At 29.9% G+C, this 288,358-nt stretch overlaps 9 protein-coding genes and 1 pseudogene across 14 annotated transcripts; 5 read left to right on the forward strand and 5 right to left on the reverse strand.

The window, feature by feature from the left end:
* Nucleotides 1–24,090: 24,090 nt before the first annotated feature.
* LOC103569311 (RNA polymerase II elongation factor ELL2) lies at nucleotides 24,091–138,630 on the reverse strand. Its single transcript, XM_053740042.1, has 9 exons — nucleotides 137,717–138,630; nucleotides 98,551–98,598; nucleotides 45,765–45,889; nucleotides 39,792–39,908; nucleotides 39,238–39,722; nucleotides 38,952–39,161; nucleotides 35,119–36,103; nucleotides 34,483–34,660; nucleotides 24,091–24,413 (listed from the first exon to the last, which is right to left on the reverse strand). Exons 1-9 carry the CDS (start codon nucleotides 137,846–137,848, stop codon nucleotides 24,147–24,149), a joined length of 2,547 nt encoding a protein of 848 aa, XP_053596017.1. The 5' UTR covers nucleotides 137,849–138,630; the 3' UTR covers nucleotides 24,091–24,146.
* On the forward strand, nucleotides 117,804–119,226 carry LOC106693280 (uncharacterized). Its single transcript, XM_014440149.2, has 2 exons — nucleotides 117,804–118,170; nucleotides 118,260–119,226. The coding sequence occupies exons 1-2, from the start codon at nucleotides 117,828–117,830 to the stop codon at nucleotides 118,580–118,582; spliced, it is 666 nt and encodes a 221-aa protein (XP_014295635.2). The 5' UTR covers nucleotides 117,804–117,827; the 3' UTR covers nucleotides 118,583–119,226.
* On the forward strand, nucleotides 120,931–122,258 carry LOC128667992 (uncharacterized). Its single transcript, XM_053740045.1, has 2 exons — nucleotides 120,931–121,471; nucleotides 121,768–122,258. The coding sequence occupies exons 1-2, from the start codon at nucleotides 121,319–121,321 to the stop codon at nucleotides 122,059–122,061; spliced, it is 447 nt and encodes a 148-aa protein (XP_053596020.1). The 5' UTR covers nucleotides 120,931–121,318; the 3' UTR covers nucleotides 122,062–122,258.
* Nucleotides 122,704–127,068, forward strand: LOC103577000 (uncharacterized). Its single transcript, XM_053740043.1, has 8 exons — nucleotides 122,704–122,817; nucleotides 122,881–123,011; nucleotides 123,098–123,478; nucleotides 124,047–124,507; nucleotides 124,582–124,734; nucleotides 124,791–124,967; nucleotides 125,774–126,027; nucleotides 126,095–127,068. The coding sequence occupies exons 4-7, from the start codon at nucleotides 124,106–124,108 to the stop codon at nucleotides 125,900–125,902; spliced, it is 861 nt and encodes a 286-aa protein (XP_053596018.1). The 5' UTR covers nucleotides 122,704–122,817; nucleotides 122,881–123,011; nucleotides 123,098–123,478; nucleotides 124,047–124,105; the 3' UTR covers nucleotides 125,903–126,027; nucleotides 126,095–127,068.
* A 102-nt stretch (nucleotides 138,631–138,732) lies between the features above and the next one.
* On the reverse strand, nucleotides 138,733–140,526 carry LOC103577002 (polyubiquitin-B). Its single transcript, XM_008557468.3, has 2 exons — nucleotides 140,388–140,526; nucleotides 138,733–139,731 (listed from the first exon to the last, which is right to left on the reverse strand). The coding sequence occupies exon 2, from the start codon at nucleotides 139,720–139,722 to the stop codon at nucleotides 138,805–138,807; it is 918 nt and encodes a 305-aa protein (XP_008555690.2). The 5' UTR covers nucleotides 139,723–139,731; nucleotides 140,388–140,526; the 3' UTR covers nucleotides 138,733–138,804.
* Nucleotides 140,527–144,088: 3,562 nt separating this feature from the next.
* Nucleotides 144,089–168,534, reverse strand: LOC103577004 (zinc finger RNA-binding protein). Of its 4 annotated transcripts, none has more exons than XM_014440146.2 (11): nucleotides 168,386–168,525; nucleotides 167,786–167,943; nucleotides 166,629–166,976; nucleotides 161,980–162,579; nucleotides 160,650–161,363; nucleotides 159,594–159,834; nucleotides 159,328–159,515; nucleotides 157,037–157,182; nucleotides 154,621–154,716; nucleotides 145,514–145,634; nucleotides 144,089–145,213 (listed from the first exon to the last, which is right to left on the reverse strand). In XM_014440146.2, the coding sequence occupies exons 1-11, from the start codon at nucleotides 168,433–168,435 to the stop codon at nucleotides 144,930–144,932; spliced, it is 2,946 nt and encodes a 981-aa protein (XP_014295632.1). In that variant the 5' UTR covers nucleotides 168,436–168,525; the 3' UTR covers nucleotides 144,089–144,929. The 4 variants fall into 4 exon arrangements, with proteins under 4 accessions (XP_014295632.1, XP_014295631.1, XP_014295633.1 ...); XM_014440145.2 differs by having other exon boundaries at nucleotides 166,629–166,994; XM_014440147.2 differs by having other exon boundaries at nucleotides 161,980–162,465; nucleotides 166,629–166,994; nucleotides 168,386–168,522.
* A 757-nt stretch (nucleotides 168,535–169,291) lies between these two features.
* Nucleotides 169,292–172,973, reverse strand: LOC103577005 (programmed cell death protein 2). Its single transcript, XM_053740109.1, has 4 exons — nucleotides 172,809–172,973; nucleotides 172,146–172,496; nucleotides 171,640–172,084; nucleotides 169,292–170,120 (listed from the first exon to the last, which is right to left on the reverse strand). Exons 1-4 carry the CDS (start codon nucleotides 172,855–172,857, stop codon nucleotides 169,868–169,870), a joined length of 1,098 nt encoding a protein of 365 aa, XP_053596084.1. The 5' UTR covers nucleotides 172,858–172,973; the 3' UTR covers nucleotides 169,292–169,867.
* A 2,170-nt stretch (nucleotides 172,974–175,143) lies between these two features.
* Nucleotides 175,144–178,995, forward strand: LOC106693782 (kelch domain-containing protein 10 homolog). 2 transcript variants are annotated; one of them, XM_014442969.2, is made up of 5 exons: nucleotides 175,144–175,373; nucleotides 175,526–175,566; nucleotides 175,654–176,608; nucleotides 176,699–177,040; nucleotides 177,113–178,995. In XM_014442969.2, the coding sequence occupies exons 3-5, from the start codon at nucleotides 176,558–176,560 to the stop codon at nucleotides 177,278–177,280; spliced, it is 561 nt and encodes a 186-aa protein (XP_014298455.2). In that variant the 5' UTR covers nucleotides 175,144–175,373; nucleotides 175,526–175,566; nucleotides 175,654–176,557; the 3' UTR covers nucleotides 177,281–178,995. The 2 variants fall into 2 exon arrangements, with proteins under 2 accessions (XP_014298455.2, XP_053595750.1); XM_053739775.1 differs by having other exon boundaries at nucleotides 175,529–175,566.
* A 1,037-nt stretch (nucleotides 178,996–180,032) lies between these two features.
* On the reverse strand, nucleotides 180,033–185,761 carry LOC128668007 (E3 ubiquitin-protein ligase makorin-1-like; annotated as a pseudogene).
* A 4,256-nt stretch (nucleotides 185,762–190,017) lies between these two features.
* LOC103572262 (uncharacterized) lies at nucleotides 190,018–193,119 on the forward strand. 2 transcript variants are annotated; one of them, XM_014443698.1, is made up of 6 exons: nucleotides 190,018–190,062; nucleotides 190,184–190,242; nucleotides 190,518–190,727; nucleotides 190,852–191,005; nucleotides 191,100–191,200; nucleotides 192,814–193,119. In XM_014443698.1, exons 2-6 carry the CDS (start codon nucleotides 190,219–190,221, stop codon nucleotides 193,060–193,062), a joined length of 738 nt encoding a protein of 245 aa, XP_014299184.1. In that variant the 5' UTR covers nucleotides 190,018–190,062; nucleotides 190,184–190,218; the 3' UTR covers nucleotides 193,063–193,119. The 2 variants fall into 2 exon arrangements, with proteins under 2 accessions (XP_014299184.1, XP_014299183.1); XM_014443697.1 differs by having other exon boundaries at nucleotides 190,037–190,242.
* The last annotated feature ends 95,239 nt before the right edge of the window (nucleotides 193,120–288,358 follow it).

Consider the following 288,358-nt stretch of genomic DNA (forward strand, 5'->3'; position numbering starts at 1 on the left):
TTCATTATCAGGCCTTTGGGCCGATAATTTCCTTAATTAATAATTAACTATAAAATACTAATGCGTACTGATTATTGATAGGTTATCAATTGCTAAAATTCATTGTGACGCGAGAGAGTACGGGTGAAATTGCGAGCGGCGAAGCTAAGGAAAACCCAGAGAAGCAGAATAGCCCGGACATCGGCTGGAATCTTGAAATTGTTGGAGTTTTCCTCAAGGTAAAATTTGTAATTAATTACGGCCTCTTATTTAATTATTAGAGGGCCGAATTAATTATAAAAAAATTACTTAATATCTTTCTGCTGGTTTCGTGAAATTAGATTGGTAGCTCAAGGCCCGTCGGCCGGTTCAACCACGCGTCTCGTGTTCTCGAAATTTCCGTCAAATCTTTTGCCGCGTATTCGCCATTTTGTCTGCACTCTAAAATTATTCGATTCGAGGCCTTTCGGCCGGAATAAAATAAATTTCCGTGTAAATTGTCCGATAAATAAATTATATTAAATTCGATATCAATTGCAAAATTATCTCAGGCCTGTCGGCCGCTTTAGACAAAATTTTCCGTGTTGTAAAATCTTAAATTCAGGTCTCGTGACGCCAACTCGCTGGCCGAATGTTCTAGTCAATTTTAAACGTAATTCTAGTCGTAAATTTAGTCATAAAATAATTTTTAAAGTAATTTTAAAATAATTATACATAAAATTATAAAATCGGAAAATCAGAGTTTTAAAGACGCTAGAAAATGTACGGTAAAATTGTTGTTGAGTAAATTTAGAAACGGATTATTTTGTCAGTAGTAAATTGAGTATGAATTTCGAATACAAGTTAATGAGATTTGTCAGTAAAAATTTGAGTAAAATAAATATATGAATTTTGGAAGCAAATGGTAATAAAAATTATCAGTGAAATATTTAATTAATTAAAAATTCAATAAATTAACAAATATTAATTAATTAATAAAAAATAAGTGAATCAAATAAAATCGGCGAAATTTAGTGGAAAATTTATTACTATTGAGATTTTATATTGGAAAAATCAATTTCTAGTAATTGAGTAAAGGAAAACGGTGTCATGAAAAAGTAGAGTCAGTAATTTTAAGTAAAGTTAACTGTGTCTGTGATAAGTCCGGTGGAAATATTACTTTTAAATAAATATACATCCAGGGGACGATTTATTAAATGTGGTTAAGGTTTACCGTCCAGGGGACGAGATAATTAGTATGGGTGTGTGGGTGTGGAAACGTCCGGGAGACGATATAAAATTAGTTTGCCATAAGTAACGTCTAGGGGACGCAATTAGTTTGTCATAAGAATATTTAGTTTGTCATAAGAATATTAGTTGTATAAGTAAAATAATAATTGTCAAATAAAATAAAAGCAAGGTGCTTAATTTAAATAAAATTTAAAACTAACTTTCATCAGATTATTTCAGCCTAATTTACAATTCCTCTCCTCTCTCACAAAATATTACAAACGACCCTGAAAAATTATTCAAATTAATTTATTTAAAATCAAATTTCACAACATCCGGTTCTGGAAGGCCGAGTCCATCTTCCAGTGGCGCCCTATTATTCGACTATAATACTAGGTGCGTCCAGACTTGGTAAGGTTAATCTCTCTGTCATATAATCATAATAATAATAATGATACTAATGATAAAAATATCAACGATCACGAGTAAACATAAATTTATTAAAAATCCACACTGTAAAAAGTAAGGTGCTGAGATTAAAATCCCTATGAGTTTGACAAATTTCCTCTTCAGTGAAATCAAATTAACTTGATCTAACGAAAAATAGTTTGTCTCATCAAAAAAATCATTTCTATTGAAAAAACATTTGATTGAATAATAAAATATATTTTAATTGAAGCTTGGATGTATTTGATGTAAAAATAAAAACTCGTCGAATCAAACTTTTCAATTTTAAGAAATTTCACTGAAACTCTTTAAACGTTTGGTTTGACAAGTTAACATCTTTCAATGAAACAAAAGTAGTTTCCTTTAATATCGAACGTGTTGTGTCAACCGACGAGTTTCTCGGGGAGAGAATCCGATGAGGTTTTAGAAATAATTTTACAAAATATTGCACTACACGGAAAAAACAATATAGTAATGGTAACTCTCTGGGATAGTACTAAGTACTTTCTATAAATAAAAAATTCCAAACAGTACTGTATGCTATCTAGTCTGTATCCACTACTATCTACACTATATCCACTACTGTCCGGGATAGTACTTAGTATTATCCAGAGAGTAGTTGATACAGTCTAGATAGCAGATAGTACTATATGAAATTTTTTAACTTCCCGCTAAGAAAATCGACGATTTTCAAAAATTTCGGGAAGTTATTGTTTTCACCCCGATTTTCGAAAATTGAGTTTTCATCAGATGTCGACGTTTTGAGGTCCTAGGAAGCTATTCTGACTATTTTCAGAATGATGTCCGAGTGTGTGTGTGTGTGTGTGTGTGTGTGTGTGTGTGTGTGTGTGTGTGTGTGTGTGTGTGTGTGTGTGTGTGTGTGTGTGTGTGTGTGTGTGTGTGTGTAAACTCTTTGTAACTTGTGAACAAATGAATCGATTTGGATGGTTGAGGTGGCAATCGAAAGAGCTTGTTGGCCATCAACTTTCCTGAAAATTTCAGATTATTTGATCGAATAGACTCGAAAATATTTGCGAATTGAGAAAAAAAAAAATTTTTTTTTTAGTTTTTTATTGATTTCTCAAAAACGACTTATACGATCGACTTAAAAATCTAATCAGCTCTAGTACTCAATAAAACGCGTCGATTGCCACCTCAAACATCAAAATCGGATAATTCGTTCGAGAGTTATCGCGGAAGAATGAAATGGTGAAAAACGGTTTTTTCTAGATATTTTCGAAACGACTGACGCGATCGATTTCAAATTTTAATCAGCTCTAGAACTCAATAAAACGCGCCGATTTCCACGTCAACTATCAAAATCGATTGATTAGTTCAAACGATATCGGCGTTGAAAAGTTAAAAAAATAACATTTTATGTTATTTTTTCCGGATAAATCAGAATATAACGTACTAAAATGTGCCTGATATCATACCAACTCATCTTTTTAATGGTTTTTTTCGATCATATAATGTCATCGAACTTGGTTTTTAGTTTAAATCATATTATCAACAAAAAAATCGATAAAACGTAGTTTTTAATATTTTTATCGGATATTTCATATTTTATTGTTTCTTACATGAGTCAAAATTTATTTAAATCTTGATTGTGATCCCCGACATTGATTTCTGCCTCAATACACTTATTTTACTGAACAAAATCAGGAACTAAATTTTAAAAACCGCTTCATTGATGATTTTCGATTCTTAAATTTTCAAACTTCAGCATAACAGGTAACTTGTTAGAGCTTAAAAAGATCATAAAAAAACAATTGCATGTGATAGCATTTTCGAGCTCGAAAATATATCTACACTAATGTTTTCGAGCTCTTTGAGGTCGAAAACAGCGGGAAGTTTTGGGGCTGGCCCGCAGGGTCAACCGACGCCCAGATTTTTTTACAGAAAGTACTCAGTACCCAGATAGCAAAATGACGTCTTGATGAGTTCTGAATGAGTTCCTATCTATAATTTGGACGTCTCATCAATATCTTGAAGAAGTCCTTGAGAAGTTCTCAAGATGTCGAATGAGCCACCTAGCGAGCTTAGTAAGACGTCTTTAAAAAGAGTTCTCAAAGAATTCTTTTTTCTGACTTCGCAAATAAGACTTCAGTATGAATTTACCATGACGTCTTTAAGGAGCTGCTAATTTTGACTTCATAACGAAGTTTAAAAATGAAAACATTTAGATCAAGAGCTCTTAATTAAGAGTTCTTAAAAATGACACCTTTAAGAAGTCATTATAAGACTTCTTGAGGATGCCTTCAAAAAGACATCGTAAAACAGTCATTCCAACTTGAATGCTTCCTGGGTACTATCCCTGAGAGTTGCCACTACTGTATTGTTTTTCGCATGTATATTTGAATGAAAGTCTTTATATTATCGATTCGATAAAAAAATTTAGTTATAATAACAGTCACATATTTATCACGTTTAGATCAATATATATATTAAACCGAAGAATATGACTTGTCGGTGTTTTTCTTCAGTTTTCATGACTATTTTATTTCTTTTAAAACTTAAAGATTTAAAGTATATCGATAGTTATGGAGAACTTCTGCTACCATGAATGGACCCTTGAACTTCGGATCAAGCTAAATTTGACATATCTCTTCATTAAAATAAACCACCTAACTTAAAACGAGCCATCATTGTTTTATTATTTTCAAATCTAAACTTATTATATCTAGCATTCTTTTCTATATTTTCAATCATATTTTGCCTTACATCAGAGATTTCAATTTATTTTTCGTTATCATCAATCATTAATCAAAACAGTCTCGCTACTTTAACAATTAATAATTCCAGTGAACTAGATTAAATGATGAGATTAGTTAGTGCAATTTAGCGATAATTGAACCTCAACTATGGCCGTCTGCCATGAGCGTCCGTATTCTTTCAACTGTCATAATCGTATTTTTAAGAGTACTCGTTACTCGATAATCCTGGTCATTGGCTCTATTGGCAATAGTTACTTTAATATGTAATTGAATATTTTGAGAAGTACAAAAATCTCTGAATTCTTTGCTTGTAAAACATCTACCTTCGTCTGCTATTACACGAGCGGGTGGACCAAATGAGGATACAGCGCGATTCAAGGCTCTGATAGTATTTGCTGTATCTACTTTTTGAGTATGCACGGAAAAAGAAACTTTAAACATTGGTGTTTGAAGTTATAACCCGGAACTTGGGTGTCATCATAGGAAATTTTAACATTCCAAATTATAAACTCTATAATACGTGTCATAAACTTTTAATGTTCTGGGAAAATAACCATATATTTCCAAATATTTTACTTATTTACTTTTAAGAAATTTGTGAATTTTCATTTAAGTAAGTTTTAAGCAGAATGACATTTTATAACTTATGACTTTTACCCTCTCAGCGCTCCTTTAGCCTCTTGAGCCCGTCCCAATTGACCCACCTACGTACCACTTTCTTCAGCCTCTTTTTCCCTTTCCTTTACTTAGTTACCAATCACTCGTTTTAATTTCCCTTCTACCAAAATTGTAAGCTTTCTCCAGTTTTTCACATCCATTAAAAATTGTACAACCAAATTATTTTCTAAGTCTGTCAGTTAGTTAGTTACCATCAATGTACCGTATCGTCAATACGTCTATGACTGCTACAAATAAAATTAACAATAAAACTTAACTGAGCCGAGTCTCAATTTATTCGGCTGCCCTTATATTTATTTAAATATTAAGAGCAAATATTTCACAGCAAAATAGTTGTGAATCTGTTCACGTACTAGATATATACAGATGTGGTCATCAATGTATGGTAAACTAAAGAATAGCAGTGCTAAATTTAGAATACAAGTTAATAACCACATCTACATTAGTTTTTGTACGAAATACTTGAAAAGTACGCCAATAAGTGCTTTTAGACGGCAGGTAATAAAGGGCGCTTACGACTATATGATGAAAAACTTGGTCACAAGATAATGAGTTTTTAGACATTGAGGCTCGCAAGCTGTAGTACATGCAGCTGAAAAATATTTTTCGCACGGCTGATGACGTCGCAATTTGAACAATTACTTACCTTTACTACCCGCGGTGTCATATCTGATATTTTTAGCTGCCGACTATAGGCGCTGTGACATACATTTCGAGTACAGATGTGGTCGTTAATGCCTGGTACACTAAACGCCCCGGGAATAAAAAGTTCATATCTGGCTGTATATAATCTGATATTGCATATAAGATCGTTTGTGATTCATATATGTTTATATATGAGTCATACATGTTCATATATGAACATATATAAAGAAAAAAACATTTCTTCTAAGTTATACACGAATCATATAAGATCGAATGGTCATGTATGATCATATATGATACATCATAAAGTATTTGTACCCGATATTCAGTCTCTATATGAACATGTATGGACATATATGAACAGATATGAAATATACAAAAATTTTAACCGATATACAATCCATACAAGATCATGTATCGACATACATGAAGGAACACAAAAATGTTCTTCACGATGTGCAACTCATATAAAATCAGATATAGTCAGGTACAAACATTAGGGTGCGTAATTTGGGAGCAACATTTTCGTTTAAGTGCATGTGAAAAAAATCATAGTTCAACACAAAAAAAAAATTCTATGTCGATTACAGACCTAACTCATTGAAAAATTCGATTTCCCATTTAAATAACACGAGAAAATTTTTAACTTCCCGCTAACAAAATTGAAAATTTTCAAAAAAACGGGAAGTTATTGGTTTCGGTCCGATTTTCGAAAACCGAATTTCTAACAGATCTATTACAAGTTCTGAAACCTTTGTTCAAAGGAGACATCGGGCCGTCAGACATAGGATAGGACTCGCGCACGGGAGATCAGGGTTCGAATCTCAGTTAAAACAAGTGATTTTTTAGAAAATAAAAATCGACTCCAACACCCATACAGATGACAAAAATAACAATATTAGTCAAAATGATAGTAATAATAATAAAAAGTTAAAAGCTATTAAAAATTTAATTTGATTTATTTCCATTCTAATATAGTAAAATTTACTAAACGAGATAGTAAAATTTACTAAACGGGATAGTAAAATTTACTTAACAGGGATAATAAAATTTACTAAATATAACTAAAAATTAATATGCAATATAGGAGATTTTCCACACTGAGAGAAAAAATACGTTTTCAGAACTAGGAAAACGTAGTAAAAAAACATCTCAGCTATTGACTGTAGTGCCCGTAACTAAAGTGTTATAGTAAATAGTACTACAAAAAAGTAGTCGATTACACTATTATGCAGTTGAATACACTACTATAATATTAGTGAACATGACTGTTCTGAGTTGGGTAATTTAAATTAAAAATTTCTAGTCAGCGCAACTATATGACATGGTAATAATTTAATATTTATATCAAGTAAGATTAACCAATTGAACATAATTTTCTTAACTACAAATTTTAAGTCAGCGTAACTACAATATTTTGTTACGGCTTATCATTTATATTAAGTTAGATGAAGTATGTTACGCTGGGTTGTTTGAACTAAAAAGTTTATAGTATATTTTCCTAAGAAACCATAGTCATTCAGACTTTTCATACATACTATCCTCCGAGATTTTGTTTTGAGTTTAAAACGTTTTTTTTTTTTTGGTTGGCAGGAAAGTATTTTTTATTTTTTGATGTCGAGAAATTATTCAAGGAATTATTAATGTCATTATGTAGTTAAGCATCTGCTATATGATTACCAAAACAAGCACTTGTCACTCTGTCAAATAACAGAGGAGTATCGGTGCCAGAATTGTTCTCAAGTATGGAATATAAAAACTCTAAAATATCGATCCAACCAGGAACAGCACAAGAAGTTGAGTGTCATCTAGTGGCGAGCACTGAACTACTTCCGCTGCTGTCTAGCACCTATGACTTTCTCCTCTTCCACATATATATTTTCCCAACAAATATTTCTCTTAAGCCTTTTACATTAAAAATCAAAGAAAATAAAAAAAAAAAAAAAAAAAAGACAAAATGTCGATACCACCAATCTGGCGATTTATTTATAACATTAGTTAACAAAAAAAAGTATCTGGACGATAAATAGGACTGCAAAAATCTATTTGTTTATAACTTTTATAGTTAACAAAAACAAAAAAAAATGGTCTTTGGACGATACGATAGAAATTTACTTCGGAAAAAATGCTGGCGATTGGTGGTATCGACATTTTTTTTTTTTTTTTTTTTTTATTTTCTTTGATTTTTAATGTAAAAGACTTAAGAAAAATATTTGTTGGGAGAATATATATGTGGAAGCGGAGAAAGTCATCGGCGCTAGGCGTCAGCGGAAGTAGTTCAGTGCTCGCCACTAGATGACACTCAACTTCTTGTGCTGCTCCTGGTTAGATAGATATTTTAGTTTTTATATTCCATACTTGAGAATAATTCTGGCACCGATACTCCTCTGTTATTTGACAGAGTGTCAAGTGCCTGTTTTGGTAGTCATATAGTAGATCCTTAACTACATAATGACATTAATAATTCCTTGAATTATTTCTCGATATTAAAAAATAAAAAACGTTGTTAAATCAAAAACGTGACTGATTCTATTAACTTTTAGTGAAGCAAATAATAGAAATATTATTGTCAGTACTGCACTAGCTTGTTACAAGAACTTTATTTTTTTTTTTATAGTTATATCAACTATTCGAAATCTACTATGTAGACGTAGTTACTGATACTATTTTAATTTATTCAAATAAACTATGAATAAATTATCGTAACTACTGCGAAGGATTACGTTACAAAAACTAATTTTTCATAGTTATATCAACTACTTACGATCAATTAGATTAAAACGATTACTAATACTATTCTAATTTATTACAGCAAACTATTCAAACACTATTTTTCTTCACTGCTAAAATTCAAATTTTGATAACTTAATCATCATAATTATATCTACTAATTCATTCCTGCTGGGCTGAAATAGTTACTAATACTACTTTTATTTATTGAAGCTAACTACAAAATTATTATTGTCAGTACTGCCCAAGCTTCAGCTCAAATAACTTTGTTTTTCAAGTTACGTCAACTACTCAACATTAACTAAGCCGAAGTAGTTACTGATACTATTTTAATTGGTTGACGCAAACTATAAATCGTAGTTATTATTACTATTAAATCTTAAGTTTCGAAGACTATTTTTTTATAATCGTTATAACCAGGTAAAAATTGTTTATAAAGAATAGTTAGTGCTACTATTTTGCATAGTTTCGTGGACTACCGTGTAGCACCAGTGACTACGAAAACTAGTTCACAGAACTAATATTTAATATCTGAGTTGTCGTAATTCAGGCTACTATGCATTTTTCTCTCAGTGCATAACCAGTTTATAAGAAGTCACTAAACGACTTGTAAAATATGCTTATCTGTTTATGAATTTTTCATATAAATCATAAGCGTTTCGAGATTACTATCCAAATTTAGTATTTATTCTCATATTTTTTAATAAATTTGACTATATTTTTTTCTCCACACGGAGAAAAAAATGGTAAAAAACGTTTTTTTTTCGAAAACAATAGCATGAAAAGGTAATTTCTAGCTCGTGGAGCTCGAAAACAGTGGGAAGTTTTGGGGCTGGCCCGCAGGGTCAACCGATAGACCGAATTTTTTTCAAGCTTTGAGTATTTTTAACTCGTTAACACATCAATCGATCGAATAGACTAATACATATTTTTTTAGGAAAGTGAACGTTTTACAAATAAAGTTTTTATTATTTTTTGATAAATTCATTTGTTCAAAAGTTATTAGAGCTCGAAATCAAGTTATAGTAAATTTCGAAATCTTTATACTTTTCCGGCGAAACTATCAGACTTATCACAAAATGTTATGGCGTCTTTTTTGTTGACAATTTTATTCTCTACAAATTATTACCAGTAACGTTTTTTCATATTCCGCATTGTTTTTTTAGTTATTTTCATTTTAATTTCTAGCTCCTAAAAAAGTAATGTTTTGATCGATTTCAAGAGCTCGGCATTGAAATGAAAATAACTAGAAAACAATGCGGAATAGATGTCGAGCGTAACGGCTGCGTTTTATATTTTGAACAATATCGATTTCCCAATACCGATCAATTGTATCGAGTGCAATAATTTTGACTGATCAATAACTGCCTTTTTGTGAACAAATGAACAAGCCGTAGCATCAGCACGAAAACTGAACAACATGTACGACTGACTTTTTTGATGAACGAGTGAAGTGCGTTTCTGTGTTATAATTAAAATTATTTAATTAATTGCGTACGTTAATTGTATGATAGTGCAATTTGAACGAGTTATCGAAATGAAATATTACTTTATAGTTTTTTTTTAACTTCCCGCTAAGAAAATTGCAAATTTTCAAAAATTCGGGAAGTTATTGGTTTCACCCCGATTTGTGAAAATCGAAATTCCAACGGATGTCGACGTTTTGAGGTTCTAGGAAGCTATTCTGACTAATTTTTGAACGGATGAACCGATTTTGATTTTCGAAGTGTCATTCGACGCGGCTTGTTATTTACTATAAACACTGAAAATTTGAGCTTAATCGGTAGGGTACGTTCGGAGATATTTCAAAAATAAAATTTTTTCAAAAATGTTTTTTTTGAATAACTTTTAATTTGCCCAATGGATTGATTCCAAAATCTAATCAGCTCTAAAATTTTGTAAGCCGCGTCAAATGCCGCCTGAACAATCAAAATCGGTGCATTCGTTCAAGAAAAACCGTTGACGAAAGAATTAAAAAAAAATTTTTTTTTTTTAAACCGATAATTTTTAATTGTGATACCGATCAATATATGTTGTTTATGTTAAATATACTACTATTTATTTTTTTTGTAATTTCGAACAATCATTTAATCGTAATCTTAAGTGCCTGACCTTTCCCCGATCCGCCACCCTGAGCCGATAATTCGAGATATGTTTATAGTGGTTATTGAATCACTTGACGCCCAACTAATCATAATTTGAGCAAGGTTGCCAAATAGTAAGTGTACTCGGACATCACTCCGAAAGATCCCCGTTGGTGAGAATCCCGTTACAATACATATATAAATATACTCGAACATCATCCTCAAATTAGACAAAATAGTTTCCTAGGACCTCTAAACACCGACATCTGTTGAAAGCTCGGTTTTCGAAAATAGGACCGAAACTAATAAATTCCTTTATTTTTGAAAATTTTCAATTTTCTTAGCGGAAAGTTAAATAAATGAAACTTGAGTTAAAATTTTATTTTTCTAATTTGGTGAATATTCAAAATTAAAAAACTTAAACGTCTAAAATACCATGTCGAATATCAATATAAACGTAATGATTATTGAGATTTCTAAGATCCCAACTTAAACCTTTTGAATAGTCCCAACTATTAAGTGCATGGTTTGGCAGAGTGGTACAAGCTTCAACTGATACACTGAAGGATCCAGGTTCGAATCCCAGGAAAATACCGAATACTTTTTCATCGATACAAAAATTAATAATTAGTGAACAATAGCTACATATAAATTAATTTCAATGAATGTTAATGAACAATAAAATCAAAAAATTATTATATAAGTTTAAATAATTTTTTTCAAATCTATATGTCTGCTCATATATGATCATACCTAAGTATACATGGCCAGACAAACTTTTTTCTCGGGGTAGCACTACTATAGAGTGCCAGGCATTAATGACTACATCTGTACATGTGAAAAATAATTATTTTAATTACTATAGGAAAGGTAATTTTAATTAATAAACATGAATTAATATTTTTTGTTCATCATTTTAATGATATTTTGTATTTCATACAAATTAAGTTGAGAGAATTATAATTATAATACAAACTTAAAATATATACATCGATATTTTTTATTTATTGTGTAAAACGCTTCTTTAGCTAAATTATTATTTATTAAATTTTTTTTTTTTTAATATATATTCACACAGATAAATTCATACAGATCTCTGTATATTTAAAAACTCATAATACATAATTACTATAGTTATTAACGATCTCCACCATTTCATTTTATTGAATAATGATTTAAATTAACATTAATAAATCGCACATTAATATTTCTCTTTTTTTTTATTTCTTGGCTTAAATTAATATTTAAAATGTGAATTATTCAATGAATCTGGCAAGTCATTTAATTATTAAATAATTAATAATTAATTTTAATAATAACACACTTATGGAAAAAATAAATAAATAAAAACAACCAGATTTTAATTAAAACATTTTACAAACGAATAAGTACTAAAAATAAATTCATTCGTTCAATTAATTAATTAATTTAAAAAAAAATATTCACGTTTATAAATATTCAAGGCTTTCCTCTTTCAGTATTTATTTATAAAAAAAAGCAATCATTTGTTTATAGTTATTACATTTTTTTTCATATTGTTATTTTCTTATTATATATATATATATATATATATATATATATATATATATATATATATATATATAATTATAGTATTAATGAATAATTACAAATATTAACTTATATAATGAATATACAAGCTTTTGTCGGGGGAGCAATGCAGTCGTCATCATTTTGTTTAGCTCCTAAAAAAAATAATGTTCTGATCGATTTTAAGAGCTGGGCATTAAAATGGAAACAACTAAAAGAGAATGCAGAATTTGAAAAAAATTTATCAGAGATAATTTGTAGGAAATAAAAATGTCTATGAAAATGATTCTTTGACATTTTATGATTAGTCCGATAGTTTCGCCGAAAAATTAAAAAAGATCTCAAAATTTACTCTAACTTGACTTCAAGCTCCAATAACTTTTTAACAGATGGATTTATCAAAAAATGATAAGAGACTTTTTTTGTAGAGCATTCAATTTCCTACAAAAAAACTGTATTGAGAATTGCTGAATTCTCATTAGTTGACATGGTATAAAATTCAGAACGAGCAAAAACAAGTTCTTCGAATTTTATCAAACTTTGACGTCGGATATCTTGTGAATGCTTGAATTTATGCATAAATCATAAAGGACCTTTTTTGTAGATCAGTAAATTTGCTACAAAATCTTTAAAAAGATATTTTTTGAATCTTGATTTTTTCGAAAGTTATGTATTTTTTACCATGTTACTAAATGAAAAATCGAAAATTATCAATAGCCACCTCTAAATATCAATATTATGAGCTCAAATTTTAACTGTCACCATATTTTAAGACACCCTTTCGATTTTTCGATGTTCATCAAAAAAAGAAAAATAGTTCCCAAATTTGAAACAGTCTAATAAATATATATATATATATATATATATATATATATATATATATATATATATATATATATATATATGTATATATAGTGTAACCTTAATATAACGAGCCTCAATATAACAAATTCCTCGATGTAACGAAATTTTCGAAATCCCCTAGGACTGCCCGTAAGAGCTAATGTAAAATATACCTTTTCATTACAAATAGCTTCATCAAAAAACCTCATTATAACGAATTTCGAATCGTTGCAAAATATAGTTTGATGCTAAGTAATGTGAACACTGTTATTTGTAATTGTTGTTAGGTTTAAAGTTGCAATGGCTAAGAAATGAAAAAGGTGTTTCTTAAGTGTCAGAGAAAAACAAGAAATCATCAAGTACGTAGATGAGAATCCTACAAAAAAAAAAATAGAAATCGCTAAAAAGTTCGAAATTCCCTCTAGTACCTTCGCAACAATTTTAAAATTTAAAGAAAAATTTTCCGAAGAAAATGGGTTGCGTGCAAACAGTAAAAGATTGAAATTACGTGACTACATGGACGTAGAGGGATGTGTTTTGAAATGGTTAAAACAGTGCCGGGACAAAAATGTGGCAATCGGAGGCCCTATTCTACAAAAAAAAGCTCAACAGTTTGCAGTGAAATTGGGACATGTAGAATTCCGTGCTAGTAACAGGTGGCTTCATAATTTTGAAAGAAGAAATGATATTACTTTTCGAAAAATATGTGGTGAAAGTGCAGAAGTCAATGAGGAAATATGTGATGAGTGAATGTTTAACGTAGATGAAACAGGACTTTTCTATAAATGTTTACCTGGCAAAACCTTATCATTCAAAGGAGATAGGTGTCATGGCGGGAAAAACAGCAAACTTCAGTTAACAGAGTTACTAGGGACGAATTGCACTGGGACCTACAAACTTAAACCGTTTGTTATTGGAAAGTACAATAAACCACGATGTTTCAAAAATTTTAATAACTTGCCAACAGGCTACACGGCAAACACTAAGGCTTGGACGACCAGTGATGTTTTTAACAATTCGCTTAAAAATCTTGACAAAGAGATGAGAAAAAAAAGATAAGAATTCTTATGTTCAATTGATAGTTGTACTACACATGGAAACATTCCTAATCTCACCAAGATAAAATTAATGTACTTCCCTGCAAACGCCACGTCGAAGATTCAACCACTAGACTAAGGCATCATTCAAAGCTTCAAAATGCACTATAGAAAGGAACTCGTCAGACAGTATCTTACTGATATTGAATACCAAACGCCAACAACAATTGACGTACTGCAACCCATGTGGATGATAGCCAAAGCTTGGAATCAAGTTAGTGAGAAAACAATCACAAAAAATTTGTTACCTTCGATTATAATTTAGCTGTGTGTGGTAAACTCACTGACCCGGGAATCGTTGCATCTGTATTTCTAGTTGCTCATGAAGTCATGAAGAAACGAAAGAAGGCGAGGAAGAAGAGAGTGAAATGAACCAAAGTGATTTGACAATAAATGATGCTCGCAAAGCTTTAGATGTAATAAGATGTACTTTTCTCAGAAAAGGTGGTTCAAGTGACGGTGTTGTCAAATCCATTACGGAATTGGATTGTGCTTTGGATATGATAACTCACATAGTTGGTAAACAGAAAATAATTTATGACTTTTTCTCCAATTAAGAAAAAAAAATAAAGACTAAGCTACCATAACATAAGCTCTTTTCAAATAATAAATAGTACTGTTTTCAGTAAAGCGTGTTCTCATTTATTACTGGAATTTTTTTAATCTTGTTTTAACGAACCATTGTTAAACCTAACCTTGATATCACAACTTCATTTGAACGAATTACTTGGTATAACGAATATTTTCTAGTTCCCTTCGGTTTCGTTATATCGAGGTTGCACTGTATATAAGAATATTCCTGTGCAAACTTTTTTTTTTTTTTTTTTCAAAGATACTTTAAAAAAATATCGCTTTGTAATTTGAAAGTTGGAAAAAAATTTTTTTTCCATGCATTCTCATATTTTTATAAATTATTTTGAATATTATAAAAGTTTAATGATTGGTAATTTATATATATATATATATATATATATATATATATATCTTTAAAAAAAAATAAAACAAGAAATTTTTATTCAAATACATCTGATTTGTTTCTTTTTTTAATTTTATTTATATACTATCATTTTTTGTTTTTTAATTTTTAAATTCACATTTCTTTCATTATTTATAGAAAACATTTTCCTTAAGTTTTTAATTTAAACTACTTATTTTGACATAAAGTATATGTAAAACTAGTAACATGCACTCAAATAATAAACAAAAGCGCAAATTAACAATATCTAATATAGAAATTATTTTTCCTTTTGTAATAATAACAATAATGGAAAAAATTTGTTAATTCAACAGAGAAGGCAATTTTAAGTCTTTTCAAAATATTATTTTAATAATTAATTTATTTTATTTCCTTTGTGTGATGACTGTAAGACGTTTGTGTGACTATTTATCGTTTGAAATTTTTTTTTAATACAAGCGTTTACAAGAGTAGTAAACTTTCTTGTAAATAAGAACCCACATCATAATTTGTTTTTCCGAAACTAGACTTTCATAATTTTAAAAAAATTTTCATTCTCCGATCATAGAGTTGTGGGTATTTATTTAAAAAAATTTACTACTTTGTTTATTAGTAGTTTTAAAAAAAGTGCTAAATTAAAATTAGAATAGATAATAATAATAGAAAATAACAGGGATGCGTACTGAACTAAAAAAATCGCAAAAAAACAAAATGAAATATTGAGCACTTAATTAAAAAAATATTAATAATAATAATAATAATCATGTCATGTGATAATGAAATTTAATAATATATATATATATATATATATATATATATATATATATATATATATATATTTTTCTATATACATAGATGTATATATGTATATATAATCACAATCATAAAAATTCAATAATTTTTTAATTTTAAATCAATGCATAAATTTAAATAAACATAGTTTTATTGATAAACTTGTATACTGACTTCATATTGTTGAAGTATATTTATTATTATCAATTTTTTTTTTTTTTACATTTAAGGCCGCGTATTTACATTATTTAGCTATTTATCATTATTAGGTTTTCATTAATTAATAATGAAGACTTTATGTCGTGAATAAAAGTTTAAATGGAAATTAATTTTTTTTATTACATTCAATTATTTAACTTATATTTTACATTCAATTGTCATGATTCAAATGCCTTATTTGTTACAATAATTATTATTATTAATATTATTATTATCAATATTACTATTATTATCATTATATTAAATTACCATCATGTATGAATGTGAACAGGATATATTTGATTATCAAAGGACGACATTTCTTAATTTATTCGTATTATTATTATTATTTTTTATAAACAAGGACGTTCAGTACTATTATATAAATTATTTTTTTTTTAAAAAAAATTTGAAATCATAAAGTTTGTTATTCTATATTTCAATTTTTTAAGTTTTTCCAAACTTTTTTTTTTTTTTTTTTTTTTTTTTTTTTTTTTTTTTTTTTTTTTTGAAAAAATAATTTGTTTAAATACAGAAAAAATTTTTTTTTTTTCAAATTATCATAATAATGATTCGTATATTTATATATTTTTGTTATTATTGTTTTCAGATAAATCTCATATTAAATATGATTTGTAATTACATATACATGTATAATACAATAAATATAGTCGTTATTCTTTACTACAATTGGCACTTGATTGTTCTCGAAAAAAAAAAAAAAAAAAAAAAAACATATATTAAGGTGATTAAAAAAAAAAACATTATTTATTTTTCCAAAGAGATTCAAAAGTTTTGTATAGTATACTAATTTCGTATACCAATATTAAGAGAAGGCGCATCGCATTTGTCTATTTTCCACAAGAATAACATGAGAAAATTTCCTGCCGCTTGTTCATACTTTTATAACTTACTGACGATGCGTGATACAGGAATCGATAATCACTTTTTTGTAGGATATTAAACGCTCACCAAAAAAGGTTTTTTATTATTATTTGATAAGCTTACTTGTTCAGAAGTTATTCAAAGTCAAAATTAAATTTACGTAAATTTTAATTCACTTTAAAAAATCACAATTTGATCACATTTGATGGATTACATAGGAGAAAATAGCAGGCTTTTGAACTAGAAAGTTCTTAACTCTGATGATCAAAGGAAAAAGATTCATATACATATTCGAGTAAAAATCATCTATTAATATTAATTATTCTTGCTTAAAAAATTTCACCAAAAATTTAGTCAAATATTTTTAATCACAGAACAAAAAATATCAATAGGTACTTAGCTCTTGAATTATAAAAGTTTATTTTGATGCTCTGATTATCATAAATATATAACTTCTAGTTAGGAAAATTACCATTTTCAATTAACGTAGTTGTCCTGCTACAATATTGTCGAAAAGTTACGAGCCATATGCGTGGTAAGAGTAGGTTAGGTTGTAGTTAAAATGAGACATTACTTTTATTTGATACTGTACCCGTGAGAAGGTTACCTACACACTACTCATTAGGGTGGGGTGAAAACAATTTTTTTTCGTTTATCTTAGCACGGGGGTAGAATTTGTACCTTATAAAAAAAAAATTTTACGAAAAAAAAAAAATTATTACTTAACATTTTGAGATGCCCCACTCGTTTTTAAAATAAATAATCGATCAAACGGGGTAGTTCCAACGAAAAAATTTTTTTTTTGTCCAAAATCGTGGAAAACATCTAATAATTGTCGAATGTGATTTTTTTTACTCCGCTTTCATTTTAATTCAAAAGAAAATGCTTTTCATTTTTGGATTTTTCACTTAAACTACAAAAATAATAGGGAAAAAATTTTTAAACTTCTAACTCTCAATTAGCTTTCGAGGGGACATCCTACAGATTCTAGAACATCATTTTGATATTTTGTACTACCACCCATTCTCAAGTTATTGAGAAGTCGGGTTTTGTACTTTCAATTTAATATTATTGAATTTTTATTATTGTTAATATTGTTTTAATATTGTTCATAAATTAATTTTGTTGTTATTGATTACTTATAAATAAAAAAACATTCAAAATTCTTCAATTTTATTACATATTTTCATAAAGTTTTCAATTAAACACTTCGGAGTTACTAATTAACTTCTATCTTATCAATAACTTGAGAATGGGTGGTAGTAAAAAATATAAAAATGGTTTTCTAGAATCTGTAGGGTGTCCCCCCCGAAAGCTTATTGAGAGTTAGAAGTTTAAAAAATTTTTTTCCTATTATTTTTGTAGTTTAAGTAAAAAATCCAAAAATAAAAAGCATTTTCTTTCAATTTAAAATGAAAGCGAAGTAAGAAAAAATCACATTCGACAATTATTAGATAATTTCCGCGATTTTGGACAAAAAAAAAATTTTTTCGTTGGAACTAACCTGTTTGACCAATTATTTATTTTAAAAACAAGTGGGCCACCTCAAAATGTCAAGTAAAAAAATTTTTTTTTTCTTGAAAAATATTTTTTTATAAGGTATAAATTCCACCCCCATGCTAAGAAAAACAAAAAAAAAAGTGTTTTTTCAACCCACCCTACTACTCATATATACGTATACACAAGTACTGTTGAACATTTTCTTAAATTATAATTTGTGAACGTCGCATATACTTCACCAGTTGTTGTATAGTATTCTGAGTATTTGCACTGAAAAAAAAAAGTGAAAAAAAAAAAAAACTTATCTTAACAAAAGTCACGATTACGCTTTTATTTGTTAAAATAACAATGCCATCTTGGTCAACACAAAGAAGTAACATTTGTTATAATAAGTAAAGTGGAGTTGCCGTTATAACAAATGATATGAGTTGAGCTAAATATTAAATTAGGTTTTATAAAGATTTCTTGACTCGAGAAAATTTTAATTCACCTAAGATATTATCACGTCGCGATATATTCTCTTAAGTTAAGAAAATCACTTCTTCAAGGCACCCGCTTTTAACCATACTTAGACATATTGGTATACTTTTCAAAATTAATAGCGTTTAATATTTTAGCCATTATTTACAAATACAATTTATGTCCAAAATCAAAAACTCGTGATGAATTCTCAATGATAGTGTTCACCTAATTAAAGCACAAAATTCTATGCGCACTCAAAAAATTTTTCCTCAACACATATCATTTGTTACAACAGCAACTTCACTTTACTTACCACAACAAATGTCACTTCGTTGCGTTAACCAAGATAGTTTTGCTATCATAACAAATAGCTGCGTAATCTTGATTTTTATTATTGTAGCTAATTTTTTTTTTCAGTGTGTTTAAATTTACCGCTCAAATAGTCAATACATACTCGTGTACAGCGTTGTCAGATTATTTCTGTCCAATGCATGGACAAGTATATTTTTTATTTATTATTGAACTTTGAATCGCTATATCTCAACAATGAGATGGTGAATTTTTTTTTTTTTTTTTTTAAACTTAGGATAAAGTAATTAATTTTCTGTTAGTTTTTCAAAAATTTCTGACTGTTAGTTTTTTTATAAGAATCAAGAATGCGACTTAAAACGTATAATCCACATTGCTCGCAATGTTAATTATCCAAACTTTGATTATAAATATCTCAAATTAGGGATGGTCAATCGACTTTAAATTTTAATGGTAATTGTATCTTAATACCCTTAATAACTATAAAAAATTTTGGAACTTTCTGACACTATGTCCATCACCCGACAACTACCTTAAGTAATCAATTAAATATGATCAATTGATGATTTAATTTTGACCTTGAATAACTTTAAACAAGTAATGAGAACCCTTTTTTGTAGAGCGTTCAATTCCCTTCCAAAATATGTTTGTAAATTTGCTGTATGACGCATCGTTTGCTACTTATCAAAATGAGAATAAAAAAATTTTTTCCACGTTATTCTTATGGAAATTAGAAAAGTGCGATTCACTCCCTCTTAATATCGAGATTAAGAACTCAAATTTTAACAGGCGGATTTTAACATCTAAACGAAACTTTTTAACCTGTTATAAAGAAAATAGAAATTTTTTTGTTTTAATCACCCTAATATATGGGGAATTTCATGCCAAAGTGACCACTTTTGACCCCGACCCCTTTTAATTTAGCTGAAAATTTTTTTTCCTTTTTGTACCCCATTAAAATCATTTTTCAGGAAATTTTCAAATTTTTTTACCCAATTTTTTTTTTTTATTTTCTTTGTTTTCAGGTATAGTTTTTGAAAAAAATTACAATAAAATTATTTATGGGCATCTTCAATATTTATTTTCACTTTTTAAAAAACAATCCAAATTTTTTCGAGGATTATCACTTTCAATTAATTTTTTCGTTTCAATTTTTCCAACTTTGAAGTCGTCTATAAATCCTCAAAAATTTTCAGAGTGATTTTATAAAATAAGCCCAACTGGGTAAAAAATTTTTTTTTTCAATTAATAAAAAAACATAGACGGAAAAGTCCGCCCACTCGGGGATTGACAGGGAAAATCGCAGAATTAATTGAAGTTTTTTTTGAGAGAATAAAACAAAAAATAAAAAATGGCGAGCTTTAAGAAAATAACGGTTTTTCTCAAAAAAGCCGAAAAATTCATAGAGTTTGTCATCTTAGAATTTTTGTATTTTTTTCTGAAAGGTACATTCAAAGATAAAAATTTTGAAAAAAAAAAAACGTCCTAACTAATCAATTTTTGAAGAAGTTATAGCTATTCGAAAAAATAAAAGCTTCATTTTTCGAAAACTCATAACTTTTTTTGGGTTGGGTAAAAAAATTTGAAAATTTCCTGAAAAATCATTTTAATGGGGTAGAAAAGGAAAAAAAAATTTTCAGCCAAATCGAAAGGAGTCGGGGTCAAAAATGGTCGATTTGGCGTGGAATGCCCCATATATATATACATATAAATATATGTATGTTACGTAACTTTAGCCTTTCTTCATTAACTATTCAAATTATCACGTCTTTTGATTTAAAAATTTTTTTTTTCTTTTTTCTGAAAAACAATAAAAAATTGAGTGTTGCCATCAGTAACCTACGGTTCACGTCCACACTCATCGATAACTCGGTAAAATTTATTTAATAACCTTTAAGACAAAATATTATTGATTATACTAATGCCAAGTACTTAATGATATATTTATTATAAATTAATTAATTATATTACTAATTATTAATGAAAATAAGTTAAAAATTTTTGTCTATTTGAGCGGGTTGACTGTCGTTTTAATTATTTTGATAACAATTGCCATAAAGGTACGACAATTTATTTAATTATTATTATTTTTTTCAAATCAATTCATAACAACCGATCATTATAAATAATTAATTAATGATGTTATTGAATTATTTTTTTAGATTATAATTATAATTATATGTATATATGTATATATATATATATATATATATATATATATATATATATATATATATATATAAACAAGTGCTGTAACACTTAGATTACTTTAATGGCAATCTTGGACAGTGCTCTCTACTTTTTAAAAGTATTCAATGACCTTGAACTGTCATAACTGTATTAAAATTTTATTATTTAATTAAAAAAATGTTAATTAATTAATCAATTAAAGCATGAATTGAAAAAGGACAACGCAGTTACAATATCACCAAGATATAGATTTTTTTTAAATTACTCACAGTTGTGTTAAAGGGAATTTGGTAAATAAATTTAAGCCTAAAAAATTTGACATTTCAAATTATAATGTTGACATGAAGATTTTACTGAAATTTATTAGCTCCTATATCAACTGTAAAAAAATTTTTTTTTAATTCATGTCTCGGCGAAATTGTAACTGCGTAGCCCTTTTTCGATTAATCCCTGGTTAAAAATACCGATTGAAGAGAATTGAGAAGCGGTCACTCCATGCAAACTGTATATCTATATATACAAACAGAAGAATTGAAATTATTGAAAAGTATTCGAGTTTTATCATTTTTAATTCTTCTCAGTCAATATTTGTAAACAGAGATGCTTTAACTTTTTTTAAATTAATTATCAAAAATCTCAATGCGGTCATTACAATTGAAAATCATTAAATATTTTTCAAAAGGGTGGGGGAGGGGGGGGCACTGACTGAGAATGACCGTAATTGGCTAATTAATATAAATCAACACAACTTTTTTTCTATTGTTCATTATCGTCATTATTATTTTTTATTTATTTATAAATTTTTTTCCAATTTATAGATTTTTTTTCCTTTTAGGATAAGCAATTCGGAATTTTTGCAGAACCCTAGTGAGTTTCAGTTATTTATTTATTTTTTAACAAAATAGCATTATTGTGCAGCAATTTTTTTTTTTTAGTAATTTATTAATAAATCAATTTTTGTACGTTACTTTAGTGAAAAATTATTTGTTCTGTTCTTCTAATAATTAAGAAATATCGAAATTTAAGATATTAATAATTAAAAACATTGGAAGTAGTTTTTTTTGTTTTGGTATTTTTCAATTTGATAACTTTTACGAAATGACTGTCGATTCTTTCTGCTGATTGGCTGATTATAATTATAATAATAACATAAACTTCTTTACGATAATAAAAACTTAATTCCTAAATTGAAATAGTAAAAATTATTTTTTCATTGCTGAAAAGCGATAGTCATTAATGGCATTGAAAAATAGTTAATAAAAACAAAAAAAGTTTGGAATATTTTTTTATAAATTAAAAAATATGATCATTAATGATAAATTTTGAAAATAATAATAATAAATTTTGGCACTACACGGAAGCCAATATTTCTTAACAATCTTCAATTAATTAATTATAGCGACATTTATAAATTCACTTTGATTACGGATTAAACATGAAAGTAACTATGACATATTGATAGGATATTGAATTTCTTTCAAATTGAGTACCTATAACCTACTATTCAAATGGAAAAAAAATTTGTTTAAATTAAAAATTTTAATTTTTCGAAATTTGGAACCCCGGCATATACGTACTTATTTAACAGGAAATTTAGTTGTCTACATATTACATAGTTAATATTTGAACAACATTGACCGTAACCGGATAAAAAAAATGCTCGAAGTAGTTTTTAATGAAGAATAGAAAAAAAAAAAAAAAAAAAAAGAAATTTTCGTTATACAAAATCATCACCTAGAACCGGTACAAAATCAAATTTCCTCTCAAAAGGGTACTCACCACCTATTTGTAAAAAAAAAAAATCGAAATTCCAAAAATCAATTATTTCAGAATTCAAAACCTCAGCATGTAGGTTCTCAATCCACAGGAAATTCAAACTTTTATTAATATAAAGAAAAATTTTATGATTATTATCTTTAGAAATGTAAATAAATGGCTATATATAATTAATATTAACATTAATTAGTAAATAAAATAATGTAATATACCAGACTCAGAAGCGTCATTGCTTTATTTAATTACAAATAAATTCAAAAAAATTTTTTCATAATCTTTTGATATATTAAATTTTATTAATTACATTTTTCGTTTGATTGATAATTATTGATATGAAATACACGATATACAAACAGAATTTCTTTCTTCAATTAATTAATTAATGAAATGGACGACGTAGACGTTAATTGAATTATTAGTATCCATTGAGAATAAAATTAATAATTATAAATCTCGAGCATATTGAACTTCACTTTTAAAAAAATATCAAATCAATCAAATAATTTTTTTTTTTAATTTTATGTTTATAGACAGTCTTGGGCGCGATTCCACGGATGGAATTCAACTTTAAAAATAATTAATAACTTTAAAATTAACCAATTCATTAATCATTTTTTACAACCCTATTTAAAAATTTTTTTTTTAATCAATTGCAATTCCATTAATTATTCCGTGCGTGTAATTATAATTAATAATTAAAATATTATCATCATTATCGTTATTATTATTATCAGGAAAATGTTTAAATGTAAAATGGCATCATCAACTAACGTCTGAGTAACAAATTATAATTATAATAATAAGAATAATAATAATTACATTTTAATTGAATTGAAGAATCAATTTTTTTTAAATGCATATCAGTAATAACGTTAACGATATTGTTTAAAACAGGAATAACAATACAATAATAATAATAATAATAATAATAATAATAATAATAATAATAATAATAATAATAATAATAATAATAATAATAATAATAATAAGAAGAAGAAGAAGAAGAAGAAGAAGAATAATAATAAGAATAATAATAATAATAATAATAATAACAATAATAGTAATAACAATTAGTGACGAATGACAGGCATTTAAGCTTGTGTCAGTATCGTAATTCAGTAATACTTACACTGTTTTCACTGCTATTGTTGTTGTTGTTGTTGTTGTTGTTGTTGTTGTTGTTTGTATTCGTATGTGTAATTGAAATGTGATTATTAATATCTGATGAATATTTACGATCATACTCGTCAATCAATCCTTTGATATAGTTCAATTTATTGTATAAATAGTAATAGCGTTTCTCATTTTCGCTTTCACGTGGATCATATTTAATGGCGTCGTAATCAGCTTTTATCTGGGTACTAAGTGCCTGAAAAGTTATTATCATTATTTATTGTTTAATTTAGGAAATATTATTTATTTCAGTTTTTATTTTTTTAGAATTAGGTTAGGTTGGGATGGAGTGTCAGTAGCGCAAATATTTAGTATGTGCGGTAAATTTGAACCTGAGAACAATCTGATGAAATTTTATCAGGTTTTTTGTGTTATAAAATATTTAAAATATTTTTACCAACATTATTTTCGTAAGGAATTTAAGTTTGAGAGCCGTCTGATGTAGCCACGGTGGAAACACCGTGGAACAAACGTAGGAACGCGGTTTTAATGCAATGGAACCACGGTATTTTTTGTGCAGTCACGCCACTATATTCAACCCGCGTTTTCACTGCCTTTTAAGAGTGTTTCCACAGTTAATCAATGGTATTTCGACCGTGAGGTCATAGTATTCTCTTGGTGATTCCACGGTAGCTCCCCAGTGGTTTTCAGCGATCTCCACGGTGAGATTACAATAGCTTCCCGATGGCTTGACGGTTTTTTAACCATGAATTCTCAGTATTTTTATCACGAAAAAATAAAAAAAAAATACAATAAAATGTAGCCGACTCATAGGCTTGATCCCGACATCTTTGAATCGAAAGTCTGCTCTGTAGTCCACGGTGTCATATTACACACTTGAAAGTGGTGGTTGATTGTATTTATTTGGACACAAATGAATTTAAGAAAATTAAAGATATCAAATAAATGATTTTCCGATTTGTTTGATAATCAATTATATTATTGTTTATAGGGTAACGAGATCAATAGCTGTATACCCGCTAACAACGGGACAATAAGTACTTTATTTGGTAAATTATATAAATGAGAAGTTGAAATTTTTTAAACTTAAGGTTGCACGGACAGTACTCCGTAAGTCATAATAAAATCTAAATTTTGTTTTTTTACTAAAATTAAAAGTTTGAATACGAAAATTACAGTTTACCGCTGTACCAAATTCGTCTCGACGCTACCAACGATGAGAGAAAAAACAATCATCGACCTTCACGCCTGGTCGGTACATCAGCTCACATATATATAACAAAAATACATATATAGGCGCTAAGGCTGCAACTTACGCAGAGAAATTATTTATTTAAATATATTGTTTATTAATTATAATTTATTTATATTTATATAATTATAATTATAAATTAAGTGTTGTTTATAATAAAGTTTATTAGACCACGAATTACTAATCACTTATTTATTTATTAGTAGTAGTATTCCAACCCACTATATTTGGTGACCGCGACGTGATCAAACATAGTCTAGCAATACGTTCGCGCCAAAAAAGACTTAACCGAAAAAAAAAAAACCGACGCAAACGGTTTTTGAGATAGTAAATAAAATCGATTAAAAAAATACAACAAACATCATGGGTCTGGAACACAGCCTCACAAGCGATAACAATTCCATGGGTTGTGACAAGGATGGATATGGAAATCCTGTTCAGTTTGAGGACAACGGATTTGATTGTCTCCCACAAAAGACAACGCTGTTTAACGATCAACGACACTAATCATTCAGTCTCAAACGACTAACACAGGTCCCATACCAAAACAATATTCACTCCGTGAGCAGTTAATCAAGGATTGCAAAATCAAACATTCAATCAGCAAATAAGTATCCCAAACTTAAGTAATCCGATCTCATCTGTCACACTTGAGCAGCTTCTCGCAAGTATTGCACGCACAGCTCAACAAAAAATGCGAATCACAACTACGGAACTAAAATGACCGCCTTTTAACAAAGCAAGACCTGATCTATGGTTCATCATGGTTGAAGCGGAATTCAACACCACCAACATTGAAGATGACCAAGTAAAAAATCTCAACGTCATTCGTGCATTGGAACCTGACATCATTGAACAACTCGCTGATGTCGTTCGCCAGGAACCCACGACAGATAAGTACAAAACTATAAAAAGTGCAATTTTCTCATGTCTCTCTGATTCCAGACGGAATCAATTGAAAAAACTACTTAAGGAGCTCACTCTTAATGGAAAAAACCATCTCAGCTTTTGCGCAAGATGTGCGAACTCGCTGATGGCGGCATTGACGACAAAGTACTACAACAAGTATGGCTGGATTGACTTCCTGCTCAGATCAGACCACACTTAATCACTAAGCTGGGACTAGATACAGTAGCTGAGTTTGCAGACCGTTTCGTCAATGTTCTCGGACCTAATCCACAAGTTTCGGCCACCTCAGCGCGTCCATTCTCGCAAATTAACATGAGCAGCTGCGAAGCAAAACTCGTTGAGGTACAACAAACACTGGCCATGTGCATTAAAGAGATCTGCGACCTCAAACTGCAACAACAAAACATCCAATAACAACTCTAGCAAGTAGCACTTCAAAGTCAACAACAATCGCAACTAATTCAAAACCAGAACCAAGGTCACAGGCCAAGAAGCAGGTCAGCTACTCCCACACGTAACGGCATTTGCTATTACCATCTTAAATTTGGTGCAGAAGCTTGCAAGTGCATGTTGCCTTGCAAGCTCTCGGCTGCCTTGAAGCTGGCCAATCAGTCGGAAAATTAACGTCACTGTCATCGGTTGGAGCGGTCAGTGACAACGCATCATCACAACTTCAAGAACTTCGTCTACAGATATTCGATGGAACAACACAGCAAAACTTTCTCATTGATTCTGGTTCGGTTGTCTCGATACTGCCTGCTAGCAAGTTTCGCAATAACCGTAATCCAGATTTTCTCACACTTTACGCAGCAAACTCATCTGAAATAGCTACATACGACACAATTACGATTAAACTAAATCTAAATCTACGGCGAGATTTCACGTAGTCCTTCATCATTGCTGATGTATCAATACCAATTTTAGGAACGGATTTCCTGACTTATTACAATCTATTAATTGACCTCGGGAACCATCAGCTCATCGACAATCACCCAATTGTCCACAGAAGGTCATACAATCGCAGCGAAACACTATAATATTTTTACGATCAGCAGTGACATATCTCCTAAATACGCAAAACTACTGGAGGAATACATCGAGATCACGAAGCCACTCACGTTATTGTGTATAAATGAAAAAGGTTGTGCACACCGAATTATTACACATGGTCCACCACCAACAGCAAGACCTCGCAGACTGGCCGGTGAAAAAGCAGTAGCAGCTTAATAACAGATCAACGAACTCTTCGACGCTGGAATATCAGACCATCGAGCAGCAAATACGCTAGTCCAATCCACATGGTTCGGAAAAAAGACAATTATCTACCACCTCACAAAAATGATTTATTTTCACGTCTAGCGGGGAAAAAAATCTCCAAGGTTAAGGTAGAAAAAGCTTACCTAGGAATACCAATGCATCCTGAAGACATTGAAAAAACGGCAATCACAACACCCTAGGGATTCTACGAGTATCTCGGCATACCGTTTGGGCTAAAAAAACGCGTCAGCTACATATCAGCGCTACAGTGATTCCATCATCCAAGATCTTGACTTCGTATTTCTATACGTCGATGATTATTTAATATTCTCAGACAATGAAAAAGAGCATGGAGAACACCTGTGACTTCTCTTCGAAAGACTCAAACAACACAACATAATAATTAACCTCAAGAAATGTGTTTTTGCTCAACCAAAGATTGACTTCTTGGACATTACAATTAGTGCAGAAGGTTACATACCTAAAGCAGACAGAGTCGAAGCCATCATCAACTATCTCAAACCGGAAACCATCGTTGAACTTCGTAGATTTCTCGGCATGGTAAATTATTATCGTCAAAACATACCTGATGCAGCTCACTTACTCCTACCTCTCAATAATTACTTCAAGGAATCGATAAAAAACGACAAAACAAAAATCATCTGGACTGCTGAAGCGGAAGAAGCGTTCAACAAGTGCAAACAACAACTAGCATCAACACTACTGACTTTTCCATCAACAATAGCCATGTTGGCTCTCACTACTGACTCATTATCAACAGCCATCGGAGCAAAACTTGAGCAGCTGGAGAACGAGACGTGGAAGCTTATTGGGGTTTTCTCACGTAAACTCAGCCAAACTTAAACTCGCTACAGCACGTACAATCGAGAACTTTTCGTCATCTTCGCTACAGTTAAATTTTTTTATCACCTGCTAGACTGTCGCAAATTTTTCATCCGTACCGATCACAAACCTCTGGTCGACGCTTTTAAACAGAAGTTGGACAAAGCTTTTAAGCCACAAACACGTCAACTTGAATAAATTTCACAATTTATGACAGACATCATCTACGTAAAAGGTGAAGATGACACTGTGGCATATGCACTCTCACGTATCAACGCTATTGATATGCCATCAATTCTCACTTCACAAGAGATACATCAAGCTCAGCAAAATGACGAAAAATTAGAGAACCTGGTACAAAATTCGACGTCATTTAAGCTTCAAGAACTTACAATCGAAGGAGTAAAAATTTCCTGCGACGTAACCTCTAGAATAGTCAAGCCGTACATTCCTCAAGCTTTAAGAAGAACAGCATTTAACGTAGTACATGGTCCATCGCATCTTGCTGGAAAAATGACATGAAGAAATCTACGTGAAAGATACATCTGGCCTGATATTAGTAGATGCGATAAAATGGTCTTGACAATAGATTCAACTATATACATTTGGACATCATCTTTCTGCCCAAAGTTGGTGACTTTCAATAATGTCTAACAATGATTGATCGTTTCACTCGCTGGCCAGTTGTTGTACCAATCAAAGACATGACTGTGAAGACTGTACTGACAGCTCTATTTGATCACTGGATAGCATACTATGAAACTCCTATTCAAATCATCACAGACCAAGGTACACAGTTCGAATTAGCCTTATTCTCAGCACTATCTAAACTCGTTGGTGCTAGTAAAACTCGTACCACTCCGTATCATCCACAGTCCAACGGCATCCTAGAGCGAATGCATCGCACTTTAAAAACTGCTCTAATGTCCTCACCAAAACTCTAGACAGAAAATTTATCAACTGTGCTACTGGGACTTCGAACTAGTTTTAAAGTATATACACTTATCTAAAAAATTAAAGAAACAAAAAAATTTTATAAAATTTTTAGCGATTTTTGGAAGTCTGTATTTTCGTAAAAAATGATCGCATTGAAAAAATAAAAAAAAGCAAATTGAAGCTTGAAATCTCTAGTTTAAAGATCTTTCAGCCAAATAATTTTCTGAGCCAAAGTTTTTGCAGAATCATAAGAAATAGGCCGAGACAAAATTTTTCTAAATTTTTTGGTTTTGTTTTTTAGGTCTACGGGGCCGGCAAAATTTTTTTCGAAAAAACCAATTCATGACTCGTTTAGGAAATTTATTCAGCTAAAATTTGCTTTTTTTTGTTTCTCTGTACGACAATATGCTGCTGAGATATCAGCCTTCAAATGAAAAAGGATCCTTTTGTCTGATTATCGATATCTCAGCAACTAATGGTCGCACAGTAATGTATAGGGCAGTTTGAGAAACGAATGAATACCCTACAAGCTCTATTTTCGATTTTTTTGAAAAAAAATTTTTTTTCATCCTTAATATCAATTTGAAAAACCCACAAAAATGGCCATTTTCTGGTTTTTTAGTCAACTCATCGCTACTTTGTGAATATCGTTAAAAAAAAATAATGTTGCCAGGTGATTTAACAGCTTAATGTACCGCCAAAAAACCCTGGAAATTTCCAGATTGATCCATTGAACCGTTTGTCCGGCCGATTGCTCAAAGTTCAACACAACAATTAAAGGAACAAGTTTTGTTCCTTAATTTGTTTAATCATTACCAAAATCAAAAAAATTAATTTTTTTCGGATTTTCTTCCATTTCAACGTTAGTTATTCGGTAAATGTAAGGTAAAGAAAAAAAAAAATTTTTTTTTCCACAAACGAAGAAAAAAAAACCCGAACAAAACGTAGAAAAAAAAGTGAAAAATTCTCGTTTTATCTCGTTTTGTGAAAAAAAAAATTTTTTTTTTCTTTACCTTACATTTTCCGAATAACTAACGTAGAAATGGAAGAAAATCCGAAAAAAATTAATTTTTTCATTTTGGTAATGATCACACAAATTAAGGAACAAAACTTGTTCCTTTAATTGTTTTGTTGAACTTTGAGCAATCGGCCCGGACAAACGGTTCAATAGATCAATCTGAAAATTTCCAGGGTTTTTGGCGGTGCATTATAAGCTGTAAAATCGCCTGGCAACATTTTTTTTTTTTTAACGATATTTACAAAGTAGCGATAAGTTGACTAAAAAACCTCAAAAAGGCCATTTTTTGTGGGTTTTTCAAATTGATATTAATGATGAAAAAAAATTTTTTTGCAAAAAAATCGAAAATAGAGCTTGTAGGGCATTTATTCGTTTCTCAAACTGTCCTATACATTACTGTGCGACCATTAGTTCGATAATCAAAGACAAAAGGATCCTTTTTCATTTGAAGGCTGATATCTCAGCAGCATATTGTCGTACAGAGAAACAAAAAAAAAGCAAATTGTAACTGAATAAATTTCCTAAACGAGTCATGAATTAGTTTTTTCGAAAAAAATTTTGCCGGCCCCGTAGACCTAAAAAACAAAACCAAAAAATTTAGAAAAATTTTGTCTCGGCCTATTTCTTATGATTCTGCAAAAACTTTGGCTCAGAAAATTATTTGGCTGAAAGATCTTTAAACTAGAGATTTCAAGCTTCAATTTGCTTTTTTTTATTTTTTCAATGCGATCATTTTTTACGAAAATACAGACTTCCAAAAATCGCTAAAAATTTTATAAAATTTTTTGTTTCTTTACTTTTTTGAATAAGTGTATTCAAGCAACTCCAACTGAGCTTCTCTACGAAACCGGTCTACATGGTCCTGGAGAATTTTCTGTATCAGCCGAACTACCAGCGGATCCTCCGATATTCGTCGAAAAACATTTAGAATACGTGTGTGGTCTTAGACTCACAATTACGGCTCATCATATAGTAGGAGAGCTGGTAAACATTTTTGGGTAGGTTCTTGAGGCATTTAGCAATATTTTGTGAGTGCCCCTGAAAGACCCCTAAAAAAGATGGTCGAGGTCTAGCTGGAGGGCAGCAGCCCTCCAGCCACCCCTAAATTTTTGAAAAAAGGAAATTTTCTTATTCAAAAAATGCTTTTGAGGTACTTTGATTTTTATATATATTTAACTTAGATATGTAAGGAATTCAAATGTGAAAAATCCAGATCAATTAGTCAGCACTTAATGTTAGCCAAACTAGTGAAAAGTGGTATGAAAATCAAATTAAAAAAATGTTCTTGAGGCACTCTGTAATTTTGAGAGGGTAATATAGATAATTAAAGATGAATAATCCCAGAAAGACAGATCATTTTGATGGAATTTTCATCTGCTAGATCGTCATAAAAGTATCGCGTAAGTGCGTGTGGATAGCAGTATGTGTTGCTGAAAGTGCGAGAGAGAGCGAATATCGGCTGTACCTCTCGCTCAAGACCACTACGACGTGATTGGCTCTCGCGAGACCACGTGACCTACAGTGCGGTTAATTTAAAATTTCGAAGTAAATAAATAATTCTGATAAAAATAAAAACAGTAAAATTAGTAATAATAAAATTTAAAATAATATAATAATAATTATTTATTATAATGATAATTTATTATTATTATTATTTTACTTTATTTTATTTTATCATTTTTTTTCTTACTGTCATTATTATTATTATCATTTCTCTTATCAATATTATTGTTTAAATTAAGTGTTGTTTATAATAAATTTTATCATACCACGAATTACTGATCACTTATTTATTTATTAGTAGTAGTGACCTCATCCACTACAAATTTAAGTATCTGAGAGCCATCTGGCAGAATTTCATAACTTTTTTTTCCTAAACTACTTTTGATAATTATTGGTTATAATATTAAGGGAATTCTCAGACAGTGCCCCCCCCCCCACACTTTTTAAAAATATGCAATGACTTTGAACTGTCATAACCGTATTAAAATTTTATTAATTAATTAAAAAAAAAAAAATAAAAACTTTGATTGAAAAAAGAACAACGTAGTCATAATTTCGTTGAGATATAGAATTAACAAAAAAAATTACTTACAGTTGTTATCAAGTAGGAATTAAACGAAATTTGTTGGAAAAATTTTAGCCAACAAAATTTCGAAATTCGAAATATAAAACTGACATGACAATTTTACTGAAATTTATTTAACAAATTTTGTTTAACTTTTAATTACGACTACTCAGTAAAAAATATTATGTTAAAATCAACACAATCTGTGTTAGAAACGGTCCACATCAAACTTGTGTTATTTTTCAACACAGGCTATTTGTGTTGAATTTCAACACAAAATTTGTGTTGAAATTTCCACACGAAATTCGAGTAATATGAAAAGTAACTTCAACACTTTTTTTATGTTAATGGTGACACAAGAAAAATGTTAACTTTTACATTTTATTTTGGTACCATGGATTATTTTTAGATTATCAAAACTGTCAACAATTATCATTAAACATTGAACTATTTTGTAATAGTAGTAAAGATAATCCTAAAGGTAGCAGACAGTAAACAATTTTCGAATTTTTTTTTCAACAAATCAATTACGAAAAAAAAAATAAAAAATAAAAATATGCGCATGTAGAAAAATAAAAAAGCTATAGATGCAATTTTTTAATATATTTTTTTTTCTTTAAACTATGTGAATCATGAACTTTATCAACTACATTTTTTTATGTCCGATTGAAAATAAATGAAGTCAATGTCACTAAAATATTAACTAACCAAGCAGAACTGATGCTCATAATGGCGCTTCCTGCGTGAATAGAAGAAATACATTTTTTTAACACAATTCAACTGTCGCTTCAACACTTTTGTTGTATTGATTTTAAAGTAACACTCAATAAATGTTGATAATTTAGAATTTTGTACTAGGTAACATTTTTAAAGTGTTGAATAGTAGATCGATTAAAAATTTTAAAGTAACACAGAGAATTGTGTTGATTTGACACAAAATAATTAACACAAAAAATTTAACACGGACGATTTTGAACACAGATACACAATCTTTTTTACTGTGTACGTGTTGTACTTATTTTAATCGATGCTTTAATTTCTTAACTTCCCGCTAAGAAAATTGAAAATTTTCAAAAAAAGGGAAGTTATTGGTTTTGATCCGATTTTCGAAAACCGAGTTTTGACTAGATCTCGACGTTTTAGGATCCTAGGAAGCCGTCCTGACTATTCCGAAGAGGATGTCCGAGAGCATGTGTGTACGTACGTATGTATGTTCGTACGTCTGTATGTAAATATTCTGTAACTTTTGAACTGATAAACCGATTTTGATCTGCAAGGTGACATTCGACGCGGCTTATTAATTCCTACAAGCTGTAAAAAATTGAGCTTGATCGGTTGGTGCGTTCCGAGATATTCCAAAAATAAAATTTTTTCAAAAATGTTTTTCTTGGATAACTTGTAATGTGTTCGATGGATTGTTTCCAAAATCTAATCAGCTCTGAAACTTTATAAGCCGCGTCAAATGTCACCTTAATTATCAAAATCAGTTCTTTTGTTCAAGAGAAACCGTTGACGAAAGAACTAAAAAAAAAATTTTTTTTAGTTTTCTTGAAATTTCTCAAAAACGACTAGATAAATCAATTCCAAAATCTAAGCAGCTCTAGAACTTAAAGAGCTCAAAAATGACGGGAAGTTTTGCATGAGGTTAGCCCGCAGGATCAACCGATAGACAAAATTTTTTAAGTCAATTGATAAAACTGATACGTTTATGATAGTTGAAAGTCATTGAAAATTTTTAAATAGTGGTGGGCACAGTCTGAAGATGGCATTAAAGACAATGAATGAAAATCTATATACAATCTTCTAAAAATCACAAGAATATTACCACTTTAAATATTTTAATATTGAGGTTAAGACAATAAGTTAAAAACTTAGTATAAGTCTAAGTCCAATGTCGCAAAATAGGTAACGTTCTTACTAAATTCAATATTAGTAAATGATATTTTTTACGAATCTTTTAATTGTAACTGAAGAAGTTTAAATAAGAAAACTAAAAAAAAAAAAAAAAAAGTTTAATTCACCTCATATCTTTCGTAGTTTCCAAGCTCATATTCACGTTTTCTTAAATCTCGTAACCGAACAAAATGCCTTGTCCTTCTTAACTTTCTTTGATATAATTCTTCATATTCTTTATGACCTGCTAAATAATCATCTTTATACCTTCTTCTTTCTTCTATATTTCTTACGGTTTTATATTGCCTGGAAATAATAATAATGGATCAGTTATGTATTTGCATTTGTATCGATCAATTAAAAAATGTCCTACAATTATTCCCTCATTAATTTTTTATTAATAGGTCATTGAGACACCTATTTTTATACTTCAGTCATAAAATATATATATAAAGAATTCAATTCAGTAATACAATAATAAAATTTTATTATTTCTCCTGGTAATAATTTATAAAATATATCTATTTTCAGCTTAATTACTTATTATTATTTCTTAATCACAATAATTAGTAAATAATCTACAGAAACGGGTTTAAAATTACATTTCCTCTCAAATAAATACCCAAAAAGCTTGTATTCAAAATTCGAAAAATTTTCAAAATTAAAAAATTTCATAACCTTAGCATACAAGTACTTATTCTTCAACAAATTAAATCCTCTATCCATATAAACATTAAAACAAAAAACAAAAAACTATAACTTACGTGAGGTAGTCAGGAATTTCATCATGAGCATTATTTTTATCAATCTCATGATTTTTAGCCATTCCTCCAGTCACACCTCTTGTAGTACTTGCGTTAATATTACTATTAGAAGCAATACCATTCAAATTATCACTATTTTCCTTAATCTTTCTTTCTCTTTCCTGCTTATTACTATTAACTCTTTCCACCTTCTCAACTTTTTCCACCCTCTCGCTGTCCCTTTCCTTTTCTTTTTCTTTTTCTTTTTCCCTTTCCTTTTCTTTTTCTCTATCTCTTCTCACTTCCTCTCTTTCTTTTTCTTTTTCTCTTTCTCTATCTCTTCTTTCACGATCACGATTACTAAAATCACTAATATTTCCACTATTACTTCCAGCTTCATTCCTATCAGTAGCTGAATTATTATTTATTATTGTTGATGATGTTGTAGCTATTGAGGCAGTATGATTACTATTGCTATTTAAATCATCATGTTCACGTTCACGATCTCGATTTGGTGTGAAACATAATTTACTATTATTATTAGTATTATTGTTTAATTGATAAATATTATTGTTGCCACGTTGCACATCACTGTTAGATGTTCTTTCAGATCGATGATGATTAATATCACGTTCACTTGATTGTTGTCGTTGTTCATTCCAATTATTTACATCATTATTAATATTATTATTATTATTATTATTATTATTATTATTATTATTATTATTATTATTATTAGTATTATTATTAGGTAAATTATTGCCACTCGGGACATTAGCACTAACACTTGATGCAATATTTACATTAGCAGTATTACTATTAGTTGAAGACGGTGTCCGTGTTGTCGGTTCGGGTTTACGGTAATGAGAAATTCGCGGTCTTTTAGTTTGAATTCCGTCACTACCTTGGTAATAACCAGGACGTTTGCAATTCATAAAATTTGGTGGTGGTGCTGTTATTGCTGGAGGTGAACCGGGATGAGTTGAATTTGGTGATTGTCCACTTCCTGTAAAAAAGTTTTTTTTTTTTGTAATTCTTTAGAGGAATTTAGTTTTTTTTTATAGATTTATTATTTTAAATTTGAATTTTTGTTAGAGGATCTGTGATAGTGGATATTTATTATTTATTTTGAATAAATTGTTAAAGATTTGTAGAAAACTGATTTTAAGGGCATTCTCAGACAGTGTCCCCCACTTTTTAAAAATTTTCAATGACTTTCAACTGTCAAAAGCATTTCAAAATTTTATCAATTATTAAAAAAAAAATTAAAGTATTAATTTAGAAAAGGGAAACGTAGTCGTAATATCACCGAGTTATAGATTTAAAAAAAATTACTTACAGTTGATATCAATAAGGATTTAAACGAATTTTTTTTTTTTTTTTAATTATTTATTTTAGGTCGCTCAAACCGCTTCGTCATTGGCAACGGAAATCAAATTACAAAACAAAAACAAACAATAGGATACAGAATACGTAATTTCAACCGACAATTCAGATCGATAATTTCATAGATATAATGATATCAGCGAATCTTTTCAAGTGACTTTTAGAGTTGAGGAGATGACTCATATTATTGGGAAGTTGTGATGCGTTTATTTGTTGACTTAGTCCTGGGCGGTTAGTGAGGTGTTTGACCGTAACAATTTCGTTGCATCCTGGACAGGTAGCAGGATTCGATTTGTTCATTAAGTGACCATGTGAAAACTGAGTGTGTCCAATTCTTAGTCAAGTGCATATACATTGGTCTTTCCTAAGAGTGAACTGCGGGGGGATTTCCCATATGTTACTTCTAATTTCATGGAAGTGAGTATGATTGTCCGTGGTTAAACGAAATTTGTTAAATAAATTTCAGTAAAATTGTCATGTCAATTTTATGATTCGAATTTTTAAATTTTTCAGGCTAAAATTTATTCAAAAAATTTTGTTCAACTCCCAATTGATATCAACTGTAATGAATTTTTTTTTAAAATCTATATCTCGGTGAAATTACGAATACGTTATCCTTTTTTTAATTAATGCTTTAATTTTCTTTTTTTTAATAATTTATAAAATTTTAATACGCTTTTAACAGTTGAAAGTCATTGAAAATTTTTGAAAATTGGGGGGAGGGGGCACCGCCTGAGAATGGCCTTAAGGAGTTTCGATATCGATTTTCGAAATAATACTAAAATTCTGAAATTTTTTTTTATCGACAGAATTATAAAAAAAAGGATCACTGTTAAAATTTCAAATCGATTCACTGCACCGTTTTCGAGAAATAAATTTTCAAAATTCGTTCTTTTACACGGGCGTAAATGGTAATCATTTTGTGAAGTGCTATAGTTTTTGCTACAATAATACCATCGCTATAAATTATTCAATATCAAATAATTAAACATTTCTGAACACATTAATATTTTTTTTTTAAGTTTCATCATGAATTTGTTATTAAATTATTAATGGACATAAGAGGGCAATTTTAGATAATGACGTCACATGTATCGTGAAGCTAAGAAACGATTACAACAGCTTAAAATGACACAACCGCGGGAAATTTGAATAACTAATAAGCTTATAAGTTACAGCACCACTATCATTTTGACTGTGATTAACCTCTAATACGTCTAGCGTGTAAACTTCTTTTTCCGCTTTTTTTCCCTTTTTTGATAATTTTAAACATTTATTATAAACAGCTTCTGATACTAATTTACCTTTTCAATATTTCCTCTTTTTAATATTACTTTCTTCTGTAATTAATAAAAACAAAAATCAGCTGACGTTCTTTTCTGTTTGCTCACTAATACACACTACCACATAGTACTTGTGTTGGACCTGTGCTCCAGCTAGTAATAAACCTTGTGACCAACAATAGTACACAAAAAAATTACTAAACACTAGCGTTCTGTTGCCGTTCTTCCGCGTTTATTTTTTAATCACTTATTTCATTAAAAAAAAATTATTTTATTAAAAAAACTTTTTTTTTATGATTCAATGCATAAATGATACCTTCCATGAATTATAATGAAAATATATTGTATTAATTCCTTAAAGTAAGCCAATTCATTACATATTCTATTAATGAAATTTTGGTGTCCAGTAGTTGTAATCTTGCAAAAATACAATAAAAAATCCATGAGATCCTTTAGAAAGATAACCGGTATCGAACCTCCTTAAGTTGTAACTCGAAGACTATTGACCCCACGGAAAATTTCAAAGAATAAAAAATTATAAACCTTTAAACTTTCTTAACAATGGATAACAACAAGACATATTTATTATAATTATATAAAAATCAACAGCCTCAATATCCGAATAGGCAATTATTTAACAAATACTTTAAATCTAAATTTAAAGAAAATATTAGTTTATCTATCGAGTGCGATCGTGTTTAAGACGCAAGTGTGAAGATTGGTGCCCGAGCCAAAGGCGAGGGTACCAACACACGAGCGTCTTAGACTCGATTGTACTAGATAAATACATTAGTTTTTGTGACAGATATTTGAAATTTACTACATTTAGTGCCTATAAATAGCAGGTTATAAATCCGCGTTTATTTATTTGGTAATATTGTTTTGAGTATTTGTTGAAAATTAGAGAGAAGTCGGTAATGGGGCGAATTAAAATGATGATAAATTTTGTCACAAGATGGCTCGTTAAGTTACTTCGATATTTTTTGGTCGTTTGCTATCGCACATGTAACCAAAAAATATTTTTTGATCCGATGATGACGTCACTATTAGAACGATTAGGTATCTTTTTTACCAGCTGTATCTTATCTAATATTTTAGCTGCCGGCTATAGGCGCTAAATGCCGTAGATTACAAGTGTCTGCCACAAAAAAATTATAACAGTATAAAATAAATATTATTATTTACCACTTGATCCACCATCACTAGAACCAGGTGGCGTTAAATTTTGTGGTTTACGTCTCTTTAACATAGCACGATCCTGTTCACTATAAAATGGCCAGTCTTCTTGTACGTCATTCCACACATGTCTCACTAAATGATACGTATTGTTACGCATTGACGCCAATGAACGTAATAAGATAGCCATTTCTTTTTTATCACGTTCCTTTAGACCCTCTATTTGAACAATGGAATGGAAAACAAATTAATTACTTTAATTATAATAATAATAAAATAATAATAACAAAATTACCTCGATTCAAACGCTCATAGAGCTCAGGCTTCTTGTAAGGCCTCAAAGCAAGTATATGAATGAGTCTGTCTCTCAAAGGTCTTTTTTGAAGATCTAATAATTTTTTGTCAGGCTGAGAACGAACTGATGATGTATTGCTGGTTGCTGATGATTTATAAAATCGTGATGGTAATGATGGTGATGATGATAAAGCGGACAATGTTGATGATGAGGTTGTCGTCGTTGTTGTTAATGTTGCTGATGAAAATGATGGTGATGATGATGATGATGATGTTGTTGTCGATGATTGTTGGGAAGATAATGTAGCGGAAGATAAAGAATTAATGATGGAATTTTTAACAGGTCTACTAGTGGAATTTGGAATGCTCGTATCACGATGATGGTTGTTATGCCTGATATTTGACGGTGGCGGTATTGTCTTCCCGGTTGCTTTTACCTTAACTTTTCGACCGATATCTGGTCCATTTGGTTTTATTACCCTGGTGCTGGAAAAATTAGAAAAATATTTTATTAGAAATATTTTTTTTTTTGCTTTTGTTTTAATGATATCTTACCATTTGTTTTTATTATTTTCTTCAGCGACTGCCATTCGATGCCTTGTTGTCTCATAAACGTCTTCATTTGCGTGGATTCGCATTTTATATGGCATTGTTCCCAAACTCTCCAAATTACTATAAAATGAAACATTTTTAATTAAGATTATAAAAACTTGATCTAATAAATTTCTTCTTTTCTAGGAATTTTTTTTTGCGTCAGGATTTTATCTGGTTTTTTATTCTAGGAAATTAATTTATAATTAATTCTTAAGGGTCGGCAGCGCTAACCAAATTTCCAAATTTTAGATTTCTATTTACTTTTTAAATATTTATGGGACTCGAAAGACGAAAATCTTACGAAGAAGTTCATCGTAAAAAAAAATTTTTCTAAAATTATTGACATTAGTTGTAAGATTCCCTTATTAAAAGAAACGATTTGAAACGATTCGAAAAAAAAATTTTTAAATAGTTTTTAATGCTTTTGAATACGTTGAATACTTTTGAATTGCCATTCTTATGGAAGTTTAACATTACAAATCGTTTCGAATCGTTTCTTTTAATCAGGGTTAGGAGACGTGAACTTTTTATGTTTCTCATTTAATTTATTTGATACTCTCGAAGTCCATTATAATAATACTGGATAATTTAAAGGAAAGATGGACAGAATTTGATGTAACTTTTTTATTTCATTCGCCAATAACGTTTCGTCAACTTTGTTGACTTCTTTAGGGCTCAAAATAGACGTTTTACATATTAGTCAATGTCAAAAGTATTAAAATGAAAACCCACGTGGTACATAATTGCTTGGAACTGTTCCACATAACCATAGTAATGACCATAAAAATTTTATTATATTAACTATTAATAATTAATTGTTAAGCTTATCATTAATTTATTTGCTAATATTACTTGTTTCAGATTTTTTTTTATACTTTCCCGGGAAAAAATGATCAGACCTGATCATGCCTGTTCATGTATGATCAGGCCTGAAATTAGACCTAATCATACCTGTTCATGCCTAGTCATGTATGGTCATGTCTAAAGCGTTAAATACGCTCAGGCCTGATCATACCTGTTCTTGTCTGGTCATGCCTGATCATGCCTGAAGCGCTAAATACACTCAGGCCTGATCATACCTATTCATGCTTGTTCATGGCTGTCCGTGTCTGTTCATGCCTGTTCATGTCTGTTCATGGCTGTTCATGTCTGCTCATAGATATACAATTTTGTTGACCAAGAATCTATCACATATAAGATTTTTATTACTTAAAGTTCATACGAAACTTACTTTTCAACTAAATCTCTTAGGTCAGTAGGTAGCAAGTTTTTTCCCGTGTTTTTTCTGTAACTCTGTTTCCTTTCCAATAAAATATTTTTTTCTATTATTTAATAATTTTAAATCAGTCATTTTAGTAAACAAATATGTAAAGCCAATAACTTGTATAATAGATATTTGCGCATGATCTCATATTTGGAGTGAAACAGAGTTACTGTAAGCATACTTCTATCTCATTTGCTTTTACGCAGCGTTACCAAATATAAATACTACGGAAGTCAAATTAGACAAAGCACACACAGAAAAAAAGGATATCTTAGAGCAAAAAAATTTTTCTTGCCGCAAGAATATTTTTTGCAATTCTGAATGAAAACGAAAATTTTCTTAGTTAAAATAAAAAATTATTCTTAAATTTAGTCATCTTGGCATTAGATTTTTTTTTATCTAGCCGATATAATATATGCTTCTTGAATTAAGAAATATTTTCTCAAAGTGAGAAAAGTAAATATTTTACCCCGAAATATAATGAATTGTTCGAAGAGTAAAATATTTTTTCTTTAAGAATAATTAATTTTGAATCGATATGATCTATGATTCTAGTCAAGGATTAAAAGTACTCAACTCAATGGTAAGAAATATTTCGAATAAAATACTTTTGAATAAAATAAATCCCTGGCGGTCCTGAATCACGGTGTATTACAGTGAATCACCGGAAATCACCGTGAATGCTCACCGTGATACATGGTGATTCGCCGTGATTCACCGTGATTTATCGTGAGAGTTCACTGTGATGTTGCGGTGAATCACAGTGAACCGACGTGAGATCTCACCGCGATATCGTAGATCATGGTGATTCCGCGATAATCACTATTTTATAAACAAAAAAAGGCAATACATTATGAAACCTCGATGGGGCAGCAGAATTTTACAAAAATTCACCGTGAATCACGGTAAATCTCCATAGTTTGATTATAGAACATCACCGTGATTCACCGCGAATAGACGTGAATCACCGTGATATCACGCACACATTCACGGTGATTCCCCGTAATTTCACGGTAATTCATCGTGAATCTCCGTGAATCGCGGTGAATCACCGTAATTTCATTCCATTAGCGTGAATTACCGTGATTCACCGTAATTCATCCTATATCACGGTGAATCAGGACCGCCAGAGTATATATTACAGTGCTGCCTCTGTTGTAATACGATGGAAGTTATAAAAATTACGATGTTACATCGTAATTTTCAAGTAGTAACTGCGTCCTCCGTAAGAGTTGCTCTCGTGACTTATGACTGCTTATTCAAATCGTTCATATGGATTGTAAAAACAATCTAAACTTGTAGGCCCTTCGGTGGCCGAGTGGTCCAAGGCGTCAGACACTTCGCACTCGAAAGGACTCGGGTTCGAATCCAACTGCCGAATGATTGTTATTTTATTCTTTTATTTAAACTTTCTCTTCAAATTTTACGATGTTCACATCGTAAATCATATTAAAGTATTATTTCTTAATGAAATTTCCAACGCTACATCGTAAAAATTATAATTGTAAAAGTCTAGTCCACCACTACAATAATCAATAAGACAAATTACGATGTTAGCATCGTAAATTTAACTAGAATTTTTTTTCCGTGTATTTTATTGTGTTGCAGCAAGTAAACGTAGACGTTTGAACCAACAGCAACTACGCTCACGGTTCAACGCAAAAATTCTCTTGGGAAAGGTAACTGCACTATACTAAAGTGACGGTTGTGTAGACTCTACATTATACAGTGTGCTTACTGGATATAGATAAAGTAAGCGAACATTCAGAAAGGGTCAGATAGCGTAACTGGTAAAGCTCTCGCGTGACACCGAATTCGTCTGGGTTCGATTCCTAGCATGAGCAAACTATTTATTTTTCTCAATTTGTTCATAAGCAATTAATCGAGAAAGTTTATTCCTTATCCCCCCTCTACTATCGTACTATCATATTCTGAATGTACGTATAAACTATGCTGCTTCACAAAATTTAATATTTATAATAGGTTAATTCACTCAAAAATACAGGTCGATATATATTTTTACGTAGATTCATTTATTTTCATGAATCGAGACAATGTTTTTTTTTCTCGATTGAAAAACAATCGAGAAAAAAAATCATCAATTCAAAATATTATTTCTTTAATAAAGAAAGTAATTATGTTCTTCTAAGAAGATATTTATAATAAATAGGAGAATTTTATGTCTTCAGTTGAGCAAATATTTATATGATCCAAGAAAAGATATTTTATTTAATTAAGAATATAATTTGCTTAAATCAAAATTAAAATATTTTTATTCTAATAGACCGTTGTCTTGAGTTGATAAAGTACTTTTCTCAAACTGAGAGTAAATATTCTTCTGCTATACAAATAAAGTTCTTGGTTTGAGATGTTGATATATATTGTGACAATTTTCTATACTCACCAACTAAGACAGAAAAGCATTTTTTTTTTTGATAGATTTTTTTACTTGATTAGATACAAAATAAACTTGATTTGAAATTAATATTCTTTAATCAAGAATATTTAACTTGAATTAAAATTTGATTTTTCTTGATACAAAATTTTTATGATATTAGTCGAAGAAAATGTTCTCGAATTAAAAAAAAACAATTACTCAGCCCAAAAATAAAAGAATGAAGACAAAAATTTTCTTGGGCCAAGTCAACCTTTTTTTCGGTGCATATTTGACACTTATGGTATCGATAGTACAACCTTAATTCGTAAATAAATTTAGTAAACTTTTCCTAGTCCGAGGGATTTTTTTAAACATCCAGTTTTTATCTAGATTTTTTATTTTTAACTTCCCGCTAAGAAAATTGCAAATTTTCAAAAATTCGGGAAGTTATTGGTCTCAGTCCGATTTTCGAAAATCAAATTTCTAAGAGATCTTGACGTTTTGAGATTCTAGGAAGCTATCCTGACAAATTTCACGATGATGTCCCAGTGTGTATGTATGGTATGTATGTATGTATGTATGTATGTATGTATGTATGTATGTATGTATGTATGTATGTATGTATGTATGTATGTATGTATGTATGTATGTATGTATGTATGTATGTATGTATGTATGTATGTATGTATGTATGTATGTATGTATGTATGTATGTATGTATGTATGTATGTATGTATGTATGTATGTATGTATGTATGTATGTATGTATGTATGTATGTATGTATGTATGTATGTATGTATGTATGTATGTATGTATGTATGTATGTATGTATGTATGTATGTATGTATGTATGTATGTATGTATGTATGTATGTATGTATGTATGTATGTATGTATGTATGTATGTATGTATGTATGTATGTATGTATGTATGTATGTATGTATGTATGTATGTATGTATGTATGTATGTATGTATGTATGTATGTATGTATGTATGTATGTATGTATGTATGTATGTATGTATGTATGTATGTATGTATGTATGTATGTATGTATGTATGTATGTATGTATGTATGTATGTATGTATGTATGTATGTATGTATGTATGTATGTATGTATGTATGTATGTATGTATGTATGTATGTATGTATGTATGTATGTATGTATGTATGTATGTATGTATGTATGTATGTATGTATGTATGTATGTATGTATGTATGTATGTATGTATGTATGTATGTATGTATGTATGTATGTATGTATGTATGTATGTATGTATGTATGTATGTATGTATGTATGTATGTATGTATGTATGTATGTATGTATGTATGTATGTATGTATGTATGTATGTATGTATGTATGTATGTATGTATGTATGTATGTATGTATGTATGTATGTATGTATGTATGTATGTATGTATGTATGTACGTACGTATGTAAATATCTATAACTTTTGAACGGATGAACCGATTTTGATCATCAAGGTGTCATTCGACGCGGCTTGCGAAAATCTTGAAGCTGAAAGAAAATTAAACTTGATCGGTACGGCTAGTTCAGAGATATTCCAAAAATAAACTTTTTTCAAAAAACCTTTTTTTTTGGATAACTTTTTATGTTCTCAATGGATTGATTTCAAAATCAACTGGGCTCTGGAGCGTTATAAGCCGCGTCGAATACCACATCAAACATCAAAATCGGTCAATTCTTTCAATAAAAAAAAAATTTTTTTTTAGTATTTTGAAAATTTCGCAAAAACGACTCGATAAATCAATTTAAAAATCTGATCAGTTGTAGAACTCAATAAAACTAGGTTCAGAAATCAATTCTAGTAATAATTAGATTTTCTACGGCTTTTTTCTCTCAATATCTTTATGTAGTTAATTAAGCCAGAAAATTTTTTCATTATACGAGTTTTAAATAAAGTTGGCCTTAAATAAATAATTACAAGATCTAGCGACATTATTAATCTAATAACTTTTCAGAATTGAATAGGAATTTTTTTCTGTACTTTTTTTAAACGTTTGTGGTAACAAAAAATTTCAAAAATTATAAATATAAATATAAAAAAATCACTAATTAAGAAATTTCTCTCAAAATTCTTCGAGACCATGATAGTTTTTATTCTAACGAGAAATTTTTTCCATACCATTTTTTGTCATCTATTAAAATATTTTTTATTAAACTCCGTAAAATTTTGGAAACTAATGACGATAGATTTATTATACTCAGACTAAAAAATTCTCATTTAAGAAAAAAAAGTTAATAAATAAATTTGATCTATTTCTTACTTCGGATTTGTTTGCTGTATACATTCAAAAGCACCTTGAGGACCTTCAACATCATGACCGTCTGATAAGCTAAACGTAAAATCAACGGATCCATGATTAGATTGCGGTGATGGGAATGACAGCCGCTGAAAAAAAAAAAAATAAATAACAAAAATATAGAACAGCTGTTTTACATCAAATTCAATTCAATTTAATCATACATATCACAAATTACGTATGATATACATATTAGATTAACTTAAATATTTATTTATCTATTTCCTTTGATTAAATTTCTTGACATAATATTATCGTTATAAAATTCAGTATTTACTCAATATAGAAAATATAAATATTTTTTTAAATTGTTGCTCAACACCGATCGAATGAATCGGCAATACGAGTGAATTAGAATAGAAAGTTATTCTTTCAACACGAATTTACTCACTTCAGTATAATTTATTAACAATTTTTTTTCTTCATGCTCTTAAATAATTTTCTATCTATTTTATTTTATTATTATTACTACCTTTTATTTCAATAAATATTTTTTTAAAGAATAAAAAATTATCTACATGATTGAATTGATTCAGTAAAGTTGATATGGCCTCGACATAAATTTATCGAGGTCAATATGTAAAATTGTGGTATTTTTTTTTTTAAATTCAAATTCACATTTTTATTTTATTTCAAATAATTAATTGATTTGCAAAAATTAAAAATTTATTAGATTTATGAAAACTTATATTCTTAATATCAAATTTAGTAATTTTTTAAATGCTTTATGAACTTTTGGACATTTTTAATTTTATGTAGTATTTTTATTTCAGTCAATATATTAGTTAGTGGATGTATGAAAAATCGAATCTGATAAATTCATTCGTCCTAGGGATATTTTGGTATCTAAGATTCAATCTAGATTTTTGCATCTAAGGAATTTTCCAGTCAGTAAAGTTTTAAAAAATCAAGCATAGCAAATTTTTCTAAAGCATAAGAAATATTATCACCTTCAAGATTTCACCTAATTTACTTTGATTCCAGAGAATTTTGAAATCAATGAATTTTTAGGAAAGTAAATCTAATGAATTTTTATATAGGTATCTAAGGAATTTTTTTTTCAGTCAATATTTTATATACAGAATTTCATTCTAGGGAATCTGATAGCAACTCATTTTTAAAAAATAAAATCTTGTCAATTCTTTCAAGTTATAGAAATTTGTTGATCCTTTAAATTTGATCTAGTTTTTTTATTCTAAAGACTTTTTCAGTCAATAAATTTTTCAGATATTAAAACTAGACAATTTTTTCATGCCTTATGAATTTTCACGTATTTGAATTTTATGTAATTTATACCCCAGAAAATTTTTAATGACTACATTCAAAGAAATTATTATTTGTAAGAGTTTTAGTAAAAAATTTAAATCCAGTAATTTTTTTAATGCTCAAGGGATTTGTCGAGCATTAAAATTGATGGTAATTGTTTACAATCACGGCTGCACCTATTTTTGGCAATAAAAAATCGAAAAATGCATATTTTAAAACTTTTGTTTTTGAAAATATTCTACTTTTTGGCGTATTCAAGGACAAAAATTCCTTAATTCGTGAAAATTTTATAAATTTGGATATACTTTTTAATTAATATATTTTATAAATCAATAGTTGATTAATGAAGATTTAAAAATAGCTTATCAAAAAAAAATATATTATAAAGTAATAGAGGTAAAATTTATTAGAGCATCGGAATAAAAGCTTAAAAATTTAATTATTTTTGTATTATTACAATTATTATTATTATTATTATTATTATTATTATTATTATTATTATTATTTTTCAGTCTGTGTAATACATCTGTTACAGCTCAAACACGATTTCGTGACGACACAAATCGATAGTGTGTCAGTAGGTTGTTGATTCGAATTGCACACGGTCCAAATTTGGTTTCTTGTTAACATGACGACGTGTATCAAAAAATATATTAATTAGATTAATTAATAATAAGTGATTGTTACTAATTGTTTATATCATTCAAATCGAACCCTCAAATTACCACCTCCACTATCACCATCATCAACAAATCTATTTTTACCTCATCATACTCAATAAAAACAAAATAAAGATAATATATCAAGTCCACGACAGCAAAATACTAAGTAAATAAATAGAACATTCCTATCATGTTTTTTTGTTTGCAATTGTTTTAATAAAACAGCTGTTGCGACAGACTATTTATAATGTCATTATTTGTTAATGAGTCATTATTTAAATTTTTATTATTCATTACGCACTTAAATACAAAAATATTTTTTTTATTTCCATATTTTATTATTATTCATAATTAAAAATTTTTTTAAAAATTATCTTCGATTAAGAAAATTTATCAATATCTATCAATAAATATATTTTTTTATCTTAAATAAATAATTTGATATTTATTTTATTTTATAATAAAAAAAAAAAATAAATGAATAAAATTTTGAATTTTATTTATTTTAGATTATTAGTTATAATCTAGTCAAAAATGTCAATATCTAAAAAAAATAAAGAAACTAGTTTACTGATAAAGATAAAAGCATGAAGAATTAATTTTCCTCTCTCTCTCTCTCTCTCTCTCTCTCTCACATGTATATATATATATATATATACATGTATGTTAGAATGAATGGCTAAAGTATTTAGCTCTTTCAAAATGTCTACGAAAAACGAGGTCAAAGCTTGGTGTCATTTTCAACCTCGTAAGTCCTGGGCGTTTCTAAATTAAGAATCATCTATGTACTCTTACTGTATAGAAGAATTAAATTTTATTATATACAGTAGAACCTCGTTATAAGACTATTAGTTTCTCTCTCGAACTATCGTGATACCTGTTTTATAAAAAAGACAGAATGATAGTCTTAGAACGAGGTCCGACTATATATATATATATATATATATATATATATATATATATATATATATATATATATAATAACCACAAACATTTTCTAATTTGTTACAAAAAAAATTATACAATTTAAATGAAGATTTATGATAAAATTATCAAGTAAAAATTTATAAAATTGAACGAGGAGTCAATTATAGAGTCGATAAAATTTGAAGAAGTACTTAACAATTCTCGATTGAATCGCGGTGCTATATATATTATCATGATACGTGTATGTGTGTGTATTTATGTATCAACCAAAAAACAGATTTCATCTGTAAAAAAATGCGCCAAGTATGCATCTATTGCAGTGAAAATTAATGAAATCAAAATAACCATCAAGTACTTGAGCGGCACATAATAAAAAGTTAACATTTTTTTTCCGCGGATTAGGTATAATTTTTATATAATATAAAAAAAAAACAGTTAAATTTAAAAACTATACGGATAAACGTGGCGAGTCAGTATCAACTTAAATAAGTCATGAATTAATATAGTACTAACTCGCCAAGTTTATCCGTATAGTTTTTTAATTTAGCTGTTTTTTTTTATATTATATAAAAATTATACCTAATCTGCGGAAAAAAAATGTTAACTTTTTGTTATGTGCCGCTCAAATACTTGGTGATTATTTAGATTTCATTAATTTTCACTGCAATAGATGCATACTTGGCGCACTTTTTTACAGATGAAATCTGTTTTTTGGTTGATTTCACTTATTTTTGTAAAAAAAAAAGTCAAAGATAAATCTCCAGTTCATAAAGTAAAAAGACGGTACAAATATTATAATATTCTAAGCCCATATACCGTGATAAATCTATGGTAAACTCTATTATGACTTTTTAATCTAAACTCGGTCACTCAAAGTTGAGACTTTGAGAAAAATTACTCTATCCACGGGATGAATAGATTGTTTCAGATCGAATTTTGTAATATACATCAAATTGAAAATGAATTCTTAACAATCTTTTAAAGAATCATAAAATAAGCATAAACAGGATCTAGGTTATTGAAATTACCACAGAATCTACTTTAAATGAAATATATTAGCATAAAAATTATTTTCGTAAACTAAAATTTGTTAGAGCTAGTGAAAAAAATGGTTTAGATCTACGTAAATCTAAGAAGTAGAAAAAAATAGATTTGTGTATTTTTTTTTTCTTACCTCATGAGAAAACTAAATTAAGTTCACTTGACAGCAAGAAAATGTAGCATCTCGTTAAATTTTTATTGAGAAGCTGTATTGATATTTTGAGAAAATTACTCGTCCAAAATTTAGTAACGTTTATAAATATTTTCATTAAAATAACTATATCTAAATAAAAATTAAAAGACATATTTTTATTTTTATAAGGTAAGTGTCCCAATACCGGAACAAGACCCAATACCGGAACGATTTGATAATCATTATATTATATTTCAACTCGTACGCGATGAAACTAAATAAAACTTTCTTTATTTGAAACCTTAATCTTTAAGTTAAAAAATAATATATAAAATAGATTTTAGAAAATATTTAAAATATGAAAAAAAAAAATGTTAATTAGAGCATTAGTCTCGGATCCATGACTTTTTCATGTCTCTTAATGGTTTTGCTAAGAAATCAGTCAATGAGCTTAAGCTTATAGAAAATGCATAGAATTACTTTTCAATCATCTTTTTTTTGTATATGCATCTTGAATGACATAAAATTCAAGAAAACATATTAAAAATATGAAAAAAATAGTATTATTATATTAATTTGACTGTTCGTCTATTGGTACACCAAAATGAACCCGTGCCCAGTACCGGAACAGCCAATCATATTAATGTTATCGATAGACATTAACGGTGAGTTTTATTGACTGGCTAAATCAAGTACAATATTAATTATTACTGGAGCCCTAATATTTAATGCAGTATGTATGATTGTTATAAAAAATAGATTAAGTATAGATAAACTCTAATTTAAATCATAAAAAATAAATTTTTGTTTTTAGTTTTTTTTTTTTTTTTAATTATTTTTCTAGTATAACATCAAATGATTTATTTTGTTTCTATTCTTTAGTTCAAAATATTCATTTTCATTGAATATTCAATCATTTTAAAATTTTAAATACATTTTACATTATGGGTGTGATATAGCAGACATTAGACAAATTTAAAATTATTAATAAATCGAGTAAATAATTAATAATATAAAATTTAAAAAAATGCAAATTCAAAAAATTTTGAAATTAATAGTGCTTTTGTGTAAATATTATTTTTTTAATTATTTATCTTATTTATTTATAATTTTAAAGTTCTCTGATGTCTGCTACATTCATACTCGTTTTACATTAATATTATTTAATAATCATTAATATTTTGACCATGAATAAATGCAAAAAATAACTTATTTTATTTACTGTTCGGGTATTAGGACAACCGAATTCCCGTATTGGGACAAGGCTATTTCAGCGTTCCGGTATTGGGTCTTTTGGGTGTCATAGAAAAAAATTTTTTTTTTATATTAAATTTAAGAAAAATGAACTAATTTGATTATTTTTGAATTGGTAAATGTCTATTCTATATGATGTAATAAATTATTTTGGTTTATAATTTATTTGAATATTTTTAAAACGATAAAAATCAGTCATTTACCCTTCGTCGTTCCGGTATTGGGACATTTATCTTATGGTTATTTGAATTAAAAAAGATGTTTTTTATTTTTAAAATTCATTTGTTTGCCGCGTTTTTTTTCTCTTTCCAATATACATTTACGATTATTTCTGTCTCTTTCTGCAATATATATACCACAAATGTCGATAATAAAATTATAAAATATAAAAAATACTTATATTTGGCGCATGAGACGTTACTATGAGGTATAACCCCTTAAGTACTGGACCGAATGATTCGATTCAAGTTGCAATCGAAAGCGAGTCATTTATTCATATGATGTATCTAAGGTCATTTTAAATCGAAATTCAACAGATTTTTTTTTATTTAATAAATAAATTTTGTTGTCAACAAATTCATAGTTGATTCGGGTGTAGATACACGGTCAAAATTCTCGCGCTCTCACATTGTTAGATGCATACTTGGCGCGAGACTCGACCGCGTCTGTTGATGAGAGTTTTAAAACGTTAGTGCGTTAGCACGCGAATGTCCTTGTTGTCTCTGAAATTTTTCTCTCTCAATAAAATACTCCCTCTCACTTGTTATATCTTTTTAAACTTACTGCCAGCAGTTCTCAGCAGCAGCATCAGCAGCAGTTCAATAGAATGTAATATATGTTTAGTTACCAGACATGACGTTTAAGTGTGAAATTCTCTAGACAAAACATTCTTTAATAACGGAAATTACTACTGATACTTTAAACTATTTATGTTTTATTTATTTTAGGTAAAAAAAAAAAAAAATATAACTTTTAATTTTCAGTTGCTTTTCATAAAATTCTGAAGATCTAGTAATTTTTTATAATAAAAATCCTTACATCCAGTGATTTTAAACGAAACTCCCCCAATTTAGTGATTTTCTACGAAAATTAGTTGATCTAGTGCTTTTTTAACAAAATGCCCATCTTGTAATCTTCAATCTGATAATTTTTGAGATGGAATTCTCTAAAAGTAAAAATTTATTACGACTGTAGTAATATTTAAAATTTCAATAAAGTAGGAATGAATCAAGTTTTTTATGGTTATTCTTGCAATCAACTGAGCAAGGAAAAATTCAATTATTAAAAAGAAATTGATCAAAAAGATTTTTTTCTTATCGTATATGAGTACATATCTAACGATATTAACATAAAACGCGAGTTTAAACAAAGTGAACGGCAATGAAAGTGAACCTCTTTATAGCACTACCCGGAAGTAATCGTACTTGCGTTTCACCATTTTAAAAATGTTTTTTTTCATTCTTTCAATTGTTATTTCAATATCATAAATCAACGATCAGAATAAATTTTGATATGAATATCATTAGAAATTAAACTTTTTAATCATTTTATAGAATTTCCAAATTTAAAAAAAAAACATAAATTTTTTTAACCAGCCTAGTAAAGAAATATTCTTATAAATATTTTAAAAAATTACTGAATAGAATTCTCTAGCGTTTAGTAACTTTATAAAATTTCCTATTAAAATATTACTAGACAAAATTATTTAGTCATAATAAAATTTCTGGACCAAATTCCTGCAGTAAAAAATTACTCGGCCGTCTTCTAGTAATCTAAAAGTCAATAGGAAAAAAATTCCCTAGACTTTATGTTTCCAAAGAAATTTTCATTCCTATTTAAGTAGAAATGTTAATAAAATGACCTTAAATATGTATATAATAAGAATCAAACGTTACTGAAATGATTCTCTTTACTGGCATACGTAGCTGCTGCTCCCTGTGACCTCTTTTTCTTTATTCACCACACAACCAATAGGAAATATAAATTGTTGCGTCATGCTGTTTATGCTGTCTTTAAATACGTGGTTCAGTCTTGTATCGTCTCAAAAAAGTATTTAGCAACAAAAGAGCAAAAAAAAAGAATAATACTAATGTTAATTTTTTTTTTTTTTAAATAAATTCTCCAATCAATTTTGATTTTACAAACGAGAAAACTTTCTCTTATCTCATTGAGGGCAACGGTTTCTCGTCAGTGCAATGAACCCCAGATTGTATATATATATATATATATATATATACATATATACATATATATATATATATATATATATATATATATATATACATATATACATATATATATATATATATAAATGTATATATTTTTACTCATTAAGTAGCCTTCAGTTGACCTACCACAACGGAAATAATCGTTTGTCCTCGAACTTCCGAATTTAAACTTTGATGGCCTTGTCTATTTAATATGTTTTTATTATTTATCACTACGTTATATATTTAAGAATAAACTTATCCCAATCAAGTAGATAATCGTAGTTTTGTTCTTTAATTAAGATTATTAACTAGTCCATTGATGCATTTTATTTATTTAATTGGTATAATAATTTATCGTTGGAGCCAACCGCTGAATTGGCTGATGTTCGCACATTTCTAGCGAGTTTTATACTCAACAAAAATGATCACGTGATTAACAAGAATGTCCCCACTCCTATTCCCCTACTATTTAAAATTCATATATATGTATATATATATATAGATGTCGCAAGTGGATTATGCGCATGTTCAGTATTGAAATGATTGCAAATAAATTTGATAGAGAAACCAAATGAGATAAAAATTAAATTTATTTTCCTATATAATATAAGATTATAAATTTCGAAAAAAATTTTATAAACTGTTTTCAGAATGTTTTTTGTAAAAAAAATATTTTTGTAGAATTGAGCTATTCTCCGTTTTTTATAAAAATAAATTTTTCTGAGTAACGTAATTTTAGATTTATTTTGAAGGTTGATTTTTCAAAGAGATATTTTTAAATCTTTGGGGCCGGACAAAATATATATATATATATATTTATAAATTAGAGTGCGTCATTTCAGAGCAACATTTTTTTTTTAAGTGCATGTGGAAAAATTCATAGTTCAACACAAAAAAAAAATTTTCGCGCAAGAAAAAAAATTTTATATCGATTACAGACCTAGCTCATTAAAAAATTCGATTTTCCCATTTAAATAACACGGGAAAAAATTTTTTTTATCTTTAAGTACTTTTAAATCCTTAACAAATAAATGGATCGAATAGACTAATATATATTTTTATTTCGTCGAGCTCTTGAAATAGATCAGAACCACGTTTTTACGAGCTTGAAATTAAAATGAAAATAACTAGAAAACAATGCGGAATTTGAAAAATCTGAACTGATAATAATTTGTAGCGAATAAAATTGTCAACAAAAAAGATTTTATAACATTTTGTGATAAATCTGATAGTTTTACGGAAAAAGTAAAAAGATCTCCAACTTTACTTCGAGCTCTAATAACTTTTGAACGAATGGATTTATCGAAAAATGATAAAAGACCTTTTTTGTAGAGCGTTCAATTTCCTAAAAAAATATGCATTAGTCTATCCGATCCATTGATCAGTTAAGGATTTAAAAGTACTTAAAGGGAAAAAAAAAATTTTCCCTTGTTATTTAAATGGGAAAATGGAATTTTTTAATGAACTAGGTCTGTCATCGACATAGAATTTTTTTTTCTCGCGCGAAATTTTTTTTTTGTGTTGAACTATGATTTTTTCCACGTGCACTTAAAAAAAAATTGTTGCTTCGAAATGACGCACCCTAATATATATATATATATATATATATATATATATATATATATATATATATAATTTTATAAAAAAGTACTAAAATCGTGGATAAAACAACGATATCATAAATTTTGAGATATTTAATTGGATTTATCTTGGAAACTACAAACTCTATATATGGGGCGTTCCACGCCAAATCGGACACCATTTAGCTTTTGAACCTGGAATCTTTTTGAAACTTTTTTATCTTTCAGGATAGGTTGAGAGAGGACTTCATGATTTTTCTCAAATTTTTTCCTCCAACCGTTTTCGAAATATCGAATTTTGAAAAATGTAGAGATTTTTTTTTTCACACGCTTGTAACTTCGCGAAAAGTGGTTTAAATAAATTTTCAAAGAGACAAAAAATGTTCATTGTTAGACATATTTTTAGTAAAGAATATAAAAAAAAAATTTTTGAAGCACGCTTCTATTGAAGCTTTAAATTTTAAGTATAAATTGTCGATTTACAGAAAACACGTACTGATCGATTTTTCTTATAATTTTTCACAGCAAACTGTCACCTATTCTACAACTATTCCAGCTATGCTCATAATGGGACAACGATGGGATCTATTTTTTTTCGATTTTTTAAATTTCATATTCCTTTTTTTTTTTAAGAAAAATGTCTAAAAAATATATCATGCTCAGGATTTACTATTAAGAATTATCTGACACACAACTATCATCAAAATTTTCTAATTTTCTTCCACAGAAAAATTATTATTAATTAAATAATTATTATTATTAATTAAAATTATTTAAAATTACATAAAATAATTATTTATTAATAAATATTAATTAATTTTTATTAATTAATATTTTATTAATATATTAATACATTAATTAATTAATATTTATTAATAAATAATAATTTTATGTAAATTTAAATAATAATAATTATTTAATTGGTAATCATTTTTCTGTGAAAGAAAATTAGAAAATTTCGATGATAGTTGTGTGTCAGATAATTATTAATAGTAAATCCTGAGCATGATATATTTTTTAGACATTTTTCTTGAAAAAAAAACCGTTGTCCATATATTATTGGGCGTGTTCGGCCGTACCAAGTCCTGAGTAAACTTAGTAAGATTTAGTATAGTAAATATGCTTCTACTAAACCAAATCTTACTAAGTTTCAAGACTTACTTCAGCCAAACACGCCCTTTGAGTGTAAATTACTGTCTAGGGATATCCAGTAAGTTTTCTCTAGATATCGAATTTTAATTGAAATCATATGTAAAATATGTAAATGAAATATTATTGGATGTAAGAATTTAAAGATTTCCACTATATCTAATAATATAAAATTCGATCTATTAAATTTTGTAAAATTTTTAGTACCTTTCTCAAACGAATCAATTTGTGCAAATATCTCAGCTATTTATTTTTGAAAAACTATTACTAAATCTTTGGATACTTGGATATATATTGCTATATAGGAAATTCTCTAAAAACCGAGTGAATTTTTTGAAGAAAAAGCAGATTTATGAATATATGTATTATTCCAGTAACTTCTGTCTTTATAAAAATTACTAGTTTCAAAATTATTCAAATTTTTACTTGATTTAGTGTTATTTTTATATCATTATCTAAACTAGATATACAAACAAGTTTGTACCTGAATCTGGAGTTAGGGAAGGGCAAAAAATATCGATATATCAAAATATCGATATATCAAAATATCGATATTTTTTTAGAAAATCATCGATAAATATCGTCGATATTTTTAATCGCGGATTATCGATATTCGATATTCATTTTTGAATGTCGAATTCGATATTTTGACTAGAATCCACTTAGTATTGTTACATTGTAGTTATTTTTATATATTAATTAGTAGACCGAGCTCAATATATCGGCATTAAAGCGCGCGAGTTTTGGTTTTAGTGCTGTCTCTATGATGTTTGTTATGAACGTAGCCATGCGCAGTCGCAGTATCCCCTCTGTAATTTGTGAGTGTATAAACGCAACCAAACGAAACGTCAATGGATGTGAAAGTGTGTTGCTAATGGGGTTCCGTTTTGCCAAACTCCTCCGCTTGAGAGCAGCATAACCGCGAATTTGGTAGAGCGCAAATTTTCAAATGTCAAATTTAAAAAGAAAAAATTTGTTCTAGAGTGATTTAGAAAAAAAAAACCCCAATAAATTTTAAAATTTACAATTAATTATATGATGTTTTCGATAAATAATATAAATGTCGGACCATAATAAATATACAGTATATTTGTCAGTTACATATGTGTTTTGGAATAGCTACAAGTGTCGCATGATTATCATATATATTCGATATCAGAAAAATTAAAAAATTATACAGAATATGGGTAAGTGTTTTATTCCTTTTTGTAGAGGAAAAGCAACTTTCACTTTTTCCAATGATGAAAAACGTCGGGCCCTTTGGGAAAAGACTATAAATGTAAATTTTAGGTCTTCGAAATTATATCCTAACCATTTCGTAAAGAATCTTATTGTTGAAAAAAATGAAAGTTATTAAACAGGTGAATGAATAGTTGAGTTATCTTCCTTTAACTGTGCAACGTTCCACGTAAAATATTTATTGTTATTTGTATCCATATTATTAAATAAGTAAAGAAATTATTTTTAACGTTAAATTTTGGCGCGCCACCGAATGAGCGGTAATGATGCCTCCTGGGCCGAGTTTGACAAAAACGGAACCCCATTTGTGAATAAATTTTATTATTGAATAAAATGTCTGCTGTCTGGAACTTTTTTTCAAAAAAGATAAAAATCAACCTGCATCGTGCAACTTGTGTTATAAAACATACAAGACTTGCGGAAATACAACTAATTTAGCTTCACATTTGAAGACAAAACATTACAATGCTTACTTAAAATTTGTACGATTGCAGAAAACAAAAACAGGAGAATCTGGTAATAAAGAAAACGATAATACATCACAAAACAACGATGATGATCCTGATGCAGAGGTATATTTACAGGTTACATACTCAACCTGCAATAATGTAACGGAGGATTCGAAATAAGAACATTACAAATTGATGATTTATTCATTAATTTTCTGAACTGTTGTCTTAATTTCATGTTACTCAATCAAATAATGGAAACTTCCTACATAAATCAAAAGTTCCAGATAATTCATCCAATGATGCTGATAACCAATCCAATGGTACTGATAACCAATCCAACATTCAGGAAACAAAAAAACGAAAACAATCTACTCTTATAAGATGTTTGGAGAGGGTTTCAAGCTTTGAAGGTAATTTAGTCCTATCTTTTTTAATTCGTTAATATTATGAATACTAAAGTCATGAATCATTATATATTTTAGAAGGAGGGCAAAAACACACCGAAGTTACTCAGGCTCTAATTTATATGGTATGCAAAGACAATTTGCCTCTGTCATGCGTTGAAAAAAGTGGTCTCAAAAAATTTATCCGTACAGTTTGTCCTCTTTACAAATTGCCATCTCGAAAAAAGGTATTTCAGTCTATTGTATCATATATTCCGATTAAAATAATGGTTTGACAATTGCCTTGTTGTTATACTCAGGTGACCAAATTAGTAGAAAGTAGATATAATACAAACTCTGTTTTAATGAATACTTTAGATGAAGCAAATTTTTTATGTTTCACGAGTGACATACTCACCATCACAAACTCTACTCGAAGCTTCTTAGTGTTGACAGTTCATTTCATCGATAACCCAAAATGACAGAGTCTGCCTGCGCTTCAGAGCATAAATTTATGTGCTCAGAAATTGTCTCAGGTATGCTTCTGTTGATAATTATACTTAATACAATGTATAGACTTATAATTATACATCTTCTTTAGAGTCATACAGCGCAGTATATTAAAGAAACTTGGAATGATATTTGTGAAGAATTCGCTATTGTAAAAAGTAAAATTTTATCTATCACTACTGATGGTGGAGCCAATATGGTGGCAGCAGTGCGGTTGTTTCTAGAAGATAATCATCGAATTCCTTGTATGGCTCACAGCTTGAACCTCATAGTTGATGCAGTATTGAAGGGTATTCCTACTTTCTCTAATCTTTGCGATGACGTCAAAAGCATTGAGACGTTTTTCAAACAGTCCGAGAACGCCTCTGACCAATTACGAGCTGAACAAGAAGAATCAGGAAAAAAAGAGGGTGAAGTGCTGACATTGACGCAAGCAGTCAGCACTCAATGGAACTCATACTTAGACATGCTGGAGCGTTTTCTTAAGCTGTCTGCACTTGTAGCTAAAATATTAGCCACACAAAGTCAATCTAACAAACATACTCCTGACATGGTTGCATATTCGCAACTTCATATACTAAAAGACCTTATTGCATTTCTCCGTCCTTCCAAAGAAGCTACTGAAGAGATAAGTGGGGAGAAGTATGTAACTTCTAGTTTAGCGATTCCCATCTGGAGTTTATTGCGTCAAGTAACAGATCAGTCAACTCCATCAACCGCTCTAGGGGAAACTGTAAGAAAAGCATTACTGGAGAAAATTGATGAAAAACTCGTGCCCTTTGAAAAAAACACCTTTCTCTCAGCTGCAATAATATTGGACCCTCGGTTTAAGCGTCTGCATTTTACGTCTCCAATAGCTGTCTCAAATTCAATAACAAAAATCAGCAATGACATAAGATCAGAACACCGGGGAAGAGGCAAGCGTTCCCCAGACCCACGACCAGTTCAAGCAACACCAGAAACTGGTGAGTTATCTATTTGGTATAGGCATGAGAAATTGATTAATCTCAGCATGAATAAAGCAGAAATACCAAGCTCTGGTTCTGTCCCTGATGAGCTGAAGTAACATTCGGACCAACCACATCTGGACAGAAAATCAGACCCAATAGAGTTTTGGGTAAATTGCCGACATTTCACCCCGGTTTTATCTGAAATCGCTTTAAAATATTTGATATGTCCAGCATCCTCAGTATCATCCGAAAAGTTTGCTTCGGCTGTAAATTTGGCTGTGCCCGACAACAGAAGTAGATTAACCGGGGAGCATATTAAAGAAAGAGTACTGCTAATATCTATCTCTGGTGAATACTGGTTCGATTAAGATTTCAATAAGATACTTTGGCTTAAATTGTTGACTTTTTAACTATTTCAAACCAAGAATAATGATAATCAGTACTTAAATACGTATTTAATAATATATAAATCTACCAAAAATATATTTAATAATAATGAAAATTGCCAAATATGTATTTTAATTTTCAAATATATATATATTAGGCTGTGTCAAAAAAATCGACTGAGGTTTTTTTTTTTTGAATGGCCGTGGAATTCTGTCAGAGGATATCAAAATAAAGTTTCTGTTGAAATATGAGCTCTTAATATTGATATTTAGAGGTCGCGAATCATAATTTTCTACTTCCCATTTAAATAACATGGGAAAAAAAAATTTTAAGCTTGGAATTTTATACCTCAGCAATGGCTCATTCTACAGATAAGCTGAGGATAAATTCTTGTAGGGAATCAAACGCTCTACAAAAAAGTCTCTTATCATTTTTTGATAAATCTGTCTGTTAAAAAGTTATTGGAGCTTGAAATCGGATTTATAGTAAATTTCGAGTTCTTTTTAATTTTCCGGCGAAACTATCAGATTTATTACGAAATATCATAAAATCTTTTTTGAAGAAAATTTGATTCTCGACAAATTATCTCGAATAAAGTTTTCTCAAATTTCTCATAAATTCCTAGTTATTTCCATTTTAATGTTGAGCTCTTAAAATCGATCGGAACATTATTTTTTCTTCAGAGCTTAATATTGAAATGGAAAAAACTAGAAAGTTATGCGGAATTTTGAAAAAGTTTATTGAAAATAATTTGTAGGGAATAAAATTCTCTACAAAAATGATTTGATGGCATTTTGTGATAAGTCTGATAGTTTCGCCGAAAAAGTAATAAGATCTCGATGTTCACTATAAATTTGACTTCAAGCTCCAATAACTTTTCAATAGACGAATTTATCAAAAAATGATAAGACACTTTTTTTGTACAGCGTTTAATTCCCTACAAAAATATATTCTTAGCTCTTCTGTACAATGAGCCATTGCCAAGTTATAAAATTCTAAGCTTAAAATGTTTTTTTTCCCATGTTATTTGAATGGAAAATAAAAAATTATGATTCGCGACCTCTAAATATCAATATTATGAGCTTATATTTTTACATAAACTTTATTTTAACATCCTCTGACAGAATTCCACGGCCATTTGAAAAAAAAAACAGTCGATTTTTTTGACACACCCTAATATACATAAGTATTAATAATATATAATATAAATCTACCAAAAATGTATTTTAATAATAATTAAAATTGCCAAATATGTATGTATTTTTACAATAATTAAAATTGTTATATATGTATTGTGATAATAACTAAAATTGTCATATATGCATTGTGATAATAATGAAAATTGCCAAATATGTATTTTATAGTAATTGAATTTGTTATATATGTATTTTTATGATAATGAAATTTTCTAAGTATGTAATTTAATAATAATTAAAATTGCTAAATATGTATTTTTATAATAATTGAAATTGTCATATATGTATTGTGATAATACTTAAAATTGTCAAATACACGGAAAGATTAGAACCCGAGTGGTTACTGTTCTGCACCCGACTCAGTACGGTTCTAAAAAAAAATGAAAGAAAATTGAGTTAGCACCCGACTGAGTGATGTGCGCACACGATTCAGTCAGGTTCTGCACAGTAAACAGTGTGGTGCTGCACCACAATCGGAGCACAGTAACCAGTCTGGTGCCGCACATGAATGGCTCGGGTGCAGCACATGAATAAGTAATGTCTTGAGAATTCTCAGCCGAAGATTTTCGAGCACACAACTGACTAATGTGTGTCACACGAATAGTTACGGTTCCGTACCGTAACCATTCGGGTGCTGCACGCGAGTCAGTATGGTCTGAGATTGTAAAATTTCTTTCAGATGCTTAGCAAGTGTGTGTGAAAAGAATACGTAAATTTAGTCGTCTTAATTATTATTTAATATTTATCTACATTCAGTGTTCAATACCGATAATATATTATGTGAAATGATTTTGTGTTCGTGAAATACTTAATACTTAACCTCACAAAGTCAACACAGCATACCATACATAAACGACTATTAACAACATGAAATGAACCACTCTCATGAAATATATAAGTTTTTTATAATTATATCATAGAATAATAAAAATAATGAAACAAAATGTAAATGAATGTCACATGAACTTTCGGAATGTGAAGCAAACGATTATGAGCATAAATTATTAAATTTTATTCCTTCCGTTTACCATGATAAATGTGCAGTACGATAGATATATGGTATAGATAAAATATTTCTATTTTTATTTATATTTATTAAGCCAAGAGGAAATTATTTAAATAAATTAATAATTAAGAACGGTTGGACATTGAGTTTGCGTATGTACATTTGATAAGTCATCAAAGGGGTGATCGGAAGGAAAGTTGATTTGAATAAAAGTATTAAACCGGTAATACAACCTTTCTGAATATATATACATTTATATTGAGATATTTCCATGAGATTTAGTGAAGAATAATGTGAAAGTGATTCTTTAAAAAATTTAATTTAATTAATTTACAAAATTCATGAAAAATATATAATATTTTTCATAACTAAGGCATTAAACTTTAACTTCCTGCTAAGAAAATTTCAAATTATTAAAAATTCCGGAAGTATTCTTTGAATAAGAATATTGCGCTAGTATGGTTGGAGAATAAAATAATTTCGTTCAAAATTTTATAATTTTTTATGCAAGTGTACATTTTCTTGTTTTAAAATAACAGAATAACTTAAAATAAGAATTCAATTTCGAAGAAAAAAAATAATTGATTCAAGTAAAATTTTTACTGTATATATATTAGGGTACTCCAAAAAAATTTGATATTGTTTTTTACTCTCGGCTGGTATAAAAAAAGTTTCTACACGGAAAAAAAGAAATTGTAATAAATGAAACTCGATGTCTAATAATAATAAAATAGTTTCATTTGCACAACTATTACGCTTTTTACAAATTTTTAGATAACATTGTATTTTCTTTGGATATATTTTTATTTATTTTTATATTATTTCTTTCTTGCTTTCCAATTTCTATCATTTATTTTCGGTTTCTTGCACTGATAGAAATTTTATTTTGACTCAAGAAATATTTTTCTCGCCTCCGGGCGGAAAGAGTCAACTTTCGTCCCGCTGTGCAAAACGAAGTTATCGCTTTCCGCCTCCGTCGACGAGAAAAATAGTATACACACCACGGGAAGTAAATAAGAAAGCCTCAGATCACATGTTTGTTGACCTCGGCTTCGCCTCGGCCAACAATTACATGTGATCTGAGACATTTCTTACTTTACTTCCCTAGATGTGTAATATACTATTCTTGAGCCAAGAATTTATTTCTGAAGAAAACCAATTGTCTTGTTTCAAGAAATTCTTGACTTGATTTAGATTTTCTTGGCTCTAAAGATTTTGTATCTTCGATGGATCTCTCGTGTCTTGACCCGAAACTATATTATCTTCAGTCGATACTATTGAATTCTTCAAGCAAGACCACTTGTCTTCAACTAAAAATGTTGTATTATTATATTAAGAACTTTAAATTTTTGGTTCAAGTACACTGAGAGAAAAGTGCTTAGTAACCTGAACTATGCAGCGACAGATATAAAAATATAGTCTCCCTAACCAATTTTTATTGTTTCTGGAACTATATACTAGTGTGAATCAGCACGGAAAAATAGTTACATTAACTAAACTTAAGAAACCATTTTTGCCTTATTATGGTCACTACAAAACTTTAATCATTTTAAAACAAGGCTTAGTAGTGAACACAATATAATCTTTATCGTTGGCTCAATTAACATAAAATAGATACAGTAACTACGTTAGCTTAGTGACTGTGTGATAGTTGGTAGAAATAATTTTAATAGTTGACACAACTAAGAATTTAGTTGTCGTCTCATACAATATCATTTATGTAGTTCCTTTTACTACTGACAAAAGTATCAACCGTACTATTTCATGTTAGTTCTCTAAACAATCGATTTCTAGTTAATTTAATAATTATAGAATACTTCTGCTGACTAGTAATCAAATTTTTAAAAAAATTCAAAAGAAAATATCGTTATAAATACCATTAATATTTAGTTTCCCTGCCTCTAAATTGCATTCCTAATGCCAAAAGTGCGTATTGCAAAACATAAGCCAAAGAAGGGTATCAAACATTACTTTTTGCTTATCGGTTCCGAATCGTTAAACATGTGGAGTTCGATTAAAAAAGTGAAAAAAAAATATTTTTTTATACCAAAAGGGCGTGTAAAAATTTTTTGTTGCTAATCAATTCGGGATTAATTATTAAAGTGAAAATCAATCAAGATAATATATATCTTTTCTCCCAATAATTTTTTTTTTTAGCTTAAACTTTTTTTTTTTTTTTTTGTTGAAGCGTACAAAAATTCTCACGTTAAAAAATTAGTAGTTATTCTAAGAAAGTTTATTTTCTTCAAAGTAAAAAATGCTATTGGTTCTAAAAACTAACATATATATCTTGTACAAAAAATATCTCCTATGTTAACAAAATAAAACTCTTTAAATAAGTAAAAATTGATTTAAGCGTAAGAATATGTTGACTTGAAAAAAAATATTTTGATTTAAAATGATTTTTTACTGCAAGAAAATTTTGATTTTTGAAATTTTTTTAAAAATCGATTCGGGAAATCAAAATTTTCTTGCCCTAAATAAATAATTATCTTGAAATTTTTATTTTTAATTCAAATATTTTTTCTCAAGTTTACATATTCTTATGCTTAAAGCGACGAATTTTTACTTGTTACAAAAGTTTTTATTTCTTAATATTAGATACTTTTTTGAAGCAAGATATATGAGTTTTTGTAGCAATCTGCACTTTTTTGTTTGAAGAATATAAAATTTATCGCAATAAGTACTACTATTTAACGCAAGAATTTTTTATGCTCCAACCAAAACAAAAAAGTTGCTTGAACTAAGAGATAATAGTCACCAGAACAAGGCAACAGCAGCGAGAGTGGTTTGGTGCTCGCCACTAGATCGCGCCCACCTTTTGTATAGTGTCTCTGGTAAGAAACTTATTTCAGAAGTATTATATTCCAAGCTTGAGAACGATTCTGGTATGAGTACTTCTCTGTTATTCGACAAGTATCATTTTTGATTGTAATATAGTATGTACTAAATTACATTAAGACATTAATGATAAACATTAATGTTTCCTAAAATAATTTTTGTTATAATAAAAAAACATCAAGTACGTTCAATGTGAAAGAAATAAAAATTTCTGAATTTGTCACGTAAATATTGGCTAGTAAATAAAAAAAAATCCAGTGATAATGAACCAAAATCTGCAGTACAGATCGCTAAATAATTTAATTTCTTGCAGTACTAAATCATGGAAATGGTAACTATGAATGTTTAGTTACAATAAGTCAAATCAGTACATTCTCAGAAAGTTCGATTTTCCAGTGTGTACATCTAGACACAAATACTTATTCCTACAATTATAAATGATCTGAAGAACTAAGTGTACATTATTAACATCACTATAATCTTATTGCTCATTGGACTAAGAATAAATTATTTACTACAATATAAATTATAGTTATGTTAACTTTATCTTAGTATATGTAACTAAAAATAGTAAGAATGACTATGTAGTCGTAGATCACTTTACTATGGTGTATTAGTTACTGAAACTGATTTAGTTTAGCTGAGTCGTCTGTGAACTACGATTTCTTAGTTCAGAAAACCGATTTTTTCTCTCAGTGTAATAATTTTTGGATGGACGATATTTTGAAAGTAATGAAAAAAAAAAATTTTTTTTTAATAAATTTCTACTTTAACATATCTGAAGTAAATGAATGTACTCCTGAAAAATCACTTTCAAATTTTTTATTTTTAAAATAAAAAAAAATTTTTTTTCAAGCTGAGTAAACTGATATTTTGATTTAAAAATCGCGCCGTTCTCGAAACAAGTCGGTAATGTTTTAAACCTACATTTTGCCTATCTCAATCCAAGAGCAAGAAATTCTTAAGCGAAATATGTCAGAATTTTGTTTCAAAACAAAAAAGGCTTCATCGAAGAATAAAATTCTCAAACGAAGAATTTTTTTTCTCTATCCGAGAATTTCAATTTTTGGTTCAATGACTTATTTCTTGAATTAAAACAATTAAAAATTTTGAAACAAGAACCACATTTTGAAGAAAAAATTTTTCTTGAATCAAGATAGTTTTTCTATCAGGCATCCTGCTCGCACCACGCTCCACAACCTTGAGTTCACTCTCAGGATTTCCTCAATTCTCTTAGAGACCGTGCACAACTTCATATCTATCTCTCCTTTTAATTCTGCTATTAATTTTTGTTCCACTTTTCCATTTTCTAGCCCTCTCCATTCCTCTAGCAGCTCTTTTTCCTTTTCCACCTCCTTGTATATTCCTTCACATTTTAATAGATGTACCAGCATTTCCTCCTCTTTCCCACACCCTCTACAGCTCCAATCCGTGCATCCTTTTTTACCTGCTCTCCCAATTTTTCCATACCTTATCCTCGCCAACATTTCCTTGTCCACCCCTCGTACATTATCTTTTCTCCAGCAATCATCTTCTTCCTTATTTAATCTTATTTTTTTGTAAATTGCACTATATGTTGATTTGTTTATAGCGTCTTCGTCTTCTTTTTTCGCTTCCTCTCTCCATTTCTTTAAGCCCTCGTTTAGCTTTTCCTCTACTCCCTCGTCCTTGTAGATCATTTCTATCACTTCCTCGTATCCCATTTTTAGGTAGTTTTTTTCAAAAATCTAAATATTGTATTTGTCCACTGTAAAAAAAGATTCCTAACATCAAACCAGATTCGTTTGGCTCAAGTACTCCGTGCGTTTGGATACAGCTAAGCACGTCAAGCGATTGAGTCTACCACCCTCTACGTTTGACAGTATGCTCCAACTGAGAGTTTCTTGAGGGAAGGTACCGAATCGTTTGAGCTAACTCTATGGTATTTGATATAACTCAATAACTTTTTTCAGTTAACAAAAATAGAAATTAGTTCAAGTCATTTATGCTGTTGATACAATAATGATTTTTGTTTTATATGAATAAGTTAAAAATTTCACTCAAAGTAAATTGTAAGGTGATTGAAGGTATGAATTTTCAGTTGAGTCAAAATTTTATTAAAGCAAATGAATTTTAGTGTTAAAAGTAATATCTTTTTAGGTCCGTAGAAACTCTCTTTGCAATTGATTCAATAAAAAATCTAATTATTTCAAATTGCTGTATTGGATTGATCCAAAAAAACAGTAATCTGAATCAAATACATATTGCCTTTTGTCAAACCAAACGTTTCAAGAGTTTCAGTTAAATTTCTCAAAATTGAAAAGTTTGCTTCAAGAAGTTTTTATTTTTAAATAAAGTACATCCAAACTTTAATTTAAATATATTTTACTATTCAATCAAATGTTAGTTTAATTACGGTCAAACTTAAAAACTTGAGAGATTTTAATTCAATAAAAATAATTTTCTTGAGACAAACCAGTTTTTGTCGGTTCGAACGAATTTGGTTTCACGGAAGAGGAAATTCGTCAAACTCCTAGGAAGTTTTATGTCAGTACCTTATTTTTTACAGTGTCCTCATTGTCGATTTTTCAAGGAATTTTGTCATAACCTATAATTGGTTAAGTAGAGTTCAAAAATACCATCCGTTGAAAAGTTTATATATGCATGTATATCGCGTTACTAAAACCATAAGGGCGTATCTCAAAATATACGCCCTTTTGGTTCTGCAGAACCAAAAGGGCGTATAAAAATTTTTTTTCTTGCTCCAATCAATGTAAAAATATTGAAGACATTAAAATCTATGGAAAAAACGAAAAAAAAAATTTTTTTGTTTTATGCCTTTTTGGTTTTAAGCAAAAATTTTTTTAAAGTCATAAGGGCGTATCCTATTTTTTCGGTTTATTATTAATTATAGGTCAGAGTAAGAAAAAAAATTGCAAGGGTAATAAAAATTATCACTCCACAATTTAATTTATATGAAGAAATATTTATTTAAGTGAAAAAACAAATAAAAAATAGAGAAAAAATAAATTCATCAGGGTTTTAGTCCTATACCATCTCCATCTTCAGGATCATCTGTACCTAAGAGTATAAAAAAAAATTTTTTTAATTTTTTTTAGAACATAACTTGACAATAATAAAAAAATTTATAAACTATTACCATCGCTGAAAATTAATCTTTAATAAAATTGATAATATTTTTGTGGGACGGTGCCTGATGGACAAAAATGATTTAAAATGATTTCTGCAGAACCAAAAGGGCGTATATTTTGAGATACGCCCTTTTGGTTTTAGTAACGCGATATATTAGGGTGCTCTATTTGGAACGAACATTTTTTTTTTAGCGGACACAAGAAAACTTTGTTATTTATGTTGAGAGAAAAATTCCCTGAAAACTTCAGCTCAATTTTAATTTTAAGTACTTCCTCTCGATCATCAAAGTTTTCTCATTTAAAAAGCATGGAAATCGAATAACTTTTCTTTTAAATTACCATTACTTAGCCCGGTTTTGAGCTATCGTTGTGAAACGAGTTTTTATTCGTAAAGTAATAGTCGTAACGATACACCTCTTAATATCAATATCAAGGGCCTAAACTTGCACAATAATTTTTTTTTGGTCATCAGGAATAATATTTTTACAATATTGAGAGAAAAAAAAAATTGACAGATGTTTTTTTTTCGAATGGCCATGGAATTGTATCAGAGGACGTCAAAATAAAGTTCCTGTGAAAATATGAGCTCTTAATATTGATATCTAAAGGTTGCGAATCATAATTTTCAATTTTCCATTTAAATAACATGGGAAAAAAAATTGTAAGCTTGGAATTTTTTTCCTCGGCAATGGCTCATTGTACAGATGAGCTCAAGATATATTTTTGTCTATAAATTCCGCATACCTTTCTAGTTATTTTCATTTTTAAATCAAGCTCTTAAAAAAAATAGTGTTCTAATCGATTTTAAGAGCTTGGTATTAGAATGGAATAACTAGAAAGTTATGCGGAACTTGAAAACAAAGTTATTCGAAATAATGTGTAGCATAAAATTCTCTACAAAAAAGATCTCATGATATTTTGTGATGTCTGATAGTTTCACCGAAAAAGTATAAACATCTAGATATTTACTATAAATTTGACTTCAAGCTCCAATAACTGTTCAACAGACGGATTTATCAAAAAATGATATGAAACTTTTTTTATAGAGCGTTCAATTTCCGACAAGAATATATATTGAGCTTATCTGTACAATTTAATTAATGTAACGGGACGGTTAAGTCCACCTCCGTTTAACGGGAGGCCGGTACCTCGCCCTTTTGGGCATACTCGCGCTGCGCAAATCCCCTATTTTCCACCATAATATTATAAAAGCGAAACATTGAGCAAGCTCAATATTGGCGGATGTTATAACCCTTAGGATCGGAGATCCTTTGCATGTGGATGCCGAATCAACAGCCACTACGAGTCCGACCTCAAATGGGCCCATGCACTCCTTCCGTCTCAGGAAATAAAGAGACACTTGGTCGAAGTGGGGCTTGGAATGGGCCCCCCATAGTACCAATTTCATGTATTGGTCGACATACCACAGTTGGTCAAGAGGGGACGTGGTCTCTTCCCCTGCCTTCCTGAGAAGACACCCAGTTTGAGCTTATCTGTACAATGAGCCATTGCCAAGGAATAAAATTCCAAGCTTATAATTTTTTTTTCCAATGTTATTTAAATGGAAAATAGAAAATTATGATTCGCGACCTTTAAATGTCAATATTAAGAGCTCATATTTTCACAGGAATTTTATTTTGACGTCCTCTGACAGAATTCTATGGCCATTCGAAAAAAAAAACATCTGTCAATTTTTTTGACACACCTTAATATATATATGGGGTATTCTACGCCAGATCGGACGGTTTTAAGAATTTTAATTTTTGATTTCTGTTATTTTTCGATATTTTTTAGTACTCATCAAAAAACTCATCCTTCTAAGTTTGATATTTTTTTGATCATTGGTTCAAAAGATATGTAATTTTCAAAAAAACCGCTTTTTTCATGGTTTTTTGCTCATAGCTTTGTGAAAAATATTATAAATAAAAAAACTTAAAGAATCAAAAAGTTTCGTTTTTCCATGTACTTTTTGAAAAAAAAAAAAAAAAAATACAAATGATTTTTTAAAAAAATTCTCCGCGTTATTTTAGAGTTTTGAAACTTCAAAGTCGTTTTCTGAAAATCATGCATATTTTGATATTCCTGAAAATTTTCGTCAACAAACTACTACCTATTTCACAACTTTTCAGGTGGTTCCGGTCGTGGGACTTCCGTGTCTACTATTTTTTTTTTCAATTATTGCAAATTGAAAAAACATTTTTTTTGCTATAAATTATTGTCTGTACCGATTGTTGACACTATACAATTGTTTTTCTTACATATTAAAAATTTATATCAGATTTTTTTTGTTATGAGTAGGGATTTAAACACATGATGCAAAAGTTAATGCTATTTGTGAGGAATTATGATAAATGTTTTTATTTATTGAGAAACAACTATTTTGAAGCAAAAGAAAGATTAGATTTGTTATAAGATTCAGCTAGGACCATTAGAAAAGCTCAAAAATATCATGTAATTATTCGAAAAAGCGACGAAACTGTATTACAAACGTTCTTAATTACTTCCGCGTACTTTTAAAAATTTTACATTAACGATTTTTTTATAACCTAGAGTACTCCTTAGTTAATATAGCTTCGTCCCTTTATCGAATAATTATATGATATTTTAGAGCTCCTGTGATGGTATTCTCTGAATTGTATAGCAAATCTAATGTTTCTTTTGCTTCAAAATAGTTGTTTCTCTATAAATAAAAACATTTATTATAACTTCTCATAAATAGCATTAACTTTTGCTTTCTGTTTTTAAATCCCTACTCAGAACAAAAAAATATCGAAATCAATTTTTAATATGTAAGAAAAACAAGTGTGCAGTGTCAAAAATCAGTACGGACAATAATTTATAGCAAAAAAAAAATTTTTTCCATTTTCAATAATTGAAAAAAAATAGTAGCCACGGAGGTCCCACGACCAGAACCACCTGAAAAGTTGTGGAATAGGTAGTAGTTTGTTGACGAAAATTTTCAGGAAAATCAAAATATGCATAATTTTCAGAAATCGACTTTGAAGTTTCAAAACTCTAAAATAACGCGGAGAATTTTTTTAAAAAAATCATTTGTATTTTTTTTTTTTCAAAAAATACATGGAAAAACGAAACTTTTTTATTCTTTGAGTTTTTTTTATTTAAAATAGTTTTCACAAAGCTATGAGCAAAAAACCATGAAAAGAGCGGCTTTTTTGAAAATTACATATCTTTTGAACCAATGATCGAAAAATTCTCAAAATCTAGAAGGATGAGTTTTCTGATGAGTACTAAAAAATATCGAAAAATAACGGAAATCAAAAATTAAAATTCTTAAAACCATCCGATCTGGCGTAGAATGCCCCATATATATAAATTTTCTAACGAATGGTATTTTTGAACCCCACTTAACCAATTATGATAGGTTATGACAAAATTCCTCGTAAAATCGGTCATGAGGACAAAGACAATAGTTAGATTTGAAAAAAATCTACCTAATAATAATAATAATAATAATAATAAATATTAAGAGAAGAAATATTAAGTGAATACAAAGGAATTTGTGTGTATCACAGAGCAACGGTACGGAGTTCCCCATTGCCATTGAGTATAAGCAGAACTAGGTAACGGTTCGCGGGTAGGGATGTGGCACAGCCTACATACTTTTAATTTACGGCAGAGTAAGAACGAGATGAAAATATATAATTATAAAATTAAAGACAATATTAAGTAACATAGTAAAAAAAAAAGAAAAAAAAATTGTTTTTTTAAAAACTAATCTACTTAAAAATTCAATGATTTTGCACGACTCTAAATGCGAAGCATTAGAGTGTGCTTTACGATCAAAAATTGTTTTAAACATCTTAATTAGTACATAAAACAGTGTTTTTAAATCCTACTTTTTAACTTCCCGCTAAGAAAATCGATGATTTTTAAAAATTTCGGGAAGTTATTGTTTTTACCCCGATTTGCGAAAATCAAAATTTCATCAGATGTCGACGTTTTGAGGTCTTAGGAAGCTATTCTGACTATTTTTAGAATGATGTCCAAGAGTCTGCATGTGTGAGTGTGTGTGTGCACGCGTGTGTGTGTATGTGTGACCGGTCTATAACTTTTTAACTAATGGACCGATTTGGATGGCTGAGGTAGCAATCGAAAGAGCTTGTTGGCCATCAACTTTTCTAAAAATTTCAGATCATTTGATCAAGTAGACTCGAAAATATTGGCGAATTACGAAAAAATTTTTTTTTTTTATTTTTTATTGATTTCTCAGAAACGAGTCTAACAATCGACTTCAAAATCTGATCAGCTCTCGGGCTTGATAAGACGCGTCGATTTCGCCCTTAGCCATCTTAATCGGATAATTCGTTCTAGAGTTATCGTGGGAAATAGAAATGGTAAAAAATGGTTTTTTGCGAATATTTTTGAAACACCCGAAGAAAACAATTCTAAAATCTGATCAGCTTCAGAATTTAGTAAAAGGCGTTGATTGCCATCTCAACGTTGTTTTTTTCGAAAACAACGGCATACAAAAGTATTTTCGAGTTCGAAGAGCTCGAAGCTGTATTCCTGACAATATTTTCGAGCTTAAGGAGCTCGAAATGAGCGGGAAGTTTTGGGGCTGGTCGGCAGGGTCAACCGATAGACCGACTTTTTAATCTTGTTTTCTTATAAATTTGTTTAGAAACTTTGATACGCGAATAAGACATAATTTATTGTTTAATTCTTTTCACTGCAATGGATTCAACAAAAATTTTTGAATATAATTTGTATATTTATAATATATATATATATATATATATATATATATATATATATATTTATTTGTATATGTATATAAGTATATTATGAACGGGCACATGAAGTCTCTGTATGCAATCTTAGTGAAAGGAAGTGTAACGCGGGTAGTTACTTAACCTCTGCTTGACAGAAATGAGGTCATTTTTTTATACGAGAACTTGATTCGTATCTTTTATAACAAATTAATATTTTTCAAACATTTTTTTGTCGACATTATTTAATTTTTAGACGGTATTTTTAACTAGTTTTGATAAAAGTTCTGATGGTGGTACTTAATACTGAAGATTGTAATGGAAATTCAAGGAAATTTTATCATCATTTTTAGATTGTTTATTAAATTTGCTGAAGAATAAGTACTTACATGACTAGGTTTGGAATCTAAAAATTTTTCGAAAAAAAAAAGAAGACATAAAATTGAAATTTCTTTGACCGGTAATTTTAGTGAGTCAAATTTTGCAATCATAAAATATCTAGATTTGCTTTCGAATCACAGGGAATGAATTTAAATCAAGAGAAAGTTTTAAAAATGTTTGAAAGGCAAATTTTTAAATTAGTGAAATTAAAATTTTTCTTTAATCAACGAATGTCTAGATTTATAAATTATTAAATTTGCTCTCGAACGAATATTCACATGCTTACACTCTAATTACAACAAAAAAAAAATTATTTTTAAAGATTTTGTGATTGAAACATTTTTTTTTTCACATTTCTATTTTATCTCACGTTCAATTTCATCTGAAACGAGTACCCACAAGCCTGTCTTGAAATAAAAATCAAAATTTATTTAAAATTTTGAAAATATCTTAAAATCATAAAAGGATACAATAAATACATAAATAAAGTAGATAATAATAGTAAAATGAGATAATCTCCTAAGACCACGAGGGTCGTTGCGTGTAAAATAAGAACACTTTCGCCGATGTGCAGCAGCAGTCAGCAGAGCACCAATTGGATTTTTTTTGTCCTCTCTTTTATACTATATATATATATATATATATATATATATAGCGTTGCTACAATAATTACGATCGATCAATTTCGGCAATCTACGCTGAAGATCGATTTTTCCGTATTCCGTCTCTACCTCATTCGTAGAGACATTACATATCATATATTACAAGATACACCACCACTGAGCTGCGAACACGCATTTAAGCATTTTCATTTTGTATACTTTTCTTTTACTGTGTTAATTACGTTGGATAAATGAAACATTTATTTATCATTATTAGTTGGTTTAAATAATTTATTTTAATATAATTAAATTTTACCCTTAACCACTAAGTATATATATATATATATATATATATATATATATATATATATATATATACATTTAAATCTTAACTTTCCACACATCAGTATCTGTTAGAACAGAACGCCATGTGTATTTCTCTATATGCCACACTTCACTCAATGGTCAGGTGTTCTCGCTCTTTACACACATATTTATTTATATATAGATAAGAGGCCAACCACTGTTAGATGCCCCCACTACACAACCAAGAATCCGGATCTAGCCTCAAGGTTTACAGAAAGGCGCTCACTATTCTCTTTTTTATCGATTTTTTTATTATCTTACATTACCACCCTGAGCTTTCCAACGATTTTTTTTTCTATATAGAAACTGTTTTACTCTATCTATGAAAAAAAAAAAAAAAAAGTTGTTTTTTTAATGTCGGGTATTTTTGAAGCATTAGAAAAATAGTAGAGATCGTGGAACTTTTCGGTTTAGATTTTATTTTATTGTATTTATATATGTTTACATGTATAATGAGTGTTCAGTAGTATATAAGAGGTTAGAAAAACTAAATTGAGAAAGAGACGAAACCGTTGAACGAACAAGTTATAGTCATCCTAACAAGAGATTGGACTTCGGGTGTCGTCGGTTTTTACTCCCACTCTGGATGTTTTACGTGTTGAATGTTCTGCCACTTTTCTGTACGCATGCGCAGTTCATAAATTTTCGGTAGTGGGGACAATTTCCGAGGTGTATTCTCTTACTGGAACCACAATACCAAGTAGTGGAACATTGCGACACAATAGTAAGTTAGTAAGACAGCTGCTATACAGATTACTTTCTCTACTTGTATTCAATTGTAATTATACTGTGTATGAACGATGTATTTATGACAACAGATATAATTTTTTGAAACGATTATTTACCATGTTATTTTTATAATTTTTCTACTTCATACATTTAAAAAAAAAAAATTGAAAAAAAATTTTGTTTTCAAATCTAAAGGTTTTTAAAATAAAAGTTTTATTCGAATGATTACTCACAATCCTATATTTTGAAAGAATTAAAATTTTGATTTTTGATTATTTTAAAATTTTACTATGGGTTTGTTGGTACTCATTGAAACGAAAATTTTATTTTCTATACCCTAAATATAGTTATTAATATTTTAGAATAGTTTTTTTTTTTTTTTTTTTTTTTTCAAAGAAAAATCGACTTTGTTATGTCCGAATTTAATTAATTAATAATAATTAATTATTGAAAATGGTCGCGTGGGCCTCAGTGGGAGGCACCTGGCAAACAGGGTGATTTTCCTAGAGGATTAGCTCTAGGTTTTATTTTTATTGTGAGAACTCGAACGATAAACCGCGCAGGGGCCTCTCTGTGTATCGATGAAGAATTTGGATTTCATACGTTAGAGAAATCGGTAATTTCACCTACCATTCGTTGTTCGCTGCTTACTTGCAAGTTGGTCTTTGTGAGATTTGGACTGCAAACTCCCATGGACGGCTTCTGTTGGTCTCTGATCGAAAAGTGACTTAGTCCAGGAAGAAGGGATGTGGTTCTTAATATTAGAAATAATTTAATATTCAGGTTTTCCCAATGATAGATGTTTATTGAATAATTTCCCTATGGGCCCACCGTACTCAGTTCACAAGATGTTAAATTGTTCTTAACACTAATGTCCTTTTCACTTAAGTCTCTAAGATTTGCACTTAAATATTGAAGTTAAACTTAAGGCTTTACACTTTGAATTTATTGAATCTTATGTCATTTGAGTTCTGTTTGAATCTCCGAGTCCAGCAATTCACTCGGACGAGAATCACTGTTAATACACTTAACAATTATTATAACAATTACCCACGCCTCCTCGTGTTTTACGCGAGCGGTACTTTCCGTGTGGTGATTTTTGGAAAAGAAATAATAATTTTGAAAAGAAAATTTTGAATAGAAATTTAACGGTAACAAGCAACTTGCCACGCCTCCTCGAGTGCGATATCGAGATGATCTTCCCGTGGGATTTCATAGTAACTTGACTATTTAGATTTTATTAATGAAAATATGAATTCATCGGTTTGAAAGAAATAGAAAATAGAAAAAGAGGGTTGCCCCAACGTAACACGGTTTAGAACTCACGCGGGCCAGCAAGGAAGATACATTTTCTCAAGCGTCATAGGCTGCCGCACCTTGGTGTTCGTTGTTTTTATCACCTCGGTTCGCGGTTCTAGAAGAAATAATTTAGTATATATAATTGGATGAATTTAGAATACAGTCAAGTGTAATTGGATCCCTGATTGGAGGAAACGTTGACGACGTGCAACGAGGTGTTGGCCGAAGTTGTTGTCCTTAAAATTGTTAACGGTGCATTTTACATCGAGCGTGGCAAAGAGGACCCATTAGTATATACGACAAAACCGGATATAACAACTTCTGTACAACTCAACCTACCAAAAACAGATTCTCTGTTAGAAGGTCGCGCTAAGTACACGTTCAACATTGATCCCTTATTGCATAAAACATAATGTTTTTTCAAGAAATACTGAAATCAAAAAACAAAAATACCAAATAACTGGGATATTATGAAGATGACAAATTTTATTATTTTAAAATATACAAATAAAAAAAAAGTTATTTTAATGTAGTTGATGTGCACTATTAAATCAATTGAACTAAAATCAATTCAAAATTCTATTTAAATATGAAATAATTAAAAGGTATCATGTCGCTAAAAATACATATTTTTTGCTTTATCACACACCAAGGAGATTCAAATAACTTTTTTTTTCTTTGTATATTTTAAAATAATATATTTTTTCATCTTCCCAAGATCCTAGTTACTTGGTGTTTTTGTTTTTCGATTTCAGTGTTTGCTGCAAAATAATTCTGTTTTACGCATTTTTTTCTTGGAAAGAGGAAAAGGCCCTTGGCCTACGTAAACTTTTTTTCGTTCAAAACGTTGATTTATTGGAGTGAGAACACTTATTTTCTTTAGCCAAGAATCTTTTTTCCTTAAACCAACAAATTTTCAATTTTCGTTCAAAAATAAAGTTTTTTTTGGAACAAGAGAATTTACTGTCTTGAACCAAAAAAAATTTTTGAATCAAGTGTTTCATGTTTTATTGAATCAAGAGAGAAAATTCGGAAGATAATAATTTTCTTTAATTAAGTTAAATATTTTTTCTGTGTATAAGAAAAAAGTACTAGAAGCACAATCAAACTTAAACTTTCCTACTGGCTTCGTAGTGTCGCGGTAAAGCGTCGGACTCCCGCACATAGGGTGCTGGATTCGAATCCTCTGGCTATCAATATTACGATTATTTAAGTTTTCACTGAAAACTGAGTATGTTACGATTATTTGTAAAGTATAATCAATGTAATATATATATAATATAATTGTCCCAATACTTAATACAAAATGAAAAAAAAAAATAATTATAATAATAATAATAATAAAATAAAAAATAAATCAATTCATGAGGGAAAAAAAATTTTTTTGAATTAATTATTAATGGAATAATTAAAGGCAATATCTACTTGATTCAGATTACTGTTTCTTTTTGACCAATGCAATACAGCAATTTGACAAGGACAGTTTCTATGGACCTAAAAAAAGATTACTTTCAATACTAAAATTCATTTGCTTTAATAAAATTTTGACTTAACTGAAAATTCATATCTTCAATCACCTTACAATGTACTTTGGGTGCAATTTTCAATTAATTTATATAAAACAAAAATCATTATTGTATTAACAGCATTAATGACTGGAACTAATTTCTATTTTCTTTAAATGAAAAAAGTTCTTGATTTATATCAATTACTATAGAGTTAGTTCAAGCGACTCGATACTTTCCCTCCAGAAATTCTCAGTTGGAGCAAAATATACTGTCAAACGTAGAGGGCGGTAGACTAAATCGCTTGTCGCGCTTGACTGTATCCAAACGCATGGAGTACTTGAGCCAAACGAATTTGGTTTGACGTCAGGAATCTTTTTTACATTGTATACATTACACCGATCAAAAATAATCGACAATTTTTTTTTCTTTGCAAGGACACACACAAAAGTATCAGGACACAGTGAAAAAATAGTAGTGGCTACTCTCTGAGATATTACTGAGTACTTTGTGTAAAAAAAAAATTTCAGAAAGTACTGTATGCTATCTAGGCTGTATCCACTACTCTTAGGATAGTACTAAGAACTGTCCCAGACAAAAACCACCAATACCTCACATAGTACACTTTTAGATTGGAGTCAGTGGCATCTGCAAAGTAACAAGTAGTTTGCCGGAAAGTATAGGCGCATTTCTAAGATATTACAAGATACTATCTGCAGATAGCACGTGTGTCGATCTGTAGATGACAGGGGTTACTGCGCAAGACAGGACTGTATACTTTCTAAAATAGTAACCAGTACTTTCTCAAATAGTTTTCAGGAATATCCAAGACAGTAAAAGTGAATTACGATTTTGAATTTTATTATTTCATCAAATTAAGCCGAATCGAAATCAATTAACTTCAATTCAAGGAATGTAGTCGTAATAGCTAATAATACCTATGAACAATTCAAAACTGAGTGTGTCGAACAAATTTTTTTTAACGTTCAATTTTATAAAAAGATATTAATAATAAATTAACTAAATGAATGCAGTTTTTTTTTGTAAAGCACGTTATTTTTTATTGTTTTATTTTTCAAAGATTTACTCAGCTATTTTCTTTTTTTTACATTTTCTACAGGTAAATTTTTTTTTCCAAAGAAAAAATTTTAAACTTAACAATTTTTCAATCTAAATTACAAAACTTGTAATTAATAAAAAATCTATAAAAAAGTACATCCGATGAAAATAGAGCATATAAGCAGAAAGGGAGATTTTTAAAATAAATTTTCCAAGTGAAATTAATATATTAAAACTTTATTATTAAATTTATTATAAAGAAAACAAAATTATAACTGAAACAACCGACATGAAAGTATAAAATATAATACAGTTGGATATGAGATTAATATTTATGATAATTGTGTTTATTATAATTTTATAGAAAAGAACGGCATATTAAAAAAAAAATAGCTGAGTAAATCTTTGAAAAATAAAACAATAAAAAATAACGTGCTTTACAAAAAAAAACTGCATTTGTTTAGTTAATTTATTATTAATATCTTTTTATAAAATTGAACGTTAAAAAAAATTTGTTCGACACACTTAGTTTTGAATTGTTCATAGGTATTATTAGCTATTACGACTTCATTTCTTGAATTGAAGTTAATTGACTTCGATTCGGCTTAATTTGATGAAATAATAAAATTCAAAATCGTAATTCACTTTTACTGTCTTGGATATTTCTGAAAACTATTTTAGAAAGTACTGGTTACTATCTCAGAAAGTATACATTCCTGTCTTGCGCAGTAACCCCTGTCATCTACAGATCGACACACGTGCTATCTGCAGATAGTATCTTGTAATATCTTAGAAATGCGTCTATACTTTCCGGCAAACTACTTGTTACTTTGCAGATGCCACTGACTCCAATCTGAAAGTGTACTATATGAGGTATTGGTGGTTTTTGTCTGGGACAGTTCTTAGTACTATCCTAAGAGTAGTGGATACAACCTAGATAGCATACAGTACTTTTTGAAACTTTTTTTTTACAGAAAGTACTCAGTACTATCTCAGAGAGTAGCCACTACTATTTTTTTTCCGTGTAGAATAAGCTAAGAATCCTGTTTAAATTTGAGGCTTTAATATTAGTATTAAGCACTCCCTGATTGCGATTTTCTATTTTTCATTTAAATAACATGGGAAAGAAATTTCTAAGTTCAAAATTTTATATTTTGGTAATGACTTATTGTCCAAATAGGCCTAAGATACAGTTCTGAAGAAAATTTAACGCTCTACAAAAAAGGTTTCTTGCGATTTTTTGATAAATCTATCTGTTCAAAAGTTATTTGAGCTTGAAGTAAAATTGATATTAAATTTCGTGATCTTTTCAATTTTCCGACAAAACTATCAGACTTATCATAAAATGTAATAGATCCTTTCTTGTAGACAATTTGATTTCGGAATTTTGAAAAACTTTATTTGAGATAACTTGTAGGAAATGAAATCGTCTACAAAAAATGTCCTGACATTTTGTGAAATGCTTTCGCAATTGTAGTGTGTACAAAATATAAAAAAATGCTATGATAATTGTCAGTATATACGGATGTTGGTAAGCACCATAACTTAAAAAAAACATAACCGATTGATCTATTTCATTCTTTATTACACTTGAATCCTTAAAGAGGAGAACCCTTTTGAAAATCAATATCTAAATCCTTTTGGTTGAACTATAATTAATAAAAACTTAAAACTGGCAATTAATGAAAAAAATTTGGAAAATCCAAAAGTGCACGACTCATAATGCTTATTTATTATGAAATAATAGAATAATAATAAAAAAAATGACTGGAAGCACGAATAAATTAAAAGTATATACAATTTTCTTTCCTTAATTTTTTTTTTAGTTTTTTTTTTAAATATATTAGTATTTGCTATAATTATAAAAGAACCTACTCAAATTATTTCGATTAATAACAAAAAAAAAAAAAAAAAAAAAAAAAAAAAAGAAAATTGGATTGAAAAAATTCAGGCTTACCAATCAGCAAAAAAAAAGTAGCTGTACTAGGACGGTAATGCGCAAGCGCCCTCGGTGGAATCAATGTACGTATAATGTATAGATATATCCTACCAAAAACAGATTCTCTGTATAACATCGCGCCAAGTACACGTTTAAAATTTTTTACAAATAAGAAAAAATTATTTTTTACAAAAAAAATAAATCAAATCGAAAAAATACCAAGTACTTAAAATCCTACCAAAAACAGATTCTCTGTATAAAGTCGCGCTAAGTACACGTTTAAAATTTTTTAAAAGTAAAAAAAAAATTATTTTTTACAAAAAAAAAAGTCAAATCAAAAAAAAAATACCAAGTACCTAGTATGATGCAAAATCATAACAAACATTTTCATAAAATTTCAAAAAAAAATTGTATAACAAAATTTCAATGTACTTGGTGTGCGTTACTACATGTACTCAAGCAAAATTAATTTCTAATAAAATCAAACATGTGTTTTTTTACTCTTTTGTAAGCACACCAAGTACATTGAAATTTTGTTATACAAGTTTTTTTTTTGAAATTTTAAGAAAATGTTTGTTATGATTTTGCATCATACTAGGTACTTGGTATTTTTTCGATTTGACTTTTTTTTTGTAAAAAATAATTTTTTTTTTACTTTTAAAAAATTTTAAACGTGTACTTAGCGCGACTTTATACAAAGAATCTGTTTATGGTAGGATTTTAAGTACTTGGTATTTTTTCGATTTGATTTATTTTTTTTGTAAAAAATAATTTTTTCTTATTTGTAAAAAATTTTAAACGTGTACTTGGCGCGATGTTATACAGAGAATCTGTTTTTGGTAGGATTTGTTTTCTTTTTGTCGTGTTGATTGTGAATAGTTTTAATGCATACTATTAGAAATCGACTTCCAAACTAAACTCAAAAAATTCATCTTAAAGTAATGCGTAGTCGTGATATATAACACGTGAGGGTATACTGTTTACAGTATTATTTTTTAGAAACAATATAATAGTACTAACTAATAATTTAGTACTGCCAAACATTATAACCTGCTTGATCTATTTTTATAAGACAAATAGTTGCAGTTGTTTAACGACAGTTCCCATTAAAATTAACGTCAAATATATTCATCAACGTCGGGCTTTTCTGTTAATAATTTTAAATATCAAATGGTTTAGTGGTTTGACCCCCCTTCCAGCATCTTTCACCTATTACAACTAGCAAATGGTGCTAAGTACTTATCCTCCCTCTCCTTTGACCCAAGGGTATGCTTTTCTTTTTTTTTCAGAATCTCCATGGACATATGAATATACACACACACACATATATATATATATATATATATATATATATATATATATATATATATATATATATATATATATATATGCACTAGCTATTGCTTGCGCGCTTCGGTTGGCACGTCGTAATGTTGGATGAGTCTTTATTTTTTATTTATTATTGACATCGACATCTTAACATTTACCCATGTAGGAACTTACAAGCTCTGACAACGGGGCTAAGCACGGACCAGGACTGGGTAACCCAGCTCTGGCTCCCCAGTGTCGGCCCTAGCTAAGGCCCAGGACTGGGCAACCTAGCGCTGGCTTTCCATCCTTGGCCCGAGATTAAACCAGAACTAGTAAGCCCAGCTCTGGCTTCCTAGTGTCGGCCCTAGCTAAGGCCCAGTCGTGGGCAACCGAGCGCTGGCTTTCCGCTGTTGGCCCCAAACGAGACCCAGTCATGGGTAACCCTGCTCTAGCTCTTCAATATTGGCCCAAGCTTGAACCAGAACTAGTTCACCGAGCTCTGGGTTTCCACGGTAGACCCTAGCTAGGACCCAGCTATGAATAACTTCTACCCATACAGGAATCCCCCGAGTTGAACGACGGGGCCATGCCTGGGACATTATTGGGAAGCCCGTCTTAGCAAACCTATACTGTCCCATGCCTGGGCCATAACTGGTTAATTAGTATTGGCCATTCCAATAATTACCCAGGCTTGGGCCAAGACTGAATACCCTAGCTTTGGCCAACCCTAGAGTCACCCTAACATGGGCCAAGATTGAATAACCTAGCCTCGGCCAAGCCGAGAGTCACCCTAACTTGGGAATTATGGTGGTAGAGTAAGATAATTAAGCTGGGTTCTTGATAAATAATCAATTAAATTTAATAAATTTTAGTTTAAAAAATTATGTAATTATAATATAAATAATACGAAATTATTTTTTTCTTTCTTAATCGAAAATATAAATTAAATTGCTCTTTATATTTCATAAAACCGAGTGGTTGTAGTAAAATGAACAAGTAGAACATATAAAAGTTTCAATTGAACGTTAGTAGGTTCGTCCAGTAGCCAGCGTTCAAACCCAGCAATCAGAAGGACGGCAGTTCGCGCCCAGAGCCCAGCAGAATTTTCACCGAGTTTTTTTCACGTTATTTACCTCACTTAAATAGTTTAAACGTTAATGATCACAAACTCTAGTACTTTAATAATAATAAATTTTTTTTTTAATTGAATTTATGTGTTTTTTCGACGCATGGGCCAAGTCTGGCAACCAAGCATGGGCCAGGCCTGGCAACCAAGCATGGGTCAGGTCTGACAACCAAGGTTGGGCCAGGTCTGGCAAGCAAGCATGGGTCAGGGCTGGCAACCAGGCTTGGCACCCAGTTATCATTCCAGACTTCTACCAAGGCTGGAACAAGGCTGGCTTACAAGCTTGGCCCAGAGTTCAACATAGTTGAACCAAGCCTGAGCCAAGCCTGGGCCCGTCGTACTTTCCTGTCTGGGTACCGTTCAAATATTCGTAAATATATTTATTCTCTTGTACTTTTCTACGGAAAAAAAAGTTGTAAGTGGTTTTGAAAATTTTTAGAATCATCTGATGCGTCATTAGTTGTTAGTCTATAATAATAACTTAATTAGAGAAAATTATGCATATTTTCGACGCTATTAGTAAGTAAAAATATTCCAATTGATCTACATATATATATATAGCACTAAATTGCCTGATTTTGGTACTGTCTAGCGGATATAACTATATATACAAACTGTCTAGCGGATATAACTATATATCCAACGAAAGAGTTTAAAATTTTGACGTAAATATTGACTGCAAGTTGTTACCAACGTTCGTAGAAAGTTGACGATAATCTACTACCGCAACCTGTCACCAACTTTCTGAGAAAATTGAAGGCAACTTTTCGTCAATCCTGTCAACTAAGGGAATGCCAGCTATTGGCATACATTGGAACAGTATTTGCGGCCAACTTGATAGCAAGTTGCTACAGTTGGTTGCCACTAGCTCGCTTCCAAATTGATTATCAGAAATCGCTTAATGAAGTTGTATATTTGAGCTCCAACTTAACCCCTCATTATAAACGAACTCAATATAAACCGATCCGATTTATTTCAATTGCAATCGTTTGTTGGTCGTTTGTCGATCAATGTTGACCTATCAAAGTTGTTTGAGGATTAATTGCTTAATTATGAAAAAGTAAATAAAAATTAACCTTTAATTTTTTTCATTGAACCCCTCTATTTCGATATTTTTTTAATTTTTTTATTTAAATTGCTAGGAAACGTTTGTCGGTGATTGTTGGTGAAAACAAATAAAACAGTAATTTATTTATAACAAAAATGTAATTAAAAAACTAGAATTTCCATTAGTAGTCTTCAATAAATAATATTTTTTTTTGTATAATGATATTTTGTTTTTGTATAATGATATTAAATCTTCCGTTAAAAAATTAACTTAAAAAATAATTATTTGTTTCCATTGATTAAAAACCTGATTTCCAAATTTCGCCAATAAGGTATTGACAGGTAGCGCCACAATGTTGTTAGATGTACGAAATTACCCGAAAAGCCACTTTAAATTAAAACTGACAGTAATTTGACAATTGAAATTATCAAAATGTGCTGCCTGAATTGGCCGACAATTTGATAGCAAAACTTGAAAATAAAATTAGCGGTTAATTTTTTTTTTAATTTAGAGGTTACTTTTTTTTACTAGAAAAAAACCCTAATAAAAGTTCCCATGAAATTTTTGTCAAATGTCTGTCAAATTCGGGCTTTTCCGTTTTTGACGATAATTCGTATACGACTTTCAAAATGAATTTGCATTCGAATTCGGGTAGTAAATTTACGTCAAATCGTATAGCAAGTTGTATGCAAATTCTCGTCAAAAACGGAATAGCCCGAAGTTGACAGACATTCGACAACAATTTCATAGGAACTTTCCCTAGGGTTTTTTTCTAGCCAAAAAAAGTAACCTTTAAATAAAAAAAAAAAATTAACCGCTAATTTTTTTTTTCAACTTTTGCTATCAAATTGTGGGCAGATGCGGGCGGCAAATTTCGGTAATTTCAACTATCAAATTACTGTCGATTTCAATCTGGAGTGACTGTTAGGGCAGTTACGGCAGACGTCAACTAACCCTAATAGCACAATTTGCTTGAGCAAAAGTTTACTGTATAAAAGTTTCGTTGAATTTTTCCTCAAATTTCCGTCAACTTTGGACTTTTCCATTTTTTACGACAAGTTGTATGCAACTTACTATTGAATTTGACGTAAATTTACTGCCCGAATTTGAATGCAAATTCACTTCAAAAGTTGACTAGAAAAAAGTTGTCTTTAATTTTCAGGCAAATTTTATGTCAATTTATCGTTAATTTGACTTGAAAAATTGTTAAGTATATTTTTACGCTCAAATTGTAGACAATTTTACGTATAAATTTGCATACCTTCTGAAATGGTAAGAATGAACATCATCGACCATTTTTTTTCGTACAAGTTTCTTAAAATTGAAGAAAAATTAACCGCAAATTTTTATTTTCAACTTTTGCTGTGATATTGTCTGCAGATTCAGGCAGCAGATTTCAGGTAATTTCAACATCAAATTACTATCAATTTCAATGCTATTAGGGTAAGTTTAGTAATTCCAGGTATTAGCCGTGCTTAGCTGAATTAAGTCCTCTGTAAATTAAATTAAGATTTAGCATAGTAGAAGCAAAGCATACTTATTAGACTAAATCTTAACTAAATCTTATTAGGTACACGTATAGGATTTAGTTCGGCCGAATACGGCCATTAATGACAACATCTGTACCTATCATCGCGCTAAATGACACGATTTTGGTACCACCTTTAAAAGCCACACTCTAAATATAATTGCTTAGCAAGTTCTGCAGTGGAACATTTACGGGTAACTTAACAATAAGTTTCTGGGAAGTCTTGGCTGGATAATACTTGCGTGCAAATTGATGCAAATCAATTACCGTCTAAACGTAATTTGACAGAAAAACTTGCCATCAATTTGAAGTGAAACTTACAGTCAACTTAACGTCATTGTCTGACAGTAACACTTGGTCGAATTGAATTCAAGTTACAGACAATTTACTGTCAACTTGAAGGTAACTGTTTGCTCTCCAACACTTTTCCTTCGAATTGGCTAATACGGCAGTAGCTCGAAGTTAACTCACGGTTGGAGGCTATCAGGGACCTCGCGAATATAACTAGAGAGAACATACAACATTCAAAATTTTTTAGCAATCCACAAATTATATTTCCTAAATGAAAGGTATTATTTGACGCAAAATTTAGTTTTAGTCAATAATAATAACTTAATTAGAGATAATCATACGGATTTTCAACGCAATCATTAAGTAAACATTATACTTTAATTGATCACTACATAAATATATATACATAGTACTAATTAAAAAGTTGGTGTCAATTAAATGTGACCAAATTGGTGACAACTTTCAGCTTTTGGAAGAGTTCCTATAAGTTGTTATCAAGTTTCTTATAACTTGGCAACCAGTTGCGACTAATTTAAGGAAACGCAAATTTCTGCGGTCAACTTGATGACAAGTTACGGCAGTAGATTGTCGTTAGCTTGCTGTCAGCTTGGCTATCAAGGTTGATACTGCTTAGCGAATAGAACTACACCATAAGGACGTTAAACATGAGTTTTACATAATCGTAAAAATTTTTTTTGCAACTATATAAAAGCATTCCTAACAGCACAGTTTGCTTTAGCAAAAGTTTACTTATAAAATTTTTCTTGAATTTTTTATAAAATTTATGATTATGAAACGAATTTATTTATGCTCATAAAAAATTTGCATACGAAACTATAGTAAAAAAATACAGACTGAAGCACCGCTGGTGGCGAAAAAACAAATCACTGCTACAGAAAAATTTCAATATTTACTGAATCATGGCATTTCTTACAACTTTTTATTCTCTGGCAGTGCCTTTTTGGCATGAAAAAATTTGTAAAAACATTAAAAATGGGGGTACTATAGTATATGCTGGCCTAATTTAATTATTCAAATTAGTTCTCATAACTAAAATGGGTAAAGTTTCATAATTTTATGACGAACAATCAATCATCTTTCGATTGCAAAAGGAATTTTCTAGATATTTTGTTTTTTAAAAAAGTTTTTAAAAATTGGAGCTAAATACCGTTCTGTCTACGGTATAGAGACACGGTAGGCTAGCGCCATGACACTTCACACATATACATGTGTTTGAACGTGTACTTGGCGCGAGACACTACCGTGTCTCCTGATCACCATCTATGTTAATTTTACATATAAATATATATTATTAATTGTAATTTAATGGCACTGAGTTACCTAGCCCTTCGCAATAGGAGACCTACAAATCTTTCAAAGAATCAAAAAAAAAAAAAAATTTGATTTAATTACTGGATTTTTTCGCAAGTTACAATGTATACAGATTTCAGACTTGACGGACAAGAAATTTTTTTAAACTATTCTGATGTTTTTTCTGTTTTTAGTTAACTAAGTAAATTTTTGAAAAGTATGGAATTAATCTCCATTAAATTATCTTCAAAATAGTATGCACCATATCTTAATTCCGTGAACTAACAAAGGTATAATAATTGATATAGTTGCCGGAGTGAGGCGGAAAAAATTTTTCGATCGTAAAACACACTCTGATGTTTCGTATCATGAGTCGTGTAATATTTACCAACCGTTTTTTTTATCATTATCGTTATTTCATTTCAACTCAATTTTTTAAAATATTTTCTTGCATATAGGAGCGTCATATATTAATCACTTTTCGAATGAGCGGCTGAGTTGCGCACGTTTGGATTTTCCAACTTGTTTTCAATTTAAGGATTTTTTTTGAGTTTCATACATGCAGATGCGGATACTCATTCATGGAATAATTGAGTTTTTGATTTAAAAAATTTATTTAACGGATATAAATATTGATTTAAGAATATATATCATTAATTATTATTTCTAAATTTGTATAATTACTCGAAGTATGAAACTCTATACCACGGTAAAATAAAGTTTTTTACAACTCTAACAATTTTCTCGTAATAATAAAAGATTTACAAGGACTCTCAGTGGCCCCTAAGCTACTCAAGAAGCAAAATAAAGTAAATACTACTTTATACACGGACACGTATACTAGAGTACTCATACTCTGGGAAAAGTGTCGTAGGTCAGGGAACTCGTGTATACGCTTGTAGAAATTGTAATAAAAAAGAATAGAGAAAAAAAATTGAAGAGGGTAACTACGCTACGGTAGTTATACTCATAGGTATATAATGTGTCTAATAAAAATTCTCAGTGGGTTGTGAAGTTGTAGTTACTTTAAAGTACATATATATATGCAAAACGTGTATATAAAGGCAGAGGGTGAGTTTCAGATGGTCGTTAATGTTGAGAGGATGATAAGGAAGTTTTTTAATCCATAAATAGAATGTATTTAAAATTATGAACAAGATATACTTAATCTATGAAAACATTGCACTCAATTTTATTACAAATTACAATTATTTTATTATCTATATTATTAAAACAATAACGAAAATTTTGTTCCAGCCATATTTGAATGATAAAATTAGAGCTAATGATCTTAAATTTGGTATCGTTGTAAATTATTCTTTGACTCGATTTTGTGCTTTTTCATGGTTTCAACTTTTACACAGCGCAAAAGCGAAAGGTTGCTTTATGAACGGCTTTTTTTTTTGACTATTTTACTCACACAAAAATATTTCTACACTTCTTTAATCACACCAAAATAAGTCAAATCGTATACTAGGATATAGAGAATTTATTAAGGAACAATTTGAACCTAATGTCAACTCGATTTGTTATTTTATTAGTTTAAAATAAATTATTTACCCGGGAAAAAATGATCAGACCTGACCATGCCTGTTCATGTCTGACCCAGCCTGATATATGGGATTAAATTTAAAATCTTAGTTATAATTAAATTTAAAATCTTAGTTATAATTAAATATAACTAACTTAGTTATAATTATATATAGCTAACGTAGTTATAATTATATATAACTTCATATAATTATAAATTAGATATAAAATTCTGTTGTCTAAAAATCGATCATGTATAAGATACAGAATTTTCCACCAAGAATCTATCACTTATAAGATTTTTATTACTTGAAGTTCATCCGAAACTTACTTTTCAAGTCAGTCTCTTAGGTCAACGGGTAGCGGGTTAAACTTTCGAGCGCGAGGTCCACGGTTCTAATCCTGAACACGCCCGAATTTTTTTATTTTTATAGAAATAATTATATATAATTGTACATAGTTATACACAATTATATATAATAATATAGGGACATTTTTTTTCTACAATTTTTTTACCCGGATAGGCATGAACAGACACGAACATACCTGATCAGACCAGAGCATGCCTAGTCTGGCATGGTCATTTTTCATGTCTGATCAGGGTTGAAGAATCATGCCTCTTCATGTCTGATCATTTTTTCCCGGGTAAGCTCAAGAAACCAGTGCTGACAACTGTTATTATCATTTTTGTTCATTTTTTCGCTCTATTAATTACTGGCCGCAGCACTAGCGTAACAGCATATGGCAATTGTTTAGATGTAGAGGTATTTTTCGAATTTTTATCACGAATTATTATACCTTTAAAATTAAAAAAAATTATAGTTATTTAAAAGACCATGGAAATTAATCCAACTATGATAGTGAAACGTTTTTTTTTAATTTGTTTAATTTTTTATACCCATCAAGAAAAAAATTACTTTAATGCTCTACAAAAAAAGTCTCTTATCATTTTTTGATGAATCTATTTGTTCAAAAGTTATTTGAAGTTGAAGTCGAATTTATATTAAATTTTGAGATCTTTTTACTTTTCCGGCGAAACTATCAAACCTATTACAAAATATCATGGGACCATTTTTGTAGACAATTTTATTCCCTAGAAGTTATCCCAATAAAGTTTTTTTGAATTCCGCAATGTTTTCTAGTTATTTTAATTTTAATGTCAAGCTCTTAAAAACGATCAGAAGACTATATTTTTTTTTCAAAAGTACATGGGAAAATGATAGTTTTTTATTCAGTAAGTATTTTGATTTAAACCATTCCGTAAAAAGTTGTCAGTAAACAACCATAAAAAAAGCGGTTTTCTTTAAAATTCGATATCTTTTGAACCGGCGATCAAAAAAATTTTAATATTTCGGAAAAAGTTTTTTGATGGGTACAAAAAAATAAAAAAAAATTGAGGAAATCTAAAATTAAAATTTTTCAAACCGTCCGATTTGGCGTGGAATGCCCCATATATATATTAGGGTGTTTCAAAAAAACCAGCATTTTTTTTTATGGTGTACAAAAATTGAAAGTATAACTAAAAATAAACATTTTGGCACCAATCCGGGTCTTAATAATGATATTAAGGTTTGCCTCAATCCATTTTTCTATTTTCCATTTAAATAACACAGGAAAATTTTTTTTTTTCTTTAGAATTTTCTAGCTCCCAAACTAATTAACGGATTTTTATGCACAATACATTTTTTTGTAGAAAATTGAACGCTCTACAAAAAAAGTCTCCTATCATTTTTTGATAAATCCCATTGTTCAAAAGTTATTTCAGCCTTAAGTCAAATTTATAGTAAATTTTTAGATTTTTTTACTTTTCCGGTAAAACTATCAGAAATCTATTTTTTTAAGAGCTTAACATTGAATTCAGAATAACTTGTGAACAATACGGAACTTCGAAAAACTTTATTCATAATAATTTGTAATGAATAAAATTATCTACAAAAAGTTCTTATGACATTTTTTGATAAGACTTATAGTTTCACCGGAAAAGTAAAAAAATCTAAAAATTTACTATAAATTTGACTTAAGGCTGAAATAACTTTTGAACAGTGGGATTTATCAAAAACTGATAAAAGACTTTTTTTGTAGTGTGTTCAATTTCCTACAAAAAATTGTATTGTGCATAAAAATCCGTTCATTAGTTTGGGAGCTAGAAAACTCTAAAAAAAAAAGATTTTTTTTCCCGTGTTATTAAAATAGAAAATAGAAAAATGGATTGAGGCAAACCTTAATATCATTATTAAGGGCCTGGATTGGTGCCAAAATGTTTATTTTTAGTTATACTTTCAATTTTTGTACACCATAAAAAAAAAAAAAATTGTTGGTTTTTTTGACTCACCCTAATATATATATTAGGGTGGTCGTTAAAAATTAAATTTTCTCAGACGCCCTATAAAAAGCTTCTTTTTAGTGAAAAAATACATCGGGAATTCAGTTTTTTCATTTTAAGTAAAAAGAACACGTGCCGAAAGACGATCAAAGTTCATTTTTCGATATAATCGCGGTTTTTTTAAATATCTCATGAAATATGCAGATTAAAGGAAAAACCCATGGGAACCATTTTGTAGGAAATTAAGTTCTTAACAAAAAAAGGCCATGTTCATTTTTTCTTAAAAAATGTGTATTTATGAAGATATTTTGAAAAAACTTCTTTCAGATCTGATGAATTGAGCGTTTTAAGGATTACAAATTTTGAAAATAACAATTTTCGAAGTATACAGAAACTGTAACAAGCATTAATAATTGATATGTTATGAGCTACGAAGTTGTCTATATTTATGAAAAAACATTATTTTTAACATTTGTTATCCTTAAAATGCCCAATTGATAAGATCTAGAAAAGTTTTTTTAAAATATCTTCATAAATACACGTTTTATAAAAAAAATGAACATGACTTTTTTTGTCAAAAATTTAATTTTCTACAAAATTGTTTTCATGGTTTTTTCCTTTAATCTGCATATTTCATGAGAAATTAAAAAAAACGCGATTGTATTGAAAAATGAACTTTGATCGTCCTTCAGCACGTGTTCTTTTTACTTAAAACGAAAAAACTAAATTCCCCACGTATTTTTTCACTAAAAAGAAGCTTTTTATGGGGCGTCTGAGAAAATTTAATTTTTAACGACTAATCCAATATGTATATATATAGTTCCTTGGCCTGCACTTGCAAGTAAGAGAGTTTGGTTACAGTGGTTGGATGTGGGTGATAAAAATATGTGACAATATACTTCTATTCTTTTCTCACACATTGTACGGCTAACATAAACTAGAGATTGTGCTGAATGCCATTGAGTGCCTTTGTCGAGTGACAATATTAAAAACTTTTCTAGAATATTCCAGATTGTTCTAGAATGTTTTAGATTGTTCCCAAAATTTCAAGAATGATTTTTAAAGTTCTACAATATATCCAGAGACTTTAAATTATTAAAAATAATTCTTATCGATCTAGAATGTTCCAGATTATTCTAAAAATTTCGAAATTAATCTGGAAAGCTCTGAAATATATTTAAATTTTTAAAATCATTCAAAAATGATTCTAATCAGTCGAGAATGTTCTGGATTATTCTAAACATTTCGAGACACGTTTGGAATGCTCCGAATTGCTTTTAATTCATTTAAATCTATTAAAAATGATTCGAATTTGTCAAAAATGTTTTGGATTGTTCTATAAATTTCTGGGAAAGTTCTGAAATATATTTTAATTTTCAAGATCATGCGAAAATTATTCTGATCAGTCTAGAATATTCTGGATTGTTTCAAAAATTACTCGGAAATTATAAAATGTATTTAAATGCTTAAAATCGCTTGGAAATGATCTTAATCAGTATAGAACTTTCTGGATTGTTTTAGAAAATTCTAATTAATTAATGTATATATACTTATATATATATATATATATATATATATATACTAGCCGTTACCCACCCACTTTGCTGGGCGTAAATTAGAGTTAAGTGATGATCTTTTTTATGATTAAAATTATTTCTATAATTATGGCTTCGATCTATGACTCACTCTGCAATCTCATTGACATAATCGTAAGAAGCTATAAAGAACTAATGACACAACGCAATTAGAAGCAATAACACCAGAATCATAACGATGGGATCAAAAAAATTATTTGCTTATTTTTTTTTTTTGAGTTAAAAATATACTCGTCGTTCTCATCAGATTTCGAATAAAAGGGAAAGTTCTTAATATTTCGATTGAAATATAATTATTTACATTTTTTAACACATATTTATCAGAGTAATTCAGTTAAAGAGTGTATAAAGAATTGATATGGTACGTTTAAAACCCATTTTAATATATAAGTATACGACATAATTAATCTTCATATCTAATTTAAACTCTGTAACACATGTATTTGAAAAACGGGAGCATAGTAATGTTCGACGCTCCCAAAGACTCCCTTATGAGTCGATTTTATTAAATCCGTTTTATTAGAGTTACCTCCATGACATAGTAAATGTTCATGCCGAATTTCAACTATGTAATACATAAATTAAAAAAAAAAAAGAGTATATTAAAGTTTAACGCCCCCACGAATAAGAAATTTTTTTGTTGTTACTAATACCAAATTCTCAATTTTATATATATTTTTTTTTTTTAAGTGAATTTTTAGGAACCGGCTTAATTATGCTTACATTACCCATACTAATACCTCTCTAATCTGACCACCTCTCTATTTTGACCACCTGACTAGTATGACCTCTATTTTGAAGTTGTTCGAGCTCAAATTGACCTGCGTATATTTACCAATTCCCTCCTCTCATTCTTTTTCGCCTTATCTATGAATTTTCTTTCGTTACTTTTGCATTTATTACTCATTGCTCGTATGCTCTTAGTGCCGTTGACAGTTTATTAAGGTTTAGTTGTTATAGTGGATGTGAAACGAAAATATACTGAGTTGGATGTAATCAAAATGAAAAAAAATTATTGATTTATTAGATCAAAAAGTGAGCCAGCGTAATGTGGCCGTTCAATTTGGTATATCAAAAACCACCGTAGTTAACATAGGTCATGATAAAAATGCTATTTTAAAAATGTGAAACTATAATTGTAGTGCAAATAGAAAAAAAAATTACGGAAGACTGAGTTTGAAGGTGTAAATATTGGTATATTTAAATTTTTTGAATTATGCCGGTTTAAATATATTTCTGTGTCTCGAGTGATGTTGAAAAAAAAAATTTTTAGAAATTGCTGAAAAGTTGGGAATTGATAACTTTAAAGCCAGTAATGGATGGCTGGAATCTTTTTTAAAACGCAATAAAATCAGCTTCAAAGCTTTATGTGGTGATGCAGTTTCTGCTGATTTAGAAGAAGCAAAAGATTGGAAAAATATGAAATTGCAACAAATAATTACTGGATATAATCTTGAAAATATATTAAATGCTGACGAACTGGCATTATTTTATCGTCAAATACTAAAAAAAAATTTTGTAAAAAAAGGTGACCGATGTAAAGGTGGAAAAATGGCCAAAGAACGCTTAAGCGTACTTTCGTGTTGCAGTTTAACTGGTGAAAAATATAAACCTTTGGTAATAGGATTAGCAGCTAGACCTCGTGTCTTTAAAAAGTAAGGAGTATGTCCAGATAATCTTCCAGTATTATGGCGCTTCAATAAAAAGTCATAGATGACTCAAGTAATATTCGGAGATTGGCTACTTGAATTAAATAAATATGAAAAGACAAAATAGAAAAATTTTATTGTTGATAATGCAACCAGTGAGAACACAACTAAGATTCTAAGGAACGTAACAGTTCAGTTTCTTCCATCGAACTTGACGTCTGAAATTCAACCTTTAGATCAAGGCATTGTAAGGCAGTTAAAGATCGGTATGAATCAGCTGAAAACTGAAAGTAGAGAGGAATTTCATAAATCTATCACGGTTTTACATACAATAAGATGGTTGTATTGTGCGTGGATGGACATGAGTCACGAAACAATCAAGAAGTGTTTTCACCGAGCTGGATTTGTAAGCAATGGATTGGCTAATGATATTGAAGAACGTAATACTATTTTGACTGACACCGTACATAAATTTTCTAATAACTTTATACCTGAATTAGCTACTGAAAGATAAATGGAAAAAGCTGAGAAGTTGATACCTATTCACGAAGAATTACCGGACGATATTGACAAAGTATTGAATGATTATTTATGTAACACAGACAAAAGTGACGGAGAAACAGGGGGTGAAAAGGAGACAGATGAAGAAGAGGAAGAAGAAATTGAAGAAGTGGAAAACGACCTAGGTTTTGAAGACGCATTGAAGTTGTTTAAAAATGTTATCAAATTTTGTAGTGAAGAAAACTATCCAAATTTAGATTGTCTATTTGATTCATATAATCGGATTGAAGAAGATTGGATCAAGAAAAAGCTAAATAAATTAAAACAAACAAAACTTGATAATCATTTGAATAAAAATGATATCATTTCCAACTAAATTTTTGTTTATGTTGTTAAATCTTTTTTTACATTCTTGACTTTATCATTCCTCCCCACCTTCCATTCTCGGTACAATAACCACCTGCATACAATGCCCACGCCTACTCTTATCAAGAACCGTAAGTGGTCAATGTACACAGGTTTTACTGTAATTTAATTTTTGCTACGTAATATATGTTAAATTGACAACCCCCCTCTACGTAACAATGCATAACAAATTGCAAAGCCCCCCCCCCCCTTAAAATGTGTTACGTAATTTACGGATGTTCCCTAAGCTTTATAGTTCCAGAGATACTAAATTAAATAGATTCACAGATAAAAAGAAACCTTTAAGTAAACTTGGTTTGAGTTGAGCCAAATACGCCACCACTTTAAATACGATGAAACACGCTACATCTTTGGCTGAAAAGCCACACGTATTTGCAGGGAATTATCTACTCAAATACATGGCGTACTTGTGAACATATCATTTGCATTTGCGACGACTTTTACGCACTCAATTAAAAAATATATGTAATTGAGTCAACATACTAGAGACTTTATTCCATCTACTTTTGCTTTTGTTTCTAGAATACTTAAATTTAATGTAAAAAATTATGATATTCTATCTATTTTTTCTAATTTGAGTAAACTTACATTTAGTCGTAAGAATATAATTTTTTGTCAACTCGATTACTTTATATCTTTCTTCTAAAACACCGTAAATTGTACAAAATTCATATAACGTTACTGTAATTTATTCAAGTTGTCGAGTCATTAATGATCGATCTTGCATCAAAATAATACTTTGTAGAATAGAATGGAACCAGAGTATATTCAGAGTAAATGAAAACTGAAAAAAAATTTTTTTCAAATTTACCGAAATTTATAATTTTTAGATTATTCAAGAGCATTTATCGAAAACAAAAATTATTTTTTTTTTATTACCTGAAACGTACTTTATATTTCTGGATTATAAAAAAAAATTATCCAAGGGAACAAAAATAGACATTGTTGTCACAATGTAATATAGAATATACTATATTCCCATCAAAAGAGGCACTTGTCACTAGGTCGGACGACAGAGGAGTAGCCGTGCCAGAATTGTTTTTAAGTATAGAATATAACAACTCTGAAATATGTATCTAACCAGGAACAACACAAGAGGTTGCGTACGATCTAGTGGCGAGCACTGAACTACTCCTACCGCTGCTTATTCGAGATTGGTGTCTTATGAAAGACATTTATAAAAAAAAATATATTAAAAATACATAAAAAGTACATAAATATATATAAAATATGTATCAAGAATAAATTTTTAATAGCTAACTTTTGCCCGATTTTTGTATATATTTCAAATGTTATTTAAATATTTTTAAAGTAGATTTTAAGGTGTATAAGAAATACATGTTTGAAATTATATAAAAATTATATTAATAATATATTTCAAATATAAAAAAAAATATAATTATGAAAATATGAAAAATAAATTTTTAATTTAACCAACAACATAAGATAAAAAGTATAATAAAATTATATAGTTCTTATGTATTTGAAATATGTTTTCTTTATATTTTCATGCATGTATTTTTCATATATTCTAAGATATAGAAAAAAGGAAAGCAAAATAGGGTATCCCCAAAATTTCATAAAAAAAAAATTCTTTTTATTAAATGTTTTTCAAACTTTCCAAAATCACTTCTGTAAATCTAAATGACCATTGTTTTGAATGTTTTTTGTTAAACTTTTTTAAAAATCGAAAGTGTCAGTCAAAAAATGTTAATGAGTTTTCTTTTATGATAAAAACCATTGAAAAATTTTTAATTTTCCCTTGTATCTAATAATTATGTGAAATGTAATTTTTCTTCATATAAATTACTTACGAGAAACTTTAATGTAATCGAATTTATTTAATATTCAGAAATTTTTTTTTCTTTTTACTTTTTTTAAAAGGCACCCTATTTTGCCCGCAAAAATGAAATTTTTTTTTAATGGTCTCTGAAAATTTTTTCTAATATTTACTTTGGATATCATTGAAAAAAAAATTTACTGTATTTGAATTCTCAATAGCTTAATATTTCTTCAAGTACCCCGTTTTGCTCCTCCCATCCTTTTTTTAATATATTTGAGTTACATTTAAAATATGTACGAAAATCGGCCAAAATTTAGCTATTAGAAATGCATTTTTTACACGTATTTTATAAATATTTATATAATTTTTATGTATTTTTATTATATTTTTTTTATACTAAAAATATATATTTTCTATATTTTAATATATTTTTCTTATAAACGTTTTTTTACGAGGGATGTTTAAGGTAAAAGAAACAGTGATTTTTGTATTCCATTCATGCTCTTGAATATTCTAAAAATAATAAATTCCTGTAAAATTTTTTTTTCATTATATTCATTTCCTCTGGATACTCACAATCAATGATATATTTAGCTTCTCCAATTACAAAAGTACATTGCAGGTAGTAAATAAGTAATCATATAAAAATGAAATAAAGCTTAATTAGCGGTACTAGTTCCTTGTAGCCAGAAAGTATCCAATTATTTCAAAGTCATTTGTATTATTATTGAGTTAATCATATAATTGACACACCGCTATAATATATTGAGGAAAATAAAAAGTAAGTTAAGATAATTGCATAAAACTTTTCATCGACAACATTTGCAAAATTAATTGAAAAAAATCAATAATTACCATCAACTCAAAACAGTATTTTTTTCAAATTCACAGTTATTTTTATCACATACATAGACGACTTTAGCTCCATCTCTTATTTTTTACTGTAATCTCACATTTCATTTCATCAAATACATCGTTTTTGACAGAATATTTCTATAGTAAGCCTAAAATCGTAAAGTCTTTTATTCAAATCTCCCTATGAACTTGTTTCAATTTCCATGTTTTTAAATCAATTGAAATTCAGTTGACTCAAGTGCGGATAGGCCAAGTACGCAGCGTATTTCGGAAGAAAACACGATTTTTATTAGTGTAGATAATATAAAATAACACTGATCTTATAAAAAATTAAAAAAAATAATAATAAAAAATAGAAACAATGTTATTATTATTATTGTCATCACCAATAATTAATAATAATAATAATAATAATAATAATAATAATAATAATAATAATAATAATAATAATAATAATAATAATAATAATAATAATAATAATAATAATAATAATAATAGGGTGTGCAAATAGTGCTGAATAATAGCGATAAGAATAAATTTACTTACTCCTTCATTATCAAGAAATTGGATAGTCGGTCTCTGATTTGTTTTATTCTGTAACAAATAAATATATTTATATAAATAATAGCTATTAAACAATAGAATTAAAAATATTTATTGAATGAAAATGTATCTGTAATATATCAACATGTATTGATATTAGGGTGGGCCGTTTGGAAAGAGTGTTTTTTTTTTTTCACTCACATTTGACATTGAAAAAAAAATTCCCTAAAAGTGTCAGTTCTTAATTTTAATTTTAAGTACTTTACACTTGATTTAGAAGTTTTCCCATTTAAAATACATAAGAAAGTTAGGATTCTTTTTTAAATCTTTGTAAACTGTGAAAAATTCCCATTAAATTTTACTATGGGTGCATTGTAACCCCGGACCATAAGAAAACTGGTACAAAATTTACAAGTGTCCCATAGTAAACGAATGCGCAGACGACACGATTGGGACCTATGCGCATTCGTTTACTATGGGACACTTGTAAATTTTGTACCAGTTTTCTTATGGTCCGGGGTTACAATGCACCCATAGTAAAATTTAATGGGAATTTTTCACAGTGTAGCTCAGCCGCATTTCAAGTTATCAGATCGCCCATTGAGGTATTTTTTATTCAATTTAATACTCTCCAGATGTCTCTTTAGTAATTTCACGAATATTCTAATGTTTTTTTGTATTGGTTTTGAAAATCATTTTTATAAATAATAATTTGGTTTTTAAGATGATATTGACTCAATAACAAAACTTACAGTAAAAACGCAGATAACGATTTTTAGGAAATTTAATTCTCGACAAAAAAAGACCTCTTAGTTAAGTAGCTCAAGTTCTTCGTTCACGCGATATCCTAATTTTATTGATTTTGTAAATAACATTTGCCATTTTCATCAATTTTCAACACATGTAAGGCAGAGCTTGTTAAGTATGTGGGGTTGCGGATGAAATTATAAAGTAGTAAATTGTCGTAAGCCAAAATATTGGATAGATGTATATAATAGTTTGAGACTTTCTCCAAAATATACATATTTTGTCTATATATGACATATAGTGCTGGAAAGTCGACAGAGAATACATTGTATATATATATATATATATATATATATATATATATATATATTAAGGTAGTTCACTCGCGAAATTCGTAGTCAAAAGTAAAGCGTAATCGTAACTACAAAAAGTTAGAGATACTCAATGCGAAAATATTTTATTTTTGTGAGAGACTGTATCCAATACATTATAGTTTTAAATATACAGATACACACTAATACAATCACACTGATAAGTATAATAAATGTGGCAACGTTGCAAACATTTATATTGAATAGTCTATAGATTAAACGTATAGGTAGCAATCTTTATATAGTGTGAGTTCAATATACATGTAGTTTGTTATTATTGACAATTTCATATTTTTTTTAAAGTTACAAGAAAATCGCAATCAAAAAGAAAAAAATTGTTCGATGTGTGCTACTTTCAATATCGTAATTTTAAAAAGTTCTAAAACTATTAGAAAAGCTCAGCTGACCAATTTCAAAACACAGTAACTGACAGAAATAAAATTTTTGAAATATGTATAGAATCATGTTCACAAAACTCCATTGGAAGTAAAAATACTAAAAATATCGATTTTGAAAAATTTGTCACTTAATGTGTTTTGGAATTGGGCAGCCAAGCTATCATTAATATAAGTTAATATAAAAAATAATTTTTTTGTTTGTTAAAAATCATTGAATAAATGTTTAACATTTATAAAAATTATTTCGAAAAATTTTCCAAAAATTTTTTTACCTTCAAAACTTTCATGCTCAAAAATTAACCTAACTAAGTGACATTTGAATTTCTGCGGGTTAAGTATGACGACTGCAACGTTGCCGAGTTGTGATTGCTGTACCCCACCACACGTCAAGTATTTTAAAATTATTTATATTTTAAAAATCAATATTTTTTGAACAAATCGGTCAAGAAATCCAGAGTTTTTTTAAAAAAATTTCTAATTTTTTCATTTAACAGTGGATAAGTTTTTAAAAAAAATGGTAAGAACCGTTTCCAAGATATTCAGGAAACCACATGTTTTTCTTATACTTGGTAAATCTCCACTATGATAATTATTTACTTTTTGATTGTTAATATCTCGTCTTACAATCGGTGAAAAAATTTCGTTTTTTTTTTTTTTCATTAAATATTAGAGATTCTTGTTAATCTCATGTTTTAATTTCATTGCATTCCTAAGAAAAGTCGTTTTGCGAGTGAACTACCTTAAGGTGCGTCTTTTGAGTCATTTCAAAGCATCATTTTTTTTGTTTAAGTGCACGTGGAAGAAAAAAAAATTTTACGTCGATTACAAATCTAGCTCATTGAAAAATTCGATATCCTATTCAAGTAACACGGGAAATTTTTAACTTCCCGCTAAGAAAATTGAAAATTTTCAAAAATTCGGGGTTATTGATTTCGGTCTGATTTTCGGAAATTGAATTTCTATCAGATTTTTTATTTTTTAAGTTTCTAGGAGGCTATTCTGACTAATTTCATGATGATGTCCGAGTATATGTATGTGTGTATGTACGAATGTAAATATTTTCAACTTTTGAACGGATGAACCGACTCTGATCGTCAAGGTGTCATTCGACGCAGCTTGTTAAAATCTAAAAGCTGTGAAAAATTGAGCTTGATCGGAAGGTTGCGTTCGGAAATATTCCACAAATAAAATTTTTTCAAAAATGTTTTTTTTTGGATAACTTTTAATGTGACAGGTGGATTGATTCCAAAATCTAATCAGCTCTAAATCTTTGTAAGCCGCGTCAAATGCCACCTCAAACATCAAAATCGATTCATTCGTTCAAGAGAAACCGTGAAAGAAAGAATTATAAAAAAAAAATATTTTTTTATTTTTTTTTAAATTTCTCAAAAACGACTAGATAAATCAATTTCCAAATCCGATTAACTCTAGAACTCAATAAAACGCGCCGATTGCCTCTAAACCGTCTCAATCAGTCAATTCGGTTGAGAGATATCGTTGGAGAAAAAATGGTAAAAAACTTTTTTTTTTTAAACAACGACATACAAAAGTATTTCCGACCTAAAAGCGCTTGAAAATCTATTCACAACAATTTTTTCGAGCTCATCGAGCTCGAAAACTGCGAGAAGTTCTGGGGCTGCCCCACAGGGTTAACTGATAGACTGATTTATTTTTTAACCTTCGAGTATTTCAACGTGTTAACAGATCAATAGATTGAATACCCTAATACAAATTTTTGTAGTAACTTGAACACATTACAAAAAAAAGTCTCTCATCATTTTTTGATAAATTTATCTGTTCAAAAGTTATTAGAGCTCGAAGTCAAGTTATAGTAAATTCCGAGATCTTTATACTTCTCCGGCAAACTATCAGACTTATCACAAAATGTTATAGGATCTTTTTTGTTGACAATTTTATTCTCTACAAATTATTTTCAGTAAAGTTTTTTCAAATTCATTGTTTTCTACCCAGGATAAAATGTTTTTAGTTAATTTTATGCTTAAAATGGCCTAATGTAATTATACAAAATTTTATAAGGTTTTATAAAAATTTATAAAATTTCGTAAAATTCTTTAAAATCATTTTTTTTTCCGGGATGGGTCACTTCTTTTGTAGACATTTTTATTTCCTACAATTTACTATCTACAGTTTTTTCGAATTTCGCATTGTTTTCTAGTTCTTTTCATATTAATGTCAAGCTCATAAAAAAAAGTCTTCTGATCGATTTTAAGAGCTTGACATTAAAATAAAAGTAACTAGTAAACAATGAGGAATTCGAAATAACTTTATGAGTAATAATTTGTAGGAAATAAAGTTGTCAACAAAAAAGGTCTCATGGTATTTTGTGATAAGTCTAATAGTTTCGCCGGAAAAGTAAAAAGATCTCAAAATTTAATATAAATGCGACTTCAGCCTCAAATAAGTTTTAAACAAATAGAATTATCAAAAAATGATAAGAGACTTTTTCTGTAGAGCATTCAATTCCCCACAAAAATATGCCTGTTGATTTTTCCTATATTGCATCGTTAGCTAGTTATAAAAATCAGAAAACGCAAAAAAAAATTTTGCCATGGTATTCTCATAGAAAATAAAAAATAAAATTTGGAAAATCCAAAAGTGCACGACTCATAATGCTCATTTATTATGAAATAATGAAATAATAATAATAAAATGGCGGGAAACACGAATAAATTTAAAATATACACAATTTTTTTTCATTAAAATTTGTGGTTTTTTTTTTTTTTAATTATATTAGTATTTTTTTATAATTATAAAAGAACCTACTCAAAATATCTCGATTAATAACGAAAAAAAAACATTTATGTAAATACAAAAAAAAAAAAAATAATAAAATTGAATTGAAAAAATTCAGGCTTACCAATCAGCAAAAAAAAAATAGCTGTACCAGAACGATAATGCGCAAGCGTCCTTGGTGGAATCAATGTAGTATAATGTAGAGATATATCACCATCCATGTTAATTTTACGTATATATATATATATATATACAGCCTTTCTTTTTATTTTATTAATTGTAATTAAATAGCACTGAGTTACCTAGCCATTTGCAATAGGAGACCTACAAATCTTTCGAAGAATTTTTGATATTTTTTTCTTTTTTGTTAAACTAAATCAATTTTTGAAAAGTATGGAATTAATCTCCATTGAATGATCTTCAAAATAGTATGAAACATATCTTAATTACGTGAACTGACAAAGGTATAATAATTGAAATACTTGCCGAAGTGTGGCGAAAGAAATTTTTCGATCGTAAAGCACACTCTGATGCTTCGTATCATGAGTCGTGCAAAAGTGCAATGTGGAACCTTTCAATGTTAATATTGAGAGCTAATTTTCACAGGCGTCTTTTTATGTCTAAATGAAACTTTTGAACTTGTTTTCGAGAAGAAAAAAAAAATGTTGGATAATCCAAAAGTACACACCTCAAACGATCATTTTATTTTTAATCATTACTTTTATTATATAATATTAATGTATTTTTTTTTATTATAAACTTTTATTCAACTTACAAATTATCAATTTGATTTTTTTATTTCTTATTTTCAGTTTAATATTTTTTTACTAACATTTTTTTTAAATATCCCGCCTTTTGTCTTAGATGTCGCATTTTTTTTTCAAATATATTGATAGGCTAGTGCTACCACTAGTAGTTGATGGCGAGAAATAATGAAATAAACAATAACAACAGTAAAAATAGCAGCTAAATTTTTCACGTATAGTCAGTTTACACGTTTCTTTGTTAATTACACCAAAACAAAAAGGTTTCAGATAGTGATTTTTGAAAAAGTTCTTGTGATCAAAAATACACAGATAATAAAAAAAAAAATAAGTCGATAAGTCTTGTTTTTCGAAAGTTATCATGTTTAGGCGAGTCCGAATACCACAATTGACGCACTGGGGGCTTTGGACTAAATCATTTTTAGTAGATTTCATAGAAATCTAACTATTGTATATGTCCTCATAATGGTTCCTCAAAGGTCAGTTATTTTCATTTTAATGCCAAGCTCTTAAAAAAATAGTGTTCTGATAATTTGTAGAAAATAAAATTATCTACAAAAAAGATTTTATGACATTTTATGATAAGTCCGATAGTTTCGCCGGAAAAGTAAAAGGATCTTGAAATTTACTCTAACGACTTCGAGCTCGAATAACTTTTGAACAGATGGATTTATCGAAAAATGATAAAAGAGTTCTTTTTGTAGAGCGTTAAATTCCCTACAAAAATGTATGCTGGGCTTATTCGTACAATGAGTCATTGTCGAGGAAAAAAATCCCAAACTAAAAAAATTTTTTTTTCCATGTTATTTACATGGGAAATCAAAAATCACGAAACGCCACCTCTTAATATTAACATTAAGAGCTCAAACTTGACCAGATTTTCTTTTTTCATCATCTTTAACGATATTTTCACGGTAACTAAAGAAAAAAAATCGGTCTGTCGGTTGACCCTGCGGGCCAGCCCCAAAACTTCCTGCCCATTTCGAACTCCTTGAGCTCGAAAATACTTTTGTATGCCTTTGTTTTCGAAAAAAAACGTTTTTTTACCATTTTTTCATCAAAAGATATCTCTCGAACGAATAAATCGATTGAGACGTTTAAGGTGGCAATCGACGCGTTTTATTGAGTTCTACAACTGATCAGATTTTGAAATTAATTTATCGAGTCGTTTTTTGCCCAGTTGATTTTGGAATCAATCCATTGAGAACATAAAAAGTTATCCAAAAAAAAAAAAAGAAGGTTTTTTGAAAAAAGTTTATTTTTGGAATATCTCTGAACGAGTCCTACCGATCAAGTTCAAAAGTTATAGATATTTACATACATACATACATACATACATACATACATACATACATACATACATACATACATACATACATACATACATACATACATACATACATACATACATACATACATACATACATACATACATACATACATACATACATACATACATACATACATACATACACTCGGACATCATCGTGAAATTAGTCAGGATAGTTTCCTAGAATCTCAAAACGTCAAGATCTCTCAGAAATTCGATTTTCGAAAATCGGACTGAAACCAATAACTTCCCGAATTTTTGAAAATTTGCAATTTTCTTAGCGGAAAGTTAAGAAATGAGTTCTTTTTTTTTGCCCACCTTGATATTTCTATGCATACAATATAACGCGCCGTTCTCCAATGACAGCGTCCACAATTCTACATCAATCTTAATGAAACTTATAGTATATTTATTCTATGGACAATTACCTTGGATGAGGTCAAAGATGAGCCAAATGGGCCAATAAGTTTAGTAGTTATGGTTAATTAAAATTTTGTAAAATTAAAAAAAAAAAATTGTTTACCGATTCAACCGGATGTAAATTTTGAACGGAAAGAGATAGCTTATTTTTGTTTGTTCTATCTGAAAACTCGCTCGATTGCCTCCAAGTTTCACTATGCAGCTCATTGATTCGACTACTTTTTTTAATAGAAAAATGGTTTTAAAAATTTACAAAATATTATAAAAACTAATTTTATGCACACTGATAAAAAATTTCTCTTGGGACAATGAAATTGGTTTTGTTAAATTCTGTTAAACTAATATTTAATTAGGACAACGAAATTTCATTACGTCAACATACTCTATTTTGTCATTTTAACAAATGATTTAATAGACTCTATTTGGTTGAAGCTAATATTTCTTTTGCTACGATAATCAAATAATTTAGTCGAGTTAAGAAAATATTTATTTGATATAAAACTAAATTATTTTGTAGTGCCAACAAACCCAAATATTAAAGCAAAATATTATTATATTAACTCTAATAAATATTACTTAGACACAAAAAAATATATTCATTTAGAATAAATATATATATTTCTTCGAGATTAATAAATATATATTCAAAACTAATAATTATTGATTTAAAAAGTTATGGTGCTAGGCAGCAGTAGCGGGAATAGTTCGGTGCTTGCCACTAAATCGCGCCCACCATTTGTAGTGCCCCTGACAATAAACTTATTTCAGAATTATTATATTTCAAACTTGAAGCATTTATAGGACGGGTTATCCCCTGCTTTTTTGATAGTATTATAGGGCTATCCTGTATACACTATGACATTAATTTTTAATACTAATGTTTCCCTGAACAATTTTTGTCATAGCGCAAGAAGAAAGCACGTGACAAGGAAATAAATTATTTCTCTAAATATGCATTTCTTTGATTGTCAAATAAATATTCTGTCATTCTAAAATAATATTTAATTATTATTAATAACTCATTCTCTAAGGCTCACTAATATATTTCATTATGACAACTTTATAAGCTCTACAGGTCATCAATTTGATTTTATGCTTGCTACTTAACGCGTAGTTATCTTTACTAAATATTTTGTAGTTTCTAATGATTTGTTTTGTTAGTGGATTATAAAATATTTAGTTGAAACAACACAATTGATTATGCATGATCGTGTATGACGAGGCAAGAATAGTCATGCATGATTCATGTAATATCATGCATGACCAAGCTCAGTCATAAATGATTATTTATGACACTGCACGAATTACGCAACGTCATACATAATCATTATTATCATAACTAAATCGCTAATTGAAGCTATCTGAAAAGTATTGATTTTGCATTTCAAAATGAAATTGTTTATTGTTGTTAGCTTCAATTAGCGATAATTTTGACTTGTCATAGGGTTTTGGAAAGCTTGAGGTATCAAATTTAAAAGATCTATGCATGAATTTAAAAACTATTGAGCAGCTTACAAGTAATTACAATTTTAATGAAAAAGTCAATTTTTCCATGTTAATTAGATGAGAAATTAAAATTAAAATAGCAACCTCTTAGAGTTGAGCTAGAGAGCCCATCTTTTGAAAAAAATTTTTTCTCGGCTAATAGTATATAATCTCCATACTTTAGGCGTACGATACTCTGAGTCAAATACGGTGTAAGGCACACAAGCATTACACACTTTCTCGCCTATTATTGATAGCCTGGGATATGTTTGTGTTAAAAATGTATAAAGATCCTCAACAAATTAAAAATATAAGTTTCTTAATTATAGGGAGTCTACGTTATATTTAATTTTGTTTAAACAAAAAATATGCAAATCGTGAAAATTACATATCTTGTGGGGAAAAGTCTCAGCTTTAAGAAAAAACTATCAAATCAGATGTATCAAGCGCAGTACAGTCATAAAAATCGTGTTTTCTACTTTAATCAAATTTTAAAGGGTCTTTTGTAACTTAAAATAAAAAATGGATATTTTCATTGGAAAGCTGAGAATTTTTCCTACAAACAACTGTTGTGTAAAAAATCATAGTTTGAACCAAATTGATGAGGGGTTGCCCTATAAAAATAACTTTATTTAGTGGAATGAGCCATATATATACGCAAAAAAAATGAATTATAAAAATTAGTAATTGATAAATAAAAAATTGGAATGTGGTCACAATTTAATATGATTTCAAACAGTAATTTCGTGGTTTTATTGAATCTATTATAATAATCGTAATTCAAATATTGAAATTTTAAGTTTATATGTAAATAAATCATGTTACAAGTAATAGAAATTACTGTTTGGTAGATAAAAAAATAAAATTATAATAATTTAACGTTTCAGTTTCAACATTCGAAGTTTGGGACAGTTAGGTTTATAGTAAAAGAATAGAAAAACATTCAGTATGATAAATAAAATTTTCAATTTCGAACAATCGATTTTATGTACAACGATATATAATTATTACTTTCTTCAAATTGTCAAAAAGGATATTTCAAGCGCATCAGTTTTTATAGTTTGAAACAATAAAATTTTACTTGTGTTTGTAAGCTTTTAATGTATGTGAAAGAATTAACCTAAAATATTACTGATGCACGGCTATATCTATATGGCAAAATGACGTATTTTATCATGACAAACAATAAAATTTAAAAACTAAAAGTGACTAAATTTTCTTTCATATCAATATATTTTAGAGGATTATTATTATATTTTTTCGATTTAAATATTGTATTATTTATGAATTACCTTCTTTGATGCGGGTTTATTGTTCAAACAATAAGAATGAATTAAAAATCGGAATAAAATTTATCATTTATTTTTTTGCGTATAAATATATATGAATAATTAGGGTGGTCCATTTGGAACGAATATTTTTTTATTACACATATATCAATTATATACGAAAAGGAATATAGCATTTGAAGAAGATGAAAAAACAAACAAGACTAAATAAGAGGGAATAAGGTAAAGATATATAAGGGATGAGAGTTGACAAAGGTGAGACACCGGTGACAACGACCTTTTGCTGCTATTGATTTAAGTATATCTAGAGTGTACTATACCGCAAAATATAGTATTCCTTTTTATTTATTATTACTATTGTTCTTATTTTTACTTAGTTACATATATGTAACTAATATATATATATATATATATATATATATATATATATATATATAAATAATAGTAATTAAATAAAAAAAGTAAAAAAAATAAATATATATATATATATATATATATATATATATATATATATATATATATAAATCATCTTTCGTTATACGAACATTGTTATAAAATAAAAATAAAAGCAATAATAACAAGAAATATCCAAGTATTTTTAATTGAAATAAAAAATGATTTTTTTTAATAGATACTGTAAGTTAATTGTTATTTAATTACTTTAACGTATATACATGACATTAGTGTTGATTAAACCTTGATTTTTTTATGATCATTACATGGATTATCATTATTATTTTTTTTTCCACTAAAAATTTTGTGATATCGTAATACGTTAAAATTAAATATATTTATATATATTATAAGTATCGATTGTAGACGAAAGATTCAATTTTGAACGAGTGTATCGATTTCATTAATTCACCACGAAGTTGACGCATGATTTAGCGCCGGTGGAAACGGAAACTTGAAGGTTGTGCAATAAATCAGATTTCTTCCGATTACTCTGTAATATTATCAACCATTAAAAAAATAAAAAATAATAAATTAATGCGCCTTAAATAATAGCTAATAAAAAATGATTGAATACTATAAGTAAGGTGTTTAACAAAGTTATTTTTTTGTTATATTTATACGTTAATCTATTATTTGATATCTATGACTTCGTATTAGACAAAATATTCGTGCGAAAGGTCTATAGTAATTTTTGTACAAGCTTTTCTCTCAAGCAAAATCTTTAAAGGCAAAATTAAGAATGAGGTTCGATGGATCACTTGTATAGTCTAGCCATCTACGTTATCATTTTTCAAAAATGTTTATTTATTTAAGTGAAAAACGTGCACAAAGTTTTCATTTACTGTGCAAGTGTAACCAGGATAATTTTTAGGTAGATTTCATAAAGAAATCTACGTATTGTATTTCCCATTCTCATGAAGAAAACAAATTCCAAATTGATTTGACAATATCATTTCAGTGATACACGGAGAAAAAAATCTGATAATATTTATTTTTCAAAAAAAAAAATTACTATGTCGCCGAGGCAAACTAGAAATGGTCCAATAATATCGAAATTTTCCTTTAGATAAGTAAAAATTATAATCACTTAATCCTATAAATTACTAAATTATAAGTAAAATTACTATAAGTTTTAAAGTACAAAACACAAGCATTCAATAAAATTTACTATTTGATTTAGTAGAAAATCTATTTTAGAATGAAACTTTCACCGAGACTGCAATTTTATTTTTACTAATCCATATTGTATAAACTGTCTTCTTGAGTGTAATAATAAATTTTTCTTTTTTCCAACAATATATATATATATATATATATATATATATATATATATATATATATATATATATATATATATATATATTGTTGGGATGTATCTGTTTATTTATTTACGGATATATCTCAACTATCATCTTAAAATCTACCATCTTTTTTCTTTTGACCACTGTGGGATTCGAACCTATGCCTTGCGAATAATCCAGTTCGAATGCAAGCATGCTAACCACTTAGCTACAAGTACCATTCGAATTTCTCGAAGTATATGCCAAATATAAATGAAATACAATGAACTCGAGATTATATCTCACGTATTAAAAGTTACATTGTCAAGTAGTAATTTTTACCCGCTAAGTGGCGATTCACATTACCGATGTTTTAAAAACTACAATACCTCAAGAAAATTTTATTTGATATTATAAATTTTGGAATACTCTAGTTCTTTTTACAATGTTTTCAGTAATAGTTCTAAAATGTTATGAAGTAAAATTAATAATCTCACAAATTGTACTAATCGGGATATAAATGAATAATTTTTGCGAAATTCATATAAACTTGAGTCATATCCGACTTTTCTGTTGTTTCCAGATAAAAATCACTATCTACTCTATACTAATATTTTTTATTTTATCTACTGAATTTTACAGAATAGATAAAAATAAATATAAATTTTACAGTGATTTATTGTTAATGAATTGTAATATTCAACTTCTATGCTTACAAATCTTTTTAACTCAGAATTGTAATATTATCAAAAAGATTTATGAATATTGATATTTCCAGAATGATCGTTGTGTAATAATTATGGATTATTACCATTATTTATTTAATTTTGACTAATCTGCATTATAATTCTTACAAATCGTAAAATTTACAATACTGATAGTAAGAATCAACAAAAAAATGGAACTTTTCATTTTTAATAGTAATTTTTGGTTTGGATTGTAAATTTCTCTTCGGAAAGTAATTTTTATTTGACGACTCTAAATATTCGCTAATTTTGAGCTCCGTTTTTTTTCCGTGTAATTAATGAGTGTTGATTTTTGCACACCTCAAATGCGAGGTGGAGAGGTTAGGCTCTACTGTCGAATTTTTCAAATCACGATGGCACATTAATAGAGAGAGAAAACACTAGTGAACAAGCCTAATGCTTTTTTTTCAATCCAACAACACGTATTATTATAAGAAAAATCTGGCCACCGGTTGTCCCTGCGGGCCAGCCTCAAAACCTCCCGCTGTTTTTGAGCTCAAAGAGCTCGAAAGCATTATTGTACATGCATTTTCAAGCTCTTCTAAAATAACTTTTTTTTTATTGAAATTAGTGACTAAAAACAAACGCGGAAATACGGCAACAGCGTGCTAATATTTAGTAATTTTTTTGTGTACTATCGTTGGTCACTAGGTTTATCACTAGCTGGAGCTCAGATCCAACGTGAGTACAATGTAGTAGTGTGTATTAGTGAGTAAACAGAAAAAAATGTCAGCTGATTTTTGTTTTCAATAGTTATGGGAGAAAGTAATATTAAAAAGAGGAAATATTCGAAAAGTAAAGTAGTCTCAGAAGTTGATAATAAACGTTTAAAACAATCAGAAAATAAAAAAAAAAAAATTCAAAAATGAATTTTTTACGCTAGACGTATTAGAGATTAATCACAGTCAAAATGATAGTGGTGCTACAAGTGTATTAGTCATTCAAATTTTCTGCGGTTGTGTCATGTTACGTTGTTGCAGTCGTTTATTAGCTTCACGATACATGTGACGTCATTAACTAAAATTCGCCTCTTTTTTTATTAATAATTTAATAACAAACTCATGATTAAATTTAAAAAAAATATTAATGTGTTCAGAAATGTTTAATTATTTGATACTGAATAATTTATAGCGATGGTATTATTGTAGTAAAAACTACAGCACTTTGAAAATAATTCCCATTTACACCCGTGTATAAGAAAGAATTTTTAAAATTTATTTCTCAAAAACGGTGTAGTGAATCAATTTAAAATTTTAACCGTGATCCTTATTTTGATAACTCTTTTGGTGAAAAAAAATTCAAAATTTTGGTATTATTTCGAAAATCGGTATCGAACCTCCTTACGATAGTTATTGCGTGGATTAATTTAATGTAGAATTTTTATAAAAATTCACCTGATTGTTCTTTGATTGACTACAAATCATATGAGACTAATCTGAGTAACATTGACCACCCCAATTTTATGAAAAACGATTTCAAAATATTGAAATTTTAACACGGGCTCTTATGGAGAATAGCGATCTACGGGCAATTTTTTTTTCAATAAAATCAAAACAGAATGTAGGATTTTTCTGAAAATTTTGTATGTTATCAAAACTGAAATTATAAACCACATAAAAAAAAAAAATGAGAAAAATTATTGACCACGTCGTTTCTAAAATATAATTTATCAAACCTTGAAACTTTTTGAAAATTTCAAAGATGCACCAAAACAGTAGTGCGATGTGGCAACAGCGCTTATATTATTGCCAGATAGTCGCGGGAAAATACAAATAGGCACATAACAAAAAAATATAACCAACAAATAAAATTAATTCATTAATCAATAAAATCAAATTTTTGTAAATTTATGAAAAGGAAACCTTTTATAAATTTGTTTTCAAACAAAATAAAAATAATTTAACATTTATTTTTTATTTATCCTAAAAATAAATAAATTGTTCGACATATAAATGCTCTTACTTAAACATTTCATTTTTGATAACTTTTTAGCGTTTATTATGAATTAAATAGAAAAATAATAAAATTTATTACCTAATAATAAGTAAACGTTCTGACATTTCCAATAATTTAATAATAAACAGCTCAGTTTATTTTGATCGTTAATTTGGTTATGTCTTACGACCACAATAATAAAAATATTACTGAAAGCAAAAAAGACGCGCAGTAACAGTGAACGGTGTTGCCACGATCACTTCTTGAATATTATGGATGTATGTGTATATAAACGTATTGATACTACTTGGATGTATGTGAGAGCAATGACTGTACTTTTACAAAAGTTTCCAATGAGCGGCATTCAACTAACCGCTTCAGTTCTGCTATTTTTTTCAATTCGGTATGGTATACTTTTGAACGTGACTACCTCGAAACAACTACATTAAGTTTCCATCCCTAAATTCAACGTCCATATTACAAAAAAAATTGTGATGATAAAATTTATTTTCTAATGAATACGACATACAACTGTTGATCTTAAAAAGTTTCTTGTTATTTTTCATTATGCAAAAGTTGCAAACTAATGTTGGCAATATTGAGACAAATTATATTGAACTGCAGCCTGATAAGTTTTGTAATAATGATTATCGTTATGAGAAATAATCGTATCGAGATTTTGAAAAAATCAGTCTAAAGCATGAAATTTCTAGTTCTTATACCTTTTAATTAATAAAATTTTTAGAGCTACAGTTATTGCGCAATCATGAAAAATATCATGAGACAAAAATTTGCGAAAATTAATTTTTTTTTCAAATTCTATAAACTGTTATATTTTTTTCTAGAGCTAAAAAAAATAACAAAAACAGGCATATGTATGAAAGGACTAAAAAAAAATTTTTCTATTTTTTAAAACCCTTTTATATTGCACGAGACCGAAGTTGAATCGGCCTCTCGATTTGTTAAGTAAGAAATTGATATAACTTATAAATTATTAGAGACACGATCACGAACATTCAGGTGGTTTTTATAAAAGAATAATTAATCTTTTAAATAAGTGGATAACAACGTTTGTAACTATTGTTTATCAGATATTATATGCATTTGTTTGCAAAAATTTGAGATTTTTTTTTACTTTTTCGTATTTTTCATGACTTTTGTCATGAACAATTTTGTTTAGTGATAAAATATCTACCAATCAACCTTTACTTCATATCTGCATCTCATATAGTTTAACTTATATACGTGTTTTATTAATATTTATATAACTTGTTTTCTTTTATATATTATTTTTCGTCCCTTTAATGCATCACTTCCAATATTTTTCGTTTCTATACATTACAGTAAGTTATTGTAGCTTCTAACTCGAGGTACTTCTATTGTTTATTTAAAAAAAAAAGTTTCTTTGATGAATTAAAAAATCTTAAATTTTTGCAAACAAATGCATATAATAGCTGATAAACAATTGTTGCAAACTTAGTCATTCGCTTATTTAAAAGATAAATTATTCTTTTATAAAACCTACCTGAATGTTCATTATCGTATCTCTAAGAGTTTATAAGTTATATTAATTTGTTTGACAAATCAAGAGGCCGATGCAACTTCGGTCTCATGCAATATATAAAAAAGTTTCAAAGAATTGAAAAAATAATTTCTTAACCAATTATTTAAACAATTGAAATGTAAAAAAAAAACGATTATAAACAATAAAAAAATGTTTTCAAGAAAATTTTTGTTTTAAAAATCATAATTTTGCCAAAGAAATAAAATGGTAGAAAAAAATTTTTTCAATCATTAAACTTGTCTATTTGTTTATAAAAATATCTTAACAAGTGATATAAAAAAATTTTTTTCGAACGTTATATAATGCTATTGTTCGAAGCGAAAACAGCAATAACATAACATTTGTCAAAAAATCTTTTTTCAACATTTCTTGGATTTTTCATTTTTTGTTAACTTTAAAAAATTATTATAAACATAACAATAAACTTTTATGGCGTGATCTTGTTAAGAATTTATATAAGAAAGGCTCCGCGAAGCCAAAAATTTATAGGTGTATTATTTAAACTTTTATTTCGTCATTTATGAAAACGGAGAGAGGAAAACAATTATTAGTTAATCAACAAAAGTATAACTTTTTGAAAAATTGACTTAAAAATGTATTTTCAATAGGAATTTATTCTTTTACGTGTCTAGATTACACAACAATTTATTAAAATTTTTAAATTTATATTTGTAACTATAAAAAAATCATTTTATGTAGTACTCTCTCTCTAGCGGCAGTACGCCCAAGCCGTAACGGCCGCGCAGAGGCCTACTATCGGCGTTAAATTAAATCTATAAATAATAGGGACTTCGGAGAGTTACGACTATATTATTCGAAATTTCCTCTTTAAATATGTTATTTCAAAATTTCAAAAATGTTAATAGTTTTCGAGTTATTAACGAAAAACTAAATGCCATTTTCATTTCTTAATTTGTTAATAACAATGAAATTTTTTATGTGCTAATAAATCCTCGAGACACATTTTTCTAGACATTATTCCGAATCGAATGAGCCATGGTTAATATTTTTAAGAGCTTTATCTCTATTTTTCGTCATTTTTAACTTGCTGACTAGACTATAGAGATTTCTAGCTTCAAAATGCTTTTCTTAAAACCTCGATACAAATATTTTTCATAACATTACAACCTTCTAAAAATCACTACAAAATTTCTAAAAATTTTTTGTTCCTTTAATTTTTTCCGTTAGTGTAACTTCCATGATATTATAACAAAGGCAGCACTGTAATATTTATTGGATTCAAAAGTAAATAGAAATGTACCTCAAGATCGAAACGTTTTTTGCGGAACGACCACAAAAAAACTAAATGAAAAGTAAAAAATTTATTGAATCTAAATTTTTTAAATATTTTGCATAGGTGCTAGTATGTCAGCCGAAAATTGCAGGCCAACCCCACCCACCTTATGTTAACTCCGTAAATTTTACTGAAATTTTTTTTCCGCGTGTAAAACCTTTTGAAGATATAACACAGATATAGGGGGGGGGGGGGCAAAACAAGGTACACTAAAAAAATCTATCTAAAAAGTTTAAGTCCTATTGGTGTACACTTTTTTAATGAATTGGTATTACGAATATGATATAAAAAATTTGAAATATTATCGCAATATTCTGTTTAAGTAAGTGACTTATATTTTCCGTGTGATATTATTGCAAGTCCAGAGAGTATATTAAAAAAAAGTTCCCGCGTAAGACTCAGCGCGTATTTCGCTACTTTTCTCCCCGTGTTTATATAATACCTTTAACCTATACATCGTTCTTAAAAGCATTTAAAATATCATTTACATCATTGACATTAAACGTTCCTAACCATTACTAAAATTATTATTTTATCTTTCAAGATTTTAAAAACTAATTAGGGTAGAGGTGCCAAATATTGAACAGGCTCCATTTATTGAACGAACTACATAGAAACTTAATTTTTAAAATACTTTAAAGTCGTATTTCATATTAAACTTACAATTTATTATTAAATAGCTATTTTGTAAGTTTAAAGTTTGCGTGCGCAAACATATTGCGCAATAAAACGCAAAAAAAAAATGTTTGTGTACACCTGTCGGTAAACCATGAAAACCGTTCATTAGAAACTTAACCTTGTTGATTTTGGTAAGTACTTTTACAGTGAAATTTTATAAGTTTAATAACTTTATAATAAATAAGTTAGTGTTAATCATGAAACTAAAATAATGAAGATTAGTTCTCAATGATAATTTTTATTATTATTGTCGTTCTATTTTAAATATTACTCTGTTCAATAATTGGTGTTGTGAATTATTGAGTGCACCACTAAAATGTCAGTTGTTCAGTAATTAGAACATTTATTAAAATCAAAGCACCATTGAATGAACAGGGTATTATTTGCTCATAATGACGAATTAACTTCAAAGTCGACGATTTGAATTTTAAAGAATTGTCGAAATAATTAATAATAAATTCAAATAATAGAGAATTTTTTTTTTTTTTTTAAGTTAAAACAAGTGAATACTCATTTTTTTTATTTTTATTTTAGATGACTCTGTTTTAAAATAACACCAAAAGCTCCAGTTAAAAAAAAGAAGTCGGTTCAAAACCGTCAGAGATGCCAATATACTCCTGAGGATTTAGAAAATGCTGTGAATAGTATAAGAAATTTAGAATTAAGTATGAACAAAGCTAGTCAAATATATAATATACCAAAGGCTACTTTATCCATGAAAGTAAAACAAAATCATACTGTTCACTGTAAGCTAGGTCGCTCAACGATTTTGACAACAGACGAAGAGGATAAAATAAAAAATTGGATCTTAAATAAAGCAAAATTGGGTTTCCCTATGTGTCGTGAGGATGTTAAGAATGCTGTTCAAAAAGTTTTAAAGGAAACGAAACGTGATAACCCTTTTATTGATGATTGTCCTGGACGCAAATGGATGGAATTATTTTTAAATAGGCATTCCGAAATAAGTTTGAGAAACAGTGAAGTTTTATCAAAAGCTAGGGCTTGTGTGACAGAAGAAGGAATTAGAGAATGGTTCACTGGTTTACAAAATCATATTGAAATCGATCTTGGACTACAAGAATTTTTTAAGTCTCCGGAGCGTATTATTAATTTAGATGAACTTGGTATGTCATTGTGTCCAAAGACTGGGAAAGTTTTAGGCCCAAAAGGAGAAAAAAATTTATACAGAATCGCTACAGGAATGGAAAAACAGTCTATCAGCGTTCTTTGTTCTTTTTCTGCAGATGGAAACTCTTTTGACCCGATGATAATTTATGCTTATAAAAAAATGCCTCGGGATATTGCTAACTCTCTTTCTAAGGGATTTGCAATAGGACGAAGTGATACTGGTTGGATTAATAGTGCTAATTTTTATGAGTACATTGCTAATGTATTATACCCTCGTCTTATTGAAAGAGGAACAAAGTTTCCAGTTTTGATATTATGCGATGGGCATAAATCACACATTAACATGGATCTTCATCGTTTTTGCGTAGATAGACAAATTATTTTATATTGTCCCGTACCAAATTCAACGCATATTTTACAGCCATGTGATGTTGGCATATTTTATCCTCTTAAGGTTGAGTGGAAAAAAGTGGTAGCAGATCATTCTCAAATATCAACTACATCTATTACTAAAGTCAATTTCGCATCCTTGTTTAAAAAAAGCATACGACAAAGCAGTGAAACCGGAAATTGTTAAGAAAGCGTTTGAAGCATGCGGACTTTGTCCATTTAATCCTGCCCGGGTTGATTACTCAAAATGCATGTCAACTAGACACCAAGTTATCCGCGAAGAAATGTCACAAACAAGTGAAAATAATTTATTATCATCAAGTGCCCAGGATCATTCTTTACAGAATTTAAATAAAAAAATGTTAATGATGATTGAAGCTCAAATGCCTCAAGAATTGGTCGAAAAATTCATTGCCACATATGAGTCTAGTAGAGCTCCGTCTACTGGAATTTTATTATACAATATTTGGAAAAATTTCAAGGATTTAATCATTTCAAATCCGATAGAAGATCAATCTATAATCGAAGCAATTAACCAGACGTCGTTAGAAAATTCAGTTGTGTCACCACAGGATGACTATGAAATCCAATTTGGTAAATTTTATTTTGTTAATTGCTTATTAAAATTTACTGTATAATAATAATAATGATAATAATAACAATAATTTATTTATTTTTTTTAGACGGTTCGCTGAATGTGATTGACGAACAAGATTTATTAGATCAGTACCCTTCAATCCCCAGTTCGTCAATTAATAACAGCAACTTGGAGGACAATATGATAATTAGCAGTTCGTTGGTCGAATTATCTACTAGATTAGAGCCAATAATTAATCGTAAAAATCATAACAATAGCAGTGACAGTATGGCGTTAATCACCGATTTTGATATGAGTATTGACAATGTAACTTATCAAAAACCAATACTTCTCATAATAATACCGAAAACATTAATATGTCAGTTGATACAGGGTCTTATGACGAAACAAACAATAATAATTTGTTAAGTAAAAATTTACAAGTTGATGTAAACGATGTATGGGACAAACATTTACATTATCCTAAAATTGATACTAAGTTAAAAAACAAATCTAATAAAACAGATCAAATCTACGCCATATCATCACACAAGTTTGAAGAACTTGAAAGGAAAAAAATTGAGCTCGAAATTAGGGAAAAGGAAATAAAATTACAAAGACAAGCTGAACGTGATATTAAGAAGGTCGAGAAAGAGAAAGCTCGTATTGAGAGAGAAAAAAAAAGAGAAGAGCGGTTATTAAAAAATAAGCTTTTGGAAGAGGAAAGATTAAAAAAGCGTGAACAAAGGGAAGAAGGACAACGTAAAAAACAAAAGGAAAATGCAAAACCAAAAATTAGAAAGGAGTTAGAAAAACTCACTGCACCTAACAAGAAACGAGGTGCGTTACCAAAAAAACGTTGCCAAAGACCTGTGATTGATTCAGATAGTGATTAACGTGTTAATTTTTGTTAAGATTATTCATAATTTGGAGATAGAAATCCAAAGAATTAAAGAAAATACTATTTTAAATAAAAAATAATTATTACTTATAAGTCGCATAAATGTGATACTACTGTTCAATACTTGGAACATGACTGGTCAATATTAGGTGTTAAGTGTTCAATACAAGGAGCAATCGACTGTAACGTCTTTTATTATAATTTTAAGTTAATTATTAAATACTAGAGTAAAAAAAAACATTAAAAATTAAAAACTAATATTCTAAAAATATTCTAAATGTTTGTTAAAATTCATTAGCTTAAATAATAAATTTGCATGAAATGTCTTTCAGTTGTTTTTATGAAAAGAGTTCAATATTTGGAACCTCTACCCTATATGAATATTAATATACATGGAAAGAAAATTCCCCTGGAATTTACGATGTTAAGCATCGTAATCGTGGATTAGATTTTCATTGGCGTCAATTTTTAAATGTCTTATTTCAAAATTTACGATAGACTTTGTTAAAATTACGATGTTAAATAGTAAAGAATATAACCTACACTGTAATTTTAACAAAGACTATAGTAAATTTTTAAATAAGACATTTAAAAATTGACGCCAATGAAAGTCTAGTCCACGATTAACATCGTAAATTTTAGTGGAATTTTCTTTCCGTGTACTTTGTCACATATAGGGTTAATACTCTGTAACTTATATTATAATTATTATTAATTATTTATTAATTTTTAAATAAATGGATTTATTGTCATTTCTTTAATCTATAGTAATATTTCTTTCCATAACCTTTTTTTTCTAATTCTGGAAATTTATGAGTGTAAGGATTTGAGTGTAGTGCTTAAAAATATTGCGTTAAGACTCAAACATCGTTTAAGAATATTCGCAATACCAAGTATTGCAATATCACTAAAATTTATAAGCGTGGAATTCATACTTTTTTTTAGTGTAGGATAGGCAAAACGGGGTACCCCCAAAATTTAATTATTGAAAAATTATATTTTTAAAATCGTTTTTAAACATTCCAAAATCACTTCGCTAAATATAGTTAAGAAATTAGTCCAGAAATTTTTGTTTTTACTTTTTTTATGGGGTACCCTATTTTGCCCGTAAAAATGAAAAGATTTTTTTTTAACGGTAACTGAAAATTTTTTGTATTTACTTTGAATATCATTTAACAAAATTGGTCTATCAGTTGACCCTGCGGGCCAGCCCTAAAACTTCCCGCTGTTTTTGTGTATTGAATACATTTTCGAGCTCGAATATACTTTTGTATACCTTTGTTTTCGAAAAATAACGTTTTTTACCATTTTTTCTCGGACGATATCTCTCGAACGAATTAACCGATTGAGTCGGCTAAGGCGGCAATCGACGCGTTTTATTGAGTTCTAGAACTGATCAAATTTTGAAATTGATTTATTAATTCGTTTTCAAAAAATTTCAAAAATACTAAAAAAAAAATTTTTTTAATTCTTTCGACAACGGTTCTTCTTGAGCGAATGAACCGATTTTGATAGTTGAGGTGGCATTCGACGTGGCTTATAAAGTTTTAGAGCTAATTAGATTTTGGAATCAATCCATTGAGCACATTAAAAGTTATCTAAAAAAAGAACATTTTTGAACAAATTTTATTTTCGGAATATCTTCAAACGCACTTAACCGATCAAGCTCAATTTTTTACGGCTTCTAGATATTTATAAGCCGCGTTGAATGACACCTTAACGATCAAAATCGGTTCATCCGTTTAAGAGTTATAAATATTTACATACATACGTACGTACACATATACATACACTCGCACATCATCGTGAAATTAGTCAGGATAGCTTCCTATAACCTCAAAACGTCAAGATCTCTCAGAAATTTGGTTTTCGAAAATCGGACTGAAACTAATAACTTCTCGATTTTTTGAAAATTTTTTATTTTCTTAGCGGAAAGTTAAAAAAAAGATTTAGTGTATATGTCCTCGAAAACTTGGTATTTCCTTACACAGAGAAGAATGTTAAGTGAATATGCTTATGCAGCACGGTAATATTTACATTACTCTATAGTTTGTGTCCTGATGCTCTTATACACAAACTATTGAGTAATGTAATCACGAAGCCTAGATAGAAGGAGAACGATCGGCATAGGCTTTCTCGCCGTATTTGTGTCCGTAATAATGAGGAAACATCGGGTACAATATTTGTCCGCAAGGCAGCGGTAGTGTTAAAAAGTTCTGATTTTTAGAACATGTTTTATTGTAAACATTAGATAGTGTTATTGAATGTTGTTGTTGTCATGGTTAACAAATAAGCGTTTTATAAAATTGAAAATGGTTAAAAATGGTGCTGTGATGAATTGTAAAAACAGTAAAAATAATAAAAAATGTAAAAAAGATTTACAACAGGATAAAAACTCCTTATTTAAGCTGCCAAAAGTAAGTATAACCCCAAAATTTGTAATTTCATTGATAAAATAATAAGATTTATAATTATATTTATTAATGTTTATTAATTTTAAGTACATTCCCATTTGGAAAAGAACAAAAATTTTAATATCATATATGACATTTAAAAAAATTAATCACTATAGGCGCAAGTTGCAGCAGAGGAGTGTCTGTGATTGACACTTATAATTTTATTATCAATGCAATTTAATCATTATCATTAATAGTCTTGTATACTGAAATTAATATTTTGATAAGTAATTAGAAAATTTCTTTTTCTTTGGTAGGACCCTGATATTGTTAGACAATGGAGTCAAATTTTGGGACAAGATTTAGTGTCAGATTCGAAAGTTGACATTTTTATTTGTGATTTGCATTTTGAAGAAGAATATATTCTTCGCAAAGATATTATTATTATTCTTAATCAAGAACCGTTTGTGTCTGAACGAAAGAAAATAATACTCAAACCTGATGCCATCCCAACATTACATAAAAATATCAGCTCAACAATACCTGTTACAAATATTTCTGTAAATGCCAATACAAACGTAAGAAGTCAATTGAAAATTATATCTACGTAAATCAAAATTTCAGCTGTCGAGTATTAATTACTGTTTTTAATATCATCGATTTTATTAATTTCACAAGAAAATGATATATTACATTCAAGTCAAATATTGCACGATTATGAATGCATAGAAGTCAACGAGGTTTTTGATGACAATTCAGTTGAACCTAATAATATTGAACAAGTATGACTAGAATTATTTATAATGTAATGAAGTATGGTAATCGATCGGGAAATTATAAATTATTGGAGCAAGAATTCAAGTATTGAAATATTTTCTATGTAAAATTATAAATCGGTGCTGATATTAATAGTATTCGTTTTTTTTTTTTATAATAATTAAAATGTCAACTTGTTACCTATTATTAATGTACATTCTTCCAATTTTTTATTTTATATAAAAGATTTAATAGTTACATTGAAATAAAACTTGAAATATTTCTATCATTAATCTTGTTAATATTGTTTACTAATTGATTACGACTCTAATAATTGAGCAAATCCGTGAATATAATATTTTTGATTTTCTTTTTAATTCAATTTTTTTACATGTTTGTAGACTAGCCACAATGATCCCGAGTTAAGTGCAATCAATTCAGAATTTTTAATTCAAGAATTGATAAAGAATTTAGAAATATGTAAGTTACCAAAAAAATGGAGCTAGGTTGATGACCATCTCGATTTACCGGCAGTAATTCTTTGTTGCTTAGATTACATATCGTATGATGTAAAGATTCGGGTAAAAATCGATAAGACTCTTAATATACTTGTAAGAAATTTTTATATTTTTTTTAACGACTTACTGGATATAGCTAATTGTATATATTTGCAGGTAACTAATGTTAAACTTAATAAATCAACAAATAGTGATTATATTCTTAGTAGTATGGAAAGCTTTTGGACATTTTTAAAAGATTTGGAGACTTCTCAAATGTGTAGCGGCACAGGATTTGATAGTCAGAAGTACTTATAACATAAACCTTTCTTCTAATTAAAATTTCTTCTATTTTTAGCATTCTATTCAAAATAATTTGTTATTATTATGATAGGTCATCAGAAACATGCATAGTATTTTTGAAAGCTGATCAACAATATAAAAAACAGGCGGGAATATATAGATGTGATGCATGTAAACAAGTAAGAAAAAAACTGCATAATCAATTGTATCGACCTAAACTAGATGTCCATGATTGTAACAAAAAACTCAAGCTTGAGCTAAATTCTGTCAAGAAAAAGTGTAGTCGTCTCAGTAATAAAAATGCCACTTTGAAACAAACTATCGAGGAAGAAAGACAAAAGTGTGCTAACGCATCTAAAACAGTTATAGAGAAAGAAATACTTAATCTACCGCCTATCCAACAAGAGAACGTTAGAGCGTGTTTTGCTGCAGCTAAACTCCAAAATTCAAAACAAAGAAGATATACAGTCGAGTGGGTATATGAGTGTCTTTTAATCAGAATAAAAAGTGCTGCTGTTTACGAACGACTGAGATCTAGACAAATTTTACCCCTTTCTTGCAAGGATACCCTTCAAAAATATATCCAAAAATTAGATAGCGCATTCGGTTTTTCGGAAGCTCTTTTTGAAACCCTTAAAATGAAAGGTTCTCGAATGGAAGTAAATACTAAGAGGGGTATTTCACATTTAATCTCTTGTTAGTGTGTTGCAGCGAATCGTAGGATTAACATTTATTATTGAACACAATTGTAAGGTAGCAACTAAAACCTCCATTGCTTAAATATTGAGATTTTCGCAATAATTAATCCGCTTATCACAGAATAGCCGCTAGTATATTTAACTCTGTAATGATTAAGTTCTTTTACTGTAGTCAAATTCGCTTTTTAACCCATTCTATTTTGCTGAACTTTGTCATTAATCTACTCTCTGTTATTATCTATTGTAGTTATGTCTTTTTAGTTTTCTCATGAGCTTTGTGAACGCTAATATGATGATAATTTGGATTATAGGTATACTGATTCGTTTTTATTTACTTTTTAGGTACTTTGCTACTCGATGAAGTTGCGTTAAGCGAAACTATTAAATTGAATCAACGAACTATGAAGCTTGACGGTTTCGTTGATTTAGGATCTTACACGCCGGAAGCAGATTTAAATACTAGAGCTGATCATGCTCTAGTATTTATGTTTCAACCCTTTCAGGGAGATTGGGTGCAGGTCATAGGTTGTTTCCTGAGTCGCAGTGCAACCGTCAGCGAAATATTACATAAATTAATAATAGAGTGCATATTATTATTGGAAAACGCTGGATTTCAAGTTGACGCTGTAACCTGTGATGGAGCCCAGTGGAACCGTGGCGCGAGGAAGTTATTCGGAATTGAGGACTATAAATTTAGCTGCGAACATCCATATGATTATAGTAGACGTTTATGGTTCCTATTTGATTTTTCGTGCTTGCTAAAAAATTTTAGAAATAAGATTATGGACGTGCCATCATTTTGGGTAAAATTTTTACATATATACATTGATACAAATTTTTTCACTTGGATATTTACTTTACTGATTTTTATTTGCAGACTCCAGATGGTTATGTATACCGCAAACACTGGGAAGCTCTTTTAGCTTATGAAAATAGCTTCAAAGCTAATTTATCAGTAACCTACAAACTAACACCTGGTCACATCAAGCCTGAACAGTACCAGAAAATGAACGTGCTTTTGGCTGTAGAGGTAAATCGGGCTTTGATAATTTTTAAATTATCTTTCAAAAAATGTTTTTTCTATAGTTATTTGCAAAACGATTGAGAGTGGCTATGGAGATGTACGAAAGCGAATGTTCTGAGTTAAAAGGTTGTAAATCTACGATAGCATTCATGGAAAGAGTTGATCGTTTGATAACGGCTATGACTTCACGAACTCCAGAGCATGCTTTACGCCCTGACGTTTCATGTAAAATGAGACAGGTATGTTTTATTTCTTAAAAATTATTATTCTGTTGATACAGATTTTTTAGTGAGTCGCCAAAGCCAGCCCACAAGTAATATAACACAAACAAGTGATCATGGCATCACTATTCAACATATTCTTGGCGCAAAAATAATAAGTGTCAGCAAATCATACGAAAATTGCGAAGGCCTAAAGAAAAATTGTTATGCATAGTTTAGTAATTTGTGCTTGTTTTTCGCCTTCTTTCTATTACACATCAATTACACAATGCAATTAGCTGTATCATTGATATCCCTGTTTAAAATTTCCAATAGGATCCCATCAAAAGCGACAAAAGCCACTTAGAAACCCATAAATTTTATTGGTTTCTAAGTGGCTTTTGTCGCTTTTGATTGGGATCCTATTGGAGATTTTCAACAGGGATGGCGTTGACTATTGTTTCAAAGGTCTAGTCTTCAAGCGATACAGCTATATGGAGTTTGACTTCATATTGAGTAATCATTATTTGTCTATTTTAATTCATAATATACTTTATTTAATACTTTCGATTCAAATCATTCATTGATAAACTTTTTCCTATGCTTATTATTCTAATAGTATTACTTACAGGTTTGCACAAATTTTTTAGTTTGATAAATTCTACACTTTTATTCACTTTGTTTATTGACAACTGCACAATATTAACATAGGTATTAATAACGTTCGCATTTTGAACAATTATTATCCTTATAACTAATACCATTAATTGGTTCTTTTCATCATTTCTCAAACAAAAACTTTTCAAAGTTTTCGCTTTTATTCATCACAACATTTTTACCGGTAGGCTATCACTGATTTCATCGAATATTTACGTGAGTGGGAAGAAAAAGCAACGGAAGAAAAACTGAAATATAAAGAACTGAAAAAACATTTAGATGAAGACCAACTACCGGGCAAATTTTTTTTGCTATAACTGCAAGCACATTAGCTTGGTTCAAAATCTCACTTGGAGCTACTTTAGAACTTGCTAATTTCTTACATACTCAATGTAACTATGATTCTCTGATGACAATACGTCTTACTCAGGATGCCTTAGAGGTAAGCGTTTTTTTCACATTTTTTTTTATTTGTTCGTTAATTTTACTCGTTACATAATAATTTCCAGAAATTTTTTGGGATCATGAGAAACGCCTATGGATGTAACGATCACCCAGACGTAATATTGTTTGGCCAAGTATATCGTTTACTTTGTTCATATTCTTTAGCGACTCAACCTAGAGGATCTAATGTAACTGCTGGCGAACTGTTGCTATCTTTGATGCAAACCAAAGACTCTTTGGCATTATCTTCTGTTCCTAAAAATGAATGGCTCCAAAAAATTGACGCGGTTGTTGAGAAAGGCATTTGTGGCGAAGTTTCTGAAGAACCAAACAGCAATGGTATTATTGATAATGAAATTTCTTTTCCAAATTTACTTCATGATGCGGGCTTGTTGGATGAAGAACTGAATAATCACGACATATCATCTAATAATTACACAGATACAATTAATATAGATGAATAAGTAACTAGTCTAGGTAATAAAGAGTTTTGTCAAAAGCCGTTTGAAAGTTTGGTCGATGAAAGTGACAGCGACGATGATGATACATATCAATGCCAAGATCCTTATCTCGATCATGATTACGATATAATGAAAACTAGCGACGAAGTGGTTGCATATATTGCTGGATACATGGTTAGAAAAACTAGCCGTTATACCAAGTGCTTCACATGTGTAGACACTTTACAATCTACTAATAAAGCTTCAAGTGGCCGAGATAGGTTTATTGAGCTAATGAGTGAAGGTGCTTTAATCTATCCAAGTGAAAACTTATTTTTATTAATTAAAACTCTTGAAGAAGATGTGTTAAAAGTTGCAGGAACCAAAACTATTAAGTGCAATACAATGCATCAAATTCATGATCAAATAGCTTTACACGATGCGCTTCCCAAAGTTGGTTGCCCTGATCACACTAAGTAATTAACGATAAAGGTCATTAATTATTTTATTGTCATGCGAGGTCATTTTCTTACTAAATTATTTAACAAAAACATGAGCCAACGAAAAGCTCTCACTAGAAAGCACCGAAAATCCGCGAAGTTAACGTGATTAGTAGTTTAAAAAAAAACTTTTTATTGATTACGAATTCAATTATTATTCATTTATAATTTTATTTTTCTTGTAAAAGTTTATAGAAAATGTAACTGTGTTAATACTATCAAAATACAATTAATAAAGTATATATTTTTCTTGAAACCTAATTAACTACTTCATTTTTTTTGATAATTCTTGGATTTATTCTTTCACAGCCCATCAGGTAATTTATTATTTATTATTCATTGTAAGACTTCATACTTTTATTGTGTGTATATTTATATATTTATGATAAGAAATTTTTTAAACTCGATTTTACAGCTTCAAAAATAATTCTGTTAATATTTGTCAACGTTTTCATTTTGGTTATTATTACTTTTTAAATTACTGTTATTTATTTCTACGCGATATCAATTTGATATAACATTGATTGTTATAAATATTAAATTATTATTTGTTTGCTAATTCCCAGTTATTATTAACTTTTTCTTGGTATTATTTTCGATAAATATTAAATATACGTATTTTTTTCCAATAATTAATGATCAAAATTTATTATTAATAATTATTTTTTACCATTTATTATTTGTCTTCAATTTTTCATTAATTAATTTTCTAAGGGACAATTATACCGTTTCAAATATCCAACCTGTCGAACCGACGCGCTCTCTACCGACATTTTGTCCCCCTATCATGCCTCGTATACAGAGACGCGTACATAACACAGCGAGCGTGCTCCTTCTATCTAGGCTTCGTGAATGTAATCAATACTGTGCTGCATAGGCATATTTACTTAACATTCTCTCAAAATGTAAGAATTTTTTTTAAATTTTTGGTGTGGGTATAATGGACCGTCTGTAGTGATATATACTTCTCTAGTATAAGGGTAGGTGAGGGGGTTGATTTCGCCGAACCAAAGCTGGGTGAAAATATTCTACATAAAGAGATGATCTTTTGAAAATTTTTTCAGAATTTTTGGAGTGGGTATGGCGGACTATTTAAATATACTTCTTTGGGGGTTGAGATATTTGAGGGTTGATTCAGATGGTGGTTTCGGTTAATTGACTATTTCAACTGTTTAGACTTGACTCTGTACTAATTGTAATCTAGTTTGATTGTTCCTGGCCTTAGATTATTTTCTTAAATTATCAAGATAATTTCGTTCAATGAACGTTCAGAACTTCAGTTACATCGCGAATCGGGATGAAAATAATAACTTTCTGAAATTTTTGAAAATCATCGACTTTTTTAGCGGGAAGTTAAAAAAGTCATTTTTTTGACTTGGGAATGCGAGTTCCACACTGATAGAAGGATTTATTTGAGAGTAATAAACTAGATTTGTTAAAACTCTTGTGAGAAGCTTCTTTGAGACAAATAAATATTTATTAATAGTTAACAAATAATTCTTTGGCGAATATTATCGATAGATGGCTGCATATAATCATATGTAGTTGTACACGGAGAAAAATGTTGGCTCGAAACCTACCAATTTTTATTATGCTGTCGACCAAACTTGAAACAGGAAGGGAAGCATCCAAAAAATTATTATGCTCATACGAAAAATTATTACGCTGTATCATAATACTTACTACGCATGAGAAACTTATCGATAAGATTTAATAACAATCACTTTCATACATTATATTAATTGTGATGCGGCATAATAATTTTTCGTGAGAGCATAATAATTTTTTGGATGCTTCCCTTCCTGTTTCAAGTTTAGTCGACAGCATAATAAAAATTGGCAGGTTTTGAGCCAACACTTTTCTCCGTGTATATATTAGCAAGAGACTAACTGGACAGTAGTAAGCATTGTTACACGGCCATATTTTATATGAAATATAAAAATTGTTTTAGATAATTTTTTTTTATGTAATAAAAATAATTTTTTATTATAATATATTCTACATTTTCCCACTTGAAATAAATTTTTTTTAATATTTTTATTTATATTTTGAGAGAATGAGGTTATATGTTCAAATACGTCAAATTGCGTCAAATAAATGATTTATTAAATATTAATAAATATTGCTTTTAAATAGCAGTGCTCGCGGACTGTGCTCACTGCTATTTAAAAACAACATTGCTGATATATTTCAAACTTGATACACACTTTCTACGTATAATATACCTCCCCCCAACGTTGAGTTTTAGAATTTGTTCTTACATCAAGGGAGTTTTCCACCTCTAAAATGGCGCAAATTTTCATAAAAAATAGCAGTTTTTACTTTTAATGATTATTAAAAAATGAAAAAGAAAAATCAGGGAACGTTGAGGGGAGGTTTTAATAATGCTTCGACTAAATTCCAATAGTTTTTTATTTCAGATACTTTCCAGCTGAGATACACTGCTCACCGCAAATCATCTTTTTTTAAAGACGTTCTGGGAAAAGTTCCGACACTGGCTTGTTTGCGGATACTTTTACACATAAAAATCACCTAATGTTGTTGAATATATAGTTAATGTTCAAAAGCTTTTAATGAATCAGCTCAATCCATACGACAAAAAAAAATTATAAAAAAAGCGTTTTTTTCATGATTTAACCCCAACCCCCCACCTCCCTTAAGACTGCAGTACTCGTGGTTCAAGATTTGTATTCTAGTTCAAGTTATCACTTTTTATTGATTCAAAACATCGCATTACTTTAATCAATATTGTAACTATCTTGTACTGAACATTTATATTTTTTGGTTAATGTAATAAATATTTTACAGTAAGGAACAATATTTATTAAATCAAGAAATTAAACTTATTTAACTAAATAACTCAATTTTTGAAGATTTATTGAGTCAAAAATGTATTTTTTTTTTTTTTTTCAAGATTTAAAATCGAAGGAATTTTTTTACTTCCCTCAAGAAAATCTCGATTTTCATTCTATGTCCTCAAAAGTTTCTTGGCTCAAAAAAAATTACTTGGAGCCAAATAATTTTTTTTTCTGTGTACATCCATAACATTCGAGGAGTGATCGTAGCAACACCGTTTACTGTTACTGTGCATCTATTTTGCGTTCAGCAATATTTTTATTAATGTAGTGGTAAGACATAACCAAATTAACCATCAAAATAAACTGAGCTGTTTATTATTAAATTATTACACTGATAGAAGGATTTCTTAGGATTTAATAAGATTTGTTAATATTTATCAAATGGTTTATTAATGAACAGGCTAAAATAAATATTTACTAACAGTCAATAAATTATTTGTTAGAGCGCATTTCCTTGCACCAAAAAAATATTTATTAATGTATAATAAATGATTTATTAATATTTAATAATTCACTTATTTGACGCAATTTAACGTATTTGAAGATATAACCTAATTCTCTCATAATATAAATAATAACAATATTTTAAAAAATTTATTTCAAGTGGGAAGATGAAGAATATATTATAATAAAAAAATAATTTTTATTAAATAATTAACAAACAATTATTTAAAATAATTTTTATATTTTATATATGAAATATGGTCGTGTGGCAACGCTTACTACTAACCAGTTAGTCTCATGCTAATTTTCATTTGTATTTTTGTTAGCTATAATTGGCGATAATTTTGACTTGTCAAAGGGTTTTGGAAAGCTTGAAGAATCAGCTTTAAAGATCTATGCATGAATTTAAAAAATTGAGCAGCTTACAAGTAATTACAGTTTTAATGAAAAAATTAATTTTTCCATGTTAATTAGATGGGGAATTAAAACTAAAATAGCGACCTCTTAGAGCTGAGCTAGAGAGCCCATCTTTAGGGAAAATTTTTTTATCGACAACTACTAACATTTCAAGGGGTAAGAGCAAAAAAAAAGTTTTTGTTTGAATCGTCTTAATATATATATATATATATATATATATATATATTGGCATTCCACGCCAAATCGGACACCAATTCAGCTTTGCACCTCGGATTTTTCTGAAACTTTTTTATCTTTTAGTATAGGTTGAAAGAGGCCTCCATGATTTTTTTCAAATTTTTTCTTCAACCGTTTTCGAGGTATTGAATTTTGAAAAATGTAGAGATTTTTTTTTCAAACGCCTAGAACTTCGCGAAAAGTGGTTTCAATAAAATTTTCAAAAAGACAAAAATTATTCGTTTTTAGACATCTTTTTAGTCAAAAATATCAAAAAACTTTTTTGAACCATGCTTCTATTGAAGCTTTAAATTTTAAGTATAAATTATCGATTTAAAAAAAACACGTACTGATCGATTTTCCTCTTAATTTTTCACAGCAAACTGTCACCTATTCTACAACTATTCCAGCTATGCTCATAATTGGACAACCATGGGATCTATTAATTTTCGATTTTTTAAATTTCATATTCCAGTTTTTTTTTTTTTTTTTTTTTTTTTTTTTTAGAAAAATGTCTAAAAAAAAATATCATCTTCAGGATTTACTATTCATAATTATCTAACACGCAATTATGATCAAAATTTTCAAATTTTATTTCTACAGAAAAGTTATTATTAATTAGTTAATATTAATTAATTAATATTAATTACTTCATTAATATTAATTACTTAATTAATATTGGTTAATGAATTAATAATAATTAATTAATTAATAATAATTTGTCTGTGGATATAAAATTTGAAAATTTTGATGATAGTTGTGTGTCAGATAATTATTAATAGTAAATCCTGAGAATAATATTTTTTTAGACATTTTGGAAAAACAAAACTGAAATATGAAATTAGAAACATCGAAAAAAATAGATCCCATCGTTGTCCCATTATGAGCATAGCTGGAAAAGTTGTAGTATAGGTGACACTTTGCTGTGAAAAATTAAGAGGAAAATCGATCAGTACGTGTTTTTTGTAAATCGATAATTTATACTTAAAATTTAAAGCTTCAATAGAAGCATGATTCAAAAAAGTTTTTTGATATTCTTTACTAAAAAGATGTCTAAAAACGAATATTTTTTGTCTCTTTGAAAATTTTATTGAAACCACTTTTCGCGAAGTTCCAGGCGTTTGAAAAAAAAATCTCTACATTTTTCAAAATTCAATACCTCGAAAACGGTTGGAAGAAAAATTTGAAAAAAATCATCGTGGCCTCTTTTAACCTATACTAAAAGATAAGAAAGTTTCAAAAAAATCCGAGGTGCAAAAGCTAATTGGTGTCCGATTTTGCGTGAAACGCCATATATATATATAAACTTTGTTGTGTAACGATTGTATAAACTTATATTATATAAAGATTAATAAAATATGAAGTCCGTTAAATCTGTTAATGCAATAATGATATTACCGAAAAAAAATTGAAAAATAAAAAAAAAAAAATTTTTTTTAAAATGAAATAAAACCTTTCATTTTAAAACTTTAGCAGGTCATTAATACAGACAGCTGGTTGTCTCAAAAGGGACGAGGTAGTTTTCGAGGGTTCGAGAAGATTGAATTGTTATGTATAGATATGCTTTCAGTACGGCGCATGTATTCAATATACTTAAACACAATATGTATACTGGACAGTCTTTAAGCTTTACGTTAAAATTTTGTCGCTAGTTTAAAGATTTAAAAATAGTAAGGGGAAGAGACAATACTGAAGAAAAAAAAATAACATAATATTAAAGATGAGAATCGAAGAAAAAAATAAAACCTGGCTTGAAAATTTCAAAGGACGAATTGCTAACATCTGTCTGGTTTTTAAAAGTTTTTTTAAATTAAGTTAAATAATCATGATAATAATAATAATAATAATAATAATAATAATAATAATAATAATAATAATAATAATAATAATAACAAGAATGATATTATAATCGTCATTATATTATTATTATTACTGTTTAATTGGAAAAAAATTATAAATAAAAAAAATTGATAAATCTAAATTTTTAAATGAAGACAAACAAAACAATGAACATAAAAACGTAAAGAAAAATTGAATGATAAAAAAAAAATTATTCATAAAAAATACATTATTTGCATTTTTTACAATTGTCTTATAATAACATCTAGTTATTATCATTTTATCGTTCAGAAACAAAAATAATACCAAAATATTATTTTTTATTACCAGTAAATTTGAGAGCCCATTTTCAAATATATAAATATATATATATTAGGGTGTGTCATTTCAGAGCAACATTTTTTTTTTTTTCAAGTGCATGGGAAAAAAAATCATAGTTTAACACAAAATAAAAATTTTCGCGCAAGAAAAAAAATTCTATGTCGATTACAGACCTAGCTCATTAAAAAATTCTATTTTCCCACTTAAATAACACGGGAAAATTTTATTTTCAAGTTTGAGTATTTTCAACTCGTTAACTAATCAATAGAGAATAGACTGATCGAATAGACTGAAATTTTTGTAGGAAATTGTACGCGCTGCAAAAAAGGTCTCTTATCATTTTTTGATAAATCTATCTGTTCAAAAGTTATTGGAGTTCGAAGTTAAGCTCTAGTAAATTTCAAGATCTTTTTACTTTTCCGGTGAAACTATCAGACTTATCACAAAATGTCATAGGATCTTTGTTATTGGAAATTTTATTGCCTACAAATTATTATCAGTAATGTTTTTCCAACTTCCGTATTGTTTTCTAGTTATTTTCATTTCAATGTTGAGCTCTTTAATCGATCAGAACACTACTTTTTGAAGAGCTCGAAATTAAAATAAAAATAACTACAAAACAATACAATATTGGAAAAAACATTACTGATAATAATTTGTAGGCAATAAAATTTCCAATAAAAAAGATCCTATGACATTTTGTGATAAGTCTGATAGTTTCACCGGAAAAGTAAAAAGATGTCGAAATTCACTAGAGCTTAACTTCGAACTCCAATAACTTTTGAACAGATAGATTTATCAAAAAATGATAAGAGATTTTTTTTGTAGCGCGTACAATTTCCTACAAAAATTTGTATTAGTCTATTCGATCTATTGATTAGTTAACGAGTTAAAAATACTCAAACTTAAAGATAAAATTTTCCCGTGTTATTTAAGTGGAAAAATGGAATTTTTTAATGAGCTAGGTCTGTAATCGACATAGAATGTTTTTTCTTGCGCGAAAATTTAGCTAGGAAAAGACCTAGTACCCGATCAGGGAACTAGTACACGATCACTCCATGTATTTGTATATCTATATATAGTAAAATTTAGTAAATATATATATACAAATACATGAATGATCGGGTATTGAGTTTCTTACCTTAGTAAAAGATTTAAGTAAATGAAATATTTCGAATATTTGTTTGGTTAAAATGCAATAAAAATAAAAATAATTTTTCATTATTTTAAATGGATGTATGTGTATATTATGTATGTATTAATATTTATCTACCTGAAGATCGGAACGTCTTTCGCGCAACGAAAAAAAAAAATTGAACAGTAACAAATCTACTGGATGACTAAATTTCTGAAATGTTTCGCATATAGATGCTAGTATGGCAGCCGAAAATCTTAGGCCGCCCTCGACCTCAAGACCTACTCCTTAAGCAGTCGAATTGTTAAAATTTTTTTCATTTGCAAAGAACGTTCCGATCTTCAGGTACATTAATATTTATATTAATAAGATGTAATAATAAAGTATGTATTGAGTTTAAGCTCTCAATAGTAATTGAAACAATGTCATATTCCCAAAATTTCTTATTTTGAGGACAATATTATTATTATTAAATTATAGTAGATATATATTCAATAGTCACGCAGTGTGGCTGGATAATACACATTAAGTAATCATTTGCAACAATTATTATCGTCTTTTATTATTTATCTTAGCTTTTGTCATCATATATTTACCCTTCGTCAAAAATATTTTCCTTTATATATTTCTTTATCTTTTTATCTATTTCCCCTAAATTACAAATAAGTCATGCTTTATAACTACAATATATATATATATATATATATATATATATATATAATAAGGAGAAGTATCCTGGGTAGTATAACGTTATTGAATTATTTTTTTATTTATATATTTAATGTAAAACGATAAATAACTGATGTATAGTACTCACAAATAAGAAATCTAATCGTTTTCCATGTATTAATTGTAATAATTACCATAAATTTTTGAATGAAAATTCTGCTTATCGATTGAGCATATTTTTAACTACTTAAATTAATTTAAAATTGAATATTATTATCATCTTTACAGAATTGTAGTTTATTATAATTTGAGGCCTCGATATTTTTAAGTTTATTGGAAATTAGAAAAAAAAAAATTTACCCGTTTTAAAAAATTTTGTTAAACTGATGAATCATTAAAAGAACTCAACTTAATGTTTAATATTGTAAATCAAATTTAATAAGTGAGCTGATACCAAATATCATGTTTTTAGATAAAATAAATGCAACAACTAGATTAAAAAATACAAGCCACTAAATTTAAAAAATATGTATTTGTTAACAAATTTATTCGAATTTTTTTTATATAACCATTTGTTCCTAACAGATTTTCTATTTTAGATCAATAAAATACTTGTATTCGAATACTAAGTACTCGATATGAATATTTACATCGCATTAAATTCAGACTTCATTTAAAATTTACATTATCTAAAATACTTAATAGAAAGCTTTCAACATATTTCTAAATATGTGTACTCAATTTTTATGTCTGAACGATTTAAAACAATTGAAATTAATTGATTTCATAAAAACTATAGTTTTTATGAAGACGTATTTATTAAGTCTAAATATTATTTTTATTGACAATCACGAAGCAAGATACCGATGTTTGATTGTTAGATAAGTTATTTTATGGCCATTTTTAGGAATGATTTAAACTTTAATATTTCAAAAAATAATTTTAAAAAAATATCTATGTACATATATGACGTCATACTTTTATTACATCTTAGGATATTTTTCAGCAATAAAAATAAATTTTTTGAAATTTTTACCAACTACTACAACGTCATCTTAAAAATTTTTTTTACTTCAAACTCTCAAATGTATAGAATAAATTATTTATTTTTTTTTTTTTTATTAAAGAATGTTTATAAAAATCCATTTTCATATTTTTTTTCATTCCAGGAAAGTTCTCGACTTTAAAAAACCCTTAGAACTTTGCCCAACAATCACAACCACAGCTAAAAAAATTTTAACGAAAAATTTAAAAACCCACAAAATATTTTGAAAAATCAATTATTCATAGCGATATTTTCAAAACTCAAAATTTCTTTAAAGAAAATTTTTCAAAGAAAATTCAGTATGAGTACTTAAAGTTTGTTTTGATAGTTGTAACCTCAATTACAAAATCCTTTGTTCTACGAAATTAAATAAGAAACCAACTATTTCCTTCAATATTTTAAAAAATGAAAAAAATCCATAAAATCACTAACACATGTTTCAAAAAAACTGATAACCAATAAGCATCTATAAATTTTCTCCTACAATTATAACCTCAATTACTAATTTTTTTTACATAAAATTCTATAAATCACCCAAGAAAAAGAATTTTTTCTCAAATATTTAAAAAATTATGATTAGGAAAGCGAAAGACAATGATCAATTTTTATAATTCTGATCAAATACATTTAATATTGATATAAAGAAAAATTTTCAAATGCCTAAGAAAATTTTTTCAACTCAGTGTCTATTTGTTCATTATTATTTTTTTTTTTTTCATGTGTAATTAGCTGATAAAAACTATAATCTCTAAATCATTTTAATGTAAAAAGTTTATCTTTAATAAAAATAAGAACTTTTATAATTTTTTTTTCAATAATTATGATCTCAATTAAAAAAATTGTTTACTAAAATTCTTCAACTACAGAAATTACAGAAAAAAACAACTATTTCCTCCAATATTTAAAAAATTTCCGAACTCTCTTCAAAGCTTCTATAAAAGAATTTATCGATAGAAACTAAAGCTGGAATTTTCTTTGACAATCAAAACCTCGAATAAATTTTATAAATTCCACAAAATAAAGAAATATATTACTCGATTTTTGAACAACTGCAAAATATTTGCCTAAATCCCTTGAATTTTCTGTATAAAAAATTTTCAACCAAAAAAAATGACCTTAAACTTAGTTTTTCTCTGATTCCATTCCTCGGCTTTAATCCCCACTAAAAATGAATTACACTAACAATTTATTCTCCAAGAGAATGCTCCATTATAATCAAAGGACACTATCTATGATCCTTTGACGATTTCTCATGTCCTTTCACTTTCTCTAGTTAAATATCTCAATCCATTTTCAAAATCCAATGAACAAAAACTACTATCTAAAAATAAACAAATTTAAAAAAAAAAAAGTAAAATAAGACTTTTAAAACCACTCATTCTTAAAACTGACCTTAAATTCAAATTCCTCAACTAAAAACAACAAAGTAGTACTTCTACGAATTAAAAAAAAAAAAAAAAAAAAAAAACATTTTTCACTAATAATTACATGTAGTAATTATTAAAAAATGAATATATTAATATAAACATGTTTATAACATACTCAATTATCATAAAATATGGCTCAGAGTAATCTTTATTTTATATAGTGTCCCCTTATAATTTTTACACAACAAATTTATCAACCAACTAACCAACTAAGTAGTCAATACATATCTCATTTAATGAATTAACTAATCAACTAAATGAATAAATGAATTAATTGATATTTTTCCAAAGTGGGATAATTGTAAAATAGGTTAAAAAAAAATTTTAGTACAAAAAAAAAAATTTTAAGGTTATAAAGTTGAAAAAAAAAACTTACCCGATTTTTTAAAAAATCCTCAATAGCACGTTGAGCCGAATCAGTTAATTTAACAAATATTAATGATTTATTTTCATAAAAATGACTTTGCGATGACAAACCATACTGGACACCTGCCACCAGCGCCGCCATTTCTATTTTACAATTTTATTAAATGAAATAAAACGTTGTTTTTTTATATTGTTCTACTTTTATTTTAATATTTATATTAAATTAAAAATTTCTAGTTTTTCCAAATTTAACACCTAGCACTCAATTCAATTCAATTATTGAATTAATTAATATTATTATGCATGTATTTTTTTTATCACTGATACTGAAGAATAAAATCACTTAGTTTGGTTAAATAATTAAAATAAATATTTATTTGTAATTATTTAATAGAGGTTACTTAATAAATTCAACTGACGACACTAGTGGAAAGTCTATGAATCTCTGATGATGATGATAATTATTATTAGTATAATTTATTTAACAATTGTTATATCTGGGTAATGGATATTTAATTTTGAATAAAACTTATTTATAATTATTTAAATTGTTTAAAGACGCATTAAAATTTATGGTTGATTTTGAAAAACTAATAATAACAATAAAATATTGTAATATGTTACATTATTAGCGCCGACACGTTTTTGATATTTTCTCTTGTGATGATATTAGAAGAGACCAACGGCTGTCGTAACGAAAACTACACAACTACCACTTTCGAACGACTAGTAGGTGGGCGGGGTTTGCTACGAGGGCTGAGGGGGCCAATTAGACGAGGGAATTTTAATACAAGTGGGGATGATGAAGGTAATCGAGGCGACATCTGATGGTTGAGTTTTGGAGAAGAACTACCAATGGCGAAGGAGTTTCTCAGGGATTTAAATCGAGGTGGCGCTATCTGGAAGTGGTAATCAGTAACGAGATTTTAGATGGCGGGGAGTTCAAATATAAAAAATGTGTTGTGAAAAGAGAAATGGCAGATCGATAGAATTGTGAGTTTTAAATAAAAGATTTATTATCAGGAATAATTATTTTTTTTATTTATTTATAAGAAAAAAAAATGGAATACATATGTTTTGTAATTTATTTCAAACGATTCAATTTCCTCCACGGAGACGAAGTACGAGGTGGAGGGTTGACTCCTTTTGAATGTTGTAGTCTGAGAGAGTACGGCCATCTTCCAACTGCTTACCAGCGAAGATCAATCTCTGCTGGTCTGGAGGGATCCCCTCTTTGTCTTGAATCTTAGCTTTTACGTTCTCGATGGTGTCAGAAGCTTCAACTTCTAAGGTGATGGTTTTACCAGTCAATGTCTTAACAAATATTTGCATTCCTCCACGAAGACGAAGTACGAGATGTAGTGTGGATTCCTTCTGGATATTGTAGTCTGATAATGTTCGGCCATCTTCCAACTGCTTACCAGCGAAGATCAATCTCTGCTGGTCTGGAGGGATCCCCTCTTTGTCTTGAATCTTAGCTTTTACGTTCTCGATGGTGTCAGAAGCTTCAACTTCTAAGGTGATGGTTTTACCAGTCAATGTCTTAACAAATATTTGCATTCCTCCACGGAGACGAAGTACGAGATGTAGTGTGGATTCCTTCTGGATATTGTAGTCTGATAATGTTCGGCCATCTTCCAACTGCTTACCAGCGAAGATCAATCTCTGCTGGTCTGGAGGGATCCCCTCTTTGTCTTGAATCTTAGCTTTTACGTTCTCGATGGTGTCAGAAGCTTCAACTTCTAAGGTGATGGTTTTACCAGTCAATGTCTTAACAAATATTTGCATTCCTCCACGGAGACGAAGTACGAGATGTAGTGTGGATTCCTTCTGGATATTGTAGTCTGATAATGTTCGGCCATCTTCCAACTGCTTACCAGCGAAGATCAATCTCTGCTGGTCTGGAGGGATCCCCTCCTTGTCTTGAATCTTAGCTTTGACATTTTCAATAGTGTCAGAAGCCTCAACTTCCAAAGTAATTGTCTTCCCCGTCAAAGTTTTAACAAAGATCTGCATTTTTCCTTCCTAAAAAAACAACAAAACAATCAAAATAAATAACCGGACAAAATAAATATGATTTATCGCTTGCTCATTTTGACATCATTCAGATAACTCACTAACTATTTTTTTATCTCTCTCGCAATCATATCAGTAAACACTAACATTCAAATATATAATTTACCCTCACCCCACTTACTTTATTTTTTATTTTTATGATAATTCAAATAAATAATTTTTTCCTACGACATAAATTTATACATTCAATTAAAAATTTTGTATGGACTTTAATTGCCAGAACTAATTACGAGTCTGTTAATATCAACAAAATACTGTAATTTATTTAAATGAAAAAAAAAAAATTTATAAAGAATAAAGAGAAATATTACACAAAGGTGAAACTCAAAATGGCCGCGATCGATACCGTCGTCCTTCATTTCCAACAAAAGATTACCAGAACAAAAAAAATTTACGCTTTTTTGCTTTAATTTTTCATTCAAAATAAAAAAAAAGTAAATTCATCAATTTTTATAACTAATTAGAAATAATTTTAATAAACTTTAAACCCATGAGTTGAGAAAACAAACGTGATTCAAAAAAAATGTACGCCGTCATAAATTTATTTAAAATAAATAATGTAAATTAAAAATAATATATATTATAAGTATAAAATTTATACGTACCTGTTGTAATTTATATGTTTAATTAACTTTACGTTGTATTTTGTGTAAATATTTGTAGTTTGTTAACGACGCTGGGAATTCACTGCTGAATCAGTGAGAAAAGTTTTATAACTGAGTTCTAGTGAAAAATCGTGCCTTTATATATTCGCTGGTGGATGAGACAGCATTTATGTAAAGATAATTTCATTGGCTTGGAATAACTCTGACGTCAGATTTTATTTCAATACGCATGCGCGTAAAAAAATTGTAAAGACTGATTGGTTGGTAGAATTAAGTCATGATTTCCGTTAGGATTGATATTATTTTTTTTAGCTGGCCTTTGATTGGATAAATGATTCAAATAAATATTCTAGAATTTTCTATTATTTTCATTTTTATTAGTAAATATTATTTTAGTTCTTTTGCGACTTATCTTGTTATCATTTTTTTGTTTTCTTGCGAGATAAGAACTTGTGTTTAAGAAACGATTAATAATTATGACGGCATATTTAAAAATGTATATTTTAGTACTTAACTTAAATGTTAATAATAGTATAATTTTTGTTGACAATATTATGAAAATAAATCATTTTTATCTCCTGAAATCATCGGGCATTTCAATAAAATTTATATTACAGCAGCGCTTGCTGAATTTAAACTTTAAACATATATATATATATATATATAATAATATATGGTGGCTTCTAATAAGAATTATTAATTTATCATATAATTTATCTGAATGAATTAATTTATATATTTAAAATAAATAATTGCTTATAAAATATTAAATTATAGATGGCAGCTTGTTTGTGTTCATCTGTCGAGAATTAGTACTGGCCGTCGTAATTGTTCATAGTTGATGATAAAGTAGTTTTCAAATGATATTGATGATAGAAGGAGATAGTAATATCACGCATCATATAACTATCTCGCTCTATCTTCAATTGATTATAGGTTTAAAAAAAAAATAATAATAATAATAACTAAAAAAATATAATGATAACAATTAAGTAATTATAAAAATAGTTTTCAGAACTAACCAATTCTTTAAGGTTCGATTTCGAAATTGATGGTAGCATTGGCAACATACACATATGTCTCACTTATGAAAGACGTATCGAGATATTGTTTAATATTCATCTGCCGTTGTTGAATGGAATCTACGGTTGGACAGGAATCGGGTGACTGAATCCTTATTTTTTCAGAGCATTTACGTCAGAACGCACAGGTAAAATAATATTTATTGATAAGTTCAAATTTTTTAACTTTGTTTTTTTTTTTTTTTAATGGTTTGTCATCGGTCACTATCATTTTTTTTCTTATATATATATATATATATATATATATATATATATATATATATATATATATATATATATATATCCTGATTAAAAAAAGCGATTAGTAGCGATTCAAAAATTTCAAATTTTTACGAATCAAATTAAATCCTTATATGGTATTTAAAAGTATTTGAAAAGATTTAAAATTTCAAAATTCGAATACTTTTAAATCACCTTGGCGATTATGAAGTATTTGGAGTGATTCAAAATCATAAAATTTAAATACTTTTAAATTCACTTTTGATATTAGAAATCTCAAGCGCGTAAATAATTTTGTTTTAATATTATAAATTCAATTAATTAATAAAAAAATTTTTTTACAATTTCCGAATTATTTAAAATCGGAATTTTAAATAACTCATGGTAACGCGCGCAACTTCTCCCCGCTATGGATATGCGCAGACCATGTCGGTACATAAAGCAGCTGTTAGGATAGAATTTTTTTGTGTTTTGATAAAATTAAATAATTATTTTCATAATTAATAATTAACATTTTCGTATAAACTTTGTGGCCAAACGATTCAGATAAGATTGAATTATTTTATTTTGTACATTTAATTAACTGCATGAGAAAAACCTTTATCCAGTATTCCGTTAAAGTCGACTGAGGCTACTTGCAAAACGCTTTTGTTAATAACAAAAAAAATTACAGCTTTTTTTGCTAGGTTTTTGTACCGGAAGATTCACCAGATTTTCTCTATTTTATTCAATTTTTTTTTTTACTCCGGCGATTTTTCGCCACTAAGTTTAGTACTAGGGCAAGTAGACTATAAACGATTATAAAAGGTTTTTTTAATATCAATTTTTCTTAGTTTTTTAGTTATTTGTCATTACCATCATCAGAGTTGGTCAGGAAATGTCCTACGCAGTGAATCAACGATAACTTAGCTTAATCATATGCTGACGAACTCGTGCTGACATTTATTAACGACATAAATTATGTTAACCCTTTTTTTATTTTTTATTATTTAGTTATAGAACCAAATAATAAAATTTAGACCATCATGGTCAGCATTATACACAATGTACCATATATATGCTATATTACTTCTATGTTATAATTTGTTAACTGCGATCAAAATTATCATTCCTACGCCTTTAAATGTGTTTACTCATTTACAAGCATAACGTTCGGCTAGGCTTACCAGACCAATTCACAGAGCTTTCGGTATATGTAGTTAATCCATATATACCAAAAGCAGAGTGTGAAAAGTCTAAGTCATCAAAGCTTCTCTTGGTGGGAAGTACCTGCTGTGGATGTTCACATTGAACTGAGGGAATATATAATATCTACGTTACTCAAGGGGGTGCGAGGATTTTATCAAGGGCCAATGACTAGAAATATATGTTTGGTCCTATTCACATGCATACGCGAGTGTAGGTACTCGTTCCGTACGAGTCGTAGGTGGAAACCGATCGTGAACATAGAGAATACAGTACATAGATTGTCTGCCGTAATCATGATGAATTATCATGAAATCATAAGCCAAATTAAATAATTAAAACAAAAAGGCTATTCGGCATCTAATATGGAAGTCAATTTCTCATTATTTCTTTATTTTTAAGTTTTAAGATAAAATTGAATTCAAAATAAATTTTTTTTGACATTGTAAATGAATTTCAAGCTTAAAAACCACCAGAAACAAAATGATTTTTAAATTTAAGTTGCCATCTCTTCCTATAAATACTCAACCGACTGTTTACATTTGTTAATTTGATCAAGATAATTGCCTAAAGAATAAGTATATAAAATTTCATGATCATCTGTTAAAAACTTTCAAAACACAAAAATCAATCATGTATAACTTTGAACCTTTGTGAAAATTCGAAAAACTATCGTAAACTAAAAAATAAAAAAAAGGAAAATATATCTCATTTCATCAGCTATAACATCCTTTTTACCCAATAATGCTAAATGTTTCCGTTAGAAAGTTATTTGAGAAAAAAGCGCCGGAAGTAGCGTTTTTCGTCAATTAGAAAATTTCAAATCGTCACCATTTCTAAACTAATTGATGGATTTCACTCATCTTTGAGCTTAACTAAGCTAATCATTCATAAAACAAGTGTGCCTTGTTTCATTAGGACCCGTTTAGAATTGTATGTAGAAGCGCTATCGCCGCAACAAGGCACGTTGTAATATATATATATATATATATATATATATATATATATATATATATATATATATATATATATATTTTTTTTTTTAACGAGTAGTATTTTTGGAACCTACGCGATGAATTATGATAGAATATGGTGAAATCCTTTGAAAATTCCACCATGAGGACAAATGCAATAGATAGATTTCTATGAAATATACTAATAAAAATAAATCGTCAAATAAATCTTATAATTAAGACGTGAATCAATAAACAAAAATTTTAGAAATTTTTATAATCTTTATTAATTAAATTATAAGATTTAAGAATACATAAGATACTTGTAACGACAATGATCTCAATTTCAATCAATAAACTAAACTTAAAACTCGCCTTGTTTTATTTCTAACTCTCTTAAGCAAGTTGATTACTCATCAATCATCTCAGATAATTATAATTATAATAAACAATTCAAATTACTACATTTATTACATAAATAATGATAAAAGATTCTCCTTCGTTAGTAAATCATTTTAAAAAAACTTTTAGTTCATTTGCGGACTTTCCGTATTTACGTACTTGATTAAAATTATTTTATTATTATTTAGTAATTATTAAACATTTATTACTAAACACACGTGCACAAGATTCAATACTACTATTTTTTTTATTAATCAATTAATTAAGTCCATTAATATATTTATTAATAATTTATTTTTTTTTTTTTTTACTTTTGATCGTTCTTAACAGTATGACTACAAATTGACAATGTCTTTTTAAATTAAAATTCCTAATATTAAATATCAGCAATTTTTTTTTCTTAAATTCAAATATCGCCTCGTAGATACGCGTTTATACGGAAATTTTGTTCTTCACACAAAAATGCAACTGATTTTTTTCTATTTTTTTAATCCAATTGATATATCATTAATAAATAATCTATTTATTTAAAGTCAATTTTCAACAAGTGAAATGTTAAATTTCAATTAATAAGTTAATTGCTGGCGAGTCAAGTTAATCGATAGTAAACATATTAAATGAGTTATTTACTTATATTTTTTATTATTGTTATTTTTATTAAATTAGTGTATTTTAGTGAATTATCGTACTCAAGTAATAAATTACTTCGAATCTGTTTCCATTTTCGTTTCTTCGGCCTTTTTATCTTTTTTTGAAGCCTCACAGTCGTTACCTTCACCGTTACTGTTGTCACGTCTGCGTTTTCGAGGAAAACGTCCTTTATGTTTTGGCGGCGGTAATTGCTCCATACCAAGTACTTTGTGAATTTGACGGAATGCAACTAAACGTAACGCGTGTTGAGCTGAGGCTGTTATATCTTCACGTTGTTGAGCTGTCATGTTGCCTATTGCATCCGTTGGTTCTTTCTCACACGGATCTGCTATTCCTATAATACAATACATTTAATATAAAAAATAGTATTATAAATAATTTAATAATTGATTCAAATTGATAAAGATTTAAATTGTAAAATGACTACCTACAAGCCTATATTTGAAATTCGAAGTTTTTTTTTGAAAATTTCAATATAGGTTTGTGAATATTCATTCCATAAAAATTAAAATTCTTTATTAATTCCACGTAATAAAATAATTCTTTTTATCATTGACAATAAATAAATTTATAATTATTATTTTTATTTTTTTGAACTGTACAATTTCTAAAGTCGATAAATTATCTAAATTACCCGGAGAACCTGGTAGTAAAATACCACCAGCAACACATTCAAGTAAACGACGTAAAGCTTCTCCAAGACTTAAAGGACAACCAGCTGTATTGATAACTTTCTCAGTGAGCAGTTCCAGTGCCTAAAAAATAATAATAACGATTTTTTTATTCATTTATTTTTTTTTTATTCAAATTAAAATTTTTAAAAACTTAGCAAAAAAAATCAGGCTACCAATTCATCGACGTAGTGTCTTAATATTGTTACCAATAACAATAAAAATCAAAAAACTTGATTGATATATCAATTAGTAACTACTGAGACACACTCAGACTCGTCATCGGTTTCATCATATCTGTTAATTACTTAAGGTTTATAATATGAAAGGGGGGGGGGGTTCTTCTTTTATTGAGATCAGTAGAAATTTACCATTAATATAACTAACAATGATCTTTAGCTCAAAAATATTATAGATAAAAAAATTAAGTAATTTAAATTAGAACTTTAAAAAAGCGCGAAATTTAAAAATTAAAATGTTAAAATTTTTCAATAACTTATTTAATTATCAACAAGTAGCATAAAAATATCTTCAAGATATCATAAAAGTGTATTAAAAACAGCAGCATGTTTGATTTTGTTTCAAAGTAAACATTTGCATACCTCAAGCGCAAAAGCGTCGAGGTTGTTTTATGATCGATCTATTATATTCAACTCATTCACTCACCTCAAATTATTTCTACACTTTTTTGACTACACTGAAATGGGTTAAATTGTATACTAATACAAAGACAATTAATTAGTTAAATATAATTAAAGAATAATTTTAGCCCAGTAATAAGTCGATTGATTATTCCATTAATTTATATCTAGATCTATAGAATGATAGGTGTTTTTTTCGAACGCCCATCACGCAAAAACTACTGAATATTTTGATACGAAATTTGCATTTTTTCATTCTTCTTGTAAAGGCTGAAAACTGACCGACAAATGAATCGGCCTTTTTTGGCCAGAATATATTTTTTTCAATAAAATTATCGCAAGTAAAAATCTTTGCCCAAAAACAGGCCGAAATTTGGCCAACAGTTGAATCGGCCTGTTTTTGGCTATAGTATTTTTTATTGAATGAAGTTATGGTACTTAAAAAAATTTCATGCAACTCAAAATAGAACAAAAAATTTTCAATTTGTGCACTGTTAAAAATTTTTGTAAAATTACATTAGTTTTACAAAGCAATAGTATGGAAAAAATACAAACCAATGTATGTCAATACAAAATTATAACACAATTTGAGTGATCTTGCATGATATTTTTGGAAAACTACTAATATGAGTTGTAATTTTATCATCTCTGTGTATAAATCGTACACGAGTTGTAATTTTACGAAACAGTAAATTGATAACATTGTTTTGAACATTGTTTTGAATAACAAGCGATAAAAGTTTACAAAGAATGTTTGTGATTCAATTTACAATAATTCTTATTAAAATTATAAATAAATATTATAATTTATATTGCAGTGAAATCATTCAAATTTTACAAACCGCAATTATTTCTTTACAAATTGTATAGTAGAATTACAGAGTGTATTGTAATTTCGCTATGAATTTTTATTTATTACACACGAGCTGTAATTTTACAAAACAGTACGTTGATTTTAAATAGAAATCGTTCAAAATTTACCAAAAATGTTTGTAATTTAATTTACTACAATCCTTAGTAAAATTAAAAAAAATTTGGAAAATCCAAAAGTGCACGACTCATAATGCTCATTTATTATGAAATAATAAAATAATAACAAAAAATGGCGGGAAGCACGAATAAATTTAAAATATTTAAAATTTGTTTTTTTTTTTTTAATTATACTAATAATTTTTTATCATTATAAAACAATTTTCTTAAAATATCTCGATTAATAACAAAAAAAAATATATATATATACATAAACAAATAAAAAAAAAGAATTGAATTGAAAAAATTCAGGCTTACCAATTAGCAATAGCACAAAAAAAAAAAAAACAGATGTACTAGGACGGTAATGTGCAAGCGCCCCTGGTGGAATAAATGTACGTATAATGTATAGATATATCACCATCCATGTTAATTTTAAATAGATATATATATGTATAGTTATACAGCCTTTTTATTCTTTTATTAATTGTAATTAAACGACACTGAATTACCTAGCCATTTTCAATAGGGGATCTACAATTCTTTCAAAGAATTTTTTAAAAAAAAATTTGTTTCAATTACTGGATTTTTTCGCAAGTTATCGTGTCTACGGGTTTCATACTTGACGGACAGGAATTTTTTTTAAACTATTTTGATGTTTTTTCGATTTTTATTGAACTAAATAAATTTTTGAAAAGTATGGAATTAATCTCCATTAAATTATCTTCAAAATGGTGTGCAATTTATCTTAATTCCGTAAATCAACAAAGGTATAATAATTCAAATAGTTGCCAAAGTGAGGCGAAAAAAATTTTCGATCGTAAAGCACTCTCTGATGCTTCGCATCATGAGTCGTGCAAAAGTATTATAATTAATATTACAATGAAGCCATTGAAATTTCACAAATTTTAGTTTTTTTTTTTTTTTTCACGAATTTTATTGTAGAATTGCAAATTGTATTGTAATTTTATTCTAAAATTTTTAATTATTATACAGGAGTCGTAATTTTACAAAACAGCATGTTGACTTAAGAGAAAACGCGTTAAAAGCTTAAAACTGATATATGCACTGATGGAAAATTTATATTGACTTAAGAAATATTTTCTTTAGCCAATAATTTATTTCTGTAGAAAGATAATTATCTTACTTCAAGAAATTTTGGTTTTGATTTAGATTTTCTTGACTCTAAAGATTTTATATTTTCAATGTCCTGAGTTATTGACTGTCAAATTCAAAATAGACTTTTTCGCTTTGATCAATGATGAATCCGGGCCAAATTGTCGTAGGGACTTTTTAAGGGCGGCAAATTAAATTAATCAAAAGAGGTTCAAGGATAGATTATCAAATACAATTTATTGAAGCTCATAGACCTTTTTTAAGACGAGCAAAAATTTCGAAATTTTTTTTTTGTGGTGGTTTTTTTTTTATCACTCCGGAATCATGCATGATAAAAAATTTTCAAGACCAGATCGGAGACTTAGACACTTGAAGCTACAAATTGGTTTGTTCATTTTCACTGTACGACCATTTTCCTCCAAGTTACAGCACGTTGAAAATCACTTAAAAATTTGGAATTTTTAAAAAGAGAAAAAAATCCTATGTTGTGTACAATTAAATTCAGCAGTCACTGTCGGTTGTGTAGCCTAGTCGTTAAAGCGTCGGTCTTTCGTGCGTAGGATCCCCGAGTTCGAATCCCACTAATCCGTGTGCGGTCATTGAAAAGTTTAGCGTTTTTTCTTTGAATTAAAAGTTTCTAATTCGATTAGAAAATACAATATCGCATATCTAATATTTCCAGCATCGCAAAAATGATTAGACAAGAAATTAAAAAAAAAATCTATTTTTTTTTTTTTCTAATATTTGTAAAATTACCAAACTGTTTTATAATATCATTAATCTAACAGAACTTCATACATTTTGTATAATTACAAAACTTACAATGTAATATAATAGACTAACTCTCGAAAAGCGTTTTGTAATATTTCTATAACTACTTTGTAATATTTCAAGGCAAATGCAGTGGAAAATGTTTTGTAAAATTATAATAGAAATTTTTAACAGTAAGCACTGTAATTTTAAAACACATATGATCTCGTGAAATAGTCCATTTAATTTACTCTTAACCGTTGTTGGGGGAAATTAATAAATGGATTTTTTTTTATTGATAATATGTAAAAGAATCCGTAGATCACGAAAATAATAAAAAAGCTCAATTCGGCCGCGTTTTTTTAATAAATAATAAAATAACAATAGGGATACCGAGACACCGTGTATTTTTATTAAAAAACTTTAATCTATTAATGTAGAACCCTATGATGACTGGTATTAAATTAAAAGGCGATAAATTCTGAATAAGAAAAGTCAAAAACCAATCTCCCTGGGTTTACTATTTTCGCGAAAAAAATTAATTTAAAAAAACAAAATAATTAGTTGTTTACATTTAGTCACGCTGTCGGTAACAGAGCTGCAGAAACTGAGCTAGAGGGCGCGTACAAGCCCAGGCTCAGTGGTTGTCATGTACTGCAATTTAAAAACGTAAGTATAAAGTATTTTTCTTGTTTATTTTCTTTATTTATTAACATGATAATAATAATACTCGCGTGGAATTCTTTTTTTTTTATTAATTTAATTTTTTGGTTACAAATTGAATTAATAAATAAAAAAAAAATATTTTCCATAACACAAAATGGTGAGAACATTTTAAATTGCAGTACATGACAACCACTGAGCCTGGGCTTGTACGCGCCCTCTAGCTCAGTTTCTGCAGCTCTGTTACCGACAGCGTGACTAAATGTAAACAACTAATTATTTTGTTTTTTTAATTAATTTTTTTCGCGAAAATAATAAACCCAGGGAGATTGGTTTTTGACTTTTCTTATTCAGAATTTATCGCCTTTTAATTTAATACCAGTCATCATAGGGTTCTACATTAATAGATTAAAGTTTTTTAATAAAAATACACGGTGTCTCGGTATCCCTATTGTTATTTTATTATTTATTAAAAAAACGCGGCCGAATTGAGCTTTTTTATTATTATTTTCGTGATCTACGGATTTTGTTACATATTATCAATAAAAAAAAATCGGTCTGTCGGTTGACCCTGCGGGCCAGCCCCAAAACTTCCCGCTGTTTTCGAGCTCTTTGAGCTCGAAAATCTTATTGCATGCGATTGTTTTATTATAAGTTTTTCAAACTCTAATAAGTTACGCTTTTATGCTAAAGTTTAAAAATTTAAGAATCGAAAATCATTAATGAACAAGCCTTTTTTAAATTTTAATTCCCAATTATGTTCAATAAACTAAATATATTGATGCAGAAATCAATGTCAGTGATCAAAATCAAGATTTGAATGAGTTTTGGCTTAGGTCAGAACAATAATATATAAAATATCCGAGAAAATGATTAAAAACTGTTTTTTTTCAATTTTTTCGTTGATAATATGGTTTAAACTAAAGAACATATTTCATGGCATTATATAATGATCAAAAGAGACCATAAAGAGGAAAAGTTTGTAAGATTTTAGACACATTTTAGTACAATACATTTTGATTTATCTGGAAAAAATAACATAGAATGTTATTTTTTTTAACTTTTTAACGCTGATATTTTTTGAACTAATTATCCAATTTTGACGTTTGAGGTGGCAATAGGCGCGTTTTACAGAATACTAGAGCTGACTAGAATTTGAAAGCGATCGATTCAGCCGTCTTGAAGATATTTGGAAAAAAAAAAAAAAAAAAAAAAAAAAAAAAAAAAAAAAAAAAAAAAAAACGTTTTTTTTTTACCATTTCTTTCTCCAACGATGTCTCTTGAACCAATTAACTGATTGAGATAGTTAAGGCGGCATTCGACGCGTTTTATTGAGTTCTAGAACTGATTAGATTTCGAAGTCGATCGTTCAATTCGTTTCTGATAAATCAATAAAAAAACTAAAAAAAAATTTTTTTTTTTTTTTTTCGTAATTCGCCAATATTTTCGAGTTTACTTGATCAAATGATCTGAAATTTTCAGGAAAGTTGACGGGCAACAAGCTCTTTCAATCGCCGCCTTAAATATCCAAATCGATCCATTAGTTAAAAAGTTATAGACGATACACATATACATACACACATATACACACATACATACATACACACACTCGGACATCATTCTGAAAATAGTCAGAATAGCTTCCAAGGACCTCAAAACGTCGACATCTGATGAAAACTCGATTTTCAAAAATCGGAGTGAAAACAATAACTTCCCGAATTTTTCGAAAATAGTCGATTTTCTTAGCGGGAAGTTAAAAATCCATTTATTAATTTCTCCCAACAACGGTTAAGAGTAAATTAAGTGGACTAAAAGTTTCGTATTAAAACAGCTACATATCTTGATTTTACAAATTATTTCCAATTGAGTTATTTTTGAAAATTACAACATTCGTCATGTGACATCGACAAACCTGATTTTATTAACTGTTTAGTAACATTAATACTTTTGTTTTGTAATTTTTCAAAACAAAAATAGTAAAAAATGTTTCGTAAAATTACAACGCCTGTTTTATTAAATTAAAAAATGTATTGGCAATTGACTTCCAACGCATTTTTTGTAAAATTACCATAGCAATTTTCAACAGTATATACGTATGTACGTATGTAAATATTTGTAACTTTTGAACGGATGAACCGATTTTGATCGTCAAGGTATCATTTGACGCGGCTTGTTGGTATCTGAAAGCTGAGAAAAATTGAGCTTGATCGGTAGGTTGCGTTCGGAGATATTCCAAAAATTAAATTTTTTCAAAAAATTTTTTTTTGAATAACTTTTCATCTGCTTAGTGGATTGATTCCAAAATTAACTGGGCTCTGAATCTTTATAAGCCGCGTCGAATGCCACCTTAACCATCAAAATCGGTCCATTTGTTTAAGAGAAACCGTTGCCGAAAAAATTAAAAAATTTTTATTTTAGTATTTTTTAAATTTTTCAAAAACGACTACATAAATCAATTTTAAAATCTGATCAGCTCTAAAACTTTATAAGCCGCGTCGAATGCCACTTCAACCGCCTCAATCGGTCAATTCGTTTGGGAGATATTGTTGGAGAAAAACGGTATAAAACTTTTTTTTTTTTTTTTTTTTTTTTCGAAAACAACGGCATACAGAAGTATTTTTGAGCTCAACGAACTCGAAAACAGCGGGAAGTTTTGGGGCTGGCTTGCAGGGTCAACTGATAGACCGATTTTTTTTTTACATTTCTTAATTATTTTAAAGTCTCTTCGATCGAATAATTTGAAATTTACAGGAAAGTTGATAGTTGACAAGCTCTTTCGATGGCCGCAATACCATCTAACTCGGATTATTCATTAAAAAGTTATAGAAAGTTTCCACACACACACAAACACTCGGTCATCACTCGGAAAAAAGTCAGAATAGCGTCCTAGGACCTCAAAACGTCGACATCCGACAATAACTCGATTTATGAAAATCAGGGTGAAAACAATAACTTCCCGATTTTTTCGAAAATCGTTGATTTTCATAGCAGGAAATTAAGAAATTATAATCTCAAGCATGTTTCTTATAGTTTTTATACTTGGTTCTATGATTTCGTCGTTACTATTTTTATATCAAAAAAATATTACACTGTGACCTATTTTCTTTACTAATACATAAGATTTTTTTTCGACAGCGTTAACTGCAAAGACTAATACATATTTTATGCACGAAGATTTGGCTATATAAATACGAAATTTGGAGAATTAGTTAATTCATTTTCAAAAGATTTTTTTAATTTCTCGCTATGAAAATTGAAAATTTTCAAAAAAAAAAAAAAAAAAAAAAAAAAAAAAAAAAAAAAAAAAAAAAAAAAAAAAAAAAAAAAAAGTTATCAGTTTCGGTACGATTTTTGAAAATCTCGTCTTCATCAGATCTCGACGTTTTGAATTAAGTTCAAATCGATTGATTCGTTCTAAATATATTATACGACGAAAATTAAATTGTTTTTACCTACATATTTTTTTGTTTTTTTAGTCTTAAGGTAGTTCACTCGCGACATTTGTAGCTAGAAGTATAGCGAAATCGTAACTACAAAAAGTTATAGATACTCAATGCGAGAATATTTTATTTTTTGTGAGAGACTGTAACCAATACATTATAGTTTTAAATATACAGATACACACTAATACAATTACACTGATGAGTATAATAAATGTGGCAACGTTGCAAACATTTATGTTGAATAGTCTATAGATTAAACGTATAGGTAGCAATCTTTATATAGTGTAAGTTCAATATACATGTAGTTTGTTATTATTGACAATCACAAATTTTGGATAGAATTAATTTTTTGCATAATTTCATAATTTTTTTTTAAAGTTACAAGAAAATCGCAATTAAAAAGAAAAAAATTGTTCGATATGTGCTACTTTCAATATCATAATTTTAAAAAGTTCTAAAACTATTAGAAAAGCTCGGCTGACCAATTTCAAAACACAGTAACTGACAAAAATAAAATTTTTGAAATATGTATAGAATCATGTTCACAAAACTCCATTGGAACTAAAAATACTAAAAAATCGATTTTGAAAAATTTGTCACTTACTGTGTTTTGGAATTGGGCAGCCGAGCTATCATTAATATAAGTTAATATAAAAAATAATTTTTTTGTTTGTTTAAAATCATTGAATAAATGTTTAACATTCATAAAAATTTTTTCGAAAAATTTTCCAAAAATTTTTTGACCTTCAAAACTTTCATGCTCAAAAATTAACCTAACTGACATTTGAATTTCCGCGGGTTAAGTATGACGACTGCAACGTTGCCGAATTGTGATTGCTGTACGCCACCACACGTCAAGTATTTCAAAATTATTTATATTTTAAAAATCAATATTTTTTAAACAAATCGGTTGAGAAATTCAGAGTTTTTTTTTAAAAAATTTCTAATTTTTTCATTCAAAAGTGGATAAGGTTTTTAAAAGAATGGTAAGAACCGTTTCTAAGATATTCAGGAAAATATATGTTTTTCTTATATTTGGTAAATCTCCAGAATGTTAATTATGCACTTTTTGATTGTTAATATCTCGTCTCACAATCGGTGAAAAAATTTCGTTTTTTTTTTTTTTTTTCATTAAATATTAGACATTTTTTTTAATCTCATGTTTTAATTTCATCGCATTCCTAAGAAAAGTCGTTTTGCGAGTGAGCTACTTTAAAGAATATAAGCTCTAGAAACTCACAAATTACCAATAATAAAATTTTTGAGTTTTTTGAGCTTGGAAACAATGGGAAATTTTGGGGTTGGCCCGCAGAGTCAGCCAGTTTGAAGATTCTTTAACTTGTTTTATTATTCAGATTTCAAAAAAAAAATTATTTTTACATAAAAAAAAAAAGTTATAGTGCCGGAAATCAAATGACGCTCAGCACAGCCGGCGTGAAAATTTCTAGTTAACACTAAAAAAAATATAATAATAATAACTTTAATTACCCATGGATTGAGTGGTCCCCATGTCGGTACACGATTACAAAGATCGCGCATAATACGTATAATAATAACGCAGTTCTGCAGTGATGATGCTCGAGCCTGTGTATAACACATATAAAATTTTTAATAAATAAATAAACAGCAATTAATGACTAAAATAAATAAATAACAAATAATAATTGAAATTGAAATAATAAATAAATAAAATTCCTTCATAACCTCATAATAATTAAACTTTATTAAATGTTTGCTTTGTGGTGGGCTTTAGCTGTCCTTCCAGCCTCGTTATTTTTTTAATAGTTTTATTTATAACCATTATTATTATTGTTGTAGCCCATGATATCAAATCATTACCGGGTGTTTATATATTTTTCATATAATTTCTCAGATTTGAAATTGAGTAATAAACTAACCCTACAATGTAATTAATAATAATCAGTAAAAAAAAAATTAAAAAAAAAAAAAAAACACCCGATATTTTTTATGACTGTGTTTGTGCTTGTCTGTCTTTGAATGTTAGATAAGTGCATTTATTTATCAAAATAAGATTGATTATTAATAAATAAGTAATAAACTTATAAAACTTTAAAATAATTTTTCAATTTAAATTTAATTTTGCACTAAATTCATTTTTAGACAGACGTAGAACAGACGTAGGCTGTTTATACATATTTATATATATATTTGTCTGTACTGATAAATCCAGAATAATTAATTAATATCATCGTTTATAATTCTTGAAAATCAAAAAAAAAATTTTTGTCATTTCTTTTTATTTCAGCTAACTGATTTACTGAAATTATAACTTTTTTGTCTATATATCTATTATTCTGGATATAAAGCAGAAAGCTAGCAGATGTAAGAATATAATTGATGGAAAAATTTTATTAAAAAAATTTTTGTCATAAATGAAAATTTTTATCTACCAATTTAAAAACTTAGTCCCACTGAATTTGAATAGTCTTAAATGAAACGAGTACCAATAATTGTTTTATTAAATTACCAATTATAATTAGATGGAACTAGTAACAGAAGGCTATTTTTTGTAGTTTTGTTTTTTTGAAGTTTGAAATTATAATAAAAAAATTCGCGGGGATCATTTAGAAATTAAATTTTCTAAAAAATTAGTACCCACAACTCGATATTTAAAATTGTAAAAAAAAAAGTTGGAAAATCCAAACGTGCACAACTAACTTGCTCATTAAAAAAAAATATTAATATTGAAGAAAAGCTCCCGTATTTTTGTTAATAATAATAATAATAATAATAATAATAATAATAATAATAATAATAATAATAATAATAATAATAATAATAATAATAATAATAATAATAAGAAAATAATTAAAAAAAAAAAAAAATGGAGTGTAGAAAGTGATCAATAGATATCGCCCCTTCAAAAGATGGCAAATAAATTTTTTTCATGGATTGTCAGTATCAAGTTTCTATGAATCACAATGAAACAAAAAGGATTTGGATAGTGATTTTCAGAGGGGTTTTTCTATTTAAGAATTCAAGTGTTAAAAAAAATTGTTTAAAATCAATCGGTTGTATATTTTGTAAGTTACTATGTTTACCAACATCCGTACATATTCGCGTTTATTTATTAGATTTCAATGCTAAGACATAGGCCGATTGGCAAAATATTGACGTATATCTCAGATTTTTTTCACTGTTTTTCTTTTTTTCAATCATTATTATCGAAAATTTGATTGAAAATTGTGTTCGTTTTATTTATCAATAAATTATCGTTCAAATAATACAAATTTTGATCTAGTTGAATATATTTGAATGAGTAACAATGTTTTTTACGTGAGTGAATCAGCTGGGACCGAGTAAGCGTTAGTAGAACACATCTCGTTGCTCCGCAATTGAGTTGTACAATATCGAAATATATGAAAAAAGTTTTAGAAATTTATTTTCCATTTTAAATATAATGTTGTGGGTACTTGCTTCAGAAAAGATTTCATTATTTACTCGATAGTCATTTTTGATTTATTGAAAAATTAAATATATGTAATATAAATATATTATGATATTTAGTCATTTTTTCTTCCACATAAATAGAGAGTTGGTACTCATTCGACGGTAAAATTTTCTATAAGATATAAAACTATCATATTTATATTGTATGCATACTGCTGCTTGACATGCTGATTAAAATGAATTATGATTAATTAATAAAAATTATATATTTAATTCTAATCCAAGGCTGGAAGTTCTAAGACTGCTCATAAAACTTAACTCTTGTCTATTCTTTATATTAATTAAACTATTGTATCTTCTTTTTTAATTTTTAAATACGGAACTTTATAATAAATTAATAAAAAAAAAATAATAAATTTATCAAACCGTGATTTTAATTTTTATCTTTTTTTTTTTTAAAGACTGATGAGTTTAGTTTTAGAATCGTTCAAACCTGAAACCACTTGGCATGCCTGAGTTGAGCTAAAGCCTCCAAACACTTAGCCTTGGGAAGTACATCTGGTGGGTCTGGTTTCGTCACTGCGGGCATCGCGGGCGTTGTTTGCGGTTGAGCAGCTCCCTGCTGCTGTCCAGCATTATCTGAGATCCCAACAAAGAAAGCACAACACGCTTAGACAACATTCAGAGTGTTTGATCATGCTCAATGGGCTAGTTTTTTAAATTTTTCGAACCCTCTCTTAAAAGTATTTTTTAATTCAATAACAAAAAAAAAAAAAAAAAAAAAAAAAAACATTAGAGAATTTCCAAAACATATTTATGATGAATATATTGTTATTAGTTATTAGAAAAAATTTGTATTTGAAATTTAAAAAAACTTTTTTTCCGGCTTATAATAAAAATTTATTGATGAACTTTTTTTTCAATTATAAGGTAAAAAAGACCTAATATCCGATCAGGGACTAGTACCAGAATACTCCATGTATTCGTATATTTATATTTTTAAATAATCTCTGATCGGGTATCAGGTCTTTTACCTAGTAAAAAGTCTAAAAAATAAAACAGCAACTGAATTATTGATCAGAATTATTTTTTCGAGTTATGATTAAAGATATGGAAAATCTTCATTTGAAATGGCCGTAAAAAAATTGTTTTGTTTATTTTTTACATTACAGTACGAAGTTGTGGTATAATAATTTACGAGGATCGATAGAAAGTTCAATTTCTTTAAAAATAAGTACCTACAGCTCTGTATTCAAAATTTCAAATATTAACAAAAATTTAGAACTAAGAATTTTTCAAATTTTTTTTACAATTTTAAGTAAAAGATTGTGGATACTCGTTTTAAACAAAAATCAATTCTTAACACGATATGCTCACATTCTAAAAATGATTGAAATGTATAATCGAATATAAGAAATCAGGAAATCCAAAGTTAAATTTTGTTTTTTTAAATAACAAAATACCTTTTTTCAAACAACTTTGAGAAAAAAAAAATTACAGTATTTTGTCATAATAATTAATAGTAATAATTTTAATCTAAAAATTATTAAAAATAAAATTTCAATTTACCTTGCAAATTCATAAAAATAATTTATAAAATGAGTATTGTATACTAATTATAGTAATAAATAAGTTAATAAATAATTAATTATTAATTTAATAAAAATAAAAATAAATTGAGGGTAGGCATGATCAAAAAGTCTTTAGTTATCAGATTGCCTCAGCGTTGTTTCCTTTCAACTACTGCTGCGTTCAATCTCACTATGTATCTTTTATTTCTGATATGATACAACAAATCACTCTCAAGACTCTAACACACATTTTAAATATTTAAAACCTTACAAATTTTTAAGTTAAATAATAAAAATACTTTTTATACTCTCGTTTCCCATTCTTCCATTAACATTTCTCTGACCGATGCGACAGTGTTAAAACAGTCCTCCAGATACAAGGTCTTTATGCTAAATAAAAAAGCCGTCATTTCTTTTTTCACAAAACTTTTTTTTTTTTCATATTTGGAGATAAGTATGTCTTGCTAGTACTCATTTAATAGAAAATTTTATTCTTTATAATTATCAATCGAATTGTTTTTCAATGTAATCATTTATTTTCTAATAAAACTTAATTTTTTTTTATTTTTTAATTTGGAAACTATACAAATAAATAAGATACTATAAAAAATTAGAGAAAAATACTTATCCCAAGTATGATTGATAAAGAATAAAAATGACGACTTACCTAGAAAAAAAAATTAGTAGCCGCCACTTTTTTTTCGAAAATTTTTTGTTTATATTTGGAGATAAGTATTCCTTGTTGGTACTCATTTAAATTGAAATTGTATTCTTTAAAATTTACTAATTAATTAAATTTTCCATAACTTCAATAGTGGCTGATATAAAACTCAAAAAATCTTTTTTTTTTTTTAATTTTTTTTTTGTTATTTATAAAAGAAAAAAAAATACTGATCTCATTTCAGATATTAAAAAAAATGACGACATCGTATTTTAAAAAATTCATTAGTCATGTAAGAGAAAAAAAAAATGTAAAACATTCAAACCGTTTAAATCCATGGTACTGTAATATCCTGGTGCTTAAAAAATATTTTAATAGATTGAAAAAGGCCATGAAAAGAACAAAATTTAAGTAGCACTTAAAATCATAATTTAAAAATAATAAATAAAATAATAAAATGATTATTAATAATTATTAATCATTATTTAATGATTTGTTGTTGTTGTTTATCCTTTTCTTGGCCGTTGTATTTATTATAATTATATAAATTACCTGCTGTTGCTGGTGGTTTAGCTGTTTCACGCATCAGCGGACTTGTTAATGTGACACTGACTGTTACAGTACCACCGGAAACTGTTAGTGCTGCAGATTCTGGATGTTTACCGACGTTGTAAGTTTCTTCTGGTGCAACTATTTTCAATTGTGATGGCAAAATTTCAGCAACTTTATTTAACAATGTCCTGAGAAAAAAAAAAAAATTATTAAACCTAATTAATTTACAATTATTTTCATTTAGTTATTTAATTAATTTAAATTACTTCGTAGGCTTCTCAGCGCATAAAACAACAAGACAGACATGATTGTCGCCAGATAATAATAATCCTTTAGCTAAACTACCGACGCGCATGACATCGCGAATAACACGTAAGTCTTCTTTTTCTTTTGGAGATGAAAATGTGTTAGTTGTATCATTATCTTTTTTCTTATCACCGTCCTCCTTTTTCACTTCAGTAGTTACTGCAGATATTGATATATTCCCTGCCGGCAGCATTTTTTTATCTGTAAAAAAAAATTTTTGACGAAGTTCTAATTTTTTTTATTGTAAGATTAAAATTTTTTTAAATTCAATTTACGAAAATCAGACTACCAATTCATCGATGTAGTGTCTGAATCTTGTTATCAATAACGATAAAAACCAAAAAACTTGATTGATATGTTAATTAATAACTATTGCGACACACTCAGGCTCGTCATCGGTTTCATCATATTTATTTTTGGATTCATTAACTACTTTTAGTTAATAATTTTATTATTATTTTTTTTTGGAGAGAGCTTTTATTGGGATCAGTATTAAATTTCCATTAAAATGACTACCCATAACCCATACCAGATTACCATGATAGAACTCTAATATTTTACATACAAAAATAACAACTTTGATTTTATTCCTGATAATCAATAACGCAGTTGTAAAAAAAATTTTTCAAATAAATTTTTATTCCAAAATTAACGCGCTCTAATTTTCATTGATGTTACTTATCATTTTTACAAGTAGTAATTGAATAACGCGACTCTAATTAACCTCAAGTATCTGATAGTTTTACAAAAATAAACTTGACTTGGAAAATTAAAATTCATATTTTGGAGGTTGAACATTTTTTTGGGGTCACGATTATTTTTATTTTGCTCAGCATTCAATTTCCATTGAAATAACTACCAATAACCCAACAGCATCATGAGTAATCTAATTTAAAACTTGATAAATACAGCAAATGGGTTCCAATTTTCAGGTCGTTGATTTTAAGTTCATTTCATTTAAACTAACTTACAATACTCAATTATTTAAAACAATAAAAAAATAAATAACAACTTACTAGCTTCAGCGAGGACATCAGAAACTAATTTTAAAGCTTTCTCAGTGTGTGAAACAATTTTTTTAACGGCCTGCAGTTCTTCTTCCTTTGGATAAATACTCGAGTGATGAGCATCAACATGTTTGTCATCAGATCTGCGAGGTACAACAGAGAACATCATGCCAGGTGGGCCGGGAAATGGACGCGGTGGCATTGGAGGTGCACCTGGACCACGTCCGCAACGACGGTACCACTCGTAGTACTCGCACTCTTCCTCGTAACGACGACGCTCTTCCCAGTAAATCATTTCCTCATCCATCATTGGACCCATCATGCCCATCGGACCCATCTGGTTCATTTCTTCGCGACGTCGCGAAAATTCTTCACGTGCTTGCTGACGGCGATGCTTTTCTTCTAACATTTTACGTTGCTTTAAACTCGGTTTAATATCAACGACCAAGTCTGGGTTTACTTTTTTCTTGTAAGCGAATCGATGGCGTCGGCCCTTCATGTGCATGTCTTTGGCATTAGGATCATTAAATCGACACTCGCATAACTTACAGTTGAAACTTATTATTTTTCCATCCTCAGATTTGTTCTCTTCAATATATTCTTGTCCCACTGGTTGAATATCTTTTTCTTCAATTACTGATTCTTCAACAGCTTCCTCTACAGCAGCTTCCTCTGTTTTAATTTCTGCTGTTGGATTTTGATTCACTGTACCAAGATTCCCAGCTATAATATTTTACTTTTTAATAAATATTTCAGTTAAACTATTTTATTATTAATTAAATTTTTTGTTTTTAAAATATTTTATTTATTTAAAATTTTTTAAAAATTGAATTTGTATAATTTTAAATAAAACGCGTACCGATGATTGTATAATTGAATTACAAAATAGATTTTAATGGAAATAATAATTAAAAACTATGATTTTTCTATTATGTCGATTATGGTACAAGGTTTTAATTAAAAAAATATACAGAAATCGTTTAGAAATAAAATTTTCTTTAAAATGAGCACCCACAAGTCTGTACTTGTAATTTCAAAAAATCATCAAATTTTATGACGAAAAATTTTTAATTAATAATTAATTAATTCATTTTTTAATTTTGTTTGAATTTTAAATATAGAGTTTTGGATACTCAATTTAGAGAAAATTAAATTCTGAACACAATAGTGAACTTTCGTTTTACATACTCTGAAATTGAACGTATTCAAGAAGAATCAAGAAATAATTATTTTTAAACAAATTTTCCAATTCATTAATTATTTTCATACTAATTAAATTTGTACCACTTGACTTTAAAATATTAACATATTTTTTTTAGTAATAAGTAAATATACTTACATGCAACAAAATTAATTTTAGGAGTAGCAGTAACCGTCGATTTTTTAGCAGCGGCGCCAGCGGTAGCAGCACCGCCAGCAGCAGCTTTAGCAGCAGCAGCAGCAGGTTTTGGATTGAGTACAGTTGGATCAGCACTCGGAATCGGCTTACCAAGTTTAGTGTGAAGTTTAACGACTTTCTGGTGCTTCGCCCCACGAATATGTGCAGCGTAAGCGTCATTACCAGTACAAGTAACATCACACAATTCACATCTGAGTGAATTACCAGCGCCCCGCGCCGGGGGTTGTTGTGGTACCTTCATCGACGCCTCTTTCTTCTTATGTTTTTGACCCTCCAAGTGCTCACGATAAGTCTGGGGCCCAGCGCAGCTGATTTTACACACATCGCAATAGTGTAATTGCTGGGGTTTTGGTGGCGGCTTGGCTCTCATACTCTTCATTCCACTTCCACCGGCTCCAAATCCTTTACGTCCGTAGCCCTGCCAACCTCCAGTCTTCTGGTTAGTTGTATTGTTGCTGTTTGCACTCTGTTGGGCTACGTACATTGTCGCAGCGCTATAAAGCGCTGCGTCATACCCGGAATATGCTGTACTTGCCGTTTCTAAAGAATAAATTTAATACCCATATTCACAAGATAACTAAACCCCCATACTAAATTATTTGTTTGTTATGACTTTTTTTTTTTTTAATTCTTCAATAATTTTTTTTTTCATTTCAATTCTTTAATAATTTTTTTTTCTTTTTAAATTAATTTTGATTTGAATTATCATTTTCTTCCTTTATGGGAAATGAAAAATTTATTTCTTTTGAAACGGCGTTTTTTATTGATGAATGTCTATTAAGTTTTTTTTTTTTTTTTTTAAATAAAATAATAAACTTTAAATGTAAAGAGATAAATTTTTAATGAAATTAATATGTATTTTGCGATAATTGATAACACTTGTCAATATATTTGACAAGGTATTTTTTAATAAATATTCTTGAAAAATGCCACTAACAAAATATCCTCAGAGGAGAGCAGGGTTATTCTGAGTGTGGATTAATTATTATGATAGTGATTGTAATACTTTAAAAGATGAAACCTATTGATGGTATGATGAAAAATTACTTATACTTCGAATAAAATTCCGAATCTATTGAAGTATTTTTTACTCCAAACTGTAGAATAATTCAGTAGTTTTCGTTAATCTTCGGTTAATATCGGCTTCTATTACATGTCTTTTATTTCGCTCGCAACAACTTACATGTTACGCACACAAACGTATGCTTGGAAAAAAAGACGATCTCTATATCTTTCTATAACTTAATATTCATTGTAAAATAAAAAAAAAAAAAATTTGTATCTTTTCATTTTCAACGCAATACGAGTAATTCTTTTTTCTTTTTCAGAATATTTATTTCAAGTCATATTCTAATGCAATTAGATGGTTTTAGATTTTTTATAGAAATTTCAATCTATTAATTGTAATTTTTATTTTGATTCAATATAAATTTTATAAAACTAGCGTACTTGTTTCGCGTGCAAACGCGCGCGTGTCGTTTTTCATATATTTATTTAAATGTATGTTTTCGTTTCGTTTGCATATATTTTTTTGCTTTCGGCCCATCACGTTACGAATAGTTTAGCTTCACATATATTTCATCTAAATTTTATTATAGGAAAGGATAAGTCATCAACTTTTTATCATAAAAAAACCTACAAGTAAAAATTGAATTAAAATGTGTTGATGATTTAGACAGCCGCTAAGGGTAATGTTTACTCGTAATTGTGAGTAAAAATTCATCCTATTGATTTTTGCTCACTGAAAGAGTAAAATTTCGTAATTCAAAAGTAAAAAGTCGTAATGGCCCAAGATTACTCGATTTAGAATAATTTTTCGAATAAAAGACATGGCAATATTCATACAAAAATTCTTTCCGTGTACCGACTATGCCGAAAAATTTCAACTACAGTATGACCATGGGCAATGCAAAAAAACAATATAAAATTATAATTTTTGTGACAGACACTTGAAATGTACGACATTTAGCACCTATAACCGGCAGCTAAAAATATTAGATAAGATACAGCTGGTAAAAAGATACCTAATCGTTGTAATAGTGACGCCATCAACGGATCAAAAAATATTTTTTGGTTGCATGTGTGATAGTAATCCCTGATAACACGAGTTGATCGTGAAAAAGTTGGTCATTCATTAGTTTCCGACCAACTTGATGACAAGTTATCGACAACTTCAGCTTTTGCAAACTTTTGGCTACAAGTTACCGCCAACTTTCTCAGAAAGTTGGCGCCAGTATGGAGCCGCAACTGGAATACAAGTTTCTGAGGAAATTGAAAGGAAACTTACCGTCAACTTATGATTGCCAACTTTTGCCACCAACTTTCTCAGAAAGTGACCGTCAACTTTTTGGATTTACAACTTTTGCCACCAATTTTCTCAGAAAATGTCTATCAACTATTGGAGGTACCAACTGTTGGTGTCCAGTTGCGGCTGCAAGTTTCTCGTCAGTTTCTCGCCAACTTGGCTATCAGGGTAAACGATCAAAAAATATCGAAGTAACTTAACGAGCCATCTTGTGACAAAACTCATCATCATATTAATTCGTACACTTACCGACTTCTCTCTCATTTCCAACGAATACTCAAAACAATCTGACCAAATAAATAAACGTGGATTTATAACCAGCCATTTATAGGCACTAAATATAGTACATTTCAAATATCAGTCACAAAAACTCATGTATTTATCTAGAACAATCGAGTCTAAGATGCTCGTGTGTTTGTATCCTCGCCTTCGGCTCGGGCACCAATCTTCACACCTCGCGTTTTAAACATGATCGCACTCGATAGATAAACTACTAATTTTAATTTTCATTTGAAAATAATAAATTGAATAAAAACATCTATTTTATATTAATCATCAGTTTTTTTTTGTTGATTACGAAAATGTCTTATAGTTCTATTTATACATATATTAGTAGTTGAGAAAACTTTTTATGCGTAGTTAAATACAGTGACTACAATGACCACGACTATTAAAATAGTTAAATGAACTATAGATGATAAATAAACTAAAATAGTTACTGATAGTTTTTTTACTGGTTGATACGAATTAAACAAGTAATTATTATTATTATTATTATTACTAAAGCATAAGTTTTGGGAACAAATGTTCAATAGTTTGCACAATGAAACAAAAACTGTTAACAATGTATAGTTGATACTACAATTTTCAATTAGTTTCTTTATCTTAGATATAGTACAAGTTACTGTAAATATTAGTTGAGATTACTTTACTGCTATTTTCATCCTTTCATAGTTATCACTACCATACACTTTTCTCGCAATGAATGTTAAAATTTTCAAATTTTAATATGGTTACGACAGTTCAAGGTCATTGAGTATTTTAAAAAAGTTGAGGGCATTATCCAAGAATGACCTTGAGAAAAAGTTATGAAGCCTAAATTGCGGAAAAGCTTTCGTAGTTACAATTTCACCGAGATATAGATTTGAAAAATGATTACAGTTGTTATCAATTAATAGTTAAGGCCATACTCAAGCAGTGTCCCCGACTTTTTAAAAATTTTGAATGACTTTCAATTGTCATAAGCGTATCAAAATTTAATTAAAAAAAAATTTTTGAATTTTTGATTGAAAAAAGGACAACGTAGAAGTAATTTAGACAAAATATAGAATTTAAAAAAAATTATTTACAGTTGATATCAATTGGGAGTTGAACAAAATTTATTGAATAAATTTTAGTCTAAAAAATTCAAAAATTCGGATTATAAAATTCAGATGAAGATATTACTGAAATTGATTTAATAAATTTTTTTCAACTCCCAATTGATATCAAATGTAAGTAATTTTTTTTAAATTCTACATCTCAGCGAAATTACAATTACGTTGTCCTTTTTTCAACTGAAATTTCAATTTTTTTAAAAGTAATTTATTAAATTTTAATACGGTTATGACAGTTGAAAGTCATTGCATACTTTTAAATAGTGGAAGGTATTGTCTGAGAATGCCCTTAAACAAAATTATAATTCCAAATGTCAAATTTTGTAGGCTAAAAGTTATTTGCCAAATTTCGTTCAACTCCTAATTGATAACAACGGTAATTTTTTTTCCAAATTTATATCTCGGCGAAATTGTAACTATATAGTCCTTTTTTTAATTAATGCTTTGATTTTGTAATAATAATTAATACAATTTTAATACGGTTGTGACCGTTGTAAGTTATTGAATATTCGTTAAAACTGAGGGTAATTTTTTGAAAAAGCTAATAATTTTCAATAATAAGATTTATATTTTGTATTTTTGGCTAATTTGAGATTGTTAATAATTTCGAATCGTTTACTTTAGTAATCTCGGAAAATTTTTAACATCGAATAATTGATATTTTATATTAATCAATCGATAAATTAACTAAGCTCTTATTTGATTTTTACAATATTAACTTTTGTTTCTAGCTACGCAACTGTCCCCTATACGAAATATTTCTTACAAAATGCTCTTAAATAAAATATATTTTATGTATGGTTGCTACTGGATTAGATAAAAAAAAATTAATTACAAATTAAAGAAAGCTATTAATAAATATTCATCTTGGTATACTTTCTAACTCGAAAATAAATAGACCAACTTACTGTTAGTGGCAGCAGCAGGAGTAGCAGCTGGAGTAGCTGGTGCAGTATAACCAGATGAATAAGTTGCGTTTTGTGTAGGATTTGATTGCTGATAAGCGGTACTTGCTGCTTGATAAGTTTTAGCTTGTCCAGTAGTTGTTGCTTGACGAGCAGTACCGGTGTAAGCACTCGTAGTACTGTAAGCTGGTTTAGCAGCTTGATAGTGAGTCTCAGTAGTTGTGTAAGTTGCAGCAGCTGCCGCGGCAGCTGGTTGTTGATAGTAAGTTTTAGTTGCGTCGTACGTCGCCGCTGGTGCAGCGCGTCCGTATCCGTAGTCGTATGTTTGAGCTACCGTACCAGGGTTTGCTGCTACAGGGGAAACAAAACCTAATAACGGATCGATCAACATTCTACTTTACTTATGTTATCATTACTACTGTTATTAAATTAAAATTAAAAATTAATCCAATAATTAATTTTTAATCTTTATTACAATATGTTTACAGACAAAGTACTTTAAAATCAGACTACCAATTCATCGATGTAGTGTCTGAATCTTGTTATCAATAACGATAAAAACCAAAAAACTTGATTGATTCATTAACTACTTTTAGTTAATAATTTTATTATTATTTTTTTTTGGAGAGAGCTTTTATTGGGATCAGTATTAAATTTCCATTAAAATGACTACCCATAACCCATACCAGATTACCATGATAGAACTCTAATATTTTACATACAAAAATAACAACTTTGATTTTATTCCTGATAATCAATAACGCAGTTGTAAAAAAAATTTTTCAAATAAATTTTTATTCCAAAATTAACGCGCTCTAATTTTCATTGTTGTTACTTATCATTTTTACAAGTAGTAATTGAATAACGCGACTCTAATTAACCTCAAGTATCTGATAGTTTTACAAAAATAAACTTGACTTGGAAAATTAAAATTCATATTTTGGAGGTTGAACATTTTTTTGGGGTCACGATTATTTTTATTTTGCTCAGCATTCAATTTCCATTGAAATAACTACCAATAACCCAACAGCATCATGAGTAATCTAATTTAAAACTTGATAAATACAGCAAATGGGTTCCAATTTTCAGGTCGTTGATTTTAAGTTCATTTCATTTAAACTGACCAACTGTATGCATTTACATTAGAAATAAATATTTACCTGCATAAGTCGTGCCAGTGGCTGCTGCAGCAGCAGCAGCTTGATAAGTTTCGTACCCAGTAGCTGCAGCAGCAGCAGGTCTCTGAGTATAAGTTGCAGTAGCTGCTGGTGTCACTGCATATCCAGCTTGCCCAGTCTGATAAGCAGCACTGGTTGCTCTAATTAAAATAAAAAAAATCACCAAATAAGTTAACAATCAATCACTAGTAAGGTCTATCAGGACAAATCAATGCAGTAAATTATAAATTCATAAAAGAAATAAAGTTGAACCTTTAGTCGGCAGCCAGTTATTAGTTTTAATTATTGCAATAAATAAAAGATATTTAAATAAATAATAATTTAATATTGATATATAATTAATAAACGAAAAATTTGTTATTATAAAACCAATAAATCATGGCACATCGCGGCAGATATAAAATGGCGGACATTACCGGCATAATGTATCGCATGGTTATGAAATTATTGGAATGAAAAAAAAAATAATAATGTGTAATAATAATTATTATTATTCAAGTTTATGAATAATGATTTAAATTTATTTAATAATATTAATTTATTATTTATATTAATTGTATAATTATTTTATTAACAACTTACCCATATTGAGTACCACCGTGTGTAAATCCGAAGTAATTATTCTGTGCCATCCTTTTTACTTATTCCCACACACAACACAGAGAGACGCCCGGAAAGAAGGAACGACCAAATTAACAACGGAAGTCATTGGGCGTGTCTCTTGTTTCCGATGAAACTCCCGCTTATGTTTGAATCCTATTGGCTTTTCTGATGATTCCGGCTAAAGAAACATTTTTCATTGGCTGATAGTGACTCAGCTTTAAATTTGACGTAAATCAACGATCTTATCCGATTGTTTAATTATTGCTGCGCACTTCAATGATCAATATGCGCTTTCAATTTGTTTTTAGGCCGCGGGAAAATTTGAATTTAAAATAGATAATAAACTATTATTAATTACCAATTCAATAGTAAGATGATATTTTTAACTATCAACTATTGTTAGTGAAATTAATTTTTATAAATATGAGCAAGATGAATGACCCAGTAATTAGCCATGGTGGTTTCTAAATTTTCGTTTTTAATTTTAAAATTAAAATTTTATGCATACTGAGAATTTTGTAGTAATGATTACCATCGAAAATTTTTAATGGTTGGTTGGTAGATACTGTGGTGATTTTTTAAGTTATTACTATAATGCTATTGAAAATAATCGCGTTATTGTAAATGTAATCGACCCCGAATAATAATCACACCAATAAAAGGGATCATTAATTTAATAAATAGTAATGATTATAATCTTAACTGACAGTATTTATTATTCTGAGTTCTTAAGTTATAGAGAAAATAAATAAGGGATTAATTTGAGAATAATATATTTAAATTTATTGTCGTAATTCAAGTAGCAATTACGTCAAAATAATTAAAAGTACGTAAATATGTAATCGGATTTTTTTGTAGAGAATTTAATTAGCAACTAAATTATTGATATACATCTTTGCCGTACATGTGTTAGTTTAGCCAGAATTTGTATATTTTAACAATAAATTTTAAAAACTAACTTTAAAGTTTTCAATTAAAAAATATATATATCGTATATAATGATATAAATTACATAGTAATTGGCTATGGTCTCATTTATTATTTTTGAAACATTTCAAGTTCGATATAATACAAATATTCAATTTTTGCTCTAAAAAATCAGAAATTAATTTTTGATTTGACTTTACTCCGTTACTCAGAATTCGGATTTTTTTTTTTAAATCATTCTGAGTATGGAGTAAAAACAATTTTATTTAGATAAGATCATGAATAAAAGGCTTACTTAATTATGAATAATTAAATAAAACTTTTGGTTTTTATTTCTAAAATGTTACTATGGTCACTTGTCCAATTCGTTAGACTAGACAGTAGTGCATCAATGTGCTGTCTGCAGTTTGTATACAGAGATCTTGATTCCAAGAAAAACTCAGCCGAAAATATCTGATAACTCCAGTTAAAATTATAACCAGTAAATTTTGCAAGCAATGAATGTTTATCAAATAGCTGCTTACACGTAATAAATTAGACCGTTTCAATATCTTGTTTCCAAATAAATTCCGGCTGGTACCCCACTATACTACATGAATTTTTACAAGTAAAAATAATCAGCACTCCCCAATCTATGCTACCAATGTCATTACAATTTAAATAATTCAATAACTGCGGCATTAATTGAAATTCAAATGTACGCTCTCCATTACAATTTTCACAAGTTGGAATTCCTTTCACTTTATTGTTCTTGGATATATATAGTGGTTGTCCTCCACGATGGTATCTATTTAGAAAAATATTTTATTTAATAAAAGAAAAAATAATTTTTGTATTAACGAACAAAAATTATTATCTGCTCCTCTGGCCCCATTAGCAGCATTGTCTTAAGCAAGTTGCTTGACGAAAGTCCTTTAGCAAGTCTTTCACGGAAGATTTTGACCAGATTTGAATTCCTCGTTGCTTAAATTCAGTACTGATAGCAAACCAAGCGGTCCTCATTAAAATTTTAAGTGCTACAAATTAACATTATCATTCGATAAAATGAAATCGACCGTTAAATGAGCACCACTGAATTTACTATACCAATACTGAATATATGGCTCACAAAATAAAAGTAGCCATCTGCAATTATCTTAAGCAATTCTGCAGCAAGTTTGATCAAATTGATCTTACGCAACTATCTTAGCAAAGTATTGCAACAGATTTACTTAAGATATCTTATGGAAGTATTTTTGTCTTAGACTTCCCCAATACTGGTTATGAAGACTTGCTTAAGACTTAAGATACAGATTTATATAAAACTTCTTTAAGAATGCTACTGAGACCTATCTTTAAATGGACGTAGAATGGACAATAACGTATCAACTGACATAGACATTATTCTGAGAAAATTGTGTTTAATGATTTAAAATTTTTTTTATCGAAATTATTCGAGCACAAATTGCTTCTATGTGATTTTATTAATCAATGGCAAAAAAAAAAAAAAAAAATAGTTTGACGACCTAAATTAAGTACATCCATTGAAAATAAACTTAAATTTTGTATTACGAAATATAAAATTGCCAATCTAATCCTCAAAAACGTTTCATAAAACTACACTCGGTTTTGGAAAATTACTATTAATACTTTCGGATTAAATCCAATTAATCTAAAGTAATTTGACACTTTATTGCTCAAGTCATTTCAGCAGAAATGTTGGGACACATAAAGTTAATCATTATAAAAATTATTAATTTTTAAGAAAAACTTTATTTTGTATTTTTGCAATAACGTATCACGTTACTTTAATTTTTATACTAGTTAATAAATAATTCTCTGCAATTTAGTATTTAAACTCAAGTTACTTAACTCGATTTTACGTTTTATCCCATATTGACGTTCTAATTAGCAAATGGTCTTACTCCATTTCAAAAAATCTTCCATTTATGCGAAAAAAAAAGTAATTCAAAAAATTTTATTCATCTAAAAATCAATTCAATATCTAGTAAATACATAATATTTTTATCTAGGTTACTCAAATAATATTTTTTCTATTCTATATTTCTGACTATTATCATCTGAAAATTGCACAGAATCACCTAATGAAAAATATTAAGTTAAACAATTTGCTAATTAGAACCTCGATATGATATATTTATCAATAATTTGGTGGGTTTTATGATTTAAAACAATTTTCTTAACGCTAAAATATTTGAAAATATATTTTAGTTACTAAGGAATGATTTTGTAAAAAAATGATCAAAAATCGATATTTTGTGATATAAAACGTTATTGCTTATCTGCGTCTAAATAATTTAAATTACCTTAAGATTTGATCAGGATTATTTTTAATTTTTTCTTTAAATTTCATGAATACTTCGTCATCATTAGCCTTAACCATTTCTATCAAGTCGCTCTCTTTGATATGTTGTAAGCTACCGGCAGATCCTTCTTCCACCATCTTATTAAATTTATCCAGCTCTACTTTTTCTTTATCATCCCCATTATCATCATCATCATCATTATCGTCATCCGGACACTCCTCATCATAATCAATCTCATACTCAGGAAATAAAAATCTCTCGTAAGTCTCATCGGGTAATTCAATTTTTTCACCATCGGCTAATTTAGCACATACTTTTTTGTGTCCAGCTTCCCAATCAAGAATTTGATGTTGTCGGCAACAGTAATTTACTTTCTGACATTTCTTGCAGTGACTAGGTGATTTAATGTTACAAACTCTGCATACTTTGATCCAATAGGAAGCTTCTAAGAATAAAAAAAAAAATATTGATCAATTAATATTATAAATATCATATAAAATAAATACCTAAATTGTCATGAGGATTTTTTTTATCAAAGTCAACAGGTTCAGCTGGATAATATTCATTGTCACGTGGTAACTGAGACCTAAATATTTTTAAATTTTTATTACTATTTTGCTTGCAGCACTGAGCTTTTCTACAAATAAATAAAAATAAACTACGATGAAATGCTTCATCATTTTGTTCATCCGGTGCATATATTTGGCATAAAAATATACACGGGTCATTACAAATTTCACATACAACATCTTTAGCACTCGGTATGTTTTTTAAATCCATCCAGGCTGGTTTACCTCCAATTTTCATGGGTAAATAGCAACTTTTTAAACGCCATGATTCACATTTTTCAGCAAAACCTAGTGAAACACTCATGTTTTTTATTTATTTAATTATTGTAATTATTTATTCACATAAAATTTGATAAAATATTTTAGGTTATAATTATAAAATTGATAGCACGTGGGTTGAGCTTTTAAATTTTAGATAATGGAGAGCGCGATAAGGGGTGCATAAGAGAGATCCGAACGAAAATGCAGCCAACGCTACAAATGCAAGAAAATTTAAAAGCAAAATTGATCAATATCAAAATATATACATTCCACAGCTTATATATTACACTAAATGAAGAACAAATCAAAATAAAAACTCTAAATTGATATGACACTCACACTTCAATCGTAAAATGTGATAATTGAACAAAAATCCAGTTACCACCATGAAAAAAACAAATAGTATGAATAACAAACTCTTAAAAAGTATCTAAGCTAAATTTTTTAAAAAAGAGACCCTGATAGCCAAGTTGGCGAGAAACTGACGAGAAACTTGCAGCCGCAACTGGAACCAAGTTGATCGCCAACAGTTGGTACCTCCAATAGTTGATGGACATTTTCTGAGAAAGTTGGTGGCAAAAGTTGTAAATCCAAAAAGTTGACGATCACTTTCTGAGAAAGTTGGTGGCAAAAGTTGCTTGCAAAAGTTGGTGATCATAAGTTGACGGTAAGTTTACTTTCAATTTCCTCAGAACCTTGCATTCCAGTTGCGGCTCCATACTGCCGCCAACTTTCTGAGAAAGTTGGCGGTAACTTGTAGCCAAAAGTTGCAAAAGCTGAAGTTGTCGATAACTTGTCGTCAAGTTGGTTGGAAACTAATGAATGACCAACTTTTTCTCGATCAACTCGTGTTATCAGGGGACAATTCACACCACGTCGAACAAAAATTCAACCGTCGGTAAAGTAAATCTTGGTAGGTAACTGACAAACTAGGTAATCAAGTCTTAAGCTATAATGGAATTTAAAAAATTTTTTTATATTTTTAAATTATTGTAAAATGCTTAAATGATATAAAATAATTAATAATAAATTAGTCTAAAGAAAACCATGTAAAAAATTTTGCAAATACATAATTTTTTTAATTACATTCTTTATTAAATTCTTTTTTATTTCAGAAACCATACAATCATTTAAATTATCTTATAACTAATTATGTAATTATATTTTTATATAAAGAGTGGAAGTAAAAAATTTTTTGTCTTAATTAAGTTCCAAAAATAATTCTAAAACATTTTAAATTATTAAAATTAAAATTACATTCAAAAACTTTTTAACGTGGAAATATTATTATGATTTATAATTAATAATCATAATAATAATAATAAAAGAAAAAGTATTAGTTTGGTCAGAAAAACTTTAAAAAAAATTTCGGGACAAGTTATCCGCAACATCAAAGACCGCAAGTATTTTTTTTTATTTAAAACAAATTATATACTTTTGTGGAAATATACCCTGGCTTGAGAAATCCGATTCATTGCAATTGGATTCAATTGGTAATTTCCGATTGAATGCGATTGAAATTCGATTGGGATCGGATTATAATCGGAATCCTTAACTAGTGATTATACACTCAAAAATAAAAATTGACATGAAAAATTTAAAATATCATTTCAAATGATGTGACAACATCGGCACAAAGTGGACAAAGTAAATTGGCGAGCAGTATTAATTGCTGAAAATCGACGCTTTGAGTGCCCAATCTGTCGAAGTCCAATTTTACGTGTTGCCAATGTTACTGCCGCTGCTGCGTAAATTATTGCCGAAATTTTTTTTAAAGTTTTTCTGACCAAACTAATACTTTTTCTTTTATTATTATTATTGTTATTATTATTATTATTATTATTATTATTATTATTATTATTATTATTATTATTATTATTATTATTATTATTATTATTATTATTATTATTATTATTATTATTATTATTATTATTATTATTATTATTAATTATAAATCATAATAATATTTCCACGTTAAAAAGTTTTTGAATGTAATTTTAATTTTAATAATTTAAAATGTTTTAGAATTATTTTTGGAACTTAATTAAGACAAAAAATTTTTTACTTCCACTCTTTATATAAAAATATAATTACATAATTAGTTATAAGATAATTTAAATGATTGTATGGTTTCTGAAATAAAAAAGAATTTAATAAAGAATGTAATTAAAAAAATTATGTATTTGCAAAAATTTTTACATGGTTTTCTTTAGACTAATTTATTATTAATTATTTTATATCATTTAAGCATTTTACAATAATTTAAAAATATAAAAAAATTTTTTAAATTCCATTATAGCTTAAGACTTGATTACCTAGTTTGTCAGTTACCTACCAAGATTTACTTTACCGACGGTTGAATTTTTGTTCGACGTGGTGTGAATTGTCTCTTTTTTAAAAAATTTAGCTTAGATACTTTTTAAGCTCCCTTAACTTGGCACCTCAAAATTAATTTTTTAGATTTTGTTATAAACAAGTCAATTGTCCGTCCAATGTCCGTCAATGTCCGATAAAATTTTTTATTTGTCCGATAATTGTTTATTTTTAAAAAATTAAACAAATTTTTGTTCTTAAGTTGGCACTCACTCTCTCTAATCGAATGGTTTTTTTTTTAATTTGATAGATTAATTTTTTTTATTGATTGTCCGATTGATAATATTATTTGTCCGATCGTTTTTCTATTTTAAATTAATTTTTTAGTGGAATTAATTTTTTAATTAGTAATTACCAATGCGCATGCGCAAAAGTAAAACAGCTTTGAGACAGCCGCCATATTTGTTTATATCTTATCAGTGGTTGTACTCCAATATCGGAGTAATTATTATGGAGATACCTCTACCCTCCACAGTAGTTATACATGTTTACATAAGTATAATGTTATCTATCAGCAATGAGAAGTGAAAGGTAAGAGTTAAAAAATTAAAATTCGATTGAACACAAGTCCTTTTTCAAGTGAGGTAAAAGCTGTGAAACTACCATGCCTTTGAGCCTTCAGAAGGGCTACACAATTCTTTGTAGTATTCGTTTACCTTCTTTACTGTTTATATACTTTTTAGCAGCAAATGGCCGACGACTGAACCAGAAGCATTGATTGCCGGTGAGAAAAATTCATAATAAATATTCAAATTAATATGACATTTATATTTAATAACAATATAAAAAAATCTAAACCTGCATGTTTTAGTTATTATAAAAATGGCCTGTGTCGAGAGGGCGATAACTATCGGTATCGATGTTCAAATCAGCAGTCTGGAGCTGAGCAGGATGAAATGACTGATGCAGATGACTCGGACAATAATACCAGCGAACAGGGAACCTCATCAGTTCCTTGTCGTTTTTACAAATGAGGAACCTCTAAGTTTGGCAATCGCTGTTATATCCACACAGCCTCGACTAGTAATCGCAGTGATGATCAAGAATTAAATTCTGGACAAAACTCTGGTCTATCTGTCGTAGTATCGTCACTTACTGACACAGGTCACTCACATTTATTTATTGTGATCAATATGGGCCAGGATTAAAGTGTCAGAATAAATATATTTATATGTATATATATATAAGTATATTAATAACAAATATAAATTGTAAAATGTATGTCTTCAAACCGTTTGTGTTAACGGAATGCGACAATCCAAGTGAAACTAAGCTGACACCCAGAACATTTCCGACGATATTTTGCAATGAAAAATATATGTACTCATTCAGCGGATACAACTACACCTTAAATCGATATAGAGCAGCAGTTTTTGCCCAGCAACAACGAAATAATTCTTGGCATGACATTTAAATTGGACAAACTTATTGTAATTTCGTGGTATGTGTCAGTCAAAAGGTTACCTGTATACCCAAAATTTAAAAAATGAGCCCGAGGTAGGAAAATGACCACTAAGGGTCCGCTGCCTAAGCGATTCTTCTCCCATAATTTTATAAGCCACGGGTCGTATTTTTATACCTTCGGAAACTATCGTGGGTTGGGAGTCTTCAGGATAGACCCAGAGACTGGGATATGAGAAAAGTTGTCTCCAGAAAATGGTGATGATTTCCCTGGGTACTATGATGACATCGAGCTGGCTTATGATGGCAAAAAAATGTATGTGATATTTGTAAAAATACGAGGGGAAAGAATCCGCGAGCTCAAGGTATCAATCAAAATTTAATCTTCACTTAATTAATTTGAAATAAATTATTTTACAGAAGACCTCTATTAGCTTATTTAAATTTTCTTACAGACAATACAGTCTTATGACATTGAACAGAATCGCTGGTATATTTTGGATACTACCGGAGATCCTGATAATGAGAAACCGTTTCCTGATATCAGGATTAATTTCGGAATCGCTCATATCGTGGATCTGGAAAGTAAAGGCACAAATATTGTTATTTCTGGAGGAATGATGGACAAGAGAATTTATGATGGCATTTGGCGACTGAGTTTATTTACACTGCAGTGGACTTGTTTGAATAAATTTGGGTCCATTCTTCCTCAAGCTATTTGCGAGTATGACGCGATCACTTCCCTTGATGGCAAGATGTACGTTGTCGGTGGAAGGATCAAGAAAAAAAATAACAGAGTAATTGATACTTCATTTATTCTAATTCTATCATCAGTTGTATTAATAAAATATATATGTATTTTTTTTTAGCTAAGTGAAGTAAATAATCTTTACTCCACTTGGTTACGGATACCAAAACTCACGGACATCTGCTGGGAAGCTGTTAATTTTTATTACAGAGAATTAAATACAAAAACAGATGAAGGATTGTTTGAACTCGGACTGCCTATTAAATTCGTAAAGTCTAGATGCCAGTGAATTTATCATTATTTTATATATCAAAATTAGGGGTACACAAATAGTTCGAACTTACGAATTATTCGTATCGAATCAAAGTATTTGATTTAAACTCCGAATCGAATAATTCAAATTATTTGTAAACTTACGAATAATTCAAAAGTTTGCAAATAATTTATATATTTTATTATTAATGGCTGGAAATTAAAATATTTTTTCTCATCAAATTTTTATCAGAGGTAAACTGACACAAATCGACGACAAAATTATTTTTAGTTACTTTAGAAAACTAAACTCTATTAAATAAAAATTGAATACTTGAAAGCTGATGAAAATTTTCACGATTCGAATCGAGTAGTTTGAAAAGTTACAAATAATTCGAAAACTTTCAAAAAAGTTAAAAATTGACGGGTAATTCAAATTTTCCATGATTCGATTTTATCGAATTATTCGATTCGATGATCCTGAAGTTAGCAGACGATTGGCAATTTTCTGAGGGAAATAACATTTAACATGTGGAGAGAATAAAAAAAACTAATTGTAATTAAAATTAAATTTAAAATTTTTCGAAAATAATGATTAATTATTGTATGGGACCTGAGGCCAATTAATTGTGAAGTGGGGAAAGAATAGAAACAAATGAATTGTAATTCAAATATAATTTAGATTGGGTCGGAATTAATCATTGATTCTTGAATGAGGCTTGAGGCCAATTAAAATTAAAGTCGGAACAGAATAAAAAAAATGATAGCAATCAAAATTTAATTTTAAATTTATTGAAAGTAATATTTAATTATTGTATAAAGACTGAGGCCAATTAAATTCAAATTGTGGGCAGAATAAAAAAAATAATTGTAATTTGAATATAATTTAATACTTTATGAAAGTAATAATTAATTATTGTATGTGGCCTGAAGCCAATTAAATTTGAAGTGTGAGTGGAATAAAAAAAATTGGGATTTTAATTTAATTCACAATTTTTCGAAAATCATAATTAATTATTGTATGAGGCTTGAGGTGAATTAAATTTAAAGTGTGGAGAGAGAAAAAAAATTAATTGTAATTTAAATATAATTAAAATTATTCCGGAATTAATAATTAATTATTGTATGAGGCTTGAGGCCAATTAAATTCAAATTTTGGACAGAATAAAAAAAAATAATTATAATTTAAATATAATTTAGATTTTTTAGGAATTAATAATTAATTATTGTATGGAGTCTGAAGCCAATTAAATTTAAAATGTAGATGAAATAAAAAAAAAATAATTGTAATTTAAATATAATTTACAACTTTTCGAAAGTAATAATTGATTATTGTGTGTGGCCTGAAACCAATTAAATTTAAAGTGGGTGGAATAAAAAAAAATTGTGATTTAAATTTAATTTACAATTTTTCGAAAATCATAATTAATTATTGGATGAGGCCCGAGGCCAATTAAATTCAAAGTGTGGAAAGAATAGAAGAAAATTAGTTGTAATTAAAATTTAATTTCAAAATTGTCGGGATTATTAAGAAATTATTGTATGCATACAATGATTAATTATTATTTCCGAAAAATTCTAAATTAAATTTAAATTACAAATATTTCTTTCATTTCATCCACATTCTAAATTTAATTGGCCTCAAGCTGCATACAATAATTAATTATGATTTTCGAGAAATTCTTAATTTGTTAGATATGTAGAACAGTTTTTCTTGTCTATTACAGATTTTGACAGCACTTATTATTGAATACTAAAAATAAAAAATACTAAACATATGTGCAAGAAATACTTTATTCATTAATTTTCATTTTTTTTTTTATTTTATTTTTTTTTTTTTTAACGACAGATACAATTAAATATTTAATTTTAGAGTGGCTGATCTCTATGATTAGCATTTTCATTAAATGAATATTAAATTGCACATAATAAATGAGATTTTTTATCGTTCATTAGAAAAATTTAGATATAGGGTGCAAAACAGGCTTTAAATATTCAAAGAATTAAAGAATTTAATCATTATTTGAACAGTGTTAATTAACAAACAATGAGGTATCAATAAAAATAAAATTATTCTCAACTTTGTTATATACAATATAATACAATTTTAGGATCTTATGTAAAGTACACCATGAGGTGTTATTGATAAACTATCCGCCACCGATTCAGGTTTCTTGGCATTATCATTATACGATATCCATGAACCAGATGCTCTTCTGCAATAGGCTATCTAGTGGAAAGTGGAATACCCTGCAACTCCGGATAATCTAAAATTTAACAAGTGATTATTGTTAAAACAAAACTGATAACTAAAATAATTATTTAAAAAAAGCTTTTATTTAACTATAAAATATATTCTTATCAAACGTGTCTAACAAATTTCAGCCTGATAGCTTCAATGAAATATTGATTGCACAATTCAAGAACAAACGTACAAGTCAAGTTAAATGAAAGCTTTTAATGCAAAACATATTTATTGCTCAAAATATTCTACGAACCGATAACGAAGAATATCTCCACATTCATTGGCTTTTAAATTTAAGTATACTGGCAGCTCACGTAATTTACACATTCGACCTTCTGTTTCCCTATGTTTTTTTACATCAAGCTCTATATAAATATATAAATTGGGCGTTCTCTTAGATAGTTTTTTTACTTTTACAGTAACTATAAAAGGAAAGATAATTATCTGCATTTTCATTTATAGTACTTTTTTTGAACATAAAGCTACATTTCAAGCGGTACTGTTCCCAAAAAGCAAATGCAATAATATCTGTCCAAACATTTTTTCATAGTTTAATATACTGATGTCCATTGCTGTCAATATTTTTTGTTATAATTTTATTCCATACTTCTCTAAAAATCTCCACACCAAAATCTTCAATTTCATTAGAATCATGAAAATACCAATTTTCGTTGACATAATCTATGTCATTTTTATCGTCATCATTACTACTTTCGCTATCAATACTTTTATTCAGATTGTCATTATCCAATTCATTATCATCATTAATATTAGATATATTTGAATTTTGAGAAAAATAACCACATTCTTGCCAGACAATAGTTAAAATCTTTTTTCTGTCTTGACGAACATTAACACGAACACAATTACTAGACCATTTGTTTTTTAATTCATCGGATATTATTTGCCAAATTTCCGAAGACCATAGTGGTAAGTCAGGGATAAAATATTTAATATGTTTCTTTAAGACTTGAATTGCAGACTCAACAAATACATATCGTTGACGCCCCATCAATAATTTAACGATTAAAATCTAAAAAATATAGATTCTTAAAATCTGTTGAATAATGGTTATAACTAAAATATTTTCGATTAGAATTTTGTTAATAATTGAAGAATCGATATAATTGAAGACAAACAATAATGTGTTGAATATTTATGGAGATAATAAATTTAAAGAAAATTTTTTGATTACATTAAATAAGGCGGCAAAAAGTTTATTAATGAATAAGATTTAACAAATTATACGCTTTGTTTTTTTGTACTTATGTGTTTTACTTTATTTTTTTGTACTTATATGCTTTGTTCATAACAATTGTAGATACGGTAAACAGAGATATTTAAGAAAAGCGAAGCTTCGATTGATTGTCATTTGTTTAATGAAAATAATAAAATCAAAAGATGCATATATGTTCATAAAAATACACAATTGTTGAAATCTCTCGTATCGACTGATGATTATTTTTGTTCTTACTTTTTAATTACAACAAACATTTGACAGATTATTTATTAATTAATTATAAACAATGAAAAAAAAAAAATAATAATAATAATAATAATAATTTTTCAGTAAATTAAAATTAACGAAAAATAATTTTTTGACAATATATTTATAATCCTCGTATTAATAAGTTTGAGTGACATAAAATATGAATGTTTTTTTAGAAAAGCTTAAATATTTATATAAATAGGTAAAGTCTTATTTGTAATAGTTATATCAAATTTTCTTCGAAAACAAAATCTATAAATTATTTAATAAATATATTTAGTAGATAAAAAATTTTGAACCAACGATACTAATATTTTATAAGCTAATGAAAATGAAATGTGAACACATATTTTTTTGAATGCAATAAAATATTTTAAATAACTTATTTACGATAATTTATATTACGTTTTGCAGTTACGTAATTTAGCATTATATCATCATACTTATTAATTTAAAAAATGGAAAGAAATGGTATTTTTAAGTTGTGATAGACAGATTCTTACAAAATTTATATTTTCTACTTTTTATTAGAATTTTTTGTTTTATGGAATAAAAATATCAATATTTACTCCAGGCATCGTGGAAATACGTATAGCTAGTATTCTAGAAAGCTCTTTTCGTTGATAATATTCTTCTTTAATGTTATTGTATTTTCCTGGCAAATTTTTTATAAAAATTAATACATTATTCGATAAATTTATAACAAAAAAATAAAAAGCACATTATAAGTACATACGAATTATCCTAATAGCTTTTTTCTGCCATGTATTCCATCGTAATCTTATAGCTGCTAAATCGTAGATAACTCAAAATATTAGTTAAGTACACACTTACTAGTGCACAAATAATTGACCACGTAAAAAAAAATAATCAATAAGCAATAATATATAATATTAGATCATACTGTAATTCTGTACTTGATGCCATGAAATCGTGAATAAGTACTCAAAAATTTCAACGAATATTTTCGTACCTATCAAAAAAAAAAATATATATATATATATATATCTGGCGTTTTATTTTTTTTTTAAACGGAGACTTGATAATGGAGTACGGATCCGAGATCATTGTCAATCTCACCAGATTAACCTGAAAAAAAAAACCAATTAAATTAATTTTCTATAGGACTACTTCAATGATAAGAATTGTAAAAAACTAAACCAAAATTAAAACAAACGCATAATAAAATATATAAGATTTTTTTTTATACGTAATAAAAAATATGCTAAGAAATAACAAGATTTTTTTTAGTAGGATATTATTTTAATTTATGTTTTTTTCTTCTAATCAATCATTTAAAAACTAATTTTAACAGATACACAATATAACATTATGAAAAAAAAAAGTGTTTTTATTGTAAAAAATAAACAATGATAATGAGTGAGCAAAAAAAAATTCAAACCACTTTAATAAGTATTTAGTATTTTGCCTATGACTTATTAATTATATGCCAATATTGAGATGTCATTTAAATTCAAAAATAATAATCAATAATAACAATGTTTTCGCTATTAAATTAATGTACATTACACTCGTAATTAACGCACTTTAGCAATAACATATTTATTGTTATTTTTATTATTTTTTTACCCGACAACCTTTAAATTTTTTTTTGCTATCATATTATCTATTACATCTTTTTTGTAAAGCCAAAAAAGTATAATATTTATCGGAATATAATTGTAAAAAACTTATAAAGCCGATTAATGCATTGTGACTTGTCTTGGAAATCTATATGAAAAAGAAAAAGAATTTTTTTTTATATACATCACAAAACTTAAATTTTTTGAATATTTTTTATGTCTACTATTTTTAATAATTATTATTAATTTGCGTGGAAATAAAAAATTTATGGTTCATTTTTTTTTAATTATTAAATCATAAAAGGACAAAAATATTTTTACCAGACGCAATCTTCGGAATCTGAGTACACGACGACAACTTCGTCATGATCATCTATATAGATTCAGCGATTGTCTCTTTCTTCGAGAAAATTCCATAATATTAATTGCTAAAATAAATAATTTAGTTATTTAATAAATATATTAATATAAAAAAATGATAAATAAGTCGTTGTACCTGAAGGAAATCAATTTCACCGCTAGAATGAGAAGCTTGACGTGCTGAAGGACCGACGTCTGTTTTAGTTCCGTCAGGTAAGGCATGAAGATAAAAGCATTTGTTGTCGAAGAGACATTTTCTTTGGCCCTTGTTGAAGTACTTACAATCTTTCTGGCTGTTAAATTAAATGTAGAGACAATAAATAAAATATTTAATAATTGACAAGAAAAGGAGAGAGGACGAACGAGACATAAAAATTCTAAAATTTTAAGAAAGCGGACTGGAACATTTGTTTCAACTTCTCGCTGTGAAAATTGAAAATTTTCTAAAAAAGGGAAGTTATTGGCTTCAGTATGATTTTCGAAAATCGAGTTTTCATCAGATCTCGACGTTTTAAGGCCCTACGAAGCTATTTAGACTATTTTCAGATGGACGCGCGCGCGCGCGCGCGCGTGTGTGTGTGTGTGTGTGTGTGTGTGTGTGTGTGTGTGTGTGTGTGTGTGTGTGTGTGTGTGTGTGTGTGTGGATCGCCGTCGAAGAAATTCTAGAGAAAATCGATAGAAAATTTATAAAAAATCTAGACTCAAGTCTCAAAACTTAGAACTGATTAGATTTTTAAGGGCATTCTCAGACAGTGCCCCCCCCCCCACTTTTTAAAAATATACAATGACTTCCATCTGTCATAACCGTATTAAAATTTTATTAATTAATTAAAAAAAATCAAAACCTTAATTGAAAAATGGACAACGTAGTCGTAATTTCGTTGAGATATAGAATTTTAGAAAATTATTTGCAATTGATATTAATTGGGAGCTAAACGAAATTTGTTGAATAAATTTTAGCCAACAAAATTTAAAAATTCGAATTATAAAATTGACATGCTCGAAAACAGCGGGAAGTTTCGGGGATGGCTACAGGGTCAACCGTTTCCCAGATTTTTTTTATAATAAAATATTTTGACAATCAACCAATACTGTCATAAATTTTCCAAACAAGTAGATTATCCGAAAAATATATTTATTAAATATGAAATATTAAAAAAAAATTAATGATTACCTCAGTGCTCCTTTATACTTGATGATAAGTTTTTCTTTTTCTTCATTAGTGTCGACCCAATATATGCAGGGACAAACGAAGTCCGAGCATTTTGGACATGACCGTATAATTTGGTTATCAAATTGTTTAGCATGACGCTATTTTCTAATGCAATTCAAACAAAAATAGTGATTACAGTTTGGTAATATACCAAATCTTCTCTGTTCACAGGAGGTCTTTTCCATAATAACCTCGAAGCAAACTCCACAGGCTTTACTGCGGCTCCGTTGAACAGCAAACGACAGTTCCATGTCAGCCTCATGTTATTTTATGCAGGCCTTTAGTGATTTAAATATTTAACTAATAAAATTAAAAGATAAAAAATGTTGATAAAACATTTAAACTTACGCCGATAAGCTGCTGTCGACGTTCTTTATTGAACAGATAAAGAGCAGCACTACCGCAAAACTCGCAAATATCTCCATGTAAATAAGGACACTCAAGTTTTTTGCAAACTCTACTTGATTCTGTATAAGGACAGAGAGGTTCTGATGCGGGATTCAATGTCTGGCCTAAATTGTTGACTGTTCTAGCATACGATTCTGGTTTGTTGGCTTTAAATGACAACATATCGATGTCATTATCAATGTCGTCGTAGTTTAAAGCACAATTAATGGCTGCCAATGTGGTCGGTACAAATTTTGGTGCTTTGACCCATTCGTTTGGTTCATACTTGTTCTTATTTCTGTCAAAATAAAAAAAACCTTGAAATTAAACCTTGATATTAATAAATATAAGATTATAATTAAAAAAAAATTACTTACGATTTATCTGGAGTGACGACTGGAGGAAAAGCCGTCGATGATGAGTGACCTGTGTCAGTAAGTGACGATACTACGACAGATAGACCAGAGTTTTGTCCAGAATTTAATTCTTGATCATCACTGCGATTACTAGTCGAGGCTGTGTGGATATAACAGCGATTGCCAAACTTAGAGGTTCCTCATTTGTAAAAACGACAAGGAACTGATGAGGTTCCCTGTTCGCTGGTATTATTGTCCGAGTCATCTGCATCAGTCATTTCATCCTGCTCAGCTCCAGACTGCTGATTTGAACATCGATACCGATAGTTATCGCCCTCTCGACACAGGCCATTTTTATAATAACTAAAACATGCAGGTTTAGATTTTTTTATATTGTTATTAAATATAAATGTCATATTAATTTGAATATTTATTATGAATTTTTCTCACCGGCAATCAATGCTTCTGGTTCAGTCGTCGGCCATTTGCTGCTAAAAAGTATATAAACAGTAAAGAAGGTAAACGAATACTACAAAGAATTGTGTAGCCCTTCTGAAGGCTCAAAGGCATGGTAGTTTCACAGCTTTTACCTCACTTGAAAAAGGACTTGTGTTCAATCGAATTTTAATTTTTTAACTCTTACCTTTCACTTCTCATTGCTGATAGATAACATTATACTTATGTAAACATGTATAACTACTGTGGAGGGTAGAGGTATCTCCATAATAATTACTCCGATATTGGAGTACAACCACTGATAAGGTATAAACAAATATGGCGGCTGTCTCAAAGCTGTTTTACTTTTGCGCATGCGCATTGGTAATTACTAATTAAAAAATTAATTCCACTAAAAAATTAATTTAAAATAGAAAAACGATCGGACAAATAATATTATCAATCGGACAATCAATAAAAAAAATTAATCTATCAAATTAAAAAAAAACCATTCGATTAGAGAGAGTGAGTGCCAACTTAAGAACAAAAATTTGTTTAATTTTTTTAAAATAAACAATTATCGGACAAATAAAAAATTTTATCGGACATTGACGGACATTGGACGGACAATTGATTTGTTTATAACAAAATCTAAAAAATTAATTTTGAGGTGCCAAGTTAAGGGAGCTTGACTTCGATGATACTTGTAATTTAGTAATTGATTTACCAACTATTTATGAGACCAACTGTGTAACACAAAAATACTAGTTAAACGGCAAGTTAAAATACTTGATAATAGGTGACACACCTCGTAAGTTACAAAACAGAGAGGTAAATTATAAAAGAGTAAATGAAAATAACATTAAAATGTTTTCAGTATTTTTAATACATAATGAATATTGATAAAACAAAATAATTAGTTGAATGTTAAATAAATAAAGATAATAATAAAAATATTAAAAGTGGTTTTCTAAGATTCTTTGAGGGCTCTTTCGTTTCATATTTTATTGTGGCTTATTGACATTTCTCTCCGATAAATACCTGAATACTCTTACGATGTGCTAGATGATCAACAGGATTTGATAATTACTTGATAAAATTACTAATTTAATTAAAACATAAATAATAATGAAAACAATAAAAAATTTTAAATCTAGAGTAGACACTTGCGCATGCGCAAAACTACTATTAGATCAACGGGCATAATTAAAATTTTAATAATTAATTATAAATATAAAAACAAACAAACAAACGCTATTTTTGGTGGGGTATTAACAAACAAATCAAGATAAATGGAAAAAAAATTAAAAAAGATAGAAAATGAGTATAGTGACCGCTAACTTCAAATAAATTTTTAAAAATTTAATTAAAAAAAAATAAAAAACGAACAAATAATTATTTATAGCGAACATTGACGAACAAACGAATTGCTAAAAAAAATTTGCCAAAAATCGAATCCCCCCGCCAACTTAAGGGAGCTGTATTAATTATAAAACAAAATTTACGATAGTCTATTGCAAAAATTGTGATTCAAATTTTATAGTCCACCGTTACAATACCATATAATGAAAATTACGATAGTTAAATCGTAAAAAATCCGGGAATTTTTTTTCCGTGTACGATTGACTCCTGGGGCACAATGGACCAGCTGAAAATTATGAAATAATGATTTTGTCAACGGTTTGTAATAAGTCTGATAGTTTTGCTGGATAAGTAAAATGATCTCGGTATTTACACTGAGAAAAAAAATCAGTAAAATTAACTATAAGATTGTAGTAAAATAACGCTTCAACTATTTATTCATGATATTTACAATAATCATTTATAGTTATTAAATCAATCGGAAAATAGTCAAGATAAGTATTTTTTAGTATAATCAGCCATATCAAATATTAACGTAACTAATTTAAAAATGTTTATGAAATAAAAACTTTATTACTTTCATAACTTAATTCTAGTAGCTTTATTTACTATAAGTATTTTATTGAAAAGCATCAAAATTTAAGTATTGTTAAACATAAAGTAATAATTGTTGGTAATATTAAATATTTATTAATGTTATTACTTTCATATAATTGATACGAATCTAGTGTATAAGTCAGGTTAACTACACATTTGTGATGAAGTGAACAAAAATTTTAGTTATCACGATTAGAAGATTATATTCAGAGTATCTATAACTTTTATTCTGTTCTAAGTTCATATTTAAATCAACTAGTAATATTAAATTAAGTGGATGAAAAAAAATGAGTCTTGTTGTCTAGTAATATATTTATTACTTTCAATATAATATTATTAATAAAGTTATTATATCAAGTCATTCATGCATAATACAAAATTCCAAAAATGTTAAGCATCAAAAGAGGTACTTGATTCTCGGGCGTACATCAGGGGAGTATCGGTACCAGAGTCGCCCTCAAGTTTAGAATATATTACTTCTGAAATAAGTTTCTTAACAGGGACACCTCAGAAGGTAGGCGCTATCTAGTGGCGAGCACCGAACTATTCCCATTGCCGTTGTCTAGCACCGACGACTCCTTCATTCTCTATGTATCTTTTTTCTCCCAAGAAATTTTTCTCTCGGTTTAACCAATTTTTTTTCTTCGTTCGAGCATACGAAAATTCTTGCATTAAAAAAATAGTACTTATTCCGAGAAATTTGAGTTCTTTTTGTCAATTCAACAAATATTTTTTGATTCCAAAAAATTTTCGATAAAGTAAATAATTCAGTTTAATTCACGAATAAGTAAATAATTCAGTTTAATTCACGAAATAAGTCTTGCAGAAAGCACAGCTAAAGAAATCATTAGATTTTCGTTAAATTAGATTGAACAAGATATCAACAAGTATTCATTGTTGATTTAAATTAAATATGAAGTTAAAGACTTTCTTTTGTGCCGCTTAGATACAAGTTAAATGTTTGACTCAAAAATTTTTTACTACAATAAGTACATCAAAGACAACAATTTTCGATTCAGTTTAATGCGACACAAAAGAATTTTCATCCGTTTTTCACGGAAATTGTGATTTTTTTTCCAAATAATTAATTTTAAAAACTTGTAACTGTTGAATTATAAAGTTTAAAAATTATCGGATAACATTATTTGATGGGTAATAAAATCATCTACAAAAAAGTTCTTAAATTTTTGTTTTGTTACATACAACAAAATTTTCGTATGGAACTAAAAAAAAATATAGATTTTATTTTTCACAGTCTAATATATGGAGAAGAGAGGGGCAAAACGGGGTACTTAAGGAAACAGTAAGTTTTTGGGAACTTAAATACGTTAAATGAACTTTTTTTTTTTTTTAATATTTGCAGTAAAAAAAAAAATTTTCAGCTGCCGTGAAAAAAAATTAGTATCAATTCCGACGCTTTAAATAAGTATTCAATCACTAAATAAATAAATCGTGCAAACGTCAATTCTTGTTCAGATGAATCATTGTAAAATAATTGAAACAACAGCCGAGTTGTAGTTCTTTTTTGCATTTTTATAGTTGATATAGTTATGAGCAATCATTAGTTTACTTATAATAATTGTAATCAAACAATTCATAATGCTACGTTGTTTTCTTTCATCAATACCAATTCGTTTAGTTAAATTAACTATAAAGTTATAGTGCAATAAAGCTTTAGCGAAAAAATTTTAGTTTTAGCAATTAACTCGATAGTTAGAATAATTATTTAATATTAACTATGAATCAACACTTACCATTCAAACAATTTTTTAATTACTTGAACTAACGAAAAAGTTGCTGTAATTACTTAAAATTTATGTGATTTTAACTACATTTCAGTAGTTGCGATAAAAAATTTCAATCACTATCAAATTTTAGTAGTATCAATAAATTTTATTATGTTTCAGAAATTAATGAATAGTTAATATTACTATCAAAAATGGTATTAGGAATTAATTTTAAATAGTTGAAGCTTTTTAGTTAACATGACTATCGACTTTTCTCTGAGTATACTATAAAATTCACTTCAAGCTCCAATAACTTTTGGACAGATGGATTCATCAAAAAATGATAAGAGACCTTATTTGTACAGCGTTTAATTTTCAATAAATAATCATACCCATTGTTTTTTTCCAATACATTCATTCGCTGATTAATGATAAAATTTCTAAATTAAAAAAAAACTTCCATGTTGTGTTTATAGAATTTCATGAATTCATGAAATTTTTTTTAAATTTTGTAAAAATCCACCACAAGCACTTATAAACTCTGTCTTTTCCGGCATTTCTCTCTAAATACATCAATTAAGCACTACACAGAAAAAAGGAATTCTTGGGGCAAATCATTTTTACTCACCCCAAGGTTTTTTATTTACATATATATTTTTTTGTTATTAATCGAGATATTTTGAGAAAATTCTTTTATAATTATAAAAAATTACTAATATAATTAAAAAAACAACAGATTTTAAATATTTTAAATTTATTCGTGCTTCCCGCCATTTTTTAATTATTATTTTATTATTTCATAATAAATGAGCATTATGAGTCGTGCACTTTTGGATTTTCCAAATTCTTTTATGTTACGTTTTGCTAACATTTTTTTGGTAACTTAAAAAAAACTTATAAAAGTTGACTTGATAAAAATTCTATTTGCCACTTGGGTAATTATTATAAGTAAATTTGATTTTTTAGACTTTTGAAATTACCGCCACCACCACCATGTTTTCTATAACATCGCATGCGCAGATAAGAAAGATCAATTGCTCTTGTTTAAGGATTTAGGAGACTAGGGTAAATTTTTATCTTGCATTTACTTATTAAAATCTTCAAAATAATTAAGAACAAATAATAATTAGCGACACGAGCAGTTCATTATCAGTTGTATACAATTTTTGTACTTATTAATTTACAGCTCAAGTAAAGCGTTAGTTATTAAATAGATATTAAATGGCAGCTGAAGTGCAAAATAAGGTAAAGAATTTTTTTTTTTTATTTATATTCATGAAATAATCATTTTTAATGATATAAATTACATTTTTTTGTGATGTATCTTGTAATAATGCTTGTATGATATGTAAAGATAGTTATGGAATGTCAAATTGATTTCTGATTCATGAAATGAATATTAAATCCTAGGTTAAAAGCACTAACTTTTGGTTCTTATAAACGGCGGGAAAAAGATGAAAATTTTATTAGTATTTTTTTTTCTTTTATTTATGAATACGAGTTTTATGCTTTTTATTCAGGTTCAAAAATTAAAAGAAAATGGAAATAATTGTGTACGTCAACAGAAATATCCTGAAGCAATGTTTCATTATACACATGCAATTAAAATCGATCCTAATAATTATTCTCTATATAGCAATCGATCTTTTGTATTTCTAAAAATGCAACAGTATCATTTTGCAATGGAGGATGCTGTAATGGCCATAAAATTGAAGCCTGATTGGACCAAGGTACGATATTTTTGTTTTTTAATTTAATGAAGCTCAAACGTTCAAGAAAATTGAGAACAGACTGATTGACAACTTGAATTAAAACCGGAATATTAATGAAGAAAATTATTTAATCTTCTTTTAGGGCTATTATCGCAAAGCTGAAGTTGAATTTCAAACATTTAGGTTTTGTGATGCCTTACAATCATACAGACAAGCTCTAAATTTACAACCAAATGATCCAGATATTTTGGAGGCCATTAATAAAGCATCTAGATCATTAATTAAAGATCAAAGAGGTAATTATATTTATTTATTAACTAAACTAATTCCAATTCTGTTGTTTTAAAAAATTTGCTGTAAAAAAGTATAAAATAATAAAAATGTTTATAGCTGACCAACAAATTCCATGGCTTGGAGCTGGTATTGGAATTATTTTAGGTGTAATTGTTGTAATTGCTGATTATTTATTTACTAATAAACCAACACTAACTGTAAGTAATTATCGAAATTTTTTTTTTGATTGGAGTTTTAAGAATTCGAACACTATAAAACTCATTTAAAATTATTTTAGTAATTTTTCAATCACTTTAAACTGCGTTAATTTTTCGCGCAAGAGTTCATGTAAAATCAACTCACATTAAAGTGAGTGAAAAGTTACTATCATGCTTTTACCCTAATAGCACAGTTTGCTTGAGCAAAAGTTTACCCTACAAAAGTTTCGTTGAATTTTTCGTGAAATTTCCGTCAACTTCGGACTTTTCTATTTTTACGACAATTTGTATGTAACTTGCTATTGCATTTGGAGTAAATTTACTGCCCGAATTAGAATGCAAATTTACTTCAAAACTCAACTAGAAAAAAGTTGTCTTTAATTCTCATGCAAATTTTATGTCAATTTATCGTTAATTTGAATTGAAAAATTGTTAAGTATATTTTTATCCTCAAATTGTAGACAATTTTGTGTATAAATTTGCTTACCTTCTGAAATGGTAAGAATGAACATTACCGACTGTTTTTTTTTTCGTAAAAGTTTATCTTCCCTGATAGCACGAGTTGATCGTGAAAAAGTTGGTCATTCATTAGTTTCTGACCAACTTGATGACAAGTTGTCAACAACTTTAGATTTTGCAACTTTTGGCTACAAGTTACCGCCAACTTTCTCAGAAAATTGGCGCCAGTATGGAGCCGCAACTGGAATGCAAGTTTCTGAGGAAATTGAAAGTAAACTTACCGTCAACTTATGATTGCCAACTTTTGCCACCAACTTTCTCAGAAAGTGACCGTCAACTTATTGAATTTCCAACATTTGCCACCAACTTTCTCAGAAAATGTCTATCAACTATTGGAGGTACCAACTGTTGGTCGTCAACTTAGTGTCCAGTTGCAGCTGCAAGTTTCTCGTCAGTTTCTCGCCAACTTGGCTATCAGGGTTAAAATTAAAGAAAAATTAACCACAAATTTTTATTTTCGACTTTAGCTGTGAAATTGTCGGCAAATTCGGGCAGCAAGTTTCAGGTAATTTCAACATCAAATTACCCGCAATTTAAAGTTGAAGTAACTATTAGGGTAAATAGGAGTTTAAGTCTCAATGATTCTAGATTTAACTCATGAATTGTTCGAACATTAATTATAATATTCGATTAACAACTTGGATTCAATAATTCGAATTTTTTTTAGTTTTCAAAGTATTCATTATTTTTCAAATTAATTGTCAGTTTTTAAAATATCCATTAAATTTTTTATTATTTTTCAGTTTTCGAATTATTCGTAAACTTTGTTAATCGTTCTTCAGTTTTCAAACTATTCGTAAATGGTCGAAATGTCTGAAGAATTCGAATAATTTTTGTTATCAAATTATTTGTTAGCTTTCACACTCTTTGTCAGGTTTCCAATTCATACCTAATTTTCGAATAAAGTTTGAATTATTCGTAGATTATTATAAAAATTTTTTTATAATTTATCAGAAATGAAATCAAAATTTTATATTCCAAGTTCGAACTGAATATTCGAATTTTTCTAATTATTCAATTCGAATTTTAAATCAGATAATAATACTCGCACACCTCTGATATACAATTTAAATTATGATATTTTTTACTTAAAGCATCCACTTTTAATGGCGCTATTGACAATATCAATAGCAATGATTGGGTTTGGAATAGCCAAAGGATTTCGTTATTTTGTTAAATGTCAACGTAAGTCATTACTTGAACCGCCGTTCGATTTGAAGGATGAAAATAATACAAAGCAAGATGGTGACAAAAATACTGATGATGCTGATAAGCAAAATGATAAGCACCCAAAGTACAGCAAAGCTCAAGCGCGTCAACGTTTTAAGAAAGGCAAAACGTAGTTTACTCGCTTGTAAAGAGTATAAATATAAATCATTAAATTATCACTTTTAACGATACACGGTGAAAATTTTACATTGCTTTTTACTTCCCCTGCATATTGAGTTATACTGTGGAACATATTACCAATGAACTATATTTACTCAGTATAGATATCCCTGATTAAACAACTGAATTCAACCGAATTCAAAATTTTAATTCTGTTATATTCTGTCGAATTCTGCAAAACAGAATTCAACTGAATTGAAAATTTGAATTTGAATTAAACAAAATAAAATGGATTTAAAAATTTCAAATTCGTCTTAATTTATTTTAATTCGGATTCAAAACCAGAAATTGGAGAATTATTTTCGAATTAATCAGAATTAAACCGAATAAAATTATTTAAATTAGTTTTAATTTGGACAAATTCTGGTTTTCCTGCCGAATTAGACAGAATTCATTTTTAAGTTAGGTACCGAATTAACAGAATTTATCTGAATTAAATAGAATTAAAAATTAAAAAATTTAATTCTGTTTAATTGGATCGATTTCAGTTGTTTAATCAGGGATACTAGCAATATTAATTTAAACCTGGATAAAAATAAACGTGGTTTGAAAAACGGCCCCTAAGTGTAAATAATATTTGGATCCTAGTCAAGTTGATTTACTAATCTAGTCTCCTATAAATAAAGTGTAAATTTATTTAAATAAATTTTGTTACTAACGTTTTATATAATAATTGAAAAATTCTATGACCATCTAAGTAGAATACAATTATTGTTGAGACAATTTTTTATATATGTCCACAAAATTTTATGAAACATTCACTCGCGTCTCTATCCATAACTCGTGAGGCTCATGAGTAACAAAGGAGAGCGTGCGTCGAAGTTGCGTGCATCGGTTTTCTATGGGACCCTTTTAAAATTTGCTAGCTGCCATAGTAATTTGAAGTTAGATTCATTAAAAAATATATAGAATTGCTGTAGGAATCTTCCGTATTTATTAAGTTAAGACGCGTTTTCATTTGTTTCTCTATTCGCACTCAACTGGATAAACGGTACTATCTCTGTTGCACTTGTACATTAAATAGGAACTTTGTCCAAGCTTTTCTCGTAAACAAATGGAAGTTATCAAAAAATTCAAGTGCACTTCGCTAATTCATAGAGTAAAGCATCGGGTCTGTGTCTTTATTTTGCGTTTAGAGCTTTTATTTCAGAGAAAAGCTGGGACAAAATTATCTAAAAACCGTTCTTAAATCGATTTCTACTATCAGAATGTATTTCAATTTACTATGGGACATTGCGAAAGAAAATGAATTCTCATATTAAAATGTAATAAACCATCAATATTACTATGGTACTGTAGTAAAAATCACTAACAATACTAATAATTTTTAATTTTTATTTACAGCAAAATTTTATTTTTTATTTATTAATAGATAAGATTTATAAATTTACTATGGATCATTACAAATAATCGCTAGTACAATACGACTTTAGTGTATTCTCATTGTAAATTTCTATAAAGTATTATTACAGTTCACAGATAATATGCGCCCATCGTGAATTTAACTGTAAATTTTTTATCGAGTAATAATCATAACAATCAGTTAGAATTTTTAGATAATTAACAAAATTATTTCATTCACTGATTACATGATCGTTACAAAACTGCAAATAAAACTGTAATTGCTGAGTTTAGAGAATAAACTTAACTTTATACTGTTTTACATACATTTCGGTCCTGTTTAAAAAATCCGATAGAATCCAATAGATTCTCAGGAATTCCCATAGAGATTTTATACACTGAGAGAAAAGTGCTTAGTAACCTGAACTATGCAGCGACAGATATAAAAATATAGTCTCCCTAACCAATTTTTATTGTTACTGGAGCTATGTACTAGTGTGAATCAGTACGGAAAAATAGTTACATTAACTAAATTTAAGAAACCATTTTTGCCTTATTATGGTCACTACAAAACTTTAATCATTTTAAAACAAGGCTTAGTAGTGAACACAATATAATCTTTATCGTTGGCTCAATTAACATAAAATAGATACAGTAACTACGTTAGCTTAGTGACTGAGTGATAGTTGGTAGAAATAATTTTAATAGTTGACACAACTAAGAATTTAGTTGTCGTCTCATACAATATCATTTATTTAGTTCTTTTTACTACTGACAAAAGTATCAACCGTACTGTTTCATGTTAGTTCTCTAAACAATCGATTTCTAGTTAATTTAATAATTATAGAATACTTCTGCTGACTAGTAATCAAATTTTTAAAAAAATTCAAAAGAAAATATCGTTATAAATACCATTAATATTTAGTTTCCCTGCCTCTAAATTGCATTCCTAATGCCAAAAGTGCGTATTGCAAAACATAAGCCAAAGAAGGGTATCAAACATTTTTTTTTGCTTATCGGTTCCGAATCGTTAAACATGTGGAGTTTGATTAAAAAAGTGAAAAAAAAAAATTTTTTTATACCTAAAGGGCGTGTAAAAATTTTTTGTTGCTAATCAATTTGGGATTATTTATTAAAGTGAAAATCAATCAAGATAATATATATCTTTTCTTCCAATAAATTTTTTTTTTTAGCTTAAACTTTTTTTTTTCGTTGAAGCGTACAAAAATTCTCACGTTAAAAAATTAGTAGTTATTCTAAGAAAGTTTATTTTCTTCAAAGTAAAAAATGCTATTGGTTCTAAAAACTAACATATATATCTTGTTACAAAAAATATCTCCAATGTTAACAAAATAAAACTCTTTAAACAAGTAAAAATTGATTTAAGCGTAAGAATATGTTGACTTGAAAAAAAATATTTTGATTCAAAATGATTTTTTACTGCAAGAAAATTTTTATTTTTGAAATTTTTTTAAAAATCGATTCGGGAAATCAAAATTTTCTTACCCTAAATAAATAATTATCTTGAAATTTTTATTTTTGATTCAAATATTTTTTCTCAAGTTTACATATTTTTATGCTTAAAGCGAAGAGTTTTTACTTGTTACAAAAGTTTTTATTTCTTAATATTAGATACTTTTTTGAAGCAAGATATATGAGTTTTTGTAACAATCTGCACTTTTTTGTTTGAAGAATATAAAATTAATCGCAATGAGTACTATTATTTAACGCAAGAATTTTTTATGCTCCAACCAAAACAAAAAAGTTGCTTGAACTAAGAGATAATAGTCACTAGAACAAAGCAACAGCAGCGAGAGTGGTTTGGTGCTCGCCACTAGATCGCGCCCACCTTTTGCATAGTGTCTCTGGTAAGAAACTTATTTCAGAAGTATTATATTCCAAGTGTGACGTCACGACGTCGTATTTTTACTGTCAATCAACTTATTAAAAATCATACATGTTATGCCATCTGGCTATGCATGAATAAATTAATTTGCAAATGACTTCCAGCCATTATTTCGGCTGATGATTTTTAAATTTGAATTTAAATTCAAATTATTTTTATTTATGTAAAGTTATTATTGAATGATTATGAATAAATGAAAAAGTAAAAAAATAAAAAAATAAATGTTGTTTATAAATTCAAATTTTTATATTTGTTAATTATTAATAAATAATGAAATTTATTGATAATTAAATTAATGTTGAATAAAAGAAATATTGAAATTATAAAAAATGAAATAATAAAGAGAAATAATGAAATGATTTAATTTTTATAAATATGAAATATGAAATAAATGATAAAAGAAATAATGAAATGAATTAATGAAATTACATGAATGAATAAATAATGATAATAAATAATTAAAAATGAAATGAATTATGAAATATGAAAAGAATATTATTGTAAAGTATGAAATAAAATTCAAAAATGATAAAATATTGATAGAAAAATTATAAATAAACAACGTTATTAATAATTAAAACGAAATAAAATATAAAATGTTTAAATAATAAAATGAATTTATTACAATAAAAAAAAAAATAAGAATCAATAAATATTGATTTATGAATTCGACTCCAATGCTTTATGCGTTGTTGCTAACTGCATTGGAAGTCATGAAAAAAATATATATACATAAATAATTATTATAAAAAATATTGATTTAATTATAGCCAATAAAATAATTGGTATAATTAAATAATTATTGGAAGGGATGTTACTACCTGGTAACAGCTCTTCTGGAAATCGAAAAAGTTTTCAGTTTCCTAAGTGAGCTCATTCGTCATTGACGCAATTTTAATTATTTAAAGGCAAGGTCCTGAATTTTATTAAATCATTGTAATATGATTTAAATATTTATAAACCGAATTATAAAAATATAATTCAGAATATTTTTAATTAATTATTGAATTATTAAAAGTAATAATTTATTTTAATAAAAAAATAAATTTGATAAATATTCCATCAATTATTAAGTTCAAGTTGAATTATTTAAATATAATTCATTCAATAAATAAAAATCGATATTGATAAAATTTCATCAATTATCAAGAGTTAAGAAGGAAGAATAACAAATAAAAAAAAAATCAAATAAATAATTATTGATAACAATAATAATTATCAAATAAATCAAGGTAACAATTTAATTGAATAAATATTTAAATAATAATTGATTAATTTTAAATAAATTAAATAACAAGTGAAATCGAGAGTTAAACCATTTTATAAAAGTATAAAATTGTAAATTGCATTTAATTGTCTAATTTAAACTAAATTTTGTTTTGTAATAATTTTAAAATAATTGTTTGATTTAAATAAATTTGGAAGTTGTTTTAATTTTGCTTTTATTATTTTATTTAATTAATTGAATTTTATTTTACTTAATTTTTATTATTTTAATTTATCTCTTAGACAACAAAATATTTTTATTTTTATTTTCTTTTAATTTTAAATAAACAGTCATCCTTATAGCTCCGTCCCAGTTATTTCGCTAGGCAAAGGTTAAACAGGAGCGCTACTCTTAATATGTGTTATTTTGACGTAACACAAGCTTGAGAACGATTCTGGTATGAGTACTTCTCTGTTATTCGACAAGTATCATTTTTGATTGTCATATAGTATGTACTAAATTACATTAAGACATTAATGTTTCCTAAAATAATTTTTGTTATAATAAAAAAACATCAAGTACGTTCAATGTGAAAGAAATAAAAATTTCCCGAGAAAAAATGTTTATATATAATCATACATAATTATATATAACTATATATGAGAATATATAATTATACATAATCTTGTATATATATCCATATAGAATTGTATACAATTATATATGATCATATATAATACAATATTTAAACGGAGAAAGTCATATGTAGCGCCATATATAATATATATGATTATATATAATACAATACCGAGAAATTTTTTTTATATATAATCTTATACATTTACCCATATATAATTGTATACAATCATTAGGGTATTTCAAAAAAAAAAAGAATTTTTTTTTTTCATGGTAGTCAAAAATTCAAAGTACTCAGTTTTTCAATCGGTTGAATTTCATACAATTTTTTGGAATTATTTAATGTTTCCTAAAATTTTATATAAGTTTTTTTAAATTTCACATCACAACAGAAAATTAAAAAATTTGAAGAAACTTAATAAAATTTGGTATAATTATCAACGAGGCCGACAAATATTGTTTTTATAAAATTTCATATAAGTTCATGGAGTTTTTTTAAATTTTGTAAAAATCCATCACGAAAACTTATGAACTCTGTCTTTACCGGCATTTCACTCTAAATACATCAATTAAGCATATGACTTGTGTGTATTCATAATAATAATTATCCTAATTAAAAAAATTTCTACCTGCAATAAAAGCCAATAGTCTTTGGAAAAATTATTTCTGTAGATTAACGTGCCTATACGCTTATAAGAAGAAGCGAAAGTTAATTGCAAGAAATTGATAATTAATTAGATATCAATGGCTCTACGTTTAATTTAATGTTTGTGTGTATTCATAATAATAATTATCTTTATCAAAAAATTTATACCTGAAATAACAGCCAATAGTCAATGGTATATATATTTCTGAAGATCTACAGGCCTATAAGCTTATGAGAGGAAGCATGAATTTATTAAAAGTAAGCGATAATTAATTAGATAGCAATGGCTCTACGTTTAATAGGATGTTAGTGTCATCTCCTGATAGTTATGAAAGTCATTAAAATCTTTTCACGGGTGATAAAAGCCCATAGTCTATGGAAAAAATATTTTTGTAAATCAAACGGCCTATCCTTCATGCAAGGGCGCAAGAATTAATTGAAAGAAATCGATAATTAATTAGATATCAATGGCTCTACGTTGAATTCAATGTATGTATGTATTTATAATGATAATTATGTTTATCAAAAAAATTTCTACCTGCAATAAAAGCCACTAGTCTATGGAAAAATTATTTCTGTACATTATCATGCCTGTACGCTTATAAGAAGAAGCGAAAGTTAATTGCAAGAAGTTGATAATTAATTAGATATCAATGGCTCTACGTTTAATTTAATGTTTGTGTGTATTCGTAATAATAATTATCTTTATCAAAAAAATTTCTACCTGCAATAACAGCCAATAGTCAGTGGAATAATTATTTCTGAAGATCTACAGGCCTATAAGCTTATGAGAGGAAGCAATAATTCATTAAAAGAAAGCGATAATTAATTAGATAGCAATGGCTCCACGTTTAATTAAATGTAAGTGTTATATCCTGATAGTTATAAAAGTAATTAATCATTTTTCACGGGTCATAAAAGACCATAGTCTATGGAAAAATTATTTCTGTAGATCTACAGGCCTATCCTATATGCAAGGGTGCAAGAATTAATTGAAAGAAATCGATAATTGATTAGGTATCGATGGCTCTACGTTTAATTTAATGTTAGTGTCATCTCCTGATAGTTATGGAAGTAATTAAACATTTTTTACGGGTCATAAAAGCCCATAGTCTATGGAAAAATCATTTCTGTAGAACTACAGGCCCATTTTTTTATGCAAGGGTGCGAGTAATAATTGAAAGAAATCGATAATTAATTAGATATCAATGGCTCCACGTTTAATTAAATGTAAGTGTTATATCCTGATAGTTATATAAGTAATTAATCATTTTTCACGGGTCATAAAAGCCCATAGTCTATGGAAAAATTATTTCTGTAGATCTACAGGCCTATCCTATATGCAAAGGTGCAAGAATTAATTGAAAGAAATCGATAATTGATTAGATATCGATGGCTCTACGTTTGATTTAATGTTAGTGTCATCTCCTGATAGTTATGGAAGTAATTAAACATTTTTTACGGGTCATAAAAGCCCATAGTCTATGGAAAAATTATTTCTGTAGATCTACAGGCCTTTACTTTTATGCAAGGGTGCGAAAATTAATTGAAAGAAATCGATAATTAATTAGATATCATTGGCTCTACGTTTCATTGAATGTTAGTGTCATCTCCTGATAGTTATGAAAGTAATTAAAAATTTTTCACGGGTAATTAAAGCCCATAGTCTATGGAAAAATTATTACTGTAGATCTACAGGCCTTTACTTTTATGCAAGGGTGCGTAATTTAATTCAAAGAAATCGATAATTAATTAGATATCAATAGCTCTACGTTTAATTAAATGTTAGTGTCATATCCTGATAGTTATGAAGGTAATTAAAAATTTCTCACGTATAAGAAAAGCCCATAGTCTATGGAAAAATTATTTCTGTAGATCTACAGGCCTTTACTTTGTACAAGGGTGCGAAAATTAATCCACAGAATTCGATAATTAATTAGAAATCAATAGTTCTACGTTGAATTCAATGTTAGTGTCATCTCCTGATAGTTATGAAATTAATTAAAAATTTTTCACGGGTCATAAAAGCCCATAGTCTATGGAAAAATTATTTCTGTAGATTTATAGGGCTATACTTTTATGCAAGGGTGCGAGAATGAATTGAAAGAAATCAATAATTAATTCGACATTACTAGCTCTGCATTTGATTCAATGTTTGCGTGTATTTTCAATAATAATTATACTTAATAAAAAATTTCAACCCTGTTATTTTAGTCATTAGTCTATGGGTCAATTATTTTTTTATATCTACAGAGATATACTCTTTTGTAAGGGCGTGAGTTGTAATTTAGAGAAACCCAAAGTTAATTAAATATGATCAGCTATATGTTCTATTCAATGTCCGCGTGTATTTTTGATAATTATTAGACTTGTCAACAAATTATAAGCGAGTCATTCAAGCAAATATATTATGGACTAATAAGTATGTAGATTCCCTGTTCAGAAAGTCCCTTCGAATCCAATAGATTCTCATAAATTCCCATAGAGATTTAATAAGAATGAATGAGTTCTATGAGAAGCGCCATAGTTGAGTATAGGACCTTATACATACAGTCATAAGAATCTATCGGATTTTTAAGCAGAGTTTACAGGCCCATACCTTTTACACGCGTGTTACATTAATATCGCACATTTCTGATTTTTTTTCCTCCCCTCCGATCGTTTGGTCTCTTACCACGAGCTATTCTATTTTACTTAATTTTTGGTGTATTACTCGCTATCTATTTGCTCTCTGACGAAACTTTTCCATTGACTGTTTTATCGTATTTTTAGAGTCGATAATTTAGGAATTTTTTTGCACAGAGATCTTAATGCACAGAGTTGTAAGTCTGCCGCACGGTTGATATAATCTATTACTGCCCCAGGGTTATCCGGGGTAGAGTGTGACAGTCGTCCCGAGCGGAAATCGTAGGTGCTTGTCCGTCAGTCCCACTTAGTGATAAGTAGGGGTGTCGAAGTTTCCGGAAGTTGCCGAATTCGGTCGAGTAGGTGTACAATTATAAGTGAAGAGAAATCTCAGGCCGAGACACACAACCGGACAAGACGCCGAACAACTAAGACGCTCTTCGTTATTCAGGTGAACGAGACATATATACGGAGAAAAACGACATTACGAGAGGAGAGTACGGCGCTCCAGGAAGGCGAGACAAGGGACTGGACGAGACGGCAACGAGAGAACCTGACGAGGACGGAGAAACCACATCGGTAAAAGAATCAGGTATTAATTAAATTAATCATTTTAGGCCGAAGCCAGAATATTAATTTAATTGAATAAATACTTAGTCGTTCGTCGGGGTAATCCTCGTCTAGGCCCATAGTCAATCATAATTAGTCATAAAATTTATTAATAAAAATTAAGCCAGACGATTGTCTAACCGGATCCAGGCCCAATTGCCAGGTGTAGGGCGTCGTCTTATAATTCCAGGCCATCGCCGGAATTATATACGTCGTAGACAGTGCTGCCAGAACGTGCGATATTTTTACCCCTTCTCGAGCGCCGTGCGCGCGGTGCACACATGCAATTTTGTCTATCCGTGTGTCGGGAAACCGAAAGAAGCCGAGAGAAACCGAGCGCTGTAGACAAGCGGAGGAGAAATATTGTCCCCACCATGCGTCGTTTCATACTCGCTTAGAGTTAGGTGTTCAAATCCGCACTCGAATTTGATTTTTTTGTTTTTTATTATTTTTTAACGTAATAAATTTTTAAATATTTATTTGTTCAAATTTTTTAATTAACTGATAATTAAAAATTTTTTGAACAAATTTAAATTGCTGTAAAGTGGATAAATAAATGTTAAAACATAATCCTCTCATTATATTTTTATTTAATAATAAATTTTAGATTATTAATTGTAATTTTAATTAATAATTATTATTAAAAGTCATTTATTATTAATATTAGTTATTAGTGTTAATTATTACTCAAAGTTTCAAATACGATTTTTATATAAGCTGTTGAACTAATTCGGTATACTAGAGTTGGGGCCGTGCGGTAATGTTTTCGTTTCAAGAGCTTCGAGTCGTGGGTTCACAACCGCGACTGAGAAGAATTTTTTTTTTTTAAACTAATTAATAGTTAATTATTTTCTAATTATCTTAAATTAATTCTTACAAAAAAAGCTTATTAATATGATTTAAATCGACAACAAAACGCGACTCTTAGACTTTATTTATCGTTTGTTATCATTTTTATACTACTACACCTAATTCTAATGATTAATTCATTATCATTAATAATGTTATATTATTTAAAATAATTATTTATTATTTATAATAATTATTAGACTTAATTCTTACTTAAAGTCTAAAATACGATTTTTATATTACCTCATGTCTTGTACTAATAACATGGGCGAATGGACGCGTGCAATTATTTTAGCCTCACGTTCGCAGAATCGCGAGTTCGATTCCACGGCTGGATCAGTTTTTTTTTTTAATTCGAATTTTTTTTTCTTTGATTTAATAATTTTAATGACACATATTTCCACATCACCCATGAGGTACTGTGTATCGTGATGCGTTCCCATTTTTTTTTTATGGTGGGTCCCCCAGAGGCCTATCAACCATAATATAAACTCGAAAACTCAAAGAACGTTAACAATTTTTTTAAATGATAATAAAATTAATATTAAATTGCATAGCTTAAAGCTGTTGCTTTCTTATAAAAAAAAAAATGATTAAAGCTTTAAATAGCAGACTAGAATCGATTGTCAGAAGTAAAGCTGAAGGCTCTAATTTCTTCTTAAAATAAATAAAGTAATTAAAGCTTAAAAAACTAGACTAGATTTAGGTGGAAGAAGAGCTGAAGACTCTAACTTCTTCTTAAAATTAATTAATTAATTAATTAAAGCTTTATAAAACAGACTAGATTCAGGTGGAAGCAGAGCTGAAGGCTCTAACTTCTTCGTAAAATAAATAAATTAATTAAAGCTTCAAATATTGCACTTAATACTTATGTAGCTTATATAGCTTAAAGCTCTAATTTTATAATAGAATATATAAATAATTTTAGTTTTATTTATGAATGAGTAATAATCCAAATCAAAATTTGAAATAAAAATTTTTTACAATAGAAAAAGCTGAAAAAAAGTCGACAATTAATATGAAAATAATATAATTAAAATTTGATGAATACACGCGTATGAAGAATGAAAGTAGTAGTTTTCCAAAGTGGAAAAAGCTGAAAAAAAGTCAACAATTAATATGTTAATAAAATAATTTCAATTTGATTAATAGACGCGAATAAATAATCAAAATAATAGTTATCCAGAGTAGAAAAAGCTCGAAAAAGTCGAAAATTTTCACGATTCATCCATTTCCCAATCGTCACCACTATCATATGCCTGTAAATTCATTTGTTGAGACTGGGGCTTCTTCTTTTCGGCATACAAGTTTGATGGTTGCATCATTTCCACTAAATTTTTGTCGATTGACATTTCTTTCGCACTTAATTTTTTCGATTTGAAGTTCGATCTTATAACGTAAAGCGAATTCAGACTTAGTTGATCTAAACTGTTCTTTTTTTTTTGTTTTAACGTCAGGTATCATAGAAAAAGCCCTTTCTGCTCGAGCATTCGAATGAGGAAGGGCTCTCATGATACCCGATGAAAAAAGTTTTTGTCTAATCATATATAATTATGCATAATCGTCTATGTATGATTGGATCCAAAAATTGGCCAGGTCTAATTATATATAATCAGATCTGTTTATACATGATCATGCATAAATGAATATAGTCATTTTTAGAATCTCATTTGGAATACCTTTAAATTATTAATTAAGTAATTTAATTAGGATTTATTGATTTCATCAATATAAATATCGATTAAATTTAAATAAAAAAAAAAAAATTACTATTCGTTGACCACCACTTTACTACGAGGTCACCCATCCAATCAATGACCTACGCTGATGCTGCTTAACTTTAGTGATCGCTGGATTGTACTCTGATCCTCTAGTCTGTTATGAACTTACAATAAAGAAAAGTTTATGGCATTACTTAACTCAAATAATCAAGTCGATACATCATACGTAAATAATGCACCTAATAATGAATTTGATTTTGTACATAAATTACAATAGAATTCAATAGATACATATAATCAAATCTATTTATCTATAAACTTATAAATATTCGTATATAAATCGATATCGATTACTTTTAAATTGCTGCCGAAACCTTTGAACATTTTTTAAGTATTAGGAATTTAAGTTTATTTGATAGTTGACAAAATAAAAATTTAATAACATTTATATTAAAAAATTGTCATATTATGTAATATATATATATATATAACTACATATAACTTTATAGTAGCCATGTCTGATCAGATCTAATTGTATATGGATTTGTATCAGTCATGTCTAAACAGATCTAATTATGTATAGACTTCTATATACTTAGATCTGATCATATATAGACTTATATATGGTTATATATGGAGTTATACCAGCCAAGTATGAACATATCTAATTATATATAGACTCATATATAATCAGATCTGATCAGATCTAATTATATATACTTATATATAATTAGATCTGATCATATATAGACTTATATATGGGCTAATAACAGCCAGGTATGATCAGATCTAATTATGTATGGGGTCATATATAATTATATATAATCATGCATGATTATATATAACTTCATATATGATTATATATATGAACATATATAATTATATATAATTAGACAAAAACTTTTTTCATCGAGTACTCAATAAAACCCGCAAAGTTGGAAACTGTACAGTACCAGATGAAGACTTGAAGGTTGTAAACGTGCGTTTTGATTTTACGATTTGAAGATCAAGCGCAAAGTCTAGCTGATTCTACGGCCATCTATTGGAATGATTTGTATATTGATTGGCACTTCCTTAGTCATTTGGGCCATGTCAGAGGCCACCTAGATCGAATTCGAACTTAGACGACAGTGGGGTAGTTCCACCCCTCCAAAAATTAAGATATAAAAGGGCCAGCAAACACTTGTTCGAGAGACTGAGGCCCTGGCCATCATCTAGAGTGGACTGAGGACGCTTAGCGAGGTCCCACTCTAGCACCAGGACTCATAACAATTTATTTGAGTCGGCCTAACGATATCCAGCCTATTAGTTTGTTATATCTAGTCATTGAGTCCAACATTCGAGTTCAAGACACGATTCAAGTGCAGGCGATGAATTCAAGCGACACTCAAGTTGAAGTGCTCGGTTATACAGCCTCGTCTAAGTCAGCGTTCATTGTTCTTATAAGAAAAACTTTGAAAATTTAAATTATATTTTCGTGAATTATAAACTGGTTTAGAAAACTACTCTCATTTTGTGAAATCTTGTTTGAGTGATCTGCCAAGTGTCAAATCCGTTAGCAGCCCAGGAACCTGAGCAGTAAGACACGACGAAGGTCCACGATGCAGCGGCGTCCAATACCATCAGTACATCGTACTCAATAAAATCCAAATAAGATTATAATAAAATTTTATTAATTATATATCTCTCTCTTCAACGCGACATTATTTTAATATTTAATAGTTAATTTATTCTTGGTGTGTCCAGTGAAATTTACGCGCGAAATAAATTTATTATTGCTGGACACTCAATTAATTTGAAAAGGATTTAATTTTATATAAAGGGGAATTTTGTACATATTTGGGAATTTGGTTAAATAAAATTGAATATATATAATAATTGAATTAAGCCTAAAAATTACTTTCATCACCAGTGTCTTAGAGAATAAGTTTAATTTCAGCCGCGTGTCCGGTCAAAACGAGTCGACCTACTCTCTGAGATCTATTTCCCGCATTTCAGAACCAGCGATATAATAATTATAATTTATATTTATAATTGATAATTAATTATTGAATCGGGAAATTATTTAACTGTGGTTCGTGGCTACTGGACACGAAGTAGCCAAAGGTCACCGTTATAAGGTGCAAATTTCTCCCCACATGTCATCAAATGACAATTGGCACCATCAATCCTTCAGACTTGCACTGACAGTGTATAAGGAACGCCATTCTTCCTGAAGATTCCCTTCTGGAATCGCAAGTGTAGTACAGATGTTCTGTAATCGAGAAATCGATGATTCCCTGTCAGAATCAAGGAGAGCGATTTCCCTCGAAAAAACTGTCAGATCAGACAAAAACGTGTTGTTAAATGGTAACCGTAGGTGAATTTGTTCCGCAGCTGTTTCAAAAAACTTTTTACATTGGAAGCGATCTTCATTAATGACTGGTTCAGGAATTCCTAATTCTAATTGGCTCCTTAAATAATCTTCGCAATCGGTTCCAACATCAACTTCAGACTCATCACGGTGGTTCTCAATGGATTTGAAGTCAATGTTTATAGCCTTAAAGATTGTAGGATCCAATAAATCTGGTTCCATAAACCTTTGAAGTACTTCATCGAACAATTTCTTTGAAGAAGGTTGTAATTTATGGACTAATGTTTCATTGGATTGAAACTGTGCATTCATCTTTTCCAAAGAGTCAAGTGCAAATTTAAAAAAAAGCAGATATGCTTTTGTCACGGGATTATTCATGATACTAAGCAATTTTGTTGCAACTGCAACATTATTCATAAGAGATTGTTCGGTCAAATAAGAAAGCATCGCGTCCCAATTATCCAAAATCCTAGAAATTGCGATTTGACGAGACAACCACCTTGTCGGAGCAAATCGCAAAAGTTTATTTTTGATTAAAACCCTCCTGAAAAACAGCAAATTCAGCTAAACGTTTAGGACTACCATTGACGAAGTTCGGAATTCCTGAGATAATTTCATCGATTTCAGCTGGAATCGCAGCTTTGCAAGCGTCTCTAGCGATTATCGCTAAAGAATGACATATACATGGTATTGTCAAAAGATGTGGAAGACGTTTGGTCAAATGTTTCTGGAATGAATTATTTATACCAACCATGACTGGTGCATTATCACAAGCAAGTCCAATTAAATTATCCAGGGGAATTTTATTTTGTTCCAAACCATTTGTAAATTCCTCAAGAAGTTTCGTAGCGCAACAGTCAGTGGCATCAACGTGAATTAATTGTATTAACTCAGTCCTTATCATCAAAGAATCTGGATCAACATAGCGAGTCATTAACGTCATCCATTTGTCGTTGGTGTTATCAGTAGTCTCGTCAACATAAGCCGAAAACTTAGATTTTTGGAGAACTTCTACGACTTCTTGGGTTTGTTTAACGCTGACGACGTTGTTGATAATTACCGATTTTTTGGTAATGGTTACCGATTAAAATCAGTAGAGATTACTGATTGGAAATCGGTAACTGCTACCGAAAAAAATCAGTAACCTCTACCGAAGAAAAATCGGTAACCGTTACCGATTATTTTTTTCAGTGTATTTTTTTTATTAGTTAAAAAAAAAATAATTGCCCGGTTGGGCTTACATTACAAAAGATCATTGAAAATTTTTCAGGATTTATAGACAATTTCAGAGTTCGAAAAATTAAGACGAAAACATTAATTGAAAGTGGTAATCCTCGAAAAAAATTGGATTTTTTACAAAAAAGTCAAAAAAAAATTTGAAGATATACATATAAATAATTTAACTGTAATTTTTTTAAAAAACTACACCTAAAAATAGAGAAAATTAAAAAAAAAATTGCCCTTTGGTTTATTTTTGACCAAGTCAAAGGCTTTTGAAACAGCGATGTGCGTTAGGTTTTTTTTTCGAAAACCTGTAACGGTATTGTTGAAAATTAAACCCTCTATAAAAAAACGCCTCTTAGATATTTTTCGCAGAAAATTAAAAAATATTTTTTTGAAATTATTTCTGCATTGAAATCCCGAACGATTCATCCGGGTATGCTGGTAACGATAGCATTCGATGCAGGCTATAGAGCTTTAGAACTGATTATATTCTAAAATTGATTAATTTACTAGCTTTCAAAATATTTGAAAAAAATGAAAAAAAAAAAAAAAAAAAAAAAAAAATTTATTTTTTCTTCGACGATATCTTTTGGTCGGATCATCCAATTGAGACATTCTTGAAGGCAATCAAATTTTCTTTCAAGTTCTGTACCTGGCTGGATTTTGGGATTGATCGACGACTTTTGACAGTATTCGAAATGTAAAAAAAATTTCTTTTTATTTTCGTATTTCTTAAGTATCTTACAATATATGTTTAACTAAAAACGTCTAAAATTTGCTGGAATTGAAAGTTCAGAAGAACTCTTTAGAATGCCACAAGAACAATCTACATGGGTTCATTCATGAAAAAGATGTGACAGGTTTACATGCAAACACACACCCATCCATCTCAAAAAATGTCAGAATAGTATCTTGGGACTTTCAAAAGTTGATATCTTAGCGAAAAGTTGAAAAAATAGCATTAATGACAGGTGTTGATTGATTTAAATAGTTATGTAGATTTTTTTTTTTAATTTTTTTATTTCCTAAAATAAAGTGAGATATGAAGATTAATAATTATATTTAAATCAAAAGTTCCATCTGGTATGACAAATTTTTTTTTTTTTTTTCAAACAACTTTTATCTTGATAAAAGAAAAAATTAGTGAAGATAGCAATATCAATAATTTCCAAGTAAGATGAAACATTCAAGTACTATTTTGAAATGTCTAAAATAATGATGAACAGAACGAAAATTTTGAAAAGTAGACATTAGATATTACCAATTACAATATCCTTAAATTTTTCAAACGGAAAAGTGTGAAAATTGCTGCTTATATCGTATTTTTTAAAAATATATTGTAAAAATTACGGTATAAGCGGCAATTTTTACACTTTTTCGTTTGAAGAAATTATTATTACTGTGCAGTTGCAATGACAATCTAAGACATTTCGAAAATTAAATTTTTAAACTGCAGTGATTTCTAGATTTTATGAAAATAATTAGTTTAAATCTTCGAAAAAGAAAAATTTTTAATTTTTAATTATTAATGCAAAAGAAGTTAAATATGTTCATTATTGTTATCAACATTGTCCCGATCATTATCGCCTCGGCCATAACGACGTTCCATTTCTAAATCGTACAATCGACGAGCATCAAGATTCGCATTTCCGCGTCTACGTCTTCGAGCGTCTCGATACTTTTGTTTTGCATTTTGAATTGCTTTCATCATACTATTTCCAAATTCACCTCGATTATTTATTCTAAAATTTTGACTTCTACTAGCGGCTCTAAAAAATACAACTCTTATCGATGTATTGTATAAAGATCGTAAATTAAGAAAACTAGGAATAGCTTTATTTATAATGATGATCGATGATCGATGATCGACAATGATGATGACCGATGATCGATGATCATCGACGATCCATGATCGATGATAGATAATCGATATTGATCGTTGATCGATGATCGATGATCGATATTCTATGATCTATGATCGATAACCGATGATTAATGATCGATGATCGATGATCGATGATGATCGTCGATTGATGATAAACGATGATCGGTGATAATAATGATCAACGATGATCATGATAATTAATGATCGATGATCATAATGACCGATAATCGATAATGATGATTATCAATGAACGATGATAATGATGATCGGTGATGATGATGATCGTCGATCGATGACCAATAGTAATCGATTATTCGATGATCGATGATTATGATGATCGATGATCGAGATCGATGATGATGATGATCAATGATCGATGATAATTATAATCGATGATCGACGATGATGATAATCGATGGTCGATGATCGGTAATAATCGATAATCGATGAACGATAATGATGATAATCAATGATCAATGATCGCCGTTAGTGATGATCAACGATCGATGATCTATGAAGATGATGGTCGATAATCGATGATCTATGATCGATGATCGAAGATCGATGATCTATGATCGATAATCGAAGATCTATGATCGATGATCGGTGATCTACGATCGATAACCGATGATCTATGATCTATGATCAATGATCGATGATCGATGTTCGATGATCGTTGATCGATGATCGATGATAGATGATCGATGATGTAAGATCAATGATCTATGATCGATGATCAATGATCTGTGATCGATGATCGATGATCAACGATCGATGATCTATGATCTATGATCGATGACTTATGATTGATAATTGATGATCTTTGATTAATGATCGGTGATCGATGATCGATAATGATCGATGATCGATGATGATCGATAATCGATGATGATCGATGATCTATGATCCATGATCGATGATCTATGATCGTTTATCTATGATTGATGATCTATGATCTATAATCGATGATCGATAATCCATGATCTATAATGGATGATCGATGATCTGTGATCGATGATCGATGATCTATGGTCCATGATCGATGATCTATGATCAATGATCTATGATCGATGATCTATGATTTATGATCTATGATCGATGATCTATGATCTATGATCTATGATCGATGATCTATGATCGATCATCGATGATCAATGATCGATGATCTATGATTTATGATCTATGATCGATGATCGATGATCAATGATCGATGATCTATGACCGATAATCGATGATCGATGATCTATGATTAATAATTGATGATCGATAATCGATGATCTATGACCGATGATCGATGATCGATAATCGATGATCGACGATCTATGACCGATCGTCGATGATCTACGATCGATGATCGATGATTTATAATCGATGATCAATGATCTATGATCTATGATCGATGACTTATGATTGATGATTGATGATCTTTGATCGATGATCTATGATCGATAATGATCGATGATCTATGATCTATGATCGATGATCGATGATCTATGATCGATAATGATCGATGATCTATGATCTATGATCGATGATCGATGATCTATGATCAATGATCGATAATCAATGATCTATGGTCGATGATCTATGATCGATGATCCATGATCGATGATCTATGATCTATGATCGATGATCCATGATCGATGATCTATGATCTATGATCGATGATCTATAACCTATTATCAATTATCTATGATCGGTGATTGATGATCTAGGATCAATGATCTATGATCGAGGATCTATGATCTGTGATCGATGATCGATGATCTATGATCGATGATCTATGATCTATGATCGATGATAGATGATCGATGTTCGATGATCGTTGATCGATGATAGATGATCGATGATCTATGATCGATGATCTATGATCGATGATCTATGATCGATGATCGACGATCAATGATCTGTGATCGATGATCGATGATCAACAATCGATGATCTATGATCTATGATCGAAGACTAATCATTGATGATTGATGATCTTTGATCGATGATCTATGATCCATGATCGATGATCTATGATCGATTATGAGCGATGATCTATGATCTATGATCGATGATCAATAATCCATGATCTATAATGGATGATCGATGATCTATGATCTATGATCGATGATCTATGGTCCATGATCGATGATCTATGATCGATGGTCTATGATTGATGATATATGATGAATGATGATTGATGATCTATGATAGATGATGATCTATGATCGATTATCGATGATCTATGATCGATGATCGATGCTCTATTATCGATGATCTATGATCGATGATCGATGATCTATTATCGATAATCGATGATCTATAATCGATGATCGATGACATGTGATGAATGATCGATGATCTATGATTGATGATCGATGATCTATTATCGATGATCCATGATCGATGATCGATGACCTATGTTTCATGATCGATGATGTATGATCGATGATCTATGATCGATGATCGACGATCAATGATCTGTGATCGATGATCTATGATCTATGATCGAAGACTAATCATTGATGATTGATGATCTTTGATCGATGATCTATGATCCATGATCGATGATCTATGATCGATTAATTATGAGCGATGATCTATGATCTATGATCGATGATCGATAATCCATGATCTATAATGGATGATCGATGATCTATGATCTATGATCGATGATCTATGGTCCATGATCGATGATCTATGATCGATGGTCTATGATTGATGATATATGATGAATGATGATTGATGATCTATGATAGATGATGATCTATGATCGATTATCGATGATCTATGATCGATGATCGATGCTCTATTATCGATGATCTATGATCGATGATCGATGATATATTATCGATAATCGATGATCTATAATCGATGATCGATGACATGTGATGGATGATCGATGATCTATGATTGATGATCGATGATCTATTATCGATGATCCATGATCGATGATCGATGACCTATGTTTCATGATCTATGATCGATGATCGATGATCTATGATCAATGATCGATGATCTATGATAGATGATGATCTATGATCGATGATCGATGATCTATTATCGATAGTCGATGATCTATGATCGATGATCGATGACATATGATGGATGATCGCCGATCTATGATCTATGATTGATAATCTATGATCTATGATTCATGATCTTTGATCTGTGATCTATGATCGATGATCTATGATCTATGATCTATGATCGATGGTCAATGATCTACGATCTATGATCGATGATCTATTACCTATGATCGATGATCTATGATCTATTATCGACGATCTATGATCTATGATTGATGATCTATGATCTATGATCCATGATCGATGATCTATGATCGATGATCGATGATTTATGATCGATGATCTATGATGGATAATCAATGATCGATGATCGTGATATATGATTGATAATCTATGATCGATGATCGATGATATATGATGGATGATCGATGATCTATGATCGATGATCGATGATCTATTATTGATGACCAATGATCTTGATCGATGATCGATGATCGATGATCTATGATCAATAATCGATGATCTATGATGGATCATGATCTATGATCTATGATGAATCATGATCTATGATCGATGATCGATGATCCGTGATCGATAATCGATAATCTATGATCGATGATCGATGATTTATGATCGATGATCGATAATCTATTATCGACGATCCATGATCTATGATTGATGATCTATGATCTATGATCGATGATGTATGACCGATCGTCGATGATCTATGATCGATGATTGATGATTTATAATCGATGATCAATGATCTATGATCTATGATCGATGACTTATGATTGATGATCGATGATCTATGATCTATGGTCGATGATCTATGATCGATGATCCATGATCGATGATGTATGATCGATGATCTATGATCGATGATCGACGATCAATGATCTGTGATCGATGATCTATGATCTATGATCGAAGACTAATCATTGATGATTGATGATCTTTGATCGATGATCTATGATCCATGATCGATGATCTATAATCGATTATCTATGAGCGATGATCTATGATCTATGATCGATGATCGATAATCCATGATCTATAATGGATGATCGATGATCTATGATCTATGATCGATGATCTATGGTCCATGATCGATGATCTATGATCGATGGTCTATGATTGATGATATATGATGAATGATGATTGATGATCTATGATAGATGATGATCTATGATCGATTATCGATGATCTATGATCGATGATCGATGCTCTATTATCGATGATCTATGATCGATGATCGATGATATATTATCGATAATCGATGATCTATAATCGATGATCGATGACATGTGATGGATGATCGATGATCTATGATTGATGATCGATGATCTATTATCGATGATCCATGATCGATGATCGATGACCTATGTTTCATGATCTATGATCGATGATCGATGATCTATGATCAATGATCGATGATCTATGATAGATGATGATCTATGATCGATTATCGATGATCTATGATCGATGATCGATGATCTATTATCGATAATCGATGATCTATGATCGATGATCGATGACATATGATGGATGATCGCCGATCTATGATCTATGATTGATAATCTATGATCTATGATCCATGATCTTTGATCTGTGATCTATGATCGATGATCTATGATCTATGATCTATGATCGATGCTCAATGATCTACGATCTATGATCGATGATCTATTACCTATGATCGATGATCTATGATCTATTATCGACGATCTATGATCTATGATTGATGATCTATGATCTATGATCCATGATCGATGATCTATGATCGATGATCGATGATTTATGATCGATGATCTATGATGGATAATCAATGATCGATGATCGTGATATATGATTGATAATCTATGATCGATGATCGATGATATATGATGGATGATCGATGATCTATGATCGATGATCGATGATCTATTATTGATGACCAATGATCTATGATCGATGATCGATGATCGATGATCTATGATCAATAATCGATGATCTATGATGGATCATGATCTATGATCTATGATGAATCATGATCTATGATCGATGATCGATGATCCGTGATCGATAATCGATAATCTATGATCGATGATCGATGATTTATGATCGATGATCGATAATCTATTATCGACGATCCATGATCTATGATTGATGATCTATGATTTATGATCGATGATGTATGACCGATCGTCGATGATCTATGATCGATGATTGATGATTTATAATCGATGATCAATGATCTATGATCTATGATCGATGACTTATGATTGATGATCGATGATCTATGATCTATGGTCGATGATCTATGATCGATGATCCATGATCGATGATCTATGATCTATGATCGATGATCTACGATCTATTGTCGACGATCTATGATCTATGATTGATGATCTATGATCTATAATCCATGATCGATGATCTATGATCGATGATCGATGATTTATGATCGATGATCGATGATTTATGATCGATGATCTATGATCCATAATGGATGATCTATGATCGATGATCTATGATGGATAATCAATGATCGATGATCGTGATATATGATTGATAATCTATGATGGATGATCGATGATCTATGATCGATGATCGATGATCTATTATTGATGACGCATAATCTATGATCGATGATCGATGATCGATGATCTATGATCAATAATCGATGATCTATGATGGATCATGATCTATGATCTATGATGAATCATGATCTATGATCGGTAATCGATGATCCGTGATCGATGATCGATGATCTATGATCGATGATCGATGATTTATGATCGATGATCGATAATCTATGATTGATGACCTTGATCCATGATCGATGATTTATCATAGATAATCGATGATCTATGATACATGATAGATGACCTATGATCTATGATCGATAATCTATTATCAACGATCCATGATCTATGATTGATGATCTATGTTCTATAATCGATGATCTATGACCGATCGTCGATGATCTATGATCGATGATTGATGATTTATAATCGATGATCAATGATCTATGATCTATGACTTATGATTGATGATTGATGATCTTTGATGGATGATCTATGATCGATGATCTATGATAGATAATCGATGTTCGATGATCGTTGATCGATGATCGATGATAGATGATCGATGATCTATGATCGATTATCGATGATCGATGATCTGTGATCGATGATCGATGATCAACAATCGATGATCTATGATCTATGATCGAAGACTTATGATGGATGATTGATGATCTTTGATCGATGATCTATGATCAATTATCTATGAGCGATGATCTATGATCTATGATCGATGATCGATAATCCATGATCTATTATGGATGATCGATGATCTATGATCGATGATCGATGATCTATGGTCCATGATCGATGATCTATGATCGATGGTCTATGATCGACGATCTATGATCGATGATCTACGATTGATGATATTTGATAAATGATGATTGATAATCTATGATAGATGATCGATGACATGTGATGGATGATCGATGATCTATGATTGATGATCGATGATCTATCATCGATGATCCATTATCGATGATCGATGACCTATGTTCCCTGATCTATGATCGATGATCGATAATCTTTAATCGATGATCGATGATCTATGATCAATGATCGATGATCTATGATAGATAATGATCTATGATCGATTATCGATGATCTATGATCTATTATCGACGATCTATGATCTATGATTGATGATCTATGATCTATAATCCATGATCGATGATCTATGATCGATGATCGATGATTTATGATCGATGATCTATGATCCATAATGGATGATCTATGATCGATGATCTATGATGGATAATCAATGTTCGATGATCGTGATATATGATTGATAATCTATGATGGATGATCGATGATCTATGATCGATGATCGATGGTCTATTATTGATGACCCATGATCTATGATCGATAATCGATGATCGATGATCTATGATCAATAATCGATGATCTATGATGGATCATGATCTATGATCTATGATGAATCATGATCTATGATCGATGATCTATGATCAATAATCGATGATCTATGATGAATCGTGATCTATGATCGATGATCCGTGATCGATGATCTATGATCGATGATCGATGATTTATGATCGATGATCGATAATCTATGATAGATGACCTATGATCTATGATCGATAATCTTTTATCGACGATCCATGATCTATGATTGATGATCTATGATCTATGATCAATGATGTATGACCGATCGTCGATGATCTATGATCGATGATTGATGATTTATAATCGATGATCAATGATCTATGATCTATGATCGATGACTTATGATTGATGATTGATGATCTTTGATCGATGATCTATGATCGATGATCTATGATCGATGATCTATGATCTATGGTCGATGATCTATGATCGATGATTGATGATCTATGATCTATAATCCATGATCGATGATCTATGATCGATGATCGATGATTTATAATCGGTGATCTATGATCCATAATGGATGATCTATGATCGATGATCTATGATGGATAATCAATGATCGATGATCGTGATATATGATTGATAATCTATGATCGATGATCTATGATCCATAATGGATGATCTATGATCGATGATCTATGATAGATAATCAATGATCGATGATCGTGATATATGATTGATAATCTATGATGGATGATCGATGATCTATGATCGATGATCGATGATCTATTATTGATGACGCATAATCTATGATCGATGATCGATGATCCGTGATCGATGATCGATGATCCGTGATCTATAATGGATGATCGATGATCTATGATCTATGATCGATGATCTATGGTCCATGATCGATGATCTATGATCGATGGTCTATGATTGATGATATATGATGAATGATGATTGATGATCTATGATAGATGATGATCTATGATCGATTATCGATGATCTATGATCGATGATCGATGCTCTATTATCGATGATCTATGATCGATAATCGATGATATATTATCGATAATCGATGATCTATAATCGATGATCGATGACATGTGATGGATGATCGATGATCTATGATTGATGATCGATGATCTATTATCGATGATCCATGATCGATGATCGATGACCTATGTTTCATGATCTATGATCGATGATCGATGATCTATGATCAATGATCGATGATCTATGATAGATGATGATCTATGATCGATTATCGATGATCTATGATCGATGATCTATTATCGATAATCGATGATCTATGATCGATGATCGATGACATATGATGGATGATCGCCGATCTATGATCTATGATTGATAATCTATGATCTATGATCCATGATCTTTGATCTGTGATCTATGATCGATGATCTATGATCTATGATCGATGGTCAATGATCTACGATCTATGATCGATGATCTATTACCTATGATCGATGATCTATGATCTATTATCGACGATCTATGATCTATGATTGATGATCTATGATCTATGATCCATGATCGATGATCTATGATCGATGATCGATGATTTATGATCGATGATCTATGATGGATAATCAATGATCGATGATCGTGATATATGATTGATAATCTATGATCGATGATCGATGATATATGATGGATGATCGATGATCTATGATCGATGATCGATGATCTATTATTGATGACCCATGATCTATGATCGATGATCGATGATCGATGATCGATGATCGATGATCTATGATCAATAATCGATAATCTATGATGGATCATGATCTATGATCTATGATGAATCATGATCTATGATCGATGATCGATGATCCGTGATCGATAATCTATGATCGATGATCGATGATTTATGATCGATGATCGATAATCTATTATCGACGATCCATGATCTATGATTGATGATCTATGATCTATGATCGATGATGTATGACCGATCGTCGATGATCTATGATCGATGATTGATGATTTATAATCGATGATCAATGATCTATGATCTATGATCGATGACTTATGATTGATGATCGATGATCTATGATCTATGGTCGATGATCTATGATCGATGATCCATGATCGATGATCTATGATCTATGATCGATGATCTACGATCTATTATCGACGATCTATGATCTATGATTGATGATCTATGATCTATAATCCATGATCGATGATCTATGTTCGATGATCGATGATTTATGATCGATGATCGATGATTTATGATCGATGATCTATGATCCATCATGGATAATCTATGATCGATGATCTATGATGGATAATCAATGATCGATGATCGTGATATATGATTGATAATCTATGATGGATGATCGATGATCTATGATCGATGATCGATGATCTATTATTGATGACGCATAATCTATGATCGATGATCGATGATCGATGATCTATGATCAATAATCGATGATCTATGATGGATCATGATCTATGATCTATGATGAATCATGATCTATGATCGGTAATCGATGATCCGTGATCGATAATCGATGATCCGTGATCGATGATCGATGATCTATGATCGATGATCGATGATTTATGATCGATGATCGATAATCTATGATTGATGACCTTGATCCATGATCGATGATTTATCATAGATAATCGATGATCTATGATACATGATAGATGACCTATGATCTATGATCGATAATCTATTATCAACGATCCATGATCTATGATTGATGATCTATGATCTATAATCGATGATCTATGACCGATCGTCGGTGATGTATGATCGATGATTGATGATTTATAATCGATGATCAATGATCTATGATCTATGACTTATGATTGATGATTGATGATCTTTGATGGATGATCTATGATCGATGATCTATGATAGATAATCGATGTTCGATGATCGTTGATCAATGATCGATGATAGATGATCGATGATCTATGATCGATTATCGATGATCGATGATCTGTGATCGATGATCGATGATCAACAATCGATGATCTATGATCTATGATCGAAGACTTATGATGGATGATTGATGATCTTTGATCGATGATCTATGATCAATTATCTATGAGCGATGATCTATGATCTATGATCGATGATCGATAATCCATGATCTATTATGGATGATCGATGATCTATGATCGATGATCGATGATCGATGGTCCATGATCGATGATCTATGATCGATGGTCTATGATCGATGATCTATGATCGATGATCGATGACATATGATGGATGATCGATGATCTATGATCGAGAATCTATGATCGATGATCGATGATCTATGATCGATGATTGATGATCTATGATCTATGATCAGTGATCGATGATCTATGATCTATGATCGATGGTCGATGATCTATGATCGATAATCGATGATATATGATGGATGATCGATGATCTATGATGGATGATCGATGATCTATCATCGATGATCGATGATCTATTATTGATGACCGATGATCTATGATCGATGATCGATGATCTATGATCAATAATCGATGATCTATGATGGATCATGATCTATGATCTATGATGGATCATGATCTATGATCTATAATAGATCATGATCTATGATCGATGATCGATGATCCATGATCGATGATCGATGATCTATGATCGATGATTTATGATCGATAATCGATGATCTATGATTGATGAACTATGATCCATTATCAATGATGTATGATCGATGATCTATGATAGCTCATCTATGATCTACGATTGATGATCGATGATTGATGATCTATGATGGATGACCGATGATCTATGATAGATAATGATCTATGATCGATGATCGATGGTCCATGATCGATGATCGATGATCTGTGATCGATGATCGATGATCAATGATCGAAGATATATGACGTATGATCGATAATAAATGATCTATGATACATGATATATGACCTATGATCGATGATCTACGATCGATGATGAATGATCGATGATCTATGATGTATGATGATCTATGATCGTTGATCGATGATATATGTTCGATAATCCATGATCCATGATCGGTGATTAATGATCGATGATCTATAATGTATGATGATCTATAATTGATGATCGATGATCTATGACCGATAATCGATGATCTATAATCGATGATCTATGATCGATGATCGATGATCGATGTTAGATGACCTATGATCTACGATCGATAATCTATGATCGATGATGTTCTATGATCTATAATCAATGATCTATGATCGATGATCTATGATCGATGATCGATGATCCATGATCGATAATCAAAGATCTATGATCGATTATCGATGATCTATGATCAATGATCGATGATCTATGATTGATGATTAACTATGATCAATGATCGATGATCTATGATGGATCACGATCTATGATCGATGATCTATAATCAATGATCTATGATCGATGATCTATAACCTATTATCAATGATCTATGATCGATGATCTATGATTTGTGATTGATGATCGATGATCTATGTTCTATGATCTATGATCGATGATCGATGATCAATTATTTATGATCTATGATCGATGATTTATGATCTATGATCTATGATCTATTATGGATGATCTATGATATATTATTGATGATCTATGATCTATAGTCGATGATCTATGATCTATGATCTATTATCGACGATCTATGATCTATGATTGATGATCTATGATCTATGATGGATAATCAATGATCGATGATCTATGACGTATGATCGATAATAAATGATCTACGATGGATGATATATGACCTATGATCGATGATCTACGATGGATGATGAATGATCGATAATCTATGATGTATGATGATCTATTATCGTTGATCGATGATATACGGTCGATAATCCATGATCTATGATCGGTGACCAATAATCGATGATCTATAATGTATGATTATCTATGATTGATGATCGATGATCTCTGATCGATAATCGATGATCGATGATCAATAATCGACTATCTATGATTGATGATGATCTATGATCAATGATCGATGATCTATGTCGGATCACGATCTATGATGGATCACGATCTATGATCGATGATCGATGATTTATGATCGATGATCGACGATTTATGATCGTTGACCTATGATCTATGATCGATGATCGATGATCTATGATGGATGATAATCTATGATCGATGATTGATGATATATGATCGATGATCGATGATATATGATCGATGATCTATGATCGATGATCGATGATATCTGATCTATGATCGATGAACGATGATCTATGATCGATGAACGATGATCTATGATCTATGAACGATGATCTATGATCTATGATCGATGATCGATGATATATGATCTATGTTAGCTCATCTATGATCTATGATCTATGATCGACGATCTATGATCGATCATCGATGATCTATGATCTATGATCGATGATCTATCATCCATAATGGATGATCTAAAATCGATGATCTATGATTGATAATCAATGATCGATGATCGTGATATATGATTGATAATCTATGATCTATGATCGATGATATATGATGGATGATCGATGATCTATGATTGATGATCGATGATCTTTTATTGATGACCGATAATCTATGATCGATGATCGATGATCGGTGATCTATGATCAATAATCGATGATCTATGATGGATCATGATCTATGATCTATGATGAATCATGATCTATGATCGACGATTGATGATCCATGATCGATGATCTATGATCGATGATTTATGATCGATGATCGATAATCTATGATTGATGACCTTGATCCATGATCGATGATTTATGATCGATGGTCGATAATCTATGATCGTTGATCTATGATGGATAATCAATGATCGATGATCTATGACGTATGATGATCTATGAAGTGATGATCGTGATATATGATTAATGATCTATGATCGATTATCGATGATCGATGATCTATTATCGATAATTGATGATCTATGATCGATGATCGATGACATATGATAGATGATCGATGATCTATGATGGATGATCGATGATCTATGATCTATTATTGATGACCGATGATCTATGATCGATGATCGATGATCGATGATCGATGATCTATGATCTATGATCGATGGTCGATGATCTATGATCGATAATCGATGCTATATGATGGATGATCGATGATATATGATGGATGATCAATGATCTATGATGGATGATCGATGATCTATGATCTATTATTGATGACCGATGATCTATGATCGATGATCGATGATCGATGATCCATGATCAATAATCGATGATCTATGATGGATCATGATCTATGATCTATAATGGATCATGATCTATGATCTATGATGGATCATGATCTATGATCTATGATAGATCATGATCTATGATCGATGATCGATGATCCATGATCGATGATCGATGATCTATAATCGATGATCGATGATTTATGATCGATGCTCGATGATCTATGATTAATGAACTATGATCCATGATCTATGATGGATGACCGATGATCTATCATCGATGATCGATAATGTATGATCGATGATCGATGATCTATGATCGATGATCTATAATAGATAATGATCTATGATCGATGATCTATGATCGAAGATTTACGATGGATGATCAATGATCGATGTCTATGATGTATGATGATCTATGATCGTTGATCGATGATCTATGATCAATGATCGATCATCTATGATCGATGATATATGATGGATGATGATCTATGATCGATTATCGATGATCTATAATCGATAATTTATGAACGACGATCTCTGATTCATAATCAATGATCTATGATCGATGATCGATGATCTATTATAGATGATTGATGATCGATGATCGATGATCTATGATAGATGATCGATTATATCTGATCTATGATCGATGAACGATGATCTATGATCGATGACCGATGATCTATGATCTAAGAACGATGATCTATGATCTATGATCGATGATCGATGATATATGATCTATGTTAGCTCATCTATGATCTATGATCTATGATCGATGATCGACGATCTATGATCGATCATCGATGATCTATAATCTATGATCGATGATCTATCATCCATAATGGATGATCTATGATCGATGATCTATGATGGATAATCAATGATCGATGATCGTGATATATGATTGATAATCTATGATCGATGATCGATAATATATAATGGATGATCGATGATCTATGATCGGTGATCGATGATCTTTTATTGATGACCGACGATCTATGATCGATGATCGATGATCAGTGATCTATGATCTATAATCGATGATCTATGATGAATCATGATCTATGATCGACGATCGATGATCCATGATCGATGATCTATGATCGATGATTTATGATCGATGATCGATAATCTATGATTGATGACCTTGATCCATGATCGATGATTTATGATCGATGATCGATGATCTATGATCGTTAATTAATGATGGATAATCAATGATCGATGATCTATGACGTATGATGATCTATGAAGTGATGATCGTGATATATGATTGATGATCTATGATCGATTATGGATGATCGATGATCTATTATCGATAATTGATGATCTATGATCGACGATCGATGACATATGATGGATGATCGATGATCTATGATCGATGATCTATAATCGATGATCTATGATGGATAATCAATGATCGATGATCGTGATATATGATTGATAATCTATGGTCGATGATCGATGATATATGATGGATGATCGATGATCTATGATCGATGATCGATGATCTTTTATTGATGACCGATGATCTATGATCGATGATCGATGATCGGTGATCTATGATCAATAATCGATGATCTATGATGGATCATGATCTATGATCTATGATGAATCATGTTCTATGATCGACGATTGATGATCCATGATCGATGATCTATGATCGATGATTTATGATCGATGATCGATAATCTATGATTGATGACCTTGATCGATGATCGATGATTTATGATCGATGATCGATAATCTATGATCGTTGATCTATGATGGTTAATCAATGATTGATGATCTATGACGTATGATGATCTATGAAGTGATGATCGTGATATATGATTGATGATCTATGATCGATTATCGATGATCGATGATCTATTATCGATAATTGATGATCTATGATCGATGATCGACGACATATGATGGATGATCGATGATCTATGATGGATGATCGATGATCTATGATCTATTATTGATGACCGATGATCTATGATCGATGATCGATGATCGATGATCGATGATCTATGATCTATGATCGATGGTCGATGATCTATGATCGATAATCGATGATATATGATGGATGATCGATGATATATGATGGATGATCAATGATCTATGATGGATGATCGATGATCTATGATCTATTATTGATGACCGATGATCTATGATCGATGATCGATGATCGATGATCGATGATCTATGATCAATAATCGATGATCTATGATGGATCATGATCTATGATCTATGATAGATCATGATCTATAATCGATGATCGATGATTCATGATCGATGCTCGATGATCTATCATTAATGAACTATGATCCATGATCTATGATGGATAACTGATGATCTATTATCGATGATCGATAATGTATGATCGATGATCGATGATCTATGATCGATGATCTATAATAGATAATGATCTATGATCGATGATCGATGATCCATAATCGATGATCGATGATCTATGATCGGTGATCGATGATCTATGATCGATGATCGATGATCGATGATCGATGATTTACGATGGATATTAATGATCGATGTCTATGATGTATGATGATCTATGATCGTTGATCGATGATCTATGATCAATGATCGATGATATATGATGGATGATGATCTATGATCGATTATCGATGATCTATAATCGATAATTTATGAACGACGATCTCTGATTCATAATCAATGATCGATGATCTATGATAGATGATCGATGATATCTGATCTATGATCGATGAACGATGATCTATGATCGATGAACGATGATCTATGATCTATGAACGATGATCTATGATCTATGATCGATGATCGATGATATATGATGGATGATCGATGATCTATGATCGATGATCGATGATCTTTTATTGATGACCGATGATCTATGATCGATGATCGATGATCGGTGATCTATGATCAATAATCGATGATCTATGATGGATCATGATCTATGATCTATGATGAATCATGATCTATGATCGATGATTTATGATTGATGATCGATGATCTATGATCGTTGATCTATGATGGATAATCAATGATCGATGATCTTTGTCGTATAATGATCTATGAAGTGATGATCGTGATATATGATTGATGATCTATGATCGATGATATATGATAGATGATCGATGATCTATGATTTATGATCGATGGTCTATGATCGACGATCTATGATCGATGATCGATGATCTAGAATCGATGATCTATGATTGATGATATATGATGAATGATGATCGATGATCTATGATAGATGATGATCTATGATCGATTATCGATGATCAATGATTGATAATCGATGATCTATGATCGATGATCCATGATCGATGATCGATGACCTATGTTCCATGATCTATGATCGATGATCGATAATCTTCAATCGATGATCTATGATAGATGATGATCTATGATCGATTATCGATGATCGATGATCTATAATCGATAATCGATGATCTATGATTGATGATCGATGACATATGATGGATGATCGATGATCTATGATCGAGAATCTATGATCGATGATCGATAATCTATGATCGATGATTGATGATCTACGATCTATGATCAATGATCGATGATCTATGATCTATGATCGATGGTCGATGATCTATGATCGATAATCGATGATATATGATGGATGATCGATGATATATGATGGATGATCGATGATCTATGATGGATGATCGATGATCCATGATCTATTATTGATGACCGATGATCTATGATCGATGATCGATGATCGATGATCTATGATCAATAATCGATGATCTATGATGGATCGTGATCCATGATCGATGATCGATGATCGATGATCAATAATCGATGATCTATGATGGATCGTGATCCATGATCGATGATCGATGATCGATGATTTATGATCGATAATAAATGATCTATGACACATGATAAATGACCTATGATCGATGATCTATAATCGATGATCTACGATGGATGATGAATGATCGATGATCTATGATGTATGATGATCTATGATCGTTGATCGATAATATATGTTCGATAATCTATGATCTACGATCGGTGATCAATGATCGATGATCTATAATGTATGATGATCTATAATTGATGATCGATGATCTATGACCGATAATCGATGATCTATAATCGATGATCTATGATCGATGATCGATGATCGATGTTAGATGACCTATGATCTACGATCGATAATCTATGATCGATGATGTTCTATGATCTATAATCAATGATCTATGATCGATGATCGATGATCTATGATCGATAATCAAAGATCTATGATCGATTATCGATGATCTATAATCAATTATCGATGATCTATGATTGATGATGATCTATGATCAATAATCGATGATCTATGATGGATCACGATCTATGATCGATGATCGATGATCTATAATCGATGATCTATGATCGATGATCTATAACCTATTATCAATGATCTATGATCGATGATCGATGATCGATGGTCTATGATTTGTGATTGATGATCGATGATCTATGTTCTATGATCTATGATCGATGATCGATGATCGACGATCGATGATCAATTATTCATGATCTATGATCGATGATTTATGATCTATGATCTATGATCTATTATGGATGATCTATGATCTATTATTGATGATCTATGATCTATAGTCGATGATCTATGATCTATGATCTATTATCGACGATCTATGATCTATGATGGATAATCATCTACGATGGATGATGAATGATCGATAATCTATGATGTATGATGATCTATGATCGTTGATCGATGATATATGGTCGATAATCGATGATCTATGATCGGTGATCAATGATCGATAATCTATAATGTATGATGATCTATGATTGATGATCGATGATCTCTGATCGATAATCGATGATCTATAATCGATGATCCATGATCGACAATCTATGATCGATGATCAATGATCTATGATCGATAATCAAAGATCTATGATCGTTGATCGATGATCAATGATGGATCACGATCTATGATGGATCACGATCTATGATCGATGATCGATGATCTATGATGGATCACGATCTATGATGGATCACGATCTATGATCGATGATCGATGATCTATGATGGATCACGATCTATGATGGATCACGATCTATGATGGATCACGATCTATGATCGGTGATCGATGATTTATGATCGTTGATCGACGATTTATGATCGATGACCTATGATCCATGATCGATGATCGATGACCTATAATCAATGATCGATGATCAATGATCGATGATCCATGATCTATGATCGATGATCTATAATCTATGATCTATGATCGATGATCTATGATCGATGATCGATGATCGATGATATATGATCGATGATTGATGATATATGATCGATGATCGATGATATATGATCGATGATCTATGATCGATGATCGATGATCGATGACATATGATCTATGTTAGCTCATCTATGATCTATGATCTATGATCGATGATCGACGATCTATGATCGATCATCGATGATCTATGATCTATGATCGATGGTCGATGATCTATGATCGATGGTCGATTATCTATGATCGATGATCAATGATCTATGATCGATGATCGATAATCTATGATCAATGATCGATGATCTATGATCTATGATCAATGATCGATGATCTATGATCTATGATCAATGATCGATGATCTATGATCCATAATCGATGAACTATGATCAATGATCGATGATCTATGATGGATAATCAATGATAGATGATCGTCATAAATGGTTGATGATCTATGATCGATGATCGATGATATATGATGGATGATCGATGATCTATGATCGATGAGCGATGATCTATGATAAATAATCGATGATCTATGATAAATAATCGATGATCTATGATGGATCATGATCTATGATCTATGATGGATCATGATCTATGATCTATGATGAATCATGATCTATGATTGATGATCGATGATCTATGATGCATGATCGATGATCGATGATCTATGATCGACGACCGATGATCGATGATCTGTGATGGATGACAGATGATCTATGATCGATCATTGATAATCTATGATTGATGATCGATGATCTGTTATCTATGATCGATGATCGATGATCCATGATCTATGATCAATCATCTATGATCGATAATCGATGATCTATAATCGATGATCGATGATCGATGATCTATGTTGGATGACCTATGATCTACGATCGATGATCGATGATCTATGATCAATGATCGATGATCGATGATTTATGATCGATAATGAATGACACATGATACATGATATATGACCTATGATCGATGATCTATGATCGATGATCTACGATGGATGATAAATGATCGATGATCTATGATGTATGATGATCTATAATCGTTGATCGATGATATATGTTCGATAATCCATGATCTATGATCGGTGATCAATGATCGATGATCTATAATGTATGATGATCTATAATTGATGATCGATGATCTATGACCGATAATCGATGATCTATAATCGATGATCTATGATCGATGATCGATGTTAGATGACCTATGATCTACGATCGATAATCTATATTCGATGATGTTCTATGATCTATAATCAATGATCTATGATCGATGATCTGTGATCGATGATCTATGATCGATAATCAAAGATCTATGATCGATTATCGATAATCTATGATCAATGATCGATGATCTATGATTGATGATGATCTATGATCAATGATCGATGATCTATGATGGATCGTGATCCATGATCGATGATCGATGATCGATGATTTATGATCGATAATAAATGATCTATGACACATGATAAATGACCTATGATCGATGATCTATAATCGATGATCTACGATGGATGATGAATGATCGATGATCTATGATGTATGATGATCTATGATCGTTGATCGATGATATATGTTCGATAATCCATGATCTATGATCGGTGATCAATGATCGATGATCTATAATGTATGATGATCTATAATTGATGATCGATGATCTATGACCGATAATCGATGATCTATAATCGATGATCTATGATCGATGATCGATGATCAATGTTAGATGACCTATGATCTACGATCGATAATCTATGATCGATGATGTTCTATGATCTATAATCAATGATCTATGATCGATGATCTATGATCGATAATCAAAGATCTATGATCGATTATCGATGATCTATGATCAATGATCGATGATCTATGATCTATGATGGATCACGATCTATGATCGATGATCGATGATCTATAATCGATGATCTATGATCGATGATCTATAACCTATTATCAATGATCTATGATCGATGATCGATGATCGATGGTCTATGATTTGTGATTGATGATCGATGATCTATGTTCTATGATCTATGATCGATGATCGATGATCGACGATCGATGATCAATTATTTATGATCTATGATCGATGATTTATGATCTATAATCTATGATCTATTATGGATGATCTATGATCTATGATGGATAATCATCTACGATGGATGATGAATGATCGATAATCTATGATGTATGATGATCTATGATCGTTGATCGATGATATATGGTCGATAATCGATGATCTATGATCGGTGATCAATGATCGATAATCTATAATGTATGATGATCTATGATTGATGATCGATGATCTCTGATCGATAATCGATGATCTATAATCGATGATCCATGATCGACAATCTATGATCGATGATCAATGATCTATGATCGATAATCAAAGATCTATGATCGTTGATCGATGATCAATAATCGATGATCTATGATTGATGATGATCTATGATCATTGATCGATGATCTATGATGGATCACGATCTATGATGGATCACGATCTATGATCGATGATCGATGATCTATGATGGATCACGATCTATGATGGATCACGATCTATGATCGATGATCGATGATTTATGATCGTTGATCGACGATTTATGATCGATGACCTATGATCCATGATCGATGATCGATGACCTATAATCTATGATCGATGATCAATGATCGATGATCCATGATCTATGATCGATGATCTATAATCTATGATCTATGATCGATGATCTATGATCGATGATCTATGATCGATGATCGATGATCGATGATATATGATCGATGATTGATGATATATGATCGATGATAGATGATATATGATCGATGATCTATGATCGATGATCGATGATCGATGATATATGATCTATGTTAGCTCATCTATGATCTATGATCTATGATCGATGATCGACGATCTATGATCGACGATCTATGATCGATCATCGATGATCGATGATCTATAATCAATGATCGATGATCTATGATCTATGATCAATGATCGATGATCTATGATCTATGATCAATGATCGATGATCTATGATCCATAATCGATGAACTATGATCAATGATCGATGATCTATGATGAATAATCAATGATAGATGATCGTCATAAATGGTTGATGATTTATGATCGATGATCGATGATATATGATGGATGATCGATGATCTATGATCGATGAGCGATGATCTATGATAAATAATCGATGATCTATGATGGATCATGATCTATGATCTATGATGGATCATGATCTATGATCTATGATGGATCATGATCTATGATTGATGATCGATGATCTATGATGCATGATCGATGATCGATGATCTATGATCGACGACCGATGATCGATGATCTGTGATGGATGACAGATGATCTATGATCGATCATTGATAATCTATGATTGATGATCGATGATCCATGATCTATGATCAATCATCTATGATCGATAATCGATGATCTATAATCGATGATCGATGATCGATGATCTATGTTGGATGACCTATGATCTACGATCGATGATCGATGATTTATGATCGATAATGAATGACCCATGATACATGATATATGACCTATGATCGATGATCTATGATCGATGATCTATGATCGATGATCTACGATGGATGATAAATGATCGATGATCTATGATGTATGATGATCTATAATCGTTGATCGATGATATATGTTCGATAATCCATGATCTATGATCGGTGATCAATGATCGATGATCTATAATGTATGATGATCTATAATTGATGATCGATGATCTATGATCGATGATCTATGACCGATAATCGATGATCTATAATCGATGATCGATGTTAGATGACCTATGATCTACGATCGATAATCTATGATCGATGATGTTCTATGATCTATAATCAATGATCTATGATCGATGATCAATGATCGATGATCTATGATTGATGATGATCTATGATCAATGATCGATGATCTATGATGGATCACGATCTATGATCGATGATCGATGATCTATAATCGATGATCTATGATCAATGATCGACGATCGATGATCAATTATTTATGATCTATGATCGATGATTTATGATCTATGATCTATGATGTATTATGGATGATCTATGATCTATAGTCGATGATCTATGATCTATGATCTATTATCGACGATCTATTATCTATGATTGATGATCTATGATCTATGATGGATAATCAATGATCGATGATCTATGACGTATGATCGATAATAAATGATCTACGATGGATGATATATGACCTATGATCGATGATCTACGATGGATGATGAATGATCGATAATCTATGATGTATGATGATCTATTATCGTTGATCGATGATATACGGTCGATAATCCATGATCTATGATCGGTGACCAATGATCGATGATCTATAATGTATGATTATCTATGATTGATGATCGATGATCTCTGATCGATAATCGATGATCGATGATCAATAATCGACTATCTATGATTGATGATGATCTATGATCAATGATCGATGATCTATGGTGGATCACGATCTATGATGGATCACGATCTATGATCGATGATCGATGATCCATGATCGATGATCGATGACCTATGATCTATGATCGATGATCAATGATCGATGATCCATAATCCATGATCGATGATCTATAATCTATGATCTATGATCGATGATCTATGATCGATGATCGATGATCTATGATGGATGATAATCTATGATCGATGATTGATGATATATGATCGATGATCGACGATATATGATCGATGATCTATGATCGATGATCGATGATATCTGATCTATGATCGATGAACGATGATCTATGATCTATGAACGATGATCTACGATCTATGATCGATGATCGATGATATATGATCTATGTTAGCTCATCTATGATCTATGATCTATGATCGATGATCGACGATCTATGATCGATCATCGATGATCTATGATCTATGATCGATGATCTATCATCCATAATGGATGATCTATAATCGATGATCTATGATGGATAATCAATGATCGATGATCGTGATATATGATTGATAATCTATGATCTATGATCGATGATATATGATGGATGATCGATGATCTATGATCGATGATCGATGATCTTTTATTGATGACCGATAATCTATGATCGATGATCGATGATCGGTGATCTATGATCAATAATCGATGATCTATGATGGATCATGATCTATGATCTATGATGAATCATGATCTATGATCGACGATTGATGATCCATGATCGATGATCTATGATCGATGATTTATGATCGATGATCGATAATCTATGATTGATGACCTTGATCCATGATCGATGATTTATGATCGATGGTCGATAATCTATGATCGTTGATCTATGATGGATAATCAATGATCGATGATCTATGACGTATGATGATCTATGAAGTGATGATCGTGATATATGATTGATGATCTATGATCGATTATCGATGATCGATGATCTATTATCGATAATTGATGATCTATGATCGATGATCGATGACATATGATGGATGATCGATGATCTATGATGGATGATCGATGATCTATGATCTATTATTGATGACCGATGATCTATGATCGATGATCGATGATCGATGATCGATGATCTATGATCTATGATCGATGGTCGATGATCTATGATCGATAATCGATGCTATATGATGGATGATCGATGATATATGATGGATGATCAATGATCTATGATGGATGATCGATGATCTATGATCTATTATTGATGACCGATGATCTATGATCGATGATCGATGATCGATGATCCATGATCGATAATCGATGATCTATGATGGATCATGATCTATGATCTATAATGGATCATGATCTATGATCTATGATGGATCATGATCTATGATCTATGATAGATCATGATCTATGATCGATGATCGATGATCCATGATCGATGATCGATGATCTATAATCGATGATCGATGATTTATGATCGATGCTCGATGATCTATGATTAATGAACTATGATCCATGATCTATGACGGATGACCGATGATCTATTATCGATGATCGATAATGTATGATCGATGATCGATGATCTATGATCGATGATCTATAATAGATAATGATCTATGATCGATGATCTATGATCGATGATTTACGATGGATGATCAATGATCGATGTCTATGATGTATGATGATCTATGATCGTTGATCGATGATCTATGATCAATGATCGATCATCTATGATCGATGATATATGATGGATGATGATCTATGATCGATTATCGATGATCTATGATCGATAATTTATGAACGACGATCTCTGATTCATAATCAATGATCTATGATCGATGACCGATGATCTATTATAGATGATTGATGATCGATGATCGATGATCGATGATCTATGATAGATGATCGATGATATCTGATCTATGATCGATGAACGATGATCTATGATCGATGACCGATGATCTATGATCTAAGAACGATGATCTATGATCTATGATCGATGATCGATGATATATGATCTATGTTAGCTCATCTATGATCTATGATCTATGATCGATGATCGACGATCTATGATCGATCATCGATGATCTATGATCTAGGATCGATGATCTATCATCCATAATGGATGATCTATGATCGATGATCTATGATGGATAATCAATGATCGATGATCGTGATATATGATCGATAATCTATGATCGATGATCGATGATATATGATGGATGATCGATAATCGACGATCTATAATCGATGATCTATGATCGATGATCGATGTTAGATGACCTATGATCTACGATCGATAATCTATGATCGATGATGTTCTATGATCTATAATCAATGATCTATGATCGATGATCTGTGATCGATGATCTATGATCGATAATCAAAGATCTATGATCGATTATCGATAATCTATGATCAATGATCGATGATCTATGATTGATGATGATCTATGATCAATGATCGATGATCTATGATGGATCGTGATCCATGATCGATGATCGATGATCGATGATTTATGATCGATAATAAATGATCTATGACACATGATAAATGACCTATGATCGATGATCTATAATCGATGATCTACGATGGATGATGAATGATCGATGATCTATGATGTATGATGATCTATGATCGTTGATCGATGATATATGTTCGATAATCCATGATCTATGATCTATGATCAATGAGCGATGATCTATGATCTATGATCGATGGTCGATGATCTATGATCGATAATCGATGATATATGATGGATGATCGATGATATATGATGGATGACCGACGATCTATGATCGATGATCGATGATCGATGATCTATGATCAATAATCGATGATCTATGATGGATCATGATCTATGATCTATGATGGATCATGATCTATGATCTATGATGGATCATGATCTATGATCTATGATAGATCATGATCTATGATCGATGATCGATGATCCATGATCGATGATCGATGATGTATAATCGATGATCGATGATTTATGATCGATGCTCGATTATCTATGATTGATGAACTATGATCCATGATCTATGATGGATGACCGATGATCTATTATCGATGATCGATGATGTATGATCGATGATCGATGATCTATGATCGATGATCTATGATAGATAATGATCTATGATAGATAATGATCTATGATCGATAATCGATGGTCCATGATCGATGATTGATGATCTATGATCGGTGATCGATGATCTATGATCGATGATCGATGATTAATGATCGATATACGATGATCTATAATACATGATAGATGACCTATGATCGATGATCTATGATCGATGATTTACGATGAATGATCAATGATCGATGTCTATGATGTATGATGATCTATGATCATTGATCGATGATCTATGATCAATGATCGATCATCTATGATCGATGATATATGATGGATGATGATCTATGATCGATGATCGATAATCTATGATCGATAATATTTGATCGATGATCGATAATATTTGATCGATGATCGATAATATTTGATCGATGATCGATGATCTATGATCAATGATCGATGACCTATGATAGATGATGATCTATGATCGATTATCGATGATCTATAATCGATAGTTCATGAACGACGATCTCTAATTCATAATCAATGATCTATGATCGATGATCGATGATCTATTATAGATGATCGATGATCTATTATAGATGATTGATGATCTATGATCGATAATCGATGATCTATGATAGATGATAGATGATCTATGATCGATGATCTATGTTTATGATGATCTATGATCGATGACCGATGATCGATGATCTGTGATGGATGCCCGATGATCTATGATCAATGATCAATGATCTATGATCGATGATCGATGATCCATGATCGATGATCGATGATCTATGATCGATGATCGATGATTTATGATCGATGATCGATGATCTATGATCGTTGATCTATGATGGATAATCAATGATCGATGATCTATTCGTATGATCATCTATGAAGTGATGATCGTGATATATGATTGATGATCTATGATCGATGATATATGATAGATGATCTATGATCGATGATCGATGATCTATGATCAATGATCGATGATCTATGATGGATCATGATCCATGATCGATGATCGATGATCGATGATTTATGATCGATAATAAATGATCCATGAAACATGATAAATGACCTATGCTCGATGATCTATGATCGTTGATCGATGATATATGTTCGATAATCTATGATCTATGATCGGTGATCAATGATCGATGATCTATAATGTATGATGATCTATGATTGATGATCGATGATCTATGACCGATAATCGATGATCTATAATCGATGATCTATGATCGATGATCGATGATCGATGTTGGATGACCTATGATCTACGATCGATAATCTATGATCGATGATGTTCTATGATCTATGATCGATGATCTATGATCGATGATCGATGGTCTATGATCGATGGTCTATGATCGATGATCTATGATCGATGATCGATGATCTATGATCGATAATCAAAGATCTATAATCGATTATCGATGATCTATGATCAATGATCGATGATCTATGATCGATGATTATCTATGATCAATGTTCGATGATCTATGATGGATCACGATCTACGATCGATGATCGATGATCTATAATCGATGATCTATGATCGATGATCTATAACCTATTATCAATGATCTATGATCTATAGTCGATGATCTATGATCTATGATCTATAGTCGATGATCTATGATCTATGATCTATTATCGACGATCTATGATCTATGATTGATGATCTATGATCTATGATGGATAATCAATGATCGATGATCTATGACGTATGATCGATAATAAATGATCTATGATACATGATATATGACCTATGATCGATGATCTACGATGGATGATGAATGATCGATAATCTATGATGTATGATGATCTATGATCGTTGATCGATGATATATCGTCGATAATCGATGATCTATGATCGGTGATCAATGATCGATGATCTATAATGTATGATGATCTATTATTGATGATCGAATATCTGTGATGGATAATCGATCATCTATAATCGATGTTCGATGATCGATAATCTATGATCGATGATCAATGATCTATGATCGATAATCAAAGATCTATGATCGATGATCGATAATCAATAATCGATGATCTTTGATTGATGATGATCTATGATCATTTATCGATGATCTATGATGGATCACGATCTATGATGGATCACGATCTATGATCGATGATCGATGATCTATGATGGATCACGATCTATGATGGATCACGATCTATGATCGATGATCGATGATTTATGATCGTTGATCGACGATTTATGATCGATGACCTATGATCCATGATCGATGATCGATGACCTGTAATCTATGATCGATGTTTAATGATCGATGATCGATGATCTATGATCGATGATCTATAATCTATTATCTATGATCGATAATCTATGATCGATGATCGATGACCTGTAATCTATGATCGATGTTTAATGATCGATGATCGATGATCTATGATCGATGATCTATAATCTATTATCTATGATCGATAATCTATGATCGATGATCGATGATCTATGATAGATGATGATCTATGATCGATGATTGATGATATATGATCGATGATCGATGATCTAAGATCGACGATCGATGATATCTGATCTATGATCGATGAACGATGATCTATGATCTATGAACGATGATCTATGATTTATGTTCGATGATCGATGATATATGATCTATGTAAGCTCATCTATGATCTATGATCTATGATCGATGATCGACGATCTATGATCGATCATCGATGATCTATGATCTATGATCGATGGTCGATGATCTATGATCGATGATCAATGATCTATGATCGATGATCGATGATCTATGATCGATGATCGATGATCTATAATCAATGATCGATGATCTATGATCTATGATCAATGATCGATGATCTATGATCCATGATCGATGAACTATGATCAATGATCGATGATCTATGATGGATAATCAATGATCGATGATCGTGATATATGGTTGATGATCTATGATCGATGATCGATGATATATGATGGATGATCGATGATCTATGATCGATGAGCGATGATCTATGATAAATAATCGATGATCTATGATGGATCATGATCTATGATCTATGATGGATCATGATCTATGATTGATGAACGATGATCCATGATGCATGATCGATGATCGATGATCTGTGATGGATGACAGATGATCTATGATCGATCATCGATAATCTATGATTGATGATCGATGATCTATTATCTATGATCGATGATCGCTGATCCATGATCTATGATCAATCATCTATGATCGATAATCGATGATCTATAATCGATGATCGATGATCGATAATCTATGTTGGATGACCTATAATCTACGATCGATGATCGATGATCTATGATCAATAATCGATATATTATGATGGATGATGATCTATGATCTATAATCAATGATCTATGATCGATGATCGTTCGTCTATGATCGATGATCTATGATCAATGATCTATGATCGATGATCGATGATCTATGATCGATTATCGATGATCTATGATCAATGATCGTTGATCTATGATTGATTATGATCTATGATCAATGATCGATGATCTATGATTGATGATGATCTATGATCAATGATCGATGATCTATGATGGATCACGATCTATAATCGATGATCGATGATTTGTGATCGATGATCGATGATCTATGATCGATGATCTACGATGGATGATGAATGATCGATAATCTATGTTGTATGATGATCTATGATCGTTGATCGATGATATATGGTCGATAATCGATGATCTATGATCGGTGATCAACGATCGATGATCTATGATCTATGATCGATGGTCGATGATCTATGATCGATAATCGATGATATATGATGGATGATCGATGATATATGATGGATGATCAATGATCTATGATGGATGATCGATGATCTATGATCTATTATTGATGACCGATGATCTATGATCGATGATCGATGATCGATGATCGATGATCTATGATCAATAATCGATGATCTATGATGGATCATGATCTATGATCTATGATAGATCATGATCTATAATCGATGATCGATGATTCATGATCGATGCTCGATGATCTATCATTAATGAACTATGATCCATGATCTATGATGGATGACCGATGATCTATTGTCGATGATCGATAATGTATGATCGATGATCGATGATCTATGATCGATGATCTATAATAGATAATGATCTATGATCGATGATCGATGATCCATGATCGATGATCGATGATCTATGATCGGTGATCGATGATCTATGATCGATGATCGATGATCGATGATTTACGATGGATGATCAATGATCGATGTCTATGATGTATGATGATCTATGATCGTTGATCGATGATCTATGATCAATGATCGATGATATATGATGGATGATGATCTATGATCGATTATCGATGATCTATAATCGATAATTTATGAACGACGATCTCTGATTCATAATCAATGATCGATGATCTATGATAGATGATCGATGATATCTGATCTATGATCGATGAACGATTATCTATGATCGATGAACGATGATCTATGATCTATGAACGATGATCTATGATCTATGATCGATGATCGATGATATATGATCTATGTTAGCTCATCTATGATCTATGATCTATGATCGATGATCGACGATCTATGATCGATCATCGATGATCTATGATCTATGATCGATGATCGATCATCCATAATGGATGATCTATGATCGATGATCTATGATGGATAATCAATGATCGATGATCGTGATATATGATTGATAATCTATGATCGATGATCGATGATATATGATGGATGATCGATGATCTTTTATTGATGACCGATGATCTATGATCGATGATCGATGATCGGTGATCTATGATCAACAATCGATGATCTATGATGGATCTTGATCTATGATCTATGATGAATCATGATCTATGATCGACGATCGATGATCCATGATCGATGATCTATGATCGATGATTTATGATCGATAATCAATGATCGATGATCTATGACGTATGATGATCTATGAAGTGATGATCGTGATATATGATTGATGATCTATGATCGATTATCGATGATCGATGATCTATTATCGATAATTGATGATCTATGATCGATAATCGATGACATATGATGGATGATCGATGATCTATGATCGATGATCTATGATCGATGATTGATGATCTATGATCTATGATCAATGATCGATGATCTATGATCTATGATCGATGGTCGATGATCTATGATCGATAATCGATGATATATGATGGATGATCGATGATATATGATGGATGATCGATGATATATGATGGATGATCGATGATCTATGATGGATGATCGATGATCTATGATCTATTATTGATGACCGACGATCTATGATCGATGATCGATGATCGATGATCTATGATCAATAATCGATGATCTATGATGGATCATGATCTATGATCTATGATGGATCATGATCTATGATCTATGATGGATCATGATCTATGATCTATGATAGATCATGATCTATGATCGATGATCGATGATCCATGATCGATGATCGATGATGTATAATCGATGATCGATGATTTATGATCGATGCTCGATGATCTATGATTGATGAACTATGATCCATGATCTATGATGGATGACCGATGATCTATTATCGATGATCGATGATGTATGATCGATGATCGATGATCTATGATCGATGATCTATGATAGATAATGATCTATGATCGATGATCGATGGTCCATGATCGACGATCGATGATCCATGATCGATGATCTATGATCGATGATTTATGATCGATAATCAATGATCGATGATCTATGACGTATGATGATCTATGAAGTGATGATCGTGATATATGATTGATGATCTATGATCGATTATCGATGATCGATGATCTATTATCGATAATTGATGATCTATGATCGATAATCGATGACATATGATGGATGATCGATGATCTATGATCGATGATCTATGATCGATGATTGATGATCTATGATCTATGATCAATGATCGATGATCTATGATCTATGATCGATGGTCGATGATCTATGATCGATAATCGATGATATATGATGGATGATCGATGATATATGATGGATGATCGATGATATATGATGGATGATCGATGATCTATGATGGATGATCGATGATCCATGATCTATGATCAATCATCTATGATCGATAATCGATGATCAATCATCTATGATCGATAATCGATGATCTATAATCGATGATCGATGATCGATAATCTATGTTGGATGACCTATAATCTACGATCGATGATCGATGATCTATGATCAATAGTCGATATATTATGATGGATGATGATCTATGATCTATAATCAATGATCTATGATCGATGATCGTTCGTCTATGATCGATGATCTATGATCAATGATCTATGATCGATGATCGATGATCTATGATCGATTATCGATGATCTATGATCAATGATCGTTGATCTATGATTGATTATGATCTATGATCAATGATCGATGATCTATGATTGATGATGATCTATGATCAATGATCGATGATCTATGATGGATCACGATCTATAATCGATGATCGATGATTTGTGATCGATGATCGATGATCTATGATCGATGATCTACGATGGATGATGAATGATCGATAATCTATGTTGTATGATGATCTATGATCGTTGATCGATGATATATGGTCGATAATCGATGATCTATGATCGGTGATCAACGATCGATGATCTATGATCTATGATCGATGGTCGATGATCTATAATCGATAATCGATGATATATGATGGATGATCGATGATATATGATGGATGATCAATGATCTATGATGGATGATCGATGATCTATGATCTATTATTGATGACCGATGATCTATGATCGATGATCGATGATCGATGATCGATGATCTATGATCAATAATCGATGATCTATGATGGATCATGATCTATGATCTATGATGGATCATGATCTATGATCTATGATAGATCATGATCTATAATCGATGATCGATGATTCATGATCGATGCTCGATGATCTATCATTAATGAACTATGATCCATGATCTATGATGGATGACCGATGATCTATTGTCGATGATCGATAATGTATGATCGATGATCGATGATCTATGATCGATGATCTATAATAGATAATGATCTATGATCGATGATCGATGATCCATGATCGATGATCGATGATCTATGATCGGTGATCGATGATCTATGATCGATGATCGATGATCGATGATTTACGATGGATGATCAATGATCGATGTCTATGATGTATGATGATCTATGATCGTTGATCGATGATCTATGATCAATGATCGATGATATATGATGGATGATGATCTATGATCGATTATCGATGATCTATAATCGATAATTTATGAACGACGATCTCTGATTCATAATCAATGATCGATGATCTATGATAGATGATCGATGATATCTGATCTATGATCGATGAACGATGATCTATGATCGATGAACGATGATCTATGATCTATGAACGATGATCGATGATCTATGATCGATGATCGATGATTAATGATCGATATACGATGATCTATAATACATGATAGATGACTTATGATCGATGATCTATGATCGATGATTTACGATGAATGATCAATGATCGATGTCTATGATGTATGATGATCTATGATCATTGATCGATGATCTATGATCAATGGCCTCATCTATGATCGATGATGTATGATGGATGATGATCTATGATCGATGATCGATAATCTATGATCGATGATCGATAATATTTGATCGATGATCGATGATCTATGATCAATGATCGATGACCTATGATAGATGATGATCTATGATCGATTATCGATGATCTATAATCGATAGTTTATGAACGACGATCTCTGATTCATAATCAATGATCTATGATCGATGATCGATGATCTATGATCGATGATCGATGATCTATTATAGATGATCGATGATCTATTATAGATGATTGATGATCTATGATCGATGATCGATGATCTATGATAGATGATAGATGATCTATGATCGATGATCTATGTTTATGATGATCTATGATCGATGACCGATGATCGATGATCTGTGATGGATGCCCGATGATCTATGATCAATGATCAATGATCTATGATCGATGATCGATGATCCATGATCGATGATCGATGATCTATGATCGATGATCGATGATTTATGATCGATGATCGATGATCTATGATCGTTGATCTATGATGGATAATCAATGATCGATGATCTATGACGTATGATGATCTATGAAGTGATGATCGTGATATATGATTGATGATCTATGATCGATGATATATGATAGATGATCTATGATCGATGATCGATGATCTATGATCAATGATCGATGATCTATGATGGATCATGATCCATGATCGATGATCGATGATCGATGATCGATGATTTATGATCGATAATAAATGATCCATGAAACATGATAAATGACCTATGATCGATGATCTATGATCGATGATCTACGATGGATGATGAATGATCCATGATCTATGATGTATGATGATCTATGATCGTTGATCGATGATATATGTTCGATAATCTATGATCTATGATCGGTGATCAATGATCGATGATCTATGACCGATAATCGATGATCTATAATCGATGATCTATGATCGATGATCGATGATCGATGTTAGATGACCTATGATCTACGATCGATAATCTATGATCGATGATGTTCTATGATCTATGATTGATGATCTATGATCGATGATCGATGGTCTATGATCGATGGTCTATGATCGATGATCTATGATCGATGATCGATGATCTATGATCGATAATCAAAGATCTATAATCGATTATCGATGATCTATGATCAATGATCGATGATCTATGATCGATGATTATCTATGATCAATGATCGATGATCTATGATGGATCACGATCTACGATTGATGATCGATGATCTATAATCGATGATCTATGATCGATTATCTATAACCTATTATCAATGATCTATGATCTATAGTCGATGATCTATGATCTATGATCTATAGTCGATGATCTATGATCTATGATCTATTATCGACGATCTATGATGTATGATTGATGATCTATGATCTATGATGGATAATCAATGATCGATGATCTATGACGTATGATCGATAATAAATGATCTATGATACATGATATATGACCTATGATCGATGATCTACGATGGATGATGAATGATCGATAATCTATGATGTATGATGATCTATGATCGTTGATCGATGATATATCGTCGATAATCGATGATCTATGATCGGTGATCAATGATCGATGATCTATAATGTATGATGATCTATTATTGATGATCGATTATCTGTGATGGATAATCGATCATCTATAATCGATGTTCGATGATCGATAATCTATGATCGATGATCAATGATCTATGATCGATAATCAAAGATCTATGATCGATGATCGATAATCAATAATCGATGATCTTTGATTGATGATGATCTATGATCATTTATCGATGATCTATGATGGATCACGATCTATGATGGATCACGATCTATGATCGATGATCGATGATTTATGATCGTTGATCGACGATTTATGATCGATGACCTATGATCCATGATCGATGATCGATGACCTGTAATCTATGATCGATGTTTAATGATCGATGATCGATGATCTATGATCGATGATCTATAATCTATGATCTATGATCGATAATCTATGATCGATGATCGATGATCTATGATAGATGATGATCTATGATCGATGATTGATGATATATGATCGATGATCGATGATCTAAGATCGATGATCGATGATATCTGATCTATGATCGATGAACGATGATCTATGATCTATGAACGATGATCTATGATCTATGTTCGATGATCGATGATATATGATCTATGTAAGCTCATCTATGATCTATGATCTATGATCGATGATCGACGATCTATGATCGATCATCGATGATCTATGATCTATGATCGATGGTTGATGATCTATGATCGATGATCAATGATCTATGATCGATGATCGATGATCTATGATCGATGATCGATGATCTATAATCAATGATCGATGATCTATGATCTATGATCAATGATCGATGATCTATGATCCATGATCGATGAACTATGATCAATGATCGATGATCTATGATGGATAATCAATGATCGATGATCGTGATATATGGTTGATGATCTATGATCGACGATCGATGATTTATGACCGATTATCGATGATCGATGATCTGTAATGGATGACAGATGATCTATGATCGATCATCGATAATCTATGATTGATGATCGATGATCCATGATCTATGATCAATCATCTATGATCGATAATCGATGATCAATCATCTATGATCGATAATCGATGATCTATTATCGATGATCGATGATCGATAATCTATAATGGATGACCTATAATCTACGATCGATGATCGATGATCTATGATCAATAATCGATATTTTATGATGGATGATGATCTATGATCTATAATCAATGATCTATGATCGATGATCGTTCGTCTATGATCGATGATCTATGATCAATGATCTATGATCGATGATCGATGATCTATGATCGATTATCGATGATCTATGATCAATGATCGTTGATCTATGATTGATTATGATCTATGATCAATGATCGATGATCTATGATCGATGATGATCTATGATCAATGATCGATGATCTATGATGGATCACGATCTATAATCGATGATCGATGATCTATGATCGATGATTTGTGATCGATGATCGATGATCTATGATCGATGATCTACGATGGATGATGAATGATCGATAATCTATGTTGTATGATGATCTATGATCGTTGATCGATGATATATGGTCGATAATCGATGATCTATGATCGGTGATCAACGATCGATGATCTATAATGTATGGTGATCTATGATTGATGATCGATGATCTCTGATCGATAATCGATGATCTATTATCTATGATCGATGATCTATGATCTATTATCGACGATCTATGATATATGATTGATGATCTATGATCTATGATCCATGATCGATGATCTATGATCGATGATCGATGATTTATGATCGATGATCTATGATCCATAATGGATGAACTATGATCGATGATCTATGATGGATAATCAATGATCGATGATCGTGATATATGATTGATTATCTATGATCGATGATCGATGATATATGATGGATGATCAATGATCTATGATCGATGATCGATGATCTTTTATTGATGACCGATGATCTATGATCGATGATCTATGATCAATAATCGATGATCTATGATCGATGATCGATGATCCATGATCGATGATCGATGATCTATGATTTATGATCGATGATCGATAATCTATGATTGATGACCTTGATCCATGATCGATGATTTATGATAGATAATCGATGATCTATGATACATGATAGATAACCTATGATCTATGATCGATGATCTATTATCGACGATCCATGATCTATGATCGATGATCAATGATCTATGATCTATGATCGATGTTCGATGACCCACGATCCATGATCGATGATCTATGATCGATGGTCTATGATCGACGATCTATAATCGATGATTGATGATCTATGATCGATGATCTATGATTGATGATATATGATGAATGATGATCGATGATCTATAATATGATGATGATCTATGATCGATTATCGATGATCTATGATCGCTTATCGATGATCTATGATCGATGATCTATTACCGATGATCTATGATCGATGGTCGATGATCTATGATCGATGGTCGATGATCTATGATGGATGATCGATGATCTATGATTGATCATGATATATGATCGATAATCGATGATCCATGATCGATGATCGATGATCCATGATCGATGATCGATGATCCATGATCGATGATCGATAATCCATTATCGATGATCGATGATTTATAATCGATGATCGATGATCTATGATTGATTAACTATGATCCATGATCAATGATGTATGATCGATGATCTATGATAGCTCATCTATGATCTACGATTGATGATCGATGATTGTTGATCTATTATCGATGATCGATGATGTATGATCAATGATCGATGATCTATGATCTATGATCGATGATCGATGATCTATGATCGATGATCGATGATCTATAATCGATAATCGATGATTTATGATTGATAATAGATGATCTAAAATACATGATAGATGACCTATGATCGATGATCTATGATCGATAATTTACGATGGATGATCAATGATCAATGTCTATGATGTATGATGATCTATGATCGTTGATCGATGATCTATGATCGATGATCGATCATCTATGATCTATGATATATGATGGATGATGATCTATGATCGATGATCGATAATCTATGATTGATGATCGATAATATTTGATCGATGATCGATGATCTATTATAGATGATTGATGATCTATGATCGATGATCGATGATCTATGATAGATGATCTATGATCGATGATCTATGATCTATGATCGATGATCTATGTTTATGATGATCTATGATCTATGATCGATGATCTATGATCACTCATCTATGATCTATGATCGATGATTACTCATCTATGATCTATGATCGATGATCTGTGATGGATGACCGATGATCTATGATCGATGATCGATAGTCTATAATTGATGATCGATGATCTATAATCTATGATCAATGATCAATGATCTATGATCGATGATCGATGATCTATGATCGTTGATCTATGATGGATAATCAATGATCGATGATCTATGACGTATGATGATCTATGAAGTGATGATCGTGATATATGATTGATGATCTATGATCGATGATATATGATAGATGATCGATGATCTATGATCGATGATCGATGATCTATGATCAATGATCGATGATCTATGATGGATCATGATCCATGATCGATGATCGATGATCGATGATTTATGATCGATAATTAATGATCTATGATACATGATATATGACCTCTAATCGGTGATCTATGATCGATGATCTACTATGGATAATGAATGATCGATGATCTATGATGTATGATGATCTATGATCGTTGATCGATGATATATGTTCGATAATCCATGATCTATGATCGGTGATCGATGATCGATGATCTATATGTATGATGATCTATGATTGATGATCGATGATCTATGACCGATAATCGATGATCTATAATCGATGATCTATGATCGATGATCGATGATCGATGTTAGATGAACTATGATCTACGATCGATAATCTATGATCGATGTTAGATGACCTATGATCTACGATCGATAATCTATGATCGATCATGTTCTATGATCTATAATCAATGATCTATGATCGATGATTTAGGTTTGATGATCGATGGTCTGTGATCGATGATCTATGATCGATAATCAAAGATCTATGATCGATTATCGATGATCTATGTTCAATGATCGATGATCTATGATTGATGATGATCTATGATCAATGATCGATGATCTATGATCGATCACGATCTATGATCGATGATCGATGATCTATGATCGATAATCTATAACCTATTATCAATGATCTATGATCGATGATCGACGATTGATGATCTATGATTTGTGATTGATGATCGATGATCTATGTTCTATGATTTATGATCGATGATCGACGATCGATGATCAATCATCTATTATCTGTGATTGATGATTTATGATCTATGATCTATGATCTATTATTGATGATCTATGATATATTATTGATGATCTATGATTTATTATTGATGATCTATGGTCTATAGTCGATGATCTATGATCTATGATCTATTATCGACGATCTATGATCTATGATTGATTATCTATGATCTATGATGGATAATCAATCATCGATGATCTATGATGTATGGTCGATAATAAATGATCTATGATGAATAATATATGACCTATGATCGATGATCCACGATGGATGATGAATGATCGATAATCTATGATGTATGATGATCTATGATCGTTGATCGATGATATATGGTCGATAATCGATGATCTATGATCGGTGATCAATGATCGATGATCTATAATGTATGATGATCTATGATTGATGATCGATGATCGATGATCGATGATCTATGTTGGATGTTCTATGATCTACGATCGATGATCGATAATCTATGATCAATAATCGATATTCTATGATAGATGATGATCTATGATCTATAATCAATAATCTATGATCGATGATCGATTGTCTATGATCGATGATCTATGATCAATGATCTATGATCGATGATCGATGATCTATGATCGATTATCGATGATCTATGATCAATGATCGTTGATCTATGATTAATGATGATCTATGATCAATGATCGATGATCTTAATTGATGATGATCTATGATCAATGATCGATGATCTATGATGGATCACGATCTATGATCGATGATCGATGATCTATAATCGATAATTTGTGATCGATGATCGATGATCTATGATCGATGACCTATGATCCATGATCGATGATCTATGATCTATGATCGATGATCTACGATGGATGATGAATGATCGATAATCTATGTTGTATGATGATCTATGATCGTTGATCGATGATATATGGTCGATAATCGATGATCTATGATTGATGATCGATGATCTATTATCGATAATCGATAATCTATGATCGATGATCGATGACATGTGATGGATGATCGATGATCTATGATTGATGATCGATGATCTATGATCGATGATCCATGATCGATGATCGATGACCTATGTTCCATGATCTATGATCGATGAATGATAATCTTTAATCGATGATCTATAATTGATGATGATCTATAATCGATTATCGATGATCGATGATCTATTATCGATAATCGATGATCTATGATCGATGATCGATGACATATAATGGATGATCGATGATCTATGATCGAGAATCTATGATCGATGATCGATGATCTATGATCGATGATCGATGATCTATGATCAATGATCGATGTTCTATGATCTATGATCGATGGTCGATGTTAGATGACCTATGATCTACGATCGATAATCTATGATCGATCATGTTCTATGACCTCTAATCGATGATCTATAATCGATGATCTATGATCGATGATCGATGTTAGATGACCTATGATCTACGATCGATAATCTATGATCGATGTTAGATGACCTATGATCTACGATAGATAATCTATGATCGATCATGTTCTATGATCTATAATCAATGATCTATGATCGATGATTTATGTTTGATGATCGATGGTCTGTGATCGATGATCTATGATCGATGATCGATGATCTATGATCGATAATCAAAGATCTATGATCGATTATCGATGATCTATGTTCAATGGTCGATGATCTATGATTGATGATGATCTATGATCAATGATCGATGATCTATGATCGATCACGATCTATGATGGATGATCGATGATCTATGATCGATAATCTATAACCTATTATCAATGATCTATGATCGATGATCGATGATCGATGATCTTTGATTTCTGATTGATGATCGATGATCTATGTTCTATGATTTATGATCGATGATCGACGATCGATGATCAATTATCTATGATCTATGATCGATGATTTATGATCTATGATCTATGATCTATTATTGATGATCTATGATATATTATTGATGATCTATGATTTATTATTGATGATCTATGATCGATGACCAATGATCGATGATCTGTGATGGATGACCGATGATCTATGATCGATGATCCATGATCTATGATCGTTGATCTATGATGGATAATCAATGATCGATGATCTATGACGTATGATGATCTATGAAGTGATGATCGTGATATATGATTGATGATCTATGATCGATGATATATGATAGATGATCTATGATCAATTATCTATGATCTACGATCGACGATTTATGATCTATGATCAATTATCTATGACCGATGATCAATTATCTATGATCTATGATCGATGATCGATGATCGATTATCTTTGATCAATAATCGATGATCTATGATGGATCATGATCAATAATCGATGATCTATGATGGATCATGATCAATGATCTATGATGAATCATGATCTATGATCGACGATCGATGATCCATGATCGATGATCTATGATCGATGATTTATGATCGATGATCGATAATCTATGATTGATGACCTTGATCCATGATCGATGATTTATGATAGATAATCGATGATCTATGATACATGATAGATGACCTATGATCGATGATCTATTATCGACGATCCATGATCTATCATCGATGATCAATGATCTATGATCTATGATCTATGATCGATGTTCGATGACCTACGATCCATGATCGATGATCTACGATCGATGGTCCATGATCGACGATCTATGATCGATGATCTATGATTGATGATATATCATGAATGATGATCGATGATCTATGATAGATGATGATCTATGATCGATTATCGATGATCTATGATTGATGATCGATGATCTATTATCGATAAACGATGATCTATAATCGATGATCGATGACATGTGATGGATGATCGATTATCTATGATTGATGATCGATGATCTATGATCGATGATCCATGATCGATGATCGATGACCTATGTTCCATGATCTTTAATCGATGATCTATGATAGATGATGATCTATGATCGATTATCGATGATCGATGATCTATTTTCGATAATCGATGATCTATAATCGATGATCGATGACATATGATGGATGATCGATGATCTATGATCGAGAATCTATGATCGATGATCGATGATCTATGATCGATGATTGATGATCTATGATCTATGATCAGTGATCGATGATCTATGATCTATGATCGATGGTTGATGATCTATGATCGATAATCGATGATATATGATGGATGATCGATGATCTATGATGGATGATCGATGATCTATCATCGATGATCGATGATCTATTATTGATGACCGATGATCTATGATCGATGATCGATGATCTATGATCAATAATCGATGATCTATGATGGATCATGATCTATGATCTATGATGGATCATGATCTATGATCTATAATAGACCATGATCTATGATCGATGATCGATGATCTATGATCGATGATCGATGATCTATGATCGATGATTTATGATCGATAATCGATGATCTATGATTGATGAACTATGATCCATTATCAATGATGTATGATCGATGGTCTATGATAGCTCATCTATGATCGACGATTGATGATCGATGATTGATGATCTATGATGGATGACCGATGATCTATGATAGATAATGATCTATGATCGATGATCGATGGTCCATGATCGATGATCGATGATCTGTGATCGATGATCGATGATCAATGATCGATGATCTATGACGTATGATCGATAATAAATGATCTATGATACATGATATATGACCTATGATCGATGATCTATGATCGATGATCTACGATGGATGATGAATGATCGATGATCTATGATGTATGATGATCTATGATCGTTGATCGATGATATATGTTCGATAATCCATGATCTATGATCGGTGATCAATGATCGATGATCTATAATGTATGATGATCTATAATTGATGATCGATGATCTATGACCGATAATCGATGATCTATAATCGATGATCTATGATCGATGATCGATGATCGATGTTAGATGACCTATGATCTACGATCGATAATCTATGATCGATGATATTCTATGATCTATAATCAATGATCTATCATCGATGATCTATGATCGATGATCGATGATCCATGATCGATAATCAAAGATCTATGATCGATTATCGATGATCTATGATCAATGATCGATGATCTATGATTGATGATTATCTATGATCAATGATCGATGATCTATGATGGATCACGATCTATGATCGATGATCTATAATCGATGATCTATGATCGATGATCTATAACCTATTATCAATGATCTATGATCGATGATCTATGATTTGTGATTGATGATCGATGATCTATGTTCTATGATCTATGATCGATGGTCGATGATCAATTATTTATGATCTATGATCGATGATTTATGATCTATGATCTATGATCTATTATGGATGATCTATGATATATTATTGATGATCTATGATCTATAGTCGATGATCTATGATCTATGATCTATTATCGACGATCTATGATCTATGATTAATGATCTATGATCTATGATGGATAATCAATGATCGATGATCTATGACGTATGATCGATAATAAATGATCTATGATACATGATATATGACCTATGATCGATGATCTACGATGGATGATGGATGATCGATTATCTATGATGTATGATGATCTATTATCGTTGATCGATGATATACGGTCGATAATCGATGATCTATGATCGGTGATCAATGATCGATGATCTATAATGTATGATGATCTATGATTGATGATCGATGATCTCTGATCGATCATCGATGATCTATAATCGATGATCGATGATCGATAATCTATGATCGATGATCAATGATCTATGATCGATAATCAAAGATCAATGATCGATGATCTATGATAGATCACGATCTATGATGGATCACGATCTATGATCGATGATCGATGATTTGTGATCGATGATCGACGATTTATGATCGATGACCTATGATCCATGATCGATGATCGATGACCTATGATCTATGATCGATGATCAATGATCGATGATCTATAATCCATGATCGATGATCTATAATCTATGATCTATGATCGATGATCTATGATAGATAATGATCTATGATCGATTATCGATGATCGATGATCTATTATCGATAATCGATGATCTATGATTGATGATCGATGACATATGATGGATGATCGATGATCTATGATCGAGAATCTATGATCGATGATCGATAATCTATGATCGATGATTGATGATCTACGATCTATGATCAATGATCGATGATCTATGATCGATAATCAAAGATCTATGATCGATTATCGATGATCTATAATCGATGATCGATGATCGATAATCTATGATCGATGATCAATGATCTATGATCGATAATCAGAGATCAATGATCGATGATCGATGATCAATAATCGATGATCTATGATCAATGATCGATGATCTATGATGGATCACGATCTATGATGGATCACGATCTATGATCGATGATCGATGATTTTTGATCGATGATCGACGATTTATGATCGATGACCTATGATCCATGATCGATGATCGATGACCTATGATCTATGATCGATGATCAATGATCGATGATCTATAATCCATGATCGATGATCTATAATCTATGATCTATGATCGATGATCTATGATAGATAATGATCTATGATCGATTATCGATGATCGATGATCTATTATCGATGATCGACGATCGATGATCAATTATTTATGATCTATGATCGATGATTTATGATCTATGATCTATAATCTATTATGGATGATCTATGATATATTATTGATGATCTATGATCTATAGTCGATGGTCTATAGTCGATGATCTATGATCTATGATCTATTATCGACGATCTATGATCTATGATTAATGATCTATGATCTATGATGGATAATCAATGATCGATGATCTATGACGTATGATCGATAATAAATGATCTATGATACATGATATATGACCTATGATCGATGATCAACGATGGATGATGAATGATCGATAATCTATGATGTATGATGATCTATTATCGTTGATCGATGATCTATGATCGTTGATCAATGATCGATGATCTATAATGTATGATGATCTATGATTGATGATCGATGATCTCTGATCGATCATCGATGATCTATAATCGATGATCGATGATCGATAATCTATGATCGATGATCAATGATCTATGATCGATAATCAAAGATCAATGATCGATGATCGATGATCAATAATCGATGATCTATGATCAATGATCGATGATCTATGATGGATCACGATCTATGATGGATCACGATCTATGATCGAAGATCGATGATTTATGATCGATGATCGACGATTTATGATCGATGACCTATGATCCATGATCGATGATCGATGACCTATGATCTATGATCGATGATCAATGATCGATGATCTATAATCCATGATCGATGATCTATAATCTATGATCTATGATCGATGATCTATGATAGATAATGATCTATGATCGATTATCGATGATCGATGATCTATTATCGATAATTGATGATCTATGATTGATGATCGATGACATATGATGGATGATCGATGATCTATGATCGAGAATCTATGATTGATGATCGATAATCTATGATCGATGATTGATGATCTACGATCTATGATCAATGATCGATGATCTATGATCGATAATTAAAGATCTATGATCGATTATCGATGATCTATAATCGATGATCGATGATCGATAATCTATGATCGATGATCAATGATCTATGATCGATAATCAAAGATCAATGATCGATGATCGATGATCAATAATCGATGATCTATGATCAATGATCGATGATCTATGATGGATCACGATCTATGATGGATCACGATCTATGATCGATGATCGATGATTTATGATCGATGATCGACGATTTATGATCGATGACCTATGATCCATGATCGATGATCGATGACCTATGATCTATGATCGATGATCCATGATCGATGATCTATAATCCATGATCGATGATCTATAATCTATGATCTATGATCGATGATCTATGATAGATAATGATCTATGATCGATTATCGACGATCGATGATCTATTATCGATAATCGATGATCTATGATTGATGATCGATGACATATGATGGATGATCGATGATCTATGATCGAGAATCTATGATCGATGATCGATAATCTATGATCGATGATTGATGATCTACGATCTATGATCAATGATCGATGATCTATGATCGATGATCTATGATCGATAATCAAAGATCTATGATCGATGATCGATGATCTATAATCGATAATCGATGATCTATGATTGATGATCGATGACATATGATAGATGATCAATGATCTATGATCGAGAATCTATGATCCATGATCGATAATCGATGATATATGATGGATGATCGATGATATATGATGGATGATCGATGATCTATGATGGATGATCCATGATCTATTATTGATGACCGATGATCTATGATCGATGATCGATGATCGATGATCTATGATCAATAATCGATGATCTATGATGGATCGTGATCCATGATCGATGATCGATGATTTATGATCGATAATAAATGATCTATGACACATGATAAATGCCCTATGATCGATGATCTATGATCGATGATCTACGATAGATGATGAATGATCGATGATCTATGATGTATGATGATCTATGATCGTTGATCGATGATATATGTTCGATAATACATGATCTATGATCGGTGATCAATGATCGATGATCTATAATGTATGATGATCTATAATTGATGATCGATGATCTATGACCGATAATCGATGATCTATAATCGATGATATATGGTCGATAATCGATGATCTATGATTGATGATAGATGACATGTGATGGATGATCGATGATCTATGATTGATGATCGATGATCTATGATCGATGATCCATGATCGATGATCGATGACCTATGTTCCATGATCTATGATCGATGATCGATAATCTTTAATCGATGATCTATAATAGATGATGATCTATAATCGATTATCGATGATCGATGATCTATTATCGATAATCGATGATCTATGATCGATGATCGATAACATATAATGGATGATCGATGATCTATGATAGAGAATCTATGATCGATGATCGATGATCTATGATCGATGATCGATGATCTATGATCAATGATCGATGTTCTATGATCTATGATCGATGGTCGATGTTAGATGACCTATGATCTACGATCGATAATCTATGATCGATCATGTTCTATGACCTCTAATCGATGATCTATAATCGATGATCCATGATCGATGATCGATGATCTATGATTTATGATCGATGATCGATAATCTATGATTGATGACCTTGATCCATGATCGATGATTTATGATAGATAATCGATGATCTATGATACATGATAGATAACCTATGATCTATGATCGATGATCTATTATCGACGATCCATGATCTATGATCGATGATCAATGATCTATGATCTATGATCGATGTTCGATGACCCACGATCCATGATCGATGATCTATGATCGATGGTCTATGATCGACGATCTATAATCGATGATCGATGATCTATGATCGATGATCTATGATTGATGATATATGATGAATGATGGTCGATGATCTATAATATGATGATGATCTATGATCGATTATCGATGATCTATGATCGATGATCTATTACCGATGATCTATGATCGATGGTCGATGATCTATGATGGATGATCGATGATCTATGATTGATCATGATATATGATCGATAATCGATGATCCATGATCGATGATCGATGATCCATGATCGATGATCGATGATCCATGATCGATGATCGATAATCCATTATCGATGATCGATGATTTATGATCGATGATCGATGATCTATGATTGATTAACTATGATCCATGATCAATGATGTATGATCGATGATCTATGATAGCTCATCTATGATCTACGATTGATGATCGATGATTGTTGATCTATTATCGATGATCGATAATGTATGATCAATGATCGATGATCAATGATCTATGATCGATGATCGATGATCTATGATCGATGATCGATGATCTATGATCCATAATGGATGAACTATGATCGATGATCTATGATGGATAATCAATGATCGATGATCGTGATATATGATTGATAATCTATGATCGATGATCGATGATATATGATGGATGATCAATGATCTATGATCGATGATCGATGATCTTTTATTGATGACCGATGATCTATGATCGATGATCTATGATCTTTTATTGATGACCGATGATCTATGATCGATGATCTATGATCAATAATCGATGATCTATGATGGATCATGATCCATGATCTATGATGAATCATGATCTATGATCGATGATCTATGATCGGTGATCAATGATCGATGATCTATAATGTATGATGATCTATTATTGATGATAGATTATCTCTGATGGATAATCGATCATCTATAATCGATGATCGATGATCGATAATCTATGATCGATGATCAATGATCTATGATCGATAATCAAAGATCTATGATCGATGATCGATGATCAATAATCGATGATCTATGATTGATGATGATCTATGATCATTGATCGATGATCTATGATGGATCACGATCTATGATGGATCACGATCTATGATCGATGATCGATGATTTATGATCGTTGATCGACGATTTATGATCGATGACCTATGATCCATGATCGATGATCGATGACCTGTAATCTATGATCGATGTTTAATGATCGATGATCGATGATCTATGATCGATGATCTATAATCTATGATCTATGATCGATGATCTATGATCGATGATCGATGATCTATGATAGATGATGATCTATGATCGATGATTGATGATATATGATCGATGATCGATGATCTATGATCGATGAACGATGATCTATGATCTATGAACGATGATCTATGATCTATGTTCGATGATCGATGATATATGATCTATGTAAGCTCATCTATGATCTATGATCTATGATCGATGATCGACGATCTATGATCGATCATCGATGATCTATGATCTATGATCGATGGTCGATGATCTATGATCGATGATCAATGATCTATGATCGATGATCGATGATCTATGATCGATGATCTATAATCAATGATCGATGATCTATGATCTATGATCAATGATCGATGATCTATGATCCATGATCGATGATCTTTTATTGATGACCGATGATCTATGATCGATGATCTATGATCAATAATCGATGATCTATGATCGATGATCTATGATCGATGATCGATGATCCATGATCGATGATCGATGATCTATGATTTATGATCGATGATCGATAATCTATGATTGATGACCTTGATCCATGATCGATGATTTATGATAGATAATCGATGATCTATGATACATGATAGATAACCTATGATCTATGATCGATGATCTATTATCGACGATCCATGATCTATGATCGATGATCAATGATCTATGATCTATGATCGATGTTCGATGACCCACGATCCATGATCGATGATCTATGATCGATGATCTATGATTGATGATATATGATGAATGATGATCGATGATCTATAATAGATGATGATCTATGATCGATTATCGATGATCTATGATCGATGATCTATTACCGATGATCTATGATCGATGGTCGATGATCTTTTATTGATGACCGATGATCTATGATCGATGATCTATGATCAATAATCGATGATCTATGATGGATCATGATCCATGATCTATGATGAATCATGATCTATGATCGATGATCTATAATCGGTGATCAATGATCGATGATCTATAATGTATGATGATCTATTATTGATGATCGATTATCTCTGATGGATAATCGATCATCTATAATCGATGATCGATGATCGATAATCTATGATCGATGATCAATGATCTATGATCGATAATCAAAGATCTATGATCGATGATTGATGATCAATAATCGATGATCTATGATTGATGATGATCTGTGATCATTGATCGATGATCTATGATGGATTACGATCTATGATGGATCACGATTTATGATCGATGATCGATGATTTATGATCGTCGATCGACGATTTATGATCGATGACCTATGATCCATGATCGATGATCGATGACCTGTAATCTATGATCGATGTTTAATGATCGATGATCGATGATCTATGATCGATGATCTATAATCTATGATCTATGATCGATGATCTATGATCGATGATCTATGATCGATGATCGATGATCTATGATAGATGATGATCTATGATCGATGATTGATGATATATGATCGATGATCGATGATCTATGATCGATGAACGATGATCTATGATCTATGAACGATGATCTATGATCTATGTTCGATGATCGATGATATATGATCTATGTAAGCTCATCTATGATCTATGATCTATGATCGATGATCGACGATCTATGATCGATCATCGATGATCTATGATCTATGATCGATGGTCGATAATCTATGATCGATGATCAATGATCTATGATCGATGATCGATGATCTATGATCGATGATCTATAATCAATGATCGATGATCTATGATCTATGATCAATGATCGATGATCTATGATCCATGATCGATGATCTATGATAAATAATCGATGATCTATGATGGATCATGATCTATGATCTATGATGGATCATGATCTATGATTGATGATCGATGATCCATGATGCATGATCGATGATCGATGATCTATGATCGACGATCGATGATTTATGACCGATTATCGATGATCGATGATCTGTAATGGATGACAGATGATCTATGATCGATCATCGATAATCTATGATTGATGATCGATGATCCATGATCTATGATCAATCATCTATGATCGATAATCGATGATCAATCATCTATGATCGATAATCGATGATCTATAATCGATGATCGATGATCGAGAATCTATAATGGATGACCTATAATCTACGATCGATGATCGATGATCTATGATCAATAATCGATATTTTATGATGGATGATGATCTATGATCTATAATCAATGATCTATGATCGATGATCGTTCGTCTATGATCGAAGATCTATGAGCAATGATCTATGATCGATGATCGATGATCTATGATCGATTATCGATGATCTATGATCAATGATCGTTGATCTATGATTGATTATGATCTATGATCAATGATCGATGATCTATGATCGATGATGATCTATGATCAATGATCGATGATCTATGATGGATCACGATCTATAATCGATGATCGATGATCTATGATCGATGATTTGTGATCGATGATCGATGATCTATGATCGATGATCTACAATGGATGATGAATGATCGATAATCTATGTTGTATGATGATCTATGATCGTTGATCGATGATATATGGTCGATAATCGATGATCTATGATCGGTGATCAACGATCGATGATCTATAATGTATGGTGATCTATGATTGATGATCGATGATCTCTGATCGATAATCGATGATCTATTATCTATGATCGATGATCTATGATCTATTATCGACGATCTATGATATATGATCTATGATCGATGATCGATGATTTATGATCGATGATCTATGATCCATAATGGATGAACTATGATCGATGATCTATGATGGATAATCAATGATGGATGATCGTGATATATGATTGATAATCTATGATCGATGATCGATGATATATGATGGATGATCAATGATCTATGATCGATGATCGATGATCTTTTATTGATGACCGATGATCTATGATCGATGATCTATGATCAATAATCGATGATCTATGATCGATGATCGATGATCCATGATCGATGATCGATGATCTATGATTTATGATCGATGATCGATAATCTATGATTGATGACCTTGATCCATGATCGATGATTTATGATAGATAATCGATGATCTATGATACATGATAGATAACCTATGATCTATGATCGATGATCTATTATCGACGATCCATGATCTATGATCGATGATCAATGATCTATGATCTATGATCGATGTTCGATGACCCACGATCCATGATCGATGATCTATGATCGATGGTCTATGATCGACGATCTATAATCGATGATCGATGATCTATGATCGATGATCTATGATTGATGATATATGATGAATGATGATCGATGATCTATAATATGATGATGATCTATGATCGATTATCGATGATCTATGATCGATGATCTATTACCGATGATCTATGATCGATGGTCGATGATCTATGATCGATGGTCGATGATCTATGATGGATGATCGATGATCTATGATTGATCATGATATATGATCGATAATCGATGATCCATGATCGATGATCGATGATCCATGATCGATGATCGATGATCCATGATCGATGATCGATAATCCATTATCGATGATCGATGATTTATGATCGATGATCGATGATCTATGATTGATTAACTATGATCCATGATCAATGATGTATGATCGATGATCTATGATAGCTCATCTATGATCTACGATTGATGATCGATGATTGTTGATCTATTATCGATGATCGATGATGTATGATCAATGATCGATGATCTATGATCTATGATCGATGATCGATGATCTATGATCGATGATCGATGATCTATAATCGATGATCGATGATTTATGATTGATAATAGATGATCTAAAATACATGATAGATGACCTATGATCGATGATCTATGATCGATAATTTACGATGGATGATCAATGATCAATGTCTATGATGTATGATGATCTATGATCGTTGATCGATGATCTATGATCGATGATCGATCATCTATGATCTATGATATATGATGGATGATGATCTATGATCGATGATCGATAATCTATGATTGATGATCGATAATATTTGATCGATGATCGATGATCTATTATAGATGATTGATGATCTATGATCGATGATCGATGATCTATGATAGATGATCTATGATCGATGATCTATGATCTATGATCGATGATCTATGTTTATGATGATCTATGATCTATGATCGATGATCTATGATCACTCATCTATGATCTATGATCGATCATTACTCATCTATGATCTATGATCGATGATCTGTGATGGATGACCGATGATCTATGATCGATGGTCGATAGTCTATAATTGATGATCGATGATCTATAATCTATGATCAATGATCAATGATCTATGATCGATGATCGATGATCTATGATCGTTGATCTATGATGGATAATCAATGATCGATGATCTATGACGTATGATGATCTATGAAGTGATGATCGTGATATATGATTGATGATCTATGATCGTTGATCGATGATATATGGTCGATAATCGATGATCTATGATCGGTGATCAACGATCGATGATCTATAATGTATGGTGATCTATGATTGATGATCGATGATCTCTGATCGATAATCGATGATCTATTATCTATGATCGATGATCTATGATCTATTATCGACGATCTATGATATATGATCTATGATCGATGATCGATGATTTATGATCGATGATCTATGATCCATAATGGATGAACTATGATCGATGATCTATGATGGATAATCAATGATGGATGATCGTGATATATGATTGATAATCTATGATCGATGATCGATGATATATGATGGATGATCAATGATCTATGATCGATGATCGATGATCTTTTATTGATGACCGATGATCTATGATCGATGATCTATGATCAATAATCGATGATCTATGATCGATGATCGATGATCCATGATCGATGATCGATGATCTATGATTTATGATCGATGATCGATAATCTATGATTGATGACCTTGATCCATGATCGATGATTTATGATAGATAATCGATGATCTATGATACATGATAGATAACCTATGATCTATGATCGATGATCTATTATCGACGATCCATGATCTATGATCGATGATCAATGATCTATGATCTATGATCGATGTTCGATGACCCACGATCCATGATCGATGATCTATGATCGATGGTCTATGATCGACGATCTATAATCGATGATCGATGATCTATGATCGATGATCTATGATTGATGATATATGATGAATGATGATCGATGATCTATAATATGATGATGATCTATGATCGATTATCGATGATCTATGATCGATGATCTATTACCGATGATCTATGATCGATGGTCGATGATCTATGATCGATGGTCGATGATCTATGATGGATGATCGATGATCTATGATTGATCATGATATATGATCGATAATCGATGATCCATGATCGATGATCGATGATCCATGATCGATGATCGATGATCCATGATCGATGATCGATAATCCATTATCGATGATCGATGATTTATGATCGATGATCGATGATCTATGATTGATTAACTATGATCCATGATCAATGATGTATGATCGATGATCTATGATAGCTCATCTATGATCTACGATTGATGATCGATGATTGTTGATCTATTATCGATGATCGATGATGTATGATCAATGATCGATGATCTATGATCTATGATCGATGATCGATGATCTATGATCGATGATCGATGATCTATAATCGATGATCGATGATTTATGATTGATAATAGATGATCTAAAATACATGATAGATGACCTATGATCGATGATCTATGATCGATAATTTACGATGGATGATCAATGATCAATGTCTATGATGTATGATGATCTATGATCGTTGATCGATGATCTATGATCGATGATCGATCATCTATGATCTATGATATATGATGGATGATGATCTATGATCGATGATCGATAATCTATGATTGATGATCGATAATATTTGATCGATGATCGATGATCTATTATAGATGATTGATGATCTATGATCGATGATCGATGATCTATGATAGATGATCTATGATCGATGATCTATGATCTATGATCGATGATCTATGTTTATGATGATCTATGATCTATGATCGATGATCTATGATCACTCATCTATGATCTATGATCGATCATTACTCATCTATGATCTATGATCGATGATCTGTGATGGATGACCGATGATCTATGATCGATGGTCGATAGTCTATAATTGATGATCGATGATCTATAATCTATGATCAATGATCAATGATCTATGATCGATGATCGATGATCTATGATCGTTGATCTATGATGGATAATCAATGATCGATGATCTATGACGTATGATGATCTATGAAGTGATGATCGTGATATATGATTGATGATCTATGATCGATGATATATGATAGATGATCGATGATCTATGATCGATGATCGATGATCTATGATCAATGATCGATGATCTATGATGGATCATGATCCATGATCGATGATCGATGATCGATGATTTATGATCGATAATTAATGATCTATGATACATGATATATGACCTCTAATCGGTGATCTATGATCGATGATCTACTATGGATAATGAATGATCGATGATCTATGATGTATGATGATCTATGATCGTTGATCGATGATATATGTTCGATAATCCATGATCTATGATCGGTGATCGATGATCGATGATCTATATGTATGATGATCTATGATTGATGATCGATGATCTATGACCGATAATCGATGATCTATAATCGATGATCTATGATCGATGATCGATGATCGATGTTAGATGACCTATGATCTACGATCGATAATCTATGATCGATGTTAGATGACCTATGATCTACGATCGATAATCTATGATCGATCATGTTCTATGATCTATAATCAATGATCTATGATCGATGATTTATGTTTGATGATCGATGGTCTGTGATCGATGATCTATGATCGATAATCAAAGATCTATGATCGATTATCGATGATCTATGTTCAATGATCGATGATCTATGATTGATGATGATCTATGATCAATGATCGATGATCTATGATCGATCACGATCTATGATCGATGATCGATGATCTATGATCGATAATCTATAACCTATTATCAATGATCTATGATCGATGATCGATGATTGATGATCTATGATTTGTGATTGATGATCGATGATCTATGTTCTATGATTTATGATCGATGATCGACGATCGATGATCAATTATCTATTATCTGTGATTGATGATTTATGATCTATGATCTATGATCTATTATTGATGATCTATGATATATTATTGATGATCTATGATTTATTATTGATGATCTATGGTCTATAGTCGATGATCTATGATCTATGATCTATTATCGACGATCTATGATCTATGATTGATTATCTATGATCTATGATGGATAATCAATGATCGATGATCTATGATGTATGGTCGATAATAAATGATCTATGATGAATAATATATGACCTATGATCGATGATCCACGATGGATGATGAATGATCGATAATCTATGATGTACGATGATCTATGATCGTTGATCGATGATATATGGTCGATAATCGATGATCTATGATCGGTGATCAATGATCGATGATCTATAATGTATAATGATCTATGATTGATGATCGATGATCTCTGATCGATAATCGATGATCTATAATCGATGATCGATGATCAATGATCGATAATCGATGATCTATAATCGATGATCGATGATCGATGATCTATGTTGGATGTTCTATGATCTACGATCGATGATCGATAATCTATGATCAATAATCGATATTCTATGATAGATGATGATCTATGATCTATAATCAATGATCTATGATCGATGATCGATTGTCTATGATCGATGATCTATGATCAATGATCTATGATCGATGATCGATGATCTATGATCGATTATCGATGATCTATCATTCAATGATCGTTGATCTATGATTAATGATGATCTATGATCAATGTTCGATGATCTTAATTGATGATGATCTATGATCAATGATCGATGATCTATGATGGATCACGATCTATGATCGATGATCGATGATCTATAATCGATGATTTGTGATCGATGATCGATGATCTATGATCGATGACCTATGATCCATGATCGATGATCTATGATCTATGATCGATGATCTACGATGGATGATGAATGATCGATAATCTATGTTGTATGATGATCTATGATCGTTGATCGATGATATATGGTCGATAATCGATGATCTATGATTGATGATCGATGATCTATTATCGATAATCGATAATCTATGATCGATGATCGATGACATGTGATGGATGATCGATGATCTATGATTGATGATCGATGATCTATGATCGATGATCCATGATCGATGATCGATGACCTATGTTCCATGATCTATGATCGATGATTGATAATCTTTAATCGATGATCTATAATTGATGATGATCTATAATCGATTATCGATGATCGATGATCTATTATCGATAATCGATGATCTATGATCGATGATCGATGACATATAATGGATGATCGATGATCTATGATCGAGAATCTATGATCGATGATCGATGATCTATGATCGATGATCGATGATCTATGATCAATGATCGATGTTCTATGATCTATGATCGATGGTCGATGTTAGATGACCTATGATCTACGATCGATAATCTATGATCGATCATGTTCTATGACCTCTAATCGATGATCTATAATCGATGATCTATGATCGATGATCGATGATCGATGTTAGATGACCTATGATCTACGATCGATAATCTATGATCGATGTTAGATGACCTATGATCTACGATAGATAATCTATGATCGATCATGTTCTATGATCTATAATCAATGATCTATGATCGATGATTTATGTTTGATGATCGATGGTCTGTGATCGATGATCTATGATCGATGATCGATGATCTATGATCGATAATCAAAGATCTATGATCGATTATCGATGATCTATGTTCAATGGTCGATGATCTATGATTGATGATGATCTATGATCAATGATCGATGATCTATGATCGATCACGATCTATGATGGATGATCGATGATCTATGATCGATAATCTATAACCTATTATCAATGATCTATGATCGATGATCGATGATCGATGATCTTTGATTTCTGATTGATGATCGATGATCTATGTTCTATGATTTATGATCGATGATCGACGATCGATGATCAATTATCTATCATCTATGATCGATGATTTATGATCTATGATCTATGATCTATTATTGATGATCTATGATATATTATTGATGATCTATGATTTATTATTGATGATCTATGATCGATGACCAATGATCGATGATCTGTGATGGATGACCGATGATCTATGATCGATGATCCATGATCTATGATCGTTGATCTATGATGGATAATCAATGATCGATGATCTATGACGTATGATGATCTATGAAGTGATGATCGTGATATATGATTGATGATCTATGATCGATGATATATGATAGATGATCTATGATCAATTATCTATGATCTACGATCGACGATTTATGATCTATGATCAATTATCTATGACCGATGATCAATTATCTATGATCTATGATCGATGATCGATGATCGATTATCTTTGATTAATAATCGATGATCTATGATGGATTATGATCAATAATTGATGATCTATGATGGATCATGATCAATGATCTATGATGAATTATGATCTATGATCGACGATCGATGATCCATGATCGATGATCTATGATCGATGATTTATGATCGATGATCGATAATCTATGATTGATGACCTTGATCCATGATCGATGATTTATGATAGATAATCGATGATCTATGATACATGATAGATGACCTATGATCGATGATCTATTATCGACGATCCATGATCTATCATCGATGATCAATGATCTATGATCTATGATCTATGATCGATGTTCGATGACCTACGATCCATAATCGATGATCTACGATCGATGGTCCATGATCGACGATCTATGATCGATGATCTATGATTGATGATATATCATGAATGATGATCGATGATCTATGATAGATGATGATCTATGATCGATTATCGATGATCTATGATTGATGATCGATGATCTATTATCGATAATCGATGATCTATAATCGATGATCGATGACATGTGATGGATGATCGATTATCTATGATTGATGATCGATGATCTATGATCGATGATCCATGATCGATGATCGATGACCTATGTTCCATGATCTTTAATCGATGATCTATGATAGATGATGATCTATGATCGATTATCGATGATCGATGATCTATTTTCGATAATCGATGATCTATAATCGATGATCGATGACATATGATGGATGATCGATGATCTATGATCGAGAATCTATGATCGATGATCGATGATCTATGATCGATGATTGATGATCTATGATCTATGATCAGTGATCGATGATCTATGATCTATGATCGATGGTTGATGATCTATGATCGATAATCGATGATATATGATGGATGATCGATGATCTATGATGGATGATCGATGATCTATCATCGATGATCGATGATCTATCATTGATGACCGATGATCTATGATCGATGATCGATGATCTATGATCAATAATCGATGATCTATGATGGATCATGATCTATGATCTATGATGGATCATGATCTATGATCTATAATAGATCATGATCTATGATCGATGATCGATGATCTATGATCGATGATCGATGATCTATGATCGATGATTTATGATCGATAATCGATGATCTATGATTGATGAACTATGATCCATTATCAATGATGTATGATCGATGGTCTATGATAGCTCATCTATGATCTACGATTGATGATCGATGATTGATGATCTATGATGGATGACCGATGATCTATGATAGATAATGATCTATGATCGATGATCGATGGTCCATGATCGATGATCGATGATCTGTGATCGATGATCGATGATCTGTGATCGATGATCGATGATCAATGATCGATGATCTATGACGTATGATCGATAATAAATGATCTATGATACATGATATATGACCTATGATCGATGATCTATGATCGATGATCTACGATGGATGATGAATGATCGATGATCTATGATGTATGATGATCTATGATGGTTGATCGATGATATATGTTCGATAATCCATGATCTATGATCGGTGATCAATGATCGATGATCTATAATGTATGATGATCTATAATTGATGATCGATGATCTATGACCGATAATCGATGATCTATAATCGATGATCTATGATCGATGATCGATGATCGATGTTAGATGACCTATGATCTACGATCGATAATCTATGATCGATGATGTTATATGATCTATAATCAATGATCTATCATCGATGATCTATGATCGATGAACGATGATCCATGATCGATAATCAAAGATCTATGATCGATTATCGATGATCTATGATCAATGATCGATGATCTATGATTGATAATTATCTATGATCAATGATCGATGATCTATGATGGATCACGATCTATGATCGATGATCTATAATCGATGATCTATGATCGATGATCTATAACCTATTATCAATGATCTATGATCGATGATCTATGATTTGTGATTGATGATCGATGATCTATGTTCTATGATCTATGATCGATGGTCGATGATCAATTATTTATGATCTATGATCGATGATTTATGATCTATGATCTATGATCTATTATGGATGATCTATGATCTATGATGGATAATCAATGATCGATGATCTATGACGTATGATCGATAATAAATGATCTATGATACATGATGTATGACCTATGATCGATGATCTACGATAGATGATGGATGATCGATTATCTATGATGTATGATGATCTATTATCGTTGATCGATGATATACGGTCGATAATCGATGATCTATGATCGGTGATCAATGATCGATGATCTATAATGTATGATGATCTATGATTGATGATCGATGATCTCTGATCGATCATCGATGATCTATAATCGATGATCGATGATCGATAATCTATGATCGATGATCAATGATCTATGATCGATAATCAAAGATCAATGATCGATGATCGATGATCAATAATCGATGATCTATGATCAATGATCGATGATCTATGATGGATCACGATCTATGATGGATCACGATCTATGATCGATGATCGATGATTTATGATCGATGATCGACGATTTATGATCGATGACCTATGATCCATGATCGATGATCGATGACGTATGATCTATGATCGATGATCAATGATCGATGATCTATAATCCATGATCGATGATCTATAATCTATGATCTATGATCGATGATCTATGATAGATAATGATCTATGATCGATTATCGATGATCGATGATCTATTATCGATAATCGATGATCTATGATTGATGATCGATGACATATGATGGATGATCGATGATCTATGATCGAGAATCTATGATCGATGATCGATAATCTATGATCGATGATTGATGATCTACGATCTATGATCAATGATCGATGATCTATGATCGATAATCAAAGATCTATGATCGATTATCGGTGATCTATAATCGATGATCGATGATCGATAATCTATGATCGATGATCAATGATCTATGATCGATAATCAGAGATCAATGATCGATGATCGATGATCAATAATCGATGATCTATGATCAATGATCGATGATCTATGATGGATCACGATCTATGATGGATCACGATCTATGATCGATGATCGATGATTTTTGATCGATGATCGACGATTTATGATCGATGACCTATGATCCATGATCGATGATCGATGACCTATGATCTATGATCGATGATCAATGATCGATGATCTATAATCCATGATCGATGATCTATAATCTATGATCTATGATCGATGATCTATGATAGATAATGATCTATGATCGATTATCGATGATCGATGATCTATTATCGATGATCGACGATCGATGATCAATTATTTATGATCTATGATCGATGATTTATGATCTATGATCTATAATCTATTATGGATGATCTATGATATATTATTGATGATCTTTGATCTATAGTCGATGATCTATAGTCGATGATCTATAATCTATGATCTATTATCGACGATCTATGATCTATGATTAATGATCTATGATCTATGATGGATAATCAATGATCGATGATCTATGACGTATGATCGATAATAAATGATCTATGATACATGATATATGACCTATGATCGATGATCAACGATGGATGATGAATGATCGATAATCTATGATGTATGATGATCTATTATCGTTGATCGATGATATACGGTCGATAATCGATGATCTATGATCGGTGATCAATGATCGATGATCTATAATGTATGATGATCTATGATTGATGATCGATGATCTCTGATCGATCATCGATGATCTATAATCGATGATCGATGATCGATAATCTATGATCGATGATCAATGATCTATGATCGATAATCAAAGATCAATGATCGATGATCTATAATCCATGATCGATGATCTATAATCTATGATCTATGGTCGATGATCTATGATAGATAATGATCTATGATCGATTATCGATGATCGATGATCTATTATCGATAATCGATGATCTATGATTGATGATCGATGACATATGATGGATGATCGATGATCTATGATCGAGAATCTATGATTGATGATCGATAATCTATGATCGATGATTGATGATCTACGATCTATGATCAATGATCGATGATCTATGATCGATAATTAAAGATCTATGATCGATTATCGATGATCTATAATCGATGATCGATGATCGATAATCTATGATCGATGATCAATGATCTATGATCGATAATCAAAGATCAATGATCGATGATCGATGATCAATAATCGATGATCTATGATCAATGATCGATGATCTATGATGGATCACGATCTATGATGGATCACGATCTATGATCGATGATCGATGATTTATGATCGATGATCGACGATTTATGATCGATGACCTATGATCTATGATCGATGATCAATGATCGATGATCTATAATCCATGATCGATGATCAATTATCTATGATCTATGATCGATGATCGATGATCGATTATCTTTGATTAATAATCGATGATCTATGATGGATTATGATCAATAATTGATGATCTATGATGGATCATGATCAATGATCTATGATGAATCATGATCTATGATCGACGATCGATGATCCATGATCGATGATCTATGATCGATGATTTATGATCGATGATCGATAATCTATGATTGATGACCTTGATCCATGATCGATGATTTATGATAGATAATCGATGATCTATGATACATGATAGATGACCTATGATCGATGATCTATTATCGACGATCCATGATCTATCATCGATGATCAATGATCTATGATCTATGATCTATGATCGATGTTCGATGACCTACGATTCATGATCGATGATCTACGATCGATGGTCCATGATCGACGATCTATGATCGATGATCTATGATTGATGATATATCATGAATGATGATCGATGATCTATGATAGATGATGATCTATGATCGATTATCGATGATCTATGATTGATGATCGATGATCTATTATCGATAATCGATGATCTATAATCGATGATCGATGACATGTGATGGATGATCGATTATCTATGATTGATGATCGATGATCTATGATCGATGATCCATGATCGATGATCGATGACCTATGTTCCATGATCTTTGATCGATGATCTATGATAGATGATGATCTATGATCGATTATCGATGATCGATGATCTATTTTCGATAATCGATGATCTATAATCGATGATCGATGACATATGATGGATGATCGATGATCTATGATCGAGAATCTATGATCGATGATCGATGATCTATGATCGATGATTGATGATCTATGATCTATGATCAGTGATCGATGATCTATGATCTATGATCGATGGTTGATGATCTATGATCGATAATCGATGATATATGATGGATGATCAATGATCTATGATGGATGATCGATGATCTATCATCGATGATCGATGATCTATTATTGATGACCGATGATCTATGATCGATGATCGATGATCTATGATCAATAATCGATGATCTATGATGGATCATGATCTATGATCTATGATGGATCATGATCTATGATCTATAATAGATCATGATCTATGATCGATGATCGATGATCTATGATCGATGATCGATGATCTATGATCGATGATCGATGATCTATGATCGATGATTTATGATCGATAATCGATGATCTATGATTGATGAACTATGATCCATTATCAATGATGTATGATCGATGGTCTATGATAGCTCATCTATGATCTACGATTGATGATCGATGATTGATGATCTATGATGGATGACCGATGATCTATGATAGATAATGATCTATGATCGATGATCGATGGTCCATGATCGATGATCGATGATCTGTGATCGATGATCGATGATCAATGATCGATGATCTATGACGTATGATCGATAATAAATGATCTATGATACATGATATATGACCTATGATCGATGATCTATGATCGATGATCTACGATGGATGATGAATGATCGATGATCTATGATGTATGATGATCTATGATCGTTGATCGATGATATATGTTCGATAATCCATGATCTATGATCGGTGATCAATGATCGATGATCTATAATGTATGATGATCTATAATTGATGATCGATGATCTATGACCGATAATCGATGATCTATAATCGATGATCTATGATCGATGATCGATGATCGATGTTAGATGACCTATGATCTACGATCGATAATCTATGATCGATGATGTTCTATGATCTATAATCAATGATCTATCATCGATGATCTATGATCGATGAACGATGATCCATGATCGATAATCAAAGATCTATGATCGATTATCGATGATCTATGATCAATGATCGATGATCTATGATTGATAATTATCTATGATCAATGATCGATGATCTATGATGGATCACGATCTATGATCGATGATCTATAATCGATGATCTATGATCGATGATCTATAACCTATTATCAATGATCTATGATCGATGATCTATGATTTGTGATTGATGATCGATGATCTATGTTCTATGATCTATGATCGATGGTCGATGATCAATTATTTATGATCTATGATCGATGATTTATGATCTATGATCTATGATCTATTATGGATGATCTATGATATATTATTGATGATCTATGATTTATAGTCGATGATCTATGATCTATGATCTATTATCGACGATCTATGATCTATGATTAATGATCTATGATCTATGATGGATAATCAATGATCGATGATCTATGACGTATGATCGATAATAAATGATCTATGATACATGATATATGACCTATGATCGATGATCTACGATGGATGATGGATGATCGATTATCTATGATGTATGATGATCTATTATCGTTGATCGATGATATACGGTCGATAATCGATGATCTATGATCGGTGATCAATGATCGATGATCTATAATGTATGATGATCTATGATTGATGATCGATGATCTCTGATCGATCATCGATGATCTATAATCGATGATCGATGATCGATAATCTATGATCGATGATCAATGATCTATGATCGATAATCAAAGATCAATGATCGATGATCGATGATCAATAATCGATGATCTATGATCAATGATCGATGATCTATGATGGATCACGATCTATGATGGATCACGATCTATGATCGATGATCGATGATTTATGATCGATGATCGACGATTTATGATCGATGACCTATGATCCATGATCGATGATCGATGACCTATGATCTATGATCGATGATCAATGATCGTTGATCTATAATCCATGATCGATGATCTATAATCTATGATCTATGATCGATGATCTATGATAGATAATGATCTATGATCGATTATCGATGATCGATGATCTATTATCGATAATCGATGATCTATGATTGATGATCGATGACATATGATGGATGATCGATGATCTATGATCGAGAATCTATGATCGATGATCGATAATCTATGATCGATGATTGATGATCTACGATCTATGATCAATGATCGATGATCTATGATCGATAATCAAAGATCTATGATCGATTATCGGTGATCTATAATCGATGATCGATGATCGATAATCTATGATCGATGATCAATGATCTATGATCGATAATCAGAAATCAATGATCGATGATCGATGATCAATAATCGATAATCTATGATCAATGATCGATGATCTATGATGGATCACGATCTATGATGGATCACGATCTATGATCGATGATCGATGATTTTTGATCGATGATCGACGATTTATGATCGATGACCTATGATCCATTATCGATGATCGATGACCTATGATCTATGATCGATGATCAATGATCGATGATCTATAATCCATGATCGATGATCTATAATCTATGATCTATGATCGATGATCTATGATAGATAATGATCTATGATCGATTATCGATGATCGATGATCTATTATCGATGATCGACGATCGATGATCAATTATTTATGATCTATGATCGATGATTTATGATCTATGATCTATAATCTATTATGGATGATCTATGATATATTATTGATGATCTATGATCTATAGTCGATGATCTATAGTCGATGATCTATGATCTATGATCTATTATCGACGATCTATGATCTATGATTAATGATCTATGATCTATGATGGATAATCAATGATCGATGATCTATGACGTATGATCGATAATAAATGATCTATGATACATGATATATGACCTATGATCGATGATCAACGATGGATGATGAATGATCGATAATCTATGATGTATGATGATCTATTATCGTTGATCGATGATATACGGTCGATAATCGATGATCTATGATCGGTGATCAATGATCGATGATCTATAATGTATGATGATCTATGATTGATGATCGATGATCTCTGATCGATCATCGATGATCTATAATCGATGATCGATGATCGATAATCTATGATCGATGATCAATGATCTATGATCGATAATCAAAGATCAATGATCGATGATCGATGATCAATAATCGATGATCTATGATCAATGATCGATGATCTATGATGGATCACGATCTATGATGGATCACGATCTATGATCGAAGATCGATGATTTATGATCGATGATCGACGATTTATGATCGATGACCTATGATCCATAATCGATGATCGATGACCTATGATCTATGATCGATGATCAATGATCGATGATCTATAATCCATGATCGATGATCTATAATCTATGATCTATGATCGATGATCTATGATAGATAATGATCTATGATCGATTATCGATGATCGATGATCTATTATCGATAATCGATGATCTATGATTGATGATCGATGACATATGATGGATGATCGATGATCTATGATCGAGAATCTATGATTGATGATCGATAATCTATGATCGATGATTGATGATCTACGATCTATGATCAATGATCGATGATCTATGATCGATGATCTATGATCGATAATTAAAGATCTATGATCGATTATCGATGATCTATAATCGATGATCGATGATCGATAATCTATGATCGATGATCAATGATCTATGATCGATAATCAAAGATCAATGATCGATGATCGATGATCAATAATCGATGATCTATGATCAATGATCGATGATCTATGATGGATCACGATCTATGATGGATCACGATCTATGATCGATGATCGATGATTTATGATCGATGATCGACGATTTATGATCGATGACCTATGATCCATGATCGATGATCGATGACCTATGATCTATGATCGATGATCAATGATCGATGATCTATAATCCATGATCGATGATCTATAATCTATGATCTATGATCGATGATCTATGATAGATAATGATCTCTGATCGATTATCGACGATCGATGATCTATTATCGATAATCGATGATCTATGATTGATGATCGATGACATATGATGGATGATCGATGATCTATGATCGAGAATCTATGATCGATGATCGATAATCTATGATCGATGATTGATGATCTACGATCTATGATCAATGATCGATGATCTATGATCGATGATCTATGATCGATAATCAAAGATCTATGATCGATTATCGATGATCTATGATCAATGATCGATGATCTATGATTGATGATGATCTATGATCAATGATCGATGATCTATGATAGATCACGATCTATGATCGATGATCTATAATCGATGATCTATGATCGATGATCTATAACCTATTATCAATGATCTATGATCGATGATCTATGATTTGTGATTGATTATCGATGATCTATGTTCTATGATCAATGATCGATGATCGATGATCAATTATTTATGATCTATGATCTATGATTTATGATCTATGATCTATGATCTATCATGGATGATCTATGATATATTATTGATGATCTATGATCTATAGTCGATGATCTATGATCTATGATCTATTATCGACGATCTATGATCTATGATTGAAGATCTATGATCTATGATGGATAATCAATGATCGATGATCTATGACGTATGATCGATAATAAATGATCTATGATACATGATATATGACCTATGATCGATGATCTACGATGGATGATGAATGATCGATAATCTATGATGTATGATGATCTATTATCGTTGATCGATGATATACGGTCGATAATCGATGATCTATGATCGGTGATCAATAATCGATGATCTATAATGTATGATGATCTATGATTGATGATCAATGATCTATGATCGATAATCAAAGATCAACGATCGATGATCGATGATCAATAATCGATGATCTATGATCAATGATCGATGATCTATGATGGATCACGATCTATGATGGATCACGATCTATGATCGATGATCGATGATTTATGATCGATGATCGACGATTTATGATCGATGATCGACGATTTATGATCAATGACCTATGATCTATGATCGATGATCAATGATCGATGATCCATAATCCATAATCGATGATCTATAATCTATGATCTATGATCGATGTTCTATGATCTATGATCGATGATCGATGATATATGATCTATGTTAGCTCATCTATGATCTATGATCTATGATCGATGATCGACGATCTATGATCGATCATCGATGATCTATGATCGATGATCTATGATGGATAATCAGTGATCGATGATCGATGATATATGATGGATGATCGATGATCTATGATCGATGATCGATGATCTTTTATTGATGACCGATGATCTATGATCGATGATCGATGATCGGTGATCTATGATCAATAATCGATGATCTATGATGGATCATGATCTATGATCTATGATGAATCATGATCTATGATCGATGATTTATGATTGATGATCGATGATCTATGATCGTTGATCTATGATGGATAATCAATGATCGATGATCTTTGACGTATGATGATCTATGAAGTGATGATCGTGATATATGATTGATGATCTATGATCGATGATATATGATAGATGATCGATGATCTATGATCGATGATCGATGATCTATGATTTATGATCGATGGTCTATGATCGACGATCTATGATCGATGATCGATGATCTATAATCGATGATCTATGATTGATGATATATGATGAATGATGATCGATGATCTATGATAGATGATGATCTATGATCGATTATCGATGATCAATGATTGAAAATCGATGATCTATGATCGATGATCCATGATCGATGATCGATGACCTATATTCCATGATCTATGATCGATGATCGATAATCTTCAATCGATGATCTATGATAGATGATGATCTATGATCGATTATCGATGATCGATGATCTATAATCAATAATCGATGATCTATGATTGATGATCGATGACATATGATGGATGATCGATGATCTATGATCGAGAATCTATGATCTATGATCGATAATCGATGATATATGATGGATGATCGATGATATATGATGGATGATCGATGATCTATGATGGATGATCGATGATCCATGATCTATTATTGATGACCGATAATCTTAAATCGATGATCTATGATAGATGATGATCTATGATCGATTATCGATGATCAATGATTGATAATCGATGATCTATGATCGATGATCCATGATCGATGATCGATGACCTATATTCCATGATCTATGATCGATGATCGATAATCTTCAATCGATGATCTATGATAGATGATGATCTATGATCGATTATCGATGATCGATGATCTATAATCGATAATCGATGATCTATGATTGATGATCGATGACATATGATAGATGATCGATGATCTATGATCGAGAACCTATGATCTATGATCGATAATCGATGATATATGATGGATGATCGATGATATATGATGGATGATCGATGATCTATGATGGATATTCGATGATCCATAATCTATTATTGATGACCGATGATCTATGATCGATGATCGATGATCGATGATCTATGATCAATAATCGATGATCTATGATGGATCGTGATCCATGATCGATGATCGATGATTTATGATCGATAATAAATGATTTATGACACATGATAAATGCCCTATGATCGATGATCTATGATCGATGATCTACGATAGATGATGAATGATCGATGATCTATGATGTATGATGATCTATGATCGTTGATCGATGATATATGTTCGATAATACATGATCTATGATCGGTGATCAATGATCGATGATCTATAATGTATGATGATCTATAATTGATGATCGATGATCTATGACCGATAATCGATGATCTATAATCGATGATATATGGTCGATAATCGATGATCTATGATTGATGATCGATGACATGTGATGGATGATCGATGATCTATGATTGATGATCGATGATCTATGATCGATGATCCATGATCGATGATCGATGACCTATGTTCCATGATCTATGATCGATGATCGATAATCTTTAATCGATGATCTATAATAGATGATGATCTATAATCGATTATCGATGATCGATGATCTATTATCGATAATCGATGATCTATGATCGATGATCGATAACATATAATGGATGATCGATGATCTATGATAGAGAATCTATGATCGATGATCGATGATCTATGATCGATGATCGATGATCTATGATCAATGATCGATGTTCTATGATCTATGATCGATGGTCGATGTTAGATGACCTATGATCTACGATCGATAATCTATGATCGATCATGTTCTATGACCTCTAATCGATGATCTATAATCGATGATCTATGATCGATGATCGATGATCGATGTTAGATGACCTATGATCTACGATCGATAATCTATGATCGATGTTAGATGACCTATGATCTACGATAGATAATCTATGATCGATCATGTTCTATGATCTATAATCAATGATCTATGATCGATGATTTATGTTTGATGATCGATGGTCTGTGATCGATGATCTATAATCGATGATCGATGATCTATGATCGATAATCAAAGATCTATGATCGATTATCGATGATCTATGTTCAATGATCGATGATCTATGATTGATGATGATCTATGATCAATGATCGATGATCTATGATCGATCACGATCTATGATGGATGATCGATGATCTATGATCGATAATCTATAACCTATTATCAATGATCTATGATCGATGATCGATGATCGATGATCTATGATTTCTGATTGATGATCGATGATCTATGTTCTATGATTTATGATCGATGATCGACGATCGATGATCAATTATCTATGATCTATGATCGATGATTTATGATCTATGATCGATGATTTATGATCTATGATCTATGATCTATTATTGATGATCTATGATATATTATTGATGATCTATGATTTATTATTGATGATCTATGATCGATGACCAATGATCGATGATCTGTGATGGATGACCGATGATCTATGATCGTGATATATGATTGATGATCTATGATCGATGATATATGATAGATGATCTATGATCGATGATCGATGATCTATGATCAATGATCGATGATCTATGATGGATCATGATCCATGATCGATGATCGCTGATTCATGATCGATAATAAAAGATCCATGAAACATGATAAATGCCCTATGATCGATGATCTATGATCGATGATCTACGATAGATGATGAATGATCGATGATCTATGATCGTTGATCGATGATATATGGTCGATAATCCATGATCTATGATCGGTGATCAATGATCGATGATCTATAATGTATGATGATCTATGATTGATGATCGATGATCTATGACCGATAATCGATGATCTATAATCGATGATCTATGATCGATGATCGATGATCGATGTTAGATGACCTATGATCTACGATCGATAATCTATGATCGATGATCGATGATCTATGATCGTTGATCGATGATATCTGATCTATGATCGATGAACGATGTTCTATGATCGATGAACGATGATCTATGATCTATGAACGATGATCTATGATCTATGATCGATGATCGATGATATATGATCTATGTTAGCTCATCTATGATCTATGATCTATGATCGTTGATCGACGATCTATGATCGATCATCGATGATCTATGATCTATGATCGATGATCTATCATCCATAATGGATGATCTATGATCGATGATCTATGATCGATGATCGATAACATATAATGGATGATCGATGATCTATGATCGAGAATCTATGATCGATGATCGATGATCTATGATCGATGATCGATGATCTATGATCAATGATCGATGTTCTATGATCTATGATCGATGGTCAATGTTAGATGACCTATGATCTACGATCGATAATCTATGATCGATCATGTTCTATGACCTCTAATCGATGATCTATAATCGATGATCTATAATCGATGATCGAATATCGATGTTAGATGACCTATGATCTACGATCGATAATCTATGATCGATGTTAGATGACCTATGATCTACGATAGATAATCTATGATCGATCATGTTCTATGATCTATAATCAATGATCTATGATCGATGATTTATGTTTGATAATCGATGGTCTGTGATCGATGATCTATGATCGATGATCGATGATCTATGATCGATAATCAAAGATCTATGATCGATTATCGATGATCTATGTTCAATGATCGATGATTTATGATTGATGATGATCTATGATCAATGATCGATGATCTATGATCGATCACGATCTATGATGGATGATCGATGATCTATGATCGATAATCTATAACCTATTATCAATGATCTATGATCGATGATCGATGATCGATGATCTATGATTTCTGATTGATGATCGATGATCTATGTTCTATGATTTATGATCGATGATCGACGATCGATGATCAATTATCTATGATCTATGATCGATGATTTATGATCTATGATCTATGATTTATTATTGATGATCTATGATATATTATTGATGATCTATGATTTATTATTGATGATCTATGATCGATGACCAATGATCGATGATCTGTGATGGATGACCGATGATCTATGATCGTGATATATGATTGATGATCTATGATCGATGATATATGATAGATGATCTATAATCGATGATCGATGATCTATGATCAATGATCGATGATCTATGATGGATCATGATCCATGATCGATGATCGATGATTCATGATCGATAATAAAAGATCCATGAAACATGATAAATGCCCTATGATCGATGATCTATGATCGATGATCTACGATAGATGATGAATGATCGATGATCTATGATCGTTAATCGATGATATATGGTCGATAATCCATGATCTATGATCGGTGATCAATGATCGATGATCTATAATGTATGATGATCTATGATTGATGATCGATGATCTATGACCGATAATCGATGATCTATAATCGATGATCTATGATCGATGATCGATGATCGATGTTAGATGACCTATGATCTACGATCGATAATCTATGATCGATGATCGATGATCTATGATGGATGATAATCTATGATCGATGATTGATGATATATGATCGATGATCGATGATATTTGATCGATGATCTATGATCGATGATCGATGATATCTGATCTATGATCGATGAACGATGTTCTATGATCGATGAACGATGATCTATGATCTATGAACGATGATCTATGATCTATAATCGATGATCGATGATATATGATCTATTTTAGCTCATCTATGATCTATGATCTATGATCGTTGATCGACGATCTATGATCGATCATCGATGATCTATGATCTATGATCGATGATCTATCATCCATAATGGATGATCTATGATCGATGATCTATGATGGATAATCAATGATCGATGATCGTGATATATGATTGATAATCTATGATTGATGATCGATAATATATGATGGATGATCTATGATCGATGATCGATGATCGGTGATCTATGATCAATAATCGATGATCTATGATGGATCATGATCTATGATCTATGATGAATTATTATCTATGATCGACGATCGATGATTCATGATCGATGATCTATGATCGATGATTTATGATCGATGATCGATAATCTATGATTGATGACCTTGATCCATGATCGATGATTTATGATCGATGATCGATGATCTATGATCGTTGATCTATGATGGATAATCAATGATCGATGATCTATGACGTATGATGATCTATGAAGTGATGATCGTGATATATAATTTATGATCTATGATCGATTATCGATGATCTATGATCTATGATCAATGATCGATGATCTATGATCTATGATCGATGGTCGATGATCTATGATCGATAATCGATGATATATGATGGATGATCGATGATCTATGATCTATTATTGATGACCGATGATCTATGATCGATTATCGATGATCTATGATCTATGATCAATGATCGATGATCTATGATCTATGATCGATGGTCGATGATCTATGATCGATAATCGATGATATATGATGGATGATCGATGATCTATGATCTATTATCGATTATCTATGATCGATGATCGATGACATATGATGGATGATCGATGATCTATGATCGATGATTGATGATCTATGATCTATGATCAATGATCGATGATCTATGATCTATGATCGATGGTCGATGATCTATGAACGATAATCGATGATATATGATCGATGATCTATGATCTATTATCGATGATTGATGATCTATGATCGATAATCGATGATATATGATGGATGATCGATGATCTATGATCTATTATTGATGACCGATGATCTATGTTCGATGATCGATGATCGATGATCTATGATCAATAATCGATGATCTATGATGGATCATGATCTATGATCTATGATGGATCATGATCTATGATCTATGATAGATCATGATCTATGATCTATGATAGATCATGATCTATGATCGATGATCGATGATCCATGATCGATGATCGATGATCTATAATCGATGATCGATGATTTATGATCGATGCTCGATGATCTATGACTGATGAACTATGATCCATGATCTATGACGGATGACCGATGATCTATTATCGATGATCGATGATGCATGATCGATGATCTATAATAGATAATGATCTATGATCGATGATCGATGGTCCATGATCGATGATCGATGATCTATGATCGGTGATCGATGATCTATGATCGATGATCGATGATTAATGATCGATAATCGATGATCTATAATACATGATAGATGACCTATGATCGATGATCTATGATCGATGATTTACGATGGATGATCAATGATCGATGTCTATGATGTATGATGATCTATGATCATTGATCGATGATCTATGATCAATGATCGATCATCTATGATCGATGATATATGATGGATGATGATCTATGATCGATGATCGATAATATTTGATCGATGATCGATAATATTTGATCGATGATCGATGATCTATGATCAATGATCGATGACCTATGATAGATGATGATCTGTGATCGATTATCGATGATCTATAATCGATAATTTATGAACGACGATCTCTGATTCATAATCAATGATCTATGATCGATGATCGATGATCTATTATAGATGATTAATGATCTATGATCGATGATCGATGATCTATGATAGAAGATAGATGATCTATGATCGATGATCTATGTTTATGATGATCTATGATCAATGACCGATGATCGATGATCTGTGATGGATGCCCGATGATCTATGATCGATGATCGATAGTCTATGATTGATGATCGATGATCAATGATCGATGATCTATGATCGATGATCGATGGTTTATGATCGATGATCGATGATTTATGATCGTTGATCTATGATGGATAATCAATGATCGATGATCTATGACGTATGATGATCTATGAAGTGATGATCGTGATATATGATTGATGATCTATGATCGATGATATATGATAGATGATCTATGATCGATGATCGATGATCTATGATCAATGATCGATGATCTATGATGGATCATGATCCATGATCGATGATCGATGATCGATGATTTATGATCGATAATAAATGATCCATGAAACATGATAAATGACCTATGATCGATGATCTATGATCGATGATCTACGATAGATGATGAATGATCGATGATCTATGATGTATGATGATCTATGATCGTTGATCGATGATATATGTTCGATAATCCATGATCTATGATCGGTGATCAATGATCGATGATCTATAATGTATGATGATCTATGATTGATGATCGATGATCTATGACCGATAATGGATGATCTATAATCGATGATCTATGATCGATGATCGATGATCGATGTTAGATAACATATGATCTACGATCGATAATCTATGATCGATGATGTTCTATGATCTATGATCGATGATCTATGATCGATGATCGATGGTCTATGATCGATGGTCTATGATCGATGATCTATGATCGATGATCGATGATCTATGATCGATAATCAAAGATCTATAATCGATTATCGATGATCTATGATCAATGATCGATGATCTATGATCGATGATTATCTATGATCAATGATCGATGATCTATGATGGATCACGATCTACGATCGATGATCGATGATCTATAATCGATGATCTATGATCGATGATCTATAACCTATTATCAATGATCTATCATCGATGATCGACTATCGTTGATCAATTATTTATGATCTATGATCGATGATTCATGATCTATTATCTATGATTCATTATGGATGATCTATGATCTATTATTGATGATCTATGATCTATAGTCGATGATCTATGATCTATGATCTATTATCGACGATCTATGATCTATGATTGATGATCTATGATCTATGATGGATAATCAATGATCGATGATCTATGACGTATGATCGATAATAAATGATCAATGATACATGATATATGACCTATGATCGATGATCTACGATGGATGATGAATGGTCGATAATCTATGATGTATGATGATCTATGATCGTTGATCGATGATATATGGTCGATAATCGATGATCTATGATCGGTGATCAATGATCGATGATCTATTATGTATGATGATCTATGATTGATGATCGATTATCTCTGATCGATAATTGATCATCTATAATCGATGATCGATCATCGATAATCAATGATCGATGATCAATGATCTATGATCGATAATCAAAGATCTATGATCGATGATCGATGATCAATAATCGATGATCTATGATTGATGATGATCTATAATCATTGATCGATGATCTATGATGGATCACGATCTATGATGGATCACGATCTATGATCGATGATCGATGATCTATGAAGGATCACGATCTATGATGGATCACGATCTATGAAGGATCACGATCTATGATGGATCACGATCTATGATCGATGATCGATGATTTATGATCGATGACCTATGATCCATGATCGATGATCGATGACCTGTAATCTATGATCGATGTTTAATGATCGATGATCGATGATCTATGATCGATGATCTATAATCTATGATCTATGATCGATGATCTATGATCGATGATCTATGATCGATGATTGATGATATATGATCGATGATTGATGATATATGATCGATGATCGATGATCTATGATCGATGATCGATGATATCTGATCTATGATCAATGAACGATGATCTATGATCGATGAACGATGATCTATGATCTATGAACGATGATCTATGATCTATGATCAATGATCGATGATCTATGA

The sequence above is a fragment of the Microplitis demolitor genome, chromosome 6 (assembly GCF_026212275.2).
Source record: "Microplitis demolitor isolate Queensland-Clemson2020A chromosome 6, iyMicDemo2.1a, whole genome shotgun sequence".
In the NCBI taxonomy this organism is placed as follows: domain Eukaryota; kingdom Metazoa; phylum Arthropoda; class Insecta; order Hymenoptera; family Braconidae; genus Microplitis; species Microplitis demolitor.

Coding starts and splice junctions, on each gene's coding strand:
- LOC103577005 (XM_053740109.1), bottom strand. CDS start 172,857: ATGGTGGTAACTGGATTTTTGTTCAATTATCACATTTTACGATTGAAG. Junction 172,085..172,145: donor AAATCCTCATGACAATTTAG/GTATTTATTTTA, acceptor TTTTATTCTTAG/AAGCTTCCTATTGGATCAAA. Junction 170,121..171,639: donor AATCCTGATCAAATCTTAAG/GTAATTTAAATT, acceptor TTTTCTAAATAG/ATACCATCGTGGAGGACAAC.
- LOC128667992 (XM_053740045.1), top strand. CDS start 121,319: ATGTTGTTGTTGTCATGGTTAACAAATAAGCGTTTTATAAAATTGAAA. Junction 121,472..121,767: donor CCTTATTTAAGCTGCCAAAA/GTAAGTATAACC, acceptor TTTCTTTGGTAG/GACCCTGATATTGTTAGACA.
- LOC103577002 (XM_008557468.3), bottom strand. CDS start 139,722: ATGCAGATCTTTGTTAAAACTTTGACGGGGAAGACAATTACTTTGGAA.
- LOC103577000 (XM_053740043.1), top strand. CDS start 124,106: ATGAAGCTTGACGGTTTCGTTGATTTAGGATCTTACACGCCGGAAGCA. Junction 124,508..124,581: donor TGGACGTGCCATCATTTTGG/GTAAAATTTTTA, acceptor TTTTATTTGCAG/ACTCCAGATGGTTATGTATA. Junction 124,735..124,790: donor ACGTGCTTTTGGCTGTAGAG/GTAAATCGGGCT, acceptor TTTTTTCTATAG/TTATTTGCAAAACGATTGAG.
- LOC106693280 (XM_014440149.2), top strand. CDS start 117,828: ATGTCAACTAGACACCAAGTTATCCGCGAAGAAATGTCACAAACAAGT. Junction 118,171..118,259: donor TGACTATGAAATCCAATTTG/GTAAATTTTATT, acceptor TATTTTTTTTAG/ACGGTTCGCTGAATGTGATT.
- LOC103577004 (XM_014440145.2), bottom strand. CDS start 168,435: ATGGCACAGAATAATTACTTCGGATTTACACACGGTGGTACTCAATAT. Junction 167,944..168,385: donor CACGGTGGTACTCAATATGG/GTAAGTTGTTAA, acceptor TATTTTAATTAG/AGCAACCAGTGCTGCTTATC. Junction 159,516..159,593: donor TGCGCTGAGAAGCCTACGAA/GTAATTTAAATT, acceptor TTTTTTTCTCAG/GACATTGTTAAATAAAGTTG.
- LOC103569311 (XM_053740042.1), bottom strand. CDS start 137,848: ATGGCGGCGCTGGTGGCAGGTGTCCAGTATGGTTTGTCATCGCAAAGT. Junction 45,890..98,550: donor AATTTCTTGATAATGAAGGA/GTAAGTAAATTT, acceptor TTTTTTTTTCAG/CGGCTGTCATTCCCATCACC. Junction 24,414..34,482: donor GAAACTACGAAAGATATGAG/GTGAATTAAACT, acceptor ATAACTTTTCAG/GCACTTAGTACCCAGATAAA.
- LOC103572262 (XM_014443698.1), top strand. CDS start 190,219: ATGGCAGCTGAAGTGCAAAATAAG. Junction 190,243..190,517: donor CAGCTGAAGTGCAAAATAAG/GTAAAGAATTTT, acceptor CTTTTTATTCAG/GTTCAAAAATTAAAAGAAAA. Junction 191,006..191,099: donor ATTAATTAAAGATCAAAGAG/GTAATTATATTT, acceptor AAATGTTTATAG/CTGACCAACAAATTCCATGG.
- LOC106693782 (XM_014442969.2), top strand. CDS start 176,558: ATGTATGTGATATTTGTAAAAATACGAGGGGAAAGAATCCGCGAGCTC. Junction 176,609..176,698: donor AAAGAATCCGCGAGCTCAAG/GTATCAATCAAA, acceptor ATTTTCTTACAG/ACAATACAGTCTTATGACAT. Junction 177,041..177,112: donor TCAAGAAAAAAAATAACAGA/GTAATTGATACT, acceptor ATTTTTTTTTAG/CTAAGTGAAGTAAATAATCT.